This window comes from Oryzias latipes, chromosome 9 (genome assembly GCF_002234675.1).
Source record: "Oryzias latipes chromosome 9, ASM223467v1".
Lineage (NCBI taxonomy): Eukaryota > Metazoa > Chordata > Actinopteri > Beloniformes > Adrianichthyidae > Oryzias > Oryzias latipes.
The window spans coordinates 6,987,851-7,190,136 of NC_019867.2; the positions used below are offsets into that span (position 1 = coordinate 6,987,851).

General features: G+C 38.2%; 10 protein-coding genes across 12 annotated transcripts in view; 5 read left to right on the top strand and 5 right to left on the bottom strand.

Moving 5' to 3' along the window:
• The window catches only part of LOC101158202 (LHFPL tetraspan subfamily member 2 protein), an 11,812-nt gene extending 11,553 nt beyond the window's left edge, over positions 1-259 (bottom strand). The window contains exon 1 of the mRNA XM_004072282.4: positions 130-259. The gene's annotated coding sequence lies outside the window, so the exon portion shown is untranslated. The remainder of the gene's footprint in view (positions 1-129) is intronic.
• An 11,404-nt stretch (positions 260-11,663) lies between these two features.
• On the top strand, positions 11,664-15,701 carry LOC101157623 (betaine--homocysteine S-methyltransferase 1). Its single transcript, XM_004072197.4, has 8 exons — positions 11,664-11,787; positions 12,754-12,886; positions 13,223-13,335; positions 13,438-13,629; positions 13,718-13,865; positions 14,456-14,638; positions 14,916-15,144; positions 15,259-15,701. Exons 1-8 carry the CDS (start codon positions 11,770-11,772, stop codon positions 15,434-15,436), a joined length of 1,194 nt encoding a protein of 397 aa, XP_004072245.1. The 5' UTR covers positions 11,664-11,769; the 3' UTR covers positions 15,437-15,701.
• A 781-nt stretch (positions 15,702-16,482) lies between these two features.
• On the top strand, positions 16,483-20,258 carry mrps36 (mitochondrial ribosomal protein S36). 2 transcript variants are annotated; one of them, XM_004072198.3, is made up of 5 exons: positions 16,483-16,748; positions 16,987-17,122; positions 17,980-18,043; positions 18,348-18,550; positions 19,870-20,258. In XM_004072198.3, exons 2-5 carry the CDS (start codon positions 17,069-17,071, stop codon positions 19,885-19,887), a joined length of 339 nt encoding a protein of 112 aa, XP_004072246.1. In that variant the 5' UTR covers positions 16,483-16,748; positions 16,987-17,068; the 3' UTR covers positions 19,888-20,258. The 2 variants fall into 2 exon arrangements, with proteins under 2 accessions (XP_004072246.1, XP_020561439.1); XM_020705780.2 differs by having other exon boundaries at positions 16,488-16,748; positions 16,990-17,122.
• pdxp (pyridoxal phosphatase) lies at positions 19,740-23,367 on the bottom strand. The gene is made up of 2 exons (XM_004072283.4): positions 22,545-23,367; positions 19,740-21,290 (listed from the first exon to the last, which is right to left on the bottom strand). The coding sequence occupies exons 1-2, from the start codon at positions 23,140-23,142 to the stop codon at positions 20,944-20,946; spliced, it is 945 nt and encodes a 314-aa protein (XP_004072331.1). The 5' UTR covers positions 23,143-23,367; the 3' UTR covers positions 19,740-20,943.
• Positions 23,368-24,141: 774 nt separating this feature from the next.
• On the bottom strand, positions 24,142-41,666 carry spef2 (sperm flagellar 2). Its single transcript, XM_023958293.1, has 39 exons — positions 41,433-41,666; positions 41,199-41,301; positions 39,928-40,177; positions 39,599-39,757; positions 39,317-39,406; positions 39,141-39,217; positions 38,818-39,037; positions 38,457-38,645; positions 37,556-37,743; positions 36,920-37,091; positions 36,538-36,757; positions 35,464-35,537; positions 35,272-35,335; positions 35,106-35,143; positions 34,916-35,019; positions 34,501-34,748; positions 31,218-31,275; positions 30,992-31,146; positions 30,711-30,836; positions 30,520-30,638; positions 30,216-30,373; positions 29,691-29,829; positions 29,477-29,614; positions 29,237-29,385; positions 29,060-29,116; positions 28,900-28,981; positions 28,727-28,807; positions 28,486-28,609; positions 28,264-28,371; positions 27,681-27,819; positions 26,491-26,563; positions 26,223-26,379; positions 26,032-26,135; positions 25,675-25,857; positions 25,492-25,584; positions 25,200-25,370; positions 24,862-25,059; positions 24,621-24,743; positions 24,142-24,544 (listed from the first exon to the last, which is right to left on the bottom strand). Exons 1-39 carry the CDS (start codon positions 41,488-41,490, stop codon positions 24,470-24,472), a joined length of 5,064 nt encoding a protein of 1,687 aa, XP_023814061.1. The 5' UTR covers positions 41,491-41,666; the 3' UTR covers positions 24,142-24,469.
• Positions 41,667-41,752: 86 nt separating this feature from the next.
• Positions 41,753-64,259, bottom strand: LOC101158950 (leukemia inhibitory factor receptor). Its single transcript, XM_011478931.3, has 18 exons — positions 64,098-64,259; positions 53,504-53,708; positions 53,156-53,292; positions 52,325-52,478; positions 51,849-52,121; positions 51,465-51,594; positions 50,709-50,833; positions 49,584-49,726; positions 49,316-49,469; positions 48,977-49,041; positions 48,246-48,477; positions 47,936-48,121; positions 46,476-46,577; positions 45,794-45,940; positions 45,501-45,638; positions 45,308-45,401; positions 45,056-45,122; positions 41,753-44,924 (listed from the first exon to the last, which is right to left on the bottom strand). The coding sequence occupies exons 2-18, from the start codon at positions 53,607-53,609 to the stop codon at positions 44,259-44,261; spliced, it is 2,919 nt and encodes a 972-aa protein (XP_011477233.1). The 5' UTR covers positions 53,610-53,708; positions 64,098-64,259; the 3' UTR covers positions 41,753-44,258.
• A 1,172-nt stretch (positions 64,260-65,431) lies between these two features.
• On the top strand, positions 65,432-73,300 carry cep78 (centrosomal protein 78). Its single transcript, XM_011478933.3, has 16 exons — positions 65,432-65,561; positions 66,219-66,490; positions 66,593-66,774; positions 66,916-66,988; positions 67,207-67,310; positions 67,974-68,148; positions 68,229-68,342; positions 68,516-68,580; positions 68,678-68,771; positions 69,652-69,769; positions 69,893-69,935; positions 70,064-70,213; positions 70,732-70,809; positions 70,936-71,117; positions 71,942-72,104; positions 72,562-73,300. Exons 2-16 carry the CDS (start codon positions 66,229-66,231, stop codon positions 73,078-73,080), a joined length of 2,322 nt encoding a protein of 773 aa, XP_011477235.1. The 5' UTR covers positions 65,432-65,561; positions 66,219-66,228; the 3' UTR covers positions 73,081-73,300.
• Positions 73,301-76,021: 2,721 nt separating this feature from the next.
• Positions 76,022-79,443, bottom strand: cdo1 (cysteine dioxygenase type 1). Its single transcript, XM_011478934.3, has 5 exons — positions 79,187-79,443; positions 78,482-78,559; positions 78,147-78,304; positions 77,773-77,942; positions 76,022-76,881 (listed from the first exon to the last, which is right to left on the bottom strand). Exons 1-5 carry the CDS (start codon positions 79,354-79,356, stop codon positions 76,852-76,854), a joined length of 606 nt encoding a protein of 201 aa, XP_011477236.1. The 5' UTR covers positions 79,357-79,443; the 3' UTR covers positions 76,022-76,851.
• Positions 79,444-86,992: 7,549 nt separating this feature from the next.
• ap3s1 (adaptor related protein complex 3 sigma 1 subunit) lies at positions 86,993-97,638 on the top strand. Of its 2 annotated transcripts, XM_020705782.2 has the most exons (7): positions 86,993-87,282; positions 89,793-89,884; positions 91,651-91,762; positions 91,839-91,910; positions 92,270-92,377; positions 93,998-94,039; positions 96,888-96,999. In XM_020705782.2, exons 1-6 carry the CDS (start codon positions 87,214-87,216, stop codon positions 94,031-94,033), a joined length of 489 nt encoding a protein of 162 aa, XP_020561441.1. In that variant the 5' UTR covers positions 86,993-87,213; the 3' UTR covers positions 94,034-94,039; positions 96,888-96,999. The 2 variants fall into 2 exon arrangements, with proteins under 2 accessions (XP_020561441.1, XP_004072248.1); XM_004072200.4 differs by lacking the exon at positions 93,998-94,039 and having other exon boundaries at positions 86,998-87,282; positions 96,888-97,638.
• Positions 97,639-99,389: 1,751 nt separating this feature from the next.
• On the top strand, positions 99,390-157,765 carry commd10 (COMM domain containing 10). Its single transcript, XM_004072201.4, has 7 exons — positions 99,390-99,525; positions 101,316-101,406; positions 101,887-101,997; positions 102,469-102,624; positions 105,576-105,686; positions 157,131-157,190; positions 157,312-157,765. The coding sequence occupies exons 1-7, from the start codon at positions 99,497-99,499 to the stop codon at positions 157,348-157,350; spliced, it is 597 nt and encodes a 198-aa protein (XP_004072249.1). The 5' UTR covers positions 99,390-99,496; the 3' UTR covers positions 157,351-157,765.
• Positions 157,766-202,286: the final 44,521 nt, after the last annotated feature.

Consider the following 202,286-nt stretch of genomic DNA (forward strand, 5'->3'; position numbering starts at 1 on the left):
GCCAATAGTTTGAGTAAAAATACTTTCATTGTATCTACAGACATAAATCAAATGAAATCCAAATGCCAGCCTCCACAACAGGGTCCACTGATGACCACAGTGTTCCTGCTGCACGGCCTTTTCACTTACCAAACTCTGCAGGCAGAAAGATGAGGTCGTGGATGTCTGCCCGGGGCAGCCCAGCTCTCCCAGCAGTCATTCACTGAAAAGCAGAGCCGTTCTTCAGGACGTTTTTCTCTTTCCATTCTCCCTCCTACAAAGCCAGCCCCCCATCTGACGTCTCCTGCAGCTCCAGTCCCTCCTCCGGACACCCTCTCCCATCCCCCACAACCCTGTCAGAAAGTACTGGAGAATAGCCTCCAAACATGCCATTCTTCCTTCATTTTGCTTTTAAAGTGCAAGAAAGTGAAGAAAGTGGTTCAAAACTTCATCTGGGGGATGAGAAACTTTACAGTAAAAGCATGGTTTCTTATGGAAACACAAACGTCTACTTATTTTATTTTGCTTTATTCTGAATTTTTGTGCCGGAAATGCAAAAACAGAAAAGTCAAAGCTTATGTACCTTTACTGCAAGTGTCTATCAGAAAGGTGGAGGTTGATCTGTAGAAGATCAAATGTAAGTTGGTGATTACTTGATGCAATGATTAAAGTCCCTATCAGATTATTTTTAAATCTGAATAGAATAGAATAGAATAGAATAGAATAGAATAGAATAGAATAGAATAGAATAGAATAGAATAGAATAGAATAGAGTCTTGATTGTCACTACACATGGTATGATGAGATTCAGGAACAGTTCTCTTTAAAGCGGGCAGACAATACAGAAAAATAAAAAGAATTTTAAAAAAAAGGCATTCCCAATGGTCTCTTATTTCATTAGTTCTTCAGATTTTCATCGCTGAGTTGTGGGAGCTCGACTCAACTTCCCATCATCCCTTTGTTTACACTCTCTCCCGCTAGTTCAAAGGCCCTCACAACCCAAACCTAACATTAATGCTGCAACAAAAGCGGCAGTATTGGATGTATCCAGCCAAACAGTTTGAGTCAGATTCCAGCTAAGACGAGGAAAACTAAGATGAATGCTGATCCATATGTCTCAAAGTAGACGGATCAGACTAGAGTGGAGCAGGAAGCTTATGGATTGCCGTTGTAGGTTCTACATTACACTTCAATCTTTTTTTCCAATAACTTTTTTCTGTCTCCTGCTTTAAAATAATTTGAATTGTGAAATACTCAGAAATGCAATTTTAAGATTTTTTATTTTTCATGTATGTCGTCCATCATCAGAAAAATGCCACAAGAACACAAAATGAGATCAGAATTGTATTTTTAACTGAATAATAGGAGAAAACCTGAGACAACTGAGGCATGATGTAACGAAGAAAGAAAAAACATACGATGACTGGAATTCCATTCAGGTGTGTTCAATGAACAGGTGATTAAAGGACCAGACTCAAAGATAGAACACAAAAATATGAATGAATATTAACTGAGAAATCGGCTTAAATGAAACAGCAAATCAAGAAGAAAAAAAATGCTACAGATCCTAATACAATGGGTGCACTTTTACTGAGACAAACTGCACATGAGACATCAACACTTACAGTAAATCACAGTAAGATTGTTTTTTTTATAAATCCGATGGGATTTTTAAAATCTTTGTAGATGTCTGTTTTGTAGAACTTAAAGTTGTTTTCAGTGACAACCCTGCTCCACTCAAAGGTTTGCACCAAAGCATGGTCCAATAGTTATTCTTGATTAAATCTATGAAATCTTTTCATTCCATATTCATTTAACAACTTGATCAAATCAGGTTTTCATTACTACTCCAGCCTTGTTTATGGAAGAAGTCATGTACATCACTGTGTTTGATATCCTTTTCCACAAGACTGACAGATCTTCCTTATTTCTTCATCTTTTCTTTTCTTTTTTTTTCTTTTTTTTTTTTTGGTGAGAGCAAAAACACCAAAGTACAGGGTTTCCTATCAAAAGTTTTTTTTTTTCATGGTTCTGATCTTTTTGTAATTTGCTTTGTGTTTGTCACTAAGCAACCTAAGCTCCATCAAATCCTCCCAACATTCCTTCATCATAAAGTTTATGTTTTTCTGTAAACACCATCAAAAAAAGAACAAATTTTTGAGGGGGCGAAAAGCAGCTTCTATTTCCTCTTTAGGATGCTGCACAGACTTTTTTTTTTGTATTCAGCCCTTCACGGTGCCATCCTAACATTCTTCACAGCTTCATGCCTCGTCCACAGTCTGCCCTGTCACTCACATGATGCCTCAGAGTCACTGTGTCATTTAGTTGGTCCCGCATTTGAGGCTTTCCACATACCGGTGCCGTCTGTGTGCATCTTCCTGGTGAGAACTCTGTAGGAGGCAGCAGAGCCTGTGTAGAGGCGTGTGGTCACGACGGCGCTCTGCTCTCAAGACTCTAGAAAACATTCCTGGCTGCAGGGATCTCCATGGGAAATGAACTGAAGAGACACAAACAGAGACAACTGAGCGTGATGGTTAGTGGCTGAGGGGAGGAAGTTAAGATGACATTCCTGGATGAGCGCAGCTTCATGCTTTTTACACGTGTGAAAGGATCAACACTACTACTCTTAGTAAGTTAATGATCATAAAACTATCAAAAAGTATTTAAACTTGAAGTATGAATGTTTGGCAAAAAATAAATAAAATAGAAGTCTTCATAAAAAACGTATTTTCACTTCTATAAATTTAGAATTAAAATCTTTTAATTATCTGTTGGAAGCATTATTTGTTACGTGCATAGAGTATTTACATCTAAGGTGCTAAAATTGTTATTTTAACTCTGAACTGTATTTTCTTGAGCCATTTACTCCATGTATTTGGGCATTTTAGAATCCATTAGTTTAGATTTGAGAGCTGTTTATTTGAACTAAATTAACTTTAAAATATATAAATGTAAATAATAAAAGCAAGAGCAGGTCAGAATGTTCAGAAACAAAATCATAACCTGAGAAAGGGACAGCAGCAGGCAGTGAAAACAGACATAATGTCAAAAAAACACGAACTGAATTAAGATATTTTTAAAAATCAAGACAGATTGGCAGAGATGGAAAAAAATGTCTGAGACGTAACGTTAAAAATCATTCAAATTGAATCAATCAAATAATGTTAGTAAGAAATGTGACAAAATGCTTAGATTCTGGCAGACATAACATCATAAAGACAGAGTTGCCAAAGCAGAGACACCAAAGCATAAAAACCTGGGGGCTAAACTCAAATAGAGAAACGAACTTCCAAAAGGGGCTTTTTTTTAAATTCAAACTGTGGGAAGATTACTTCAATATTAAAAATAAATTTAAAAAAAAGTTACTTAATACAATATCTTCAGTCTTTTTTTGATTAATTTAAGGTTTTATTAAATACTTTTAGTGGCTTGATAGAATAATCTGTTAAGCATAAATCTTTTAAAAAGGTGGGATTTGCAAAGAATTCACAACATTTCATTTCATTTAATTTTTATTGTTCATTTCATTCATAAAAAACAATGATAACAGTTTAACTGTCAATTTAAAGCATAAACCGACATGGATATTTCAATGGTGGTTCTGAATTATTTCAACTTCTGCTGCAAATCAACTGCAAAAATTGGCACAAATTCTCAAACCTTTGAAAATGTGTTTTCATAGAGTGCTGTCTTGTAAAAATCTTGGTATTGGCAATAAAACATAAAAGAGAAACATAAAACACTGTTTGTTTGTGAGATTCTTGTTGTAAGATGTGCTCACAAGAACTTTGAGTGAGATGATAGAAATCATTTCCTTCCAAACGTGCCTCTGTTTCTATATGAGTGACCATCATTGGTTTTACTTAGACCCATAAAGTCAAGGGTGAATACTTTTATATATAACCCATATTAAAAAAAAGTTGTGGCCTGAAACTTTTCTTTTTTCTATATGACAACCATATCTAAGACAATAGTTGTTTTTTAGACATATTTTGAATTCAAAAAAAGGTCACAAATATCTACAATTAACATTTGTATGTGGAATGCTGAAAATTTTCCAGCACTGTGACCTTTTGATTATCGCAGCTTTGGATTTCATTCTAAATCATCTTAAATCACGAGACTCCGTTTTGTCCCTGCTGTTTGCTTTTCCCACATTTATACAAATCTTGGTTTTCAGCTGCATAAAGAATTTTGTTTGCACAAACAATCCTTGGTTGCTAACACACAAAAGAAAAAGTAACTTTGGCCAAAAGTTACAACATTTGCTTATGGACCTAAATTTACAATGTTTTTTGGGACTCATATGTTTTTCCATGTGCTGTACATAGATAAGCCACCTTAAACCAAAAATGCAAACTGATGGTTCTCTATTACGCTGAATAAAAACATGATTGCTAAAATAAAACTATGTTTGTGCTGTTATTATAATTATTTAAGAAATATTAGGTTTCCTCTAGGGCTGCCTTGTGTCAAAGTGTTCAGTGCTTTCACATCACACTGAGCAAAGTCCTGGTTCAAATCCCAATTGAGTCCTTTCTATGTTTGCATGTTATCCTTGTGCATGCAAGGCTTTTCTCTGTAGGCACTGCTGCTTCCTCCCACAGTCCAAAAACATGCTTTGTAGTCTGTTTAATGGTTCTAAGTTGTCCCTGGGTGTGTTCGGTTGTGTGGCTCTGTAACAGACTGGTGACCGGTCCTCAGTACCCAGCAGTAGGTGGGATGGGCTCAAGCAACCCTGGTTCAGAAAATATGTGGATTGCAACTTTTATTATTGTTTTGGCAAAATAATCTACAATGTCATCAACAGACGCTGCTGTGGTCTGTAAGCATGACTGTGAAGCACAGCTAACCCAAGAAAAAAAAAGAGAAAAATGACAAATTTGTCAAAACTCATAAAAAAATAGACAGACCTATAGGTCTGTATATCTTTTAGAAATGCTAAACAGTTCCTTTAATGCATCCAGTATGCTTTATTGTAAACGCTATTGCCACTTCAAGTAAAAATAAAATGTTTTAGTCATGTGCAACGTTTACATCAAAAACGTCTTGCATGAACCTTCTTTTCATCTTGCAAACTCCTCCCGCCTTCCAGACAAAACTTCTGATGATTCATGTGTCTTCTCCTAAAGGGAGGACCATTTCCCCACAAATTCAAAACCCCACACAACTGACAGACACAAACTCATTTACATCCCTTTCTATCATCTCTAAATGTCACACAAAAGAATCTCTGTCAGCTATAATTTGTAATTTTATAACCAAAGGTCAACCGCTCTACATCTACACCATGACCCCTTAAATGAAATTATATTCAAGTATCAAAACATTAGTAAAATTCATCATTTCTTCTTTATTCCTTATCTTATTTTTTAATCAAGTACGATAACCAGGATTACTATAGTCCTGGTTAACTATAACTAACTATAGTACTATAGTCTATAGTACTATTAATAATACTATAGTTTTAAATACTCACATTTACCTGCCCGAACTTGAGCATACATATCTAAAATTTTGACTTTTGATGTCAAATTAAAACATAACGAAAGATAATGTAATATTTTTTTCAGTAACCAAAACACTGTGCAATTATTTACAAATGCAGATTTACAAAGTGCTGCACGGCTGCTTCTGCTCTATGAGCAGAGATCAGGAAAGGTCCTCAAACTGAAGAAAGTGCGCCCTCTAGTGTGTGACAGAGCAACAGCGTTTTACTAGTTGAGTCCTTTTTGAATCGCCTTCATAAATTGATTGCGTATGTGCAACAGAAGTTCAGTGAGTTTTTGCACATATGAAAAGCCTAACATAAAGCAGAAAAGGAAACCCTTGTTCAGCTTAAAACACTTATTGGAGGTACGAATAAAAATGTCATTTTTAAGTTTGTAAAGTTTGCAGACTTTTCCATAAGTATAACGATGTATACATTTAATCTAGAAGCTGATATGTTTTGCTAAGAATTAATGCCATATGTAAATCAGCGGAGATTGCTGTGGATTTAATATTAAATATGTTTAGCCAGATTGGAATTTTTTAAAGTAAGGCTAAATTACTTAACATGTCAAGTTAACATTGACAAGCAAGCAGTATTATTGATCAAGGATCTTGAGAAAGACATGAAAAGTTGCCCTATTGATCACCAAAAATAAATGAAACTGGAATGTTCAGCACTTTTCGAGAGTTTTAAGCCAATAATTAACCAGAGCTTTATTAGTGACATGCCATTCCACACATGTCACAATTGTGCTTTCCCCCCAAACCCTGCAAACAAGCTTCTGTCTTCCTCCACAAATATTCAAACGTGGCCTTTTTTCCAGTGACCTCCCCTTTTTTCCTCCTCATTTCAACAACTCCTGCTTGAGCACTCTGTGAGCTCCCTTCTAACCACTCCCAGTTCCCCCTTCTTCCACCCTCTGATTCAGCCTTTGGTCACTGAAACTGCACAGATGGCCTCATTTCCAGCCTCAGCCAGCAAAAAGTAGTCATGGCTACACCAGGGCATGTAACTCAGTTCATCTGTTGCATCTGAACTCTGGCATTGCTGGAATAACCCACAGGAAGTTAGATATGTTAGAAGATTTATAATGCAACAAGTCTAGATTTGAGAGAACTCACAGAACGGGGCAAATTTGTATAGCATGATGTGGTATTTGGGGCCAAACAATTACATGATGAATGGAGCTGTGAGGCCACCACAATGTGAGTTAATCAATGCATGAAGTGGAAAAGGGAGGAAGACAAAGGTCTGTAGGAACATCTGATCGCTAAAAGACAAAATAAAATCATTTAACCACATGTTACATAAGGCATTGTGTCAGTCATGCGGAAATATTTGTGGGTGTTTGTTTGTGGTTCATCTGCAGTTCTTCTCAGACTTGGGATTTGGAGCGTCTTCTTCTAAAAGGATCTGCCCTCTGAATGTGAAACATGTTTAAATAGTTTTGTTGTTGTGCTCCAGTACATGAACCTACACACAGCTCTGCTCAGATGGGACATAAAAAACCAGAAGAGGGAAAATACAACACCTAATGACAAACAGACCACTCAGTTTTAAATATAGTGTGGGCCAAACTGCTTCATGTTTTTTCTTGTCTGACTTGAAACAAGAAAACGTTTATTCATATGTTTGTTTACATTCTACTGTCAGTAAATTTTATTGAAAGCAAATTATAGCAAAAGCAATAAGATTTCTACCTTAAAATCCCAATTAATATTAAGTTTGTTTTTCAGTAATCAATCATGTCGTACAATTTCACTTGAAAGTGTTCAACTGATTAATTACAGCAGAAAGTACAATCTTATGTTGCATATCTGTAAAAAAGCAACACCATTTCTTTATTCTGTGCAACACATTTCAGTCACATGAGTTGGACAGTCCAAACTGACAGCATCCTATGATGAACCTTAGATTGGAGGCGGTTTCCTGAACTTTGACTCTGTTGATAAACAGTAGCAGAAGTCCTATCTGTAACGTTCCCCCTCAAACTGGATTAACCCAGAGCTGACAGAATCTTCACACAGCCAGGCTGCTGAAGGTCAAAAAATCTCCATATCAGTGTGTGGAAATGGGTTTCAGTTTGCAGTCTTGTGAGCTGGAACTGGTCTGTGTGAAGCACATAGGGACAGTAGAGCAGACTAAGAAAAAGGGGTTAACGGTTAATCTGGAGAATGGATACTTGCATCTGCCGTGCAGAACGACATGAACCTGCAGGAGTCAGAAACAAACTCCTGTAGCCACCAGGACATTTTTAATGGATCATGGTTATCTTTTAAGCTAAATTACAGAAGTTTCACAGAAAACTAGCAAACAACAATTTGCAACTATTGAGGAATATTGAACAAACTTTTCGTGCTTTTGCTTGATGGAAAAGCTTTTTGGTAAAAAGCTCAATCTTATATAAATGTCACTCAGTCAGACCAAATAGTTTTCAATCTACAGCTCGTTTGGCTCCAAAATTGAGAAACCAAACATTTTTTATCTTCGATTTTAAAAAGGACACATTTTTCCCCACAAATGTTTTTGCATTTATTTTTATAGGTTGAAAAGACCCAGATTTTAATATGTTCAGACTCAATGCACTAATAAATATCTAATGGTGTTTCTGGGTTTTACAGTGGTGTAGTGGTTAGCGCTCTCACCTCACAGCAAAAAGGTCCTGGTTGGAATCCCGGCTAGGACCTTTCTGTGTGGAGTTTGCATGTTCTCCTGGATTATTCCACATAAGTGTGAATACATGTGTGAGTGTGACCCTGCAAACAGAATGGCAACCTGTCAGTGGCTGGGGTTTGGCTCCAGCAACCACATGATGCAAAAGGAGATTCAGCAGGTTTGAAAAATGAAGGACTGATGAATGGTCATTTTGACATCTGTCCTTAACTGACCTTGTTTCAGTAAACTAAATTATGATTAAACCAGTTATAATTGAAAAGATATATAATGTCACGCATCAGTAAGGCACGTTTCCAAACAAAAGCTCTGACTTATTGCCTGTGCTTTGCTGTCTCATTCCTCTTATGGAACATAGGGATTGAGCTTAATAGCACGACGTAACGTTTCACAGCATCAAAGATACTGGTTATTGCATTTTTTCCAATTCAACCCCTTGCCTCAGGGATCCCTCCCCACATGAAAAGACCTTTTTGTTTTTTTTATTTGGACACTTAAAACGGGGAGATTTGAACTATTGCATTTTTCATACTGACATGTTGTTTTTTTTGGAACTGATTAGGTTTTTTTTCTCACTTTTGAACTTTCACTTATCCATGGTTGGGAAAAGAGCTGGGATGTGAAGTAACCCTCATGTGTTGCATAACAAGAAGAGATAGAATAAAGCTCAAGGATTGTAAGTTTTATTACTTGTGGACTTCATAGGTTCCCATCAAAAGGAAACTGTACATTTTAAGGAATCAGTCATTATTATGCAAAATGCAAAAACTGAATCTTCAGACAGTGAAAAGATCCCTGTTTCAAGAAAAAATGTCTAATGTCCAGGAGGAAAAATTGTCTTAGCAAGAACGTTTTAATAGCAAAACAGTCTTAGTATAAGAAACTGTGTTTTAATAACTAAAGATTTTAAAGATAAATAAAGATTTTTTTCCTTTTTTATAGATTTTCAGAATCTTTAGCCTTATTTCTAGGGGACTTGTTTTTGCGGTTCAGGACCTTACAAGTTAAGTAAATTTCATGATTGCGTTTTTCCAACAACATTTGGTTTGATTTTTAGGAATTAGAGCAAAATATCTTGCTGATATTTATAAATAAACCCACAGGATTCTGTTTCTTTACCATAAAAAATTGATTTGGACGACATTTAGCTGCTTTATCAGCTCTAACAGCTGATGAGAATTTGTGTTATTTATGCTCTGGCTGCCTCACAGGTATGTTAAATAGATAGGTTAAATATCTAGATGTCAAAAGTCAACAATCCAGGGATTTTCCAAACAGCTGGATCGTGTCTTTTTACTTGGTGGGGGTCTTGGTGCATCTCAGAAGCGGGGCCAGTCTTAAACCTTTGTGTGTGGTGGATTTGGATGGGATCCTGGTCTTCTGGGGAAATATGTCAAACCCGGATTGATCACAGGAGACAGGAGATGTCTCAGAACTCAATGAACTCAATGAACTTCAATGGAGTGTCAATAATCTTTCATGTAAATTGCTGACTTTTGGTCTGATTGTGTGGTTCTTCTGTGCTGTGCCATCTTTTTGTGGAAAGGTTGTTTAGTTTCCCTAAATGACAGATCGAAAAACAAAAGCAGCTGGGAGGCAAATCGTGGAAGACATTGCTGCCTTTTTTATTTGAAAATTTTAGTCCAAGAACGGTAAACAACCATCTTTGGCCTTTCCCTGAATGAACCTTATGTGACGAGTGAACTCCTCAGCTTCTCGGGTTTTGATTTTAAACAATGTGTCATCCATGAATGTGTGGGTTTTGTTCCTGGGAAGGATTTCAGGGCTGTTTTGAAATCCTTCCAATCGGCCACATTGAGGGACACTGGTGATCATGACACAGCCTGCAGAATTTCTCTTGTTCTGGTGTCAGCTTGGTTCTTTAAGCAGGCCTGGGTCCTATCTCAGTCTTTTCCTGGCCTATTCTTTGGCTTTTGTGGTGGGAAAAAAGTGAAAAGAAATGTCACATTGAAGGAGACCACTGTCTCATCTGAGTCCATCTTGATGTGTTGCACTTTGCAGACTAAGTTCTTGGTGATGTAGATGTGGTGTATCGTTGAAATAAGAGGGTACTGATGGGTTTGGCCACATTGTAGGTGACTGAGTTTCTGCTGCTCACAGTGAGTCTCAGGGCAACACTCACTTTCCCCTGGGGTGAAGTTGGCAGTGGGTTTGCCGGTCAGAAACAGCACTTGACACCTTAATCTAGAGTTGATCTGCCTTTGTGTTAGTCAGGTTTAGTTAGAACCTAAAAAGCTTTTTGAATGAGCAGCAAAACTCTCAGAGTCCAAATAGGTTGAAGAACAGAATCTTGCAATTGCAAGACCTTGATTATGGATCATCTAAATGGTTGAAATTTCTATTTTTTTTTTTTTTTGGTAACTTCTCTAAGATTTACATTTCCTTGGCAACACACATTTAAAATATTTTAACAACCTAAGATAAAAAAAAAATTTTTAGGTTTAGACCCCTAATTTTAAGGATGTAAGCAAGCCGTCTCAAAGAAAAAGGTAGATGCAAGAGATTCATATGTGATAACTCTCAGTAACTGTTGAATGATGTTTACCTAAAAAAGAGGATAAATTACTAGAAAATTATGTGGTAATATTGATCAAAAAGATAAGATCAAATAGAATTTGAGAATTTATTTAAATCAGTCACTAATGAACTATCATAAACTGCAGTTTTTCTCTTACATATATGAAAAATGAGAAAATCATTGCATTTGGCTTCTGCATTAATGCATGGGATACATTTTAGATTTGAAACCTGCAATGCGGTAAACATATTGGCAATTTTTCAGCATACTCCTGGCCGTAAGATGCACATTTGTGGCCAATTCAGGGGCTTTACTTATTGCTGTCTTCTGTAATTTGCACTAGAAAAAAAAAACAATGTTCACGTTTGTGTTTGGGGGAAAAATGAACTGCATCCACTGCTACTTGTATACATCATCTGGGAGCAAAAACTCTGTCAAACTTCATACAAAAACAAAATCTACTAAAAATCTGTGTTATTCTGTAGCAGCACATCAAAAAAACATCATCAAGTGACCCATCTGTGCAACTGACATGCAAAGATCTCTAATTGTCTCCTGGTATAGACAAAAGAACAAGCGAGATAGCACAAAGAGGCTATTACTACTAGGAAGATATAGCACTTTTTGTTTAAGTCAAAACTTGAAAAACAACATTAAAAAAAATGTATAAACCTCATCCGTCAGTCAAGCAGAGAGGTTCTTTGGGTTGTGCCTCCATGTTCTTTTTAGAAAGTTGGGACTGATTCACAAAATTATTAAAGATCAATTTTTATGTCCTGTTTACCAATTTCAGTGCAGATGCATATCAATTTAAACCCACAAGTCAATAACAAGCTTCTCAAAACCCTTAAGACCTGGTATCTGGACCAAACTAGCAGCACACACTCACAATACTCTCATTCAGTTAGAGAGGGGAGGGAGTAAACACTGTGGTTGTGTAACTTGCCACCCCACCAATCAGATCCCCACTTATTTTGAGCCCTCCCCTTGTTCAAGCAGATTTATTGAGGCCCAGTGCTCCACTCTAGTGTCACTTCAGCTTCTCAAAGAGTGAGCAGTCAGGGGTCCACACAGCTGCAGGAACATGGCACCAACTAAGAAGGTATGTTTGAAGGACTGCACCAGAGGATTTCCACGTGGGAATTTACAACTGCTTCTTTGGTGCAAAAAAAATGATAATTTAAACTACACCTTTTAATGGAAATGTTTTGTTGATGAAGGAGCAAATCAACTGAATGTAAAATAACATTTACCATCACATTTTGTTTAAGTGTTGTTGTTGTTTTTTACAAATCCTGAGTACTTGGGAGGGAGGCAACACACTTTAAACTTATTGCTGTTTTTGGCTGGAGTAGTATGTTTTTGGGTAGAGAGCTCCGAATGTATCTGCTGTGCAACTGGCATGACAGGTCATGTCTCTTGAAGCAAAAGGTCCGTCCCACGTGCTGTCATAAAAACATCCTACCAACCAAAACCTATTTTTTATTTTTCGTAAGCAAAAGTCTGTGTGTGATTATATTGTAGATTTGATTTAGGATAAACAAAAGACATGATTTGTCATTTTTGACAGTTCTTTAAAAAATCCCTTCAAAACATTTCTGTGCCTGATATTTTCAGATTTATTAAAAGCATAGTTTTTACAGATGCATTTGTGGCACAGAAATGTATCTGTAAAAACTGTCCATTTCATTTAATAAATCCTCAAATCTTACAGTGCATGTAGTATTTCTTGCTGCTCTGTCATGAAGCTATTAATAAATGTGTTATCTGAAAATGTCTTTCACTGCATGACCTTATTTGCAGAGACTAGACTAGTAATAAATCCATAAAAGTTTAAAAGACGTTGAAAAAAGTGCATTGGAGTGCATATTCATCAGCCACACTGGAAGCTCTTTTGAGCTCAGGAACATTTAATGGAAGAGAAAATTTTGGAACGGGATGTTCTGAGCTGGATAATTTGAACCAGCCGATGTTTCAAGCTTAATGCTTTTTTTTTCTCTTGGTAAGACATTTGTAGTTTTGTTACAAAGATATACGTCATCCAGCTCACATTGATAAACTGACACAGGGAATCTTGGAGCGTCTCAATGCTGGAGAGATTGTCATCGGTGATGGGGGCTTTGTGTTTGCCCTGGAGAAAAGAGGTTACGTGAAGGCTGGTCCCTGGACCCCTGAAGCCGCTAAAGAGTACCCTGAAGCAGGTGAGGAGACACCATTTCATAGATGCGTTTATAGACGTAGAGTTTTTTTCCTGACTTTTTCTTACTTTTATTTTGCTGTTTGCTTGTAGAGATGTGCAAAGTTGCTAATTCTTGTCTTTCAACAAACGTGATCTTCTTCGCCCTCCAGTTGGAACATCTATCAAGAGATATTCTAGTTTATTTGCACTGATTTATTGGGTTATTCCATGAGAGGAACCCAGCTAAATATGGCCTAACACTAAATGAGAAAGATGCCGACCTCTCTGCAAAAGTAAAAAAAAAAAAGAAAAACGTCTTCACATGTCACAGTTTGGAATACTTTTTGGTGATTTTCAGTGCGTCAGCTGCACAGAGAGTTCCTGCGGGCTGGATCCAACGTCATGCAGACCTTCACCTTCTACGCCAGTGATGACAAGCTGGAGAACAGAGGCAACAAGCTCAGCTATACTGTAGGAAGCCATTCCAGACATTACCAGTACTTTCACAAAGATATTTAGATCATCCTTCCAGTTCTGAACTTTGTCTCTCCATAATGGGGCTTCAATCTCCAGGGCGCTCAGATCAATGAAGCCGCCTGTGATTTGGCTCGGGAAGTCGCCAATGAGGGCGATGCTCTGGTTGCTGGTGGAGTGTCTCAGACTCCATCCTACCTGAGCTGCAAGAGCGAGAAAGACGTGAAGGCCATCTTCAAGAAGCAGCTGGATGTGTTTGTCAAGAAGAACGTGGACTTCCTGATTGCTGAGGTAATCAAAAAGAAATGATCAACTAGCAGCCTATAACAAGGTTTTCTAAAGTGCAAAAACAATGGTTCCCGTGTGTTCTGTCTTGCAGTACTTTGAGCATGTTGAGGAGGCCGTGTGGGCCGTGGAAATGCTGAAGGAGACAGGGAAGCCTGTGGCTGCCACTCTGTGCATTGGACCACAGGGGGACATGCATGGTGTCTCACCACAGGAGTGTGCCGTCAGGCTGGTCACAGCAGGTACCATGTTGGAAAGTCTCTACATTGCAAAAATTGAATCGTAAAAAACACCTTAGATTAGGAAAAATTGTCTTGTAAGAAAAATTATCTTAAGAAAGTTTTTCAAAAACAAAAAAATCTTAGTTTAATAAAACATGTCTTAGTGAGTATATTTTTTCCCCCTAAATTTCTTGGTAAAACCATTTTTTCTTACTACATTGGCAGATTTGTTTAGCCTTTTAACCCCCTTGATGCCTATTGGTGCAAATGTGCATAAAAGAAAATACCTTAATTTTGCATTCACACGAGAGCAAAAAAATTACATTTTTTTGTAGCTGGAAATATAATTGTGGTGTCAAGGGGTTAAAGACATTTCTAAATGTTAGGAATTTTTAGCTAATTTCTAGGGGAGGCTGCTTTTGCAGAGTAAACCACTCATATAAAAAGTATTTCATTTTCTGTTGTAAGACACATTTTGTGAAACTTTACATTTAGTCAACACAAGTTGTTGATTGTTGAAATGCAGTCAAAGAAAACTGCAGTTAGCTGCAAAGTGCTGTATAGGTTCACTGTGTATTTATAGTAAGTTCACTCTTCTGCTTAACTTCTAGGTGCCCAGATTGTTGGAATCAACTGTCACTTTGACCCTGAGACCTGCGTGAAGACTGTGAAGATGATGAAGGAGGGGGTGGAGAAGGCTGGGCTGAAGGCTCACTACATGGTGCAGCCTCTGGCATTCCACACCCCCGACTGCAACTGCCAGGGCTTCATCGACCTTCCAGAATTCCCCTTTGGTAATCAAATACTTGTGTTGCACATAAAATATGCCGTTCTGTTTCCATGTAGAAAAACGTTCGCAGAGAGAAAAGAATCATTCTTTCAGCGCCACATGTAGAGCTACAAAGAAAAAAAAAAGCTGCTTGGGAAGTGGATGAAAGTTGAGCTTCATGTATGAAGCAGCTGTCAGTTCAGAGTGGCTGCTTAAGTTTCTCTTTCTACGGTTTTGCCTTAACAAGCAACACACACACATTTCTTTTTCAGATTGAAATAACTGAGTTGATTTTTCATCAGGTCTTGAGCCCAGGATCCTGACCCGCTGGGACATGCACAAATACGCCAGAGAGGCTTATAACGCTGGAATTCGCTACATTGGTGGGTGCTGTGGATTTGAGCCCTATCACATCAGGGCTGTAGCAGAGGAGCTGGCCACCGAGAGAGGGTTTTTCCCAGCTGCAACGGAGAAACACGGCCCCTGGGGATCAGGTCTGGAGATGCACACCAAGCCCTGGGTCAGAGCCAGGTCAGAAGCAGCTCTAAGTCTGTTCTTTTATCACTGTACATCCTCGTAATCCCAGTCAAACTATCCACGGCTTTTGTTTAGCTGAAGATATTATAACTGTCCTCTCCTCTTTAGAGCTCGCCGTGATTATTGGGAGAACCTGAAGCCGTCCTCTGGTCGCCCCTTCTGCCCTTCCTTGTCTGTCCCCGATGGCTGGGGCGTCACCAGGGGCCATGCCGAGCTCATGCAGCAGAAAGAGGCCACTTCCAAGGACCAACTCAAACAGCTGTTCGACAGGTCAAAGACGCAATAAATGCGTCCTCCTCCTTCACACCTGATAGCTGATGTGAGCCAAACGGCTGTGCTGCGTGGCTGCACACATCCTGCATGGAGTCCTGAACCTCATAAAAAAAACATCAAGCAGGTTTTCTCCTTTGAGACTGCACTGTTCTGTACATGTGAAAATGAGGCCACAGAGTCTCCAGTTAGCAAAGGCCCATTATTCAGTGAGCAACTTGCCTGTTTTCCTTTATGTTGGACCAGTTTGTTTAATAAAACAAGACCTGATACAAACTGAACACTGTGTTATTGTCTTAATTCATTATTGTAACATGGATGAAATAATTAATGCATTGATTTAGCTAAAGTAACCACAGAGCCTCATGTTTGTAGAAATTATACACGGCCATGATCTGTCTGTAAGTTAGGTAACACTTTCATTTCAGTGAGCCCCAAAAGTGTTTTGATAATTTAAAAAATATGAATCTTATTCAAATCCAGTGTGAGACCATCTTAACTTCACATAAAGCATTAAAAAAACTTTTGATAATACATTAAAAAAAGAGGCAGTTAAAGTAAAAATGTAAATGAAAGAATCCAAAATAAATAAAGTAACAGTGCAGATTTAAGCTTTTGAATCAAAACTAATAAATATCAAAGCATTTATTTAAGATCATGTTCCCACAAGCCCACTCAGTCTACAAGAAACCTTTTAGGAAAAGCCTCTACCGTAATAGACTTTCAATATGCCTTAAAATCTGCTTTTAATTAAGTTATAGAAGAATTCGTGTCGTGTGTTTTCCTCTGACTCTCCAATACTACTGTTATAATAAAGATTGGAGTTGGAATATTGAATTAGTATAGTGACCAGAAAATATGTTGTTGTTTTTTGTTTTTACTTGAGCGGATCCAATCATGTTCACTTTATCCTGAAATAATTTATATTAAATCCTTGTAAATAATTTCCGTGCTCAGTGTTATATTGTTAGTGAGCCATCTCTCACTATAGAAGATCTCTGTTGCTCAGGAATGGTCAGATTTTGAACCACGTGACCAGAGGTCCTTTTTTTTATTTAATGTTGTTTTTGGGTCTATATCGTGTATCTCAGGCATCTTTATTTACTTATAAAGCAGTGACATAATCTAAAGATTTGTGTCTTTGTTCATTAATTAAAAATGACTAATCTTTTTCCGGAACATTCATTAACATGGCGGTGCGTCGCTTCAGGAGTACAACCTTTTTAAATCTGAGCTTTTATTCAACCCTTTTCTCGTGGTTCTATCGAATTCGCTAACCGCAAACCTAGCTCACGGACTGTGTCTTCTCTCCAAAACGATAATCGGAGGTAAGGTCTAATAAATAAGGCCTAGATTAATAAATGCCGCTTCTTTGTAAAAAAAAAAAAAATACATTAAATGCGATCTAAGTATACCCCTGCTATATCCAGGTATAATGCAATTTCTTAGTAATTCGGCTTTTTTTTTTACTCATTTATATTATCCTCCTAACCATTCTAATAAGAGGGAAGGTTGTAGAAAATTTTCCTCATATTCTGCTCTTTCATTTGCTGTTTCCTATCGCAGCAGTGCCCTCTTGTGGTGCATTTCTGCACCTACAACGACTAGTTGTATTTTTTTAAACCGGAAGTGAAACTCAGAGGTCGTCATGGGCAGCCTGATCAGCTCCAAAATGGCAGCACCCGCCGCCAGGGTAATTCAGGTAATGTCTTTCTTAAATCTTATCTCAGTATCTTTGTGTTGGCAGTTCAGCGATTGTTTGGGTGAGATATAGTGGGGTTTTTTGTCACGTTTTGGGTTAATATGTGCACTTTACATGATTTTACTGGGTAAAAACCCTGCCGTACCCTTGTTAGTGTCCTTGTTGAAATACTTTCATGATGTTGCACCTTATTTTTTACTACATTAAGACATTAAAATGTACTAAATAGGTTAGTGTTTAGGGTTCAAAAAATTAAAATTATGTTGACGTAGCTCTTTCCGTCACATTGCACATAATCTGTCACCTGTAGTGCAGTTTAAAAATGTTTAAAAACATATTTGTTGCTTTACCTTTCGCTCATTTTGGTTAAACGTATTTTTTCGTAATTGTTCTCCTGGTTTTCTTTTGTGTTTATCGATTAAAGCCGTAAATGATGTAAATACTGTGTTCAAATTGAGTTTAAAAAATGGGTCTAAGTGTTAGCTAGGAAATGCTAGCATTGGTTTTGTGCAGATTTGGTTCATATTATCTGTCTTTACAATTTAAGGCAGAATTTGGAGCCAAAGGTTTTTTGAACCCATATTATGGCTACAGGAAATACAATTCTATAGAAAACATTTTTGGAGAAACCCACGATTTAAGTATTTGAACTGTCAGTGGAATTCTAACACAGTGGAAGTGGGAAAAACCAGCTCAGTCTCAAAGAGGGAGGCCACATAAACTGGCAGATAAGACCCAGAGCTTCTTTTGGTTGCTGCTGTACATTTCTTTACCTTTACAGAACTTCGTTGTGACACCAAAAACACGACACTTGACCTTTTAAGATGTTCCCCCCCCCCCCCCCTTCTCTCTTGTAGGCTGTACGGCCTCGTGCTCCACTGATCAAGTTTCCTGACAGACAGGCCATACCGAGGCCCAACAGTGAGTGTGTGTGTGGGACGAGACAATAATTTATCTGAAAGGGAGACGACTCAGTAATTAATCCAACATATAGAGTGTTTGCCATTTTGTCAAAAATTTACAATTCCAAAATCCAGTGCCCTGGAAATTTCCCAGAAGTCTGCAGAAAACTAGTGTGCATTGACGCTCTCTAGATTCGAGAGTATCGATTATTATTTGAATTATAAAATCTTATTTGCCAGATTTGAATTGTTTGAATTGAATGGTTTGGTTTTCAATTGTTTATCCTTAAATATTTAGATTCTTTTCTTTTTAATGTTTGTAGCCCAGGAGGTGCTGAAAGCGTTGGCACTTAACCTTCCACAACACAGCAGCTCCCCTTCAGCGCCTGCACCGCCTCAGTCAGCTCCGCCTCATAGACCTTTAACTTTGGTCCCAGGAGTGCCGGACAGCCTGGCCTCTATTCAGCAGATGCCTGCGAGATACCGCAGGAGACCGTTAACGCTTGAAGAGATGGACTACATCCAGGTGAGGCCACAGCTGAGCATTGTCGCTTTTACCTGTCATTAGGTTGCTTTCATGATAGGCTGCTGTGCTTTTAACTGAAATTAGATTAGAATCGATGGACCACACGTTCCCTGCTGTGCTCCATTCTGATCATGCACTTGCAGACAAATAGATCCATCTACGTCTTGGTTTTGGTTGTCTGAGCCGATTTCTGGCTCAAGATTACGGGTGTGAGGGGCTGTAAACTATCAGAGGGTGTAAACAGATCGGGGTTGCTCCTTGCCAGCAGTCCTACTCAAAACTTCAGTGATTTTCTAATAAACTCCTTTCGCTCTGCAGAAACTGTCCTAGAAAAACAACTCCGGTTTTTGGATAGGACATAATTCCCATGTAATGTCAAAAATATGTGCGGCCAGTGCTGAACTTTTTTCTTGGCCGCACTTATTTTGAATGCTGAAAATCTGTGGCCTAAAATATTTGCAGTGCCACTTGGTAACCATTCCTGCTTTTGTTCCTTACAACATTTGGCCTTAAAACATATGCAGCTATGTGCATCTTGGCTGCATGTATGACGTGTGGCTAACATGAATTTCCATCAGTTTTTGCACCTGGTCACATTTAAAATGTGTGAACAATCATTTTGATTTGAGCTAGAAACAGCAGAATCCTAATTAAAAGACCACTTTTATAAATAGCTCAAAGGATGATCAGAGCGGGACTTTAAGGCTAAATTTCTGAATTCTTGTGACTGTAGTTTGTTTATAGATACTGAGGTTTAAAAGTAAGTAACTAGCTTACGCCAACTGCTGGGAATGACCAGATAAAGGAGAGGAATCTTTCAAGTAACAGAACTGAAGGATTGAGATCCAAATACAAAAGTTTGGAGACAAATTTTAAGAAAATTGTTTCCAAGTTCTAATAATCCTAATTGTTAAAATAATCTCTCAATATTAGAAAAGCAAACAAACACATGTATCTGTTTTTCTATGAATAAAAAACATCAGGAACATTTTTTTCTCCTTTTTTCATGTTTGAAAATAAAGTGAAATAGAAAATAATTGCGTTGAGTAACTAAAGTTTTGTGATGTGTAACTTTGAGAAGTCTATTTATGTTAAATCTTGACAGTTTTTCAGCAACATACTCTTTTATGCATAAATCTAAAGTTTGAATAAAGTTCTGTGTCGGGATGTGAAAAAAAAAACACAAGTGACTGATTCAACTTCATTTTAATGCAGATCAATTTATTAAAAACTTGAATGTTGTCCAGAATTGTAAGTTTTTCTTCTACAAAAGAAAAAGACAAGTCTTCATTTGTTTCTTTTTTTTGTTTGCCCTGCAGCGCGGTGGACCCGAGTGATGAGAATCAGCTTCTGCAGCCGCTCCGTGTCTTTAACCCTCAGTTCAAACACTTTAGAATAAAATATTTCAAGCATCCTCTTCAAATGTACATAAGGACGGTTTTTTTGTTTGTAATTAAAACTTCAGATGTGTTCACTGCAATAACAAAAGCAAACCTTACAGATCTTTAAAAATCCTTAAAATTTCACAATATTTGTCCAGTTCACCATGAAAACACATTTGCAAAGCATTTCATTCCCTTTTTGTTCAGGTTTTACCTTTAAATCCAGGGAGGTTCATGTCCATCACTGCGGTAAATGCAGAGTTACCTACAATCTTATGGCAGCTCATGCTTTCGTGTGAACATTAAAAGATTTAATAACCATCTTATTTTGACGTGTTCTTCTGTTCTGACGTCCATCCTTTAAAAGCACACGGACATTCAGAGGAACGGCAGCTCATCCTTGTTAAATAGAAGCAGTAATTAGGATACTTTGAGGTGTTTATTTTCAGAAGTCATGCTCTAGAGGGTAAACATTCACAATATTCAAAATCCACATCAGTGCAATAAGACTAGCAGCTTCTGGGAGCCGTTCATTACCCGCATGGATTGGCACAAGTAGTACAGACGTGACAAAGAGGCCAAAAGTGAATGAACCCTTTTGTGTTTGTCAGCTTTGTCTCTTCAGACCTGACAAAAGCTCTTTTTATTCTAGAAAGTTCACACGTCAGCCAAACACGCACGTCCTCTGCTTTTGGACATATTTTGGCAAAACGACACATGAATTTAGAAAAGAATTCATGGATTTAAACAAATCCTTTAGGCTGCAAATCCCCGAAAATCTAACACAACTGACAGCAAAATACTGGTTAAGCACAGCAAACAGTCAAGTCACAAATGGCCACAAGGACAAGAAGGAACACAAGGATGCACAAGTGACGGATTAATTCAGCGGAGAATATCTTCAACTCGTCCTCCCCGCTATAAGAACAAGTGCCGTTATATTTAGGACGAATTTTGTTTGCATGCCAGATTCAGCGCTGAATCCTACCGGAGGTCGGTGAAAACCACGTATCAATTGCTTTCTTCCTCCAGTTCCTCAAAGGCTGGTAGAAAATCAGCAATTGTGTCCACCACATAGTCAGGCACGAGGCTGTGGTTGGTGCTCAGGTCACTATTCCTGTACTCCTGCGCGTCCTCCATCTGAGACACGCCGGTGAGCGTGAGCATGGTGTCCAGGCCGCAGTTGAAGCCGAACAGCATGTCCGTCTCCAGCCGGTCCCCGACCATCAAACACTGGGCCGGCTCCAACCCCTTGAACTGGCTGGAGATGCACTCGAACATGAAGCGGCTGGGCTTGCCGATCACGGTGGCTTTGCGGCCCGAAGCGACCTCGAGGGCTGCCATGAGGGACCCACAACCTGCAGCGGGCCAGAGAATGCAAGCATGGGGTGCTGTGGTCAACCTATTGAGAAATAAACTGCTGTTGTGTTCGTCAGAAGTCTCTAGTGAAAGTTATTCGAGGTATAAACTGGCCAATCAGTAAAAATATGTGTTTAGACTTTGAACATTCAAAATGTTTGATTCTCACCGCTTTCAAGCGGTAGGGGTGTGGCCTTCCATAAAGCTCATTCCTGATTGGTGAGTGGTTGCCATAGAAATGTAGACTCAGACTGCTTAGCAACATAATCTAGTTTCAATATGGCGACGTCCATATTGCAAAAATATGGCGACTGAACACCATTTTCAGTGGATGACATCACACTCAGTTGGTCCATTTCTCATATCCAGGGATAGTGCAGCTTTTAGCCTCACTGTTTACAACCATTTTCATATTTAGCTGTTTAAATGCAAACAAAGAAATATAGATATTTTGGTCACTTTATGCTGTAAATTCTAGTCTCTAAAACTTTGTTGTGCATCTCATGTCTTGTCCAGATGGACATTTTCCTGAAACTTCATTTCAAATAGTTCCAAACAAGCAGAATAGTATTAATATTGTTTTAACAGATCACATAAGAATAGATTTGTCTTTAATTCTTGTTTAATTGTTTGTTTGTACACATATTCACTTTTAATTTTCTTGAAGAAATCTGGAAAACTTCACCTGCACTATTCAGCACCAGCAGGTATTTATCTCTGAGTCCCACTGGTTGACGTTTTGGCTAAAGATTTTGAATAGTTCAAAATGGACTAATGTTGACTACGCATCGTATCAACGACCACATATTATGATATGGATCAAATCGTTAGAATGAATCAATATAGCCCTAGCAGAACCTTTCTGCATTTGTCCCCCCCCCCCCCCCCCCCCCCAAAATGTAAAAATAAAATGTGCGAATAAACTGTTAACAGGTAATGTTAGAATGTTGAAGTTTCTGGTCATTTCTTTGGGATTTTCCACCGCAGATGTTTGTCTAAAAACACAACTGTTTGCACTAACTATGCAGAGTTTTAGCCCTTTACAGAATAGTCTGCAATTTAACATTAAAACTTTACAAGACCTAAAATTAAAATAGACATTGTAAAAATACTGAATTTACTAAATAAAGTGTCTAATTGATTATATAAATGACTCAGTAGTATGTATGTTCTCAGGTGTTCTGCTTAGTTTAATGATCAGTCACCACAGAGGGACAATCGTCCTCTGTCTGCGGGGTTCCCGCGCTTCCTACCTGGCAGGATCCTTCCACTGGACAGCGGATGCCAGGGGTCGTTGTCGGTGGCCAGGAACAGGCAGTCCGGGTCCTTCAGGTAGCACGAGGCTTTGGCCAGTTTGAGGAAGGTCAGTTTGTCGTCGTGCCCCACCAGCACCGCCTTCACATCTGCAGCCAGGGCGCAGTCGTAGATGGTGGCGTCGGGGTCGTCGGTCTCCTCCAGGCAGGGGATGCCCGCCTCCTGCAGCTCCCTGCGCAGCCCCTCGCAGCCGATGACGAACACCTGCCCGCAGATCTTCACCACGTCTCTCAGGTACAGAGCCGAGCAGTACGACGAGCTGAAGATCTGCTCCAGCATCACGTCGGCGAAGCCCAGCCGGGAGAACTTGTGCACGTAATTCTCCCGCGGCCTGGTGGAGTTGTTGGTGACGAACACCACGTTTTTCCCGTGGCGGACGAGCGCGTTGACCACCTTGGCGGCGCCGGTGATGGCGTTCTCTCCGTGCCAGATGACCCCGTCGCAGTCGAAGAGGAAGAAGTCCTTCGCCTCCAGCAGGCTCCTTATCTGCGGACCTCGAATTTTCTGGCAGCCTTTGAAGCTAAAGGCGCCCGCCATTCCGGCGTTTTCCTTGTTTTCTTCCGTCTTTCAGCCTCTACTGACGCCCCATAGCAGAGGCTCGTGCATAATACCGGGATGTTAGCAAGCGGAACCAAACGTTAACTGTTTCCATCGAGAATTTCACATCGCGGAGAGCCTGTTGTTACTCCGTAGGACAGGCAGCCACATAAACACAGAGGTTTAGCCACGCCTCCCTTATCGAGTCGCCCAATCGCATTGCAGCATCTTTGCTAATCAAAGTCTCTCACCAGCTTTTAACTGTCAGAAAATACCATCAGCGCCCCCTTGTGTTCATACTAACAATTGTCTTCTGTGAAGAATTAAAAATGTAATAATTTCCCCAAATATAAAAACAAAATAGTATTTTGTTCCGTTTGTAAACTTCTGGTTATTAAATAAGTTACACATTTAACAAATGAATTTAAATTATGGTTTTACTCTGACAACTTTTGTATCCTTCTGTAATTAACTTCTAGGTATGCTAACAATTTTAACTCCTCTTTTAGAAACTGCTTTTTTGGCTTTAATTTATCCTAAAAATGTTATGATACAATAGAATAATAAAGTTTACTACATTTTATTCAAGCTAATTTAGCCCCTTCTTGTTGTTTTCACTGTCAGTACCTGTATTTTTTGCTAATTAATTTTTAAGTCTTTGGCTGTGTCTACCTTTTTTTTAAAGCAAACTAAGCATTAACCAAGTTACCTAAACACATAAACTTAAGTATTAAAGCCTTTATTCAATCAAACAATTCATCTATATGTCAAAGCTTAAATATCATATAATTTTAAAAGTTTCTAGGTTCACCAAATATCTCAAAAAAACAAATTATTTAATAAAATAAAAAATATATAAATGTAAGAGGACTAAAATAGTTAAAATAAAGGATAATGTGGTAAAGAGATAAATGAAAGACTCACGAATGGTTGGTTAACAGTTTGACATAAAACTGATCATTTTTCAAATGTTGCCATGGTAGAAAATAAAGTAAAAAGTTGAATTAAATGTATTTATTTTTCTGTTATTCAGTGATCTGATGCTTTACTGTGGGAGTCAGAAAATTAGAAAAGCTAGTCTGAATGTATTTGTTGTAAAACAGGAGAAGAAAGAAGCAGGAAAACCGAGAGTTACTGTAACTAAAAGATTAATTTGAACTATGATGTCATGCAAATGTCTTAACATTTGTAATAACGTTTTTGCGCTTGGTAAATTTGAGATGAACTTCTATATATTTATGACATAGAATAAATCAATATTTTGACCATATGTAGCAACATTTCTCCAAATGTAATGAAGATAGATGAGCATCGGCAGCATCTTTTTTCAGATGCTCGTTAAAACTGTTGAGCTGCTCGTCTCCCTTTTGTTCTGGTGAGCCAAAAGCATTTCATAAATGTTCTAAGAGAAAAGAAAAAAGATATTTGGTTAGAGTAACAGGAAGTAAAAAATATATATACATTATGTTGAAACTTACAACAAGCAGGTATTGTGTGGAGGTCTCCATCAGCACTTGAATGTAGGGATGCTTGGAAAGAACAGAAAAGGGGATGCATTCTTCTGGTTTGTATCCAAGCTCCACATATATGTGTGTCAAGTGCTAGTCGTCAAGAGATATGAAAAGATTTAACAGGATCAATCTGACAGGTATCAACATTTTATTCACATCACTTGTTCATGTATTTTGCTAAACACAAAGTTTGAATCTTCGCACATACCTCCTTGTGCTTCTCCTGACTTAAGAGCTCCGTATGAAGGGGGGTGTTGTTGGTCATCTTTGCATCTTTGTGGCAGATGACCTTCAGCAGAGCAGAAATGGAAACCTCTACATCCCTAAAAGAGCCGCTTGAACCGCTAGAGCTTCCATCAGCTTCTAAAGAGGTCAACTTTGTGTCTTCCTCTATACTTGGCATAGACTGCAACACAGAGACAACATCTGCATGTTGAATTCAAAAGGATGCAACTACTGAGAAATAAAAAACAATTGAAAGATTTGTAGAAGAAAAAAAAAGATAAATTAATTTGAATCTTGTTTTCTTTTCTTTTGTGAATTTACCATAATGAGATGGTCCACAGAGGGCTGTCTGAGAGGCTGTCCCAACACAACACTGAGTCCTCTGACAAATCCTTGTCTGGGGTCGGGGTCAGCTGAGAAATACTGCAGCATGGACACATAATCCAGCTGAGGCGGTGAGATGGAGCCGTCTGCAAACAGCTGAAAGAAGAACTAAAGCGGAAAGAATTCAATCAACCAATAGGGGCATTTACTTAAGTACATGCATATAGTTTGAAATCCTTTTAACAATGTCCCTATTCAATTTCAGATGTCATTACAACCATTCATTTACCTTGGTCAGGTTAGCCACACGGCCATGCGGAGGCAGCTCAGAAAGATCCTCAGACAAAATCTGGACACCCTCATAAGTTAACCACAGCTCTGTCTGTTAATAGAAATAAAAGAAATAATGACACAAATAGTAAAAAATAGTAAAATATTGACAAACTAATCATTTTCTGCATGAAAGACTAACCTGGAGGTACTGTTCCTCGTTTATGAACCCTGTTTCTTTGGCATCTGCTACCTTAAAACTTTGCAACGTAAACAGCAGCTGTGCGAGGGAAGGAACTGGCCAAGGAAGAGAAGCGTAGAGAAGAAACTGCCGCCAGTCTATCAGATCATTCGCCTCTGTTAGCAATGACACTATTTCTCTCAGCTGCAAAGAAAAGGAAAAAGGTCTTCAATATTCCTGTCATTCAAAATTCTGGTGGCCACTTCAATTTAAATGAAATAAACATACAAAAAATGATTTCCCCCCCAGAAATAAGCACATTTATGTGGAATACACTGAACGACTTTGTGGTTTGAGCCTGGAGCTCTTGGTTTTTACCCATGTTTGATTGTCCACCCACAGCTTTGGAAGACTGTGTCTGCCTGTGTCAATGGAAAGCAGGTCTTTCAGCAAACTGTCCAATGAAGAGCTGGAGATGAAGCCTGAAAGTCATAAAGGAGAACCAATGATGGATGCAAAGACAAACACAAAGACCTAATTGTAACCCAACTCCTGTTTGCTGTACACACCTGATGGAGAAATGCTGCTTAACTGGTGGTGGATTGATTCTAGAGCACCCATTGACAGCATGAATCCTGAGGGTTTGTCTAAAAGATCTGGATCTGGAGGAGGAGCCAGGCTTGCTGCCATCTGACTGTTTTCTTTCAGGTAGAAATCAGAGCCGTCCTGAATGAAAGGAGAGAACAACTTGTGCAGCAAACCGCTATACTGACTTTGATCTTTGATGATTTAAATATTAAGAGAGAAATACAGAGTTGAATAAAAGTAAGTACAAACCAACACCACTTCATACTGCAACTTAGCTTTAGCCGCGATGTGGTGGTGAGCCATTTCTTTCAACTGCTCAATACTAAAATAAGCAAACAAACACCAAAAAAGTCCTTACATTTGAGAAGAAAAAGACTTTCCGTCAAAAACTGAACAGAATACACTTTTAATTTATAATACTACATTAACCTGATTATATACCTTAATCATAAAATATCCTAATCAACAAATTAGAAATCAAAGAGTTTTCATTTCACAGTAACACACGAGTCTAAAGCCAAGTCGGCATCCACGTTCTTGAGCCGTAAAGCTGTCTGAAAATCAAATGAACTACATGACCGTTTAGTGCAGGGGTCTGCAGCCAGAGGCTCCAGAACCACATGTGGTTCTTCTAGCCCTTCACTGTGGTTCTCTGGCTACAGAACATAAAATAATAATAGGAAGAGTTACTTGGTGAATGCGAATAGACTATTAGATTCAAGAATCTATGGCTAAGATGCTCCTAGAACTGCAAATAAATCGTGTGAAGTTTTTTTGTTTATACCTCTGCTGGCGTTACAATAAATCAAGAGACCTTGTGTGATCTTCCATTTCTCCATAGTGCAAACATTAAAGATATTGAACGAAATTTTGGTAAAAAGTTTAATTTTCTTTAAGCTCTGTCCAAAGGGTATAATAGAAAAATATGTATTTGTATGTACTTTAATGTACTTTCTTCTATTGGATCTTAAACTAATATAGTCCTATTTAGATTCAAGTTAACATTAGTAAGTAGGGGAAAAGAATGACCAAAGTAGACTTACTTATAACGAAACCAAATGCCTTTCCTGACTTTCACTGTTTAACAGTTTTTATTAATGCACATTTTCTGCAACAGAAGTAGCACAGTGGGGTTTTTTTTTGTTAAAGGAACTCCTATGTGCTTTTATATAGAGTAAAAAACTATTTTAAAATTAGAATAAAAACTGTCTTTATATTTTCCTGTTTTTGTTGCTTAAGATGTGAAAGTTCAGTTATTTAAAGCATAAAAGAAAGTACAAAAATGCAGAGTGCACAGTGTTGCATTTTTCTAAAGGGTGAGTTTTGGTCAAGATAATGGCTCTAATATGGTTGCAGACGCCGGGTTTAGTGCAATGTTCCATCTAGTTCATTTACACTTGTACTGCAGTATTAGAGAGAAACGGGTGATTGTGTCATACCTCTTCATTTCTGCTAGATAGCGTGCTTGTAACAAAGTTTCCATTTGGGTTAAGGTCCTGTGTGCTCTCCTTTGAAGCAAGTGCAACATCACCAAACCGTGATGTTTCACCAGCTCAAGACGCATCTTTGCTCTGTTACCTAGGAAACATAATATGAGGAACACAGTAGAAGGAACACTGAGGAAATTCACAACGGTAGGGACCCTCAACACTAGTCATTCTGTTTCTGTTTGTGTTATGGATCTTGCTATAGCCTAAATCTAAACTTATTTAAAACAAATATAAAAAATAAATAACCAAAATTAGAAAACTATTTAAGGAACATTAACCAAATACTACAAATTATCTGATTAGCAGGTTATTGACTAAATGTTTGTGAACAGAAAGTTTAGTTTCAGCTCCAGATGACAATAGAGCACAATATCAACTGCAGAGGATTTCATTTTAAACCCGGCATGCAGAAGAAATGGCTGCAATATCAAGATAAACAACAACTGATAAAAGAAAATTGCAAAGATGTTTTCTTTCATAAAATGTATTACATTGTGAGATCAACAATTGAATCAGCTGTGTGTCTGTTTACCTTCATGATCCAGAGCAGCAACATATTCTTTTTGAAACTCCTCTGGAATTTCCTGGGTTTCAGTTTTCTCTGGGCTGATCTGAGATTCCATTTTTTCTGGCTTGTCACCTTGATCAGGAAAACAAAACCAACAAAAAGATATTCGTGTAGCAAAAGATCGCATTAAAAAAGACCTGTTAGAAAACCAGTTTTTCTTTCTTGTAGATATCTCAGAAAACTTGCCTTTTAGTTTTTCTGATGAACTTTTTCCTTTCAGAGTTTTTTTTGCTTTTGAAGACGCTTTTTCAACCTTTTCTTGTGATCTTTCCAACTCTTTAGCTTCCTTCTGATCCGTTTCCTTTAAATCCTACATAAATGCATTAAAACTTTGCACCTTGCAAATGCAGTAGAAGTTTCAAATGATCCATATATAAGCACAAAATGTAAAAAAGTAGCAGAATAACATTAGGATGCAAACTCTTACACAGATATCCAGAGAAATAGGGAATGTTTCGATGACTTTGAGTGCTTCTTTGTAGTTAAATGTGAGTTTTTCGTCCAGAAGCTAAAAAAAAATCATGACAATTGTCACTATTCTTGAGTGTGTGCACGAATCTTTTACAAATTTGATTATTTCAGCAGGATAGGATGTCAGACTTTCTCCGGTTGGGCCTCCTTGTCTGTGCTGGTCGTCATGGAGACCTCCTTTGGGGAAACAGGATGTGTTTGGGGGAGTGCGCTGCAGAAAAGAAGAAAACAGGCATTTTGGCTGCAAAGGACTTCATGGACCAACATCAATAAATGTCATGTCCCTCACACTTTTATGCTCTTTTCTTCTCCTTTAGGCATCACATTTGTATCCATTGGATTCTCACTGAGAAATGAAAATAAATATTTTGGACCATAAGATATTCTGAGTGTTTTCTTGTATATATGTCACATTGTATATGAAACAAGGCATATGCTTGATTGACATCAATAAATCAACTCTTGCCTTTCATTCTCAGCTTTGACTTCAGGGATTTCCAGTAAAGGAATATAAGTATTTTCAGAGAGGGGTTCAAAAGTCACTTGTTTCTGTGCAAGGCTCAAGAAGTAGATTCTTAAAATGTACAGAGTTTGATGAAAGCGGTTCAGCTCTACCTATAAAACATGATAGTCCAGTGTTATGATTTTCTTAAAAAACAGACATCCTTAGAAAAATCTGCGGCCAAGATGAAGCTAAAAATGCTACCTGCATTAGCATGGAGTGTGAGTTTATAAGGACAGCAGCGTGCTCCTCCAGCCATTCGTCACTTAGAAGTGCAGCCTTCCTTTGGTCATCTTGCTCCCTGCATTTATCAGTAATGTCCCACAGGCGCTCGCACAATTCCTGTACACAAGTGCAAATGTATACGTTTACACAAGTGACTTTTTTCTTTTCTTTTAATTACCAATAATTTTCTTACATCCAATCTACGATGAAGTTCTGGCTGGATTTCATCATCTTCCCTCAGATCATCAGGGATGCTGTTGAAGTCCTTCTGCCAATGACACACAAACTCCTGCTTCAAGTTTGAGCGTCCCAAGCAGTGCTTGTATCCCTCCCTATGCACAGCAAAAAAAACGGTATTACCCCTTTTTTGTTATAGCAATAGCTCTTTTCACCAAAAATATTTTGATTTTAAACTCAATGTGTCACTTGTGACCTATTTCTCCTTCAAATCCGTGTAAACATAGGAAGATTACACTTCAGAAATTCAGTCTGAATCTGCAGGAATCTGCAAATGTTAAATTGCTCTAAAGGTTCACATTCTTAATTAGAGTTTAGCAGCTAAACATAAAATATAAGGGGTTTAGAGTTCTTTTAGAGCATAGAAATGATTTATATTTGGAAGAAAACACCAGTATCCCTTTTTAATTCACAAATGCTCCTGTATTTGTTTATATATTTTGGAGTAAAGCTTGTTTAACTTGAAGTCATGGCCCGATACCTGATGCTTGAAAGCTCATGAAGAATGACAGTGCGTTGTGAGCGCAGCTGCTGCATGACTTTCTTTATATTATTGACATAAGAATTACAGACAGAATCCCAGAGTGGCCACAGAAGTGGTGCGATCTCCTGGAGAAGGTCAGGGAGAGGATAACCTTCCTGCATACAAAGAGAAAAGTAGCCACTAAAATATGTTCAAAATCTATAGTAGTAACTAGTAAATGTACAACCAAATGCTAAACTAAAAGCACAGTCTCCAGGTAAAAACAAAACAAAAAAACAGCATAATATCAGTGTTATCTTACTGAAGAAAGAGGCTCATCCATGTAGTCCAGACTGTATGAACGGGCAGACTTAAGTCTCATGGGGACTGGAGAGTTGTTTTGAGACAGTGATGTAGGAGTTCCACTCCTTGACTGCCAATCTGTGTAGTTAGAATAGCATGTTAATAGAGATAGGATTAACAATATTTAATCTCAGAGAGGGATCCAGTCACCTTTTGGACTTTGGGTTTTTTCCACCTCGGCTCTTGAAAGAAGTTCTCTGGGTGTGCTTTTGTTATCCATCACAGGTGGGATTTGGTCTGAGGATTGTGGCTGAGCATCCATTGGAGAAGGACCACCTGTATGAGTTAAAAGTGTAAAATAAAAATGTTAGAACATTGTGAGGAAACATTACTGTTTTCTTCAATAAAAGAACAAAGTACAAACAGCTTTCAAATAGAATAACTTTTCAAAGTCTGTATAATTTCTAAGGACTAGAAAAAACAGCAGTTACCTCTCTGCTTTTTCTCCATAACCTGTTGTAAGATCAGCTTCACTTTGTTGTAAAGCTCGTCCTCGTCTACATCTGCATCGACATTGACCAATATGTTTTGCTTTCCGCAGTACCATTTCTCCAGTGCTGGCCAGGCATCCCTAAAAGCTGTAATCCTTCAGGGGAAATCACATTAGACACTGGTCTTAGGGGCACAAGTGACGCATTGCTGATTTCTGTTTCTTACCTGTGTGTAATCTCAGCCAGATATACTGCTTTTTCTGCAGGCTGAGAAGCTTCAGTATCTGGAATGATACGAACAAACAAATAAAAAAACAATACAAAACATTTCTTCTAATATTCAGAAATGTTTGCAAAGACGACACTTTCTTCCAATGTTTTTCACCACAGATTAATTTGTTAAATCTATTCATTTACTTATTTTCTCATTTAATTTATACTGGTGGCCTTTTAGGTCTCTAGCAGATTGAAAACTTGTTCCTATGAACAGCAAAATACTAAAACATTCAGTCCACATTTTTTAAATCTGCAACAAAACTCTTTAAAAAACCTAAAATAAACCTTAATTTTTAGAGTACTCTTCATGCAGAATGTTGCATATCAAATAGCTAGACAGGACCATTCAACACTGAAAAATGTATGTGTCCCACTGTTACGCCCCCTTCTGTGTCTAGGGGTGACTGGTGGCATAACATAAAAAAAGTAACGTTTTGACTAATAATTTAACTGTAACAAAAACACCAAACGAATGTCTCCATAAAATAACCAAATTTATTTACATATAAACAAACAATCCAACAATAACTAAAAGTGAAGCTAAAAGGCTTCAGGGTGAACCCAGGCCAAAACAACAAACAAAACCCCAACTAACTGCAACATGTAATCTTACCTGCAAAGAAAGAAAAGTGAAATCAAAGACAGAACGCTAACCTCCCTAACCTAACAAAACCAGGAGAAAACATGTACTAAACAAAATGGCGGTTCACCCCTTCAGCTTCACTTAAAACATAACTATAAACCAAAAGGACTAAACAGAGTGGGCACAGACAAAACTACAAACTACAAAGAACTACAAAGTGCAACACAAACTAAAACAAGTGGAGAAGACATAAACAAAATGGAGAACAAAACAAAATGGAGAAGAGGGCCAAGCTGCAGTGGAGGCTTTTGCTGCAAGGCACCCTTCTCACCGGCTGGAGGTCCAAGTGGTGGCTTTAAAGGCCACACCCTTGCCAGCACACCTGAAAATAATCACAGACATACAAACAAAGATCCACAAAAAACACAGAAGTCCCACTCTGATACAAAAATAACACACAAACACAGAACAAACAAACAAAACAAAAGCAAATACGGCCACAGCCCTAACACCCCCCTACCCAAAATAAAACTTCTTCAAAAAGAAGTTTTACCCTAAGTGGAGCACACACAAAGCGGTAGCTCTCACAGAGCACACCACACAAACACAAGATGTACCACACAAACCTAAGGCACTACACAAGACACACCACAGAAACTCGGGACGCGTACCCCTCTGGGCACGCGACCGTCAAACTCGGGGTGCGCGCCCCACAAGACACGCACCCGTCAACTCGGGACGCGTACCCCTCTGGGCACGCGACCGTCAAACTCGGGTGCGCGCCCCGCAAGACACGCACCCGTCAACTCGGGGTGCGCGCCCCGCAAGACACGCACCCGTCAACTCGGGGTGCGCGCCCCGCAAGACACGCACCCGTCAACTCGGGGTGCGCGCCCCGCAAGACACGCACCCGTCAACTCGGGGTGCGCGCCCCGCAAGACACGCACCCGTCAACTCGGGGTGCGCGCCCCGCAAGACACGCACCCGTCAACTCGGGGCGCGCGCCCCGCAAGACACGCACCCGTCAACTCGGGGCGCGCGCCCCGCAAGACACGCACCCGTCAACTCGGGGCGCGCGCCCCGCAAGACACGCACCCGTCAACTCGGGGCGCGCGCCCCGCAAGACACGCACCCGTCAACTCGGGGTGCGCGCCCCGCAGGACACGCACCCGTCAACTCTAGTCACCAAAGACTAGTCAAACAAAATAAACTCCAAATTAAACAAACAAAACAAATGTGTTTCAAACAAAATTCAACACAAGTTTGGTTAACAGTTTTTTTTTTTTTCTTCAAAATGCTGGCAATGTGCTTGAAGCACTACTTCCAATGTTTTTGGCCAGGCCAAAGACGCCACAATGCACTCAAACCAAGAGAGATGTTTTTACTCACAGACATGATGAGCAGTTGGACATCCTGTGTGGCAACCCCAGTCTGGAGCAATAGAGTTGGGTCTGGCCCCCTCCTTAACCGGCTACGGCAGCAGGGAACCTCCGCACCTGCCTCCGCCCGAGCGGGGTTAGTAGTATTGGCAACAGCTGCAGTTGCCTCCACTCCTACACCGTCACCTACACCACCTCCAACAGATGTCTCCAGCCAAGGTCTGCCTGCTCTCACAAGATGCTCTTGGCCTCCAAAGCCAAACAAGTCACAGACTTCAAATGCCAATGTTATGGCCCAAAAGAGAAACAAAAACTGTTAACCAAAATCTCCAAGCACAATCAAAACTGAAAAAAAAACCAAAGAACAAATCACAAATGATGTTAACTCAAATGGTTTCAAAAATCCCGGACGAGTCCCCAATTATGTTACGCCCCCTTCTGTGTCTAGGGGTGACTGGTGGCATAACATAAAAAAAGTAACGTTTTGACTAATAATTTAACTGTAACAAAAACACCAAACGAATGTCTCCATAAAATAACCAAATTTATTTACATATAAACAAACAATCCAACAATAACTAAAAGTGAAGCTAAAAGGCTTCAGGGTGAACCCAGGCCAAAACAACAAACAAAACCCCAACTAACTGCAACATGTAATCTTACCTGCAAAGAAAGAAAAGTGAAATCAAAGACAGAACGCTAACCTCCCTAACCTAACAAAACCAGGAGAAAACATGTACTAAACAAAATGGCGGTTCACCCCTTCAGCTTCACTTAAAACATAACTATAAACCAAAAGGACTAAACAGAGTGGGCACAGACAAAACTACAAACTACAAAGAACTACAAAGTGCAACACAAACTAAAACAAGTGGAGAAGACATAAACAAAATGGAGAACAAAACAAAATGGAGAAGAGGGCCAAGCTGCAGTGGAGGCTTTTGCTGCAAGGCACCCTTCTCACCGGCTGGAGGTCCAAGTGGTGGCTTTAAAGGCCACACCCTTGCCAGCACACCTGAAAATAATCACAGACATACAAACAAAGATCCACAAAAAACACAGAAGTCCCACTCTGATACAAAAATAACACACAAACACAGAACAAACAAACAAAACAAAAGCAAATACGGCCACAGCCCTAACACCCACAGAGGGATCATGAAAATGCTAGAAGGTCATTCAATTTGTTCTTTCACTACCACAAAGCACAGGATGGTTTAGTGCACACACTTACAATCACGCTCCAAAAAAACCCAAAAAGCCAAACATACCCGCTTGTCTGTACGCGCGTCTGACTGCACACTCGTCAGGAATATTCAGCATAAGAACCACGTCCAGAACCGGAGCAGGGGGTGGTGGGGGTGTGGGAGGATTGCAATCAGCAATGACATTTGTCTGATCACTTGCAACCTCTTTTCCTTCCTCCTCACTCCCACCCAGGGCTTTCTCCAGCAAGTGAGCTAGGTTGATGTCAGACGGAAAGCCATCCAGGATCCAACCGGAATGAGCTGGAACTTGACTATTAAATACAACTATTTTAGGGTGGAGTAAGTTCAAGTTCCTGGTTTCTTAATGTTGGCATATAGAAACAACACTGCATATTTCTTTAGTATCTTGTTAGAAAGAAATTCCAATGACAGAATGCCTGTATAATTCTAAACATAAAAGTACAGCGTATGATCTCACCGGATGGCATGTGTCATAATTTCCATCAACAGCTCATTTGGGATGGCATTCCCTCTCTTCAGCTCTTTATCCACAGCTGCTCCCAGAAGTGCACGAGGAGATGGCTGGTTAAAAGGAGGGAAAAAAAAGAAAAACTATTATGCCTTTATGTTACCAAAAATACAGAAGGAGAATAAAACTTTCTTTTTACCTTAGTGATACAGCTTCTACTTTCTAGAACATTAATATCTGAAAAACATCAGGCATAGTACTTTTAATTCATTAAGCTGCTGTGGTACATTTGTATTTTTATTATGAGCACATAAGATGCTAAAGTTTTAAACTAGAGCAGGAATTTAATTGGGAAACAAACACACCGTGCTTGCTTAACCTGATGGATGCTCTTCTCTTTTTATTTTTGTCTTTCCTCTGCTCTGTCACCTGTAGATTTTATTCACACAAAGATTTTCCAGTCTGTGAATGGGGTATAACTAAAATGTGATGCCATTACAAACAGAATGACTGATGGCAGCTTGGAAGAATGTTTTAAAGCTAAAGAAAAGACTTACTTCCTCTCCGTCGTGGTAAGCCTTCAGTGCCTCCTCAATCAGAGTGGAGGATGAGAAGACAAAGATGCTAAGAGCTGAAGCAGAAAACAGAACACACACATCTGTTGATCTAAATAAAGTGTGAGGAGTCATTTGAAAATTCAGTCTTTCAGATCTTGACCTCCACAATCTATAAGCTTAAAGGGAAAGATGCTGAACCCACATTTATCTGTACATGAGTGTTTGAATGTTTGAACTTTGAAAGAATTAAAAAAAATCTTCTTAAATCTACATGAGGGGGCCTGAGCACTTTTTCTTCACATAAAACAGAACCATATCTACACATAAAAAACTGTTAGTTTCATATTTGAAGCCCAGAAATCGAAAGTCTGTGTGGAAAAAAACTTTGGTCAACATTAAATCTGGGTTGGTATGAAATGTTATATTGTATTAACAACTAAACGTTCACTGTAAACTTTAAATATAAAATAACACATATAGTATACGGTGGAGCAGCGGTTAGCGCTCTTGCCTCACAGCAAGAAGGCCCCCGGTTCAATCCCAGCTGGGATTTCTGTGTGGAGTTTGCATGTTTGCATGCGTGCGGTTCTCTCCGGCTTCTTCCCACCTTCCAAAAACATGCTTCGTGGGTTCATTGGTTACTCTAGATTGTCCCTAGGTGTGAATGGGAGTGTGATTGTGGCCCTGGGATAGATCTGCCCAGGATGTCCCATGCCTTCACCCACAAGTGGCCGGGATAGGCTCCAGCAGCCTCGTGATCCCGCACAGGACAAAACAGGTTTAGAAGACGAATGAATGAACACAAATAGTTATTTTATTTAGAAGTAAAAGCCGCTGTGCATTTGATCAAAGAACAAAAAAATCTGTTCCTTTTGTTTTCCCCTTAATGCTCAAAAGGTCAAGTAGCCACAAAAAGCTGCCACAGGTTTAAAAACAACCTATAACTTAGTTTAGCCTATCAGGAATAAAAACTTGATTGAAAGTTACATTAGACCCACGGGCTGGACTTTGGACGTGCCTGATCTACATGATTATTTGGCATAATTTTGTTTGTCTGCATGCTTGACTTGATACCTTCAGCAATCCTGGCCAAGCAGCTGGTCTTGCCTGAACAAATGTTACCGAGGACACAGGCTTTGATGATGAAGGGAGAACATTCAGAGGAAGGAGGCTCCACGGTGGAGGAAGAAGCAATGTTTTTAAGTTTACGGACAACATTTTCCAGGATGTTGTTAGCTGATGGCACTTTGATCTCGCCTGCGTCCTCTGGCCACGCCCAGTCACCGATCATTCTCTAAAATAAAATAAAAGCATTTTTCCATCTTAAAAATAGAAAAATAAATCTTCTTGAACCATTTTGACCCACAGTTTTTATATAAAAATGTAATAATCAACAAAGACGAGCTAAAATTGTGGGTGGTCAAATATAAATATATTCTTTAATAGCTGTACTTACAGCATATTCATCATAGTCCAAGTTGTTGAGCGCCTCTTGCGGTAGCTTTTTAAGATCCAAAATATATTTTGAAGCAGAGAGTTCAAGACTCAACCCATGGCTTGGCTCATAAAGAGGCAAACCTTTAAACAACAATTCCTTCCAATCCCTCATCGTCTGCTCTGGAATCGTGCTGGAAATAAAGCGGTAAAAAAGAAATCATGGAAGGCAAGGCTACAAAGGAAGATTTGGCTAAGAGGAAAACTGAAAAGGTTTGGATCCGTTTTAAATTATTCACAATTAATAGTATTCTTATTTCTAATTTAGTTTCTTTCAAAAATGTTAATACACAATCAATATGAGACAAATTTGTAAATAATAATAACAATAATTGAGACAAAAACAATAAAATAATAACAACAATGCAAAACCTATTTGAAAGGGATCAGGTAGAAGCTTAGCTGATTGAAGAAACTATGATCCTACTATCAGAAAGTCTATGATATTATGAGGTAATTACATTATTATGTGGTAGTTATAATCTTTATTTTTTCCAAAACCAGTGTTTGTGTGCATGGGGTGGGTAGACCACATGTCACATAGTTACTGCATAAGTTTGAACAAATCTTTCTCTACATTCTGTGTGATGTTTTATACTTCTCTGTTAGCTGACGGTAATCTCCAACTTTGGTGGCCAGGTCCACAATCTGGTTCAAAAGGGCCTTGCAGTAATTGAAGTGTTTCTTTCGTTTGCTTTGCCTTCGCTCCGCAGAAACCCTGGCACACCATTCAACGTCCTTTCGGATTTCTTCCTCGCGGGCCGCCTTTTCCTGCTGAGCTAAAACCTGCGTCAAGGACAGAAAAAGCTTTGAGCCGCTTTAAACATAAACAAAGAAAATGTTTTTTTACTGAGAGATTTTAATGTATCCTTATTTTTTTTGCAAACTGGCCTTTTTCTGAGTTCGCTGCACCCCAAAAACTAATATGAATCTAATAATCAGTTCTTTAGGATTTGAAAACTTTGCAGCACATGGACAGTGACTTTCTGACCTTAACACAGTCACTGCTGTTTATATCACATAGTGGGCTATGTAGTCATATTTTCATTGAAATGTCTTTTCATACTAAGTACTTTTATACCTTTTTATACTTACTGCCCTTAGGCCTTGCTCTGTTGGACGGTCGTGCAATTCCTTTCATATTGTACTACCTGTGCATGTGCGACTGTGTGTGTGGGTGATTGTGAGGCCCTGCGACAGACTGGAGACCTGTCCAGGGTGCACCCCGCCTTCGCCCAACAGCAACCGGGACAGGCTCCAGCAACCCAGTAACCCCGAAAGGGATTTAGCGGGTAAAGAAAATGAATGGATGGATGGATTGTACTTTTTCTGTATATGTTTGTGATAAATACAATTTGAATTTAGATATATAGTCTGAGGACAAGTCTTTACAATTTCTATGCCCTAAAATCCAATTGACTCTGTCCAAACAACCAAGAACAAATAAAATCAGTCACAATCAAATGACAGAAGAGATTATTATTTATTTCTGGTCTCACCGCTTCCCTGTTCAGAGCTTCCCGAAAGTCTTTTTCTCTCCGCTCTTGGTACTGCTGCTCTACGAACAGCCGGTTCTCTCGAATCACTTCTTTCTGCATTCGGATCTGGAGAAGCTGAGTCACCAAACGCTGCTCCTGCTTGGTTTGACGCGTCAGACGCTTCACCAGCTGCTCGTCTCGCTGCAGCTCCTGCAGAAACAGAGGAGCGCTGTAAGGAGCATGAAATAATGCGTTGAGGATGTCTCTGATTTCTTTACAAGATGTAAGTGCAGATAAAATCATAAATCATTCTGGACACATTAGTTTTTCCATTCCTAAAAAAACTGCACATGTAAAAATGCAATACTAGAAAACTGTTGACCTGTTGAGCGGCTTGGGCTTTAAATTGTTCCACCAAGAATCTGTCTTGTCTAATTCGTCTGCGCTCACTCGCCAAAGCCGTCTCCTTCAGCCTCTGTCGGATCTCCTGCATGTATTTGGTGTTGGGCTGTAATATCAGTCCTGCTCCACTTTCAGACACTTTGCTGCCTTGTTTGATGTTGCAAAGTGAAGATTCGGCAGGAAAGGACTGACCACGAGAACTAAAAAGGGTGAGACACTGTGATGTGATGGTGAAGCTCTAGAGTCAAACAAAACTCCACACAGTAAAGAGAACATTTTGAACACTGGTGTTTTTGGCATCACCTTAAAGAGGAGTGGAAGCCATAGGTGACACTTTTTCTCATGTTTTTCTCAAACTGGGCAATCTCAGTCTGCACTCTCTGAGTGAACAAAGCAACACAACAATTGCAGACGCATGTTCTGTAAGGAAACAGATTTATACACAGATGGAACAACTGATTCACTTCTGTTTAGAATACCTTTGCCTCTTCCTGGATCTGCTGTTGTCTTCTCTTCATTGTTAGGGGGGATACACGATAAGGGGGCTTTGGCACATGGGCATCAGTGGCCTCAATACAAGAAAAGCACGTCAAAATGTGTCTGATTCAACACTGAAGATATTGCATATAAGAACAAAAAGAAGCAAAAATAAATAAATCTAAAAAAAAGGATTGTGCCCAATAATGATTGTATTAAACCATGTGGAAATCTATAAAAAATATATAGTTTTTGTTGATAAAGGTAAAGTGTCTTGTTTGTACCTCCTTAGTGTTTTTCATTATTTTCTCCTCCTGCACATTGAGTTGGCTTTGTAGCTGGAGGCGTTGCCTCGCAGCAGTCCTGTCCTTCATTCGGTGGTATTTATCACTATAGAGCTGCAGCTTCAGGTCAGCGTCACGTTTCTTCACCTGAGGAAGCCGCTTTTACAAACAACACAACAATTCTTGACTCTACTGTTGATCAAACTTTATGGGCTAACTTAAAAAATACATTTAAAAAAAGCTTTAAAAGACTGAAAGATGTATGTTTACACTTGGGGAATTACAGAACTGCATTTAAAAAATATGTAAAAGGATAATTAGCCTCTCACATAGGAGATCTTGTGCTCCCTCCTGGACAGATTTGTTTCAGCTCTGGGCTGCTCCACGTCCATCAGGCTTCTATTCATTTCTGGGCTCTTCCTTTTTTTAAGAATGTCATACAGTTGGAAAAGCAGTTGAGCAGCAACACCCTGCTTCTCCTGCATCAGGTCCTGGGCTGTGTTCATGTTGAAGGAGATCCCCAGGAGTTTCAGACTTGGCTCGAGGCGGATGAAGTTGTTCACTTTAGAGATGGAGGTACTTTGGCAAATTAGAATAAAGGATGAAATAATTTTAGAAATGCAAAACAGAGTATATGTCAGAGAAATAAAACCCCTTCCTGTAAGAAAGGGTTTAAAAAAGCAGGCATGTGTTAAAGATGATTTTCTATTCAAATTTAGTTTAATTATGGATAAATAACATATTAGTTCACCATCCTGTCATTCGTATCATAATAGAAATATGCATTTCTGAGGCCCCTATCTCATTAGCATGATCAGAACTTTCCTTACAAAAACCCACTAGATAGAACTTGGTCCATGTTTACTGGCCTGTAGTGGATTGTCATTCCACTAGAGACAGTGGAAAATGTCTGCTTCCATGAAAGGAAGGAAGGACGGACGGACGGACGGACAGAAGGAAGAGAGGGAGGGAGGGAGGGAGAATAACTCTTCCATTGTTTTTTATTTTTTAAAATGACTACTTGCTGTATTGAAACAATCCCAAATGTGTTGATTTTGTTTCGTCCCGTCAGCTATTAGACTCTACAAAACCTTTTAGCCACTGGAAAAGAATAAATGTTGTTGTTTATTGTTTATACATTTTAAGTGTATTGTTAGTGTTATTTATTATCCACCTACTGGAGCTATGGTTACAAGGGGATTTTCCCCTTTGTGAATTCTATTCTAATTCTTTATAAAACAGTTGCACATATAAATATGTTTGAATCAAATATGAGACAATGGGTAAATAAGGTGCTTTTTTTCCTGAACAACAATGGTGTTAATATTTTTGCATCTTTAACTTTGTTGTTTGTAAAAAATTAATAAATCACCCAGTGTATCATATTTAATGCTATATATATATCGTAAAAAATACGATATTGCAAAATGTATTTGTGGATTGCATCAAAGGGTTTTTAAACGTATATTAATTCCAAATAATTTGTAATTTTCCATCAACTCTTTGATATACCCACTTCTATATTATTAATTAGAACTAAATTTAAAACAGTTTAAACTGAATAAAAACATTACTCAGATTAAGCCTCAGAGGAACTTACTTTTTCTCCAGAAATTTGTTGAAATCCTCTTGCAGTTTATACTTATGAAGGATTTCTCCAATCAGGTAACCACTGGAGAAATCTGTAGCAAGACTGTTTATGCCTGTAAAGAAGAATTGAGTTATCCTTTGGACGATAAGGCGCGTTAAATATGCATTTTGTAGAAGAAAAAAATATAGCGTTACAGTACACAAGCTGAATCAATTATAGAGCTAGCTGCGTGCTGACCCTTACCGACCACTTTTGAGAGCTGGAGCTCCTGGTTAAGCCACCGACACAACATTTCCGCCATCTCTCTGATCTGAATGACACAAATTTACCACAAACTTAAAGAGACTAAACTGTAGACGTCAGACTTTAGCTAAAAAAAATCTCAACATCGCCTCTATTTAGCATTATTGAGCAGTTTTCGGTTTGTTTACGGCAGGGGCTTCAACGATATCCTGTTGTCATGGCGACATGTCAACTGATTTACGTCAGCCCTGTCCTTTTTTCCGTTTGTGACAGTAACACCTCTTTACTCGGAGGAAAACCACAATAATTGTAGACACGTGGATTTTGTGGAATTTTATTTAAACAGTAAATGCAACGGGGACATCTACAAACAAGTGTTGAATGGGCAGAAAAGAAAAAAAAAACATGTATCTCCATTCATTTTGGTAGCACGTGAGGCTTTCAATGGGTTGAACAAGTAATACAACAAAACACATTTTAAGCAAAAGACATGAAATGATGCAAGAGTTTTTAATGCATAGTATAAAATAGTCAGTTGACACACTTATACTGATATTTCATACAGCATGCACTTTTTTCACTAAAGTTTTAAGAGGAAAATTCCTTTTTTCAGACAGTGTTTGCTGTGCAGTGTTTGGTGGAGACAATAAAGATTTAAAATGTTTGTGGACCGACAACAAGAAAAGTGTGTGAAAATGGTGTGTAATTATAGTCTTTGGCAGAGCAATAACCTGTAATCAAACATTAAGGCAAAGAAGGTTCAAGTCACATTTCTAACTCAATTCCAGTTAACAGTTTTTGTGTTTCAGCACAAAACAAATACACAGTTGAACAGACAAAAAAAGTAGTATCTAAGCTGCAGTCAACACTGAAGTGTATAACCTATAATCTATGAATGGTAAAACTTTTTAAGCTTTTATTTTAAATAGGAAACAAAAACAGTTGGCTTATGTACACTTAAGTTGCATCCAAAACAAGAATCAGAAATCAAAAGTTAGGATTTTGCTGATCCAAAACATATGTAACACATCATCTCTAAAGTCATGCTGCTTAATAAAGTAGACAGAAAACGATCAGCAGTTGTTTTTAAAAATAAAACTATATGCACCCTTTACTAATTAGTTCAGGCAGGGTTAAAAAATATATATATATATCAATTAATTTTTTTATTTTTATAATTTTTTTGCAAATTTGACTTCCTGTCCACTTGTGAACAGTTTATCTGTACATGATACTTTATAAGAAGTCATTTCAAACATCACAGTAGTTTTATTTAAAGCTTCTTAACTGGAAGCGCTTAAATGAAATTTAAAAAAAAAAAGATATTACACCACTGTGTCAAGAAGCAGACCTGTCCAGACCAGAATATAATTTACCTTATTTTGACAACAGAAAAAGTGCATCAAGGCACAGACTTCGCTTTCTCGTGTTCTAATAAAGGCCTCAGTATTACCGTAATACACTCAACCCATTAATGGTGCACGGAGAGGATCACTTCTAAACTGTCATCGACTAACGCTAATAGAGGATTTGGAATCTTCCAAACCATCTTCTAACTGTGGTCCCTTGGCCAAAAGTTAAAATAAAGTGACTTTTATGTTTTAAAAAAATGCTTTAAGTGTATATTTAAAGCAAAAACACTTACGAATGCAAAAAAGAAGGTCAGACTTTGCCTGCAGCTCTACAGTGGAATATAAAACTTCAGTTCATTTTTAGTTGTTAGTGCGCGGTTTGTTTATAAAGTTGTGAAAAGTAGTATCCTTTTAGCATCACCATAGTGCTTAATAACCCCTGTTATTACCTTCAGAAAGTTAATTATATTAGCCACATATATACCGTCTGCAGGTTATTCGGACAAAAACAACCTCATTACCAAAGTGACGCTCAGAAAACAATCAGTAAAAGACACTGGCCTGACAGATATGTTAAACAAGAAGAAAACAAACGTTACTGCTATAAGAATAATAAAAGACTTCAAAGTAAAGTCTGTTTGTTCGGTGAATCTCATCAGTTGAAATAAATGTTCTAGCTTATGATACTCTACAATAAAAGGGTTTCAGAACCCACGAAAAACACAACAAAAACAAAGCACCACTTCCATATTTCTATAAAATGATATACTTAAAATGTGCAAACCTTGATTAGTGTCATACTGGTTAGGATGTCATTTTAGAAAAATTCTCACTATGAAAAGAAAAGTTTTTGTAAAAATGATTTTTTTTTTTTTTAAAGGAAACTGACCTATTCTTTGTTTGGACTCAGCGGGTTACCAGAAGGTACTGAACCAACACAAGAAACAACAACACCAATAACTGCAACTTTCACTGCCTTCTATGTTTGGTTAAATGCTTTCTTGTAGTGTTCTTTCCTCAAACTTAGGAACTTTTTATTTTCCCAACACAATTTTCCTTTCTGAGGAGCATTGGAGTTTGGAAAAATGTATAAAATGCAATCAAAACATTGCAAATACTACAACTCAAGATATGTCCACATGAAATGCCCACTTAAGCCCGTCTCAAAGATGCAAGACAGACATCTCACCTACTCCAGGTTTCCTGGGGATGGTTTCAATATTTTACGGACACACCTCTCCACACAAATGTATACATGTTGTATTGTGATATTTTCATGTAACAGAAAATAACTTATTAGTTATTTCTTTTCTTTCTTTTGGTATGAATACCTTCAAATGTAGGAATCTGTGATCAAAATGCATGGCTGACAATGCAGTGCCACTTAAGAGATGATATTTCTTGAGAGAGGTCAAACTTGGTAGCATGTTTAAATGAGAGGTTCACTCCGACCGCGCAACAGAAACAGAAGATACTATGGTTTTGAAGACAACAGCAGGTTGCTAAACCAGGTTGCTGCAGCTGATGATGGCTGTTGTTTGTTCTTTTCATCTCCATCCCCATCTGGAAGGAGAAACTGGGTGGAAGTAACAGAGGTTGGCGATCCAAGAGAGGGGGCCAGACTGCTGGTTTCAGCAGTATCTGTGGGAGAGTCCAAATGCCAGGAGCACTGGGGTTTGTAGCCCACAGAGCTGGCAGCCTCGGACTCTTGGAAAGGGTTGGATGACTTAAGCACCACGTCATCACTCAAGACCTTAGGGTGCATCTGAGGCTTGTAACCACCATCATAGAGAACAACCTCAGGTGGCTGCTCCTCAGAGGATCCCTGTGGATCCGGCTGGAAGACCAGAGACGAACCTGAAGTCTGAATGCCAGTGTATGTGACATCCGTGTGTCCCGAATCCAATGAAGAGGCTGAAGAAGCAGAGGAGTCTGGGAAACGTGGCCTTATGGGCCGATCGTCTACCACCTGGTTGTAGTAGCGCAACGACATTGGCTCATCTGTGTCGACTGGCTCGTCTTTCTCAAAATATTCCTCCTCTTCAGGAATAACGACGAGAGTCTCTTTGTTAAAATCCCGCTCAGGCTTTTCAACAATATGGACCATGCTGTGGGGAGACGGCCTCACATCCAAAGGCCCCTAAAAGACAGGCAATACAGAGTTACTGACTGAAGAACAACACCTGAACTTATCTCCTGATATTAAAATCAAATAAAGCATTTATAAACAGATATCAATTTAGTCATCACTGGACTATCATGGGATTATACCTGCAGTCTGGACCAATCACCAGGAAGCTTGGGCTCAGGTATGTCTGGATAGAATGCTTTTTTAACCCTGGTGCAAGAAAAAAACGCGTTGTGATTCATTCATTCAGAAAACTATGTAGTAACATGTCTAAATGCTTTCCATTGAAAGCAGAAATAGAAAAACGACTTCACACAGTTTTGCAAATAAATGTTGTCCATGTAGCAATATTTTGAGGATACATAATAATGAAAAAGTCACAAAAAAACCCTCACCAATTTCTTTTTTTGTAGCATATAAAAGTAACAATGATGAGTAATATGGTAATGGTTCCCAAAGCTCCCAACATTTCCAGGATCAATGCATCTGCTGTTGGAACAGAATATTTGAAACATTATTTTTGAAAAGAACAAAAATAACGGCTTAACCTCATATTAATGTATAACTGTAAACCATCTGGTCACATACTGAATGGTTCCAATGTAATAGAAGCAGTGCTGCCCGTGTCCTCGCCTGCTGATGTGTATGATTTCACCGTGAACTTGTAGTTGCCAACAGAGAGACCCTTCACTACATAACGCCTCATTTCACTGCTGGACAAATTTGCTAAAGGAACAAAGCGGAAACCAGAAGGTAATGAGAAAATGTCAGTTCAAAAGGTGATCAAAAAAAGTCTTAAAGGTACAAATGCATATTTTGGTCCACATTTCTGTCATCTTGACGTGATACATAACAAGTGTTTGGTTTCCAACAGCTTTTACCTAGTAGAGCAAGCTCAGAACCGTTGCTGATGTAAACGTTGTAGCCCAGGACGAAGCCTCTTCTGTCAGAAAGAGGAATTTCCCCCCAGGTGATGACAACCTTTGAATCCTGGCTTTTGACAGAAAGTGGGACTGATCTGGAGGGAACTGTGGAGACCACAAGAAAAAGATGAAGAAATTAAAGACAGGTTGTCGTGTAACAAATAGGAACACAATACAGCGGTGCATCGCTATAATGCGTTTCACTTTTTGTGGTCTCGCTGTTTTGCTGAATTATTTTCAGTGAAATTTTGCTTTTTGCTTTTTTTGATAGTGTCCTGATTGGCTGTATATCATTGTCAATCAATCCCCTCCGCGCCACGTCTCCTGTATAGAATGCATTGAGCTCGCCAAATCTACATAAATCTTTGATCATGAGCTGATCTTTGGTTTCATTCTATAATATTGGACTTACTTTTCTATGAATGTTTAAACTTAAAGATTTTAAACAGGACACAAAAGTGTGGAAATGTTCATGTCTGTCTGAGAAAAGTGTACAAAGTGAGGGGTTTAAAGGCTTACAGCAGCTATAATAACTGTAAAAAGATAAAAATAAAGCTGGCTACATCTCGGTTTACTACCGCAACAATAAAAGGACCATTGTAACACTGTCTTGACCGTCTTGAGACAGCAACACACTTACCAAGTTCCTGAGTGTATCCCTGCCAGCGCGTGATAAGCTGTGGAGAATCTGAAGGGCAGCTGTACAGGGAAAAGTTGTATCTCACTCCTGGCTTGAAGTTCTCTGATGGTAAAAAAGAAAAAAAATTCGTAATTTTAATTATTTTGTCAGATATTTGTGCTTTTAATATGTGAGACGCCCAAAAATACAAACATAGCAGACTCAAGCCTATGTCAACAGTGACATTTTGCAGCATTTAAAACTAGGGTTGGGCGATGTCCCTTAAATTGGCCGTTGACGATGTTTGCTGTCAACCATCGGGATGGACGATGACATCGTCGGGGGGGGGGGTATTTTTACATTTTTCGTTCTTATATAATTGCTATTCGTTATTTTGCTTTTTTCATTTTATTTCCCAACTAATGACTCATCCGCGATGATCCAGTATAAACTGAGGGAAGTGACTTTAACAAAAAAAGTAACAAACAAAATAGAAAAGAAGTAGTCCGCTCCCGCACTTCACTAGTGAAGTGGACCGGCGGAGCGCGGACTTGCAGCTTTGTGTTTGAGGGGAAGGGGTGGGTGCTTTGTTACATGAGCGGTATGTGTGGGAGATTTAAGACTGCGATCCGTCCCGCAGCTCTAGGGGTACAAGCAACCGAACTCAGAACCGGTTCTAAAAGTGTGTGTCTGAGCACAGCTCGGATCGTCAGCACACACAGCGGTTAGAGCTTCAAAGCAGAAATGTCGCTCAGTCCTTAGAAAACATTCAAACAATCACGCGGATTTGTGTTTCCAGTCGTGTCCCGACTAAATAAAGGCTGATGTTATTCCCACGTTTACGTGCAGCCAGCAAGCAGCACCACCCAAAGCTAATGTTGTTAGCCCGTGTTAGCATACTGCTAATCCTGGCTTCGTTCAGAAAAAGCACTGACCACACGGATTAAAATTCAAATGATGAGCGAACAGGTGTTTCATAATAACCGTAACATTATTAAAAGCACGTTTAGAAGATCATCTCGTATTTTACCGAGCTGACATGTCAATGTATATAGCCGCTCGGCGCTGTTTAACATTGTTTTGTATTGAATTGCTAGATTCAATAAAGTTTGAAAAAAAAAGCCGCTCGGCGGAATCTATATCCTTCCGGTTTTCAAACCCTACTGCGCATGTGCGAATGATTTATTCCGACGGAAAGTGTGACCTTAGTGAACGTTTTTATATTCTGAAAACATTTTTCTGGGCCCATATACACGGTTGGATTCTAATCCGACCATTGATCCCATCAAGATATTTTGTACATGTAACCGGGCTTATGGTGTCGACGCGCAATGTGGGGGGGGGGCGTGGCACCACGATGGTGGTCTCTCCATCGGGATGTCAGTCACCCATCACGATGGACGATGATATCGTCCATCGGCACAACCCTATTTAAAACTAAAACAACAGTCCCTTTGTAAAAGCTTGCATGCCTGGCATACCTGACTCAATGGAGACATTTGTGCTCCCAGCAGCCACTCTGATCCATTTCACAGGGCAATCGTGCTCGCAAGAGGTATCAAGCCATTCTACCAAATAATTACATGTGTTGGTGGCATTCTGCTGCCAAAACAGAAATAACCTGTTATTGGTAAAAACAGGCTTGGACAAGACCAAGGGTTGCTCATCTGTAAAGACAGAAACACATTTGATTCATTACATTTCATACATTTTTATAAATATATCAATAACTTTATAAAACATATTTTGCTTTTTCAAAACTTTTTTCATGTGGACTCAGTTTCTACCAACCTATAAATCGTAGAGGCACACGTGAAGGAGGAGACGCTCCTTTGATGTTTTTCACAACGACGGTTGCAAAAACTTTCTTGTTGACGCCAAGAGAAGCCATTTCTGTGAGGTTGACTCGAACAGAATAGGTGTTGGGTGGCAGGATTTGTGTGTGTTGCTCAACGTCTTCTGGGTTCCAAAGAGTTACTTCAAAACCTGTGACTCGACCGTGGCTTTGTTGGTAACCCAAAGGCTAAAAGCAGTCAAAAGAAGAAAACATTACTATAGAGGATTTTTGAATTTCACGGTTGACATATCAGGCTTCTTAATGTCATATAGCTTCCATTTCAACCACAATCCAAAAACTTCAAGAGTACCGTTTTTTTCTGAGCATGAGTTGTGTTTTTTTGTGTAGTTTGACCAAGGGTGTGACTCAGGTGAGACTTATATGTGATTTTTTGTTTTTTTTAAATAGATAAATAATTATAGGCTGACATGTTCGTTATTTTCCCACTAACAACCAGTAGAGGGCACTGTAGGTGTGTGTATCAGTATTTTCTATTAAAAGTGGTGCACAAGAAGAAGCACCAACCTGTCTAGCGCAAGACTCGAAAGAGTTGTTTTAAACTCCAGTGCGACTCATATATGACTTTTTTTCTTTATTACCGTACGAGTTTCTTGGTTGCTGAGACCTTTACTCTGGGGTGACTTATAGTGCAGAAAACATGATACTTGATTTAGCGGTCATTTACCTTCCAAACAACCAGCCCAGTCCTGTCTTTGTTCATCCACATCCACACGTCAGGAGGATCTGTGACTAAAAACACAAAGACGTTTTTAGACTAAAAAGACTAAAAACACATTCTGTTAGACTGCTTTTAAAAGAGTGCAGTAACAAAGAAGTATACTTCTAAATCCTTCAAATATTCTGAAGTTGTCTGAGAGTTTGGGTTTACAAACATTACCCTTTAACTGAATAACTGAATCTGGTCTAAACAATATCCCAGTTATTTGACTACCGTGGTTGAATTCACGTAAAGCAAGAAAAACTGATGACTAATTACTTAAAAAGTGACAATTAGATTATTTACCATCAGTTTGGGTTTTGAATGAAAACGTCTGGCTCCAGTTTCCCCATTTCCAGAAATATTTTTGATGTCCACAACGAACGCGAACAGTGTAAGCCTGATCAGGGTGCAGGCCAGACAGCTTCACAGACCGAAGCCCCACACCAGAGAAGACATGCTGCACACACAACATATACAATTAATGGGTGGTCAAAACGTTTCAAATGCTGTAAAAATTAATGATAGAATTAAAGTACACATTATGTTTTTTTTAATGTAATGCTAAACTTACAAGGGTTTTGGACTCATGATTGGTGGACTCCACCTGGCAGTTCAGATCCAGGGTGAAATAGCTTTCATAGGTCCACTGCCACATCACAGTAGCATTCCAGGCATTGACAACGGAGCTTAGATTAACTGGTGCAACAGGACGAACTGAGAAGAAAAAGCATAACTTGCAGACTTGAGTCATTTTGAATAATTCTACAATAGAGCAAAAAAGTATTTGACTTTCACTAATTTTGCATGTTGTGTCACGACAAATAATGAGTTTAGTCTAATGTAATGTTAATCATTGAAACAGTTCAACTGTAAAACACAGACTGGAAATAAGAATCCAGGAAATCCCTTTTTTCATTTTCAACTAATGTATTTGTATAATGGCGCAGAAAATAAGGTCAACAACCCTGGTTGGTAATGACAGAGGTCAACGGTTTCCTGTAAATCAGGGCAACCCAACCTTGATCCTCACTCTGCTTGTTTACCAGCTGTCCCTGCACTTCTGGCTGTTGATTACCTGGATCAGGTGTGCTCAGTCAATTAGTTTGAGGAGACACTTTAGTTCAACTATAAGTAAAGGATAATCTCCGAAAAAGTGTCCATCATCAGAAATTAACGCACACCATGGAAGCCTGAACCGTCCGACGCAAATGCACCGACCTCGACTGCAGCGGCAAAGGAAAACAATAAGAAAAACAATATATATGCTGATCGTCACGACGGGTTAAATAAAGCATCAGATCAGAAAGTTCACCTCTTTCCGCTTGTTTTAGTCAAGATGATGAAGCTAAAGCTTGTTTCAAAGAAGCCAGCGCAGTGATATAGAACATTAAAACTATGTGACCGGAACTTCCTTTTTAGGTTTGCATCATCACTGTGGATTATCACTTTTTAATTCAAACTCAGCAGCCAATCAGAATCGAGTATTCACCCGGACCATGGTATAACGACCATTAAACACTTCTCTCATCTTTTCATGTCGGGACAACTTGTAGAATTATTGACTGACAATTACTTTTTGCCTCTGTGTAATTACTTTATTCTACGACTACTAAAAGTTGGAATTTACAATAAACCAACATGAAAAACATTTAAATGTGCTCTGTATGGGTAAGGGTGAAAGAAACCAACTCAGTACCTCTATGAATAAGCTCAGCCGAGTCACTGAGACTGTAATGTCCGAGGCTATTCTCAGCCATCAGTGTCCAGTTACCATCCCACAGAGGCAGCCTGCACGTCAGCTGTAAATCCACATTACAGTTCCTAGAGGGAAAACAACAAAACAAGAACAATCAAATCTGATGCTCTGTTGAATTAAAGTGGAATATTGTTTTTACATCCTGAACCACAGGGAGACAACACAGAATTTTAACGCACTTTCAGACTATTCCTGTAAATCCATCAAGAAGTCTAACTATAGACATACAGAATGAGGCTTTTAATCATGCTAAGTGTTTTATAATTCTTTTTTTTCCCGTACATTGAACACTTTTAGGAGAAAAGCAGAAGGACACATCATAAATGATTCAGAGATAATATCTGAAAAGCTAAGTGACATGGGACAGTTGCTTTTCCCAGAAAAAACCCTTTCACTTCTGCAGATAGAAATCTGTTTTTAAGTGTCCAGAAGGAGCAAGGTGCATTGCTTTATACCATTTTGATGGTCAACTTTGTCTCACAAAATAACACAACACTTTTATAACATAACAGTAATTGTTAAATGCGAAAAACAATTAATTAATGATTTATTTGGATTTAACAACTCGTGTTTATGTCACAGTTTAATCAAAAACCACTCTGTGAAAGACATTAGAAAAACTGATACCTGGAGTTCAGCTTTCAAACGTTTACACATTTTTTTTTTATGTATTCACTTTGTCAAGTTAGACTGTACCTGCTGTTTACTGAGTAGCGTGTTCTTCTACGCCCACCAGTCAAGTGACTGTCGCGAGCCTCTTTCCAGTGGCACTCAGCAGATTTTAAATCCTGGGTCTCGCACACAAAATCACTGGGAAGAGGTGGATCTGGAATTTGGTCAATAAGAGCAAACTTAGAACACTGATATAAAACAGTAAATTATATTTAATGTATATTTAAAACCAGCTGTGCAATAGTAAACTACCTTCAGAGGTATTGGGCAAAGAATTTTTATTTTAAGTGTTAAATAAAAACTTTTGTTGTACTCTCATTATTGTCATTAACTTATTCTAGAGAAGAAAAGATCATCTTCCTCTCATGAAAGCATGTACATCCTAACAAGTCGAAGCATTTTTCTTACATCCAACAAACATGACAGCTCCGTCCAGTGAGAGATCCTCTAGACGACAGACAATGTTGCTTCCTGATACGCCAGTTGGTTCCACATTGACCAGCGTTGTGGCATAACTCCGTCGACTCAGTCGTGTAACATTCATGACGGTGTTGCCGTAGAGCATCTCTTTAAAGGTCTTTCCCTCCTTCACGATGCAGCAGAAGGTCATGTTGGAGCCCACTTCTACCACTCTGTCATGTGGATACATCTGCAAAGTGTTGTTGCTGGGAAGATCTCGTCCTGAAAAGAATAGATTAAAGAATAATAAAGGGAAGATAAAAAATACAGTGAGTTGGGATCTGAAGCACTTTTATAGACGAAAAGCAAAAGTTAAAGTAGCTTTGGTGAATTCATGATTTCCAAACTAAGATGAAAGATACAAATTTTCATATTTATTACTGACATTCATTAAAATACGTGAGTGTAATAAATATCCAGTTAACCTGGAAATGTGTCCATCTTGCTCCATTCACTTGTTGCCAGTCCATCTCTTGAGCGGATTCTGACCGACAGTGATGTACACTCCAGAGGTTCAGCAGAGGTCCATTTCCACTCATGTCGACCGCTCGCCTGATTCATTGTTGCTGAGATTGTGTCCTACAAACGATGCAGGGAGGACAATGTCATGTTTGATGTTAAATAGCTTTAGCAGGAATAAAATCAACGTTGAAACCGGGTGCACCAAAACCTGTCCACTATGACTGGGTATCACTGGCAAAATACTAAATTAATACAACTTTGGACTCAACCCACTTTAAATATTTGTTTAATTAGTTTTCAAATTCAAAATGTTCCTTTATAAATTAATGAATTTGTCAAAAATTAACAAAATTGTCTGATAAAATACAAGAAATTGCTTTAAAATAAAAGCAATTTATTGCATCTTTTAGGTTAAGTTTAATTTTATTTTATTTTTTCATGTTTTATTTATAAATGTTTGTCAATAAAAACAAAAGCTTCTGAATAACACACATGAAAGGCAAAGCTGTAAGTTGTATTTAAAAATGCTAATTTTACCCTTTCAATCCTGACTTTAGTTCCAGGTATAATAAAAATATGTTTTAGTGTTTTTTCCATTCGATGTGATGCTAAAATAAGCGGAGTCTTGAATTAGCGGTAAATGCTATGTTTAAAATTAGCAACATAAAGGGGTTAAGAATTTGTCTTAACAATGTTTAACACCTATTTCCTCAGAATTTGTTATTTTCTCTACATTCTGACTCAAATGTAACAACCAAACGGAACTGAACATAAAACAAATGTTGTGTACGCACATAGAAAACACTGGTATTGAATTCTGTTCTCAGAATGATGAGGTCAAAGGTTGAAGCAGCTCCTCCAAACCAGGATATGGTCAGCTCCTTGACACTCAGGTCAGCTGAAAGGCTCACTTGCTTTGGTACAGTAGGAACTAGGAAATCAATTCAAAACAGTATAAATACAATGTAACCCAAAGAGTACAATATTAAAGATCAAAGTTTAGCAACAATAATAATAGACTGATCACTTGTACTTTTTTAAGAGTAAATGGAGCATCAACTTAATCTAAAATAAGAGCAAAGTACAAATAATAATACTAATAATAGGGTGAATAATAATAAGGTAATTAGTTGAGTTCTTACTGGTTTGGGCATGGGTGTTCAGGGCCAAGAGGTTAACAAGGACACAGATAAGCCAGGGAAAGCTACAGTTAAGCTTTAGGGTGTGTTGAAATATTAGCTTGGGCATGATTTTCAACTGGCGATGGCAAAGCTGATGTTAACACAGACGGCCTCTCCACTACGGCACACCAAGCATTCTGGGAGACAAGATCCAGGAAGAATAGCCCTGCAGAAAAATACAGAAAAACAGTGTCAACATCAGGGACTGAAGGTGTGATGGTCACAGATCAAATGAGTCAAGTCATCCGACAAAGACTTTTAATGGACCGTAAAACTCTTTTAAATGTCAGAATTATTTCCATTAAATATATCGGTGGGTTTTTGTGCACCTAAAGTTTTTAATTCATGTTGTTTGGGTACTTAGGTTTATTCCCGTAAATCCAGAAAGGGTGTTGTGTCTTTTTATTTTAGAGCCCAGACTTGTCTCCCTGGTGAGTTTGTTGATGACACAAGCCAAACCGAGAGGTACCACTGCCAGGAAGAGGGTAAAGTCAACATTAGAACACCCACACAATCCTGACAGGTGCTGTCATGTCAGACACTGATGTCAACAAGTGAGGAAACTTGTTTTAGATCAGCAGCTCACCTATTCTCCTCTATTAGAAAGGCAGGCACATTAAAACTGAATAAAAATGGGAGTAACCAGCAGTCAAACCTGAATTTCAAGCACACACATCAATTACAATACTTGGTGGAAAAAGTGACAGCCTTTTTACTGTTAGCATTTAGTCACACTGTGTTAAAGATTTTATTTTGTACAGCTAAATCACAAAATATTGATAAATGACACAAGTATGTCAAAATATCAAGATTTATGTGTGAAGTCTAATTTTAAAAAGTGATAAGAAAAATATGGACCACGTCCCATGAGCAACATGCAGCAATGGAATTAGAAGAAAGTGTGTGTTCAACTAATTCAAACGGATGATCTCAATAGAATTAAAACACTAACTGTAAAAGTTTGAGTCATGAAGTAGCTTTAAATACAAAAGACTCTTCACAAGATTAACACAGACAGAATACATGTAACCACAAGAAGAGCTATTGTCCGGCATAATCTATCCATCGTGGGGAAAAAAAACCAACGTGGAGTAATTGTACTAAAACATCAACAGGGCTTTGCCACTGGGAAGTTGTAGCTTGATCCTTGTGTTGTCTGGAACTGCTCGAACTGCGGTTTGCCTTCCTCCCCATGAAATACAGTGTTGGCAGCAGCATCTAAATATATTTATAGACTCAATAAAGTGGATTGTAGTTTTTTTGGGGGGAAAGCTCTGACAGATACTGTATACAGCAAAAGATTTGCCAAATTTTTTTGAAAATTCAACCTTTTATTGCTGCCCCACCTTAATATTGCAATAAAAAAAGGCATCAATAAATTGTCATGAAACCTTTGGAAAGATCAGCTGCATCATGCATTTTTACTTTTGTGGATTTTAATCAAAGATAACAACAAGACAAACAAGTGTGCTGTTTTTAAGTGTTTCTAAATGTAAATTATACTGTTTTTTTTTCTGTCTCACAGTTCTGAGACAACCAATCTTGTTTTCCCTTCAGGCAAGCAGGGGCAAGTCCTGAAGCATTTAACAATCCTCAGAAGAAACAAAACTATGTTTATATGGACAAGAAAGACAACAACAAGCGACAACAAGCCTGGTCTTTATTATGGCGCAAATGTGTTTCAGACTCAACTGATGTTTTTTTTAAAGTACCACCATCTTCATTCCTCTGAAGAATCAAAACAATTTACAGTACTACTGTTTATACATCACAATTGTCTTTTTGCATCATTTTAAAACAAATGATTTTTGCTACACACCCAAGAAAACTTTTCCTTTTTTCAACATCTTAGTTCTTTCAGTCTTTTGTTAGAGCCAAGAAGATGGGAAAAACATTAGGCAAAAATGAAACTGTACTGAAATCGTGTAATATTCTTAGGGGATTATTCACATTCTTTGAAGGCCTTGTTGGTTTTCTTTTTTTCTCTTTTCTAAAGCAATAAGGAATTAAAGTTCCTTTGGGGGAACATAAGAATGCATCTGATCTTAAAGCAGGACATGAAGTTATGCAAATAAGAGGCTATTAAAGCAAAGAATTCTCTTCTCTAACATTAAATTTTCAACATTTCCAAATGAGCTTTTTCACAGGGTCTGATGGGAAAAAGAAAACTGTGCAAAGACTAAAGCAAGATTTTATGAGAGGCTTTTGCAAGACGCAATGAAACCTAAAATATAGCTTTTAAAGAGGGGGGGGGGGGGTAAAAGTTAAAGTCACACTCAGAGTCCAACAGTTTCTGTTTAAGCCGTACAGAGGACTTTCTTGGATTCTAAAAATTTTAAGGAATTAACAAACTAAATCATAGCCAGTCTCATTTGGTGACATCATTTGCTTTGATTAAAAGAGATTTCAAGCCAGAAGCATGACAGACATCAGGACTCAAAACCTGATCTTCCATTGGAAATAAAATAGATCATCTTAAAAACCATTGACCTGAACATCTATTATTTCCATTAATAACCATAAAACAGCTTTTTAACACAGAAAATCAATCTGAAGTGCTTAATGAGATACATACACATTGCCAGCATTTATAGCATTTATATCACCAATTAAAATATTAAACTGAAAAAATATCAAGGACAGTCTGAAATTCAGAGTTTTGGGTCAGTTTCCTACAACTACAACTAATCTGCAGCAACAGCCTTGGATTTGAATTATATTCTCTACCTCTCTAAACCCTGGAGGGAATAAAGGTGGGACTTATGGGAAGTAGGGGGAAAAAAAGAGTGGGATTCTGGGAAACCTCATCAACAAACTGAAAGCTTTGGACCCCCCTCCCTCCCCCAACATATACAGATCAATACCTCTCCTGTGGGCTCTCATTCTGGTCCTTGCATCAGTAATAAATGTGACCACAAACACAACCGCAAAGGCACTGTCTGTACTTAAAAACCAGATACAAACACCATCAATGTGCATCCAGTTTTTAGGGTGGAAAAAAAAAAACACAACTAAAATTCCCATGTATGACTTTCATTATGACCGGCTCTACACAGGACCCTTTGACTGTTTTACTCTTTCACTTTGCAGCTTGCCAAAGTCTTGTGGAATGAAGCATGGAAAGTGCGACAGATGTGATCACATAGAAAGTAAAATGTTAAAGACTTTCAAGCATTTATCTAAATACTTCTTTTTCATTTTTTCAACTATCAAATTTGTATTTGCAATGTTTTACAAAACCAGCGTCTCAAAGCAAGTCAATACGTCAAATATCTTATGACGTGCTGACAAGTCCGTTTCACAAAAGAAACTATTATTTCTAAAGCCATGAGTACCCATGACGTTGGCTATACCTGTTAGACCGCACGTGGATATAAATTCTCAATATGTCAGTAAGGAAACACATTTAACTGTGCAAAATTTGAGAAAAGCCAACTTATACCGGTACTTAAAACAGACATCAGGAAAGGTAAACATGATGATTTAAGAAACTTGCCTAGAGAGAAGGCCACAAAGCATAAATATCAATTTCAAAACACCTAAATCTTACTAATAGGACAACTAGTTCCTAAATCAAATTTGCTTAAAACAAAAACAAAAAATCAACTTTAATTCCCTATTAATTCCTGCCTCTGTAAAAGCAAGTAAATTAAAGTACAACCCAGGAAGGTCAGAAAATCTATACAGTGGTACTTTGCTATAATACAGTTCATCTTTGATGGCCTCTGAATTTTTTCTTTTAACAACACATTGTGTTATGTGTTCTGATTATCTTTAGACGATTGACGACCAAGCCCCTCTATGTCTCCTGATGAGCACAGAATAAATTCATTCTCCAAAACTGACATAAATCTTCAACCGTGAGCAGATCTTTGTTTTCATTGTACAATACTGGACATATTTTTCTATGAAGGTTTAAACTTTGAGAGTTAAAACGAAAAAGAAAAGTGTGAAAATGCTAATGTCTGAGAAGTTCATAAAGTGTGTAATAAGCGGTTTAACAGCCTTAAAACATCTATAACTGTAAAAAAAGAAAAGAAAAGCAGACAATTTCACGGCTTTTGCCTATTGTGGGTTATTTTTAGAAAGTAACCCCCATAATTACCGAAGAGTGTATTTAACAGTACAACTACACATTTACTTTCCCACTGTGATAAGAAAATGTGTAGGTTTTTCGGATGAACATAATAGACCTTGAAACACAACTCTTTCCATAATTGGAACCACAAATAAATCAAGAATCAAAACACCTGAAAGTAAATTCCCCCACCAGAAAACGAGAGAAGCTTTCTGCTACTTTTTTTGCCAAGAGACGCTCAGCAACATTGTCATTATCCTGTCGCAGAATGGCCACTAGAGCCAAAACGTAAGCACACAGTGGCTCTCATGCACTATAAAAGTCAGAGGATATTTTGAAACATGAACTAAAGAAGCTGCTAATTATCCTTGACCTTAAAATGTGACGAGAAGACCGGATGCTGCTGAGAGACTAAATGAACAGGGAGAGTAGCAATCATGGAATGGTTGTCCTCTGACCTCACTGGAAAAAGGGACATTCAGTTCTTTGTGTGTGTGCTGCTCTTGGACTACATCCAGACAGCAGTTCCTTCCTTCCTATTTTACCAACACAAATCTTTGGAGCAACAGGAAGAGAGGAAAACTTAGCCTCAAATAAATTATATTTAATATGAAAATAACCACCTTGTTTATGACACACAGAGTCACAAAAACCATTTTTAATGCTGGCAAAAACAAAATATCTGTTTTAATCTGATCATTTAAGTTTAGCTGCTTTCTAGGAAGACATTTTTACTCACTTTCCTAATTTTTAATCACAGTTGATTACAGTTACATATCTTTAGGTAATAATTACAAATATTATGCGACATAAAGTTAAAATGGTCTTATAAAAAAGGTTTTTCTACCTAAGAAATGTCATAACATACACATATAAATGTATTTGATTAAAAATAACAAGAGGATAAAGTTAAAAGAACTTTCAGATTCAGGTTAACCCAAAAATTTAAAAAAATAAATAAAAATAAGAATGTTATTAACATGTTAAAGGGCTGGTTAACATTAAGTTATGGAAATTGTCACATGTTGTCTAAATTGTCTAAAGCACTTCTTAAACACAATCCCTTCATTTCATGGGCTCGTAAGTAATTGGACAATTGACTTCCATGCTATTGCGTGGGCAGGTGTGGGTAATTCCCTTGTTATGTCATTATGAGTGAAGCAGATAAAAGGCCTGGAGTTGATTAGAGGACCCGTGCTTGCATTTAGAAGATTTTGCTGTGAACAGACAACATGCAGTCAAAGGATCTCTCCATGCAGGTGAAAGGAGCCATCATTAAGGCCTGTTCACACCGGGACGAATTTCGCCGGCGATTTTCGCCGACGTTTAACGCCTCGTGACTAAACAAAGGGCACCAATGAGAGTGTGCACACCGACGCGAAAAAACGCCACGCGACAAAGCGTCAAAAAAAAAAACGCCTCGGGTTCGTTTTTTTTTTTTTCGACGCGTCCCGTCGAAATCTATTCGACCAATGAGAATGGCGCTTTTGCACACGTGTCTGGAGCTTCTGAAGTTACAGTAAAACACAACTTGGGGGCGCTCAAACACAAAACTGCCTTGCTGAGCACACATACCAGCGAAGAAGATAGACGCCAAGTAGCGTCAACACTGCCGCAAAGAAATAATGACGGACATTCTTAAGTATCCCCTTACCAAGTACCAGTTGGAGCTACTGATGCTTGAAATATTCATGTTTTCTTTGTATTATTCTGACAAGCGCGTAAATACTTGCTATCTTCTTCTGAGTGAAAAGCGACTTTAAGAAGTGTAAAGTTGCGCAGCGCCACCTTGTGTACAGGAGTATTTCTGTTTACATTAAGCGCCATCTAATGTCAGGGAATGAAATTGCATGTTCGCTCGGCTCACCGTCAGCGAAAATCGCCTGGGTGTGAACACAAAAAACGTGGCGAAAAACGCTGGCGAATAACGCCTGGCGAATATTCGTCCCGGTGTGTACGGGCCTTTAAGCTGAGTAAACAGAAAAAAACATGCCAGAAATTGCTACAGTATTAGGAGTGGCAAAATCAACAGTGTGGTACATCCTGAGAAAGAAAGAAAGAAAGAAAGAAAGCACTGGTGAACTCAGCAACGCAAAAAGACCAGGAAGTTCACGGAAGACAACAGTGGTGGATGATCGCAGAATCATTTTCATGGTGAAGAGGCACCCGTTCACAACAGCCAACCAAGTGAACAACTCTCCAGGAGGTAAGCGTATCAATATCCAAGTCTACTATAAAAAGAAGACTGCATGAAAGTAGATACAGAGGGTCCACTGCAAGATGCAAGCCACTCATAAGCCTCAAGAATAGGAAGGCTAGATTGGACTTTGCTAAAAAGCATCTAAAAAAGCCAGCACAGTTCTGGAAAAACATTCTTTGGACAGATGAAACCAAAATCAACCTCTACCAGAATGATGGCCAGAGAAAAGCATGGAGAAGGCGTGTAGAAGCTCCTGATCCAAAGCATTCTACATCATCAGTAAAACACGGTGGAGGCAGTGTGATGGTCTGGGCGTCCATGGCTGCTAGTGGCACTGGGACTCTAGTGTTTATTGATGACGTGACACAGGACAGAATCAGTCCAATGAATTCTGAGTTGTTCAGAGACATACTGTCTGCGCAGATCCAGGTGAATGCAGCCAAACTGATTGGGCGGCGTTTCATAATACAGATGGACAACGACCCAAAACATACAGCCAAAGCAACTCAAGCTTATTAAAGCAAAAAGTGGAATATTCATGGATGGCCAAGTCAGTCACCTGATCTTAACCCAATTGAGCAGCATTTCACTTGTTGAAGACTAAACTTCAGACAGAAAGGTCCACAAACAAACAGCAACTGAAAGCCGCTGCAGTAAAGGCCTGGCAGAGCATTCAGAAGGAGAAAACCCAGCATCAGGTGATGTCCATGAGTTCAAGACTTCAGGCTGTCATTGCCAACAAAGGCTTTTCAACCAAATATTAGTAAGGACCATTTTATTTTCAGTTATTTCATTTGTCCAATTACTTGGGAGCCCATGAAATGAAGGGATTGCGTTTAAAAAATGCTTTAGTTTTTCACATTTTTCTGCAATCTTTTTGTTCAACCCATGGAGTAAAAGCTGAAAGTCTGCACTTCAATGGCATCTGAATCCTTACTGTATATATGTTTATATTTTATACTATATAATCTTTAGAATAAATTATGAGTCCCATATTGCTGCCACTACAAACTGGTTTTCTAATGTATTATTGGATTATGTAATGTATTATTTTTGATAAACAGATATAAAGGAAATAGGATTTTATTGTTGATAAAATACATTGAACTTGTTGTTTTTGTGGTTGTAAAAACCTAAATTAATAGTCCCAATTACTTGGGGTTCAGACGGCGCACATTTGTCTGGTCAATGTCTACCACATATTTGATAAAATGACCATCCTAATGTTGTAGTGGCTCATTGATAATATGTCGCCCAGATATTGACCTGTGATCCAAAACAAGGGTGGGCTGATCACTAAGCGATCAATCATCAAACTATATTTTGAAGAAAAACAAGAAAGAAAAAACGAGGTGTATGTGGTAAACTTAATTAGTTTCCTATCCATGTAGCAATTAGGTCTAAGCTTCCATGATGACATTTTTATACAAGTAGACAACACGTCTCCCTAATAGGGAGGGATGTGTGTTGAAAAAAACTTCCTTATTTCATTTATTTCTGTTTTTACTCCTTAAGACTTCTCTTCTAAGCTTGCAGAAGAGTCCATGTGGATCAAGCTATAGCCAATCAAAGCTTTAGACTGTCAAAGCCTCCACTGATGCAACAACTTTCCGGAAAATCCCCAGAAGACAAGAGTTTTGAAAATGTTAAAACATCAGCAAAAGCATCTTTATTTATCACTCATGGTTTCTTTAAATCAAGCTGACAGGGAATAAGATGGAATAGTGAAATGCAGCTACTAAAGCCCTATTTGTGATGTTTCTCGTTATGTACAGAAAAATGATGCTGACCGTTAATGATTCCATCAGGTTTGCTCCTATCTTTATTTTTTTAAAGATGAGCATATGATTGATCATTTTAAGATCAGCCCAACATTGGATCAGAGGCTAAAATCTGGGTGACATCTTGCCAGTGAGCAGACTCTCTCCCTGCAACGTCAACATAGCGATTAGTTTTGCTAAACACCTGTCCAACCTTGGCTGGACGTACCTGTGCTGTCTAGATTCAATCTCACGCCTAGATGAGGTCAAAGCATTGGTTTTCAGATACGTAGAGAAGAAGGAAATTGGGACGGTGGGTTTGTGTGATGAAAATTCTAAGGATGGAGTTAAAGGGAGAAAGATGATTTTACTATGTTGATCCTTAAAGAGCGCAGCCAAAAACAAAAAGATATTTGTTAGTCTTTTAATAAGACGTGTTTATATTATGCAGTAGAATTAAAAATGTAATTTGTATCAATACCAACTGTGATGTAATGTTTGTAGGGACCACAAGCCACAATTTTACAAAGTCCGGAGATAAAGGTTGGTGACCACAAATGATAGAGTTTCCAATTCTGGACACAGAAATAAATTAAATAGCAATTATTTTACGTCTTCCTAATCGCCTTTGTTTTGCGGATAGAAAACAATTGGAAAACTCGGTAATCACAGGTAGATATGTCAAGGGGTTTATTGTCTCTTTCGATAAGAAAAGTGGCTGGGAAGCTCGGCTGGTAGAAGGCTGCCACGCAGGAATCCGGGGTTCGATTTCCAGAGGGAAATAAACAATGCTACTGGGAGCAATTACCATATCAATGGTGAGAAATTAACATCACCCAGTGGGGGTCCTTCGGCGAGACCCTTAACGCTGCCTCCCGAGCGCGGTTCGGCTGCAGCTCACCGCTCCCCCAGAGGATGGGTCAAATGCGGAGAAGAATTTCCTCATTGTGGAATAAATAAAGTATCAATTATTACTATTATACCACATCTTCCCTATCTGTGCTCTTAACACCATAAATTTGTCACAGGACATTATTCAAGTGATTCCACAACTTTTAATATTTTTTTGAAGATCATTCAATTTATGTTATTAGGTGCTTTACGTCTGCAGAGTGCAGCTTATTATTCTGTATTAAGGCCTTGAACCTCTGACTGTTCCTTACCCCGCTCATTAACATTTTTTGTCACAACGTGATGTGTGGGATTCAGGTCTGCAACGACGAACATTGCGCATTACATCAAGTTTCCTTAATGTTTAGGGGGTGGTTTGGGGCATCTAATTTATCTTGTTCCTTTCAGGAAGCTGTGAAGTTGTTTCGACGTCATGAGATAGCTGCCGTTGGCTCACAAATGTCTTCTAAGTCCACTGTTCTGAATCGAAACCAAAGTATAAGCTATCCCAGTAAGCAGTGCGAGCCATATTTTAACACTATACATTCTTCAATGCAGAAACCAAAATCGGAAATGAACTGAACATGCACAAACGGCATGCACAGTGACACCCTTTGCAGTACTTAATGTTTGTCTTGCATCAATATGAGGCAGGCTTGGAGGTCAGGGATGTTTGCTACGTCATCATGAATGATTGGAAGCTGAATTTTGCTCCAAGTAAATGTGGCAAGAGGTTGGAGAAGATTGTTTTTCCTCCTCCACTTTTTACTATTGATTCTATAGCTGGTGAAGCAGCAAAACCCAAAATCTTTAAACAGGATACTTTTGAACAGAAATTGAGGTATTTCTTTTTTTTTTTTTTTTTTAGTGTTTACACTTGTCTATCTCATTCATAAATAGTCATTGTAATGCACAAATCATAGTTATTGTTTAAATGAAATGTAAGTCACTATGTATTCATTTGAACCTAAACCTGAAACATCTGAGCCATCAAAGGGAAATAATGTGAGAAAGAATACTTTTTTCATTTATAAAATAATTTAGCCTTTGTGAACATACAAGCATTATCACAATAGGTCTGATGGAAAAACAAACAAAAAAAACGTTTCAGACAAAATAAGTGAGTAAACCAAAGTGAAGAAAACATAGAAGCTCGGATACGCTTAAATCAACAACCCACGACAAAAGAAAGAGCTGTCATCACGCTGACATCCAAACGTGTTGATCAAAACAGCCCAAAAAGAAAACAAAATATCCCAACTCAACCATCACCCTTTCTTTAAATGAACTAGATTTTCCAACGAATATATATATTATGTCCAACTTCATCCTCATTGGACAATTGCATCATTAGCATTAGCATGTGAGACCGACGACAGATGATGGACTAAAAAAAACACAAAATAAAATAAAAACTGGGCAATGTCTTTTAAACATTTTACAATATATAAACTGCTGTTTTAAATATTCAAAACTGACATTTAGCGTTTACTTTGCTTCCCATCTCCATACAGGCCACTGCTGTCTGGGGTTTAAAAAAAACACATCGCCAGTTCGGGCAGCGGCCATCAACAAACTCAACGGCTAAATAGATATAAAAAGGTTTTGAAATAATGTCGAAATTACCTGTTATGCAGGGAAATGTCTTTCACAGCAACCGACCAGCGGTATTTTTCGTTACTAATCGAGCTATAAAGACGTCTGAGATATTTTTAACTTGGTGCCCCCACGTTCCGCAACGTAGTTTTGACTTTTCCCTACCTCTCCAGAGTAAAACTGGGATTCCTGGCATGAAGCTAGCTTGGATCATGACTGACGTTGTTTCTGACCAATGGCCTTTCGCACAGTGAGCGACTGGGCGGGGTCTGTGCTGCGGTGTGACGCAAGGCTAAAAGGCGAGAGGCAGAGGCGAGTGTTTAGAGACCTTGAAACCAGGCAGAGAATTCAAATGTCGATGACACTTATTTTACTGAACTATACAGCAATTATGAACATTTATTTAGCAGAAGCTACTAAAGAAGTCACAAAGTCGGATTAGCTTTTAAAGTTTAAATACACTGCTTGATGTAGAGTAAACCAGTTATTACAAAAAAATCAACCCAGATTTAAAATATCATTAGAAAACAAGTAACTTTTGTTTCCATCAGGTAAAAAAGAGGAAAACACTCTTACTTTGACGTAATTTAAAAAAGGCCCCAGGCAGACAATAATTTTGCTCAGCACTGTTTTTTTAAGGCTCTGATAATACTGATAACAATACAAGTTTAGTTATTTTACAACCAACCTTGTCTAAATTAGTACTAAAGTAAATGTACATGTTTAAGTCTCAGGACAAAATTTAGGGGGAAAAAAGGCAGACACCAACATTTAACTCTATAAAAGCCATTTGCAGTAATAATAACCCCTAAGAAACACTCATCAACCCAAAGTGGTTGACACATATCAAACAAAATGATCTGATTAGGATTTGAGTAAAAAAGCCAGGGAAGCAAACTGAAAACAAATTAAAACCAACACGTCAATTTTAATTAAAGGAATTTTAACATTAAATTCAGATTTTTTTTTTTTGACAACAGATTTCTAATTTTATTTTATTTTTCATATCTGAAAAGTTTATTTTATTTTTGTAAATTTTTAAACCAAATTCAAATAATCAGTAGACCTGCCTTTTTGTTGCTTTTATGAAAGCGTTTCTGTAGCATAAAATAAAAATAAATGTCAATACCAGAAATGCTTTTTCATTTTCAAGAGGAAGCTGCATTTTTTGACTCAAAATTAAAATGGAAAAGCATTTCTGGTATTGACTTTACTTTTTAATTATGCTACAGAAAAACCATCATATGCTTTTCTTGATCTGACATCAGCATAACAGTTTGTATTGTCAGAGGAGTAAATACACCTCCCAGCCAGTAGGTGGCAGTGTGTTGTTTTTACTGACACCCCGATACCAGTGTTGAAGACATGTGGGCGCGGTTTTGACGGTGCAACAGCGCCACTTTTAAGCATTTAATAACAACACAAGAGGAGACTACAGAGCGGTTTATACCGTGGAATTTGACAATAACAGAGGGTTCAGTTATGCCCGAAAAGGTAAAGCTCGAATGTTTTCCGGTAGTTATTACTGGATAACGTGTTGAAAACCAGATGAAAACTGATTTTTAAATGTTTTGTCCTCTGCTGCATCCAACAGTTGCTAGGACGAGCTGAGCTTGGCTTGCTAACGCCCGCGTATCTTTTCTATAAACACCAATCAGAACCAAAAGATTTGTTGAGTGCACACTATTAATTTTAAATGCAAGTTTGTTGTATCTTTCTTAATAGCCAATTTCTTGGTTTTACTCACATATAAAGTTTAGTTTGCAGAAACAGAGTTTTTTTTTACTTGCTTTGATTGCTGTTCTGGAAAACGCAGGAAAACTTTTCGTTTTTCCCCCCTTCTGGTTAATCTTTAAGTATTTGTAATTGTTCTTATTTTTTAATTTTATTTTTTATTTGAGCATTTTGATAGTTTAACACAAATTGTCAGTGCAATCAAAAATAATGAGTTTACATTTACTTGCTTTTAATTGAAGTACTGTTAAATACATCACGTGTAATACCTTTGTTTAAAAAGGAAACCTCACTGCGTGCATGCATAGAACAAGAAAATAGTCAATTTGTCTGTTATTCTATTAGAAACATGGTGGCCTAAATGAAGTAAAAGTATTGGGTATTTTGATTGAAGGACTGCCTTATTATCATCCCCAGGTCAGACAATATGGTTCAAGACAACGCACAGATTCGCCAGCAGGGTGCCCAGGACTTTATGGCGTACTATGACTTCGCCTGTGCCAAGCAGGAGACTTTTCCTGTCCCTGCTGTTAAAGTGAACCTTGACAAAGGGATGCTGAACTTTAATGCAGACCGGCTCAAACTATCTGACTGGCCACCCATTCTGCAAGCAATATCTATTAACAAGCACCTTCACCACATCGCTATAAGCAGCACTTACCAAGCTAGTAACACTTCAGGAGATACAGGTAAGCCTGAAAGTAACAGCAGTGGTAATGGTTAAAGAAAAACAGCATGTGTGAGTATATGGTCTAAGTTTGGATAACAATACCAACTGTATGAACCGTCAGTTTTGAAGAGGAGGCAGCATAAATCCACCTTTAAGAGGAAGATTCCAGCCATTCGCTCAAAGGAGATGACATTCAAGCTGTGCAAAGCCTTGGGAGACTGTTTAACTGTTTCCTCCAACCTCAAGACTCTGCAGCTTCATGGACTTCTGCTGAGAGAAAGGGACCTCATCGCTTTGACAAAAGTAAACAGACATATGGTTATTATCAGTATTTTTTTTTTTGCAAAGAGAAAAGGGCTAATATATTACACATTTATTATAGGACAAGGATAAGCTGAAGTCTGATAAACAGAGTTCTAACTGCATGTATATGTCCTGTTCCAGGGTTTGGCAAAAAGTGCTTCTTTGAAAAATCTCTCTTTAGCTAACTGTCCCATCTCAGATGAGGGATTGGAAGGTATGTATTATTATTGTAGTAACATTTATTTATACTTAATGCCTTATTCGTCTATATTTATCTCTGTTTGGATGTAAAACTCTGTTGATTGTATTGTTTGTGCATTATTCTTGCTTTGATTGCTTGAAATAAACCATTTCTAATCCAATATTTTCTAAACTTAAAATAAATTAATCACATGTTAAGTCTTTATTTTTTGTAATATCTGTATGTTCCAGTCATTTGCCAAAGTGTGAAGTACTCTACAACCATCAAGACAATTGATTTCACAGGATGCAGTCTTACATGGAGAGGGGCAGAGCATTTAGCCAACATTATTAAGGTATGATAGATACAATTACATTTTTTTATGTTTTCTAAAAGGCAACACAAAAATCAAATGGAGATTTATTTAATTGTTTGACTCTTTTTTTTCCTTCTTTCTTTTCTTTACCAGCTAAATACTTCATAGACATTTTTCTGAGATAAAATAAACCAAGGGAAACAGGCAATATGCAGGGAGTGTTTTACATGTTGACACATCATCAGTTTTCTGGCTTCCATTTTTTTTAAATGATTTGATTGTACTAATTGATATTGCTTATTAAAGATGATCAAATCATTTTTTAATAATGATGAAAAAATGTATATTAAAAAGATGTTTATAGCGTTTGGTTTTTCAACTATTAGTACATCTACTGTAGTCGTGAAATGAACAAAGTTTCGCATTTCACTTCCAACAAATGAATCGATTTGATTTCAGTTCCCACGCTCACAATTCAAGTTATTTTTTCTTTGATTTAATGTCACTATATTTGAAAAAATATCTATTCCGTAATGAATTTCTAGTTTTTTTTTCAAAACAAAAGGAACAAAGAAAGAGAAATATGTCATACATTTGAAGAATCGATATTGCAATTTCTAAATGAAGATTGATTTCATTGGCTAAACTATTTAAAATTCCAATCAAAGGTTCAGATAGCAGCATTGTCCATTGTTGTTTCAGTATCAGGGAATGCAGAGACATGGTACAGCATGGGCAGAGTCTTTGCGGTATCGCCATCCACAGCTGGAAGGAATGAGCGGTCTTCGGCGAATCACTCTTAACTGTAACACTTTGATTGGCGATAGGGGTGCAGCTGCTCTCGCTCGTGAGCTGGCTGAGGACCTCTGGATTAAAGGTACATAACCATTAATCATATTCCTGTACAAAGACTGGCTGTGGTGTGGGAACTTTACATTTTTTTGTCTGATTGAACAGCTTTGGACTTACAGCGATGCGGCCTATCTAATGAGGGAGCTCGCCGTTTGCTGGAAGCCCTGAAAACAAACTCCTTTCTGTGTGTGCTGGATATCCGCAGTAACCCTTTAGTTGGTAAGACTATTCTGTTCTTTGTTTTCCACATCACCGCTTACATACGCTGTTAGTTTGCATTTAACTACTCATTTATAAAAGCCTCAAGATGTGATCAATTATTTTTATGATTGCATAATTACTCTGTAAAAATTAGGATTTTGGGGATGTTTTAAGGCATCATTTCTCCACAGATAAAGCTTTGATGAAAACGGTGATAGAGAAAGTAGAAATGAATGCAGACGGGCAACCACTGGAGGTTAGTTTCTGGAAGTAATGTATTTTTTAAAATGCATCCATATGTTATTTTATATATAGACTTAAGCCATAGCTTTTAATATTTTATTTTGTTGCAGTACCACTGGATCAAGCCGGCTGCTACAGAATCGCAGAGAGTTTCTTCACTAAGCAAACTTCACTCAGTCAGAGAAAAAACTTTGTTTAAAAAAGGTATAAACATTCCCTCCTTTTGAATCCTCCTGCAGTCTGTCCAGAGCGAAAGAGGGATTGGTTTGAGGCTTCAGAGGAGTCAAAAGGTTAGGGGTGTGGTTACCACAATAGGAGACAACTGCAAAGGAGATAGAACCTCTAACAGGCCCACTTAAGTTTGAGGGAGGAAGTCTCAAACAGCTGTTTGTTTAATTTCATGGACCCATTTTAGTTGACTGTTAAGTCAAACACGAGAGCAGATCCATTTGTCATGATCTGCGTTATATTCTGTTTATGTGGGCGAGTCAAAGTTTCATTTTTAATTACAAAGTGGCGTTTATTTTTGTCAGGTAAATCAAAGGTTTTGCTATTTCCAATTCCTGTGATTGAACAGTTTGTTCTGCAAACGGTTCCTTACATCAACTTGTCTGTGTAATGTCTTTTGTCATCTCCTGAGAACTTAAAGACGAGAAGAGAATATGTTTACTGTATGATCTTTTCTGACTAATGTAGCTAAAAAAATTCATAGAATTCAGATGAACTGCTATGGAATGAAGAAAGTTTTTGCAGAAGTCAAGACAAAATTAGGCTTTAGATTTATTTTAAAAAAATTAAAGACTTTTTAAAGGATTAAATATCAGCTAACTTGAAGTTGTTCTTATCTTTTTATTGCTCACTGGTACAAATATAAAGAAAAACAGGGTTGCTTATTTTTTTAATAGTTTTTTTCTTTAAAAGTTTATTTATAAAGTTGTTTTGTTTTTTTTATAATTGTCAACAATCTGTGTGCCAAAATCTGTCCACCCTCTGAAGGGAACTTCATGTTTTTGTCTATTTAAAGTATCTTATCTCTGTATTTACAGCTACAAAAACTCTTGCTTTCTTTTCTTTCCTGCTCCAGTCACTGCTAAAGGCACATCTCCCGGAGGTCGATGTTCGGGTGAATCTAGGACAAGAATCAAGAATTCCCGCTCCTGCTCTATCCCATGGCGGGCTGCTGCCCGAGCCGGGCGTCAGAGGTGAGATGTCAAACTCTCAAGTGAACCAACCAGAACAATTAAATGAAAGTTTACTTATTTAAAGCACCGTTTGGATGCATTAGTCATGTGAAGGCTTCAAGATGGGTAATGCCTTTTTTTCAGAGGTCTGCCTCCTGGAGTAACAGTAACAGACCACAGTTTTCAGGTATTTTTCTTTTCTTTACATAAAAGGGAACAGAAAAATGTCAAAACATTTTCCAAAACAATGAAATATTAAGCATTCAAGAGGCTGCGAGTCCTGGTGTTTATTATGCTGTTTTAATGTTTCATTAGGCTGCAGCTACTGTAAAAATCACGGTGGAGGCCGATTCAGAAGAAGAGGGCAATGATGATGAACAGGAGGAAGTGGCGGCGGAACCGGATCAGAGAACATCTTTTTATTTCCGGGACAGAAACACTGAACGACAGTTTGAGCGCCTCCAGGTTGGTCCAATCACACTTACATACTGTTGCTCCAAAAATGATTTGATACTCCTGTTATATTAGATGGAAGTAAGAGTAATTATTGTTTGACAGATGAATAAAGGTGGAAAGTGCAGATATTTACAGTGTGAAAATGTTTAGTTCAGATTATACTTTGTAATTTGAATGTGGTAAATTATTTACTATAAACACTGAGCAGGTTTATTTAAAAGCTAAGTAGAGTTTGGGTTTTATTAGAAGTATGTGTAAATATTGAAATATATATGACTAAGGCTTAATAAATGCAGAATATAAACATTTATTCTTGAAATGTGCGTGCATTTGTGTCTGTGCTTTAGAGACACGGGGTGATTGGGGAGAGTTAGGGATTAAGGGTCAGAGTTCATTGGGGACACTCCACTTCCTCAGTCAGCTGATCCCTGTTGAAACCTTTAGTTTTATCTCAAAAACAGGATTTTGGGGGTAAATTGTTGGCTTTTTAGTCTTCAGCTGATTGTGGTATGGTGTCCATCCCCTAGATGGAGCTGAAAGAGTATCGTCTCAGGCTGGCAGAGGAACGCAGGGCCAGGCTGAAGGCTGAGTCAAGACTATTGGAGGTCATTTTTTGTATTTCTGCTTCTTCATTAGTTATAACAAAAAAGAAACTCAAAAATGTACAGTAAGTCAGACGTATTGAGGTGATAATGCTCCCCTTGCTACACTGTCCTCTTCTTTCCGGACAGTTTGAGTTGGAGAGTGCTCGCCTTCGTGATGCCAACCGCTCCCTGACAGAAGCCCTTACAGCCGCTCGCTCAGCATCAGCACCGTCTGCTTTCAGCGCTTTTGAAGATGAGGCGGTCCTTCAAAGCATTGAGAACTCGTTCACTAAGTTCCATGCTTTCCTGGATCTCCTTAAAGATGCTGGGTGAGACGCCACCTGTTTTGTTTTATCCATAAATGACATGTAGCTTGGGTAAATCTGTTCACTTCTGGTGTCACAGTTTTCTTTACTTTTGGCTGGAGTCCTTTTAGAATTTTTTGAATAATTCTAAAAAATGTGTTGATTCAACAAAAATAATTTATTTTATTTTATTTTGGTGGGGTTGGATGTTTAACTGGAAAGAAATGCAAATTTCATTTCTAACTAAATTCTAAATTTATTGGTTTGGCTTTTTTTTTTTTAAACTTGTTGAGAAAACTTTCATTTATGACATAAAAACAATGTTTTGGAGGTTGCATGCAGGCTTCATGCTCTATTGCATGCAACTTAAAATAAAATCCAGCTGTAAAAGTTTTGGTTGTAGGCCAGGTAAGACAGATAATCTCACATGTCACAATTGTTATGAGATTTTGAGTGACAGAAGGCTTGTGTTCTGCTTTTACACGCAGACAATTTTTATTTCCAGCATTTGGAGGAACCAGCCATTTTTTAAATTTTGTTTGTAAATTCTCTTTTTTTTACCTACCGTAGTCTGAATTTGCAATTTAAAAATATAGTTTTGTATATTTTAGGTTCCTAAATTTTGTATTTTATTTTTGAAAAGAATTTTCATTAAATCTTATTTTTTTCTTTCTGTTCATCATGTCTTTTGTGTTATTTTCCTAATCTCAGCTTCATAATCTTCATAAATTTCTCTGCCTAAAAATTCAATTTGTGCTTGATGATCCCAGATTTCAATAATCACTGATTAACTTTGAATCTTTAATTTGATTGATTGATTGATTGATGGATTTCTACAATATCACTAGACTTGGTCAGATAGCGTCAATGGCCGGCATTGACGGGTCCGATTTCCAGCCTTTTGGGCGACCTCAGCTCTCCTCAACAGTTGGACCACATTTCGAAGGCACTGCCTCCCTCTCCACCATCGGGCCCAGAGATGTCCACACAAACAAAGATGCTGACCTTTTGGTAAGGATTGCAATTAGTTGTTACACTCTGCAGGTTTATTGTTTGGTGGTTTTTTTGTTTTTTTACACTAGTTTATTTATGTTAACAGCAACACTTTAAATTCCTGCTTTTTCTGCAGCACGTTTACAGAAATAGATTTTTAGCTCAAAAGCAAGGCCAAATAGTGTTTATTTCTGTGTGGAATTGCATTCATTTTAACCAAAAACTTTTCACTTTTGATTGTTTATGGAAAAGAAAATTGTTGCACAAAAAGCTGACTCTCAAAGTCAAAGGATGACCGATCTGATCAAAATTTCAGCTGAAATCATTTTCCATCTCATCAGATTTGTGAGATGCCATTCCATGAAAACCGAGAATCTCTTTTAATTCCATTGTAATTTTAAGTTAGCTTTTTTAAAGCTTGAAAATGTCTTTATTTATGGGTTACTCCATTTTTTTTATGTTTTTGGCCTTTTAGGGTTCCAATGGGATTTCTTCTGTCCCTGCTGACACAACACCCTGCAGATCCCCATCTCCCGTACGGCCATCTTTGAACACCGACAGCGGGCTTCTTCCATGCAGTCGAGCCGTTGCCCTGACAAGAGACTCTGCAGTGAGCGTAGAAAAAGAACCTCATCAGTATTTAAAGCCTGATTTCGAGCCTGAGTCTGTGTGTGAGCGCAGTTACAGCAGCCAGAAATCCTTTGGTAGTAATTACTTTAGCAAAACCTTCCAGACTCACCCAAACCCACATGAGAGCACTCGCAGCGGTTCCCATGGATACAGCCCCAACAGCAGCTTTGAGCACAGACATGCCTCGAGACAGAGCAGCGTGTCCCATGTTGGGTCATCCGAAAGCGTCTGTGACATTTTGAGTGACAAATCCGAGTCTGTGAGGTCCTTTGGAACACGAAATGGAAACATGGTGGCAGGTGGTCCGTCGGAGTCCGAGATCAGAGACAACATTTTTCTCTGGGAAAGGAAGACTGGAATCTAGTCGACAAAAAATGTGAAAGTTTCAAATATTGTTCTGTTTTTAGCATTTTAGTGCTGAGCGATGAGGGATAAGCTAAAGTGTGGAAAAAGTTTTATGGGATTGAGTAGAAATAATTTTTTTATTGGAACATGTATTTTGGTAAAAGAAGAATGTTTGTTCTTGAAGTCTTCTTTGTCATTTATTTTCTCCAAATGTAAACAATAAAACATTCTTGTTTATATTTCCTGCAATATTTTTTAAAGTACCAGTATTGTTTGGTGAATATCGATGGTGATCTAAACTATTTCACTGCTTTTAAGTTGTTTTTGTCCAATGAAATTCCTCCTTTCTTGACGCCACCAACTCAACCTCAGATTCTCAATTGTACCGGGGTTTAGTTATATTTTATAGGGTTAGGGTTAACCCTAACCCTGTTTTCACCCCTTTTCCAATGTTTTAAATAGTTTATATATATTTATATTCTTCATTCATTTTAAGTGGAACAGCTAGAAATGCTAAAGGCCTCTCACATTACACCGCAGGACCTTTATCAGGTGTGCGATAAAGACAAGCCTGCAGTGCAGCATATGCACAATGTGTTGAATGAGTGATTTCCTATCAATGTACTGATCCCTCCGATAGATGGATTATCAAAGCTCTCCCGCTTTTATGGCGTTATAGAAAGTTCGACGACATTAGCTTATTGTTATCGTTGTAAGGACACAGTCCCAGTGTGGCTGCAGCCTGGCAGGTACTTTCAGTGGAGCTGGATCCACATTTTATGACTTAACAGATCTGCGGATACAAAGACCACTGAGGGAGCATGGACTGAGTTCACAATGTTATCCAGGAGGAAACAGATAAAAATGCATTCTGGGGAGTGAGATAAAGGAAAAACAAAACACAAACTGTGACACAAAAGTGACCCACTTCAATATTTAGTAAATAGTTTCTACATGGGAGCTTTCTGCTACCTGGTGTTTGCTGTGGAGGCCGTATTTGACCCTGCTTGGGTTAATATGCCATGCCTTGGAGTGATTCTGGCATCTTGTGTGTGAATTAAACTCTTGTTTCATTATTACATAAGTCTGGCCCTCCAACTACACAGGAACGCCAAAAAGGAGAAGACGATTTACCCCACTGGTAGATTTCAGTAAACGTGGAAAGGGAAAAAAAAGTGACGTTTTACCCAATCTCAAGATATTTTATTTCTTTAGCTTTATTTTTAATCAGCAAAGTCCTGAGATAATAATCTCTGTTTCAAAGGAGCTCTGGGAGTGAAAAGGGAGTCACTCCTACACAAACACGCCAAAGGACAATCAACGATGAAATTCATAAAACTATTTAAAACATTCTCATTTCCAGTTTTTTTTTTAAACTGCCCTGTAGGAACAGTCCCTTCAACTCCCAAGTCCTTTTGGAGATTGTTCCTCGTTGTCAGTACAGAATACTGAAAAGCCACTTTCCCAGCTTCCATTCAAACGTTTGGTACTATTAGTAGCAAAGATTCTTGCAATCTTTAAAAAAAAAAATCGAGATATGAAAGAAGCAAATGCAGAATACCTTTATATACTAACATGCACCAATGAGTGAGTCTACAGTACTTTAGTGCTGACCAGCCCACATGTGTGTAAAGTTCACAGTGGTGAGTGTGTGGCTTACAGTTTGTGATGAATCGCATGATACACAGATACCAGAAGTTTCTATACTTGATTTGGGGCATTCATGTAGATAAGATCTCCATAATCTAAAATTGATTTTAAAAAGTGGCTTCCACCAGTTTAATTTTGATTTTTAAAAAAATGCTGTTTGTAAGAAAGGAAAGTGTGAGTCTCTGTGTGGCTCTGCACTGGACCTCTGTACCCCGCCTTTGGCCGAAAGCAACCGAGAACGCTGCAGCAACCCCGAGAAAAAATAGATGGATGGATGGACGGAAGAAAATTAAATGAAAAAAGACCCCTTTTGTGTCCAAACTTGTTTCCTGTTGCAACAAGTGAACAGTGCGGTTTCAATGTCAAGCCAACCTCCTTGACATGAACATTTGAACCAGTCAAGACTGTATGGATCATTTCAAAATATTGAAATTCTGCTGTTTCTAAAGGGCCAGACTTGTTGAACTGCTAAAAACAAGACTTGATATGCTACTATCGCAGAACAAGCCACATTCAGCCTTTATATGACCCGTTATCAGTCTGATAGCTGCATTACACACTCTCATCAGGGGGTACCTGAGGTAATGTCTCGCCCAATAGCAGATCAGCATTCAGACCGTCAAGGCCAAGAATCAAAGCACCAAGTCACCGATCAGCTCTGTTTCTTTTAAGTTACAGTACAAGATGTAGTTTTGTTCTCATTTCTATTTGTGAATTTGCACCATTTGTCATTTGGAAAAAGATTTTCTGATTTATGCCAATCTAAGTTCATAAAGAAACTTATTGTTGCCATGAAAGTATAAAACATGACCGAAGACCAAAAACAATACTTCCAAAGTAGAGCAAAGAAAAAAAAAGCTAAGCAAACAGAAATCTGATTTACAACACGTAGTCCTTAGTTCTTCTTGATACAAGTTTAATTTTAGATTTGTGCAGGTAAAAGATTACATGAGGCTGACCTAAAACAAGAGATGAGTCTCTGCACGTATTCCCTTTTCAACATCACCTTATCATTTCAGTTAGTGGTGCATCCACATTGTGACGCAGTCACTTTGATCAGCTACCAACCAAACAGAAACACAGTATTCTTTAAATACTGTTATCAGTGCGGCATTAATGTAATCTGTTTATAGGTTGAGCAAATGATCAGTCAATAGTTCCATCAAACCAAAGTACAGACCAAAGTGCACCTATATTAGGGCATGCTTATGTTGGTGGTGTTAATAAACTACTGGAATAATTTTATGTTGCTGCAGGAGATCAAGTTGAAAGCTAATATTCTGTCAAATGAAATGAGAATACACAGGTTCTATGAAAGGACAAGAGTATTTAATGGTTTACAATTTTATTACAGCATCAAATGTAATGACAGCTATGAGAAATCGGACCGTTAATGTACAGCTCCACTCCTGAGAGACGTTTCACCCAAACTCACCGACTCCCATAAGAATATTGCATCTACATTAACGACTATGAACACATGTAAGATGTTTGTGTTTTTTTGATTTATAAACGTCTTCACTAAACAGGAAACCCTGCAAATAAATTACAAGCATCGCAACATCACAACACTGAAGCTTTACATTTTACGACACACAACATACATTTGTAGTTAAAACTGTACAAATATTGCCACTTTCCTTGACAGTTTTCAGGAAAAACAATTTGAGTGGTATAAATCACCATTAAGTACAACAATAAAATTATGATTGCAGTAATTTTTTTTCTAAGAATAACCTTTTTTTTTTTTTACTCTATTACAGCAGTGTTCCTTTTTTTTTTTAAATGCAAAAGCTCTACATTTTCAGTGTGGGCCAGAACTGTGTGGTTGCACAGGATAGACAGGAATGTTGTTATTGGGAAAAGGGTCTCTTTGGGCCCAGCAAACAAAAGGCAGATTCAATCCATGTCCGAGCCCATTCATGCATTCGTCCTGTGCTCATCAGTATTTGCCAAGCTCACACTGAGCAGCAATAAAGCCATTCTAATTAGCGGGTTGTCCGCTCGAAACAAGCCCCCTCTTGATTTGAAAATGGGTTGCTTTCTCGTAGTTGGTCCACATTTCGCTTCCCCGGCAGTTCCTGCTTCATAACATTTTCAAATGCATGTCTTCCTCGTCCGCAGCCTCCTTTGGTGACCGTTAGTTGTTTTCCTGAGAAACTGCGGTCTCCTAAGAAATAAAAGCGACACAGATTGACTCGTCAGCATCATTAGTCAATGAATTATACCCTTCAGCCACGCTTTTCCAGAAGTTCAAACATTGCGCGGAGCGGAGCTCCATGTGGACAAATAAAATTTTCCATTCAAACGTGCCTTGCTGGATGACCCCAAAAAGACAAAATCAGACCACAAAACCTGTCCCGCACTTTGGGCATATTTACTTATCTTATCTTCACTGTTTGATGTTGCAATCAAATGAACTAACGCAAAAGTTAATGCTCAAAGTGTGCTTATACAACCTGAAGATAAGCTCATGTTGGCAGGGTGGCTAAACAAGGTAAACGTCTACCTGTAGATGACGCTTTCAGTCAGAACAAACTTGTTTCTGAGTTCATGAGCCTCCAACGAAAGGGCTCAAATCATTGAAACACAATTTATTTTCCTTTGCTAAAAAAAAAAGTTTACTGTGAGAAAGATAGTTTGTTGGAAAGGAAAGGAAGAAAGGAAACTTTCTTTAAGCCATTTGCCCAAATCTGCCTCAGTTGCTAACAAGCTGAGTTTAACAACAGTGGAAAACTATATAAACCTCCCACTTCCTGCCTCTTTTGTGAGGATGCCTGAGTTAAAACTTTCCATAGTTCCTGTCTGGACGTGTTTGTTACAAAACAAAACTGTTATTTTATAGGAACACATGATTTATGCTACAAATTATGGATCTAATCCAACACTGTTTCAAGGTTGCAGTAAAAGTTTTGCACAGATTTTATTTTACTGACATCTTTTGTTAAACTATTTATTTTGTGGTGACTTTCGTATGAAAAGTGCTATGTAAATAAAGATGGATTTGATTTTGATCTTCGTACACATTAATGCAATTAAAGACACGAGAAACAAGTCTTACAAATGGAGTCCTTTCTCCGTATTTGCTCCAGAAGGTCATTTTGACTGTGTTCTTGTGTCCTGTCCGTTGGTCAAAAGTCTGGCAGGTCTCAAACGGGGGGCTGTACAGGTGCAGACTCACTGCACACTCTGTGTGGCTGACATTTTCCACGCGATGCAGACCGATGGAATCTGAAACCGGCACGAAGAAGAACATTTATGGTACAAACTTTTGCCTGGCTCCACTGAGATCAAATCAAGATTTCCAGCAGTACAAACCAAACATTGCACTCTACTGTAAAAAAAAAAGTACGTTGATACTGATCTAAGAACAGACGTTAATGATCAACTCAATCACAAAAGGATCTGAAGAAACAAATCTGTTTGGTTTCTTACCATTGATGTAAGCAACCTTGTTTTCTTGGAGGACTCTCTGGGACTTTGTGACCATGTCTCCCTGCGACTTGCCGTCCGGCCAATGAAAAAGCGTCTCCTTGAGCTGGCCCTGCAACAGCTTCATGAAACAGTGGGAGTTTGTGTGATCGTGGATGCTACTGCAGAGTGGGAAAGAACAAACAAGCGTGCAGCATCAGAACATGTCCTCAAGTACAGAGTTGATGGATCGGCATATCTAAATGTATACTTGTTCAAAAATCTCTGTGGTAATGTATACATTTTCTGAACCATAACACCTTAAAATTATATATTTTTTTTGAATCAGTGAAACTCACCTTCCATGACCTTCACCCCAGCAGAGAATCATAAGATTAAACTTGTCGTTGCCTTTATCCACCAGGTTCCTCGTGTACCTGTGGACAGGTGAATAAACAGACGCGTCTCTTAAAATCCAAGTTTTTCTGAAGTAAAAAAAAAAGAGACTTTCTACTTTCTAATCTCTCAGAAATTGTATCTCTCAACAAAAATTCAGAAATTGGGATTTTCATAATCAAAATTTCAGTCTAAGGTAAAGCAGGTTTGACAATTTGTAATCATCCCAATCCCATCGATCTGTCAACTGCTCTTCAGCCATTGACTGCTCCCTCATTCTGCGGGTGTGTTTGTGTCCTCAGCATTGATTGGATGGCGCAGTCACAACAATCCACGGGACACTGCAGCAGGACGCTTTTTGAACAAAACCTCCAAAGAATGAAACTAAGAGTTCTGGAACGAGGAAAGAATCTGTTCTTCATCCTCCAGACCCTCAGCCTTTCAGTTTGAACTAATCCATCAAAGTATTCTTTTCTGCCTTAAAAATTCAATGACATTTAAATACAAAATACCCTTTCAGTGTGATTAAAATAATATTAAGTCAGTATTCATTCTAATTTAGTAAAAAAAAATGTTAAACAAAATAATAAAGTTCAAAGATGCATCTGTGTAATAAAAAAGTTATTATTGCAGCATAAAATGTTGTGAGTTGAGAGGCTGGATCTCACCTGTACTGGTCAAACTTTGCATATTTCCTCCACTCGTGAGGCTTGCTCTCATAGGACTCCATGAGGTTCTGCACCTCCTCCACATTGATGCGGTCGCTCTGGAAGATCTGGTGCAGAGTTTTGATCAGCTCGTCTAGAGTTTCGGGCTTCACCAGCTCGGTTTGCTCCATCTCTGTGCTGCAGAGGGGTGGGGGTGGGGGGTTCTCTGTCCGCGTGCGTTCCACTTCGGCCTCAGGGAAACTACTACTCAGTACTTGTGCCAACTTCGCACGCTCCTTTAGTTTTTATACGCTGGGACCAAAATTTGGGGACGAACCGTTGAAGGACTGTACCATTATTGGTGGGGAAAAAAAGGTGAACGCCCACAATTCACATACATATTTAAATAAAGTTAGAGACTACATACTACATAATACAAAACAAACGATTGTTTATTTCCTCCACATAAACAGTTGTATTTATTTTAAAGTACATGGGGTTTTAAAGGGAACAGAGTCATTTCATAGCTTAACTTTCACTTGGACTAATCCTTTGTGATTTCTGTTTTACCCAACACCCCCTTCTAACCCCTCGTTTTCGTTTCCCATCAACTCAAACAATTTATAAATCACTGCAAAATGTTTTTTTTTTAATTGTTATTATTTTATTTTTTTAAAGCGGAGTGGATATTTCTGTTTAAAAGAGACATTTTATTTATTTGGACTGATGGTTTTGTTGAGGGGACAAACTCTTGTAGTTCTGTTCAGATTATTTCACAGATATTGTCCAGTAAAAAATATTTAATAATTTTGAAACTGATAAAAAAACCAAAGTATCAAAAATACAAACTAGTTGACCTATAAAAAAACTGTTTCATTTTCTGCAGATAGATGGTCAAAATGTTGCTCAAATCGTGAAAATCTGTAAATATGTTTTTGGATGGTCAAGATTATTTAGACTTTTTTCTCATCAAAATGTTGTTTCGCTCTTTGGAGTTCTTCTTCCTTCAACTGTAAATCACTCGGAAACACAAACATGTCAGCCTCTCACAGTTCTTTGTGTCCTCCACAGCGATAAAAGCTCTTATTGTGAAAAAGAGTTAATTGCTGGTTAAGTGAGGTGAGAACAAAATGTTCACTCTGTGTTTATTGTCTGGAGTTCTGCGTCGGTGAAATGCAAAAAATATTTCAAATGGAAATAAAATGCTGAAAAAAAAACTACTTTTATTGGTGCCACTTCTATTTAAAAAATACCAATATTTTTTTAAAATCATAATTAGAAGTTCAGAACGTATTTATTCATTCAATTAAATTATGCAACTAACTGCATTTTTATCAGATCTGTAAGAATAGTGAAGCATAAAGCTTTTTTTACCCGACATTTGACAAATGTTATTATCCTGTGTGGGTGAGGAGGCGTCTAACCAGCAGCATGGAAAGTGGAGAACTTTCTTTAAAAAAGTTTCGCTCTCAGCTGCCACATCATCAGTCCCAGATGTTTTCCAGCCCCAACCCCTGGCATGAACCTCAGTCTGGGACACATGAAACAATAAACCTTATGATTATGTTTTACAGGCTGAACAGTAGGGCATTCCAGATGCTTCCTAATAGTGCAATAAAAAATGCTTATGCAATACTACAAATAACAATTATAAATTTGAGCAGAATTAAAAGTTAAATATGTGTCAAGCATATAACTTGACTTAAGAAAAAGGTTTACATTTAAGTAAAAACAACCAACAGGCAATGAACTTATTGCCAGAAAACTGAAAAATAACATAGTAATTATAATTAAAATAAAAGTGGGATCTGTGAAAATGTTAATTTTATTTGGACCTGAACTTTTGTAGCAACCCAATAGAGCAGAAAAACACCTAAATTAAAGAGCAGACAAAGTGACCCGAATGAGTGAGAATATTTATAGACACTTCTCTTTGGAGTTTCCTATCGGGAACCAATAATTACCTCAGATTGCAACGTTTTGTCTAGATCTTCTTAATGCTTCTTAATGTCTCAGGCCATTTACACTTAAGGCTTTTTATTCATTTAATTATTCATACACTGAATGGTGAAAGTTTTTTTTCTTTTTAATTAACTCATCAAAACATTCATTTCCTGACGGTGGGAGATGTCTGTTACTTTGCATTCCGTTTTTTAAAAAAATATAAATCAAATTAGACTGTTTTTTGTCTTTGACAGCTTATATGACCACAAGAGAAAGGTCCCAATTTAAAAAAATGACATTTAAAACAAAAATAAAAACAAGAACACTTTTTTTCATCACATATAAATGCGTTTGTGTTTATGTGTAATTGAACTTTAACAAATATGCCATTTAGACCAATGTCATCCTCATTTTTGCCTCACATTTTAGTAAAAAAACTAATATTTAAAACCAGCATACATAAGATTTTTACTACAACATTTTTACCACACCCCCAAATGCAAGATGGGACATTTGCATAATTCTAGTTTTTTCTGAGCATTTTTTCAAGAGTTTATTGGTATTTCAGTATGAGGTTCCATTTGCACAAACGGAACCTCATACAAATGGAACCTCATAATTTGAAGCCATACTTTAGGTAATGTCAAACATTTGTGTGTGAAGAGGATTTATTAAAAACGAATGCAATTTTAAAAAAATGGGAGTAAAAAAAACAGTTTGACATATTATTAATAGAATATGTAGTAAAGGCACACAAAAAAACTAATAGAATTAAAAAATAAATAATCAGTAAAAGCAAAAGAAATGTATGGTATAAATGTTCTTTTTGCTTACTTGTTTGTTTTCTAGTAGCTTGAGTTAGATGTGGCATTATTATAAGAACAAGCTGTGACAATTGTGTTGTACGCTCAAGTATGCCCCCTTGTGGATACATAGCAACATTATTAGATAAATTGAAGTTGATGTAAAAATGAAACCCTTGAAATAATAATTTAATCCACATAGATCTGCACTAAAACACAACTATAAAAAAGTGATAGAGCTAAATAAAACACTTGACTGATAGAAACTTCCACTGTGAACTGTAAAAGTCCAAATCCCTGCTTACACGTTCAGCACCTCTCTTTTAAAAAGCTATTTCTGATATTGAGTTTTAATAAACGGTCTAGATTTGGGATCTTTGAAATTGATAGCACCTTGAGTTAACATTTTAATTTTAAAGAAATGTAAATTAAGCATTGATAATTTGAATTTCTTTAAAATTTACAGTAACAGCTTGCACAAACATAGTTACAGTAAGAGAGGTTAGTTTCATCAGTAAATGTTAATTGCAAACACAGTTTATTTTTTTTTTTTTATTTATTTTTTTTTTTTTAACTTGTCCTGTCCAACAGCTAGGCAAACAGATGAGAGCTGAGGGCCTCTTGTGTTGGACATATTTTACTTTAACAAGAGGGGTTATTAATCTTCAGACAAACCAAAGGTATGTCTGAATAAACCCCTTTTGTAATTGAGGCCAAAATTTATTAATTTCAATCATGTTTGAAAATCTTTGGTGTTGGACCGGACGGAAAAGGAAAGAGGGGAAGAAGAGAGAGGGACGTTAGAGAGGGGGGGGGGGGGTAGGAGGGTGATAATAGGAGGGGAAGGGGGGTAAGACCATGAAGCAGCATAGAGCAGACAGGCTTACTGGTTGTTTATCGTCACGGTACGGTTCAAATGTAGTACAAAAAGGGCGGGGCCTGTTCACACACACTCAAATATTATCAACACACCTGCTAGCCGCAAAAATGTCCACATGTCAACATGCACACAAAACAGATAGTGTTCACGAACGCATACCTATGCCTTTAAACCAACTAGTGTGAAATCTTTCATTCATTCAATCATGCAAACTATTAGTGCAAAGGTGAGCTAACACCTGTGCTCAGGTGAGTGTTTATGTTCTTCTAAAATGGATGGTGGAATGTGAAAAGAAGGAGGAGGAGCGCCCAGCCACCCCCACACCCATACCCCCGCCGCAGCAGCAGCGGCAGCCGGAATTCCCCCAACGCCACACGGGAACAGGCAGGGAACAACCGCCCCCCGGGCGACCAAGACCGCCACCCAGGCCAGGGCAAACACAGTTTACCGAAGAAACTATACCCTTTGAAATGAAAATTTGAAGAAAAAAACAAGTTTTTTAATAGCATATAAAAAAAGACTTCAAAAATCAAAATCAAGAAATATCCACACTCTGTACTTATACCCAAGCCTTTATCCGGCTGTCAATAAGGCAAAAAACAAGGTCAGCCCAGCAAAGGTCAGTATTCAATCACAGGGCATCAAAGGGACAACATCTCACACTAACTCCAAAGGGCAATTTGAAAGGACCAAACACCCTGAAGCATGTTTTGAACTGAGAAAGGGAGCCTGAGTAATCCTACACCAGACTAGGAAGAACATGCAACCTCTGCACAGGCAAGACACATTTTTGGATTTGGCATAAAAACAAAAACCCAGAAAAGCCTTTGGGCAATATCCAACCTCCAATTTATTAAAAGTTTGTACATCTTCATGCAGTTCCTAATCCAAGTGTTACCGGCTTTACAGAAATATTGTCTGATTCTCTTATATGCAATTAATTGAAATTTGTAGACCTTAGATTGTGCAAATCTCTTTAGAAATGTGTTACATTTAGGGCCGTGGGAATTAAAATGACCTCAAGTACATATTTGTTGCAGCTTTTATTTTGAAATTTTCTCAACTTTTCAATGATCCAACCCCATCCTAATTTCTCCTCATACGTTATGCCAGAACTACTGAGCAATTGAGGTTTTGAGTGGGTGGAGTTAATGTAAATGGGAAATAAATGTGTGGGGGAAGCAAGACATCAGCTGACTCACATCTGACAAATGAATTTCCATGTTTCTTCAATTTACTATCTTGTGTTACTTTTTAGCCAACTCAATATTACCATACTTGCCATTGCTTTTGTACTGTTATATATATAGACATACTTTGCAGAAGTGACAGGTTCTGTACATCAAGTTCACTCTGATGTTTTACAAGAGAACTTTAGAAGGCTGGCTTTGGTCTGGAACAATCTTTTGGATCATTCCCTTGTTGACTGACCTAGTTTTGGACCAAACTGTGTGGCTCTAGAACAGATGGCCTCATGTTTTAGTCTGTGGAATGTTTTGGTCCACTGAGGAGTTCATGGTCATGTCAGTGACTGCACCGTGTCCAAGTTTTGTCCAACACAAACCCGAGCTTGACTGTCTTGCTTGATTTGTTGGTCTGTTTTGGCAAAGAAAAACATCAGCATCTTTACTTTTTGTTGCCAGTACAAAAGAAATTGTTCCATTTTTAGATGTTTTTTTTTTTGCCAAGCCTCACTTCTGCTCCCATTTTTACTTCAACATTTCCTGACAATTCCCCTGAAAAAATGACTCCACGTGTTCGTTTTTTCCACATTGTATTTGCTTTGTCATGGAATTCATGTCATTTATGCTCCATGACAGCTGTTAGGGTCTACAAAGCCCCTGGAGTTTGATATTTTTCTGAGCATTTTCTGACATTAGCAGGGAAAAAAACTTTTTTTTTGCAGAAAATTATTTTTACATACACGTCTCTAAAGCAGACAATAATCAGGCTAACAAAAGCTGATGTTAACAGATACCCTGTTTGATTATCTTGACGCAGCATCCATTTCTCATGTTGTTCTTTAAACTTTTGTTTTGTTCTATTGCTGCTAAATTACTAATAATTGGATGAAAAACAGATGCTGCATGTATGAAATTATATTTATCAATTAAAACATGCTGAGCTCAATGCAAATTTTTATTTGTGTCTTAAAAAGCAAAAGGTAAATCACAGAAATGTACAACTTTGCATAGTGTTCTAAGAAACAACGTCTTAGCCTAAAAATAATGTTTTTATAATTTGATTTCTTCCAGATAATTGACATTTTTTTCATTTTAATTTTTTTTTTAGTTTAAAGAGGGAGGAAAAAAAAGGAAAATACAAAACATGTTAATGACTTTTTTCAAACTTGATGTCTTTTTGAAAGATTTTTGGTTTTGAGGATTGAAGGAAAAATATCCTAAAGTGTAAACAGATCATTTACATAAACTTGAACAAATGATCATATAAACAAGCTGACTGTTGTGATTCAACTGGTTGTTGAGCATTGTTGTGTGTTTGATTGTTGTTGACTTTTATGGTTGTCTTCCGAATTGCATAATGTAGTTAGCTGGTCAACAGTTATCTATGGAATGACCATCATCAAAGAGCTGCACAAATGAAGTGATAAGACACACTGATGAAAGCGTAGGGTAAGACACGTCTGTTGGTCTTCTTTGTGAGGTCTGCTTGTGTTTGTTCACAGCCTCTCTGTCACCTTTGGTATACCAAAATCAGTATTTGTTTTTTAAATAATGCATTCTTTGTTGAATTTTTTTGTCTTGTACCTTCTAACAAATGCAAAACAGTTTATTTTTCACAAATTTAATATTTTTTACACAAAGCCGCTGCAAGGAACTGTACAAAAAATTAAAAGTAGGAAACAAAAACATAGCAAAAAAAATTTAATGAAAATTCTAAAATGAAATCCCATATCAATAACCTCAAAACAAAAAAAGCAACTGCAGTTTTACATACCAGTAAATGTTAGTCAGCTCTGGATGACAGAGCATGTCTTTGTAGTGTAACTCCTTGATAGTTCCATAAATAAATTACTGTACTGAAATTTGCGGAAACTGATCTAAAACATATACTTAAGTTCAACCTTTATGCAACAAAAAAAGAAATAAGAATTATCTCTGGCAGTTATTAGTTCCGCCCAATCCATTAATCAGTCAATTAAAAATAATGAAATTCAAAGACACAGTTGATCAAAGTATTTCAAAATCAATGCATAAAGCACATCAGTTTTATCTGCCACTCAATATGCAGATTTAAATAAGACAACCTAGTTTAAAAGGATGTGAGCTTTTTCTCATTGTGAAAATTCACAACAAAAACAAACAAAAGATGTGTTTAAATCATTGACTGTATATGAGAACATGCTGTCAAGAACAATAGATAAAAAATGCACAAATAATCATTTTAAGACAACTATTACAAATCACCTGCAAAAACTAGTTAGAAATGAATTGCTTTAAAAATACAATCTTTGAACCTTGTTGCTTAATTTTGACTGATTTTGGAAGTAAGACACAAAGTTGTTTGTGTTTTTCTAAACTTAATGTCGTGATATAAACCGCAAGCATACTACATACACGCTGTGTTACAGACAAGTTTAAACACAGTACCTTTTTAAAAAAATAATTTATTTTCATATTATTTATATATATATATATATATATATATATATATATATATATATATATATATATATATATATATATATATATATATATATATATATATGTATTTTATTTTGGGGCTTTCTTTTCAGAATGTAAAAGAGGCAGACAAGTAAGTTCTTCTTTCTGTTCCCTTTCATTTCATCTACTTGTGTAAAATCTGTTGTTTTTGCTTTTATAGAGAAATGAAAAGATATAAAGGATGTAAAAGGGGTTGGCAGTTGTAAAACAAAGAAGCACTTAAAAAAACAAAGATTAAATTCCAGCAAATCCCTGGGAATATCATTTTTTAAAATCATGTATTTTTATTTATTTATCTGAACGTGTAAACATTTTTGGAAAGGTGTCATCTAAACTAAAGCAGGGTCAATAATAATATTAAAGCAAAAATGTAGAAAAAAATCTGCTTTTTTTCAGGAAGTGTGTTTAAAAATATCTTCAAAGAAAAATGTTAAAATAATAAAAAGTACAGGTAACTTCCTTTAAAAAACACACACACCGCTTTAAGTCACAGACGACAGAATTTTGGCCTATTGCGGCTCCTGTAGACACAGGACGAAGGAAGATGACTGGTCCTTTGACGTGGAATATTTCCGTACAGAGACGATGGAGGAGTAGCGACTTGCAAGTCGAAGCCTAACCCGTCCTAACTTCACATCCAGACGGGATATTTTAGCTTGAAATCCTGGGTTTTTCTGAGTTGACGAACAGCAGTCAACGATAAACGTCTCCACCTGTTTCGTTTTAGCTACAATCATGATTAAAGCCATTTTAATTTTTAACAACCACGGGAAACCAAGACTTTCTAAATTCTACGAGCATTATGTGAGTAACAACAGCTTGCTGTATGTCATAAAAAAGGTTTTTGACGCCCTCATTTTAGCGAAACCTTTTCTGTGTAATTGTTTAATTATTAAGGCTACGGGTTAGCCAATAAAATGTACACATTTTGTATTGTTTTGACTCCTTTATGGCTGTAAATGAAAATGATGATGAACGGAAACGGTCAAATCGCTGTTTCCGCTTTAGCAGCGCTCTTGTAAAATTCTTCAGACGTAAAGTCCGCGTATATATAATCCAAGATGTTCCTTTTGAAATATGAATAATTTATTAAACGAGCGAAGGTTTCACATTCGGGCTCGTGCGAACAGAATCTCCTTTCTCCTCGTCTCGCGGGTTTTCACCCTGACTCAGTTTTGGTGATGATCATCATCATTAGTAACTAAGTTTATTGTGTGTGTGTCACATGACTGAAACCACTTCCTTGTGAGCAACTCGTGTTCCCTTTAACCTTGCATCTCTGTAGTCTGTAGAAATCAGGCAGCAGTGATTTGAAATGATAGATTTACATGGTAATTCATCAAAAACAAGCCATGTCCGCTTGATCCCATAAGTGGATTAAGATCTTTGTGCAACCTGTACATGAATATTACAACATCAAGAGGTTGGCCATTAGATACCACAGAGAAAGCAATTGCTTTAATCAAAGTAGATGTCCTTGTTTTTTCTGTTTTTTTGATGCTGCAGATCAACAGAGATTTAGGTCTCTTTCAATTTTCTGACTATTAACGACACAAAAATAAGCTTGTTCTAACAAATTACATGTTTAAGTTTGCTGTGCACAACACAGAAAATGTTGTTGCTTTATAAAAAGTATAGAAATAGCTGTAAGTTGCAAAAAAAAAAAAAAAGGGGGTGACGAATCTTCAGACCTAATTTGAAAAAATCCTGTTAGCAACAGTGGATTGCATGTTTTATGAGACTCCAGGCGGTGCACAGGAGGCACAGAGGGTTGTTTGAACAGCCGTACCACCCTGTAAACACAGCTTTTACCAGAGAAATCTGACTGACGTGGAGCATTTCAAATCAAATTATTAACATGGATAAGTTATTTGATTTGCTTAATACAGACAGACCTACATTTGCTTGTATTTCAGAAGGATCATTGCAAATTGATCGGATTACACGCGAGCTGCACAATCGCCATCTGCCATATTCCAGGCTGAGGTGTTGGCTTAGTGGCTGCTGGGATATAATATTTCACATGGTCACTACAATGAGCTGTTCAACATTTGTTGTTTGGTTTGCTGAAGTCGCTGTGCAGGCACAGACCATAGAAAATGCTCACATGTTGTGATCGAACTGTAAATGCATTCTGGTACAATCAGTTTGGTTGCATCAGCCATTAAACTAAACCATAAAGGGAATAGTTTCTAGATGGGCAGAGCAAAACTAATTAAAACAGTAAAGTTGAAAGCATTATCTTTCCATTATCTCGTCCAAACACAATGTTTCCACCCATAAAGGTCTAAATTACATTTTGCTAGGCTTCTAATACATTGTTGCTGTTGTGTTCAAATGAGTTTACAAGGCAACATGCTAAGAATGCATCTTTTTCTATTTCTTAGCAGTGTATTACCATGGAAACAAACTTTATAAAACACTACCATATTAAGCTGAATGGTAGTGTCTCCTTTTTACTCACAGGAATGAAGGAAAGGCCATGAATAATGAATTAGTTGCATGTAAACCTGATATTGAATGACTCTTAATTCCCGTCCGAGAAGCTATAACTGCCAACCTATGAGAGGCATTAGTGTTTAAAGCATTTGTTCACAGTTTTAACAAATTGTTCAGCCAGAAAAAAACTAAAAACAAATTAAATAAGCTGACGTGTGTTTCAGTTATAGATTGCAGAAAACCAGCTGTTTATCATAGATCACCTGACTCCGACTCAATTAAAGACTAGCAAAACCAACAAAAGTAGTTCAGGGTTCATGTGTGTGCTGCTGCAGCAGCCTCACTGCTGCGCTGGCTGGTGTCATGAAACTGTGAGGACGGCTAAAGCTGCAGGTCTCATGCCAAGTGTCACATGGTGTCTTTAGACTTGCAGGCATCTGCAGCGAGCACAGCTCTTTCTCCAGTGGTGAGCCAAAGGAGAAAATAATAGCTCATAAAGGCTTTGAGAGGACATTAGCAGCCGACGGCCTCACTGTTGAGTTTTCGAAATAAATATCACTTTAGCAATATATTCCCTGTAAGTTTATTTTGTGCTTTTATCTCCATTTTTATAATGTTATAAACCTTTTCAGAAGGTCAAACAGAAATGCCTTTAGCTCCTTTATTCATTGTGTCAGCTTGTCATAATTCCTGCTTTCTGTCTGACTGGATGATAACTGGTGATTTAAACAAGTTGCAGAAAAAACTCGAGTGACATGTTCTTTTTCCAGCTCGGTCTGGCTTTATGCAAATGAACAAGGTTTTATACATGAACAAGATTTATTTATTGTCTATTTTGTTGTTTATGTTGCCTATTTATCCATTTTATCTTGCAGAATGAAGACACGGAGCAGCAGATCATAAGGGAAACCTTCCACTTGGTCTCAAAAAGAGATGAAAACGTCTGCAATTTCTTAGAAGGAGGAATGTAAGTTCTGCGATGCCAGGATGTGGAAATGAAAAAGGAGCAAAGGAACATAATCTTCAAAATGCTGTTTTAAAAAAAAAGTTAAAGACCCACTCTGAGGATTTTTTTATGGTGTTTTAAATGTTATTGTAGCATTTTTCTAATGATGGACATATATTAAGATCATTGGGCGTAAAATTGTATCTTTGAGTATTTGTTAATTCAAATTGCTGTGAATCGGGAGCAGATGAAAAAGATGCTGTTTGAAAAAGATTGAACAGTTTTCTCCGCGTATTCGTGGAGGTTAGGGACCAGAGACTTCCGCCAATATGCTGCAATCTTAACTCATCAAAAACCCTTCTGAAACATTTCTGATACTCTGTGAAACATTTATTAAAGAACGTTGCTCAACATGGTTTTTTTAGTCATTCAGAGTAATAGACTGTACTGTAGCGTACTTTATAATGCACATTAGGAGTGCCAGTCTGTTTCTCTATGCCTAGAAAGCAGGAGCCCGTACTTCCTTAAGTGCCAAAGGGCATCTTCTTCCAGAAGAGGTTGGTTTCATCCATCATTCATTCATCCAGATGATAATTATACTTCCTCAGCGTATTAGGATATTTTCAAGCTGCTTTTGAGTCAGCTGATGCCATTGGGGCACAAACTTTGGTTATAGCGATTCTGGAACCAGCTGTTGCTCGCTGGGAAATATTCTTCCGCAGCCGGGGGGAGGCCGACTGGCCAGCTGGCTCTTCATCTCCCCGCTCCCCTCCTTAGAAATTCCCGCAGCACAAGTCTCATACAAGCATCTTGAGTTGTCTGAGCTTTTGTGACGAACCAGAGGAGTCACGTGATTAAAAAAAAAAAAAAAGGAATCTGCGAACACGTGAAACAGCGAATATTGAAACCCGAATTGGCGGAGGAACACTGTAGTTGTGATGTAGAAAATACGACTGCTCCACTTCATTCTGATGCATCCTCTTGTAGATGAATAGATCCATGTACATCTTTGTTTTCCTCGTCTGAGCTGTTATCTGGCTCAGAACTGGACATCTCCAATACTTCTCTCCCTTTGTTGTTGCACCGATCATGTTAGGTTGGGGTGAACTCCTGCCGCTCTGCTGAAACTATGTCCTAGAAAACGGCATAATCATAATGAAAAGACCACTCTCACTGGGAACGCTTTAACAACAGATTAAAAGATGATCAGAGTGGGTCTACAAGAATCTGAGTTGCAACGCTTTGCTTTGTTGGCTTAAAAGCTTTTTTCTTTTCTTGCTCTCTCTTTATAATAAAATGAAAAACTTCAGACAAATTATATAAACACTTAATAATAAATAAAAAAACATAGGTTTAGCAAACAAATACTCCAAAAAACACTGGATTTTCTCTTTAGTGAGTTCTCAAAAGTTACAAGTCTTTTTGTGAGAGAAGAAAACAGTTGAGGAGCTCTTGTCCAACCCAGTTACAAGCTTTATCTCTTCCCGTCTTATCTCCAGCTATTCGGATATATTGTGGGCAATCTTTATACGCCTGACTGAAAACATCCTGTTTTTTTTTGCTCCCTCAAAATTCTGTCGTAACATGTTTACGGTACCTTATTATACTAGGTTGGGCTTTTGATAAGAGTGTTTTTTTTTTCTGCTTGTTTTAAAGAATATTACCTATTTTATGCTCTTTTCCAAGAGATGGTGATAAAACCTGAAGAGAGTTTCAGGAAATGTGCCGTCAAGAATGTTTGCTAGATATTTTCCCTTCGCTGTCATCGTGTTCTTTCTGTGTTCCAGGCTGATCGGGGGTTCGGACTACAAGCTGATCTATAGACACTATGCCACGCTGTACTTTGTGTTTTGTGTCGACTCTTCAGAGAGCGAATTAGGCATTTTAGACTTAATCCAGGTAAAATAAATCGGACTTTCAGAAGAATGTATACTCTTTAGTTATCTTCTCTCTAACTGTTCCCTTTGTTTGTCAGGTATTTGTAGAAACGTTGGACAAATGCTTTGAAAACGTCTGTGAACTTGACTTAATTTTCCATGTAGACAAGGTAGGAAAATCTTTCACCTCTCTGTGATGTAACACGTTTATTAGACTGTTTGTTTCAGCCTACCAATCCCTTTGACCCTTTTTCTTTGTAATAATTTCCCGTAGTTATTATTGCCTGTTATTATCTGATGACTTTCTGTTTCGCAACTGCAGGAACTTTTGAGTCAACCATAAATACCATACCTGCTTTAGAGCCTCCACAAATAGAGAAACCTTTAAACCAAAATGAAGTTTAGCCTGTTTTCATTTTATTAAGGAAGTTTGAAAAAAAATGTGTTGTTTGAAACGAGCTGAAACTCAGGGAAGTCTTGTAGAAACTTTAAATGATTGATGATTTGTAATTTGGGTTTATTTCTGCAGGTCCACAATATTCTTGCTGAAATGGTGATGGGTGGAATGGTCTTAGAGACCAACATGAACGAAATCATCACACAGGTGGACGCCCAGAACAAGATGGAGAAAGCTGAGGTATGAGGTTATCTGTCACTTTGTTCTTTCCTCGGCCTCCCTGAGGAATGTTGCACAGTATGCAGGCATGTGTGTACGCTGCACTCTGCATGCTACTCTTGGTCACTCTGTGGATGCTCCCCACCTTCTCTCAAGTGTTTGTGCTCTTTTCTGGCCTCTTCTTTGACTGCTTCTATGCTCTCAACGCAGCTCAAACCTCAGTAGATCCTATACTCTAACCCAAATATACAAAAACAGATCAATTCACCTCCAGAATCAGTGACCATTAAATCCTCCTTACCATTGAATGACATTCAGCTACATACTCATCACGTTGAGGGGAAAGTTTGGAGATTTAGATTTTCTTTTCTTGAGCCGATATTTTCAAAGTCTTCGCTCAGATATCTGTGCTCTGCAAGTACATTTGTTTGTTTTCCATGCAGCTTCGGTCAGAAATCCGCTTTCATTTCTCTATTGGAAAGACAGACAGCCAGAGACAATTTCACTAAATGATGGTTTTCTTTTTCTACGCTCAGTGTGGATTAGAGCCTCTGATCGATAAACTGAGTCAAAAATATGTCCAAGCACGTTGTGTAATGTCTGCACATTCATTTTGCAAATACTTTATTTCCTGTTGAGAAACGACCCTTTACAAAATGTGTACCGTATTTTTCGGAGAATAGTTACATTTGATTTTTTATAAATCAACCGCTAGAGGGAACTGTAGGCAAGTGTGTCAGTATTTACTACTGACCGTAACACAGAAGAAACGCCGCTCAGTCTTACTCCGAGCTTGACAGATGAAGACTTTAAAGGATTTAGGGATTTAAAGTGATATAAAGGGTTTAGCTGACTTGTTGTCATGCTGCGGTTATCTTATTAATTGTTCATTTACTGCGATAATATACTAGAAACTTATTCAACTCCTCCTATGTTTTATGGAGCTAAATACGGTTATGGTAGTGAAGCGTGCACATATTCATTCTATTATTTGTTATCTCTTCCATTATTATGATTTGCCTTTCAAGATGAAATGTCCGATTTTGTTTCCGTATTTTGTTAAATAAATTCCTCCTAAAAGTGTGACTTATAGTCCAAAAAACACTGTTTTTTCTAAGCTTAAAGTCAATGTTTGTATTATTAGATTTTTTAGAGGCTGTTCAGCTGTGTGTGCTAACTGTAGAGTTGTAAAATCTGAGCTGCACTGTTTGTTTTAACCCGACAAAAGCTTCTTGTTGAACAGAAATTGTGTAAGGAGAGTTTTTTTTTACTGTTCTTGTATCATCGTAGCTGCTCTGTCTCTTCCCTTCTGGACCTATCGTAGGCCACAGAACGCTCAGAACCAGGCACTTTTCATAGAACAGTGTCTGTCAAGTCTCATCAATAACCAAAAAAATCCAATTTAGTGGCAGACGTCATATCTAATATTTACCTGAATCTTTCGTAGCAATGTGTTTGAACCAAAAGAAACTTCAGCATTGAGCGAAAGTATCAGCAATACGTTTGCAGATGTGGCATATGATGGGTCCTATCACTTTCTGTGGAGATAAAACTGTTATTACTTTAACCTGCTTTAACATTCCTCATTCCTCTTTTTTCCTGACCCTGTCCAGTTCTTTCCATTCTTCTCTCTCTTTACAGACGTTTATCTTTCAGTCTACCAGGCAGGACAGGTAGACACAGGTACTGCTAAATTTACAACCAAACACCCTAACTCTAACTTAGCTTCCCTTTGAGTCTCTCCTCATGCCCCCCACCCCCACCCCATGCAATTCTAGACGGATGCCACTAACAAGAAGAAGGAATCTTTCACAACAGACCCAAAAATATTACAGGTTCTCTCTAAAATCCAAAAATACAGGATAATACTCAGGCATTTGATTGTGCCAAACACAATAATCTTGATAAGAAATTCTAAACTGACATCCTGTAGATTAGTGTTAATGCTTTGTAGGCAGGAGCACTGCAAGATTTCATTTTAATGTCGGGTTAACCTTTTTAAATCTTATGAGTGAAGTATCCCCTCCTCACTGCCAGATCCAAAATGTATTTGTCCACATCAGATTAAGTTCTTTTTAAAATTTACATACAGGATAAAAAAAACCCAGTAAAAACTCAAAGTAATCAAGCTGAAATTGTTTTTCTCACTTTCCAGTGTCCTACTTTGAGGTGTCCTAATGTTTAGCTTATTGGACATTACATGTGCAGCAGAGTATCTTTCCTGTTGGCTCTCAACACAAATACTTTTTTTCTTTTTTCTTTTTTTTACAAATAAGCTGCTCAAACTGTTTTTAAAATCAAACATGCAGTTTTCTAAGCTTCCATGACGTGTTGCAAATTTTAGCTGCAACATGTTTGTCAAACACAATAACAGAAGAAGGTGGTCTTTATTTCAAACACTTACATTTTCTCACCACCAAGGGGCATTTTTTTTTCTCTCCATTTCATCTGATTTAAGTCCCACTCCGATCTATATATTTTAAAGGCGTTCCCAGATTATGATTAAATATTTTTTTAAATATGGGGTCATTTTCTAGTGTCTGCAGAGCTGCAGTAGTTCATTATAAATTGTCTTCTGAGTCGTTGACATGACCATTGGAGCAGAGCAATGCCGCTCCTCCTTCCCCTAAGAGCTCACAGCCCCTCACACACATATTGGAGCTATTTAGTTGTATAATTTTGAGCCAGATACCAGCTCGAATGAGCAAAATGGAGACGTACGTAGATCTTGTCGTCTACAAGTGGATGGATCAGCATGGATCAGCGATGGTAGCTTGTGACCCACCCGGCGTATTTTCTACATCACGAACAAGCTCGTTATCAAACACTTTATTTTAATCATTGGGAATAAAAAAAAAAAGAAATACTCAAAAATCTGAGTTTATTCTTCGTTTTGCTCATACATGACCTCCTTCATCACAAAAATGCCAAAGGAACATGTTAAAAACACCCAAAACACAATTTTCATCAGAGTGGGCCTTTAAGCTGAAGTGAAAATTAAGGATTGCAACCGACTCGCAGTGTTCATATAGCTTTACCTGAAATCAGTGGGAGGCATTAGTAGGTCTTTATCTTCACGTAATGTTTATCTTTATTTCTGATCAAATGAAAAACAATAAAAAAATTAAATTTTCCTTTATTCCACTTAGTTTAATTCTGTTAATTATCTGGCTCCTTGAATGATATCTTTCACACATAAAAGTCTAGAAAAATGAGATATTAAAAAAAGGCCCCTAAAAAGTAAAAATAATGTTGGGTTAAAAGAGTGTTGGAATTAAACCCAATACATCTGACATGAATAAAGCTGGAAAAAAAATAGGAATCCCAGGAATCAATTTGCCTCTGAAAAAAAAAAATCTTTTGTCAATATAATTTTACTGTATTTCTTCTTTTATTATTACGCATAACATATGTTCTGTCGTAACAGGGTACATAAGTTATTACTTACTTTTTTACTTTTCCTATTTTTGCACATTTTGAACACCCCTCATTCTTTTGCACATTGCTGTCATTCTTTTTGAACTGCTGTAACAATTGAATTTCCCCAATGTGGGATCAAAAAAGAATTTCTCTACATCTCTATCTCTATCTTAGATGAACACAATTCCATTGGATATATTTTGGATGTTTTTGGGTCTGTCGATAAAGATTCATTTTGAACCTCTCTAACTGCAGTGGTTCTTCAAAGTATGCTCACACTCGACTAAAAAAACTAATTTCATTCAGTTTCCACAGATGTGAATTTGCTCCAGACAAGCTACCTTTATACCCTTGAATTTTGTGTATTACATTTCACCATTGACATTCACTGTTGGAGGGCATTGCATAATTTTCCTATAGCAGTTTAGCTGCTATAGGCTTCCCGCCCTCTCAGTTATGTAAACAAAAGCTGGACATGGCGCAGCATTCTCTTTCCTCTGTTCCAACTATGCATTTAGACAGAAACATGCTGTCATGTTTAGGTTTCTGTGAGGTCATTTAACCCAGTAAAGGTACAGTATCACTTTTAATTATCGGTATTGTAAAAAGTCAAAACATACATTCTTTACATGCATCTATCAAAACATAAACGTCCATCTTCATGTCCAGATCCATTTTTCTGCTTTACCAAATCCTATCCCTCTTGCTCTTATTGGTCCTGAAGAGTCCAGTAGGGTCCTTTACTGAGCATATGTCTCTGTAACTAATGTCCTCAAAAGTTCTGAATTAGTGGATAAGAAGTCTTGTACACCATGTCCTCACAGTTGATTCTTAATTGGCTCTGGTTGTGATGTTCATTTTTTCTAAAAGTTAGTAATGCATGTGCATAAGAAGCTACAAGGCATCTGAATGTATGTTTGCACATGTCGTCTGTCTCAGTGCTTTTGCATTTTGTAAGCAGTAGTTTCTCGTCCAGGTGTTTGTGTAGCTCTGTCCGTCCTGTATTCACCGTTTAGTGTTTTATTTATTTACTTTTTGGTTCTTTGTTTCACTGCTTAGTTTCTTATCAACCCTCTTGTGTGTTTTGTGTCTGCGTCGTCTGTGTGCGTAGGCCGGTATTGCAGGAGCACCCGCTCGTGCTGTATCCGCTGTGAAGAACATGAACCTGCCGGAAATGCCCAGAAACATCAACATTGGTGACATCAGCATAAAAGTGCCAAATTTACCTTCCTTCAAGTAGTGGCAGTGAGATCCAGAACCTGCAGATGTCCACCACCGTTTACCATGAAGTAATCTGTTTACCAACACCTAACTTAAATCAAAAAAGTTTGAAGGTACTGAGTGATTTGACACTCCCTTTATTTCTGTTTTTTTCCTGTTCAAAGATAAATGTAAAGAGTTTTAGCCATTTGAAAGGAAAAAATATATCTATATAATTATCTGTGTTACATTCCTGACACATACATTCACCTTTAGCAGTTCCGACTTATTGCAGTTTCTGACTAAAACCATTTTACTTGAACAAATGTTTCGCTCCAAAGACAAAGCAAGACAATTTGTGACTTTTTGGTTGATTTTTTTTCACTCCAGATTAGAAAAGTCAACCAAAAAAAGACTTGTAAATGGGGTAATATCCATTTCAGAATGGGGAAAAGATCTGTTGACGTTTAAATATGAAATTCAGAATACAAACATTTCAGATACTGTCTGAAAAACATGGCTTTATTAAGTGTGTATTTGGTGACAAAAAAGTTTTTTTCTTATTTGCACAATATTGTAAAAATATTTATCATCTCTTGTCAGATGTTTCTAAGTTCTTATCTATTTCTCTTCTTTTTCAACAATAAATGATGAAAATCCTTCTTTGCTGTTTGTTGTTTTTGATGTTTTTTGTGTACCTAAAGTGTATCTAAAGCGTCCAAAATGTTTATTATCATGTGTGAAACTTTATCTCATTAAAGTAGACCAATAAGAAGACCAAAAATAAATGGCTAAAGATCCAAACCAATTTTTGTAATCCCATTTTTGGAGCTAAAGTCGTAGATGTGTTGGTGAATAAAACTTATGTCCATTTTAAAACTTCTGTTAATGTAATCTCTATTTAAAAAAAGCCCTTGGTGAATAAAAGTTGAGTAGATGTTAACATTCAGGTTTATATTTCTGCAAAATTGTAATTTTTCATTCCAAATTATTGCTTGTCATCTGTTAGAACATTATAAAAAGAGTGACCAGAAGTTTAAAACAGTTTGAAAGCATGAATGATTCAATGTAGAAAGCTTTCACAATGGTAAACCAATCAGTTACAGTTTTTCAGTTCTGCAAGATTTCCCACTTAAAAACGGAGAGGTCTTCAGTATTCATCATACATTCATTTTAGCTGTGTCAGACAGAATGTTAAAGAAGAATCTTAGAAACTACATTTGAGAAAACACTAGATTGCTTCTGCAAACATTTGTAAAGGAACGTGCAGCTCTCAAAAACGTTGAACTATAGCATGGTACTGGATTAGGACGCCACCTGTCACACTACTTTGATTCAAAATAAAATGAAAATAATCGAGAACAGCACCTCAGGGAGAAAGTGGCAGTCCTCATGAACTAACAAATGACTAGTGAGCACAAAAGTTGGCAATTTGCGGCAAAGTCAATCGCTGTTGAACTCCAAACTTCATGTCAGCTCCAAAGGCATGGGGTTTATGGGGTTTAATTGATGGACATTTCTGGGTTTAGAAGTTGCCAGGAGACCTCTGTCTGACTACGTTGCGCAGAGTGTGAAATTTGATGGGGGGAGGATTATGGTCTGGGCCTGCTTATCAGGAGCGGAGTTTATCATAGATAAAAGGAACTTCGAACGCTTTAACAATTTTTTTTATTAACAGTTAGAGGTGACTCTTGAATCTATTTCAACATGGCCATCCATGGGTGCACAAAGCAAGATCCGTAAAGGCATGGATAAGTGAGTTTGGTGTGGAAAAAACCCAGCTGGCCTGCACTGAGACCTGACTTCAACCTGATGAAAGACCTTTCATGATTCATTACAGCGTAAATTGTGAGTCAGGCTTTTCTGTCCAACATCAGTTTGTACTTCAATTGCGCAGACTTCCCTATAAACACATTCTAAAACCTATGAACCTATCCAGAGGAGCTGAACCTCATATAGCTAAGGGTGGACTGACATCAAAAGCAAAAGAACAAATACTTTTGGGACAAGGGTGTCAGTTTTCATACATTATAAAAATGTATTTACTGTCACATTTTTAAGATAAGACATTAGCTAAAGTGAACACTTAAAAAGGGAAAAATGAAAAAGTTTTTAATCACCAAAGTCATCTGTTTAGGTTTTTCTAGGGAGGAATGTGACATTGGCTTCCAACTTACAATGTTACGTTCTGAGTAAATGCATGAATGTCTGATATCCAGGAAGTAATATGGATTCATGTCCATAACCTGTCAATACATTTGGAAATCTGCGGTTATTTAGGATATTCATTTTCTTTAGATTTTCAATGATGTAATGTCCAAGTTTTTGTTTAATTTTATTTTTGTAAATAACCATCGTCCTTCATTTTTAATACGTTTCGTTTCCTCGCAACTCACTGCGCATCCTTACTGCGCAGCATTGACTGTCACGTGAGCGTCATCCGGAAGTAAAAGTGTCAACAGTTAGGATGATGCTTTTTTGATACTATTTCTCAAAATACAGAATTAAAAAACGGGGGAAATGGCTTCTGTCTTAAAAGAAACACAAAGGTGAGTCCGTTACGATTTAATTAGTAAATAACCTATCTTCGTGGTGCTAATCTTGTTCGTAAAATACTTAAGAGCAAAACACATCATTAGCAACATGCAGTTGATGCTAAAGTATTAAATCCTTGAGTACAAATAAGTTTATTTTGCTTAAGAAAATAAATTTGCTCCCTTGTAGTTAGTTTTGCTGACAAAACGTGACAATGTTGTGCTCAACGTGATCATCATGCACGACTGACCATGATACAATATTCTTTGTCAATGGTAAAACCTGGTGATAAAATGAAACAAGTAATACATGTACTTATAAAAACCTGTCATTTTCAATGTGCCAGATACAGACTTTGATCCCTGAACACTAGAAACATTGAGGTTTTCATTTTGCAGCCTTATGTAAATGAAATTAATTAAAAAAAAACATGATACACTATGGTAGATAGATCAAGAGTTGATAAGACAGGATGCAGAACTTCTGTGGAACTGATCATAATAGTTGTGATTAAGTATCAGTTAATTTCTGATGTTTTGAATCAAAATCCAAGCAAACCAGATTAAGATGATTAGGACATACAGTAGAGGGACAGTAAAATTATTGGTAAAAGAATGTTGGGGTTTGAGCTGCTTTCAAAGGGGTCCAGAGGAACACTAACTAAAAGGAGCTTCAGTGATTTGGAGCCAAACTTCTAACTTTTCTGTTTAAAAAAAAAAAAAAAGAATTTTAACAAAACTCAGACTGAGATATCCATATCAGTCTGATTGTTAAAAAAAATGGTAAAACTTTCTGGTCATTTTTAGAACAATTTACCACCTTACTACTCCTTCACAAACAGCATAGATTATAGTTACTCTATAATCTATTTTTGACAGTCACACACTATCAACAGTGACTATTTTTCTTTATAAGATTGTAGAAAGTAATGTGATCCTAAAGTAAAAAATGAATCAAATAAGGCATTAACTACAAAAAGGAACTTGAAAAAATTAATCAACAAGAGAAACTAAATGAAAAAGATTAGAAAAAAGACACACATTTTAACTGAAACATTCAACTAGACATTGAAAGAAAATTGATCTAATGGCAAAAACTAGTATTTAAGTTTTAAATGCTTAAAAATCTGATAAATTTTCTTTTGAAAGCCAACATATTTCAGCAAGAAATGCCAGTTTCTCAAAAAAACTAACAAAAACATAATAACTGGTTTTACACAAGCCTTAAAAAGTACATTATATTTACTGTGAATAAATAATAGTGGGATTCAGTGATGAATCTTAATTCTGTTCTGGGGAAGGAGACGAAGTCTGGGTTCAGAGAAACATGCACACTTTCATGATCATTCCTACTTTCTGGTTGCATTTTAGGAAAAAAAAAAAACACGAGGAGAAACAGGATTTACCAAGTCTGCAGTAATAGCTCATCAACTCGTTAATAAAATATAAATGGAACACTGAAAAGTCTGTTTTAAACTAATTCAAGCTGCAATCAAAGGCGATGTTTTTATTTTATTTTTTGTATACCTGTTTAGTGGCTGTGTCTGTAGAAACCCTTTACACCAGTTATTTATGCCTAACCCAATTTTTGGTTGCACCTTTCACACTTAATTTGCTGGTCGTATTTACTCTGAGCTGCACAGAGCTGGTTCACATGTATTGACTTGTGCCCATATCAACTCACGTATATAAATACATAAAAGCATCAAACCTGCATACTAACCAGAATAGTTTTCCCCAATGTAGAAGTCTGAACCCATTATTCATCAATGTTTTTGACACTTGTGTCTGTTCTGTCTAAACAGCATTAAAGAGGCGGTGACCTTCATCAACACGGTTGACTTGAATAAGTTCTCCAAGCTCATCTCGCGGATCATTCAAAAGCTTCATTTGAAGGTAAAAGGAGCACTTCATTCTTGTGAGGAAGCGATGGCGTGTCAGAGAGAGCCGTCTGTGCCTAATGACAGTGGAGCATCTGTCAGGCCTTGAATTCCCATGTGTGACATGCTGCTGTTTACCCCACTGGAGATGCCGTCCAGCTTCCTTTATACCTGCTGTGTTCACTGACCTGTAACATGCTGTATGACGATATGCAATAAAATATCGTTAAATAAAACAGGTGTTAATGATATTTGTGGTGATAAAAGTTTTGCCTTTAACCACATGACTTTTTGTTTTTTATTTCACCTTTTTCATATTATTTGTATCAAATGATGCTTTTGTTTAAAACTGTTTGTGCCTCATTTTGTTGGTGAAACTTTAAAGTGTTGAAGCTAATGCTAAAGTGTTGAAAGTAGCTTTTCAGTGTGACTTGTTGAAAGTTAAATTTATGGACAGATGTGTTTTGATAGTGACAGCCATTTGTTTTCTTCACAGGGGGAAAAACCATTCAGTGAAGAAGAAGAAGAAAAAGTCCAGGTTGCTCTCTCATTGGACAAACGGGGTCTGAATTTAGTCCTGGAGACAACTGCTTTTGTACTTGAGCAGGTCGGTGTTTGACCTTTTTTGACAGATTTCTTACACTTTGAATTCAGTTAGTATAAATGTTATACTGCTACTTTTTAAATGGCTTAATGTTCTTGAGATATACAAATATTGAAAGAAGACCAACTAAAAGTAGTCCTGCGTAATTAGACTCAATTGGAATAATTAATAAACATATATTTAATTTTTATTGCCTGTTTTTTAAAATCTTAAATGTTACTCAAAGTGGGTTTTGTTGGAAGGTCATTAGCATAAACCAGAACTGGTTTTGTTGTAAAAAATTAAATGTTAAAAATTCTGGTTTAAACTTTGCCTAACAATATGTAATTTAAGATTTTTTAGCCTTAGACAATATCCTGCATTTCCAGCAGGGGTCAGTGTTGTATTGTTGATGAGTTTGTCTGGCAAAGTTTTGATTTTTCCTACCAGTGCAGTGTAGTTTTATTGTCTGTTGCCTTCTGTTCCTGCTTTTAGGCAGCTTACCATAACATAAAACCAGCATCTCTGCAGCAGCAGCTGGAGGGGATTCATGTGAGCCCAGAAAAGGCTGAGGTGTTTGCGCAGGCTTGGGCCACAGCTGGACCTGACCTCCTGGAGAAGCTAAAACGTAACATTTTTGCTCCTAAGAAGGTAATATGATTGGATTTCTCATCTTACACAGATTGTGTTAAATATGTGGGAAGCAGCACTGACGTAACACAGTTCAATAAATATGGTGTTTTTGGCCAAAATCAAAACCGTCGTTGTTTTGTAGGATAAAGTTTCTGCAGTGCGATAGTTGTTCATTAAAAGTTCACCTCCGCAAGTTGTGGATGGGACTATTTCTGCGTAGCAACTCCGGCCCCCTTCCCCTCCCGGTTGCTGAGAGCGCTTTGTTTACACTCTCTCCCACTAGCTTACAGCCCCTCACATCCCCAACCTAAAGTTACAGATGAAACAAAAATGGCGAGCTATCCAGCCGTACAGTTTTCAGCCAGATGCCAGCACATTTTTTATCAGAGTGGGTCTTTATATCAAAGAATGCACATTTGTGTCTTAAATTCAAAAGGTTTTTCGTCATTTTTGATGGTAAATTGTTGCATTATACAAAAAAGAAGTTTATAATGTTTTTATTTTTGCTGTATTTAAAAAACAACATATTTCTAAGAAAATAAAAAAAAAATATTACTTTTCTGATGCCTAAAAAAGAATCTCTATTAGAGTTTAATTTATATTAGACCTGCTCGGTTGAACAAGTGCAATTTGTACAAGTGAGTGCCTAAAAATGGCTTAAATGAACATAAAAGCACATTGGTGCTTTTAAAGCAATAAGATAATGTTGATTAATGCTCCTGAGGAAGCATGAGACTGCTTCCAATTGGATCACATGAACCATGATAAACTAAACTATATTGGATTATTTTTTTGTCATTATTTTGTTGTTTTTAAGATGGTGAGTAACATGTATAGCTCAAGGCGTCACTGGAGGCTTTAAGATAATCTTTCCTCTGCTGTTCAACAAATTAGTCACATCAACTCATCACTAATTAGCTTTTTCTTTCCCATATCTACCAACAGCAAGTTACGTGACAAAATGTCCCTGTTTTCTGTTGTGATTGCGAAGGAACTCTCTGAATTAATGTTTTTTTATTTAAAATATAATCCTCTTAAAAAAACACAAACAGAAATGTTTCTAAATTTAGTGGGATAGGATTTAAAGTGGAAAAAAAAAACCTATCCAACATTCAACCAAATGTCTGTGCTTTTTTTAGTAAATTAAATTCTCATGCGTTTAGTTAGATTTATTTTCCTTCTACTAAAATGAAATTGGATCACATAATGGAGCTGTAATGTCAAAGACTTGAAAAATGTGGCCAAGCCTTTCCCTTCCTCACACCTGTCCTCTGATGCTGTAGAAGCATCCAAACCCAATAAGTCACATCTGTTTTATTATTATTATGGCCTCTGTCTGCATCATAAAACACTTAAGTGCCTTGCCTTGACTCAGTGCTGCTAATTCATCACACTGCTGCCGCTGACTGATAACATTTCCCCTCAGTAAATCACACCAGCAGGTGGGAGGTTGCTGAGATGAGTGTGATGGGACACTACAAGGTTTAAAATCCCATGGGCTTGTCCATAGATGTTTTATAAAAAATAAAAAAAAGGGTTGGACAGAGGTCATTAGCAACCCAGTAACACAGGATACAAGATAACTGGTACACATTTTAAAATAAATTTTGTGTTAAAATCAACTTGTGGAAACATCTGGATTTATAAAGCACCAGTTTAAAATTGAGGTTGTCTCAAAGTTCGACACAAAAAGCAAGAAACATCAAGTTTTAATAATTACAATTCAGTCACCATATCATTCCATTAAGGTCTGATTATAGTAATTGTGTAATAACAGCCTTTATAAATGACCAAACCAGATTACATAGAGGGATTTTCAGTGTAATCCCTGGATTGAGGAAGCAAAAGGGGACATTGGAAAAGGAAAATCCTCAATGGAAGATGGAAAGAAACCACCAGCACAACCAGACTCAGCATTCAATTCAATAAATCAAACAATACTAGTTAAATAATTGAGTGAACATGTCTCTATAGGGTAATATTTTATAGACCAAACATAAAGTTACAGAGCGATAAATGAAGACATTTTTGCTATCAATCTACATAAACATATTTAACAAATTGGTTTTTGGTGTGATCTTTTTTTTTTTAAGTTATCGTTCCAGTCAGTGAAGGGGAATCCAAACCTTTTGCAAAGAAGGTCAGGAAAATAGCAGAAATAGTTATCTTATTTAGAAGTACATACCATTGTGGTTTTCACAGAAGCAAATAACTTCTGTTCTTCTCGTTTGGCCCTTAAGGCTCTGAACGTCAAGCAGCCACAGGCTGTTGACACATGTTTACAATGCCTATAACATAATTTAGCCAATCACAAGAAATGTTACTTCTCATGGAAATTACTGGAGGCTTTATATTACTGATTTTATGACAGGAGCCGGTAGAAATTTGAACGCCTGGCGCATTGGGCCCAGACTTTGGACATGCCTGTTTTAGTGTTTAGTGTTATACAGAATCCTAAAGTAAATGATTGTGTTTGGCGGAAAAACCTTTAGTCTCTGTTAGTAATTCAAAGACTCTCATATGCTAAAAATCCTCTGAACCCATCTACGACTCAGAAAACTCAAGTTCTGATACTTTTTGTTTCACTTTTCACAACCTTTTGATGTTTTTTCCCCACAGTCAGTAAAAGAAAAGCACAGAGCCGTCTTTCCATGTTCCCGTCACCTCCTTTGACTGTTCTCAGTATGTTCATGAAAGTTCTCCTTCTTGCACATCAAGAAACGTGTCACCACTCTTCCCGGTCGCTTCCTCACTCTCAATTTGGGAATTTAACTGTTTCTGCTTTTCTCATGAATAGTCCTGATGCTCTTATTTAACATGAAACACAATAAAATGACCAAAAAAAAAGAGAAACTTTTATGCATTAACAGTGTAAGAAGGCCAACAATTGCTGGTCTTTGTGAAATCCACCTGCAGTGTATTTATGCAACAGATTTGGTAAAACTAATTCTTGTCTGTTTGTCTTCTAGCTGGATTATGTTGGCTGGCAGTTGAACCTACAGATGGCCCAGTCCAGCCAGGCCAGACTCAAGTCTCCCAGCGCTGTCCTTCAACTGGGGCTCCGCAGCGAAGACTCTGTGGTATGAGCTCATGGTTTGCAGATTCCTGTTTGTCTCTTCCCTTTATCTCATGCCGTCACCGTGTATGCATAGCAGCCGCAGCATGCAGTGCAATTAGGTTATTATTTTGCACTCAAACTACCCAAGAAGAATCTCCCGAATGCCCTTCTCTAAACAATAAGCAGCAAACTTCATTCTGTTTGTCTCCAACAAGCTTTGGAGTGACTGGAGCGTAAAGACCAGAGATCAGGGAACTTGTTATCTGAAACAACTAGGGTCTCTTTGTGGTCTAGAGAGCCTTAACTAAAATCATGCAGCATGTGTGTTTATTCTGGAGATGAATTTAAAGTCCATTAGAGATGATTAGCTTTGCTCTCCACATTCTATGCAGTTCTTGCATATTTTAAAAAACCCATTTGTGAAATACCCTGATAATCCCTCAGTCCAAGGCAGTTGTAATATAATAATAAAAATAAAAAACACCAGGAAATCTGAAGAAAATATTGTTTTGACAGTAGATTTGGGTAATGCCACATGCTTACTCTGACTGACAGGACTTTATAATCCTCTTTTACTCATTTCTGTCTTTTCCTCTGGGAGAAATGCTGCTCTGCTAGCTCCTCAAAATCGGTTTCCTTGTTACGGTAAACAGTTTTCAACCTTTGAAGCGCGTGGCTTACATTTATTTATACTTAATCTTTTATTTCTCCTAACAAGATCTCAACAGTTACTCGGTGAAGCTTTGTTGGTGTTTTAACAAACAAACCTAAAGACTGTAAAGGCTCCATGCTACTGTTGTCAAGGATACAGGAAATGTTAGTTATGGTCTTGAGGCATTCATTCTTTTAAAACAGTTTCTGCCTCAAATCTGTGAGGCTGATTATCCTCTGAGCCTGGATAGTGTTGTTCCAGCTGACTAGCCAAGTGTTTTTCCTTGAGTGCTGCTTTGTATTCAGCCCCTGGAGAATGCCGGCTCAGCCTAAACGTGGAATTAACCATGACATATTTAAATTCTGCCATCTTAAATGTTGGCCTATAGGCAAAAGCTAAAAAAAAAAATGTCTTTCTTTATCTTTCTGAAAGCTGCTGCAGTGAGACTCTTTTAATGTTTGGGACTGTTTTCTGCTGTTTTCCTTGGGCTTAAAAGGGAGATTAATTTATTTAAATCCACTAACACAATTCCCCTTGTGGGAGAAGATAGCTTTGGGGCTAAAACAAGGCAGGGTAAACGAGGAGAATCACTCAACTTCAAGGTGCACTTCTACTTTTGACCTGCTGAGGGCACTATTGTCTCACAGATAGTTTAGCATCTCATGTGAACAGAAATAAAAAGCATAGAATTCCTCTCACTTTGTATTGACTCTTTTAATTTTCTTAGGTGTTTTCTGATGAATGTTTCCTGACAACATCTTAGTTTTTTCTTTTACCCTGAAGAGTTTTTGTGTGTGGTTTCTTTGGAATTTTAAATGTAAATTAGTGAAATGAACACAATTCAGTAGAAACTGTCATACTAATTTTTTTTTTTTACTTCTTAGTGTCCTAAAGAAAGAGACTATAAGGAAAACAGCAAATTGGGGAGAGTAGAGGATTATGATGACGAAAACCTGGGTGTGAGTAATGAATGCAAAGAGGATAAAGGTGACAAAATTAGCAGTAAGGAATAAAGACAGTAGCACTTTATGTTGATTTCCTGGAACCCAAGTAGAGATTGGGGCTCTCCCCTTCAAACAAGCCTTTTATTTCATTAAAGCTGTCACCGAGGAGGGGGAGGACTGCCAGAGCGTCTCATATCTCTTTCTCTAAACAACATGTGACATGCAGAGCATCTTGAGTAAAGTAGATCTGAGAAGACACTTGAAATTAAGAGAGCTCTGATTTTAAAGACCCACTCCGGTGAAAATTGTGTTTTGTTTTTTGACATGTTTTTGTGGTATTTTTCTGATGATGGAGGACATCTATAAGTCAAAAAGAGTCAAAGAGTCAAAGAGTATTTCTTTATTTAAATCATGCGGGACCATGACCAAGAGCAGATACAAAAAAAATGCAGTTTGAAAGTATTTGTGACGTAGAAAATACGCTGGGCGGGACACAAGCTCCCTGCTCCCAGTGAAAGGGAGGAAAAGGGCGGGCGGGGTTGCTACCATGGCGTGGTCCTGCCCACAAGTCAAAGGCGAACTTCTAATGAACTACTGCCATACCGCAAAAACTATGCTTTTTATTTTGGCTAAAATCTGCATATTCATTGTTAAAAGACCTCTGGGAATGCTTTTAAAATAGCTCAAAAGGTGATTGGAGTGGGAAAGAATTAGGTGCCTTTGCTGTAGGTTTACAAGCATGTGTGGACTGGACATATATTGTATGATAAGATAAATAAATCACCCTTTCTGCGTCTGTATAGAAGTCACTGTATCACCCCACTCAAGGGAAACACTTTTTTAAAAATACATTGAATTTGTTTGAACCGTGTAAATGCATTGCTGGACCTCATTGGCCAAACAAATGAGTTGTTTCTGCCAATTCCTATAATGTTTTAAGAGCATGTTTACAGCGCACCCATAAAGATCAGTGTTTTATTTGATGCAGATATGTCACATCACTTGTGGCGTAGTTTGCTCCCCTGTGGAGGGAAGAGCTGACGCAGAGAAATAGTGTGATTGATCTGCTGTCAGAGGGGGAGTTAAAGAGAAGATTTGATTCGAGCAGAGAATGGAAGGGAGAGGTAGAGGAAGAGGATGCAAGCAAAGGTGAGAGGAAGGACTAAGTCGCAGGAAGATTTGAGATTGACAATGAAAGGATGACAGCGGGAAGGCGTTAAGAAGTAGTGAGAAATGTTCTAAAAGTTTTCATGGACCCAGCTGAAATAGTAATAATTTTTAAAATGAAGTCCAACCAACTGGGAACTAGCTTTATTGCTTGTTAGACTACAGTTACGTTTTACTTTTTATCAGCACATTCTGATGTCTTTGTAGTTTTTGGATTTTTTGATTGGTAGTTCTGGGCCTGTATAGAAAGAGACTCTTTCTGTTTTTTCATGGTGCATAAACCCACTGCAGAAGGCAGCATGTCCTTTTTTTTTACATGATCTTTCTGTTTAACATTGAGATAATGAAGGAAAAGAGCACTCAGAAACATAGGTAAACTTTCCTTAATTTAAAGTGTTTGCCTGTGGAGAATGAATAATGTACGATGTGAGCACAAAGACCAGCAAGGATTGGAAAACATTTTCACTTCAGGGGAGAAAAATCCTGCTTAATAAATGTTAACCTGTGGTTATTAGCTTTTATGAAATTTCTAAATTCTTTATATGTTTAATACATTTCATAACCATGTCCTTTTTCCAGCTCACCTAAACCATTTTCTGACTTCCCTGTTGAAAACCAGTTGCTCAAGTTTGAACAGAGTGCAATAACTGTTTGAACGTTTTCATTTACCTTTTTTCGAATAGCGTTTACCATAAAAAAACAAGATAAATAAATAAACTGACAAGTTGCCAAGTTATCTTGAATGATACAATCATTTACTATTATACAAAGTGGATAAAAAGAAAAAAGATTAAAAAAAAAACCCACTAAAGACAATGAAATCCAAACAAGTCAAATAAAAAAGGTAAATAAAATAAAATAATTTGCCACTAACTACTTAGTATTAAAAGCCTGTCTAAAAAAATGTTTAGTTGAAAATTGTAATTGTTTCGGTTTGATATCATGCACATCTCTTAGGATATTATTCCAAAACCAGAGTCTGGCACCGGTATCTGCTTGGTGTACCCACCCCCCTTGGGTACACCCCAAGGGGGGTGGGTACACCCCCCTTGGGGTGTACCCACCCCAAGGGGGGTGGGTACACCAAGCAGATACCGGTTGGAAGACCTTAAAACTCTAGAATGGCTGCAAACAGTTACAGGCCGGAGGAAGACGATTGAGAGGTTTACAAACAAACAAAAGTTTAAACTCAACTCTAAAAAAAGACATTTCTCTAGAAAAGTGGGCCGTTATGGGAATAGTGGTCCTTCAGTTAAGTATTGGTGAAGTCCTGTGGTTGCTGAACTTTTTCCAGCTTGCATTGTGTGGACAACAAAGCAGTGGAGCAGCATGTTGAAGCTGAAATATGGATGAGATTTACTCATAAATTGAACAGTGACTGATGGCTCATCTGCAGTACCAGTTGTTCCATTATAAAAATTTGGCCTTGGAATCATTAGCTAAGCATTAATAATGCAGTTGCAGCGTTGCACTTGAATATATTGCAGTCAGAAAAGTCTTGGGTGAACCTGGAATGACTCAGACGGTGTCTTTAAAGAAAAAAAAAAGCAAGAATTGAAGAAGGATGCACGCTCTGGCAGCTGATCAGTTTTTAATCTAACACTATATGAACTGGAAATGCACAGACAAATATTAACCACAGGGATCCTTTAAGCAAAAATATATAATCGGTTAATCAGAAGGGTGTCAGACTTAGACTTAGTGATAATAAAGTAATAATTATAAATTTTATCACATTTATACAACTTTTTTTATTAATTTATGCCTTAAAATCTCTTGAATGTCAGACCCACCTCACTTGTATCTTGTTGCTGCTTTAATTAAATTTAAAAAGCTGAATTAGAAAATTGGATTAGCAACCAACTGTTTGTTATGTACAAACATGCCTGTCACTCTGATGCATCAGAAAGTTAAAATAACTCGCTCCTTTTTTTTTTTTACTTTGAAAGGAGCAGCTGCTCCTCTGCTCAAAGGTACGGTGACATTTATAAACCTGTCCATGCGCTGGAAACACTGCCACTGGAGGTTTTAATATTCACCTAGCCAGGCTGCAGGGGCAAGCTGAGAACTGCACTAATACAGCTGCTGCTTCTTTTGGCTTTTTCTTACCCTCCACTTGGGCTTCAAAGAATATCTGTGGTTGCCAGGCTTGATGATAGTTGATAACCTACAACTTTTCCAGGTTTCAAGACTCGTAGGAAAATGAATGTACAAAATGCTTCCTTCAGTAAAAACTTGCATTTTCTTTTCCTCACCCTACAGTGCCTTTCATCAAGATTTATAGGTAAGAACAGCTTTTTAACAGATCAGTGATCTCCATTATGGCCAATTCTGCTCCTCGCTGTAGAAAAACTAAAGTACACTGTCAAGTTTTATATATATATAGACCAGTTTTACAAATCTTCCTCTCTGCCTTTAGGGGCTTTACTGTCTACAGCATTTTATACCTTTTTTCCTTAAACCCTCTGCGCTTATAGCACTGGACTTTTTCCTTAAAAAACACAAATAGAAGAGTAGTGGAGGGCAGAAAAAGCAGCTGAAGAAGAACCCCTGCTGCGGGGACACTGAAAGCAACGGATGTCAGCGAGGAGAAGCACAATAAACATTGGGGAAATAAGATCTTGAAGGAAGTCAAGAATCTTCCAGGTGTTGGAGATAAAAGCCTTTCCTCTCACTCCATGAATGAGTACCCAAAAAGAAACAAACACTCATACTCAAAGATCACTTCCTTATGAACCAGAAAAAAACATCCAGTGTTTTGAAAAGGTCATTTAATTAGAAAGACGATTCATGTTTAAAGGCCCTCTGCAATGAAAATCCTGTTTTTGGTGTTTTTAACATCATCTTGGGGCATTTTTCTGATGATAGAGGACATCTATAAAGAAAATTAGTACAGGGGGTGGGCCACAAGCTCCCAGTCCCGAGCTCTCAGCTACAAGAAGGGGAAGGGGGGCGGGGTTGCTCTGCGCCAATCGTCCTGCCTACAACGATCAGGCAAATTTCTAGTGAACTAGAGTACTGACACTATACAGAAACTATATCCTAGAAAATAACACAGATTTATTTTTATTTAGGCTAAAACCGACATAGTGTTTATTAAAAGACCACTGGGATCGCTTTAAAAATAGATTACAAAAGATGATTGGAGTGGGTTTTTCAGCTAAATATTTAGCTTAGTCATTTTCTCCCTTTTTTTTTTAACTCAAAACTCAACAATTCAGTTTTTTGGGGATCAAAACATTACTGGAATATCTTTCAATCACAAACTCATTAAAGTCTGAAAACTACAGATTGTCGTTCCTCCAGGTCATCTTTGTCTTTTAATGGCTTTACAGAAGAGCCTCTTGTTAATGTCTTGGGTTTTTACTGGGCAGCCTGCTCTTTAAATTCTGTTAAATTCAAATGCATGACTTCCTCCAGCTTTAAATGCCTCAGTTCTTTTCTTAAAGGTCACACATTTTAATCAAACCAACAGACTGCAACACAAACTATGTTTTTGACTGGATAAAAGAGATGAGGCATTTCATTGTCTGAATGGAGATAACTCTTTAAACATCAACTTTTAGTTAAGTTGTGACTTCAAGAAATCTCAAACTGCACTCATTTTAAATTTCTCATCTGTTGAGAGTCTGTAAGCATCTTTGTAGCCCCGCTGTTAATTGCACTCATTCACACACACACATGTCTCTGAATTGTCAAGGGGATGTCATTTCTGTCAGATCAGAGAGTTGCAGCATCTTTGACTTGCATTACGCTGCTGTTCAAGTTTCTCTCTTGCGGCTCCCAAGACAAAAATCACCATTCACGGTTCCTTCCTTTCTTTTATTTAAACCTTATTCATAAGTTAAGATCTAGCTTGTTTTTATTTTCTTCAGGAGAAGTTTTGTGTCAAGCTGTCCCCAGCTATCTACATGCATACTCTGACAAAACTCCTGTTTGTGGAAACCTGCCTGTTTGGTTATCAAAGCTTTCAGACTTGAAAGGCTTTTTCTTCCTGTGATTCTAATTTACTCTCTCTGTTATGGCTTACAGCCCTGGTGCTGTAATCAGAGAAACGGAAGGTCTTTGTTCCAAAGAACATAGATTGCCCTCGACATACATTTCAAGCAATCCAAGTGAAGGGTGCACCTTTATTTGTAAATGCAGTTAGCGGAAGAATGCAGTCAACAATCCCTTTTTGACTTTTTGCAAGGAGGTTCTGTGGATAAAAGCCCTCACCTTGAGCATTGCATGATGTTTCTGTCAATCCTGCATCATGAGCAGCAGGCCAAACTTGAAAGTCAGCTCAGTGCTTTCATGATGAGTTACATAAATCCCGCTTCTTTCCTCCCACATGCTGTTGTCATGTCGACTCTGCAAACAACACATCCTGCGTATATCCAACCTGTTCATTTATCGTTTGAGGGATTACATGACCCAATCAATATATTGGAGGGTTTAGATGTAAATAGTACCATGTTCAAATCCTTCACTCAATGCCACCCACCAGCCACAAAGCACAAAAGCAGCTTTGTCTCAGTCTCTACTTGCCTTGCTCTACATGTCCCAAGATGCTTTGTTACTTTGTGTGCACATCTTTTTAAGAGTCCTCCTTTTCTCTCTCCATCTCTCTCTGTCTTTTTCTCCATCCCTCCCTTGCCCTTTCACTTTCCCACTGGTAATTTGTTTTTTTTCTCTGGTGGGATTTGGGATCCCATTCATTGGGAGCACATTGTTCGGCTCTTATCCACTGCGGCGTTTGGGCCCCGAGAGGCAGAATGGGTGACTGTGGGTGCTTTCGTCTCTTCCTCCCTCTCTCTTTCTGCCCCCATCTCTCACCAGCTCACTCCCTGCTTCTTGCCATGCGATGATGTCATGGCTTTTATTTGCTGTGGGGTACCCATTGATTCTCTCTCCTTATTACCCACTCCTCATACTTCCCACTTCTATCCTGCTTTCCTCCAATCCCCAATCCTATACCTTTTATTTTCCTCTTTTCCAGATTTTTTTACGTCTCAAAAGGCACTGGGGGTATTTGTAGATGCTTGGATGTTGTTTTGCACACCCACAGAACATGTTTGACACCTAGATAGGAATGGCATCAGGATCTCAAATCCTACCGCAATTCCTATTTACATATCATTGGTTTAATGTCTCCCTTTATTCCTGTATCACCCATTCCTGTGATTACTATTCATCCCTCACCAGGCTGCTCAGTTCAACACACAGCTTCTGCACTAATCATTAATCCGTTGATAGCATGGTGCCATTCTGCCAGAGCTTATGACGACAGTGGTAAAGGAAATCATTTCAGTTTTTTGTTGTCGTTTATTTTGGAGAAGCTGCTCTGCTTCTTGGCTGAACTGTGGGTGAGAAATCTATTTCAGTTTAGACAAGACGCACTGATTGCAGAAGCATGGAGCCAAATCACATTCATTCATTTCAGAGAAAATTGTTTGATGGGCACAAACGGCTGAAAAAAGATGTGTTTTTATCATCTGGGTTTCCATTTAAATGCTAAATACTAGTAATAATCTAGACCTAATAGAGTACAATGAACAGGTTGTATTCTCTGGGTTTTTGCTTTTTCCTTTTTTTTTGAGTCTGGGAAGTATTTTGTATGCTTACATCACAGTAGATCTAAAACAAATCAAAGGATATGAGCATCAGGCCTCTTCTGTGCTTTGAAAATCTGAATATAATGAGTGGGTTGCAGCTCAGCACAGTTGTCATTCAGCATACAATGATAGAGTGCAGAGTGCTTCCTTTTACTGTATGAACAAATTGTCAGTGTCTTACTGAAAGGCCAGTGTCTTTGAAGTTCCACTGGCATTTGAATGTTATGATAAAAAGTAGCTTCAGGATGACGCATGTTTATCTCCAAGATGGGTGTAACAGTATATAGTATAAAAGCTCGCTGTGTGTCAGTCTGAAAGTACCACAGCCAGCAGACAGCTGGATTGATTACACGCACACAAAGTTAGCACAAAAAGGACGGAAATGTGTGTTTGGTCGAACGTTTCTTGTTATGACCACGTTGGAAAGGAGCATACAGTATAAACCAACTCTGTTACCATTGTATTTTAGAATTGGAAAAGAAGTGAAACGTCTTCAATAATGAAAAATAAACCAAGTCCAGTAGATTCCTTTTTTCCCCCCTACTACTTCAGTTTGCAACAGTAAAAGCTTTATGACTAAGAAGCCTTGCTCAATTATGCGCTATTTCTTTACTGCATATGTGAAATTGACGATCTTCAAATCGGTAAAGCATTGGGAATGCCCCATAAGTTTTTAAAGACCCTCCAATGGTGTTTTTAACATGCTTCTGTGTAGGCCTGCACAATATACCGCAAATTTATCATTATCGCAATATCAAGCTGTGCAATATCCATATCGCAAAAGACAGCAAATTTGCAATAAATGGTTACCTTAGATGTGGCCAAACAATCTTATAGCAGCTTGAAGTGTTTAATGGATTGAAAGAATCCCTTTCTGCATTTGACCAATCAGATGGACCCCTTCACGTTGTCAACTAATCGGATGGCGCCCTATTATGTTGTATGTTCGCCTCCTATGTCAACAAGGGTCATTTGCAGTATAATTTTTAAGCTGTTGTAATGGAATGGGAATAATATTTTTGGTTGTTTTGCTAATTGTTTATATACCGCAAATTATATCGTTATCGCAATATTAATCACTGATATCGCATATCGCAAGTTTTCTTCATATCGTGCAGCCCTAGTTCACATCTATCCAATTGAAATCCAGCTGGAAACCAGACGGCTTTCAGCGTGTCTTTGGGTTGTGTCAAACAGCCACTACCTACATTTTGCGCTTTTTCCTGGTATGAAATGTCGTCCTTTCGTGATCCATGCGTGACATCCATAGATCAGAAGTGTTTCTGGCGTTCGTCCATGTGTGTCGAGGGTTTCGGCCGATTTACGTGAATTTAGTTTTGAGCTGTTCAGAATTTGTTCAGAATTATTTGTCTGTTCAGAATTGTACAGTTTGTATTTTCCGTAGTTTATACGCTAGGCCTGCACAATATACCGCAAATTTATCGTTATCGAGACATCAAGCTGTGCAATATGCATATCGCAATAAATGGTTACCTTAAATGTGCTAAAACAAACTCACGGCAGCTTGAAGTATTTAAAGAATCAAATAAATCCATTTATGCGTTTAACCAATCGGAAGGACCCGTTAATGTTGTTAATCAATCAGATTAGCCCTTTATGTTTGATGTTTGCCTCCTACGTCGACAAGGGGTATTTGGAGTATGATTTTTAAACTGTTGCAGTTAAATGGAAATGATGTTTTTGGTTGTTTTGCTATTTGTTTATATACCCCAAATCATATCGTTATCGCAATATTGATCACTAATATCGCATATCGCGAGTTTTCCTCATATCGTGCAGCCCTACTCCTGTGGCATTTTTCTAACAATGGAGGGCAAATGTGTGTCATGATTCATATCATGGTGAATCACGAGCAGACGAAAAAAATGTTGATGGAAAACGCTTGTAGCTGTGACGTAGAAGTTAGTACGGTAAGCCACAAGCTCCCTGCTCTGCTCCATTCTGATGCATCCACCTGCAGACGGCTAGATCCATGTACGTTTTCATTTTCCTCGTCCAAGCTGGCATCTGGCTCAAAACCGCATGGCTGGATGGCTCTAATATTGCTTGCTATTTTTGCTGCACCGGTAATGTTAGGTTGGGGGGTTTGAGGGGCTGGAAGCTAGTGGGAGAGCGAGTTAACAGATGGATGATTGAAAGTGGGGGTGGAGTTGCTCCATGCCAGCAGTCCCCCCCACAACTCAGAGGCAAATTTCTACCAAACTTCTGTCGTTGTGCAGGAACTAAGTCCTAGAAAATGACAGGATTTCTGATTTTGGCTAAAAAAAGCATAATCTTAATTAAAAGACCACTGGGAATGCTTTTAAAATAGATCATAGATAATCAGAGTGGGACTTTTAGATTTAAAAATGTATGTTTATCGATTTTTACGAGTATTTTTATTTAGTTTTTGTTTAATTTGCATTTAAAGGTAGTTAGATTTTTTTAAAGGGAAATTGTATCAACACCACTTACCCATTAAGTCAGGGGTGTCAAACTCATTTTCACCGAGGGCCACATCAGGATAGTGACTGTCCTCAAAGGGCCAGATCTAACTCATACATGTAACTAAATGTAATAAAAACTAAACGTAACTACTCCTTAATGTTAAATTACTCATTTATTTATTATAACTTTTTAAAGTGACAATTACAGTTGCATAGAAAACATATGTTTGCTTGTAACTCTAGCATAAATCCTTTTAAATTTAATCCTGTCAGGTTAGGTTACATGGACAGTGTTTAAGTCGTAATGTGTAGTTGCACAATCCGATATTTCAAGTCCAATTCCCCCTAGATATGAATAAATACACACCAATTTTTATTTTTTATTTAAAGAAATGAAAAACTTGTATGCTCTTGTGGGCCACATAAAATGACATGGTGGGCCACATCTGGCCCGCGGGCCTCGAGTTTGACACATGTGCATTAAATAAACGTAAAAAGTCCTTGGATGTTGCAACTACAGTAATAATAAAATATTAAGATTTTGCTTTAAGCTGTTGGTTAGAAAGAAAGTTTTCTGGATTTGATGGACAGCTCTGTGGTTGCAAGTTACTGTAACTTCTTTTCCCATCTCCTTCTCTCCCACACAAATTTCAGTTCCCTCCCCACCCTTCCCCCTCCTGATGTATGAGAGCGACAGTGTCTGCATACCATGGGGGCACAGGGTGGCTGCCTTGGCAATGGCCTAACTGTCACACAGAGGGGGAAACAGCCCTTACAGTCGTAGAGTAGCCTTTACTCCTCTTCTGTGGGCTCTCTCTTTCTTACAAAACCATCCATCTATATAGATGCAACTCAGTTGCCAATGCCCTCCCTCTATTCCAACCTTGTGCCCGCCTAATACATTAAAATAGCTACTGTTTCAAAATGGGGACCTTGGCTGCAGGGGTTGAGTGGCTTTTATCTGAGGACTTGGCACAGTCATTGTTAGCCAAAACTCCCACTTTAGGATGTTGGCTTGCGGATTTCTTTCTTTCTTTTTTTTTTTTTTTTAAAGTTAAGCCGTCCCACTTGCTTTTTGGAGATTAAAGTTTGCCACTACTTTTTTAGATGCTGCCTTAGTGCTAGCATTAAGTTTAAGGAATAACTTGACCTGTAAAACTTGGATTTGTGTAATGCATCCAAATGCATGGTTGTCATTTTTGAAAAAAGCCAGAACCTCAAGCAGGATTCTCTAGTATTAATTCATATTATGCATTCAGAACCCAGCCAGTGCAGCTTTCTTGTGGTGGCTGAACTTCATTATCCAGCCCTGTTGGAATGGAAACAGAGAGTATATGTTTGGCAGCAGAAGCTGCTACATGACAAGGCAACCTCCCTCTTTCACCATATCAGACAGCGGTTACTTGCTGCCACCAACATAATCGTCTTGTTATGGCTTACAAACGGCTCGTGTTCCTTGGCTTGTTTACCTTGGCTCTTGAGCTGATCATGTCTCCATTTTCTCTGCCTTCCAGTGTGGCGCTTCCTGATTTAGAGGCTCTTAAAAACGAGTGGTTTCAGCATCAAATAAAAAAAGACTATGGATACATTTAGGAAACTGTTAATATTAGGAACTTGGGTGGTTAAAATATCATTTGACTTTTATTGCCACTTTGGTTTTCTATGAGTCATTAGGCAGTTATTCATTTGTATTTTATAAAATGAATAATCACTTAAGCTTAACACATTTATAATTTCTAAATAATGTTTGTTACAGTAAAAGTCTTGCATCAGAAATCCAAGAAACCTGTTGGCTTTTTCTTTTTCAGACCAAATCAGTTAAAAAATATGGACTTTTTCAGAGTAACCAGTGTTTCCAGTGTTTTGGGATGATGCGATCACACAAATTTCCACAAATTCAACCAATTCCCACAGCTTTTTTCTCAACGCAGCAACTTCTTCCAGTCACTGTAACTTTGCCACAGCTTTGGCCAATCACTTTCATTTTGAACAAGTAATGTTGCACTCTTTACATTGTAATTATAACATCCCCACTTCCATGTGATAATTGAGATTAAGTCAACTCATAGAAAACCTAATGATCTGTTGATAAAGATGTGTAAACAAAAGCACTAAATGTACAATTGTTCAATTAAACGGTTATAAACAACTATTTTGAAACAAAAAATAAGTACTCTTAGGCACGAGTTGATCCTTTTGTGTAAATTTAATCAAGCATGCTGCTAAATGTAATTGTTTGAGGTTTACAGTTGCTCCCGCACAAACATGAAACAAAAGTTTGCTTTATTTTAAAATAAATGACTGTTTAATCTGGAATCTCATGAATGCCGTGCATTTCTGGGGTGACATAAAGTTAAACTTCAATAAACTTGGAAAAAAAGAAAAAAACTTTCAAATTTGTATGTCTTCCCTGCAGGCTTTAGTTAAACAATATTATTGAAAAATGTCCCAACTTTTAGTTGGAACTTGAGGCTTTTTTGTGATGCAGCAATCATTAAAAAATCTCCACAAGATCCTGGAGGAGCTGAGTATCTAAATAGTGACTGGACAAGACTTCTTGGTCCTTTTACCCTCTTTGTCATTTTATTTAGCCCCAATTTTGTCGATATTACCAACATTTCTAGGTATTTATGAGGCAGTTTGTGGATATCATTGGTCTGCATTACAACTCCAAGTGGTGCAGCAGCAAAACAGATAATTATGACCTTTCCAAAAAGAGATACTTGACTTAATTTAGCCTTTCACATGACTTTTTTTGATGTAGTCAGTAATTAGTTGCCAGAAGCTACAAGCACCCCACCTGAGATCCACTCTGTTGTGTCGAAACAGAAATTAAGCCGGTTCTAAACAAAAGATGTATTAATTAAACTGCATTGTGTTTTTTCTCTGGAATTCTTTTGGGCAGTTGAAAATGCGACATGAAATTAAGATAATCAAATCAAGTGATGCTATAGTTTGTTCTTCAAGAACTATAAACTTAGTTATTGATGAGCAAAGTCTGGATGCAAGTCAAGACTGGAAATTAAAATGATTCAAATAAACCAAAGAGTATTGTTTTTTTTGTCTAACATTTAATCTCAAGCAGCATCCAAAATATTCTAAATGCAGTACCAAAAAAACCAATAGAAATTGGACAAGTAGCCCACAGAGGAACTGTTTCCTGTGCCCACAGATAAGCTGTCAGCACTCATTTCAGTTCAAGGTTAAACAGCTGGTAGGTGTCTAAGGTGATTTGTTTCTTTTCACTGTTTTCACTATCCATGCAGGCAGTGTAGGAGGCGTAAACAGCATGGAAGCATTGAGGCCTTTCAGGAAAAAACCTGGCGTAGTTTTATTTTGACCACAAGAAGATTTTTGTCAGTATTTTGGCTCATTGAGGAGTTTTCTACATGGCTCTCGTCAACAGGAACCAAAACCTAAAGGCTGATTATGGAGGTAAAACATTTGACACAAGCCAGGACCTCCTGACTTTAATTGTAGCAGGGAACCTTTGGGAATGGTGAAGTATTCTCAGCCCTTCTGTTAAAGTCATCTCTGTCATGATTGCCACAATCACTTAAGATCTTTAAAAATGTGTCATAAATAGAAGTTTAACTCTTAGTAAACACACCATTCATACTCAGTAATTTATGCCAACTCTAATCAGATGAGAAGACGCAGGCACACTGAGCCGCGGTGGTCCAGTGAGCCTCAGAATTGAGGCAGAATTTTGAGAAAGTAATGAAGACGGCCAATTTAAAGAAATAAAATCTGAGCAACACAACGTTTATTCCTGATTTGTTTATCCAAAGCAGATATTCACAAATTAAACATACTCATGCCACTGAAGTGTAGAATGGTTATAAGCTTAGTTACAGTTAAAGTGCCGTTTCTTGTTTGACGTGTTTGGTTTGTAGGTTGCTGTTTGAGTACTGTGGTAGTCTGCACTTGTGCAAGGAGTATCAGGGTGGAGTACCTGTCTTCACTGTACTTAATTGGTTTAATCCACCCAGATTCTTGAAAATCAGTGGAGGATTAAAACAAAGTTCCGGGTATTTTTGATCAAAAAGTGCACTGTGCTCTGTTGAAAACTGGTTTTATATAATTACATAATCAATATGGCAAATTTCCAAAGTTTTCATGAGATAAATATTATTTATTTATATTTTTTCTTAGTTAAACAACTTTAATTGAAAGCGTTTAGCAGTTTATTTTTAGTTATTGAGTAGAAGTCAAATCTATTTTTGGCTGATCTGCAGGATAAAAGGTTATCACATGAATAAATGTAAAACCAACTTTGAAGCTTTTTTTGTTCATATTTGCTTCTTCCCTTACCACATTCTCACAATTATTCGTGCGTTTTGCTAACTTTGCCAGTTGTGCCATCACTCATGCATCTGTTTTTGACTCAACCCTTCTCTGCACATTTTCTGCTCAGCTTTCATTTGCATCAAATGATGCATTCAAACCAAGCAGTTTTCACGGCTGTTTGAGGGTTATCCCGACTGCAGAGTCTACTAAAGACTTTGAGAAGCCAAAACAAACAAACAAAAGAACTTCATTTTTTCCTATCTAATAGGCCCAGAATGGAATGTTGAAACCTGTGTGATAATCTTTGAGCTATATTTTATTTTCAAAAGCCAACCTTTCCAACTCTTGTTTGAAAGGCTGACATTTTAGGAATGCTCTTTTTTTTCTCAGATGGAAAAGTGTGTTTTCAAAAAGCCAAAATGGCACTGCCACAGTTGTCCACTGTTGTGGGTCATCTGTGACAGACATTTAAAGAAGGTAGACTCCTTTTGTAGACGTATGACCTGTTTAGAAAAAATGAAACAGATGCTTGCACTCCAACAGCACCTCTAATGAACAAACATCTATTATCTCCCAGAAGAGCCGGGCTTATTTGTCCACATAATAATTGCAGAAGGGAGTACACTAGTGTCAAAAGCCCATTACAGCTTTCCTATTTAATATCAGCAACTATCAACATTCTGAAACATATTAATTATATCACATGCATGTCTCTTTATTAGGTTGCTGCATGATAGACTCACAGGAACAGGCTTCAGGTAGCCCTTATGCAACCCTCTACAACATGATGCCATTCTTGAAAAATATCTGCTTCATGCGTTAAAGGTTCAGACTGTTTCAGTATTGTAACTGTATCCAACAAGCTGAGATGTTTTTATAGGTTCAAGATCAGATTAGTGATTAATTAGAAGTTTATAGACTGGAGGCAGCCTCTCTCTCTCTCTTTCTCTTTCTCTCTCTCTCTCTCTCTCTGTATATATATATATATATATATATATATATATATATATATATATATATATATATATATATTATATTTATATAACTTGAATACTCAAGTTAGCCCATATTAGGATAAAGAGGCATTACATCTATGACTTTTTTCACTGAGTCATCTTTTTCTCTTATTTTAGTAAGATTTTTTGTCAGTTTTTATGTCAAGTGAAATACAGCTGCACGGTGGAGCAGTAGTTAGCCTCACAGCAAGAAGGCCCCTGGTTCAAGTCCCAGCTGGGGGACATGAAAACAGAACAACAATGAGGGACCTTTCTGTGTGGAGTTTGTAAGTTCTCCCTGTGCATGCAGGGGTTTTCTCCGGGGACTTCGGCTTCCTCCCACAGTCCAAAAACATGCTTCATAGGTTCATAGGTCACTCTAAATTGTCCATAGATGTGAATGTGAGTGTGCATGGGCGTGTGATTGTGGCCCTGCGACAGACTGGCGACCTGTCCAGGGTGTCCCCTGCCTTGGCCCGGTATAGGCTCCGGCAGCCCCGTGACCCTGAAAGGGAATAAACGGAAGAAGATGAATGAATCAAAAAATGAAATACATAGAGGTCAGAGCAAGAGATATGTAATATTAAACTCTCATTTTCAGCAACACCTCTCTGCAAGCCTAAAATATTCAACAACAGTGAAATTGTGGATGCTTGCAGGAAATCCTACCATTTCCAGACTAGGATTTTTTTTTCTTAAATAAACGTGAAGAATTTTTTTTTGTGACCATCACCTCACAATCCCTTTTGAAAGGTAACAAACTTCCACCCTACTTTTTTCCGCAAATTGAGCAAATGAGTCCAGCTTCTGCCCATGTAGCAGGAAGGTAACCTCAACATGCAACACCTATAAATGTTTAATTAAGTTCTTTCTGAGCGTGATTGGAGTTTCTACAGTTTTTTCAGTCTTGCATACAGGCTGTCTTGTCTGAGAATGGCCTGATTACAGGTTTCTATCTCAGCGGAAAAAATATGGGACAGTTTGAAAGAGCCTTTGTTTCAATACAGACAGTGCAGTGAATCATATTCAAAGCTGTTTACAAGGCTGTCTGTTTTATGATAATGTGGGTCAGAGAAAATCTATCAAGATGGTGAGAGAAGAGATGGTAAAGTATCCCTCATTTTTCACTCTTGTTTGTCAGTTTGTGCTCTTTTTCCTGCCACCTCAGTCTTTAATAGCGTTCATTATGCCCATATGCTAGCTATTCAGATAGAGTATATTTGTAGCTGTATAAACCTTGTATGTCTGATTTATTCCAAATCAACCATTTAGCTCCTGTATGAATAATGAAATATGCTCCAAAAAGTCATTTTCTTTGGCTGGACGTTTAAGACTGATAGGCACAGTGCAGACACTTATACAGACAACATGCATTTATATGGAAATGTGTAAACACTGATTCATATCTCTGATTATGGAAGAACATAAAAGTTGTATACAATAGCATCTTTAAAATCCTTTTTCTTTTATTTTTTATGCTAAGATATTCCTGCAGTAATTTAAATGTGTAACTTAAAATGTAAAGATACATCAGATTTACCCTTTGAGTTTTTACATGTTACCCCATGATAGGTTTGAAAGGGAAGGGTCATTTTTAGGAAACCAAGGTTCGTCTTTTTTTATTATTTTATTTTGTCTAAACCTTTAACTCTCTCCATTAGTTTAAGATCGTAAACAGGCTTTTCTGCTTTGTGCATTTAACAATATTAAGATATCCTCCACTAACTAGGTCCAAGTTTTTTCATTAAGAATTCCTGTTTAATTAAACTGCAATAAACTTAAACACACAAAAATGCCCTTTAGAGTCCTCCTGAATCAAACAGTTAAATAAGCCGCCTTTTTTATAGCACTTTTCATATAAACGTTTACAACACACAGGGCTTTACCCCAAGTACGATACACACTAACAAAACACAATAAAACACACAAACAGATAAACAAAAATCATGTAAAAACTGAAAAATAAGAGAAAATAAGAATTTAATTACAACACTGCCATCTACTTTTTATTAAAATCACGACTAAGTAAGGAGATACTGGAAATAAAAAAAAAATAATAACAAAGGTAAAAGGTTAAAATACAATGTTAAAGATAATTAAATAGATATATAAAAAAATGATATTAGATGTTAATAATTAAATTTGTAGTATGTACTGTAGTGCGAGTTAAAAGGTTTTTTTGTGGTAAATTTCATCAAATAAATGTAGAAATAAAAAGGTTCAAATTTAATATTTTTAATGTTAGATAAACCACATCATGGCTTGAAAATAATGATAAGCAAAACTAGTAAAGTACTAAAATATATAAAACTGAATCCTACATGTATATTTATTTTAAAAAGATAAGTTTCCAAAGTGAATATGAAAATCTCTTTTGAAGCAGAAGGTCTCAGATGCTCAGGGAGGTGAGTCCACAGGCATGGACCAGCAGCCTCACCAAGAGTTTTGGTTCCTACGGTGGGAATTGTTATCAAACCCACACCCGAGAACCTAAACAGTTCTGAGTGAAAGATGGAGAACATTAAGAGATTCAAAAAACCCAAAAACGGATTCTTAAAATTGATCCTAAAGTAGACAGACAGCCAGTACAAATACCTGAAAACTGAGATAATGTGAGCTCTCCTGTTAAGAGGCGAGCAGCTGAGTTCTGCACTTATTCAACTTTGTTTATCAACTCCTTAGCAAGACTGGAGAGGAAAGGAGACCATTATAGAAATCAAGCCTTGGAGACAAAGTCTCTATCAGTGAGATAGGATTTATGTGTAGGATTTATATCATGACACCAGTCATGATATACTTATGTTTGGCTCATGTGTTAACATCTTATCACTATTAATGTTGGCCTGTCTGTGCAGCTAATAAACTACAAATCCCACAATGCACTGGCAGTGTGTTTGTCTTTAAATATATATTGAATGTTTTGCAGACTTTGTTCATTTCAGGTTGAATTTGTGCTACTAGGTCATGTGGAAGTTTTCAAAAACACTAAACTAGTCCAGTCTTTGACTTGGACAATTTTAGTTAATATTGGCACGCTCTGTTTTTTTGTTTTAAACTGACAAAAAAAGGTTGAACATCATCCACAATATTTACATTTTTTTAGATGTATCTGTTTAAAGTGAAAAATGCAAAGCCGCATGATGTGTCATAACCTGATAGTTGGTTAATTCCTATTTCACAATCATGCCTCTTCTTATCTCAAATGTGTTTTGTGACTTAGTCCTCTCAACTGCCACGTGCTACTAAAATACAAAGTAGCTTGGAGTCCCAAAAAGAGAAAAGTCTCGAAGCAACTCCTTATTTTAAAATTTTCTGTCTCCCCCATAAACTCTTTATTAAAGTGTATAGTTGTGCAAGGCTTTAAGATATTGCTGCATGATTTAGATAGTATATGAATACAATTTCTACCTAACTGGTTTTCTTTTTAATGTCTGTGTAGACTGATTAATGATAAGTGCTTCTTACAGCAGCAGTAATTGTATTCTGAGGCAATTAGCAGTCCACAATCTGCTGTCTCACTGTTACTGTTTTCTAAATGATATAGGAGGAGAGCAAAAAGTATGAGCACTTCAGTTATCATTTCCTATCAGATCCTTACACCCAGAGTCCTTTATCATATAAACCAACAGTAGAGGCAAGCCCGGTCACTTTGATAACAGTGGAAAAACGAAACAGGAAAACATAGAAAACGCCTGTTGTTTTTTGTAAAGGATCTTTTTGTAATTTTGTTCTTGCCAGGATTTTTTTTTTGGAAGAAAAAAAACAGACATGCAGACATTCAATGATGATTTTTCTTATACATTGTTGCTAAGTGCACAATGCTATTGCTTCTGCTCAGAAGAGTCTTCAGAATCTGTTTTGATGCATGGATTTGATGCAGGAATCTCTCAAACACAGTAGGGTTGATGTATAATCAGTTCATCTCGTCTATAATGCATATCCAAAATGTCCATCTTCATTTTCATCTTCCCCACCGAATACTTCCACTTACTCTGACAGTCTCCTTGGTCGTGTCTTCTCCTCGCATTGGAGGGGTGTGCAGACATGTCTGGACTCCCTTCTGGATGTTTGAAAGTGTGTTTCAAAAAGTTTCTCGTCAGCTATAAATATTAGAGTGAGCTGAATCTGAAAGTAAAAGCAGTCAAACTGACAGCCTTGGCTTTGATGGTTTGGTCTTTCAAACAGAAGGAACCAAAAGGTGGGTCAGGGAGCTGGGGAGCACGGCAGTGTTGAACTGAGTGCTGTGCTTCTGTCATCTGCAACTTAAGCCAACATCATGGAAAACCAGTGTTGTCTTATTTCTCTGACACTAAGACAAAAATGGCACATATTCAGGAGCAACAGAAGCGCTCAGCACTAGGTTTCTGGGTGGCCTGGAACCTTTAATATTCAAAATTTGAAGTGAGTGCAAAAAACCTTTTGAAACATTGCAGAGTTTCAGATTAAAATATTTAATATTTTAGCTGATAGCTTGAATGGAACAGAAAAAAAACAGATAAAATATGAATATTGTGCATTTTTTCAGCTTTTACTTGTGTTTTCAGTTTAAAAATATTATTGCTTCTTAAGACTGTTACTTAAATTGGTAAACACACATTTGACCATATCGTTATTTTTAAAGCTATCTATGATGCAAATTGTATTATTAGTTGGTAGGCAATGAATTTAAAAAAGACATTATAAATATGCAAGTTCAAGTGTGGTATTTTTGAACTAGTTGTGATTGACTCAAAAAAGTAATTGAAGCTGAATATGTGTTAAAATCTATTCATCTGTGTTTCTCTATGTGTCATATTAGCCACACTGATCATCTTTGATCTATTTAAAAGTGTTCCCAGTGGTCTTTTAAGTATGATTCTGCCATTTTTAGCCAAAAAAAAACCTGAGTTATTTTCTAGGATGTACCTTCTGCAGAGCAGGAGTAGTTCATTAGAAATTTGCCTCTGAGTTGTGGCTGTTGGAATGGTGTAAGGCCACCGTCTTCCCATCATCCATCCGTTTACATGCTCTCCCGTTAGCTTAAAGCCCCTCACAACCCCAACCAAACATTACCAGTGCAGCAGAAATGGCTAGCAATATTGGAGCTTTCCAGATGTACAGTTTTAAACCAGATAGCGTTTGTAGCCCACTGATTGAAATGCTATTTTAAGTGTACTTTTCTTTTTACACGTCCTCCATCAAAAATGCCAAAAGAACATGATAAAAACACCCAAAACATGATTTTCATTTGAAGCAGGTCTTTAATAAAAACAATAAATGTATTTATCAGTAATTTTTGTTTTTTTGTGCCAAATGTTTATTTTCACCTTAAGGATTTTAATTTGTACCATGCAATTTAGTGCTGATATTTTTTGGGGACAATGTTGTGCAAAGAAGGTTGTAATTGGAGGTGAACAAATTCTGCATTTGTCAAGGAGGCCATTTTTCTCATGAGGACATTTCATTTTTTACCAGACCAGAGACATCTTCTCACTGCTGCATATGCCATATGGTAAAACCATTGTGTGAATCAGTATAAAGAAGAATGCCACTAAATGAAAGGGCGGATGTTTTCTCTTTCAACAGTTTTGGAAGATTTTTCTTTGTAAATTATTAGGCCTGTAAGAAGGACCCTGTAATCTTTTATATTCAAGAATTGAACAAGTGTTCACAGCTGCTTGCTGCCACTGCCTAGCCATTCTTTTCAAAAATCCATTGTTCAAACTCTTTGGTAGAAGTAGATTGGTCTTTTCTGCCTTCAACATTACTCAAGTTAACTGACATTTCATTTTTTTCCTTCTACTTTAATTTTTTTTAACAATTGCTCAAGTTTAGGTAGCCTCCAACATACTGGTTGACTGGGTTGTAGCTGAAATCTGTCTTCCAGGAGAATCCCGTCTAACAGCTGAGCGACTGAGATAGCTGAAATCCTTTCTTTGAGCTGTCTCAGTTTGACCTCTCAACCCGCCTCATGCTGCCACCCCATCAAGGTGCTCAGCTTTGGCCTTTTCAATAATGCGGCCCCAGATTTGCAGGGATGAGTCTGATGTTAGTCTAACACTTTGCTATTAAAGTTAGTCCATGCTCTAATTGGAGTGACATGCGATCTCCTTCGGTCTGCGCTTATTGTCAGGAGAATAAAGTCCAAATACCAAGAGCTGTCACAGTTCCAATAGCTAGATTGAAAGTGGCAGAGTAAACTGTGGCTGACCTGTCAGGGATTCATGTGATTAGTGCGACACACTGACACATTCCCTGCCTGATGCACTTTATCAACATCAGCTATTCATTCAGGCTCATTCTTTCTTATAGAATAAATCAGTTGACATGCATATTTAAACTGCTCTCCACTTCTATTTTTACAAATATTTGTCACCAGTTCAAGGTTCTCTTGTTTTTAAAGGCCTGATTTAATATAAAATGCCATTGTGACCCATGTACTGCTTCACCTTCAGCCCCATTGTTGTTCTCTTGGAGCTAGTAAGAAATTTTGAAGGCGTGTTTGCATTTTAACTAATACACGGAACCAAAGAGCTCTAGCTTACAAACATGTGTGTCATGGAGAGGTATAATTACAGTCTGAAATGTGTGTTTTACATTTAGCTTGCAGTAAAACTGACCTTCCATTCACACATAGACGTAGAAAACCGGTAATTGCTTTTCAAGACTTAACTCAGTCTTAACCTGCTGTCATTACTTGGTCATTCCAGTCACTTTTAAACCTTTGAAAAGATGATTTTAACCATTTACGCCATAGATTATAGCCTTTTTTTCCCCACCACTAATCTCAATTAACCAATCTCCATGTAACATGTTACAGCGAAAAACAAAGCTATTTTCCCATGTAACTATTAAGTCAAATGCACTGGCACGGAAGGAGCTAAAATCCTTAATTACCACTCGTGATCTGAATATATTCCCAGATTTTTAATGCACATTTTAAATGCTTCCAAATGGCTTCATGAATTGGTGGTGGTTCAAACCCCTTGAGGTTGCATTGCTTTTCAAATAAAGCTGTAGCATTAAAGGAAACACATGTATAGATTTTGGGGGGGCAGAGGATATTTTCCAGGTACTTTTATGACTATTTAATTTACCACTGTTGACATTGCATTGCCGATGGCATTACAGATATATATATTTTGTTCACTGCTAATAGTACGGAATGGTTGTAAGGTAGATATTTTAAATGCAAATATCTACCATAGCCATCTAAGAGACTACCAATGGTTGGAATGATCTGCTGCACTACTGAGGATTTCCTCAATTCTCGGCTCTTCCCTTGCACATTTGTCACTGTGCTTTTGCACAGAGAACAATGCAGAACTTGACAGTTTGTCAGATGGGCCAGAACATTCCAGTATGGTGGGTGTAAAGGAATAATCCTCATTGTTTTAAGACTAGTACAAGTGTCAGAACCCACTTGTTTATGTAGGCGTCTTTTGTTTTTATGTCTCAGAAGCTTTTGCCCAACCATACATTTTCTTGTGCGTGCCTGCAACGGAATAAAAAAGCTGAAATATTGTAGACATGCAAGGGAACCAACAACTCTTTGTGTCTTCCTGTTTTGTGTTTTGCATTTAAAGAGGCAAGAAACTCTAATTGCTGTGACTTACCGTAACTATATTTAGGGGTGTTGGAAAAAACTCAAAGGTTGAAAAAGGTAAATGTTTTTTGATACAAGATTGACCAAGCATACAATCAGTTCATCCATGATAAACGTTAAGTATAGAACTCTTTCTGACTGTAGAACTTTACAGATGTCACATTTTGGCTTGAATAAAATGCCTTTCAATAAAATTGACCAAATACATTTTTTTTGGGAGCTAATGCTGTTGTAAAGTTGTATAGGGCTAGTGGTAATAACAGAGAAGATGATTATGTTTTGTTTTTTTAAAACGATTTAGGGGAAACTAAAAGCACGTAAATTATGCTTAGTCGGTTTTGCTTGCTGGGTTACAGAAAAATTTGGAAGTAGAATGTGTCGACAATGGCCAAAGGTGTTGGGAATGTGAGCTTTGATATCAGGCCTGCTCTGTATAGTTATCTCACCATTTTCAGATATTGCCTTAAAGCTTTTGCCAAATGTTCAACCTTTTACTTCCTATTGATTAATGTTGTGTAGCTTCTAGATGCTACAAGAACCAAAGAATTCTTAAAATATTACAATGATTGTTAGATTTAAATGAAATGTGTACCATAAATTGGTTTTACATGACTGCATGTGTCAACATTAAAAAAACCAGGGGGTAAACAGGAAAGTCATAGACTTCTTCTCGACTTTTTCTGTAAAGGCTTGATAATGGCTGTTTATAATAATGCTCAGACAGCATAATTTGTCCTAAATAGTTCCACTATGGATCATGGACAAAACTTCTAAATAGAAAACAGGATCTTGATTGATTAACAGATAAATATTTGGCCTTTATTTCTACTGGAGGTGCTTTTAGTAAGCTCTAATTAAGTTGCCTAGAATGTTGCCAAATTAGAAATTGAAGTGTCATTAGTCAAATATCATGCTTGAATAAGTGAATTTCATTTTTGAGCGTTTGTAAAAAACAGTTTAAGAACAAATAATATGATTGGAAATGTATTTTAAGATTGGAGTTTAGTGCAGAATGGCTTAAATGGCTCTTGACATGTTCTGTGAAACTGCAGAGGAAATGCTGTGTAGAATGAAAGGTGAAGATGACAAAGACAGAAGAAAAAAACATTAGACAGAAATGCAGGTTAAACGTTCTTCCTGCAATTTCAATGGGAATTTATTGTTATTTCCATGCTAAAAGGTGCTGAACTGCACTTGTGTCCAGTGTGAAGCCTGTAATATTAGCAAGGGGCTAAGAAAGACGATAAAAGAATTTTCTAACATATCCAAATATTGCATGTGCTTTTTGATATGGAAACATCCATTAATGACTATTTTAATGAGCAAAAATGATGGGAAAAAAAGCACATTTCCTCCTAGATGCATACTCAGTGCATATGATGCAAGATGTTTTCATAAGGTCATTCCAGTGTGTTTATGTGCTTTCATTTCATCCCCAAGTCAACCATTAAGAACAACAGGTGTGGTCTACATTGCTGGTCTAATTCTCAGCACCTGCAGAGACTGAGAGAACAATGAACAATGAACAAAACTGTCTGCATGTCTCTTCATGCTGCCTAAAATGGTTTAGTGCTGTCTGTTTTGACATCTCTTTTCAATCTGTGCTGTGGGGAATGTTTTCTTTTTTTTTTCTTTTTTTAACTGCAGTTACATGACTCATCACATTTTGGTCTTTACCTGCACCACAATAATGTGCACTTCTGACAAGAAATGTAATCATCGACAGTTGGCTAGGAAATGACAAAGTTATTTAAATCGAGTGGTTTCATGAATACTTCAAAAAACTGTTGTTTTAGTGATTGCATTTGTTTCAAAGCCTACCTTTTTTTTTAAAGAACAAATGGTATTTTGGCTTTCTATTAAAAATAACATCATAAAATCCTATATATATATTTTTTTACAATTAAAGCTGCTAACTCTGTTTTTAGGTCACTTTTACTAACACAGAGAAAAGCTAAATCCTATTGTGATATTGTTGTTGCAGTTATTAAAAGGGTGAAGTCATCTATTTATTGTGAAACCCTACTTAGCTTAAAAAAGGCTGATTTGTATTGGAATAGGTTCATTTCAAGCAATCAAAACAAGAGAATACTAAAAAAGACGAACAAAAATAAAAACTTAAGATGATTCATTAGAATTTTAATGGAAAATACAAAGTTAAATCTGAAGAAGATACACTTCCATATTTATATATCAACATATAAAAATGCTGTTATAATTACTCTTAATCATTAATAGACATATTTGCACTTTTACATACATAGTACATGGCACACTATATCAATTAAATGTGAAGTTTGTCAAGAAAAGTTTATTTAATGGCTTGATTAGGAGAAGGATTTCAGGATATGGGTTTACATTTTTTATTTAAATTTTCATTAATTCTTTTTTTTTGCATAATTTGATTCCTAATTTTTAAGATCCATATAAAGAAGTGAACCAGACATTTGCTGAGGGTTAATGAATTATTGGGTGTCTCTGCATGAGTGGTAAATGTGGTTGTTTGGTTAACTCGTCAGCCTCGCTGAGATTGCCACAAGGCAGATAGCTGAGACTGAGGTTAGTGACGGTTCCTTCTGCTCATCCCAGCCTGCAGACCTGCGAAACCTTGATAAGACATTTGGATTTTAAAGACTTAAAAAAACTCTGCGGTGTGAGGAGCAGGACGAGGTGATTGTCAGGAGGAGAAGGAGGAGGCAGAGGTAGACAAGAAGGAGAAGAAGGTGGAGGAGGAAATCACATTGGAAATTGATCCAATGAAGGCAGTTTTCTCTTTCTGTTGCCATCCACGTAAAAAAAAATCCCCTCAATCCTTTTAGTTACAGTAGAGATGGTAGAAACCCTCTCTGAGAGAGATGCACATTGAAAAAAAAAATCTGCCTATTTAAAAGTTCATCTGTACATGCTGGTGGGTTGGAATTGTTAATTCCATCTGAAGGCATATTTTAGCTTTTGGGCATTTTTACTTATTAAACTTATACTGTTTAAAATTGACAAACTCAACTTCTAAATTAGGTGTCCAAAAAATTAAGGTGACACTTCAGCTCATATCTCTGCAATGACAAACAAGATTGTTATTAAAGCAGACAGTATAAAACATCATGGATAGCTTTTTACTCCCTCCCTACAAATAAGGGTTTCAACTGGAAATTGCATCTTTAGTACAGCACTTAAGAGAGGAAAGTCATCCATCTTTAAAAATATGACACATAACCTGCTCGCCGGAAATTCTTTTGCATCCCTCTGCAAAATGTTCCTGATGAGCTTCCTGCAAAGGAAATCACCTTTTTACCTGAAAGAGCAAGAGCCCATTTTCGGAGGCTCTGCAGATGACATACAGCAGCAAACTCTTCTGCGTTTAAAGCCCTAACAATTTGTTTAAGGAGATGGGAAAAGCAGGTGAGGATGTTGGTTATGGATGTGTCTCGTCTGTGTACAAGCTTGTTCGACTGTGCAGACATGCAGCTAGAATAATTTAGATGGTAGAAACGCATTTATATGTCTGTGCATGAGGCATAGTGTGCTGTCAGGTTAAAATAACATGAATTGATGGATAGTGGGAGGATTGGGTGGCAAAAGGAAAGCTGGTAAAAGCGTTGACATTGAGGATGGTAGTCACTGGGTTTGTTTTGATTTGCTCATGAAAAAGTTTGAGATAAAGATGGAATGCAAAAAGCCTCCTTCTGTTTTGGCTTTCTTTACACCTTTTCACCCTCCAAGGGTGAACCAACAGTCAGAGCATTGAATTGTGACTTGAAAACATGAGGAAATAATAACCACATCCTGCCCAACGGAAATACATTTTACTCTTCTGCAGAAATGTTCCATTTTACCTGTTTTTGAAAAAAATGCAATAAAACAATTTCCCTGTAGAATATCTGCAATAAGTAAAATCATTATTCTTTTTACAATTGTTACAGATGTTAAAGTCTGTCAAGGCTTATTTGTCAAACTGAATAAATTCTGTACAGTGGATTGATTGACAATTGTCTACAGCCAATCAAAACACAGTGTGCTGGAAAATAAAGAAAACGTGAAATTTAGGCTGAAAATAATCTTCAAAACAGCGAATTCAATGAAATTCAGTAGGTTAAAGCTGGACGTGAGAAATCAAACCCAAAAAACTCTTGGACGTTTAGTTTTTTTTTAATCAAAGACAGTGCTAGTTCTTGAACGTATACTTATCCAGATGGATTTCTTCTGGATTGTTTTTTTTTTTAAGTGCGGCTAAAATAAACAGGTGGACAAGCAATTTCTAACTGTTTTAGCTGGACAAATTAAAATACTTCTTACATTTCAAGCCCTGACCTGCTTTCTTGCGAAGGTAAATAATAATCAAAGTATACCAAAACAACATCTTTCTCCGTCTAACTAAATATATACCATTACTTTAGAGACTCTGGCATTATCATATTTTAAAAACAACTAGCAATAATGGCGTATGTTTTAGGCGGCTTAGACTATCAATGAGTTTCTCTTTCAAGTTGTTGCAATTGTTTGATTTGCAGAAAAAGCAGCAGAGATACCTTTGGTTTCTCAGCAACCACTGTGTGGTCAAGAAAGGCCTCTTTAGCCATACTTAATCCTGAAGCACTAACATTCATTTACTCCATGTCCCAAAATGTTTTTCTGTTCCTTTAATGTTGCATTTCCAGGGTTTTAATTCAGTGTTATTTCTTGCACTCACCTCATCCACCAGTGTGTCACTGGCTGAGACACCTGAGACATACCACAAGAGGTGATTGTTTCACTTGTGAATGAATCTCACTGCACAGACTGAGCTCATTATGCAGCGATTTAGAGCTCCGGCTGCCAGCGGCCTCTATTCTGTATGCTTCATATATTATTGAATTGTAGTTTTACATAAGTAAAGCATCCAGTTGGCTTAGGGCAACGTAACATGGTACTATAGGAGAACCATGCTTAAGTTATTTATTTATAAGACTTTCAACAAACAGTATTATTTGTACAGAAGTTTCTAGTCTTCTGGCAAAATGTAGTTTATATATTTACATCGGTTACACTGAACAAACTTGTCAATATTTCTAGTTTATTCCTTTTTTTGTTGTAACTTTATCAACATTTTGTCCGTATTCTGTCAAAGTTTTCTTTTCAAGTTTTTCAATTTTGGTGTGTCAAATCTGTGAAAAATATTCACTCCTAATGGTGTCATTGGGCAGAAATGCAATGCCCAATGACAGCATTGCATTTTTCCAGTGCTTTTACACTTGCATCGTCAATGGAAGTTAGCTGCAACTAGCCTTGAAAGTAGTATTTTGGACTATAAGTAAAACATAAAGTGGGGCAGTATTTAGTCAGCCACCAATTGTGAAAGTTCTCCAAGGAAATATAAATACAAATACATCCTTGCAAGGATGTATTTGTAAATTATGGTGGAAAATAAGTAATTGGTAAATGTGGTAAAAAACAAAAGGGGTAATAACTTTGTTATATACCCTTTGTTGGCAATGATGACAATCAAATGTTTTCTGTAAGTCTTCACAAGGTTTTCACAAACTGTTGCTGGTGTTTTGGCCCATTCTTTCATGCAGATCTCCTCTAGAGCAGTGATGTTTGGGCCTGTCGCTGGGCAACAATTTTGTTTCTGCTGTCCTTACACAGCTCTTTGATCTTGGCCGTAATGGAGTTTGGAGTGTGACTGTTTGAGGCTGTGGACAGGTGTCTTTATATAGATATCCAGTTCAATCAGGTGCCATTATTGCAGGAGGATAGAGGATTGTCTTACAGAAGAAGTTACAGGTCTGGGAGAGCCAGAAATGTTGCTTGTCTATAGGTGACCAAATACTTATTTTCCACCATAATTTTGAATAATCTTTAAAAATCAGACAATTTGATTTTCTGGATTTTTTTTCTCATTTTGTCCTTCATAGTTAAGGGATACCTATGAAAATTACAGACTTCTCTTATCTTTTTTAAGTGGGCGAACTGGCACAATTGCTGATTAACTAAATACCGTTTTGCCCCTTTGTTTATAAAACTGTAGTTTGTTCTTGCTTTGCAGACCAACTAACATTTTACCTTTTAGAAAAGGTTAAAAAAAAACACGAATCCACGTTTTACATGAACTTTTGCTACAAGGGGATTTTACTTGTAACATCCTATATTAATATGACTTAAGTGAGCCTCAGTTCTTGAAGGGTTTTGTCACATATTCTTCTCAGTGTAGAATAAAGCGCGGCTCATTAGCCTAAAGCACATTGTTCACTCTGAGTGATTCCTGGCCAAAGCCAGCTCACAGTTTGGAGGTGATGATAGCTGTGCCAACCTTTAGATAATCGGCTTTTCCCCAAGAGTCCATTAAAAAGAAAGAGCAGGTGCCTGTAGCATAGTGACACAAAGTCTCTAAAAGAGTTTGGTAAATGGGTTTTCCATTTCTTATCCTCTTATTTTTGTTCCTAGTTGTGAAATAAAGAAAATCTTTGAAAGGATTTTTGTTGTTTCACTTTTATTTATTATTTCAGTTGTCCCCAATCAAACACATAACAAGATTTATACAAAAAAGTTGTGTAGAGTCAGTACTCTGACAATTAAAAAAATGAAGTAAATGTTAAGAAAACTATGTTACTTAGTTTATAAACCGTTCTAAAATTGTTTAAATTTAATTTAGTTATGCTTTCTGGTTTGGTTATCTTTGATTTAATACATTAATCCTCACCTCGGGTGTTTACTTGACACAGTTTGCTCATTGTATTTCCAAAAGCATCTTTTGTTGTTAGATTGTTTTAATTTGTATTGTGTATTTTTATATATAATAGTTGTGGTGTTATCGATGTGCTTTGTGCATCGGTAGATTATAGGAAAAGCACTGAGCACTATAGAATAAAGATTTATTTATTTGTTTTGTTTTTGGAATGTGCGTGCTACATATAACCTTATTTAGAATAAATTATTTTTGGTATTTTCAGTGATCTTGAAGACAGATCTGCATTTCTGCCATTGGTGGATTTCTTTATGAATGATTATGTTATAGGAATTTTAGTATCCTTAAACTTAGAACATGACCCAGATTATTTCTTTGCTATTGTTATTATTAACCTTTATTTAACCACATAATAAAACCACTGAGATCACAATCTGACCATGAGGTCTTCAGCACATGTTATAAAACAAAGCTGTTAAACAATAAAAAAGACAATAAAAATAAAACTATAGAAGAAAATAAAAATTGTACATAAAACAGGCTTTTTAAAGGTAAAAAAGTTCTGGCTTATTTCAGTTTGTTGTGTTCGAGACAGAAGATGCAGCAGATCTAAAAGCTAGTTTCCCAAGGTCCTATCACACAGGAAACAAGCAAATGTTATTAGTCACTTGAACAAAGAGCATAATGACTGATTGACCTTGGCAGGAGAGAACCTAAATAGATGGAACAAGGCCAAGCTGAGTTTTGCTGATCAGTCCTCCAATGGGGATACCTTTGGATGCTCATTGAGGGCCACTTTGCTCTGGTATACAGTTCAAATTCACATTCAACTTTATTTATATACCGTAGCACTTTTTTCTGCTAAAAAGCATCTCAAAGTGCTTTAGTGCTTTACATCATAAAATAAATAATAGTAAGATTGAAAAAGTTGTTAAAATAGAAATCATAACAAAAAATAAATAAAAACACATAAAAACCCAACACACATCCCACATACACAATCAAAATAAATTAAATGAATTATCAATAAGATTAATAAAATCAAATTTAAACATGTTGACATGTAAAATTTACGTAAAAGCTATACTAAAAAGATGAGTTTTGATTTTTTTTCTTAAAAGCCTCCACAGTGGATGAATGAGAGGACGACAGCCTGCTATAAACCACCAAGCACATATGCAGGGTTTTGAGACGGAAGGCTTTTTACAAAACATCCCCATAGTCCAACAAAGATAAGAAATGGGCAGACACTCTGAGTTCATGTTTTCTGAGGGGAAAACCTAATTTTATTTCTCTGACAGAATCCAAGCTTCACCCTCAGCTTACAGATCAAATTTGCAAAATGTGCCTAAAAAGACCAGTTTTGATCTGATGAAAATCTGAGGTGCAAAGTGCTTAAAACCGTTTTTATGCATTTACTTTGGATAGTTTTTACCAGTTTGAACTATTTATGTGAAAATACCACGACTTAAATTTTCTCAGCACTGAACGTCAATTTTAGTGAGTGCAATGAGATTGAACAGCTGAGAAGGCCAGCAGTAGGTACTGGGTAACTGAGGAGGAGCAACAGTAAAGGATCCTATCATCGCCATACAAGTGATATACATATATATATATATATATATATATATATATATATATATATATATATATATATATATATATCACTGTATATATATTTGACAAATTACCTTATGAGCATAAATAAAAAACAGAATGAGACTTTAAATTGAGTCTTGAGGTATTCCTTTTAGATACCTAAAAAAAACAAAAGGTGGATCTATGCATAATACAACAATCAGTAATTGTTGAGTTTAGTTTTGTATGGAAACATTTAACATTTTTAATTTACATACAAATTTGGATCCATGCCTTTAGCTTGACCTGCCCTATAAGCTGCTTGACCGTTTCAGATGTTTGTTCACCTCTCGGCTGTGCCAGGTCTCCTCTCCTGAAAGTGTCAGGCTAATTAGGACACATTTCTGGTTGTGTTGAGGCAGGCAATAAAGATTTTGGACGTTAAGAAAAGGCCAGCATTATTCAAAGATGCAAGAGGTGATGGAACAACAGAGGAATGATGGAGCAATTTTAAAACCATGAACAGAAAAAAGAAAAAACGCAGTTATAGACATTCAGGGTAACATAATTTATAATTTACCACACAAAGGTTCTTGTATCTTCTCCAAATTGAGTCCATCTTCTCCTCACCACTTATCTTTTACTTTGGTCTCTGCCTGCTTTTTAGACTGTGAAATGGAGAGTATTTCCCCCGTTTCTCTCTGTATGTTAATGAAGCGCTAATCTGTTCCTGAGCGAGAGCCTTAATGAGGGCGACGTGCTCCTTATTCTGCAGGCTAGCTCCTATTAAGCTACCATTATGGAAATAGCTCTGTACTTCGTGCCGTCCAGGGACTGGACTCAAATGTATGCCTTATTTCCACTTTTGAAGCTTTCTTCTCGTTCCTTAACAAGGTTGGGTGTTCCTCAGAGGGAGCCCGCTGCAGATAAACAAACAGTAATGACGAGCACAGGGAGAGGCTTCACACACTTTGAGGTCTGGCCTTTTTCAGATGCTGAATACTAGCAGAGCAAAATAGGCCACTGAGGAGAAATTTTTGGAGAGTATCATACGTCTATTCAAAAATATGCAAAAGTTGGCCACGTTATCATTATTTAACATTATAATGATTTGTAGGGCTTTTTTTTAATTGCGCTGGCACCTAATTCATCTTGTAATCTCCTGCTATTTTATGAAGTACATTAAGAAACTGAATTAACAGGGATTACTTACATTATTTTCCACTGAATTAGTGCATTCCGTTCATTGCGTCTCATCCCCCCACCGTTAACGCCTGCTGCTGATGATAATTCTTGGCTTTATTTAAAGAAACGCCCAAACCAGATTAAAAGTAAGAACAGATGCTGCTTGAAGCTGAAGACATTTCAAAGCTCAAATCAAAGGATATTTTCATTTTATTCGTTTTGCATGTATCTAGGCCAGCCCAGCCCCTGACACTCCCACAGACCACATATGAGAGGTGCTGGGGTGGGTGACTGGAAAATAGATTTACCCTTTTACTGGCTTTGATCAAAACTACACTTTTACATTCAGCTTTTACTCTTTTTCTTCCTCTCCTTGATTATTCTCGCATATTTTTTGTGCCATTATTTGTTATTTAAGTAATACATGTGTGTTAAATTACAGTATGGGCATTAACCAACCTTCACACCATTCTAACTTTCTCTTTTGTTTGTGGATCACACATTTGTCAGGTCACCTTTGATCACTGTGGAACAGAGAAAATGATGCTACATCATAAATATGTTACAAAAGCAGATGCTCTGCAAGGTCCTAAAACAGATCTGGCCAACTTTTATATTTTTATTCTTGTAGTTTAGCTATTCTCCTAATTTCAAAAAGCACTCACTCAATCATTTCCTTGTTTTACCTAACTTTAGCAAGACTGCATGCTGTTTCCCTATACCTCCCTTAAATTCAAATGACTTACAATAAAGCAGACTTTTACAAAAACAAATTCTACCTTCTTAGCTCTTAGTTTACATACAAAGTTGTGAAACTTTAAAATTAACAAATGTATTAACTGAACCGTACCACTTTTTTGATGTAGTGGGCAAATGTCTGTTTTTCTTACAGAATGTTTTTTTTTTGTCTTCATTTTTTTTCAGTTGAGGGGATATTTATGTGTTGTCAAATAAATCTAAGTGTTATCTTTAATTTTGGAACCACTTTTATTTGTGCAATGCTTAACTCCTTGAATCCTTACATCAACTTTTGTTAGTCAATAAAATATTTGTATGTAGTTTCTGCAGGAGTTGAGAAGTTTAATAATACTTTCCCCATTTTATTTTATATTTTAATTTGTTTTATTCAAACATTTTTGTCAGGTCGTAGTAAAGATTATTGTTTACACTGTGTGTAATTTTTAGAGAAAATTTTGAGATGGTTATTTTTGATTTGAAATATCAATTTTTCCTTTGAGTCGTAACAAATAAGTAGCCGGGATTTCCTCCCAAAAGCTTTCTAAATGATTATTTTTCAGAACATATGTTCGCTTATTTTGCTGCCGTGCCTTAATTGGAGCTTTAACTAACGCAAGTTATAGGATCTGGCTAATACATAAATGTATATGAGAAATGTTATTTTTATTTAAAAAACCCACAGTTTTATAAACATACTTTGGCTTATAAATTAGGAATTACCATAAAAGCTTGCAAGATCGATTTGTCATAATTTTTAGCAGATATAAATCCACATTTGGATGAGGCAGTGAAACTGTGTCTAATCAATAGAGCAGGCTTTTCTCCCTGATATATAAGTTTAGACTTAAAGGCTGTTGTGCCGCTGGCAAGCCAACAGCCGCAGAATATGGAAGATGATTCTGTGCAGACGTAACTAGAAAGCTGATCAAAGAAAAGCTCTGTTTCTACTCTGCAATGACCACAATATTGGGAAAGGAGAATAGTGGATGAAGATTGTTCCTATTTCCTCAGAGAAGAGAGTTAAAGAATCTTCTGCGGTTGAATAATTATCGGGCTGTACTGTATCTCCCCATGGGGTTCATGAAGGGAGCAGGGAAACTGGAACATTTGTCCCTCAGTTTTACAAGAATCCCTATCAGTACAGAAAGAACTTTATTGTCTTTAACCCCATAAATATGTTTTTAATTAAAGTTGTGGCTTCTGAACGGCTTTCCTGAAGGATGTGGTGAGGATGTTGATCTCAGTCATTCTCAGTTGGCTCACAAACAGCACAGAGGAGCCCAAATATCCTCATGGGTCCTCTAAAGCTCCACCATTGAACTCCTACTGCAAAATGTGAGTTTGATAAGCACAAACAAATATTTGAGCCTTCTTGAAAGTTTGTTTAGTAATATTGGTACATGATGAACACAGAAACTTGAAACTCTTCCCCCTAATCTGCTTTTGCCTCGGTAAATAATTTTTAAAAAATGGATTAGATTTATCTGCACTTGTCCAGACACTCAAAGTGCTTACAATGTCTCAATTATTCATTTGCTCCTCATGTATATTTGGTAGAGGATGAGGCATGGCTGCCAGTACGGCCCCTCTGACCATCGCCAGGACATTTATACGCATTCACACACCAGTGGAGCCTCACTGGAGGCAGGGAGGGTAAAGTGTCTTGCCCAAAGACACAACGACAGTTGACTGGGGGAGCGGGGATTGAGCTGCCGACCCTTCGATCATTGGACGACCTGCTCAACCTCCTGAGCCACCGCCGCACCCAGGTGTCAAATCCCAGTTACACCTTTGAGCTAAAGGCCGTGTAACACAGCCACTACGTACATTTTGCGCATTATGTCTGTGTGACAGACATAATGCATAAGATATCTGTCGATGGTTTTGCCCGACGGGTCTTTATGTGAAATTGGTTTTGAGCTGTTAAAATGTTTTGGTTTTCGCGTATTTTATGTAGTTTACATGCAATTACTATGTAAATCTTACGCAATTGTGCATGATTTTTGTGAGATGTATACACACATTTGTGGCTTTCCACAACAGTCTTGCTTATCCACATATCTCTAATGGACTTTTCATGCATGTACTACGCATGATATGTGCGCGTATATGGCGCACATATCACGTTCAAATTACGCAATTGGCGCAGAAATTACTACTGTATGACATATAAACAGCGCAATAATCATACACGTTCATTTTCTACGCTGATTTATGTGTTATTTGCGTGGTTTATTTGTACTTCTGTGGTCTTATCGTGGTTTATTTGTGATAAAAATTTCACGTAAAGACCACAACTTTTACACTTTTCCTACTTATATTCACGTTTGTCCAAGTTTCATCTGTGCAAAATACACAAGGCTGTATGACAGCCCTAAGGTTTTAGCTTGTGTAAAGAATTGACAGGTATTTCTCTGTTTAAAGCCTGAAAACAACTCTAAATTGTTGTAAAACCTCTTATTTCGCTAGAATATTTTTTAAAGGTGTCCTTACACTTTGCCAATTTAAAAAAAACATTTTTTTTTGCTTATCCTCAAAAAGTATGTGTATTGCTGTGTTGTTATTTACATTGTGGGCCTCAGAACAACAGGGCTTTTAGGTCTTTGAGTTACAGAAACACAACTCTAGATGCTGTGTGTATTTGTGTGAAATGCCTGCAGTCAGAGAGTGAGTGAGTTTCTGTCATTCAGCTTCATTGAGAGACCAACTGGAAGGACACAATCCCAGCTTTGTGTGCGCGTCCTGCTGCTATTCTCTGTACTGTACTGAAAGCTCTCTTGGGAGTCAGGCGTGTGAAAATCCCTCCCTTTGCCCACCTAGAGACTTTGAGCAATGTATCTCTGTGTTCATGCTAGACAGAGAGAGTAGCAGTGTGAAAATCATAGCGATGTGTGTGTGTGTTGCTGTGTGTTTTCTCTTGTGTAGGTTGGGATGTGGTGGGTGAAACGGAACACTGCACAACAAACAGCCACTGTCTGTGTTGGACATCATAGAGAGATCCTGTATTCATCTTTTAATTTATTAACTGTGGAACATAATGACCTGGCAAATGGTCCCTTTTATAGTTTTCTCTAACTTTTCCAGACTTTACGACTTTGATCTGCACCCTACCTCTAAACCTTTTCATCATATAAAGCTCTCTTGGCGATTCTCATGGCACGTTTTGACACACCGAAGTTGGAAATTTAATGATGTGAACTTTTCTATTTCGTAGTGTTCTGTAAACAGTAAGTTTTGAGAAAAAATGTTGAAAAACCCAAAATTTATGGTTTCAAATTTGTGTCGTGAGAAATATTTATAAAGTTTAGTTTGGCTTTCTGGCATAGCCCCAATGCAATATGCAACATGAAAATTGTATTTTAAACATTTACAAAAACATTTCTGCTGATTATTCAAATACAAACAGAAAACATTAGTGGGCTTTAATATTTGATCTCATGGTGCATTATATTTTTACTTTCATACCAAAGTTCAATTACTGAAAAGAAGTTACTTAAAAGCACAACTACAATATATATATATATATATATATATATATATATATATATACATGTATACATTTTTCACAAGTCCAAAATAGTCTTGATTGCAATCAAAACAACATTAGGACGAACTCTTTAATTCAAATCTTTGGCTAAGACGTTTGATTAAAAAGCAAGTCCATCCATCCATTCATTTTCTGAGCCTGATGAATTTATTTCAGTGAAACCGGGTTGCTGGAGCCTATCCCACCCACTGGTGGGCAAGTACACCCTGGACAGGTGGCCAGTCTATTGCAGGGCCACGCTAGCATTTTAACACTTCAGGACAATTAAGCATCATCAATTAATCTCTGAAGCATGTTTTTGGACTGTTGGAGGAAACTGGAGTGACAGGAAAAAACCCATACATGCAAGACGAGAACATGCAAATAGAAAGGTCCTACTTTGGATTGAACCTGGGCCTTCTCACTGTGAGGTGAGAGCGTTGACCACTGCGACACCATACAGCCAACAGCAAGTCATTTTTTTAAAAGTATTTTTTTAGCCATAACATTTTGCAATTGTTACTTAAATAATCTAGTGGGTCATCTGTGTAAGATCCAGTGCCTATAACTAAAGTCAACAGGAGATAAATCTGTGGTTCATGAGGTTCCAATTGGCCAATTTATGCCCTAATATAACATCAGTCTGTTATAATGGAAGTGTTTTTCCAGATGCAAAGGTTTGAGTACGCCAACTAAAATTAGTAACCAAAATAGAGGAAGACAAAAAAAAAGCCCCATTGAGGTAGGAAGATATCTGGCACTAACATCACTGTGTCTTCCTGTTTTCTTTTCTCGGCTCTGGGATTCTGATTTGAATGGATCCGACACAAGGAGCCTTTCATCATAAACAAGGCGCTCATGTCCATGTTGTTTTGCCAAATAGCATGGGAAGAGTCGAAAGGCATATGTGGGAACTGTAGGGTTGGAAGCCCGGTCACGTCTCATTGTGCCCTACCACAACACAGGATGGGGTGGATTCCAGTTTGGATGGATGGTGCACGAACACAAGCAAATAACGATTAAACACATGCACTTCCGCGGGACTGACAGGACATAGGTGACCTCATCCACGTGAAGCAAAACCACAGGCAAAATATCCAGCATCCAATTCAGTCCACCGCGAAGGAGGTTATTTGTTTAGCCACAGGCGCTGCCTCCTGCTGCTGGTGGTAAATGTCAAGCCTCATCATTACTGAATTCGAATTTAGTGTACAATTTAGCTCTGTAGTGGCAGTGTTGTTCAGCTAAATTATTTGTAGCTTTGTTCTTTAAGTTTTTCTTTCTTTGAGTTTTTTTTGTCCCCGTTTTCTTTTTTCTTGCCTCCACTTAGCACTGTAGATAGTGTCTTCTTTTCAGGGGATCGCATATTGGAGAGATTGATTCACTCTTCGCTTCCGCTGTACTTTCTTCTGTACTTTCTTCCATCTGTCTGCCTTTTCGGTTTTGGTATTTGTTTGTGTTTGTGGCCTTGCCTCCCTGAGCATGTAGACATGTGCCCTGTTCTTCCTCTAATTGGTTCTCTGTATTCATGAGGGGATGCAGAGAGAGACAGCGAGGCTGCAGCCAAAGCTGACTCTTAATAAATGTCAGTCCACAGCTGGGCTATGGACCGACGGCTCACTGATGGGCTGCTTATTATAAAGAGGCAGTTAATGCAAGAGGAGACAGCAGCTGAGGCGAAGTTTCACAGATAAAGAAGAGGAATGCATCTAGGAAGGAGGGGGGGGGTGGAAAAGGGAAAAAGATGAGGCAGAAATCAGAAATACTCCTGCAGGAAAACCTCACCTCGTGCCGTTGTGGCTTAAGGGCAGTGATTGTGAAAGCGCCTGGTGCGTCTGACCGGAGGGAGGTCACACACAAGCAGGGATGGACCTTTTGTTCGTCTCAGCAAGCTTGTGATTTACGTGCATTTTTCCCCCTGTGCTATAGAGTGAATACATGTTTGTTGCCATTCAGCAGGGTTTGTGCAGCTCTTTGTTTGTGTCTGCAGGGGGATTGTTAGGTATGTGTACATGTCTGGTGTACTTCCACATATTCATCCTGTCAGACTTGGAGTGACTCCTCTCCTCCCAGCACCTGTCTTCTCACACAAGTCCCAAGATTGTTTATTATCCCTCCCACTGCTTTTTGTCTGATTGTTTCAAAGTCAAACAGTCCCTCCCCGACATTTTTCTCAGTATTTATTTTTTTATGGTTTATTCTACATAAAAGCGTTAAGAAGACGATTTTATAGAAATTAATGAATAGAAAAATACATTTAACTTTAGAGTACAGTCTTTACTTGCCCATTTTTTCCTTTCAAAAGTAATCTGATTAGACTTGCATCTGGGAAATGGTTTATTTTACCAACTCTTATATACGTTTGGTCGCGCCTGAGTTTGTGTGCATTTAACAGCTTGTTCTCATTTATGCTCAATGTACCAGAGGTGACTGACAGTTTGGCATGTTTGGCTTTGGCCGCCTTTATTTGTTGCAGTCAGTAGGCTTTTTTTTTCTGAATAGCAGGCGTTTTTGAGTCCCCTGTCTGTCACTGTGCAGGGGCTTCAGGGCGGTTTTGTGGACAGTTGCTCATACCCGAACCCCTCCCTGCAGCCTCCATGTTTACTGCATACGGGACTACTTCAAGCTGTTTTTGAACGGTTTGGATCCTAAAGGGGTTCGGATTAAACAAGAATCCTTAGTTTTCATTTCTGTTTTCTTTTTATTTGTTGAGATCTGGACCATTAAAAAAAGAAAAGACTAACCCTGCTTTTGCAAATTGCTGTTTTTTCTGTTGGATAAAAAAGAAAAAAGTACTGTGGTAATTGCTTAACCCAAAGCCTCTACTACCAAGAATTCCTAATAAGGTTCTAGGTCTAATTTACTGTTCACGTAAAAGAAAATGTCCCCCTGCACTTCTCTGGTGTCAATGGAGCAAGGTTATTATGCAGTTTAGCTAAGTTTCATTCTACTTTTAAATTTTAGTAACGTTTCCAAGGTTTCAAAAATGTATTGTTATTCGTATTATTTTTTTAGAATATGTGGGTGTAAAGCTCTTTTTCCTTACTCCACTTTTGTTGGATTTTAGGAACATAAAAACCATCAAACAGTAGCATTTTTGCAAAGTGCCTTTTTTTCCAAAAGTAAAACTCTAAAAAGGCCTCTTGCATTGTGGAGCCAAAAGAAAAAATGACAAAAAATGTGTTAATTGGCAAACCTCTAAAAGTTAATGTCCAGATTCTAAAACAAAATGTTTGCCTTAGCATTGATTATTCTGTTCTTTTTTAAATGAAACTTTGATATTTTTCTACAAGCGGATACATGTTTATAATTTGTTAGACTTGTTGGGTTTTTTGGGGGTAAATTGCAGTTGTTATAATCTAGTGCAGATAAATGCCAATCCTTTTGTCATTTGTTGTGTTGCTAAATGCTAAATGAATTGCATAATAGAAGAGTGCAGCATGGCTGTATCCGATAAATTCAGATTTTAATACATACTGACATTTTCCAAATGTTAGGAGTCAGACATTAGTGTGTTATGGCAGCCATTGCTTGTTTACAACATGTCGTAAGATTACATATTTATTTAACAAGTTGTTCAATTGAGTTAGATTTGATTGGCATAATTAATAGGAAGCTGTTTAATAGAGGAAAAAGCTTCAGGCTGAAAGACCTCAGTATCGTCTAGTTCATTGTTACCCTTCAGTAATGCTTACAAACCTTATCTCACTTTTTTCTCTGCTGCTCAGCCTCCAGTCATAAAACTCTTTCTTTCTTTTTAATCTATTTCAGAACATTTCAAGTAGTCTATTTAATTATAATAATGTAGTTTTTAATTCAATTCAATTCAATTTTATTTGTATAGCCCAAAATCACAACAACAGTCGTCTCGATGGGCTTCGAAGTAAAACATGAAATCAAAAGGATCACGAATACAAAGAGTTCAATAGAAAAATACTAAAATGAACTAACAAACTGACTAAGCTATACTGGCATCCCTGCCCTTAGACCCCCCTTCGCGGTAAGGAAAAACTCCCCAAAAAACCGGATTCCGGAAAAAACGAAGAAACCTCAGGGGTGCCCACATGAAGGAGGGATCCTCCCCCAGGACGGACAGGCGATTTACCAGAACTCTTAGAGAAGAATTAACTTATCTAAATCTACAACTACATATATAAAAGTCCAGCAGACGAGCTTCATCCAGCCGTGGTTGTGGGGACAGTCAAAGGCGCGAGTCGAGCCGGAGACAGGAACCACAGCCAGGTGTAGGAGCAGGAGCAGAGACGAGGTACTCGGTCAGGTACAGAGCAGAGACGAGCCAGAGATGAGCCAGAGGCAGGATCCACAGCCAGGTGTAGGAGCAGGAGCAAAGGCGAGGTAAACGGTCAGGAACTGGAGCACGGATGAAACAACTGGAGTCTGGAAGCACTCCCACTCCCCAGGAGGGAAGAGGAAAAGAGGGACAATACATGAATCGCACTGTACCAGACAGAGGCATGGAGAACTAAATGATAAATTATGATCAAGAATAGAGGAAAGGAAGGGTAGAAGTAGAAAAGAAAAGAGGACAGAACCCCAGTGCACCATAGTTACCCCAGCTTCAACTTCTAGCAGCCTTTTAAAAGAAATAGTTATTATTAAGTTTAATTTAAACAAATTAACATTAAGTTAAATAATCTCTGAATATTAACTAGTCTGACAATAAGCCTGTCCAAATAGGAATGTTTTCAGTCTAACTTTGAATGTAGAAACTGAGTCGGCCTCTCTTACATGAGCTGGGAGTTTATTCCATAAGACAGGGGCTTGGTGGCTAAACGCTCTACCTCCAATTTTAGGCAAAATCAAAAAGCCTGTGTCGTTTTTTTAGGACATAGTTTCTACAGAGTGGCAGGAGTTCATTTGAAATTTGCCTACGAGTTGTGGCCGGGACTGTTGGACAGTGACTTCCCATCATCCCTTCATTTACACACCTTCCTACTATCTTACAGCCCCTCACAACCCCAAGCTAACATTAGCGGTGCAACAAAAATGCCGAGCAATATTGGAGCTATTCAGCCGTACAGTTTTGATCCAGATGCCAGCTCGGACGAGGTAAACAAAAACGTGAGTGGATCTATTTGTCTACAAATAGATTTATCAGAACGGAGCGGAGCAGGGAGCTTGTGGCCTGCCGATTGTTATTTGCACTTATACCATGGTCCAGGTAAATACTTTATTCTGATTGACTGCTAGGTGTGGATTAAAAAGTGATAACGCACAGGGATAATGCACACCTAAAAAAGAAGTACCGCTCACAAAGCTTCTATTATGTTTTAAATCACTGCGCTGGCTTCTTTAAAATAAACTTTAGCTTCATCGTCTGGACAAAAACAAGTGGTAAGAGGTGAACTTTCTCTCTGAACTGATGCTTTATTTACACCCATCGTGATGATCAGCATATACATCGCTTTCCTTTGCTGTTGAAGTCGGCGCTTTGTCATGTTACCGTACTTGGTAACAAATAGTCCGCTTTTTGTGAAAAAAAGTGATCCAAACTGAAACAATAACAAGAATAAAGTTATAAAAACTGATTGAATATTTATTCATTTTGTAAGTGACCATTGTATAAGCAGGACAATGGGCTTAAAAGTCTGCATTATCAGAAATTGATGCACCTCGCGGAAGCAACCATCCTCCTCTTCGTGTCAGATGGTTCAGGCTTAAAACTCAGTTTTGATCTCAACTTTATATACTGTATATATAGGTATATATATATATATATATATATTCATTGGAGTGGGTCTTTAACCCTTGTGCTATCCTAGGCACTGTAACATTGGGAGTTGGGTCATCTAGACCCACTAGACAGTGCGCTGAACCTTTATTCTTCAATGATTTGTGAACCTCACTGGTGTCCATGGATTACATGAAATCTTTACACCTTTATCCACCTTTGTCATGGTAGGGAGAACACATCGATACAAGGGTGGGGTCTTCTAAGATAGCTAAAGGGTTAAACTTCCCTCCATAGCTGCTAGAATATAAATTTCAGTCAACAATGTTTGCCTGCCGACTGTTAGTGGAGTCTGTAATGTAAAGCATTCATTGGTTTATTCTTCCTCTTGACCGCCGCTTTCCTTTCAGGAATTTCCACTGCTACTGTCACTCCAGAGTTTCAAGCAGCTTCAGTCCAGGCTGCTTTCATTTGTTTCTGCTCACTGTTGGAATGAGCAATCAGATGCTACCACAGCAGGCCTGTGTCTCTGCACCTTCAAGACACTCTGGAAGACTTTCCTCAGGGAAAACTGACATCTTCAGCACACTAATATGATCAAACAGCACTTACCTTTAACTTCCATGCATGCTCTGCCTATTGATTTGGTGTGTAATGTGTATATCATCATTTCCAAAGCTTGAATGTTGTTTCTCACTAATAACATACTTTGGATAAATGGGTCTGTTAGATGACTGAATACATCAAACTGGCATTCTTCCCACCCACCTGAGGTGCTTAAGGTGGGCCAATGTTAACAGGGTGTATTAGACACATGGACAGACATGACTGATTTGACACACCTTTTACACAAAAGACAACAGCCGAGATCTTTGCTTAAACAAAAAAAGCAGTTTTCTAAGCACAGCTGACTGTCAGTTTGAGTGTCTGTAAACCATGTAGCTGCAGAAACATGGACACAAACATCAGAAACATCCCTGCAGGAGGGGATTTTTTAGAAAAGACAAAGATTGAAACAAAACTTTCTGTTTTTTAGTTCTAAAATGAAGAACTTAATTTGTATTAATATAAAAATGTGTTACGATGGGTTTGGGGAAAAAACAAAACCTCTACCCAGTTGCATCCACGCATGCAAAACCAAGCTCAAGCGTGTCCCTCCTGAGTGACTTCTGGTGATCATCCATCATCCAGATGACAGAATGCAGCTCCGTCAGGGAGAGTTTGTGAACGCACAGACAGAAAGGTGACAGACAAGCTGTGAAAGAATTGCAAACTGTACGTTTTTTGACAGACACAACTGCACAAAGAGTTGACCGACAACAGGGTTAGAAAAGTAGCCAAGCATGCAGACAAACTGTTATCACTCATCTCATTTTGTTTTCTTCTGTTTTTACATTTGTACCCATGGAAACGTTGGAATTTACAAACAAACTTTATGGTGGTTTGATTGATGACTGTCTGGCTGTCTAGTGAAGCAAAGCCATACAAGTTTGTATTTGTGTAAAAACTACAGTTATGGCAACCAAAAAATGGGTGTATTTGTTTAGTGTATGTCTGTGTTTGTGTATCTATATGTTTAGACTTACCAAACTCGGACAGCCTCATTCTCCTGTGATTTTTATCTTTCACTCTGTCTATTTATCAGACGTTGTCAAGATTTCTCTGTCTGGGAGAGGTTGACGACCGAGCAACGAGTCCAGTTGGACAAACTGTCAGGAATGTCTAAGCAGAGGAATCGTAATGCTCCTAGGTCACTGAAGACATCCCTTTCTGTAAAATCATCAGCTGGTGAAAGTACAGCACCTTTTCATTCTCAGGACTGTTATCTTTTCATGCTGGAAATAAATGTAAAAGATAAAATAGAATGTTAAGAATAGGTCACTCTCATTACAGAAGTGCAACTACAACAATTCAAGATCTTTGAAATTAATGTTTGCACTTTATATTTATTAATTGTCGTAAATTATGTCACTCCACCACATTTTTTTACATGTCCATTTATGGTATCATGACAGTTATCATTAACTTAATTAAAAAAATAAAAACCATACATGTAAAAATCTTTTTAGTTCTTACATTTTCACTGTAAAGCAGAAAGAGCAGTGGAATCGGTGTTTATGGCATTCTTGTTACCAGAAGGAGCAGGAACCTTTTTGCTTTGTAGATTCAGAGCTGCACTGCATCTGTGATCAAGTCGGATCCTCTGCTTGTTAGAGGAAATTAAAAATGACCAAGAAACAAAATGGAGAAGCTATAATTGTTAACATCACTCAACTTATTTTTTCTCAGTTTCTTTTAGGAATTAAATGATCTGATGGTGTTTTATTTCATCAAGATATCATAATTTGAAATAAAGTTTCCACCATATATACTCAAAAACTAAAAGAGTCTGTACGTTTAACTTTTTCAGTTTTTACAGCCATGACCTGGTGTGAATATGACACATGTCTAGATAAACCGACAAGCTCTGGGTTAAAGGTGCTCCTTATGGGCCCCATCCAGCCCTGCAGAAACAGCCATAACAGCCACCAAAGGGACCTGGTTTTCTTTCCTACCTTTAATGTTTTTGACACGACTGGGTCCTGGCAATTTCAGCAGGTCTGACAGTATCAGCAGGATAAGGATTTCATGTAGGTAAACGTGTGGTAGCTGCAGAAATGTGAATCTTCCTCCTGCCTGAGGGTTAGGCTGACTAAAGACTGAAGCTTCAGGATTAAACAGGGCTCCCTTTTTATTACAAGTTTACACTGCTGTTTGCAGCAATGCTAATTATGACAAAGTTCTAATTTCTCATAATTAATTGCAACATGTTCCAGAGATGCAAATGCAAAGAAGCTCACGGACAGAAGACAGCACAAAAAACGAACTGAATTAGTTAGAACTCATCAACTAAGATGAAACGAAGAGCAACATCAATAAAGACCTTTAAAAGTCTATAGAATCAAAAACCTCAAGTTTGTTGCATGAAGTCAGTTGTAAGATATTTAATCAATACGTGAGTTCTTGTACTTTACCTACAATTGTTTATTTATACGCATCTACAATGCAATTCAATATTTTGCTTTCTTCCAAACACATTGATTGGCACTTCACATCGACACATGGGCCTTATTTCTTTTTTTTGCAGCTGCTGGATATTGACTCTTTCCATTCATGTTCCATTCATGCTGCACCAAGGCAAATGTGTGACATTCAGCTTTCTTGATATTTTACCAAAACCTTTGAAATCACACAAAATAGATGAGAATTAACGTTTGTCTTTAAAACAGGTTTGTTTTAAGATGCAGTCACTGAATGTCACTATGCCATTCATTTCTTCCCTCCACGCTTCATCTTTTTTTTTTTGTGTGCCAACTCTCAGCTCCGCTGTCCCATCATCCCCTCCGTGTGCTTCTTAGTCCGAACCATTTCAGTTTCTTAGAAGCACTTATGAAACCAAATTAAGTTTAAAAAAAACTTGGCTATGACAAGGGCATCAGATGTGTGCTATACTTTACTTCACTCCAGTAAATAATTGATGGGGAGCTCCATTTTGCTCCAACCCAAACCCATTCACAAAATGTCCTTGTGGTATTTCACTTCCAAGTGTTGCACTGAACACCACAGTCATATAAAACTGATGCATCTGATACTTCTCTGCATTTGATCAAATAAGGGCAAAGTTTTCCCTTATTTGTTTTTTTTCTTTCTTACTTCTTGTGAGACTAAATAGACACTTTTTGGGCGGGTTCTTCTTCTTTCACTCCAAATGTAGCTTCAGTGTGGTCTTGTATTGCAGACTATCATTTAAAAAAACAGGGAGTAGCAGGATTAAAAGTTATGTGGTCCCCAATCCCCGGGCCGCGGACCGCTATTGGTTTATGGGACAGTTGGTACTGGGCTGCAGGGCAAAAAAGAAAAAGAAAAACACCCACCTTTTTCCTGTTTTATTTATAATCTGATTCTGAAGGTCTTTTTCGTAAAGCTACTGATTCTCTCCACTACATCTGACTTATTCTTGACGCATGTCAAATCTCTCTGTTACCTGTCAAAAATCCCTCCGCCACTTTTCCAAAGTGGCAGTGCCGACCACTAAATTGACACCTCCAAGCAAGCAAAGTTAACATAAAACTAAGGTATTTTGGAAAATTTAATTTAATGTGTGTCAATATTTCCATGGATTGAAGTGGGCATCCTAATTTTTTTTTCTAGCTTCCAGTTTCCTTTAACGTTTGAGAATAAAATGTATATCTTCATCATCTTTCTTGTCTGTGTCGTTTAAGCAACTTTATTAGCGGCATCCTCTTAACATTAGACAGCCAGTCGCTGAATATTCTGCATTATTCTAATTCTGTGGAAACAAAAATGTTACAATAAATCCATATTTGGAGTAAAGACTACTGGTTCTGGTAAATGCAGCTTTCTATGTTCTTTAAAGTCATAGGCTTCTCTTCTGTTTCCTCACTGGCTCTTTTCTGCGAAAACGAATCCAGTAGTTTTGCAAATTTTCTTCAAAATCAGTTTAAATAAAATGGAAAAAATGTAGTTTTTTTTTTCTTCTCTGTGGCCAGATACTAATCCCTGGGGGATCGGGGACTGATCGTATAGAGTTTGATGATATTATAACTGCTGGTTATACCTAGGGTTTTCTTACTTGCAAAAAAAACCCCATATATTTATATGTTGTTAAAAGTCATTGAATGATTGTCTTGTATTCTTGCTGCACTGTTGTTTTCTTGGCGATAAAGAGGCGGTAATGTGTGCACATATATGTGTGTGCATGATGGCAGCCTGGATGATGCATCCTATCCCCATTAGTGCTAGCCTAGATCTGTCAGAGCGTTGTTGGGTTACTGCCTAGGAAAATCTCAACCCTCAGGAAGAATATGATGGGCCAAACAAACACGCAGAAGTACAAACATGCCCACATCCTCCAGATTTCTCCTGATCTCACAGGCTGCACTTTTCTGATAATCTTTCCAATCTAACAGCCAGTCACATATACGTTTCCACACTTTGATTCTTATGTGTAACGTTTGGTAAGTTTCACTTTTTTTGATGCTCGGTTTTGACTGACACATGTCGAAAACATCACATTTTAACTTCTGAGAGCAGGCTGGTGCTTCTGGATTTCTCGTTGCAATGTTACTGTGCCCCTAGTGCGGCAAAGGGTATTAACCAATATAAATCATCAATCCTCACCGCTTTCTCGTAATACTGTTTATCACTGTGGAGATCAATAAAAGAAGTGTGATATGAGCTGAGATAAGTGCTGCTGGTAATGCAAGCCATTCCTCATTCAGATAATTTAATCACATCTATTCCATCAAAACAAACTAGTTTTCAAAAGTCTCCTGTCATATGTTTTCCTTTTTTGCTCGCTTTGATCTGCATCTTTATGGCATCCCAACTCGCTCAGTTACAGCACATTACCAACGTTTTTCTTTTCTTTTGGGGGCTGGCTGCTGCCGCTGTTTGTAAGTAAACACTGAACTGTCCTACATTTTCCCTTATCGGCGGAGCTGCTGTGCTTTGACAAGAGCTTTGTGCTCGCTTTTAACATCTCTTCTAATTAATTTATCTCTCATTAATGTGCTGTGACACATAGCCTCCCTCTATCAAACCAACCAGTCAGTCTGTTAACTCACAAGCCCCGAAGCCCCCTTTAATCCCTCAGTGTCAGACCTTTGGGAGGAGAACTTCAGATAAGTCAACAGTCAGTCGCTTCACTTGTTGTTTTTCCCTCTCCAAGCATATATTCCCTTTCTCTTTTTGTTTTTCCTTTATCTGTCTTTTTACACTTTCCACTATCCTTACCTGTACAAAAAAGACTATAAATGATCAGAATTCATTGTTGCAGTAAAGCGAGGGTCTTGCTGTAAAACCTGCTCATGTTGATAGATTATTTCCCTCTGATTGGAGGGATGATTACCGGAACGATGGCTGCTCCTTCAAAAGCCTGAAAAAAAGGACAAGCACATAATGAAAATGAAGTCAATTGCTTTATTATAAATTTTAGTGTTTTAAAGTGGAAGACAGATGCAACAAAATGGGGAAAAAAAATATTTTAACTTGAAATTCATGGGCAAAAACCTCTGCTGCTCTTGCCTCATCAGTAATTAAGGGATTTCGTTGTTACCCACACAACAGCCGTGTGTTGTCAAGCTTTGAGCTTTCTGTTTCATAGCCCTATTTCAGACAATGCTGTCAGCTCATTACACTGATTTTCTCTAGACTGTTTTTAAGGTCCAGCCTCAATAAAATAGCTTCCAAAAAAAAAAGGAACTGCATACTTGCAGCAGTTTCCAAACTTTTAAAGATTTTTGAACAATGTTTTTATAATTTATTCAGTTATTTCTCTGTTAAAACTCTTTGTGAATATGTGAAAGTGTGCACCTTTTTTGGCCTGCCCCAGTCAACTGAGTTTATAAAAAAGAATTAAGATGGAAAAAATGTTTGTTAATTTCAAACATGTGTAAAACAAATAAATAGCTGATTTTTCTGCTTTTTATGATTAATAATACAAATAGGATCAAATTGACTGAAAATATAACTATAACATTATTTGTAGTTACTAATTTAATCCACAATATAAAGTTTGAAAATTTATAAACTGTGATTTTCTTGACATCAACTGGTGCTAAAAAACGAATTCAAGTAGAAAACAATTCTGACGGACTAACGGAAGTTAAATGCTTTTATGGTCAAATATGGAAGCTGTTTCCTCCAGGCGATGGGGAAAAGGAGCCATCTGGCTTTTTGTCATCACTTTACATAAGCTGGTTTGGGGGAAACATATGGTGCAATTTGGAAATCTTCTAAGAAAAAATACCTTGATCATTGCAAAACAATGCCAAACCACATTCCTGACGTACTCAAACAGCATTGTCCCATCTGTAGAAAACCGTGGCGGTTAAACTGGCAGCAGCATCACCTGTCATCACCTGAATACATTAGTGAAAGAGTTGGGACACAAATGAGGCAATGCACTTTTAAACTTGTTCTGTGGGAAAATATCTATCTTTAAAATGGGTAATTATGGGCCTCCCTACAGCGTGGGGGCGGGTCTTCCCGAGGGGGCCCTGACTCGTGCCTGGGGCTGGGGCGGAGGGATGGTCAGGACTCCTGGGTGGTGGCGGGCCGCCTGTCTGACGCTTGGGGTGCCCCCCTGGGGCGGTGCCCCTTATTGGGCCCCCCGGGGCGCGGTTGGGAGGCTGCTCTACGGGTCGGGCTGGGGCTTGCACTCTCTACCCCCTGTGCCCCCCTGCTCTTTGGCGTTGGGGGCCGCTGTAGCGGTCCTGCTGGCCCTGCCCGTGGTGGCGAATGCAGGCTATCTTTCTCTATCTGCTGTGCTGTGCGGGTGTTGGGGGGTCCTGGCCGCCGCTGCTGCTGCGATGGGGGCCTTGGTGGGGTTGCGGCTGGGTTCTCTCCCTCTTTTTACTTTACAGCACAGGTGCTATCTCACCTTTGCACAAACAGTTTGCGTAACTGAAGGAAATGTTTCACATGTGTTAGTCTGAATGCATAAGTATGCGTGTGTGAATGTTATTGGTAGTATGTCCAGGTAAACTTGTGTGTGAACACTTTTGGAGCCAACAGGTGTGTTTGTAACGTTTGATGGTGTGTGTGTGTGTGTGTGTGTGTGTGTGTGTGTGTGTGTGTGTGTGTGTGTGTGGACAGGCCCCGTGAGCTTTTTTAATATTAATAAAGTTTAGCTGAAATTACAAAAGGGGTTTATTTAAATAGACATCTGGTGTATCATGAGAAACATAACCCCTGTTGTAAAAGTAAAATATGTCCAACACAAAAGACTTTCAGCTCTCATCTGTTTGCTTAGGTGTTGGACAGGACAAGTTAAAAAAAAAAGTAGTTATTATGTCAGAATATAATTTTACAATATTGAACCTGTCTCAAAAACTTGCATGTATCTTTTCTGCTTTGTTTTTGCGTGTGTTTGTGTAACAAAAGAAAGGATGAGTACATAGAACAAACTTAGTTTTAGCTACTGATATTTTCTCTTTAGTCTGTCTTCATTAAATATTATGGCTTAATTTCAAGACATTCTTTTTTTATTCATACATTTTCAAAAGCAGCTGAAGATTTCCAGGAAATGGGGGCAGCAAGTGAAGCAAAAGGAAAGAACATTGAAGTAAAGCAGAGTGGAGAAGAAACGGTGACGTTTGCTTCTGTTTATTTTTAAGCACTCTGATGGATAAGACTTGGGGATGGTACATGCTGTTCAGAGCACAGTAATAATTAATGAAGGTTTTTATGAAAGAGCACAAGAAGCCAGCTCAGCAAGTTTCAGTTATGACCCTTTTGCTTGTGCTCTTATCTGTTTTTTCTAATCTGCTCTGTTGTTTTCATACACCTGCATCCTATTTTTATTTTGTAGTTAGTTAATGTTGGTCCTCTTCTTTGTCTTTACAGGCTCAGGAGAACGTCTTTGTTGAGTTTAACCACGACGAGCTGCTTAAGTTCTACAAGCAGGTCTGTTTATGACATATGTATATCTTCATTTATATGCTTATTTCTTTTTCATTTCTTCTTCATAATTTTGTCTAAACATTGTTTATCAGGTTCTCAAAAAGTTTTCCTTTTTTTCTTTCAGCTTGAAATGGTGCAAGGACAGTTGGATTCCCTAACTTAATGCCTGGTACTTTATGTGCAAAAAAAAACTGTTAGCGTGACAGTGACTGCTCTTTCAGCAGATAAAAATTCAGAAACTCTTGTTTTTTTCTTTGATTTATTGAGTGATGGGCCAAACAGGGAGTTATTTCGGAGTTCTCTGCAGTCACCTATAAGTTGTTAGTCAGTAAATAAAATGAGATTTTATGGTGGAAAGCAACTTTTCTTTACATCAATATGAATTTCCCTTAAACAAGCTTCTTAGTGGCAATTTTCTATAACCTGCTTTGAGTATTGCTGGATATTTTTTATGTATTACTTACAAAATGTGATATCAAATAACAAACCAATGTATGCAACTTGATACAGAACAAAGTTGTTATGTAATTTTGAAAAAAACAACAACAATGCTATTAAATTTTTCAGTGAAAATGAAACAGCCGTTCAGGCTGTTGTTGTTTAGTTAAGCCTCATTATTTCTAATTAGAACCAACCTGGACCTGGTGGTTCAGCAGATGGGAGTTCTGGGATGCTCTACGGACCTTCGTTGTGTGTTTGTGCGCTGATGGACTCACACTGTATTCTTGTTTGTGTTTTTATCCATGAACAAGGACATATTGACATCAGCGGTGTTGGTAAAGAGGAAGAAGGTGAATCTCAGTGTACCTGCCAGCGAACATATGTCGCAAACACAAGCAGGATCGTCATTCAGCAATAGGATTATTAGCTTTGTGTCTTATCGTAAATACAGGAAATGGGCTATTTAAAATCATTTAGGGTCTGATACTTTCAGGCAATTTATATTAGGAAAAGGTTTAACAGCTTAATTTGTTATTAAGACAATTAAGCTCAAAATATTATTTCTGAGTATTTCTTTATTCGTTGAAAATCAGGAGCCACCAAACAATAGTGTTTACAAAAAAAGGGTATCATTGACAAAGATAATACAATCGGCAGACTACAAGCTCACTGCTCCGCTCCATTCCGATGCATCCACTTGTAGACGACTAGATCCATATATGTCTGAGCTGGCATCAAAACTCAGAATGTTGTTTTGGATAGAACTAATTTTGTTAAGTTGAGGTTGTGAGAGGCTCTAAGCCAGAGGTGGGCACTGAGGGCCGCATTCCTGCATGTTTTCCAGCATACCCTGCTCTGGCATGTTCTAATTGGCTGGACACACCTGAACCAGGTAATCAGTCATGAGTAGGGCAAGGCTATCTTGAAATCATGCAGACACACCGGCCCTCGAGGCCTGGAATTGCCCACCCCTGCTCTAAGCTAAAGGGAGAGGGTATAAACAGAGAGCTCTCAGCAATGGGAGGGAATGGGAGGCGGGCTTACTCTGTGCAAACAGTCCCGCCCACAACTTGGAGCCAAATTTCAAATGAACTCCGGTCGCTTTGCAGAATTTATGTCAGAGAAAACATCTGTTTGTTTTTTTAATTATTGGCTACAAATGGCATAATCATAATTAAAAGAACACTGGGAACAGTGTTATAATAGATCAAAAGATGATGCTGAATGTGTTCGATTTAAAAATCTGATGAGTCAGTTAAGTAAATGGTTCACCATGATGAGGGTAGATGCTGCAGCTGCTAACTCACTATAACTGTCCCACTTTTTTTCCCACAGGCTTCCTTCAGTAAATGTTTCTCCATCTGTAATGGCTTTAACAGCTTACCTCATTTAGCCTAAAAAGTCATTAGGTCAATTTGAAAGAGGTCCCATTTCCAAGGTTTACCTCTTGATGTTAGTCATTCTGCATTTAGTCTGACACTTAATTTTTCAACATTTTCCCAATAAATGCAGCATATTTCTTGAAAAAGTTCATTATTTTAAATAATATTTTGTCATAATATGTTTTAGATAATTCTGTTGAATCAAACCTTCTAAAATGGATTTTTAGCTGTTATAAAGTCCCACTCCAAAAATATTTTTATCTCTTGTAAAATCCTTCTCAGTCGACTTTTTATTATGATTATGCAGTTTTTAGCCAAATACAAAAAGTCTGTGTTGTTTTTAAAGGCATATTTTCTGCAGCTCGGCAGAAGTTTACCAGAAATTTGCTTTTAATCGTATCAAATACTTTTTCTTACTCCAATTTGGTATATACTTGTTTAATAATTGATAACTAAATTATTATGTTGTAGATGTCCTCATATACAGTATATACTCTGTTATACATGTTCTATTTGCCACCATGTGAGACTGCCTGCAGCCAGAGGGAACACCTTGTTCCACAGCATGTGAACAGATGGCAGGGCCAGGCAGGGCCCGCTCCCTTAAAAAAAGCTCACAGAAAAAGAATCTCACACGTCAACACTCACACTGAGACCCAGCAGCACCAACCAGACACAGTCCCAACACGAGCGTCACGTCTGGTGAGCTCTGTCCCGGCATGTCACCTGTCTAAGCTGTTGGGTTTGTGCTATAAAACAGACATGTTTTTGTTCGGACTACACATAAATGCTGGTAACTGTGTAGCAGTTAGTTGGGGTGTGTGTGTGTTTTTTTTAAATACACGTCCAGTGGAATTACCTTAATACCTTAATTACCTTAATATTTGGCTGTGAGTGACAAAACGGAACTACAAAACAAAAGCCTTTTTTCTTCTAGCTTTGGGATGTGGTGACTGTGGTTATTGTGCTAGGTCCATCTTTGGAGGAGGGCAGGTTTTTCTGTTAACATGAAGATAGAACACTGCTGCAACTCAGTCCCAGCTGCCTCTGCGGGTGAAAAAATGGGGCACCCAGGTGGCCAGCACAAAATATCAGGGTCGTAGACCTCTTGGTGAGCCCCTCGAGCGAAATAATGCACATTTTTCTACAGGCATGCTGTGGGGAACAGGTTGCAGGGAACCCTTAAACAACAACCCCTTATACATGCAGGCCTTAAAATAATTAAGGTTTTTCAAAAACAAGATTGTTGCATGACATCTTTAATTATTCCATGAGAAAAAAACCGTATGCAACAACACAAAAAACAAGGAGTTAAAAAAAAACAAAATGCAAGAAAAGATCATTTAAAAAACATCTTTTAGATTATTATGTAATTTAAATACTTCAATAATCTGTATACCTGTGGTTGTGCTTTTGAACACAGTCTTCCTCTGGACAGCAAATAACCATACGAGTGTCTTGAAATGTCACCACCGCTGTATGAGGAACAGTCCTTCACAGTGGCCGAGGAAGCTGAAAAGCACCTAACGTCGTGGCCCAACAGCGGAGTCGCATTAAAGCCGTGCAGTGTCAAGATCAATCTGGTTTTTCGTGCCGCCTTCTCCTATGTGCTTGGTAAAATATTTAGCACATCCTCACTCACAGATGATGGGGCAACAACACTTGAAAATCTGACCCACTTTTCAATGTGGCTACGATCAACTTCCACTGTTTAGTCTGATTTAATTTAGATCTTTGCTTCCAGGTCACAGACAGTTCAGCCCACAGAAAACACCTAATATGCTTTTTAATTAGAGTCTGTCAATTAATCGTTTTACATGATAACAGGTGTTCCAAGTAAATGCCTATGTAGGAAGACATAAACAAAACTGTCTAGGCCCCTGATCCAGCTCATGGGGAACTAAATCTGTCTTTTAGCATACTATTACTAAAAGAATTCAATTACTGATTCAAATATTGGTCAAATTTTAAAATGACAACAAAACCTATAAAGGTACCTACTGTGGAACAGTGCTCTGCTTGAGCTGCATTACACGAGTATTTTTTCATCTTAAATGATCATCATGCACTGATTAAAGGAAACATGTCTAATATTAAAGACAAAAATTGTTTTTCTGAGGTAGACTGGTTAGATAGTTTCAATTAAACAAAAAACAAAACCTTCAAGCTTTCATCGTGGAAGATTGATGCCATAAAACCAACCAACCAAACAGATCTTTAGTTCTTGGCATAAAACTGATCCGGTGAAATGAGCTGAGATCTGAGAATGAACATTAAAGGTTTCCACTCTTTTTTTTAAAAAAGTTGTCTTTATTATTTTATTAGGACTAGATTAAAACTAATCTAAAAGTGCATTTTCTGATGTAAGGAGCAGAAAAATCTAAACAACTTCATAAGCTGAACTATAACATATTGTGTCCTGAGGGTATAATAGATTGGGAGCATTTTCAGGCACGGTACACCACTTTACTGCAGATAAGTGAGTTCAGCACCAAATGACATGTCACTATTTTTCTCCCTAAAACACATTTGAGGTTGTAAGTGCCTTTTTATAAATGTCCCCGCCGTTTTTGTCTAATAGCTGAGGCATGAATCTAACGACCTTCTTTCTTGTATATCGGATCAAGGCGTTTTTAAAAGAACAATTTTAGGTATCAGAATTAAACTGATTGACATTATCTTATTAATACGATGTGTTAAACCAAAGAAAATGATTCTGTTTGATTGAAAACTGCTCAACTTAAAAAGATTTGTTCAGGTACTTCCTGATATAATAATGTAGATCCACTTAATGATGATTTTGTTTTACAAAATACTGTTATAGAATGAAGTAGGATCTTTTTTTTAATAACACTGACACAATTTTTATTTTATATCATTTTAATTCCATTCCAGTTTTAGCAGGCATGTATGTCTTTTTATGGATTACGATGTGTCTATGCTTCAGATCTCTATTTGGATTTAAAGTATTTCATGGCTTTTATGGTTTATCTTTTGTACATTTTTACCTTTTCTATCTTTTAACCTATACAGCGCCTTCTCAAACCTTTAGCCACAGCATTTACCTCCATTTTATATTCATCTTTTGATTGTTGTTGTTTTTAGTCTAAGGTGTTTTATGACCTTTTACTGTGTTTACTGTGTCTGTGTGTCAAGTACCCTTTGTGTACCACGCATGATGAAAGGTGCTTTACAAATGAAATGATTTATTGACTTTCTGTTGGTTGGCTGGATATTTGTCTTATTCTACCTCTTTTCTTTTTGGATCATTTCAACTTATTTTCCATTGTTTTGTGTTTGTTATTCACAGGAAATTGCTTTAAAAGGGATGTTGTCATGTTTCCGATTGGATCCGTTGTTGAGTAAAATAGAAGTTCCAATTATCTTGTTGAACCTCAAGTCTTCTAGGTGTTGTGGATTTAATTTTGCTTACATTAACACCTTGCAAAAGTGTAAAAATGTTCAAATCTATTATGCAAATCCTAAGAGAAAAAAAAGTTTCTACTGAAAACTGTCTAAATTTAAAATACCGGTAAGTATCTGTTCATATGTAAAACTTAAAGTAGTATGACCATTTTTTATTTAAGGCATAAAAACACTAGTAGCAGTTCAGTTGCTTTCACTGTTGAGAAAAAAAAAGTAATGAAGGTAAATTTAGTATTATAACAAAAAATATCACCAATTGTTACTTTTTTTTGATAAATCTGTTTATATCAAACATAAAAAAAACTTTTTATTCTTAAATATAGTGTACTTCTTTGAGGTGAAATCAGGAAAACACATAAACACACATAAAGTTTCTATTGTTTTTAGGGAATCAAAGAAGATGTAAGAAAAAGGACTTTACTGGTTTTAATCAGCAGAAAGGATTTGGACCAGTACATGCAAATATAAAACACAAATAAAAACTAACTAAATAACTTTTATTTAAAGAGCATAAGGCACTGTAGCCTAAACTACTTTAAAGCACTTGTGGCTGATTTTTTCTTTTTCTTTCACAAAGTAGCTCAAAGGGAAGCCTTTGCACAACTCACCTGGTTACATTAATTTAACTACGTGTTGATACTCCCATTAAAACATTATTGTCTTCATTAAAACCATTGCTAATCTAATCTAATAGATTATTAAAGCAGGCTCTGCTTCCTTAGAGTTTACCAACCAAAACCAAACCCTTGTCACATTTCCGAAGCAGATCCTGTCTAAAACGGAGAAAACTTAAGTAAAAAACAAAAACAAAAATGGCTGCATCACTTCCATTAAACTGATAAAACGTATTTTTTCTAAGATTTTCTGTCTGCACTCTTCCAAACGAGCCACATCACAAATGTTTGTTTTCTTCGGAAATGACTTTTCTCCTTTGAATCCTAACAGGTCATCTGTGGTAGCCCTCTATAAAAACAAACATTTTCTTTCCTAAACTGTATTTTGCCAGTTTTTAGCCCTCTCTCAGTTATTACCCTTTTGAGTTTTGCATCTTGCTGTTGTTCAAAAAAACAAAAGATGTCTTTACCTCATGTTTATACAAAGTGTGCTAAATTCCACCTAAATCCCATCCCAGTTCTCATTAAATGAACTTGTACTCCTTGCCGCTCCCTTAAATCTGCTTTATTTTTCCTCTTGCAATGATTGCACTCATGTTTTTGAACATCCCTCCAGGAAGATCATGTGCTCCACCCAGCCTTAAGCTGACCCAGCAGTCCTCAAATTCCTGTACAGATAACTCTGTGTTTCTCTGCCCATAAGCATTTAGCAGATTGAATTGCATTTAAGCTTTTGTCAAATCACAATAACAAAAAAATAAAAGCTTTTAAATTAAAGCTTTTAATTCCAGCCTAACATGTGCCACATGCTTCTGCAACATGTGGCACAATTTAGTGCTGAATAGTTTGTTTTGTCAAATGCATTAACAAATGGCTTCAGTATGCTAACATTCTGGTACTTTATTAGCTTCAGTTCTCCCATCATCATGCTTTTATTTCTTTGCCAGCCATCCTCTAGCTCAGGTTCTCTGATTTGCTTCCCGCCTCACAGGGTGCTGTTTTCCTCATTCATGGTAGTGAAATGAAAATGAACTTGATGATTGAGGCTGGAAGCTGGACTTAGATCTGTCACAGTTGGCAGCGAGTTACCTTTATTTCCATGCCAAAGCTACACTTATATCTTGTGGGTGCGTCAGCGCTGGCAGCTGCAGCTCTGAAACTTCTCATTGGTTTCCATGAACTCAATGGGTTCCTGTTCATCAAGATCTCAGAAAACAATCAGTGTGGACAATGAACGGTATGCACTCTAAAAACTCATACGTGGATGAAATTGTTCTTTTTGAGCAAATTAATTAAATTTGCTAATTTATTTACTCAAAAATAACAGTTTCATCAGTGTCTCAGTTGCTATGGTAACAATGCAAAAATAAGTCAATGCACTTATTTTTAATAATCCATTTTTAAATTATTTGATGACCTGATTAAGAATCATGCAACACTGGAAGTTACTATAAACAATTACATGTTTTTTTTTTCACATTGAATTGGTAAACAAGAACTACTTTGTGTCTCATATCTATATACTTAAAAGATCTAGTTTTAAGAAAACAAATTTATTTCTTTACAGAACATTATTGCAATTTTGAAGTTGGGTATCCCTTTTTTCTTTGAATTTTCTGCATGATCTTATTTGTTTCTGTGCCTCAGACACTCAGAGTACTTTCAGGAATCGTATACCAGTGCCACATAACAGCTCAACCAAAAGCTACAACATGGCATAGCCTCTCCATTCCTTTGTGTAGGGCAGGGTCCATGTGATGTGACCAGAACTGCAAGCTATAAATTATAAAGTACATATTTTTTCTTCCAGGGACAATGTATTTTTAACCTGAAACCCAGAAGAGGGAGAGCGGGGTAAAGAATTGAAGGGACTGTGGGAAACTGAGGTATCTGCAGCCACGTCACTTGTGCTCAGCTTGTACATCGTCATGTAGCATTAAGCTAAACAAGAAATCAACTGTCATCTGAATATTCATGTCAATATATAATAAAACAGAAACTCAAGAACAATGAGGCTGCCTCATTTGGCTGCAATGGTTTGAAAATTTGCTTTAAAGCTGGACCAAACAAAAAGTAAACTAAAGTGTGCGGGCGTGCCTTTCTGCTCAGGTAACAAAGTAAATGCTTCTTCATTCATGAGTCCACCATCCTCCTTGTGGAAAGCAGATCAAGTCTGATCTCTTTTGATCCAAGTTCTTATCCTCCTTTCGACCCTTTTTACTTTTTCCAAGTCTGAATTCCTCCAAACCCTCCCAGCTACAACCACGATGTCTTCCTCCAACTGCCATCTTTCCCCATCTCTTCTGCTTTTATGCTGCCTTGCAGGCTGCACAGTTGGCAAAACAAATAGCCACTCATTCAGCTTAGGCTTCTTTGGACCACTGGCCTTGGTGGCAACTCTGGGCACCCAGCCCATTCTGGCTGGGTGGAGTCTGGTTCCCATTATGGAGCCAATCAGGACCTGTCGGGCCTTACTCATGGTGCACATCGTTTGCTCTCCCCACCATTACTCGAGTGAGTCATCTTTTCATCTTGCTGCCAGCCACAACGCTTAGCCAGATGGGCAGATTTTCCAATAAACAAGTTGCTGTTTTGATCTCGCATACGATTTCATAAAAGTCGACCTTGGCGCGCGCAAAAAGCACCTGGTCCAAAATATGGGAAGTTAGCTGTTGCTTCACTGGACATGTTTACTTTCCACTGCTTTGATGCATCATTTAGCATTTGCTTTTTGATCAAGTTAGCTCCACACTGAGAGTCTGAATAAATCTCAAAGACAAGCCTTCATACAACATGACACCAGAAAGTCACATCATTTCAACAAAGTAGAAATGATATTTTGCCATTCTTTCACAGATTTGTTTACTACCAGTATTTAATAGTTTACTAGTTGATTGGGCAATAGAGAACTGCTCATTTGAAATGGAAAAGGATTAACTTATATGTGCATGGATCATCAAATAACATCTGCACACAAAGAGGTGACAGAATTACACTCTTGGACAGGAAGATGCAAATGCATGCACTAACATGCACTCTGGAAAATGTATTTATTCTTTGGTTCTCCATTTTTAATATGTGTTGCAATTTTGTTCTTTTATTCACATGAAACATATTTTATTTACAAATATCCTAAGACCAAATTAAACATATCAGTAAGACTTGCCAATGATTCCAAAATAATTAGAATTTAAAATTTGCGCCTGACAAACTTCCATAACTAGGTGTTAGAAATGATTAGGCTTTGATGAGTTGTTTATTATCAGACTTATAATATTAGGCGTTTTGTCAGTTTGCTGATGTGGTAATATAATGTAGAGAGGGAAATAGATAAAAGATGTATTTAAGAAAGCAGTCCTTCTTCTCTGAAGTGTTTGTCCCAATATCGTCATCTAAAGTCTTACTCCACTGTAATACAACTGTATTTTAGTTCCTACACACTTTTTTGGGGGGGGGTTACATTTCAGTGATAAAATGTTGGGAGGTTTCTTCCTTCCTTTCACTTTTGATGTAGCTGTAACTGTTGTAGCTTCCATCCTTCCTTTGTTAAAATTCATTTGTTTTTCTTGGTTTAATGTTATTTCTTCTATTCTATCTAGATGTAATGTTTATTTGTTTGTTTGGTATTGAGCACAGGGGCGTGAACAGGAAAGAAAAACGTTGTCATGTACAGGTTTATGTCATTGCTAAGCGCTTCAGAGAAACGGACAAACAAAAGAAAACTAAACAAGTATTGTTTGCTTGTCTGTGCTGTCAGACAAGTATTTCCAACCAGCAATGAATGAGTTTCCTAAAAATATGTCTGCACCACATGACACTCTGAACAATGACCTGTTGTCAGATGAGAGAAGTTGGGTTTTAACCACCTGCATCAAAGAATTGACAGAAAATTCAGTTTTTATTGAATTGAGATGTTTTTAAAAACCTCAGATTAAATCGACAAAAAAATTCATTATCTATTTTTTTAATGAGATATAGACAGTATCAATTATGATACGTGTAGATATAGGTACGTTTTTGCTCTCAACAATGTATGTTCAACAGTGAATGTTCAGGATAAAAGCACCTTTTTTAGCCACCGTCTCAGATTTGATCCACACATGGTAACTGTATTACAATAAATCAATTATAAATTAATTTTGAATTCTTTCAACATGGCAGGTAGTCATTTAAAAAAACACATAACAATAGATGAGTTATTCTCACTATAAAGTTTTTTAAATTAGCTAAACTTTTCCTGCCAAAAATGAGATTTTATTGAAGCAGCCATTTTGAAATTTGACAGGAACAGCTCTCCCACTGCAATAAATACTGGAAAGGTTAGATCTTGCTGAAGAGATAGGGGGCTCAGAAATGTTTGTATAAGATAAAATAGTTATATAGGATTACTGTAAAACACGTTGGTAGAGGATTTGGGCTTTTTTTTTTTTTTTTTTTTTTGCTGCTGTAGATAATGGGGTTAGGATCTTACATTCTGTGCTAAAAGCAAGAACAACCAAAATAAAACATGAATTTATTGATGAATGTATACGTATATATATATATATGAATGTATTGTGTTCAGAAATATATTCAGCAAAAATTACTCCAAAACTTGAAAAAATACCCTGCTGTGTAAGATCCAAGCTAAATGTGGACACTTGCTAATGGGAGCAATATTTCTTTTTAAAGGTCGGGTGATGATAATTTTAGTATTTACAGGGAAATCTCACATCTTTGTCTCCTTTCTGTGGACATGAGCTCTGATCTGGCTCAACACAAAGAGCTGGGGTTTTAAACTGCGGTGTCGGTTGAAGACATCTCCACAGGCAGCAGGCTCCACCAAGACATGACAGCACCGTCTCCCCGTCTCCCCTTCAGTGTTTTGTGGCTCTCCTTCACCCTTCTTTCTGTTTCTCCCACACTTGTTTGCTTCTGTCCTCACAAGCGCCTCCACGTCTGCTCTGTGAATGCATGTGACATCACCTCTGTTGTTTGTTCTTTCTTGTCCGTTCTTCATCCTTTCCTTGGTTCTCTTTGTTCCCGGGTTGTACAGATACAGTGGCAGCTGCCTCCCACTCCTTTGTTTACAATCCTGCAAAGTAAAATCGGTTTTAATTAGCGTTTTGATGGGATTTTGAGCCTAATGACAGACAGCAGCCGATGGCTGTCATTTTTATTTAGGGTAAAATGAAGTTGCAGGGCAACAAGTGATGGCAGCAACACAAAGTCATTTATTCTGGCATTGTTTTCCAGCTGCTTTGTTGCCATTTATTGGTAGTTAATTTTTGCAACAGTTGTTATTTATGTTGATTTTTTTCAGAGCACCGTGAAATGAGGCACGTGAGCCGCTCTGCCCTGCTATGAACTCTATAAGGTGCTACATGGTGTGTGTCCGCTGCATCTGTGCGGTGTGTTACATAGATAGTTACAACACAGATGGTGCAACATTCCTTTGCTCACGGCAGAATCACAGACATCATCATCTCTTTTATTTGTCTGTCAGTGTCATTGTTTGTCTTTCTGCAGTGGTCTCATTGTCTGTTGTGTTGTTTTGCTTGTCTGACTGTTCCTTTCTCCTTCTGCAATCTTTGTGCCACCTGCACTGCAAGTCAGGCAATTTAGAGAAAGTTTTGGTTTCTGTTGTTTGAGTTTTGGATTTTGTTGGTCCTGTTCTTCAAAAATACACCAAGCATATACAGTTGGGTGTTGTGGTGTTTTATAGGTAAACTAGTTGCACAAACGGGTGGAGCTTTTGTTATGACAATTGAAAAATGAAAGGCCTTATCTTAGCCCTGTCTGTTATTGATCTCGTGGGATGTGTGGACATATTCTTATATGTGGTTTTGCCTCTAATTTGTGTTTTTGTTTGGTTTTCCCCATTTTGTATTCCCATCACTTTGATTCATTTTGTTAAGTCCTTTCCAGCCACATGTATTTTATCTCCTCTGTACGTCGTACAGCAGCGTGCACCAGCATCATGTTCATGTTCCTGATCTACCTTCCAGTTATAACCCTTTTCTGAGCAGCTTTTCTTTACCACTGCCTCTTCACAATAAAAAGACTTTGTGCAAATCCCAGGTATGTCTTTTTTGGGACCTGCACTGCTTTTTTTCCTCAAAACATGTCTGGTAGTTAAATTAGAAATTCCTAACTTCCCTTGTGATTTGAGTGTGCTTAATGTGCCCTGGTGATTGACTGAAGACCTGTTCAGGTGTACCTACCTTAGCTGAAAGACAGTTGAGACTTTCTTCAGGAATACATTTGACCGGACCTTGGCCAAAGCAGATTTAGAAATTGGATTAATGGAGTGTTAGAGTGCAGAATTGATATGAGGAAACCAAAGGATATAGTAGATCTCTTCAAAATGAGAAAGTGAAGGATCCAAGCTTCTTGGAGCTCCATCACCAAAACCAGGTAGGCCACAGAAACCAGCAAGCTGCTTCTTCCCTTTAAAGGAACTCGTCCTTTCAGAAGGCACATCAGGGAAAACAGAGTGTAAATTGAAGCAACATCAAGCAGTATTCTCCTGCGTTCATCACAATGTGGCATGCGTCTACTTACCTCCTCAGCTTCTTTTAGAAGGCTAGTAACTTAGGAGCTGCTGTCAAAAGGTTAGAGTTTGGCCTTTAAAACCTCTTTTTCTGCTTTCCTGGAGTTATCCTAAAGGTTTGGAGCAGTTTTTAACATGTTATTGTGGCGTTTTTCTGACATATTTTAAGAAAATTAAGCATAAAATTGCAGTTCTGAGTACTTATTCATTCAAATGTACGTCTTCGTTTACCTCATCTGAGCTGGAATCTGGGAATCTGTACTAACAGTTCTGCCCACACTTCAGAGATGAATTTCTCATGAACTCCTGCCGCTCTGCAGAAACTATGTCCTAGAAAATGACAGATGTTTTTTTTCCAGCTAAAAACTGCATAATTATAATTAAAAGACCACTGGGAACATTTTTACAAAAGATCAAAAGATGATTGGAGTTGAGTTTTTAGACCAGCGTGACTCCAATTTAAAGTATAAGCATTTTTAAGAGATGCAAAACATTTATATGAGATTTTTTTGTGTATGTATAATTTTAATGTAAATATACTACATTGCAGTTTTTATCAAAGTTCCATAAAATGGGATTTTATCAAGTCATTCAATGTGAACAAACAAAAACTGCCTTTTGTTGGAAAATTATGAAACGTTTTTCTTGAAATGTGGTTTAGAACAGTTTCCTCCGCTATGTTCTCATTTTTGAGTGAGATTTTGTGCCGAGACGTTAACGTTAAAGTCCCATCACTTGTCAAACACCCGTTAGTGGGAAATGTGTTCTCTGAATTGGACCCATCCCCTGAAGGAGCGGAGAGCTGCAGTCACAGCTGCTTTAAGGAACCCTTTGGTGGACTTTTAGAAACTGCAGCTAAAGGAGACTTTTGTGTGATGATTGTTTCATAGCAGCAGTGGCAGAGGAAAGGTGACTCGTCAGTTCACTAAAACCCAGGGAAGTGATCTTTTGAGCTGCTTCCATGCACACCAGCTTCTATTTTAAAGTGCTTGGGACACTGTTATGATGAAAGAGACTGTTGTTCCAAAAACTTGCAGATCTAAAGAAGAGAGGGGTGGGGGAGGTGAATGGCTTAAAAAACGAATTTCCTTTACTTACTTTACAGAAGCAGCGTAAAAACAGGAACAAAAAACTTTTCTCCTGACTGTTGCATTTTAGCTGAATTTTCTCAAGTATATCCCAGAAACCTTTTTTTTTGCTACTCACTGGAGCTTAAAAGCAATCCAGGAATCCAGTGCTGCTGTTTTTAGTCTGTGACAGAGGAGTTTAGGTGCGGGTTGAAGTTAGAGGGTGCAAGAATTTGAGAGGAGGTGAAGGATGAAAAGCAGAAAAGTAGGACAGAGAGCTGGCTGACTCCTGCTGCTGCCTTGACTGGTCTCATGTTGAAGCTGATGGCTTTTGAGCATGGCATGCAACCAACCAATTCAGTCCAAATTTTCTGGAGTTGGAGATGAGGAATTCAGCTCGCTGTCAAGCAATTGCTTCTATTTCAGCAGCTGCCAAGTCTAATTTAATGCTGTTACTGCAAATATTTCAATTAACTCGTCATTTTAGAAAAGGAAAAAGGCTGAGTTTACTTTTTCTAGTTTTCAAAAGCACATAACCCTCAAAATGCTATAAACAGAAAAATGTTTGTTGTACCAATCCTCAGATAAAGAATGAACAATAAAGATTTTCAGCTTGTAGCCAGCCGACTGAAAAGGATCAATATGAACATGTTTGACCTTAAACTTAGATCCATCCAAAAAAAAAACAAATATGACATTTATAAGGCACTATATCTACTAGAATAACTAAAAATGAAAGTGTACCTGTGAAGGCTTTGAGCAGGGGTGGGCAAACTTTTTGACTTGTGGGCCACAAAGGGTTCTAAAATTAGACAAAAGGACCAGACCAGGAGCAGAAGCATTGAGTGTTTTGGTAACCCAATTCATGAGAGAAAGAAGAGTAGCATAAGAGAAAGAAATGACAACGGATCTTCATGAACACATGTTTTACTTTAGCCCTTTTTAAATCAATAACACCAGTAAAAAAAAAAAAAAAACACTGCTGGCTGAGAAGAGATTTATGGAAGATCTTTTCTTGAAATCGGAGGAAAGATGGAGGCTAAGATGAAGATGTTGAGGTTGGATTGGATGGATTTAGGAGACGGTTCAGACAAGTTGAGAGGAAACATGACAAAATGTTTGTAAAAGGAGGCTGAGGTAAGAGCTGCCAGAAAGTGGTGAACAGGAAGACCAAAGCTGCTGGATGCTGCAAAGGTGATCATGATGTTATTTAAAGTAAAAGCAGAGAGTTCAGAGGAAATGGTTAAATATGAGAGAATATGTTGTAAAATTGCAACATACTGGAGTTATTTGCCTTTTAAGTTGTATTTATTTTGTTTCGTAGACTCTAACAAAATAGTTAAACTGGAAATATTTTATTTACCACAGACAAGACCTACCCAACGTATCTGAAGAAAAGTGAAAGTTAGACAAATAAATCCCAAAGAAACTCATGTTTGAACTTTCATTGTTGGTTTCTGCAAAGCCATGGTGCAGTAGAAATTTAGCACAATATTTCTTTAGCCCCAGGCAGTTTTTTCCAAAGTATAAAAATACAACTATGTTGATATATTATGATGAACTTGATTGGGATGACGTTTCTTCTTAGAAGTGATTCATGCGATTGATGTTTTTCTCACTCAAAGAAAACAACACACTCTTCTTCCACGCTTGTGTTTTTAACAAAGGCAGCTGAAGATTCCCCGTTTCTCATTTTACTTGGCAGCTTTGTTGCTTTGTGCACATTTTTAAAAAAAGCATCAAAGATTTCTGTCAAAAGCAGAAGAACTTTATCTCCTGCTTTCCTTCCCTCCCATCTTGGCCTCCTTGCAGAGCAGCAGCTTGATCACATGCAATGCTTGCATGCACGAGGGCGAGCGCTTTTAGAGGTGATATTGAGTCGAGTGGCTCCACACATCAAGTGTGCGTGGAGGTCACAGTTATATCATCTGGTGCCCTTTGATTTATGTGTTAGCTCTGTTCCTTGTTGCTGTATTTGTACATCTGCAGTTGGAAACATTCACATATCAGATGAATCTTCAGTACTTTCCCTATTTTAATATTGCTGTATTTTTCAGAGCTCTGGGAATAGCAGGACGCATAAAAAGATGCTGCGTATGGAGTCCTATACTGTTCATAATTAAATAAATAAATATTTAATTAAATAAATAAATATGACCTCATGCAAATACACAATAAACCTATAAATCTCTCATAAATATATAAAAAGATCATGAAATTGTGAAAAACCTGCACACAGATTTTAAATTAGCCATTATATTATTCAATATATTTCATTTTGCTTTAAAAAACCTGTTCATTATTTTAAAAAAGCATTTTAAAATATTCATTTTTAATCATGTTGAATATTATTATAATTCTGTCTTTTTTCAGAACCTCGGATTTCAAAATCAATATTTTCCAGAGTAGCTTTGTTTTTATTTCATGTTGCTGTTTTTCACAATGGCTTATTTATTTCATGAAGAGCTTTTTCAGGAGAATGGGTCTGTCTGTCAATCAGTGAAAGTGGGCGGGATCTAAACGTTCATTGGCTCATCCATGGAAATCGACTCATATTCCTCGATTCCCGCTTAGCAGTGTGCCAGTCAGAGAGATTACATGTTTCAGTGATATCTGCACGGCTTTGCTGACATTAGAGATCAAATAGAGACAAACAATCTGTCTGCTGCACCAAACATTGACAACTCTGTTTTTGTAGTTTGAGGGTTTGTGTGGACCAAACCACAGAGGAGCTCCGGTCGTCCACCTCTCGAAGTCCCCGGTTGAAACACTCCTCATTCTTACGCCATTCACTCAGAGCTCACATCGTGCCTGATGTCGGCTCGCAGGAGGTGAGCTGGCGGACCGACAGACTCAGACCAGGCAGCTGCGCAAAGCGGGACAAGCCTGCTGTCAGGCCTCCTGGACCTTATGATACGTTTCTATTTTCATTGAGACAATCATTATAATCAGGTCCTCTGATTTTATTTTTTCCTCTCAGGGAAAATGTTGAACCTTTCCTGCGATGACTTTTCTGACATCTTAACACTCTCCATGTGCATTGTGCATCCATGCATTGTTACTGAGATAAGCACAAGCAACCGCTCCATGTGGCTATAAGGCTAAAAACATTAGCTGGTAGCCCCTCCCACACGCGGCATGTTGCGCTCATGGAACTCTAGTTCATAGAAGCTTAGTGGAACTCCAACAACCACTCAGCCTAACTTAGGCCACTACTAGATGTTAATGAGAAGAAAAAAAAAATGCCGAACCGACCACAAAATCACCTGAATTATGCACATTCGCCCAAAGCCACTTTTATTCGCAAATTTAGAACCAAAACTGCCCAATTTCGTGTAACACTGTGGATGTGTTGAGGTGCATACTCCCCCTAGTGTTGAGGGGTGTGCATTGCGCCGTCACGTTTGCTGAAGCATCTTTTTTTTTTTTTTTTTTTTTTTTTTTTCTTTTTTTTCTCAACTTGTCCTGTCCAACAGCTAGGCAAACAGATGAGAGCTGAGGGCCTCTTGTGTTGGACATATTTTATTTTAACAAGAGGGGTTATTCATCTTCAGACAAACCAAAGGTATGTCTGAATAAACCCCTTTTGTAATTGAGGCCAAAATTTATTAATTTCAATCATGTTTGAAAATCTTTGGTGTTGGACCGGACGGAAAAGGAAAGAGGGGAAGAAGAGAGAGGGACGTTAGAGAGAGGGGGGGGTAGGAGGGTGATAATAGGAGGGGAAGGGGGGTAAGACCATGAAGCAGCATAGAGCAGACAGGTTTACTGGTTGTTTATCGTTACGGTACGGTTCAAATGTAGTACAAAAAGGGCGGGGCCTGTTCACACACACTCAAAAATTATCAACACACCTGCTAGCCGCAAAAATGTCCACATGTCAACATGCACACAAAACAGATAGTGTTCACGAACGCATACCTATGCCTTTAAACCAACTAGTGTGAAATCTTTCATTCATTCAATCATGCAAACTATTAGTGCAAAGGTGAGCTAACACCTGTGCTCAGGTGAGTGTTTATGTTCTTCTAAAATGGATGGTGGAATGTGAAAAGAAGGAGGAGGAGCGCCCAGCCACCCCCACACCCATACCCCCGCCGCAGCAGCAGCGGCAGCCGGAATTCCCCCAACGCCACACGGGAACAGGCAGGGAACAACCGCCCCCCGGGCGACCAAGACCGCCACCCAGGCCAGGGCCAGCCGGACCGCCGCGAGGCCCCCAGAGCCAGAGAGCAGGGAGGCGCAGAGGGAAAGAGAGCGCCGCCCCAGCCCAGCCAGGAAAGCAGCCCCCCGCCGCGCCGGAAGAGCCCAACGCAGGGCCCCACCGGAGAGGGACGCCCACAGCCCCAGACGAGCACCCCACCACCACCCAGGAGTTCCGGGCATCCCCCCGCCCCGACCCCAGGTACGAGCCAGGACCCCCCAAGGGAGACCCGCTCCGCACTCCAGGCAGCCACCCACCCGGCCCACGGTTGGTCCAGGTAGGAGCAAGGCAGGGGCCCGCCGCCCCCGCCCAGGAGGGGGGAACCCCGGGGAAAAAAGGGCGGCCCACAAGGGATGTTATAAATATGGCCCGACCAGGCTCGGCCATGTTGGAAGTTTGGCGGGGCCCAGCGCCCAGGGGCAAGAACCAGGACCCACCCCCCAGGGACACGAACACCCCCGGCTCAGGTGTAATATGAACCCCCCCACCGTGCGGAGAGAGCACCGCCGGGCCCAGGGAGCCGGCACCCAAGGGACACGGCCGCCATCGCCAAGGGGCCCGCACCCCCCACCAGGGAAGGGGTAGGGGACAGATGGACCCAGGTCCCACCTTCCTTGTAAAATGTGTGTGCGTGTATTGGGTGTTTGTGTGCATGTGTGTGTGTTTATGTTTGAATGTATATATTGAAGGGGGAGGGGTGTGTGTACTAAGGGGGGTGCAGTTAAAATTGGCGAGTAGGGCACTAAGGGGACATCTCCTGATTACTCACAGTGATGTCCCCTCACCCTCCACACCAAGGGGCCCTAAATGTCTAAGGTGCGGTTAAAATTGGCGGGTAGGGTGCCAGGAGGACATCTGCTGCTTGCTTGCAGTGATGTCCAAGCACCCCCCCTACCAAGGACCCTACATGTCTAAGGTGCAAATAAAACCGAAAGAGGGGGGGCCCACTCCATACGGCAACCATAGGAGGGGGGCCACTCCCAAGTAGCCCCCCCCCAAGGCGCATCGCAGGCTAGACCCCCCACCCCCTCACCCTAATATGAGGTTATATAAGGAAGGGGGTAAGTTGGGGACAGCTGGTAGACTGTCCCCCGGTGGTCAAACAGCCGTCCCCCAGCCCACCCCCAGCAAAGGGGCCAGGGCCACCCAGCCCAGGGGCCCACCCCCGGAGGCGCCGACACCCCAGGCCCGGCACCACCCACCCCACACAGAGAGAGAGGAGCCAGAAAGCGTCGCCCCCCCCCGGAGCAAGCCCAGGCCCCCACCCCCAGACGCCGGCCCTAGAAGAGCTCTGGTCAGGCCTCGACGGGACCGAGGAGGCCAACCGGCCGAGGCAACCACTGATTGCCTCAGCGGAGACCCCGACCCGCTAGCCCCCCCGACCCGTACTAATAATGGACAGGAGTGCAGAACCACAGTGCGTGCATGTAGCTGTCGGGTAGATTATTATCACAGTGCTCGCAAATGTCTGAGTTACTGAGACCCATCTTGAACATCCTCTGTCCAGTGTAGTAAATTCTGTGAAGAGTTTTGAGATGGATTAGCTGCAGATTTGGACTTTTTGTCAGTTTAAAGGTGTTTAGACAAAGTTCTGACCAGAAGCTTTCATCTGTGCTGATGCTCAAATCTGCATCCCATTTTTTTGTTGGAAGGGCAATATTGTTATCTAAATTACATAAAAGTTTGTATATTTTGGAGAGAGTTCTATTCATTGAAAAATTAATCAGAGTGGTAACTACATCTGGTAGCTTTAAATCGTCGTCTTTAATTTTATACTTTTTAGTAATACTTGATTTAAGTTGCTGATATTCCAAGAAGTTATTTATTCCATGTTTGTCTTGAAGTTCCTGGGGGGTTATGAATCTTCTATCAATAATTACGTGCTCTAGTTGTTTTATGCCCCCTGCTTGCCAAGCTGGGAAGTGAATCATTTTTTTGTTAATAAGGATGTCCGGGTTGTTCCAGATGGGTGTCATTTTGCACGGTTGAATTGATGATTTTGATATTTTGAGAAATTCCCACCAGGCTGTTAAGGTGGCATTTATATTAATGCTTTTGAAACAATCCTGTTTTTTAACTGTTTGGCTAATAAATGGTAGCTGTGACAGGTTGATCTTTCCACATAACGCCTGTTCCAAGTCTAACCATGAGTTGGTTTCTGGATTATTTTTTAACCATTTTAAGATGTATTGTAATCTATTTGCAAGAAAGTATTTGTGGAAGTTAGGTAATTCTAATCCTCCACAGTTTTTTGCAGATTTTAAAGTTTTTAGACTAATTCTTGCAGGTTTGTTGTTCCATAGAAAGCTTGATATGGATGAGTCTAATGTTTTGAACCATTTTAATGGCGGTTGTGTGGGAATCATTGAGAAGAGATAATTAACCTTGGGTAAGATTTTCATTTTAACCGTGGCTACCTTGCCCATAAGGGACAAACGCAGGTTGGTCCAGCGTGTTAGATCGTCCTGTATGCTTTTCAGTAATGGGGTGTGGTTTAGCTGCACCAGTTCTGATAGTTTGGGGGAAAAGTAGATACCCAGATATTTGATATTTCCTGTTTTAACTGGAATTGTGAGTCTTTGTTCCATATTCCTGTTGAGTGGTAATAAAACAGACTTATTCCAATTATTGGAATAGTCTGATATGGAGGAGAATTCATTTATGATCATTGCTGTTTCATTTACAGAATGTAAATTCCTTAAAAACAGTAATATGTCATCCGCATAAAGACTAATTTTATGATGGCTGTGTTTGGTTTTTATTCCTATAATGCTCTCATTCTGTCTTATTGCTGCAGCTAAAGGCTCAATGAATATAGCAAAAAGAGAAGGAGAGAGTGGGCAGCCCTGTCTGGTTCCTCTTCCAAGAAAAAACCTGTTTGAGGTCTGTTTATTAGTTCTAACTGATGCATTGGGGTTGTGATATAATATTTTGATCCAATTGATGAATGCTTCTCCAAAACCAAACTTCTGGAGGGCAGCAATAAGGAACTTCCAATTAACTCTGTCAAAGGCTTTTTCAGCATCCAGCGATAGTACCGTCATTTCCTGGTTTTTAATGGTGGCAAAGTCTATTATATTAACTAGTCTACGGACATTATCATCCGAGTGTCTGCCTTTGATGAATCCAGTCTGGTCGAAGTGAATTATGTGAGGAGTGATTTTTTCTATTCTCTGTGCTAGTGCTTTGCAGATAATTTTTACATCTGCATTGATTAGAGAAATAGGGCGATAGCTTGAAGGACTAGTGGGATCTTTGTCTGGTTTTAGAAGAAGAATTATGTTGGCTGAGTTCATGTTAGGTGGCATTGATTGGCTCTCATTAATAGATGTGACAGTTTTATAAAATGTTGGTGCCAGTTGTTCCCAGAATTCTTTATAAGACTCAGCAGGAAAGCCGTCAGGCCCTGGTGCTTTACCATTGGGCATAAGTAACAGAGCTTCATGAAGTTCAGACGGCGAGAGCGGAGAATCTAAGTTTGTGATTTGATCCTCATTTAGCCTGGGTAGGTTTACATTATTAAGAAATGAGTCAATACTTTGCTCTGACGGATTGATCTGCGGTGTGTACAGGTTTTTATAAAAGTTTTCAAATGCGTTATTAATTTTGACCGGGTCATGGGTGACATTTCCTGTTTGGTCCATAATAGAGGTGATTGATGATTTTTCTCTGTTAATTTTAAGCTGATTAGCCAGAAATTTGCCAGATTTATTAGAGTTTTCAAATCTTTCAAGTCGTAGCCTTTGTATTTGAAATTGTGTTTGTTTATTAATGATGTCATTTAACTGCAGCTTTAAATTTTTCAGATCTCTCAGAATGTGTTCCTGTGCAGAAGCAGCATAAGCAGTCTCCAGGGTTTTGATTTTATTTTCTAATTCTAATAAATCTGCTTTCTCTTTGCGTTTTTTGTGCGTTGAATAAGAAATGATTTTCCCTCTCATGACTGCCTTTGCTGTTTCCCAAAGAACGCACGGTGGGATGTCTGGAGTATTGTTGAAGTCTAAGAAGGTTGCCCACTCTTTTTTAAAGAATTCAAGAAATTCCTGGTCCTTTAACAGAGACGTATTAAACCTCCAGGTTGTACCAGAGGGTGTGGATTTTTCCCTAGAAATGTTTACAGAGACTGGTGCATGATCACTGATAATAATTGGATGGATATTGGAGCTTTGAATATTTTTTAAAAGAGAGTTACTGATTAATAAATAGTCTAAACGGGAGTGTGAATAGTGAACTGGAGAAAAAAAGGTGAACCCTTTAGTGTTTGGGTGACATGAGCGCCACGCGTCGCAGAGACCCAAATCATTCATGTACTGCTTTAGAATACTTGCAGATCGCCATGTACGCTGATTTGCTGCTGTGCTGAGTCTGTCAAGTTCAGGGTCCAAAACAAGGTTGAAGTCTCCTCCTATAATGATTGTGGAGTCAGAGTGAACTGAGAGTGAGGTGAAGAATCTGTGAAAGAAGGAAGAGTCGTCAACATTAGGACCATAAATACTCACTATACAAAAGTCCTTATTCTGAATGGATATATTAATGATTACAAATCTGCCTTCTGGGTCAGTAACTGTATCCTTATGAGTAAAATTAAGATTTTTATTAATTAAAACAGCAACTCCTCGTTGTTTGGAGTTGTAACTGGCAGAGTATATAACTGGAAATTGTAAGCAGCACATAAGGTGATCCAAAGAATTTGATAAATGGGTCTCCTGCAGTAGAGCTATATCTGCTTTTAGACCATCCAGGTGATTTAACACTTTCAGTCTCTTTGGCTCAGAGCCAAGTCCACGCACATTCCAGCTAACGATGTTAAGACTGTTCATAACTGCTCTGACTGAAAAGGTGTAAAGCTAAGTAGTGCTTGTGTACCAGTCCGTGTGCGCGTGCCCGCATTGAGAAGCGCTGTGCGCGTGAACGTTTTCTGGCTATGTGAGCTGCGTGTCGCGTGCGTCCTATGAGAGCCTGTGTGAGGTGATTGCAGTATGTCGGCGTGTGTGTGCGGGATCGCATGTGCACGCCCCTGTGTGCGCTTGTGTGTGCGCGCGCCCGTTCCGTGAATAAATAAATACTTACCGAGGATGAGTTGCTTCCAGGTGATTTACATATAATGAGGGGGGAGAGGGGGGGGGGGAGTAAAGGAAAGAAAAAAAGAGATAGAAGGGAAAACGAAAACAACAACAAAACAACAATAGAAACATCAGTGGGACTGAGGTGACGAAGAAAAAAAAAAGACTGTTTTCCTGCGATCGAGGTGTGGATTATTGATGATCCGGTTTTCCATTCATTGAAGTAAGTTTAGCGGGTTTCTTCTGGGCAGCGCAGATGTTCTCAGCGCGGATCTGAAAGCCTTCAGCACAGCCAGGGGGTGATCTCCGGGTCCCGGAACAGCCGGCCGTCCACGTAAAGTTTGTCAACGGCCACAATCGCTCTCGAACCAGCAGCAAGATGCTTCCTCCTCAGCGGGAACAGGATCTTCCTTCTACGGAGGATTTCTGCCGGGAACTGGTCATTCACGCTGTAATGCGTGCCTCTCAGTTCCCGTCCGCGGCCCTTCACCAACTCCTTCTGTTTGAAATGTTCGAATTTAGCCACAATAGGACGCGGGCGCTGGTGGTCGGACCTTCTTCCTCCGAGGCGGTGAACCCTGTGGAAGGAGATCTTCTGCACCTCCTCCTGGGGGAGCTTCAGGTGGACCTGTAAAAAGGATCTGACGGTGGCCTCGGGGTCTTCTCCTGCCTCCTCTGGAACCCCCGCGACCACTAGATTGTCCCTCATGCTCCTCGACTGAAGATCCAGGAGGGTTTCCTTTATGGATCGGTTCTCCTCGGAGAGACGGGCGGTGTCATTGCTCAGGGTCTTCACGGTCTCTCTTAGGGCCTGGTTCTCCGCTGCGAGCTCCCGCACCTGCTGCTGGCTGAATTCCAGAGACTCCCGCAGACCTTGAAATTCTCTATGGAGGATCTCCAGCAAATTGAGGCGGCCATCAAAGCTGGAGAGCTTTTTGTCAATCGAATCCAGGATATCGCTCATTCCGCTGCCCGGAGAGGACACAGCCCCGGGAGAGTCCTCAGGCCGTTCACGCTTGGCGGAGGGGGTGGTGGTGGCGGTTCTGGGCTTCACCATGTTGCAGGTATTAAAACACTCGTCAATGAAATTCTCCAGGTCCTCCAGGCTGACAGAAGCTTAATACTCTTAACAGGTTGTGTTAGTTAGCAGGAAATATTTTAATATGGCGGAAAAATGAAACAAGATCGAAAATGTTTGTTCAAATGCTTACGCGCCGCCAAGTCGACTCACCACACTCGTCTCGCTGGGTCTCGCGATACTACAGCATCACCCGGTCGATGTAGTTGGGGTGCTGCTGCTCATGTCTGAGTAAAGGAATAGCCAATCACAAAAGTGTCTCCACCTTGTTTAGTTTGATTGACAGACAGACCCATTCTCCTAAAAAAGCTCTTCATGAAATAAATAAGCCATTGTGAAAAACAGCAACATGAAATAAAAACAAAGCTACTTTGGAAAATATTGATTTTGAATTACGAGCTTCTGAAAAAAGACAGAATTATAATAATATTCAACATGGTTAAAAATGAATATTTTAAAATGTTGTTTTAAAATAATGAACAGGTTTTTAAAGCAAAATGAAATATATTGAATAATATAAAGGCTAATTTAAAATCTGTGTGCAGATTTTTCACAATTTCATGATCTGTTTTATATATTTATGAGAGATTTATAGGTTTATTGTGTATTTGCATGAGGTCATATTTATTTATTTAATTAAATATTTATTTATTTAATTATGAACAGTATAGGACTCCATAGCTGCGAAGTAGATTTAGTCACTCATGTTAAGTTTGTTTTAGCTTTAAATGAAGTTAAAGTATTTGGAATTTAAGTACATCAAAATCCTATATTTATGATCAATGAATTTGGAGCTTAAATAAAATAATTTATCATGTTTATTATTTCTCCTTTTATATATAAGATTCAAAAACTCCTAATGGTCCCTAGGAAAAGCTGGAAGATGACCAAAGTACAAGATTATGAACCTAAGACCTCATAGGGAATAAACACACCAGAACTGCTCAGGTTTGTGATGAGCATGTCTGACCCATTGACTGTATATGAGAACTGGACGGACTGGCTCTTCCCTCCTCGCATTCCAAACAGGAAGTGGACGCTGGTTCTAAGAAGTTAAAATCCCATAGACTTTTAGAAATGAACATCTATTACTCAGTCGTTATATTTGTCAGAAAAAAGAAAAACATTCTTGGCTCAAATCCGTATTCTTCCTACCCCTCCGGCTTCTCCCTATCCTTGCATCTAGCCCTCCAAAGGGAGAGAGATGGAAAAATAGTGTCTTCAAATTCAGATTTTACTACCACTCAATGATGTCATCACCAGTCATCTAAGCTAGCGCGTAGCTGCAAGCACTCAGAAAATGTATGGCAATGTTGGTTTTATAATTTGATAAAGTCATGCCAAAACAAAAAGTTAAAACTTACATTTAAATGTAAACTTAATTTTTTTAACATGTTATTGCTAGTCCTTATTTTTTTAAAATGAAATATCTTATTAGATGCCTCAATAAAACTATGTGGTCTCTCGTCGAACAATTGGAATGCCGTCTGCCTTCAAATGGTAGGGGTGTGGCCTTCCAACAAGCTCACTCCTGATTGGCGAGAGTGGTTGCCATAGAAATGTTGACTCAGACCGACTCGGACCAGTCACGATGCCTGGCTCTAAGATGGGCGACGTCCGTATTGTGAAAAAACTGAATTAACCTTAATGTCGTTGGAGCTGGGAATAAGTCATTTTCTATGGCTGACGTCACATTCTCTCGGTCCAGTACTCATATGGTCTGAATCAATCGCTTCTATTATTTGTTAAAGTCTGCAGCCTGAATGCAGATGTTTCCTTGAAGTACGTTTAATTTGAATATTCAAAAGTAAAGGTGGTTTGTCCCTTAGCCTGTGTGGAGACCCACACCTGCCACTCTGACCAGCTTCTCTCCTGTTTTGTGGCGACTTTTTGCCAAAAGACTTGGATGCTGCATTAAAACTCCTATTTTGACAAAGCAAGACAAAAAGATCAGTTAATTTCTTAATCCACACAGAAACCCCCACAACACAGGCCTGTTCAAAGCACGCTGCCCCCATTGCATTATTACACACCAGATAATCCTGTTCTCCAAATCCCAATACTTTGAATTCCACAGAGAAAATCCTATTTGCGCTGCACGTTTCTCCATATGATTTAGCATACAGGAATCCAGTGTCCTCCAGACTGTATTTGTCTCTTCTCAGTGAATCCCCATTTAAATCCCTGCACTCTATGCATAATCACCAGTGACATAAGTTTATTATTGAACGCATTGTTTCCCTTAACATGTCACAGCAGACACAAAACGCAGACAAACGGGACACTCTCCATCCGTCTCTGCTTCCTCCTCCGCCTGCTCCTATGTTGTTTGGCTGTAACAAACTTGGTGGTTTATTTATTGCTCCTTTGTTTATTGATAGAGTTCAAGTTAAGAATTCATGAGGGTGTAGTCTTTCCTGTAAAGATGTGTTTCAGCGGAGGATGGCTGTCAAATGACCTCTTTATACATCAGTGTTTGGTATTTCCTCCACAGAAAATATTCAATTGTCACTCTCTGCTGATACTCAGCCCACAGCTTTTTTTTCCCTCCAAATATTATTGTTCATATAGAAATAAACTACAATATTAACCGTTGATAGTGAAGGATTTTGGGTTCTTGATTTTTTAAAACATTTTTGGTGTGTATTTTGAGACTTTTTGCCTTGAGTTTTCTGTCTTAAGCCTTTGAGGTCTGCTTGCCCTTGAAGTTTTTCTAAAATTATGATTTAATGAACCTCCTTCCTTTCTGTTGTTGCAACTGACATCTCTCATGTTGGAGCCTCGTTTTGTTGTCAGTCAAACTGGTGCAACAATTCCTGAAGCGCTGCAGAAATTCTCTTTGACGTACAGATACGTTTGCATTAAATGGGTTGAAATATGTTTTTATAATCTACAATAAATAAATCCGTAAAATTTTTACTTTAAGATTTATTCACAAAAAACATTTTACTATCAAAAAGTTTCTATTTAATTTAAGGCCTTTTGATGGCCGTTGTTTTCTTTTGGAGTCGGTTGTATTTAGCTGTGTGTCAGAAGCATAGGTTAAGTTGAGTATTGAGTGTTTCTGCATGTAACTGATATGAGGTCTGTGGTTCTGTGCTTTCTGCTCAACTGAATTTCTAAGTGCTAAGCAGGCATCGTGGGATTTCTGGAAGGTTGCATGTTTAGTCGTTTGCCTCGACCATCTGCCTCTCAGTGCTCTCTGTGTCGGCACGTAGCTGTTGAGGTATACATTCTGCATTCATGTGGAAGAACCGGTGGATAAAAGTGTTTGGTATGTGGTTTAAATGAAATGCCACAAACTTACGTTGGTTTTTTCCGAACACTGAGTTAAAGTTACACTCACAAGAAAGTTTTAAAAGGTTAAAATAACCAACTTTTCAAAATAAACTATTTTTTTAATTATTTAATGGAACTCTATTTGAATTTTCTCAGTGAGTCAAGTCCAAAAAAAATCCTGATTTGCGCAAATCATGACACCTCCACCACTGTGCTTCATTGTTGATAAAATAGATGTTACTGATCTGTTAGTCTTTTACCCATTCATACAGTTTGACAAAACAACCTCATTTATAGGTGTCATCAGAAATTCTAAAATGTGCTGACCCGTTTTTGGAAGAAAGTAAAATTAACTTGCAACCTATATATATATATATATATATATATATATATATATATATATATATATATATATATATATATATATATATAATATATATATATATATATATATATAATATATATATATATATATATATATATATATATATATATATATATATATATATATATATATATATATATATATATATATATATATATATATATATATATATAAAACGCCCCTCTCACCCTCCGCGGGTGGTTTTCTCCTCCAAGCTCGGGTCCTCTACCAGAGGCCTGGGAGCTTGAGGGTCCTGCGCAGTATTTTAGCTGTTCCTAGCACTGCGCTTTTCTGGACTGAGAGGTCTGAGGTCTTTCCAGGTATCTGTTGTAGCCACTCCTCCAGCTTGGGGGTTACTGCCCCGAGTGCTCCAATTACCACAGGCACCACTGTCACCTTCACTTTCCAGGCTTTCTCCAGTTCTTCTCTGAGTCCCTGGTATTTCTCCAGTTTCTCCTGTTCCTTCTTCCTGATGTTCCCATGGTTTGGCACTGCCACATCCACCACAACGGCTTTCCTCTGTTCTTTATCCACCACTACAATGTCTGGTTGGTACGCCATTACCATCCTATCAGTCTGGATCTGGAAGTCCCACAGGATCTTTGCCCTCTCATTCTCTACCACCTTCGGAGGTGTTTCCCATTTTGACCTTGGGGTTTCCAGTTCATATTCTGCACACATGTTCCTGTATATTATTCCAGCCACTTGATTGTGGCGCTCCATGTATGCTTTCCCTGCCAGCATCTTACATCCTGCAGTTATGTGCTGGATTGTTTCAGGCGCCTCTTTGCACAGCCTACACCTTGGGTCTTGTCTGGTGTGGTAGATCTGAGCTTCTATCGCTCTGGTGCTCAGGGCTTGTTCCTGAGCTGCCAGGATGAGCGCTTCAGTGCTGTCCTGTAGGCCAGCCCTTTCTAGCCATTGGTAGGACTTCTTGATATCAGCCACTTCAGTTATGGTCCGGTGGTACATCCCATGCAGGGGTTTGTCCTCCCATGAGGATCTGTCCTCCAGCACTGTATCCTCTGCTCTCCATTGCCTGAGACATTCACTGAGCACACTGTCAGTTGGGGCCTTGAGCTTGATGTACTCATGGATCTTGGATGTTTCATCCTGGATAGTGGCTTCTACGCTCACTAGTCCTCTGCCTCTTTCCTTGCGGCTAGCATACAGTCTCAGGGTGCTGGATTTGGGGTGGAACCCTCCATGCATGGTGAGGAGCTTTCGTGTTTTAACATCCGTGGTCTGTATCTCTTCCTTTGGCCATCTTATTATTCCTTCAGGGTATCTGATAACTGGCAGTGCGTAGCTGTTTATTGCCCGGGTCTTATTTTTGCCATTGAGCTGGCTTCTCAGGACTTGCCTCACTTGTTGGAGGTATTTAGCTGTTGCAGCTTTCCTTGTTGCCTGCTCCAGGTTGCCATTTGCCTGTGGAATTCCGAGGTACTTGTAACTGTCCTCGATATCTGCTATTGTTCCTTCCGGGAGTGAGACCCCTCCTGTCTGGACTACCTTGCCTCTCTTTGTCACCATCCGGCTGCATTTCTCGAGCCAGAATGACATCCCAATGTCAGTACTGTAGATCCTGGTGGTGTGGATCAGGGAGTCAATGTCACGCTCGCTCTTAGCATATAGCTTGATGTCATCCATGTAGAGGAGGTGACTGATGTTGGCCCCATTTCTGAGTCGGTATCCATAGCCAGTCTTGTTGATTATGTGGCTGAGGGGGTTCAGACCTATGCAGAACAGCGGTGGGGACAGAGCATCACCTTGGTATATCCCACATTTGATGGACACTTGTGCAAGTGGCTTCCCATTGGCTTCAATGGTGGTTTTCCACAGCTTCATTGAGTTTCCTATGAAGGCTCTTAGAGTCCTGTTGATGTTGTACAGCTCCAAGCATTCAGTGATCCATGTGTGTGGCATTGAGTCATAGGCCTTCTTGTAATCAATCCAGGCTGTGCACAGGTTGGTGTGTCGTGACTTGCAGTCTTGAGCGACTGTTCTGTCGACCAGGAGTTGGTGTTTGGCTCCTCTGGAGTCTCTACCAATGCCCTTCTGTGTGTTGCTCATGAATTGATCCATGTGCCTATTTATCTTGGTTGCAATGATGCCAGACATGAGCTTCCATGTTGTGGAGAGACAGGTTATTGGCCGGTAGTTGGATGGGACTGCGCCCTTTGAGGGATCCTTCTAAATCAGGATCGTTCGCCCTTCCGTTAGCCATTCGGGGTGAGTCCCATCTCTTAGCAGCTGGTTCATTTGTGCTGCCAGGCGCTCGTGGAGTGCGGTAAGCTTCTTTAACCAGTAGGCATGTATCATGTCAGGGCCCGGTGCTGTCCAGTTCTTCATACCTGAGACTCTTTCTGATCTGAGCTCGAGTGAAAGTAAAGTTATTGGTCTCTTGATTTTTTCCAGAGTGCTTAATAAAAACAAATTTAGATGGTTTCTTTGAGGCTTGAGGCTTCTGGCACATTAGAAACCATCAAATATTTGAACTTTTATCAAAGATTTCATACCTGTAGATTTCATACCTGTAGGTTTTTATTTATTGCTGAACTCGATCTCTGTAAATTAGTATATCACAAACACAGTGTGTCATACGCAATCAGGTTCTTCTTTGTATCATATATCATTTTTTCCCCATAAGAAGTTAAAAGCTGATTTTTTAAATTTTCTTAGACATCAGAATGAGACTGCAGGAGTCGGCTGAAACTTGCCCAAATAAATAAAAACATTTAAAAATCGAAAATTTCAGTTGTAGGGTTAAAAACAATTATTTGACAAGTTATTTTTACCTAATTTCAGGATTATTTTATCCATTTTCTGTTGACTCAAAAGTCAGAACAGCTTTTGAAATGTAATTTAACCACTTTCTGAAATGAATTTTTTAACCTTACTTTACTACAAAACACTCAAAAATCTACTTCTACATTACTACAAAAATCTCACAATCACTTCTTTGAGCTTCTCCTGTGAGTAATATGCAAATGTCAGGCTAACAGTCCACAGAGAAGGGAGAAGACACCCGAGCTCAGGTTCAGAATGGCTCCTGTCTATGCTTATAATAAGATGATACCATTTACATCATTGAGACAACTGTAAATAAATATTTATTAGCACAATGCTCACAAAAAGGTATACCTTTTGAAGCAAACAAGCCATAAACACATCCATAGTATTTAAAGGGGAGGCACCAAGATGAAATTAAAAAAAAAAAAGGGAGAAAAGAAAGTCATTGGCTGTGTCCAATTTCCACCCTAATGCCTAACTACTAAAAAACTATAAAGTGAGAGTGTTTTGCATTAACCATTTATGAATCCACGGAGTTCTGAAGATGAAAACATTCATGGTTTATTAAAAGAATACATTTAAATACAATTTTTTCACAAAATTTGTTAAAACGCAATGCATTGTGGTCTATATTTGCCAATCTTGTGAGCAACGATGCACAATGGTTTTTCGCAAAGACTTTTGGAGAATTTCTAGGGCACTCGATTTTGGAATTGTAGATTTCCAAAAATCGAGTGCCCTAGGTGAACGCGCTATATAGTAGACATAGCTTATTTTCCATTCCTGCAGTCAGCAATTATCTTCATTGATGAACATTTACACGTTATTTAAATCAAAAGTTTATTTAATCTCTTAAAGAATTTTCATATTTATATCAATATTGTGTAAGTATCTACATGTAAATAAATATAGGATTTTTCTAAATCTAGATTCTTTTTTCTACACATGACGGGTCTTTGTCCTCTTCAGTCTTGTGGTTTAGGGCCTGGAGGATGCTCAAATGGTCCTCAGAGAGCAGCACAGCTCTCTGGGCTCTCAGCCTGTCTGCATTGTGCCCCAGCCTGCACTTGTCCAGTGATCCATGACTGAAGCGCCATCAGTTATGATGGTCTCCATAGATTGAATGAAAAAGGTGATAAAACTGTGGTTTTATGTCAGTTTTAAAAATGACCCCTAGCACTGTTTTATTCTTGTAAACTCATAGAATGAAAATGGTTGGTTACCTCAAACCCAGCAGGAACAAAAGATATGGAATGAACAATTAAATTAATTGTAAAATATTATAAAAGGACATTATAAAAATCCAATTTTACAGAACTATGAAAAGAAGAAACTAAAGATGAAAGAATCTGTGAAGGACTACAACCAGGGGCTGATAAAAGTCAGAAATCAGCCTTTAGGAACTAAAAGCAGATGCAAACATGGATTTTTGCATTTAAAAGAGCTTTTCTGTTGAGTCTTTTTAATTTAAACTAAAGCCCTTTTATGCTAAAGAAAAATTCAAGCGATTAAATTAAAGCTTTTTCAGTATAAGGGTTTTCTTTTTTGTGAACCACGGTCATATCTCCAGGTGAAATTAATTGAATGTAGCAAAGAACATCGGTAATTTAGTTTGGTTACTCAGGAGAAGATTAAGAATCTTGTCTTTAAAGTTTTACTGTCTTTATCAACTATTAGGAATAAAAAAAACTGCAGCAGGAGAAAGACAACGTTTCAATAATGGGAATGTCTTTATGTGTGAGCATAGGTGGTGGCTGTCTCGTTGTAAATGAGTTTTCTCCGTGTATCTACACCCAATACTTTGTGTTTGTTGCCGCCTGTCTTGTTTAAGTCTCCAAAATCTAGGAAGACCCTTCGCAATTGGAGATCGCTAAAAGCCTTTGAGCAGAGAGCAAGCACAGGTGTGTGTTTACTTTGCTGTGTAAATTGCAAAGAGAGGGTTTTGTGTAAGTTCGTGTTTGTGGGCAAGTTGAATTTTAATCGAGTTGCAGATAAATATAGAGGGAAGAGGACAAATGAAGGGAAAGGGGGTGGGAGGGGAAGCATGCTGCTGCAGAGTGAGTGGTTTTTTGGAACCGAACGGGTAACCTGCAGCGATGTCAGCACATTAAATGGATAAGAGCCAGCGGGCATGTAAATGGACGGATGAGATGAAAAGCATGGGATGAAGAGGTGAAATGTGGGGATGTAGAGGAGAAACCAAGCAGGAGATAGCCAAGAACTTCACAAGTTGGGAAGGATGAAGAGCAGAAGATGACCCCTGGGTAGGGCCCCATGTCCCACATCAATTAAAGAGGAAGTGTGAATCACATGGAAGGAGGGGGGGGGGTCGTGCTCACAGCACATTCATCAAACCATTTACTCAGACACAAGAATTTAATACTTATATGAGTCAAAAGTAGTTATTAGTGCCTTTGATCACAAAAAGAAACCAAGATTGAATGTTTGCAATTAAACAAAACACACAGCATGTGGTTTTTTAAATTAAGGAAATTTGCTTTTTAGATGTTTTCTTAAGTGGGATGTTTTTTATGACATTTTGTAACGATTTGCTGCAGTTTTCTGAAGCATACTGGAGCTGGAACATTTTAATTCAATTCAATTTTATTTATATAACCTAATATTACAACCATAGTCGTCTCAGTTTTACTGGATATGGGGAGGCAGGAGGAGGGCAGAAGCCTTTGTAAGGGTGGCAAATGGGAACAGAAAAGTGGAAGGCTGTTACAAATGAAAGAATCCAAAGTAAGCTAATTTATTGTTGTTAATAATATTAAAACAGCAGTTCTTTAAGCTAAGGTGCTATTACTAATGCTACGTTCACACCAGGCTCGGAAACGCACGTTCAAGCGACCAGTTCCAAAGAAAAGTCTATGGAAACGCACATTCTGTATATGCGCGTTTCGAGCTTCTGAGTTCAAAACTCTTGTGTGGAAGTGTCTCTTCGCAATTTTTCTAGTCAGTTTTTAGGCTCAATGCACGTTCAATGGCCATGCCTTGAAAGTTAAAACCAGTTGAACTTTGACCACATGCTAAAAGCACGTTGAAGAAAGTCTGTTTAATGCTTTCTTGAACATGCATCAAATGCCCCTTTGTGTATGTGGCATAATGCTTAAAGAAGCTTATATTAATCGTTTTCTATTCTTTGTCAATATTGATACTAATACTTACTCAAAAATTGGGGGGGCAGGTGGAGGAAGGCCCCTCCCAGCTCTGCCCCTGATACCAGAAGAAGAGTAATAAAGTGATTGAAACAAAGAGGAGGCCCTGTGATCAAATATGTGGGTCTGTTTCCCAGACGAGTTGATGTTACAACACTATTCAAGCTCCATGAACTCCAAGACTTTTGTATGTCACACATGTGAGTGAAAGTTGTGAAGCTTTTAGTCGTGAACAAGCCTAAATTTAAACCAACATTGAAATCCCACAGTGCCTGCTTGAAATAAAAAGCTTTTGTGAAGGCCTGGTTTGATGGGTGTGGTGGATCTAGAATGGGCTCTGTTGTGTCCAGCACGCCTTTTGTTTTTTGTGTATTTTCCTGCTTTTACCTTTTGCTGATGAGCTGTCAGCAGCTCCTCCACCCTCACAACCTCCACCGCGCACACTCTCTGTGGAGGTCGACGCAAAATGTCAAGTGTGATGGATGCTCCACTTTGCACGATTTACAACCTTTGACCTCTCGCATAAGAAGGTCAAGTCAGGATGAAACCCAAAGGACATTAAAGGCCCATCCTGAGCTGAGTCAAAGCATTCTCATTACAGAACAATTGTTTTTTTCTGGTTCAGCATCGTCACCAAGATATTAGTACACAGATTTGGGCAATTCATCAGGTCTTCTCCTCTCATGAATAATAAGGAAGAATCAGATGGAGACCACCACGTCATTCATATTCATGGGCTGAGCCTGACATACGGGGAAAGTGGTCATTTGAATTTCAATAACGTGCCAGATATTTTTGAATTGGAGAATTTTAGATGAAACAATTCCCTAAACCCTCAATGGATTGTTCATCCAGATTGTCCAAAAAAATTCATTTCTAACCATCCGGGGGAACCATCGATGACCTGTCACAAACACAGCCTGATCCTTCACCTCTTAACCGCCCACTCTGAAATCATTCACCAGCTTGGAGATGATTAGTTTGTGTGTGTGGGGCGTAAGGGAGGATGAGAGGAATCTGGCGTACAGTATGAATTTCCATCTGGAGTGACAGGAAATCAATGTGGAAGTGCAGCCGTTTGTGCACCAAAACCTGAATGCATCTGAAACATAATTACCTCACAGATGACCTTGAGGGCCTTGAAGAGTTTGCATGTGCGTGCGCACGTGCACATCCAGCTCTACATATGGATGCAGCAGCTGGCATAAATGCTGCTCCCACAAGTGTTAGGCTGATATAAATGTGCAGTTGTAGCAAAAATAAAAAGGTTCACAATCACTGCAAGACATTCACACAAGCTCCCACATTTTTCTTTGTTTTTTTTTTTACAATACAATTGACTTTCACAAATGCAAAATTGTTCGCAGATATTTAGCAGAGAGATGGCTACTGTGATGATCATGCAGAGCTTAGAGTTGATCCATTTTTCCCTCCATGCTAACTTCAAGACTTAGTCATTTGTGCCTGACGTCAGTGTAGGCCTTCTGACTCATTGCTGGAGGACTAACCTCAATGCCACCCTCTTGAACTACCCTTTGTGAAGGTGTTCAACTCTAGGTCTGGAGGAGTAACGCTCTGCTTCTACTCCAGCTACCCTTGCCTCTGCCGCTCTTTTTGGTAGTCCTTTATTGAGGGATTTTTGTGCCATTATTCCAAGGGCAACACTCACTGTTTTTAATATAAAAATTTTTACATTTTTATGTGCTCAAAAAATTATTTTGCACTTGAAATAGAAAAATGCACTTGAACCTCAAAAATAGGTGCAATCAAAACAATTTTTACTCAAGAGAAATTCTCTCTTCTGCATTCAGAACAGAGCAAAGCACATATGTGCCACAAAAGCCAGCCAATCACAGACATGGCCATGAAGGTTGATGCTGATTGGTCAAAAATTCTTCTGATTTCGCACAAACTTTATCCAGTCTACAAGCTGATGGGAAGAATTTCTTCATTAACCAGCATTAACCTTCGTGTCCATGTCTATGATTGGTTGATTTTAGTGGCACATTTGTAACGTGGTGACCTACTCTGTTTCGAGGGCAGATGAGAGAGAATTTTTCTCGCGTAAAACATGTTTTTGAATGTATACATTTTTGAGTTTCAAGTGCATTTTTTTGTTTCAAGTGCAAAATAATGCTATTAGTTTTTCAGTTTTATGCTCAGTGTTGCACTTTGAATAATGTCAGGTAAATCCCTTTAGGTGGGTCCTTCCAAAAGAAGCTCTTGGCAGTGGGCAGTAGGAAGAGCTAAGCTCCATAAAAGGTTTTCCCTATAGGGACTTAAATTAAACTAGAACTTAACCTTTGAGCGGCAAGATGCCACTTAGAAGTTATTCCTTTTTTTAACTTGTCCTGTCCAACAGCTGAGCCAACAGATGAGAGCTGAAGGCCTCTTGTTTTGGACATATTTTACTGTTACAACAGGGGATTTGTAATCTTCTGACACACAAAGCGTATATTTAAATAAGCCCCTTTTGTAATTTAGACAAAACTTGATCTATATTGATTGTATTTGTATTTTATCTGTTTTTTTTTTAACAAATGGAAAAGAAGAAGATGGAAGGAAGTTGGAGAGAGGCCGGGTAAGGGCACAGAAGAAAGGGGGATTAAGGAAATGGTATCATTATAGAAGGGGGGGGGGGGTAGAATCATAAAGCAACAAGTTGCTAGAAGTTTATAATTATTGGTCAGGTGTCAATGTTAATCCAAAAGTCTAAAATAACTTAGATTTTAATCTTGAATTTATATTGATCATAAATTTTTGGGATTTGTGTGAACTGTAATTATTTTTTTATTTTGCTTTTTTTTTTTTTTGACTTGAAAATATGACTAAGAGTCTGACTTTTTCTCACTCAATGCGCTCTTTTCTCATTTTAGTTGACTTTTGAACATTAAAGTCTACTCTCTTTCACATTTTTTGGTCTTGTGTGTTTGAAATTATGAATCATTCAAGCAAACTTTCTAAACTTGTTCCAAAGTAGCATAAAGGGCAGGAGGAATTGGGTGCTAATAAACACAAACTAAGAAAGTCCATTTTTGTATGTTATGTCACATAAGCATCTTAGAATTTACAAAACCAATCTTGGATAAAGCTGCTTTAGTTTGACTGCTTTGTAAAACTGTAAAATGTTTCCATTACATACTTTTTTCTGTGAAAATGAACCATGTACAAGAAAAGACTTAATAGTTAATACAATTGGCAAACGTATTTCCAAATAATTCTTAATTTACAAACTTTGACAATGAGTTCACTTATTTGAAGTGTGTAGATTCTAAATTGGAGTTGAAGTGGTTTGATTCATATTTGTATTAAAAGACAGCAAGGGGTCAAGAGCAAGGTTTGTGATGTGCCATCCTCGTGTCACATTTGGATTTGTGCACCAATGATCATCAAGTTTTTTTGAGCCCTAAACTGTACTACAATTAGCACTTTAAATCCAGGAAAGCATCCTGTGGCACAAATTCTGCCACTTTCTTTCCATTTTCCAACATGACAAATGACCACTTTCATCCAAAAAAGCACGATATGTAAATTTTTTAAGTTTTTTTTTAAATGCTTGGTGCAGCAGGTTCCTGTTACTAATGTGCTTATGCCAGGACCAAAGATCCATTCAGAGTCAACACACCCAGTAACTAGAATCTGTGACTGGACTGTTGGCCACAGATTTAGTTCTCTGGTCATATTCAAAATCATTATATTACCAACATGCCCACATTTTTAAATAAACACACCCTGATTTTATATGTATGTGGGGGTAAATTTCCTGGTGTTGTAACATTGCTGATAAATGTTGCTCTGTTGTGTTAGCTTCTGTTTTAGTTGTTATTGGACAGTTTACTCATATAAATTGTTAAAGGTAAAACGTTTTCCTCAAATGCTTCAAGTTTTACACAAGTACATAAATACACATTAGAAAATACGTAATTTTCTGGAGGGAAAACTGACTCCTGCAGAGAGAGAAAGATCCAACCTGCAGCTGAGACCCTGTAGATCCCGGTGCACAGGAGCAGCAGGGGGCATTCACATGTGTGTGTGTCTGCGCTTGTGTTTGTGTGTGTTTGCACAGATACTTGGCAGCTGTGCCCCACAGCTGAGCTGTGACTGACATGCTGGTGGCTGAACTGATAGGCAGGAATTGGAGGCTGGAAGCTGGTGGGGCAGTTGATGAGAAAGAGAAAAACCTGGAGTGTGGAAAATATTTGTGTTTGACACCGTAAGGGCAAAAGTTAAACAGTAAACAGAGGCTCGCTATGGACTGTGCATGCTGATTGTTTACAGGTGATTTATTTAACATTATAGTTTTGGTTAAACCTTATCAAAATGTCCTTTTAATGTTTACATCAACATCGCTTTAGGTGACTGCTGCTGCCTTGCGTTAATGCTCTAAAATCTAATGAAAATAAAAGTGATGTTTTAATATCATTCTTTCAAAAAAACGAAATTTAAAAAATAGAGTTGTTTATTATGTGTTTACTTTGCTTTACTTCCTGGCTTTTGCACACGTGTGTTTGCTAAGCCACACCCAAACAGAGCAGATGGCCAATTTTTTCCCATCTCTTCATCACACGTTGTGATTATGGCTCCAGGTAATCCATGCGGTTAATATCAGCACAGAGTTTTGAGGTTTGACATAAATATAGATGCAGCGTCATTGTGCTCCACCAAGGAGCTGACAACGTCAGCACGAGCAGAGATGAAGGTGAACCAAAGTGCATGACGAAACACGGCGCTGTGTTTATATTTAGAACACACCTCATTACGCCTTTAAGTGGAGTGCATGGGTTGCTGTCACAATGTGAGTTCACAGAAGCAAACAACGTGAGAATTGTTTGAGAGCTATAAAATATTCCCTCCTTTCAATTATCACAGTTTGAAAGTAACAAACTCTGATACATTCAGTGTTTACTGCAGCTCACATGCAATTTGTGCTTTCAGGTATTTTGATTTCTCAGCAAACTAAGCTTTACGCAGCTTCTCATGACCTATATTTCTCAAAAAAAACAGCTAATTTTTCAAAAAAACAAAAAAAAACAACAGCCGACACCAACTTTATCCTCATACAAGTGGCGGTTCTTCTCAGGTTCAGTGGCTGACTTCCCACTTTGCAGAGGGGAGTGATGATCTGGACTCAGGCAGCACCAATTAGCCGAGCTTTCCATACACAGCCTCAGCTGCAAAAACTAAATTAATTGGACAGACATTACAACAAGAAATCAATTTGTTCAGACCGCAGGCATCCTCAGACGAGCACCTCCAGAGCTGCAGTGGGAGTTCGAGCTCTGATTGGTTTCAGTATCAGTGAATTTCACCAGAAGTTCTCTGATTCTCAGTAGGCTGCAAGCTTACCGCATACTGGACAAATACAGCACAAAGGCTGTTTGTGAAATCTCTTTCAGAAGACACAGACCCCCATCAAAAATAAAGAGATTTCCTCCAAATACTTGTTAAATACCCACTCCGATCACCTTTTGTGCATTGTCAAAAGCGTTCCCAGTGGTCTTTTGTTCAAGATTATGCAGTTTTTTTGTTTTCTTTTTGCCTAAATCAAAAAACCTGAGTTGTTTCCTAGGACAGTCTCTGCAGAGCGGCTGTAGTTTATTAGAAATTCCCCTTTTTGTTGTGGGCAGGACCAATGGCACAGAGCATGCCGGAAGACCCTTCCCATCACCCAAGAGCTCTCTGTTTAGATGCTCTCCCGCTAGCTTACAGCCCTTCACACCCAAAACATAATATTACAGGTGCCACAAAAATGGCAATATTGGAGCTATCTAGCTGTACAGTGTTGAGTCAGATGCCAGCTCAGTCAAGGAAAACAGAGGCAGACATGGATCAAGTTGTCTACAGTGCATTAGAATGAGTTTAATTTTTGTCATATGTGTCCTCCATCTTGAGAAGAATGCCACAAGAACATTTAAAAAAAAAACACCAGTTTCATCTGAGTGTGTATTAAAATATTTTTTCAAAATGAAATTATATTTACCTCTTTAGAATTCAGACATGTTTTTTTGTATAAGTCTATGGTGGGAAAGCAGCATTTGGGTTTGTAAGTTGACCTTGATCAGGCAACAGGCAGTCAGTCACAGCTGTGAGTTGATGAATTGTATACAGCTCTGACAGTGTCAGACAGGGCACACAAATAATACTTGCAATCTGTCTAAAGCTGGTACAAATGGACTGCATCTAAAATGGTATTTTTGCTGTATGTCTGGCTCCTCAAACGACGTTCTGCCATCACACGCACGTTTATCTGACGCTGCAGTCTGTCCTTCCATCTCCCACACAGTGACCTTTGCACGTGTGTGCTGCAGAGGTCAAACATCCAGCTGGGTGACTTCTTTGCAAAGCAATGTGATTTAAGACCAGGCAAAAAAAAGCAGACTTTGAGCACGCCATAAAAAAAAATGTAGAAAAATGTTTTTCTTGTTTTTTATTTGCTCTCCATTTAAATCTGTACAACTGAAATCTGAACCCAAACCTGAAAAATGAGGCAGCTTATCTGTTAGAGACAGAAATGGATACCATGAGATTTGAAAAACAAAACTCAGCTGGTCAAGAAATTCTTTAGAAAAAGTCCCAGATGGATTATTAGATAAACAAACTTAAGTGAAGTATGAGGAGAAAAAAAATTACGGGTGATGACAGAAAAAAGCTTTTGACATGGGAAAGTCTTTAAAAACTACACAGCTGGCAGCAGCAGCAGCTTCAGTGTGGAAGTGCAGGTGTGAATAGGTCTGAAACCATCAGCTCACATACATCAAGAGTGCCAAATGATTCCTCAGCTGCAGCAACAGGCATTTTCACAGCACGGTCCCAACTTGTTTTGACTGAAAACAAATAGCAGATGCCAATAGAAACTTACATTCCTCCTGTCGTAGTGGACAACAACACAAAGACGGGTGCTGTACCAAAAGAAGCTTACTTAGGAAAACTATGAGTAAATTTTTTTTAATTCGTTGAGTGCTTTGCTTTTCTTTAAAATATGAAATGCTATCAAATACGTCTTGCTAAATATTTGTCTATATATATATATATATGTTCCACAATAAGGTTATTGTCACAAATGCAACTGCCACCACATGATGAGGAGACGTTTGCAGAATCTTCCAGATTAGCTGCCGCCATCCGATTTGCAGAAAGATCTTTGACGTGGTCATGAATGCAGACACCGGCAGTTAGGCGTTAGTCAGGCGGGGATGATGTCATCACGAAATCGGGTGGCCACACGGCGATGGCAGCCGGATCAGTTTGATTGGAACAGCAGCTTTGATTTGACGATGTGTAAATTTCTCCGGATGGCCGCCGTCCATTTCAAGTGTCACTGTCTGCCAGCGGTTCAGAAGCCAGTGGGTATATAAAAAGCGGGCTATTCTGCACCAATGGTCGCTCGTAACTCAGATTTTGAGCACACATTATAATCTTGTCAATTACAAATTTATACATTTTTAGACAACACGTCTCCCAAGAAAACCAGCAAGGGCAAAGTCTCAACACCCAAGAAAACTAACATGCAAGTGGTCCAACCGCAACAGGAGTCTTCATGGATGAAGAGCATCAATGCATTAATGCAGCATCACTGCCATCTCCCCATTTATATGCAGGACTTAAGGTGGCCGGGACTGCCAGATTTGTGTCTGGTTATTGCCCCTGGCCTATGTCAACAGCCCTCGTCGAGTGCCCACGCTGCTACTGGACGATTTCCAACAACGGGATGGTGGCAGTGAAATGGCATCACGGGGACTGGATGGTAGCTGGAGGGTGGAAGTCTGACATCGGACGATTATCAGACGATTTTGGGGACCTTGCACTCTCCTGTCAGTTGATTCCTGCCTTTCTGACACCCACCTGTCACTGAAATGCCACGGCGCGACCTTGAAATGTGACGGATGACCACTGACCAATGTCAAAAAATCATCTGGACGCCACAGAGTTGTAGCTTTTTCTCAAAGCATCCAGACCCCCATGGGGTATGTAAAAATGCGACTGCCGCCTCCCAATCACAAATGCTGCTCCGCTGCCACCTGCTGATTTTGCTGATAATCTTGCATTTAGGTCGCAGTGCGTGGCAATTTGGGATTTGTGACCGTAGTATGAGCCAGTCACAAAACCATCTGATCTTAGAGTGATTTCAATCGAAACTAGCAGCGTTCTTCAAACACTGTTTTATTTCTATAGGATTTTCAGACTTAAATATATGTTTTACCCCCCCAAGACAGCTAATCTGTTCAAGCCAAACTTATAATGATAAGGTAAATCCCAAACTATAATGATAACTTAATGAGTTTATTTTAAAATACAGTATCTGTCTGCACTTGTTATCAGATGCACGGTCAGCTTTTTTCCCCGTACCTCAGGATTCAGACAGATCCTCTGGGGAGCTGAGAGGCTGCTTTGCGCCGACACATCTGTGCTTCAGCGAAACACCCTCATTTCATATCACAGATTCAGTTTGGGACGACAGCCATCGCTACACACGGCTACATCTGCATTTGGTCTCAGAGTGCTGGGCTCATACTTCATAGATGTGTGAATTTATGAAGTGGTTTGTCTTCCACAAAGGAGCAGCTTTTACTCAGGCATCTGGTTCAGAAACATTCAAGCGCTTCTGTGTCTTTTCTGGAAAAGAATTTAAGGAAATCTTGCCCTTTTTAATGTTCTTGACTACAGCAGCAGTTTCGGTTCTTTCCTGCACATATTAACTTAAACTGTAATGTTTTAAGTCATGAAATATGAACATTTGCAGTTAATTTACATTCCTACTGTTATAGTGAGTAAACAGAATGTAGGTCATCTGCATCCTATCTGCTTTACATTCCTTTTGGCACTTTCTTTAGCTTACAGTGAGTATTTTCAAAATCCCTTTACATCACCAGCTCTAATGAATGTTTTTACTGAGTTTCAATAATTTTTCGCATCTTATCGTCTCGGAGCAAAATGTATTCTGATGACCTTTCTTCCTCCTAAAAAAGGAAACAGAGCAGTCTTGTGGGCGAATTTCATCTTAGCCTCAATCCGAGCAAGGATGTTATACAAGCAGATGTACTTCCCACGTACTGGAAGTCTTCTCTTGATTGTGCTCCTGTTTTATTACACAGATCTGGTAAACTCTTTGTTGCTTCTGCTTTCGCTAAAGGTAGCCATGGTCACATGCACTCATACGTACAGGTTCTGCTGGGTATTTCGGCTGTCCAAGCCCATTGAAGGTTGTAGAGAGGCAGCTACATCTTAACCCTTGTGCTAACTTATGGGGTCCAGATGACCCCACCCTTACATTGACGTGTTATCCCTACCATGACAAAGGTGGATAAAGCTGGAGAGGATTTCATGTCTTGTGAGGTCCAGATGACCACACTCCCAACATTAAAGTGCCTTGGATAGCACAAGGGTTAAGGGCAGTGCCGGTGTGACTTGCAGTTTTTTGAGGCTCACATGGCCACCTTAGTGGGCTGTCATGAAAATGGAACGTACCATTGTATCGTGAAGTGTATTGTTTTTTTTTGTTTTGTTTTTTTGAAGAGACATTTATTTCGGTTATGTTAAACAAACTGGGCTGCACGGTGGCGCAGTGGTTAGCGCTCTTGCCTCACAGCAAGAAGGCCCCCGGTTCAAGTCCCGGCTGGGGGACATGAAAAACAGAACTTCAGTGGGGGACCTTTCTGTGTGGAGTTTGCATGTTCTCTCCGGGGTCTCCGGCTTCCTCCCACCATCCAAAAACATGCTTCATAGGTTAATTGGCAACTCTAAATTGACCATAGGTGTGAGTGCGGGAGTGAATGGGTGTGTGAGTGAGGACATTCTACCCTGCAACAAACTGGCAACTTGTTCAGGGTGTCCCCCCTGCCTTCGCCCACAAGTGGCCGGGATAGGCTCCGGCAGCCCCGTGACCCCGAAAGGGATAAAACGGTCAAGAAAATGAATGAATGAATGAATGTTAAACAAACAGACTTAAAAAACATCAGTATAAGCATTGACACTGAACAATGTCAACATAAACATTGAAAAACATAAACATTGAACAAAATTACCAGAAAAAGGTGTTGGGTGAAGCCAAGGCTTATTTCCCCAACCCCGAATACAAACATCACATCTACCTAAAAATTGTTAGAACCTTGAATAAGAAAAGAAAAAAGAAGAGGAAAAAAAACAAAACAAACAAACACAAACACTTCTCAAAATTACCTCATAACTACCAGAGTCTCTCAGTCCAGAAGGTATTTTTGATATTTTTTAAATTTATACATTTTCTTAAACTGAGATATGGAGTTTGCATTCTTCAGTTCGTCTGATAATAAATTCCACATGTTGACCCCCTGAACAAAAATACTATTCCTTAGTGCATTAGTTCTGACCACTTTGTTTTTAAACATATCTTTACCCCAAAAATCATAATTATTAACTTTTATTTCAAACAAACTCAGTATTTTAGCAGGTACACATTGTTTTTAACTTTAGACATAAAAATTCCAGTACTAAGATCAACTAAATCCAAAAATTGAATTGCCCTTAATTTTGGAAATATTTGTTTTGTGGATTGATTGTATGAAGAGTGATTTACAATTCTAATTGCTTTTTTTTTGCAGAATAAAAATAGGTTTTGTGTTTGACTTGTAACTATGCCCCCAGATTTCTAAACAATAGGTAAAATAAGGAATTATGAGGGAACTATATAAAATATACAATGTAGCTGTGTTTAAAAATACTTAACTTTATGTAGAATGGCTAATGATTTGGACAATTTAGAGAGAACATGCGTTACAGGACACATGTCAGATTTTTCGTTATTGAAATAAACATATTGTGAAGTATTTGTAGGGATAACATGAGTTACAAGCACTTATTATGTAAAGATGGGGGTGCCGTATGGTGCCCTTCACACAGCACTCTCAAAACTAGTAAAGTCTAAGCACTAACCCCTTACCTTCCATGAATACTGCATGCATGGGATGGGAACATTATTAGTCGTTGAGCGCCCATACAAAATTAAGCCCTGATTGTCTGATTTCTTCATTTCCTACAGTATGACTGCATGCACTCCTCATGTGAATAGCACCAACGGGCTCATTGTGCAGCATGTTTGCATTTCACCACCGTATTTTCTGTACCATAGGGCACAACGGATTATAAGGTGCCCTGTCAATAAATGTTTAATTTCAAACTTGTGTCATATTTAAGGTGCACCAAACTCTACATTGCATTCAGCAAGACAAGAGTCAGAGATAAGTCCATCAGAAAGTTGGACTTTATTATCTGTTCACAGTAAATCTAGAACTTGTTTATGACACACTTTAGAGTATTCACAATACCTTTAACTCCCAATCTTGTTTGTAACACATAAAAAACAAAATGATAACACTAAAGCAAACATTACTGTGCCTGTGCTAACTGCCAACCTTATTAATAACACATAAAAAACACAGTCCGACACCGCTACACATTAGTCGCGTTAGTGTATTCACATCGACCCCCTACCTTGTTTGCAACTTGTAGAAAAACAGACTGACATTTTGTGCTTCACGGGATCACCGAGCGGTCTATGATTTTTACTTTCCACGCTGACCACCTGGATGCCCTGCACAGGTTTGCCAATTTTTGCACTGCAGAAACCCCACATCCACCCGCAAGGGCAGTTGTGACTCAGGCTTATGTCAGTTGCTCCAACAGTTTGTCAAATGCTTTG

Excerpts from the sequence above, each read along its gene's own strand:
- commd10 (XM_004072201.4), top strand. The coding sequence starts at position 99,497 with ATGGCTTCTGTCTTAAAAGAAACACAAAG. Across the intron at positions 99,526-101,315 it reads GTCTTAAAAGAAACACAAAG|CATTAAAGAGGCGGTGACCT; the intron begins GTGAGTCCGTTA and ends CTGTCTAAACAG. Across the intron at positions 105,687-157,130 it reads TCCGCAGCGAAGACTCTGTG|GCTCAGGAGAACGTCTTTGT; the intron begins GTATGAGCTCAT and ends TTGTCTTTACAG.
- LOC101158950 (XM_011478931.3), bottom strand. The coding sequence starts at position 53,609 with ATGCCCAAGCTAATATTTCAACACACCCTAAAGCTTAACTGTAGCTTT. Across the intron at positions 51,595-51,848 it reads AGCTGTCATGTTTGTTGGAT|ATCCACCTCTTCCCAGTGAT; the intron begins GTAAGAAAAATG and ends ACCAAATTCCAG. Across the intron at positions 44,925-45,055 it reads GTGATTGGTCCAGACTGCAG|GGGCCTTTGGATGTGAGGCC; the intron begins GTATAATCCCAT and ends CCTGTCTTTTAG.
- mrps36 (XM_004072198.3), top strand. The coding sequence starts at position 17,069 with ATGGGCAGCCTGATCAGCTCCAAAATGGCAGCACCCGCCGCCAGGGTA. Across the intron at positions 17,123-17,979 it reads CCGCCGCCAGGGTAATTCAG|GCTGTACGGCCTCGTGCTCC; the intron begins GTAATGTCTTTC and ends TCTCTCTTGTAG. Across the intron at positions 18,044-18,347 it reads GGCCATACCGAGGCCCAACA|CCCAGGAGGTGCTGAAAGCG; the intron begins GTGAGTGTGTGT and ends TAATGTTTGTAG.
- ap3s1 (XM_004072200.4), top strand. The coding sequence starts at position 87,214 with ATGATTAAAGCCATTTTAATTTTTAACAACCACGGGAAACCAAGACTT. Across the intron at positions 87,283-89,792 it reads CTAAATTCTACGAGCATTAT|AATGAAGACACGGAGCAGCA; the intron begins GTGAGTAACAAC and ends TTTATCTTGCAG. Across the intron at positions 92,378-96,887 it reads ACAAGATGGAGAAAGCTGAG|GCCGGTATTGCAGGAGCACC; the intron begins GTATGAGGTTAT and ends CTGTGTGCGTAG.
- cep78 (XM_011478933.3), top strand. The coding sequence starts at position 66,229 with ATGGTTCAAGACAACGCACAGATTCGCCAGCAGGGTGCCCAGGACTTT. Across the intron at positions 68,343-68,515 it reads CCGCAGTAACCCTTTAGTTG|ATAAAGCTTTGATGAAAACG; the intron begins GTAAGACTATTC and ends ATTTCTCCACAG. Across the intron at positions 68,772-69,651 it reads AAAAACTTTGTTTAAAAAAG|TCACTGCTAAAGGCACATCT; the intron begins GTATAAACATTC and ends TTCCTGCTCCAG.
- cdo1 (XM_011478934.3), bottom strand. The coding sequence starts at position 79,356 with ATGGAGCAAACCGAGCTGGTGAAGCCCGAAACTCTAGACGAGCTGATC. Across the intron at positions 78,560-79,186 it reads GCAAAGTTTGACCAGTACAG|GTACACGAGGAACCTGGTGG; the intron begins GTGAGATCCAGC and ends ACCTGTCCACAG. Across the intron at positions 76,882-77,772 it reads ACGGAGAAAGGACTCCATTT|GAGACCGCAGTTTCTCAGGA; the intron begins GTAAGACTTGTT and ends TTTATTTCTTAG.
- LOC101157623 (XM_004072197.4), top strand. Across the intron at positions 13,866-14,455 it reads CGTCAGGCTGGTCACAGCAG|GTGCCCAGATTGTTGGAATC; the intron begins GTACCATGTTGG and ends CTTAACTTCTAG. Across the intron at positions 15,145-15,258 it reads AAGCCCTGGGTCAGAGCCAG|AGCTCGCCGTGATTATTGGG; the intron begins GTCAGAAGCAGC and ends TCTCCTCTTTAG.
- spef2 (XM_023958293.1), bottom strand. The coding sequence starts at position 41,490 with ATGGCGGAAATGTTGTGTCGGTGGCTTAACCAGGAGCTCCAGCTCTCA. Across the intron at positions 39,038-39,140 it reads GGCTTCCACTCCTCTTTAAG|TTCTCGTGGTCAGTCCTTTC; the intron begins GTGATGCCAAAA and ends CACCCTTTTTAG. Across the intron at positions 35,336-35,463 it reads CTTACCACGACGGAGAGGAA|GTGACAGAGCAGAGGAAAGA; the intron begins GTAAGTCTTTTC and ends TAAAATCTACAG.
- pdxp (XM_004072283.4), bottom strand. The coding sequence starts at position 23,142 with ATGGCGGGCGCCTTTAGCTTCAAAGGCTGCCAGAAAATTCGAGGTCCG. Across the intron at positions 21,291-22,544 it reads CAGTGGAAGGATCCTGCCAG|GTTGTGGGTCCCTCATGGCA; the intron begins GTAGGAAGCGCG and ends GGCCCGCTGCAG.